At 43.9% G+C, this 288,358-nt stretch overlaps 1 protein-coding gene across 1 annotated transcript; it reads right to left on the bottom strand.

Annotated features, from left to right (window-relative positions):
• Positions 1 to 67,456: 67,456 nt before the first annotated feature.
• Positions 67,457 to 240,462, bottom strand: LOC126106240 (AT-rich interactive domain-containing protein 1B-like). The gene is made up of 7 exons (XM_049912467.1): positions 240,367 to 240,462; positions 198,304 to 199,228; positions 190,647 to 190,787; positions 173,358 to 173,630; positions 127,772 to 127,876; positions 78,426 to 78,706; positions 67,457 to 67,609 (listed from the first exon to the last, which is right to left on the bottom strand). Exons 1-7 carry the CDS (start codon positions 240,460 to 240,462, stop codon positions 67,457 to 67,459), a joined length of 1,974 nt encoding a protein of 657 aa, XP_049768424.1.
• Positions 240,463 to 288,358: the final 47,896 nt, after the last annotated feature.

Here is a 288,358-nt window from a genome sequence, read left to right as displayed (position 1 = left end):
TAACTTGCCAGCAGCCATAAAAAGCTTAACAACCAATGAAATTCAGTTTAAGAGAAGCCTAAAGGATTTATTGGTGGCCAACTCCTTCTACTCCATTGATGAATTTCTTAGTAAAACCAACTGATTTGTATATAAGTACAACATAACTTCTGCACAATTTCAGTGCAGTAATGTGTTCACTGAAAATTTGTGTGTGTGTGTGTATGTGTGTGTGTGTGTGTGTGTGTGTGTAAGTGTGTAAGTATAATCTAACTTCTGCACCATTTCAGTGCAGTAATGTGTTCATTGTAAATAAGTATTACAGTAGTTGTATTACATGTTTATTACTTTATAAATAAATAAAAAAACTTTTTTATTTTAAATTCAGTGCATTAGTATTTGTACAATGACTCTTAGTGTTCATTAAAAAATGACGATCATTCCACTTGGGACCTGTGGAATGGTACATTAGCTTATTTGTTTTAGTTGTAAATATTTGTCATGTATCGTTGTTTTTCTGACATGTTCCACATCCTGGCGGACCTCCTCACTACGGATCAATTGGAATGAAAGTAAATCTAATCTAATCATGCCCGAGGCAGGATTCGAACCTACGACCGTAGCGGTCGCGCGGTTCCAGACTGTAGCGCCTAGAACCGCCGGCCACTCCGGCCGGCCCATCATTTGGTGTGACTAAACATTTTCCTTAGCTTCACGCAAAATTTAATGCAGACGCTTTGCTCCTATAACCCTGCCAACTGTCCGGCACAACATTCTACTGAATACAGCACTGAACAACAACTAGCAGACATACAACAATGAAACTTCCTGCAGTTACACATTCAACACAGTCGTGTGCAGCGATGCCAATCGTATTTCTCTCCAACACAGCATTGGCGCGAAATTTCGGATGTTCCGGAAGTTTTTGATCAGTCCTCGTGCAGTTTTCATGCCTACGAGCTACCTCCCTTCGGCGTGTCGGACGTCGCCGATTGTTTCCGAAGGAGGATGCTAAGTTCACCCAACCTGGATATGATGTGACGTCAATATGACGTATATACGCTTTAGTCGATTAACACACCTATCGACTTTTACGAACGTTCGAGATTCTAAACTGTCGTCAGCTAGTGGTTTGTTTTGACACGTTCGATTCTGATAACAGCTCAGTGTGGCAGCGTCTATGTATTTCACCAAAATAAAATAGCTGGATATTAATAGAAATATACCTGACCGTGGCCTTGAAAACACCACGGACAACACGTTTCGTAAAAAAGTGAAGTCTTCTTATGTCCCGACCAGATTAGATTGTGTGATTGTTGTATTGGATGCTTACGCCGAAAATAATATTTATTTATTATCAATATTTTAGTATGGTTTCATCGAATTGGTCTTGTCAGTACATATTAGATTGTAGCAGCATACTCTTGCTGACTTTTTTTCTTAATTTATATAGCTGAAAGAGAACTCGTGCAAGTTTGTTAGCTAAGTAATTTATATGTCCATCCCAAGATAGTCTTTTATCAACCATAATTCCAAGTAATTTTACACTCGGGCCGCAGAGACAGGTACCTTAGTGTCCAGTAATGACTGGTGTGTAGAATGATTGAATTTCGAACTTAAAAAGAAAAATATGAGACATTGTTGAAGAAAAATCGTCGACCGGAGATGAAATACGAGGGGAAGTGGATTTCTCAATGTAATCTTAACGAAAGGTTAGTGTCTTGACGCATCTAAAGATTTTGGCTGCTGAGTGCTTCTTCTCACCGAGTACAAATAACCGACGCACTTCAGCTGGGTCAGAAGTACATCAATTTCTGCTTGAGATTCACAATAACACGCAATTGCCCGTCGTCATCGATGCTGAACTCTTTTCAGATTTTTCTCGAATGCTGAACACATAATTTGAGACGAGCAACGAAAAACAACGCACAGGACACACACATAGTACAATACACGATTTAAACGCAAGGAACGCAAAACACATTTAAAGTTTAAACGAATGGCGCAGAGCACAGCGCTACCCTGTCACAACCTCTCGAAAGTTCACAAAAGTCGAATATTCGATATACGGTTTCTATCGTTTTCGATGTAGCGTGTTACGTCATAATGACGTCACATCGTATCCAAGTCCGGTGAACTTAGCATCCTCCGTTTCCGGATGGTTCCGACGCAAGCGGCGTGCCTACTCGGCCCGCCGGCGGTCCGTTGTGCGGTGGACGCGACTGTAGCGCCGCCATCGACGCAATTTAAAGCGGCCTAATGAAGTGCTGTTCTGCTGCCGGTGCCAATACCGCCCGAGCGATGCGACGGCATGGCACGCCGTGGCGTGGCGTGGGCCGCGACGGCACGGGGTGGACGCCTCCCTCCCTCCCTCCCTCCCACCGTGAGGTGCTGACAGTTATGACGCCGCCGAATGACAGCCCCTGTGTGTGTGTGTGTGTGTGTGTGTGTGTGTGTGTGTGTGCGAGCGATGCAGATCAGGCATTTTTCCCCGCCGCCAGCCCGTATCGTATCCAATCGCTTCGCGTCACATTTTATAGCAGAGCTCAGCAACAGTGTTGCTGCGCTGAGGGATAATACACCGCGCCTCTGTTGCTAATGCGTCGGAACTACACTACTGGCCATTAAAATTGCTACAACAAGAAAAAATGCAGATGATAAACGGGTATTCACTGGAAAAATATATTATACAAGAACTGACATGTGATTACATTTTCACGCAATTTGGGTGCATAGATTCTGAGAAATCAGAAGCCAGAACAACCACCTCTGGCCGTAATAACGGCCTTGATACGCCTGGGCATTGGGTCAAACAGAGCTTGGCCAGCCGTGTACAGGTACAGCTGCCAATGCAGCTTCAACACGATACAACAGTTCATCAAGAGTAGTGACATTTTCAATTCGTGAGAGATCTGAAGAATGTGCTGGCCAGGGCAGCAGTCGAACATTATCTGTATCCAGAATTGCCCGGACAGGACCTGCAGCATGCGGTCGTGCATTATCGTGCTGAAATGTAGGGTTTCGTAAGGATAGAATGAAGGGTAGAGCCAAGGGTTGTAACACATCTGAAATGTAACGTACACTGTTCAAAGTGCCGTCAATGCGGACAAGAGGTGACCGAGACGTGTAACCAGTGGCACCCCATACCATCACGCCGGGTGGTACGCCAGGATGGCGATCACGAATACACGTTTCCAGTGTGCGTTCACCATGATGCGACCATCATGATGCCGTAAACAGAACCTGTATTCATCCGAAAAAATGACGTTTTGCCATTCGAGCACCCAGGTTCGTCGTTGAGTATACCATCGCAGGCGCTTCTGTCTGTGATGCAGGGTCAGGGAATACCGCAGCCATGGTCTCCGAACTGACAGTCCACGCTGCTGCAAACGTCGTCGAACTGTTCGTGCAGATGGTTGTTGTCTTGCAAACGTCCCCATCTGAGACTCAGGGATCGAGACGTGGCTGCACGTTCCGTTACAGCCATGCAGATAAGATGCCTTTCATCTTGACTCCTAGTGATACGAGGCCGTTGGATCCAGCCCTGCGTTCCGTATTACCCTCCTGATCCCACCGATTCCATATTCTGCTAACAGTCATTGGATCTCGACCAACGCGAGCAGCAATGTCGCGATACGATAAACCGCAATCGCGATAGGCTACAATCCGACCTTTATCAAAGTCCGAAACGTGATGGTACGCATTTCTCCTCCTTACACGAGGCATCACAACAACGTTTCACTAGGCAACGCCGGTCAACTGCTGTTTGTGTATGAGAAATCAGTTTGAAAGTTTCCTCATGTCAGCACGTTGTAGGTGTCGCCACCGGCGCCGATCTTGTGTGAATGCTCTGAAAAGCTAATCATTTTCATATCACAGCATCTTCTTCCTGTCGGTTAAATTTCGCGTCTGTAGCACGCCATCTTCATGGTGTAGCAGCTTTAATGGCCAGTAGTGTACAAGGCGCCTCTATTGCTAATACGTCGCAACTAGTTCGCCTAAATACGAAACCCGTGCCGCCGTGCTGCTATAACATTCTGATTCAGAGAGTGTCAGGCGAATTACCTAATAAGTTACGAACTGATATTGTGAACGTTCAAAATCGCTCTGAGCACTATGGGACATAACATCTGAAGTCATCAGTCCCCTGGACTTAGAACTACTAACAAACCTAATGACATCACACACATCCTTGCCCGAGGCAGGATTCGAACCTGCGACCGTAGCAGCAGCGCGATTCCGGACTGAAGCGTCTGGAACCTCTCGGCTACAGCGGCCGGCTATTGTGAACGTGCGGCTTTGCTGTGTTCGTTTGAGGCAAAATTTCCTTTGGTTAGCTATTCACACTGCAGTCCATTAATGTGACCACGTGTCAAAAGCCTGAGTAACACCTTCGGGCAGCGTGGACCACTGCGATACTTGTAGGAATAGAGTCACTTAGGTTCTGGAAAAGACCAACAGGGATGTGGAGCTATGCCGACTGCAGCGCCTAGTCCATCTGTGGTTGGGGACCCACGGAGCGAACAGGCCGATCGAGGTGGTCTCATAGTTTCTCGATTGGGGTAAATCCTGAGGGTTTGTATCGTAAACTTACTCTGGTGCACTTTTTCTAATTTATTGGTTCTCCGGACGTGTCCATTCAGCCTTCTCAATAGTGGAAAGTCAATTATGACGATACGAACGTAAGGACAGGACGAACAGAAAAAAATCCCCTACCTGGCCGCAAATCGAGCCCGGGCCCCTTCGCATAGTAATCCGCTGTACTGACCGCGCAACTACCGAAGCGGACATATTCGAATCACGCACATACACTGCGATCTGTCCGCCCTCGGTAGCTGAGTGGTCAGCGCGACATATTGTCAATCCTATGGCCCCGGGTTCGATTCCCGACTGGGTCGGAGATTTTCTCGGGGACTGGCTGTCGTGTTGTCCTGATCATCATCATTTCATCCCCATCGACGCGCATGTCGCAGAAGTGGCATCAAATCGAAACACTTGGACTCGGCGAACGGTCTACCCGACGGTAGGCCCTAGCCACACAGCATCATCATCACTGCGAGCTGTATGAGATGTTGCATTGTCCTGCTGGTAGATGTCATCGTTCCGGGGAAAAAACGAGCTTCCTCTGAGGTTGGGCATGGTCCCCAAGGACAGATCTGTACTTGTCTTGACCCATTGTTACTTCCACCACGTCGGCCGGTGTGGCCGAGCGGATCTAGGCGCTTCAGTCTGGAACCGCACTACTGCTACGGTCGCTGGTTCGAATCCTGCCTCGGGTATGGATGTGTGTGATGTCCTCAGGTTAGTTAGGTTTAAGTAGTTCTAAGTTCTAGGGGACTGATGACCTCAGATGTTCCATAGTGCTCAGAGTGATTTGAACCTTCCACCACGACAAGATCACCCAATGGTGCCTTCCGGTTCGGATACTTCTGACGATTGTTGAGGGTTTTTGCTTGCAGACGCCTCAGCCGTACTCGCCAAAGACCAACGGTCCGATAAAACAAAAAACGCGATTCGTCTGCAAAGGCTATTTTTCGCCACTCACAGCACGTCCAGTTGGGGTAATGGCTGAACGGTCGTTGAGGATACGTTAGTAGCCCCTTGGTTCGTCTAGGCGGAGGCATCTATTCGCTCGTGGTTCACCACACTTCCCTCGGCGCCGGTTTTGGATGGCGTCATTTCGTTATTCACGGTAGAGACTATACTTTAACCACGGCAAAACTTGATCAGCTTGTAAAATTAGCCATTTCGGAAGTCTTACCACCCTTGAACCGCTAGCCAACAATCATGTCCTTTTCGATGTCAGATGAATCGCTCCGTTGCCGCATAACGACAACGACTGCGCTGTTATCCGCGTCTCACCGCTTTATATACCCTCCACCTCTAGTGCTGCCACCTGCCGTGAGTGGCTATGGCACGTTGAAGTCGAACACAGGCGGCTGGCACATTAATATGAGTGGACCGCACTGCTGCGTACTTTGTGATTTTCGTTTTATGGACAGTGGTCCAAGAGGCATTTGTCCACCTAACGTTTCATCTTCCATCGCTGGAGACAACATCAGAGGCTATAACGACTCAAAAAGCTGTCACAGTGTCAGTCTCAGCACGCCGAACTGTTTATGTACCGGGTGATCAAAAAGTCAGTATAAATTTGAAAACTTAATAAACCACGGAATAATGTACACTCCTGGAAATGGAAAAAAGAACACATTGACACCGGTGTGTCAGACCCTCCATACTTGCTCCGGACACTGCGAGAGGGCTGTACAAGCAATGATCACACGCACGGCACAGCGGACACACCAGGAACCGCGGTGTTGGCCGTCGAATGGCGCTAGCTGCGCAGCATTTGTGCACCGCCGCCGTCAGTGTCAGCCAGTTTGCCGTGGCATACGGAGCTCCATCGCAGTCTTTAACACTGGTAGCATGCCGCGACAGCGTGGACGTGAACCGTATGTGCAGTTGACGGACTTTGAGCGAGGGCGTATAGTGGGCATGCGGGAGGCCGGGTGGACGTACCGCCGAATTGCTCAACACGTGGGGCGTGAGGTCTCCACAGTACATCGATGTTGTCGCCAGTGGTCGGCGGAAGGTGCACGTGCCCGTCGACCTGGGACCGGACCGCAGCGACGCACGGATGCACGCCAAGACCGTAGGATCCTACGCAGTGCCGTAGGGGACCGCACCGCCACTTCCCAGCAAATTAGGGACACTGTTGCTCCTGGGGTATCGGCGAGGACCATTCGCAACCGTCTCCATGAAGCTGGGCTACGGTCCCGCACACCGTTAGGCCGTCTTCCGCTCACGCCCCAACATCGTGCAGCCCGCCTCCAATGGTGTCGCGACAGGCGTGAATGGAGGAACGAATGGAGACGTGTCGTCTTCAGCGATGAGAGTCGCTTCTGCCTTGGTGCCAATGATGGTCGTATGCGTGTTTGGCGCCGTGCAGGTGAGCGCCACAATCAGGACTGCATACGACCGAGGCACACAGGGCCAACACCCGGCATCATGGTGTGGGGAGCGATCTCCTACACTGGCCGTACACCACTGGTGATCGTCGAGGGGACACTGAATAGTGCACGGTACATCCAAACCGTCATCGAACCCATCGTTCTACCATTCCTAGACCGGCAAGGGAACTTGCTGTTCCAACAGGACAATGCACGTCCGCATGTAACCCGTGCCACCCAACGTGCTCTAGAAGGTGTAAGTCAACTACCCTGGCCAGCAAGATCTCCGGATCTGTCCCCCATTGAGCATGTTTGGGACTGGATGAAGCGTCGTCTCACGCGGTCTGCACGTCCAGCACGAACGCTGGTCCAACTGAGGCGCCAGGTGGAAATGGCATGGCAAGCCGTTCCACAGGACTACATCCAGCATCTCTACGATCGTCTCCATGGGAGAATAGCAGCCTGCATTGCTGCGAAAGGTGGATATACACTGTACTAGTGCCGACATTGTGCATGCTCTGTTGCCTGTGTCTATGTGCCTGTGGTTCTGTCAGTGTGATCATGTGATGTATCTGACCCCAGGAATGTGTCAATAAAGTTTCCCCTTCCTGGGACAATGAATTCACGGTGTTCTTATTTCAATTTCCAGGAGTGTAGATAGAGAGGTAAAAATTGACACACAAGCTTGGAATGACATGGGGTTTTATTAGAACAAAAAAAAAAACCATACTGCTAGACGCGTGAAAGATCTCTTGCGCGCTTCGTTTGTTGATGATCGTGTGCTCAGCCGCCATTTTCGTCATTCTTGGCCTCCCAGGTCCCCAGACCTCAGTCCGTGCGATTATTGGCTTTGGGGTTACCTGAAGTCGCAAGTGTATCGTGATCGACCGACATCTCTAGGGATGCTGAAAGACAATATCCGACGCCAACGCCTCACCATAACTCCGGACATGCTTTACGGTGCTGTTCAGAACATTATTCCTCGACTACAGCTGTTGTTGAGGAATGATGGTTGACATATTGAGCATTTCCTGTAAAGAACATCATCTTTGCTTTGGCTTACTTTGTTATGCTAATTATTGCTATTCTGATCAGATGACGCGCCATCTGTCGGACGTTTTTGAACTTTCGTATTTTTTTTTGGTCCTAATAAAACCCAATGTCATTCCAAATAGATGTGTGAATTTGTACCTTTCTATCTACATTATTCCGTGACTGATTCAGTTTTCAAATTTATACTGACTTTTTGATCACCCGGTATATCCAGGTAGAGGTCGGTTCTCAACGTCATCAGACGGATGGCTAAGATTCCGGAGTGGCGCATCTATATGTTATGATGCTTACAGTGGGGAAGAGTTAGCGCTGTTTGATGTTTAGCGCTACGGCACCCAACCTATCTGATTTCAAGCTTATTTTCTGTCAGATCTACTTCTCTTTGCTTCTGAATTACAATGGCCTCTCTATACATCCTAGCATAGTAATGATTAAACCTTGCCAGAACCACAGTGACTGAGAGACGGATTTGTCGGGGCTCGCACCGTGGAAGGTTCGAGTCCTCCCTTGGGCATGGGTGTGTGTGTTGTCCTTAGTGTAAGTTAGTTTAAGTTAGATTATGTAAGCCTAGGGACCGATGACCTCAGCAGTTTGGTCCCATAGAACTTACCACAAATTTTTCCGGGTTTGGTGCTACCCTGATCCCTGCGCATGATCTGCCACTCCCAATTTGTCCACGTTCCCCAGTTGACAATCCTCTTGTGTACCCTAAGGTGGCTTTTAACGCTGCCTTTTGTAGTTCCTACGTACGCTTGACTGCATGCGCTAGTGATTTTATACACTCTCGCTCTGGCAGGCAGCAGGTGTAAGTCCATGCTGTGCTCAAATGTTCACGCTCCCTTCTTGTTGCCTTATATACTGTGTGAATACCCTGTCGTTACACGTCCTGGTGGTATCTCCAGGTCCACAGCCTAATGCCTATAAAACCAAAATTAGCAGAAATGTAGTTAATGAAGAGGAGAGTTAGTCAACACGTTTGAGATTTGGATTATTGGTCAGTACTGAGATATGTTTTGTGGCACTCGATCTGAATTCCACGATGGAAAATACCATTTTGTCCTACAATACCAAAATTAAAGTTACATGCTAAATAGCCTAACTCGCATAACAGAGCGAGTGGTTCACATTATGACATCGCTCCGCTTATAGTACTGTCTGATGTCTTTGACAGCTGTCCTCACCAAATTGCTTTCTACTACGTCACAACCCACATTGAAAATGACTATATCAAAAGAGTACGTATATTGCTCGAGAGGGGGTGTGCTTCTCTTTGAAGTTCTTTTTATTCTACACATGATATTGAGGATGTAAGACTGTGTTGTATACTACTTCGCACACAACTGTAAGGAGAGGTGTGCTACAGACAGCTGCAGCAGCTGTCGTCGTAGGGAAGCAGGGCAGGAGCAGAAATGATTAGCGAACATTCAATTACAGTAAAAGGAAGTTTCACTTAGTTTGTAGCTTTCTCCACGTATTGTGAAGAAACATTATGAAAGACGGAGCAGCAATGAAGTCTAGCTATGACAAGAAGCAACCTAAAGAGTGTCGTGCAGCGTGAGGATCCCACTGTAAATGCGTGAGCGAACTGTCGAAGGCTGACCAAGTCTGAAGACTGTCGGAGACTGCAACAGCCTGGGCCGTGCAGTTGTCGACAGCCAGCCCATATCGCGGCAGCAGAGTTCGCTCGTAGTGGCTCTGTGGGCGCGCATAATTGGATTCGCCGGGTCCACGCGCGACCGCTTTCGACGTCTGTCGGAAACGTGCGTTTCCGTTTCCAAGTGCGAGGCACCGCTGACGGTGGTATCGATCTATGATTGGTTCACACAACAAACCCCATTCTTGCAGTACAATACGCACTGCATCTGTAAGATATCAAGCAGGGGCGGTTCTAGAAGTCAGTCAAGGGGGGGGGGGGCTAATGGCGGCGGGGGGGGGGGGGAGAGGTGGGAGGGGGGGTTTGGGGGAATGGAATATCGCTTAACAAAAGGAGAGGAGAGCTGGGTTCTTCCATCAACAAACTGGTAAAATTTGGTGATGCTTAAAGTAGTTTTTGATAACTGTTTTGGAGTTCCGGGTAAAAACGTGCTACAGAGCGTGTGAGCCCGGGGAAACTATACGCTTTGACCCAGATGTCCGGCGATTTCGAAGTTTTTGTCTGGGGTCAGCAGTTTAAGTGTTGGTAGGCATACCCAGCATATTTAGCTTTCATATTAACAGAATCTTCCGTCGCTTCTTGGTAGAACAACATTATAATAAATGAAAAGCACCAGTTTGCTTTTCGTCCGCAGCTCGTGGTCGTGCGGTGGCGTTCTCGCTTCCCGCGCCCGGGTTCCCGGGTTCGATTCCCGGCGGGGTCAGGGATTTTCTCTGCCTCGTGATGAGTGGGTGTTGTGTGATGTCCTTAGGTTAGTTAGGTTTAAGTAGTTCTAAGTTCTAGGGGACTGATGACCATATATGTTAAGTCCCATAGTGCTCAGAGCCATTTGAACCATTTGAACCAGTTTGCTTTTGTTCTAAAATATTACTTTTATTGTAAGTGTCTGAAGATGGCCTTGTAAACCGAAAACCGGTTTACAATAAAAGTGATATTGTAAAACAAAAGCAAACTGGTGCTTTACGTTTATTATATTTAGCTTTCTTGATTATTGTAAGTGGTACTTGTACTTTACTACACATCCAGTGTATATTAATAAATAATAAGACGCCCATTTTAAGTTGAATAATATTTATTGGTTTAGATAGTAAGCAATTTTCCGCTCTTATTCCTTTGTTAAAATGTATTTGAAATACATTGCAACCTATATTGTTGCATAATTATAAAAAAAATGATTGAATCTGTTGAAGTAATATATTTGCTGATTTATGAAGTCATTTTATCCAGTGTAATACGATACTTCATTGGTGGGGGTGGGGGGGCATAGCCCCCGCCCCCCCCCCCTTGCCACCGCCCGTGATATCAAGGTAAAATTAAACAGCTGGATGAGAACTATGTATTTCTTTTAACAAACTGCTTAGCACAGTATCCGAACGAATTTCAAAAACTTTGTTTATAGGAATTGTTTCCACCCTACACTTGGGGGATCACTTTTGATCGTAATTAATGATGATGATATCGGTAAAGGGAGAGAGAGAAGGGGAGAGGGAGGAAGAGAGAGAGAGAGAGAGAGAGAGAGAGAGAGAGAGAGAGAGAGAGAGAGAGAGAGAGGGAGGAAGAGGGAGAGGGAGAGACTGAAACATACCAACAGGAGCACAGTCAGTTATTGTTCTGTGTGCATAGGCATAACTTGCATAGTAAAGTGGTAGTACACGCGCACCTGTTGTTATTGGCTGTCCACTCATAGGCAGTTTTCATCGAATAGATATAGACTAGTAACCCCGTCCCCCCTGATTCGCTGGTTCTTTCAAGAATCGAACTCCTGTGAATAAAACAGCATGTGTAAAGTGTGTCGGAAGTCGCTAAGAGCTGTCATTCTCAAATACTTGACGAATATAGACTGCGTAATTGGCGCGTTATGCGTTACGCTGACGCAGCCTCAGAACTTATAAACAGTTCCTGACTTTAATACTTGACTTTCTGTGTTAAACTTTGAACTGAAAAGTACACCGCTAATGAATACTTTATGACAGCTTTCGAAATTTACAAAGCTACTAAAAATGCCGAAAATCAAATTTTTGTTCCTCCCGGAAGCAATCTGCAACGAGGAGTTGGGTGAACGTTTCAGACGTTGAGTATTATGGAAGTAACTGGTTTGTCACGTAGGCCTGGTGATGGAACCTTTATTTCAAAATCGGCCTAAGAATAGTCATAATCAATAAATGAATTATCAACACTAACAACATGCTTGCAAACCAGCCTGAAATGCTTGTACAAGTGTAGCAGAGTAAGCTGTGCTGAGAAACAATTGCTAAGAAATAAATCGGGCGTTACGGCATTTCAGATTTAATTAGAATTGAATTTTGCCAATCAGGCCGTCGCACGCGCGAATTCAAGCGGCTCACCAGATACAATTAGTGTCAGTTGCCCTCACAGCGTAGATGACAATGCACAAGTCTGCTCACTTTACTCGGGTACGATCCTTATTTCTGTCCCGTGTCCAGTTTTTATACCACTCTCTTGTTCGACTTCGGGAAACCAAACGAAGGAGACGTTTGGTGTCAACGACTATGGCGGGCCGCTTGAATTTACGTGCGTTCTGAGCTGGATGGCTAACTTCAATGCTAATTAACTCGAAAACGGCGCAACATCTCGAACTTTTTTCTTAACAATTATTTCTCAGCAAAACCTACCCTACAACACACTTTTCAGACTGTGTGCGTATTTACAATACAGCCTTATCCTCTATATACGAGTAGATATACATATAACGTTCACCTATGCAATCTTAACACCCATATAACTTCGAGCCTGCTGTCACAGTTTAGTGCGTGTTGCTCACGTGACATTTCTTCTTGTGTTCCTTCAGGTGGGTCTTAATGCTTCTTTTTGTTGCTCATATGGACACTTTACCCCTTATCAGTGATAGGGCTATGAAATCATTCACAGGGACCAATGAGCCACCAACTTTTTCTGCGATACTGTTGTTTTTTAGACCATAGAAATTAAAAAAAACTTAAATGAAAAGGAGAAAGATTGAAATTTGACAAGTTGTTGGACTAAGTGCTAAAGAGAAAAACAGAGCCAGCTCTTTCCCACTATATCCAAGCTCCATAAACACATGTATATGCGGCCCGACGATCTTTGCCAGAGCTCTGATGACGTCACGAACCGCGTGGATACGTTCAAATACTTCGACTTGCTGAGCTTGTTTGAGGCAGCATCTGTTTTCTGATGTCGTCTCCATGACTGAAGACAAATCGATGGGTAGATATATACGACTTGGACCTCGTTCTTACACCCGCAAAATGCAAATCAGCAAGAACGCAGGTATTGGGTGCAGAAGCTTGCATATTTTGATTATTTATTGTTTCTTTCGTTACGTTCATACAATATATGTTACAGGACGTATAGAAACCTATATATAAAATATTTACATGCATATTTTGTGTAAGTATGGCATGTGTTTCGTCTCTAGCCAGCCCTGTAATAGAAGTTTAATAAATAATTTCTGTTTCCATTTAGAAATGATGACAGCAATGCAATTATGTGGGGGGGGGGGGGGGGTGAGAACCACACACATGCAACAGGAGAGGAGGTGGAGGTCAAAGCGGGGTGTCGAAGAAGAACAAGCCAGAGCGCCGCCTGCCAGTTGGAGTTTCTGCACGCCGACTGTAGTTAGCAGGTTGCGTCACCGCCCCCCCCCCCTCCACCCCACTGGCGCAATGTGTGGAGCGAGTCTGCAGCAACTCATTAGATTTAGAGCTGCACCTCTTTAACGCCTGAGGCAACTTCCAGTAAACTGGGCACATGTATCACCTGGAAACTGTAAAAAAAATTACAGTGATAGCAAGACCCCCTAACACCGCTGCAACTGAGGGTGGAGGTAATATTGAGTGATATGAAAGCATAACCCTCGGACGCCTGGAGCAATTTCAACCACATCTGATATAAAAAAATGACAAATTTGTACCGAACAGACAAGAGACTGTGTTAATAAGAAACGTCATTTTTTTTAATACCAAATGTGGTTGAAATTGTTCAAGGCGTCTGTGAGCTCATAATCGCCCATTATTACCCCCACTCTCAGTTGCAGCGGTGCTAGGGGGATCTTGCTATAACAGTAATTTTTTTCCAGCTTCCAAGTGATACGTGTGCCCAGTTTGGTGGAAGTTGCCTCAGGCGATAAAGAGGAGCAGCTCTAAATATGACTTGCTGCGGACTCACTCCACACGTTGCGCCTGTGGGGGCCGTGACGCAACCTGCTACGCACAGCCGGCGTGCAGAAACTCCAACTGGCAGGCGGCGCTCTGGCTTATCCTTGTTCGACACCTCACTTTGACCTCCACCTCCTCTGCTGTTGCAGGTGTGTGCTTCTCACCCCGCCCCCTCCCTCCCCCCCACAATTGCATTGTCGTCTAGTTTTAAGCTGTGTTTAAAATTTCAAGTCTCTAGCTCTTCTGGAGATCAGTTTAAAACCAAATGAGCAAACATAAGTAAGTGACCCAATAAAATCATGTTAACAAAGTCATGAAGATCTACCCACTGGCAAGTGATTCTGGGTTAGTCCTTCATTCAGATCTCTGGGAGGAGCCTAGCAAGGCGGAGGCAACCACTAGAAAAAGATAAAATAAGGAACAAAGGGTAACAGACTACGAGTTCAATCGTGCCATGTAAGAAGTCTTAATGTGATAAGCAAGCTTCAAAATCTGAAAAGGGAAATGCAAAGGCTCACCCTAGATGTAATGGGAGTCAGTGAGTTTGAAGGGAAAAAAGGCAAAAATTTTTGGTCAGACGAATATTCGACAATATCGACAGCAGCAGAAAATGGTTGGGGAAGGACAGTTGTAGCGGCCGCAGTAACGTTTGACGATTATGTAGAGAAGTGGCAATCGATCTAGAAACTCCAATATCACTGTGTTTAAAGTAAAGCTATTCTAATACCTGCCTCTTTTTTCTTGTTGTCATTGGACAAAAAGGAAGTATACAAATAATCAACTGATAAATCAATTTTGACTTTGAAAAAGTGTATTGAGAGAATAGAAAAAATCAGTTGTATAATATAATTATCATTCTCGTTCAACAAAAAATTCATTATTACTATTGAGAAAAAGTAGGGTGAGCCAAAAGGCGCAGTTTTCGCACAAATAGCCATTTTCGTCCTCGCCAATAGCGTCACACTGGTGGTGGGGCCACGTTTCACACACTGTGCACTTGACCTCAACCTCATTGTTGGAAACCTTTACCCAAAACCACTCCTTTACAGCCATCCTGGTATTCTTGTTAAAATTATGAGGAAGATTATTCCACACGGCTTCTTTAAATACTGCCGAAAAGTCTTCTCTCCAACAATGGCGGGTACTTTTAAATTTACTTTTCTTGTTTTCAGGTAAAAAAGGACTGAGACCCTTCAAATACGTTATTGTTGCCAGCAGTGCGTAGATTGTTCTTCAACACCATCCTCTTCGACGTGTTCCTTGGTACTCGACAGGAGGTTGCGGTTTTGAAAAGATTTTTCGCTGTCTGGGCTCCTCTCTCTGTGCCACCTGGATGACACAATCGACTATCGCCTTTGCGCTTATTTGTATCATCATCATCATCATCATTTAAGACTGATTATGCCTTTCAGCGTTCAGTCTGGAGCATAGCCCCCCTTATACAGTTCCGCCATGATCCCCTATTCAGTGCTAACATAGGTGCCTCTTCTGATGTTAAACCTATTACTTCAAAATCATTCTTAACCGAATCCAGGTACCTTCTCCTCGGTCTGCCCCGACTCCTCCTACCCTCTACTGCTGAATCCATGAGTCTCTTGGGTAACCTTGCTTCTCCCATGCGTGTAACATGACCCCACCATCTAAGCCAGTTCGCCCTGACTGCTACATCTATAGAGTTCATTCCCAGTTTTTCTTTGATTTCCTCATTGTGGACACCCTCCTGCCATTGTTCCCATCTATCTGCAATCATCCTAGCTACTTTCATATCCGTAACCTCAACCTTGTTGATAAGGTAACCTGAATCCACCCAGCTTTCGCTCCCATACAACAAAGTTGGTCGAAAGATTGAACGGTGCACAGATAACTTAGTCTTGGTACTGACTTCCTTCTTGCAGAAGAGAGTAGATCGTAGCTGAGCGCTCACTGCATTAGCTTTGCTACACCTCGCTTCCAGTTCTTTCACTATGTTGCCATCCTGTGAGAATATGCATCCTAAGTACTTGAAACCGTCCACCTGTTCTAACTTTGTTCCTCCTATTTGGCACTCAATCCGTTTATATTTCTTTCCCACTGACATTACTTTCGTTTTGGAGATGCTAATCTTCATACCATAGTCCTTACATTTCTGATCTATTTGTATGGAAAAATTAAATTTTTGTATTATTTAATAATAATAATTATTTATTATTATAATAAGTTATTATATCTATGGTTATTAATATTAGTATTATTACTGTTATTACTATTATTATTACTATTACTGTTTTTTATCATTCATTGTTTATTATAGTTACATTCAATATTTGTTCACAGAAACAACACTAAAACCGAGAGGTCAGAGTGGGCATTTTGGTCACTAAATAGCCACTGTGCCCACCTAGACGCTATTCCACGAAAGTTGGCAAGGCGTCTAGCGAAGCAACTGTCACCATGGGAATCTGCTACTAATTAACCATTCTTTCAGTGTAATTATATTAGAAAACCTAATTCGGTATGTAAATTTCTTGCAACTACATGAATTGAGAACTTCCGTTAGAGCAGAAGGTCCGATACCGTACAAAAGATGACTGTGAGACAAGGTTAGTTTGGTTTTTTCTTTTTGGTTTAGGGCGCAAAAAACAACTGGAGTCATACGCGCCCAAGTCAAAACTATAGAACACGGAGACAGAGAGGAGTTAAAAAATGACTATACGTCAGTCCCAAGTGACATAAGAGGAGACAGCTAAAAACAGGGACGTGGAGAAAGAGCTAAAAGACACCATACAGAAACGGAGATCCAAAACTAAAAATTAAACGGCCTTTGCCATATCGCTTTGGCGGATAAAAAATTAAACGTGGTCGACAGACCGCGCGTCATTTCATAAAACGGCCGATAACTGAGACGGCAATTCCAAGCGGGAACGTAAACGGTAAAAAAATGGGCAGTCCGTCAGGAAGTGGCGGACTGTGAAAACTTGAGCGCAACGTGTGCAAAGTGTTGGGGTAGCGTCACTTAGAAAGTGACGGTGGCTCCTTCAGATGACTATGCATAACTGATGGGATTCTGAGAGTCACCTCTGTGCTGGCGACGTGAGATTGCAGTACTGTGCAGACTTATAAATTCAAATGATAGTACGCCCTTCCATATAATGGGAGTAGCATTAATTGAGAATAGGAAGGTAGGGTACTGAGCGATTTGTAGTGAACAGTTCAATGACAGGGTTGTTCTCATCAGAATCAACAGCAATCCAACGGCAACAACAGAAGCTCAGGTACCTATGCCAACATCACAGGCATAAGATGAAGTGATAGAGGAAATAAGTTAATTAAAATAAAACTGTGAAGTTGCCATAATTCAAATTTTAAGTTCTACGTAGATATTTTTCTGTAACACAAGTTTCTGAATCTCATCCCAGAGCTACATATTAAGAGACAAGTGATTTCCGTTTTAAGGTAATTCCTTTCAAAGATTTTAGTTAAAGCAGAAAGAACTAGACCCATTGTGTTGCTCTGGGTTCAGTAAACGTATGTTACATGTTAAACTAAATTACAATAGGAGACGAGGTACTGGCGGAAGTAAAGCTGTGAGGACGGGGCGTGAGTCGTGCTTGGGTAGCTCAGTTGGTAGAGCCCTTGCCCGCGAAAGGCAAAGGTCCCGAGTTCGAGTCTCGGTCCGGCACAGTTTTAATCTGCCAGGAAGTTTCAATATCAAATTTGTTAGTTTTTTAGTTTAATACGGAAAGTTTCAGTTCCATAGTTGGCAAATTATTTCATTTACCATCACGTAAGGTTCAAATGGTTCAAATGGCTCTGAGCACTATGGGACTTAACATCTATGGTCATCAGTCCCCTAGAACTTAGAACTACTTAACCCTAACTAACCTAAGGACAACACACAACACCCAGTCATCACGAGGCAGAGAAAATCCCTGACCCCGCCGGTAATCGAACCCGGGAACCCGGGCACGGGAAGCGAGAACGCTACCGCACGACCACGAGCTGCGGACCCATCATGTAAGGTGAGAGGGACTTCTAAAACAAGGTATCATCCAATTTTATACTGAAGTGTTGAACACAAGACAGTGTTTAACTGCGTAAGTTGTATGTTATACGCGAACAAAACTTCCGAGTAAGTACACACTGCTATGACAGTTGTTGAAAACTGATAAACATTCTAAAAATTTTTGTGTATGCAACTGCAAAGGAAAAGATTAAGAAATTTGTCTTCAATAATGAAGTCTTGTATAATTTCCTACAGATGTTCAGTTATATAACAAAAAAATTTTCCCTTGGATAAAAACATTATTTTAACAGTTTCGTAGCCTTTAACTTAACAAAATCTTCCGATGTATAATCTGAATCTCCTGACCTCAAGGTACCGCGTTCAGTGGCTGCTGTTCATAGTGCACACAATCGTTCTTGAGAAATTGTTGGATGAAGGTATGTCTTCATCCACCTTTTCACCACTGGCTTCACAAAGAGATCCGGTCAAGGGGATTCATAAATTTACAAAATTATTTGGAAAAATGTCAACAAAATTTTTTTTTACAATACAAGGCTATGAGCTCCCCTGCTCGAAGAAGGAGCGTTAAAGTCAAAAGTTCGTCGTTACCCAATCAAGTTACTTTCGTCTCTATTGTGGAGGTTTTCCGGCCTCGCGGTTTCAAAAATTAGTTTTTTTTAATATCTTGACTCCTTATAGCTTTAAGAATTTCGGATCAAAAAAATTTTGTCTGGACACGTTTCAATGCAAGCGCGCATAAACCCGTTCTAGCGTCTCTCGGCTCTTAGGCTGCTTACAACTCCAATCGGTATCTTCTTCTCCGTAAAGCTGTTGTAATATTTTAGGTCAAAGAAAATAGCGGCATAGGTGTTGTGCTTTTCCGTCAATATATCCTTCGACAAAAGTGAGATGAGGAAAGCGCTTATGACGGCAATTTATCACACGAATTCAACGAATGGCAATCTACAACACGATTTCTGTTCTGAAAGTTGGTCTGAATGGAAGTAAGGTGAGATGAACAGGACACTGGATACTTTTTAACACAACCTATCACTGAAGAGTGACGTTAATGAAACTATTGATGATGTGCACAAACATCATAATGACAACAATTTCATGGAGAGATCCCTTGGAGCCTATACGCAGAACCACAATGAAGCACTGAATTCATTAATTTTGACTTACGCTCCAAAACACACGTTTTCGGTTACTGGTTATCAGTGTTAGCATACAACCGCGATTCTTATACATATATTTTAACAACGCGTTTCAAGAGACAATGCTCTCATCATCAGGTTGTAAAGTCTATGTCATGAAATTAAACGGACTAAAAAGACAAAATACCATCACAAATAGCTGGGAAGTCCATAGAGTAAAACAGAATTAAAAGTATATTGGACTGTGGGTCCTCGTCTTACATTGCAGTTGTTGACACAAGTCGATGGCCGTCCCATAGCTACCAGCAGGGCAACAAACATGCGTTCTCCGTTTATAGAAAACAAACTACGACTGATGCCGTGATCCCGAATGATTCATGCCATCCGCAGGCTTATAAAGAAGCTGCTTTCCGTAGTCTCGTGCATAGGGCAGTCAATATACCTATGAGCGAAAAAGATAGGGAGACTGAAATTAATACCGTTAAGAGAATGGCGATGAATAACGGTTACAGAACAGACATGGTTAAAAAACTGTTACGGAAAAATAATAAGAGCAAAAAGAAAAAACCTGATGGAGAGAAAGTGAAAATTATCACGATGCCATACTACGGAACAGTCTCACAAAAGATAGCAAATATTTTTAAGCCATACGATGTTAAAATAGCTTTTCAGACTAATAACCTAGTGAGGTATAGCCTTAAGCACGATATTGGCGAGAAGAGAAATAAGTTTATAAGATACAGTGCAGAACTTGTGATGCAAAATATATAGGGCACACAGGAAGATCATTCGCGATCCGGTATAAAGAACGTAAAGATGCGCTCAGGTTAGGAAATTATGACAAATCAGCTGTTGCGAACCATATATATGAAACAGGCCATCCCCTTAATAGCATAGAAGACAACGTAGAAATATTGCATGTAGAAAAGAAAAGGAGGAAACTTGATTTACTAGAGGAATTCGAGATAGCTATCCATGAACAGAAACAAAGCAATATTCTAAATGCACAAGATAATTTTAAAGAAATGAGATTTTTTAGCGGGTTTTTAGAATTATTTTAGTGTAGGTATGCGATTTTAAACTTGTAGCATGTCACTGACGGAGTGGCGAGACGCTAACGGTGGCAGACCAATGCATAGCGTTACCGTCAAGCACACGGCTATAACCACGCCACAACACCTAGGCACGTCAGTCCACAACAGCTCCCGAGCCGGCACACTGCGACAGCATATTTGGTAGCCATGGGACGGCCATCGACTGGTGTCAACAACTTCAATGTGAGACGAGGACCCACAGTCCAATATACTTTTAATTCTGTTTCATTCTATGGACTTCCCAACTATTTGTGATGGTATTTTGTCTTTTTAGTCCGTTTAATTTCATGACATAGACTTTACAACCTGATGATGAGAGCATTGTCTCTTGAAACGCGTTGTTAAAATATATGTATAAGAATCGCGGTTGAATGCTAACAGTGATAACCAGTATAACGACAACTGCTACCTCGACTCCATAATGGAGTATATTAAAAAAAACATTAACACACGTTTTCGACTGTAAAAGTCGTCCAAATTGCTAACAATCTGGTTCAAAATGGTTCATATGGCTCTGAGCACAATGAGACTTGAACATCTGTAGTCATCAGACCCCTAGAACTTAGAACTACTTAAACCTAACTAAGCTAAGGACATCACACAAATCCAAGCTCGAGGCAGGATTCGAACCTGCGAGCGTAGCAGTCTCGCTGTTCCGGACTGAAGCGCCTAGAACCGCTCGGCCACCGGGGCCGGCGCTAACAGTCTGGAGTGCGTTGTTTTTAACGGCCGGATTTACGGGTGTCCCACATAACACGGAAGGCACAGAAGTCGTTATCGACTCCGCAGCTTGCTCATTCGTCAGGAAAACTGACGAGAAACGCCTCGAGCTTGCGGACCAGCGCTCGGTGCAGAGCATAGTCGAGGCTGGAACTGCGGCTAGAGAGACTCGCGCCTTAGGAAATGAGATCTTTGAACAAGAGAAAGGTTAAAACTCTGTGGCTCAGGTATAGCAGATTAATGGTAAGTTGAATTGTTTTAAAGAAATATACACAAAAATCAAACTAAAAAGTTTAAATATGTATTTCTCGAGACAACATTTGTCTCTATGCATGTCTCTGTTTTTGTTTTTTGTTTCTTTTAAAGACTTGGTAAAACAAAAAAATGGTTCAAATGGCTCTGAGCACTATGGAACCTAACTGCAGTGGTCATCAGTCCCTAGAATTTAGAACTACTTAAACCTAAGGACATAACACACATCCAAGCCCAAGGCAGGATTCGAACCTGCGACCGTAGTGGTCGCGCGGTTCCAGACTGTAGCGCCTAGAACCGCTCGGCCACTCCGGCCGGCGCTTGGTAAAACACCTGGGAAAACGGGAAGCCGTTTTGAATTTTATAAAATAGAGACTTGTAAATTTGGTGTGAACCTCAAAAAATAATACTTTTTCATAACGTTTGTCATTTATTTACATTGAAAGGAAACAAATCAGGCCGAAGAATGAAAATTTTTACAAAGTGCGGAATTCCGACCCGGTTCTCTTGCTCACTGGAACCGTATAGCTCCATTTGGTTAAATCATCTGTGCCTGGGTCTCACGCAGGATCACCAGCTTCTTTCGGCGCTGAGGTGCTGTTTCAGTACAGTTTGAGAGCATCTGCAATGCCGTTCCAGTTTAGGGGGAATACCAAGTGGTCAGAAGCGTGAATGGGAATTTGGACAGAGGATGCAGGCGTGCTGGAGTAACAGGTGCGGTTGTGCAGGGGCACTGCGCCAGGGTGGCGTAGTGATGGCGCATCCGCGCATTGAGTGGGGTGCCCGGTTTTGAATCCCAGCTTTGGTACACATTTACATTCGTCGGTTCAATTTGCATGTTGATGTTGTTGTGGTCTTCAGTCCTGAGACTGGTTTGATGCAGCTCGCCATGATACTCTATCCTGTGCATGCTTCTTCATCTCACAGTACCTACTGCAGCCTACATCCTTCTGAATCTGCTTAGTGTATTCATCTCTTGGTCTCCCTCTACGATTTTTACCCTCCACGTTGCCCTCCAATACTAAATTGGCGATCCCTCCATGTCTCAGAACATGTCCTACCATCCGATCCCTTCTTCTAGTCAAGTTGTGCCACAAAGTCCTCTTCTCCCCAATTCTATTCAATACCTCCTCATTAGTTATGTGATCTACCCATCTAATCTTCAGCATTCTTCTGTAGCACCACATTTCGAAAGCTTCTATTCTCTTCTTGTCCAAACTAGTTACCGTCCATGTTTCACTTCCATACATGGCTACACTCCATACAAATACTTTCAGAAAAGACTTCCTGACATTTAAATCTATACTCGATGTTAACAAATTTCTCTTCTTCAGAAACGCTTTCCTTGCCGTTGCCAGTCTACATTTTATATCCTCTCTACTTCGTCCATCACCAATTATTTTGCTCCCCAAATAGCAAAACTCCTTTACTACTTTAAGTGTCTCATTTCCTAATCTAAGTCCCTCAGCATCACCCGACTTAATTCGACTACATTCCATTATCCTCGTTTTGCTTTTGTTGATGTTCATCTTATATCCTCCGTTCAAGACACTATCCATTCCGTTCAACTGCTCTTCCAGGTCCTTTGCTGTCTCTGACAGAATTACAATGTCATCGGCGAACGTCAAAGTTTTTATTTCTTCTCCATGGATTTTAATACCTACTCCGAATTTTTCTTTTGTTTCCTTTACTGCTTGCTCAATATACAGATTGAATAACAGCGGGGAGAGGCTACAACCCTGTCTCACTCCCTTGCCAACCACTGCTTCCCTTTCCTGCCCGTCGACTCTTATAACTGCCATCTGGTTTCTGTACAAATTGTAGATAGCTTTTCGCTCCCTTTATTTCAGCCCTTCCACCTTCAGAATTTGAAAGAGAGTATTCCAGTCAACATTGTCAAAAGCTTTCCCTAAGTCTACAAATGCTAGAAACGTAGGTTTGCCTTTCCTTAATCTAGCTTCTAAGATAAGTCGTAGGGTCAGTATTGCTTCACGTGTTCCAGTATTTCTACGGAATCCAAACTGATCTCCCCCGAGGTCGGCTTCTACCAGTTTTTCCATTCGTCTGTAGAGAATTCGCGTTAGTATTTTGCAGCCGTGACTTATTAAACTGATAGTTCGGTAATTTTCACATCTGTCAACACTTGCTTCCTTTGTGATTGGAATTATTATATTCTTCTTGAAGTCTGAGGGTATTTCGCCTGTCTCATACATCGTGCTCACCAGATCGTAGAGTCTTGTCAGGACTGGAGAGCCAGTCCTGACAAATCTCTATCATCTGGTGAGCAAGATCTATGAGACAGGCGAAATACCCTCAGACTCAATCTTCATATGTGCATCAAAAAGTACCTGCTTGATCTTAAACGGACATTCGTGACTTCAGTCTCTATATATGCATCACAAGGGTGCAAAGTGTGTGGCTTGGGCCTTAAGCCGGCACTGTGCATTGCGTCCCAAAGGTGGACCAGGATGCTGTTAATCAGATGGTCATAATCAAACGTCGGCCGAACAATTCGATGCGAAAGCGAACAGGCACTATGTCAATTGCAGCTGTACTAGGGTTATTTTAAGGCGAGACAAGAACAGGCGCAAACTGTACTTTGGGGAAGCTGGAGAGGGGGGAGGGGGAGTCATTGGAAGCTCAGTACGGATGGAAAAGGTGGGGTCGGGGGGGGGGGGGGTGTTGGGGAGGAAGTGTAATGCTCTACGGCACGTCTAAGACGATATCATTAAAGATGGAGTTGGAACTGGGGAAGTACAGAGAAAGAAATAATCTGTGTTCTTTAGACTGAACCATCCCGGAATTCGCCTTAACCCTTTCGTCAGCCGTGGGAAACATGCTTCCCACTACAATGAACTCGCTCCTAGTCCCGTGGGATTCACAGTTGCCACCTCTGTACGGTGCTACCACCTAGTGAACAGCATAGGGTACTACTTCCAATCGGAAGTTCCCGCAGTTTTTGCTGTACCTTCGCGCAGAGGCATTGTATAGCTGAGTGTTGCTCTGTAGAGGAGCCTTTCAGTGCTGTTTGAGTGATTATAAGGTAAATACTTTTGATTTACTCAAATTTATGAAGGAAAACGTAAAATTGGAACGAGGAGAATTCCAGTTTGAAACAAAAGGAGCCATTTCTGCAGTAAAATGGATGGATAACCGTCGACTCACTTTTCTGTCCTCAGTTTATGATCCATGAAAAACAGCCACAGGGAAAAGAGAAACAAGGTTGGTACTAGTACAGAGATTTCTTGTGCTGAAGTTGTCGCAGAAGATAACAAAATAATGGGTGGTGTCGATAAGTTTCATCAATTACGAGAAAGATATGCTATTGGCAGACGTTCTGTAAAATGGTAGCATAGAATATTTTATTTCCTGGTGGACGTTGCTGCAGTGAATAGTTTTATCCTGTGGAAAATAAGTAGAAGAGAAAGTGGACAGCATGATCAGCTCACATACAGGATCCGTCTAGCCAGACAACTGATCGCTGGCTTCTCATCCCGAAAAAGGCGTGGACAAAAACGTGTCCTTCTGGCAAAAAGGGGTAAAGTACCTGGAGATTTTCGTCATGTGGCTGTAGGGGAGCATCAACCCATTTTAGGAGAAACCTACTGGACGTGCCGTCATTGTAGTACCAATGCTGCTGAAAAGAGCACTCACTGTGTTTGTATATATTGTCGAATACCACTTTGCATAGATCCATGTTTCAGAAATTTTAATGGCAAGTAATTGTGAACAATCATTGTAACAAGAGAAGTAAATTTATCAAATAAATATGACATATATTGAAAAAGTTGTTTGTGTCATTTAACTCCAAGGAAGGGCAGTGGGAAGAATACTTCCCGCCTTGTTGTGTGACCTGACTTTCACAGTTGGAGCAAATTTCATATTCTATATGATAAATATACCTATCTGTTAACTACTATCTGCCGGCCGAAGTGGCCGTGCGGTTCTGGGCGCTGCAGTCTGGAACCGCGAGACCGCTACGGTCGCAGGTTCGAATCCTGCCACGGGCATGGATGTGTGTGATGTCCTTAGGTTAGTTAGGTTTAACTAGTTCTAAGTTTTAGGGGACTAATGACCTCAGAAGTTGAGTCCCATAGTGCTCAGAGCCATTTGAACCATTTAAATACTATCTGCTCTCCATTCATTAAAAAACTGCTCAATAATTTTGCCCACGAAAGGGTTAAGTGATTTAAGGAAAGTACAGATGGCGAGAAATCCGGATAGCGAGACGGGGATTGATCCTCTGCCCTCCTGGGTCCAGTATCTCACCTCCGCGCCATCGCCGCAGTGTGGATGGACGAAGGACCAGATGCCAGACTGAGAGGGCTAAGGGCTAGCGGGCTTTGAGTGCATTACCTGTGGGGGAGCGGAGTGGGCAGCTTTCATGCGGCTTAAGGCGCGCGCGGTCTGCAGGGTGGAGGGCTAACGAGATAGCGGCGGGCAGCATCCGCCACCTGTTAGGGGACGAGCAGATCTGGGGATCGTCCGCTCCAGTCCACAAGCCTCGCCAAGTCTAGAGCAGTGCTACACAAATCATGAGCTTGTGAGAGGCCACGCTTTTTATTTTCGTCGTCAGTCCTCTAACTCTGATACGGTCCGCTACGACTACCTCTCCGGAGCCAACCTCTTCCGCTCAGACGATGCAACGGCGGTGGCGAATCTGAACCACATCATACAGTGTGTAAACATTTAGATGGCAGACCTCTCCCTAGTCCTGAATCGGTAGAAGTCGGTAAACGTCGGGAGGCTTCGGTAGGCACGCAGTTTCGACTGCTGCCAACATTACGTAGCTGACTGTGTTGTACAAGGTAGCCATTGTCGTCTGCTGTACTGTTCTGCGTGTTTTTATTGTGCAGTTGTGCTAAACATTATCAAAATGAGTGAAGAGGCAGTTGCTGGCCCATCTCAGGAGTCGCCATCAACCCCTACCGGTAGGGCTACGGTTAGAAGGAAACCAGTATTACGTAGCGATGCTCGCAAAATTATATTGCGTGTAATTGAATGCTGCGAAAGGAAAGGGAGCAGAAGAAATTGCTTCGCCCCATTTACAAATCTTCAGTGAGAGCTGCTACATACACAGGACAAAGCATGCGTAGCAGTGGAAGATTCAAACAGTTTTCCAAGGATATTCCTGGCGTATCACCACAAACGGCCTGGCAAGAAAAGGTGAGTTTCCGTTTCAGATATTTTGATCGCGATCACTTTGAAAGAGCCCCATATTTCGTCCGAATTACGTTATATTTCATTTTTCCTTGCTGCCGTATTGTTTTGTATGGAAACACCACTGGTTACTGTATTATTTCGAAACACATTCATATTACAGTACATTTCCAAATTCAAAAAAATACATGCAGTGCAGAAGGCATTTTCTTATAAATCTTTCTCTCTCTTTTGACTTAGGAAAAGAAGTGGAGAAATCGAAGTAATGATCGATGATTTCAACCAGCGTGCCATTCGCGACACGATAGCGGAATTTTATTCAGTGCGGAAGATTGTGCCGAGTCTGCGAACACTGCTTCCAGTTTTGCATGACAAAATAGGCTGGAGGTGGAGTATTGTCTCGCCGAGAAAAGTACTTTTGTCTATGGGATTCATATGGCGTAAGATGGAAAACAAGAGGAATGTGTTGTTAGAACGTCCAGACATTGTGCACTGGTGATCTCGTTTCATTGTTGACATGAAGAACTTCAGGGAAGCAGACAAAGAAATATTTTATCTCGATGAATCGTGGATCGATAATAACTTAACGTTTAATAAATGTTGGCAGAGGAAGAGTGACTTACGTGAAGAGAGTGTCGTTGGTGCCACTGCATGGGGGAGCTCATCGAGAATGAAATAAAATGCAAAAAAAATCGCATAGTGGGAGTCGAACCCGAGTCCGCTGCATTACAAGCCTTTACCTAATCAATTGCGCAACGCATGCTACAGTAACTTAACTGTTGATACATTGTCCATTACTCTTTTCGGGCGTTCGGAGAACAACTCACCAAAGTTTCATTGCAATCGGATTAATGGTTTGTGAGCGCATCGTCTGCTTTCGTGTGAGCATGACGCGCAATTTGTAGTGTCAGCACTGCAACTGGTAGGCGTGCCTTGTCCCCCCCCCCCCCCTTCGGCTCCTCTCCCCACCCCTCGCCAGCCATTGCTTGCTTCCTCCTCTCCCCGCACTCCCCTCACAACTCGGCCGTCTTACAGTTAACACACTCTACTGGCGTCTGACAATTACTCGGCCGCACAGGAGTTCTTGTACAAAAAATTGGCTGCGAGGTACCACCCCTTTTCTACAAGTGTAACTGCTTTACTTCACGGGTTGGATATACGAGGTGCGACAGTAAAGTAATGAGACTGATTTTCTTTGCAACATGTATCAACCATGCAGGCTTGCGTAGGCACAATATCTTTGACCTTGGTCTGTAAGCTGCTTCCAGTCCAAGCGGCACATCGATGCAACTGCTCAGTCGTGAGTTGTGGTGTAATAAGTTAACACGTGTTTGTGTCTCTCGTCACGGAAATTGAACCTATAGCGTCCCCACTGAAATAATACGAAAAGACTTAAAAAATAGTATTTATAAAGAAGAGACATTTAAATATTGAATAATATATATTTTTATCATGTACCCGTAAAATAATAATTTCTCTGTGTAAGTTTCGAGTGCAAAAAAATATAACAAAATGATCTAAAGAGAGGACAAGATACGCTCTTTTGTTAATTTTTTAGTCGTCTTCACTTCTTCTTTTGTCTTGGTTCCATGTAGACGGACATCTTGCGAGTGTTGGCAAATGTAAGCATATTTGTACTAATTAAGTAGATAATATATTGATTTAATATCATTGTTCACTTTTAATTTGTAAGAAGTGATCCCGATTTCATATCCGCCTTCCTTGAACTAACCTGCATTCGAGTAATTTACAGTGCAACAATCGCAGCGGCCGATGCAGCCGACGACGCCATTACGTGGCGATATTAACTTATAAAAATTAGCGGAAGCGGAAAAATCGCCCGCTATTAACATAAAATACATTTTTCTCCACAGCCGCCCAACGCTGCAGAAAATAAGTAGCTTTAAGATTCTTATTTTCAGTACCACAGCCGACAGCCACAGCCAAGACTCCGACTACAGTGCAATGGTTAACGGAGGTAAGGAGAAATACTCTCGCGCGTGTGTGGGCCGCAATTGTAATTAATAACTAAACATTTTTACTTTAAAGTGAACTGACTAGCCGAGGAAATTAATATGAAAAGTTTATTCCACTGTTCAACTTATATGCTCATGTTTTAAGATTCAGCGAGTCTAACATTCATTAACATAACAAATAATTTAAGATTAATATTATTAAAAAGGAGAACTTCGCGAAAGCATTTAATTGTAAATCGAAATTGAATGAAATATTTTGATTAAGGCCCACCACGTAAGTCGGCAACAATCAAAATAATAATAACATATTAAATTACGACGGCCGACGGACGCGAGAAACCGCATAATATTGCGCAACGGTATGCCATTTCTTTTAGCGTTAAATTGGGTGAAAACGCGACGACAACTTTCAATAAGCTTCAGAAGGCTTTTGGAGTGGAGGTTATGTCAAGAGCTCAAGGTTTTTGTTGCCATAAAATGTTTAGTGAAGCCAGAACGAAGACCGCAGTGGACGACCATCACCCTCACGGACGGATGACAACTTGACCAGGGTCAGTGAAGTCGTACGATCTGATCGAAGATTATCCGTGAAAATGATTGCAGAAGAACTGAACATCAATCGAGAAACGGTTCGTCTAATAATAACTGAACATCTTGGTATGAGAAAGATTTGTGCAAAAATGGTCTCCAAAAACCTCCCACCACAACAGCGAGAAACTCGGGAAAATGTGGTAGCCGATGTTAGGGCAAACGGAAATCAATCCAGAATTATTGAGCCGTTTTGTAAGTAGGCTGTTTATGTTTTATATTAGTAACGTCACGTAGCGCTCTGTATGAAAATCACTGGCTGTGCTGTGTGCAGTCTGTGGCTAGTTTGCATTGTTGTCTGCCATTGTAGTGTTGGGCAGCTGGATGTGAACAGCGCGTAGCGTTGCACAGTTGGAGGTGAGCCACCAGCAGTGGTGGATGTGGGGAGAGAGATGGCTGAGTTTTGAAATTTGTAAGACTGGATGTCATGAACTGCTATATATATTATGATTTTTCAACACTATTAAGGTAAATACATTGTTTGTTCTCTATCAAAATCTTTCATTTGCTAACTATGCCTATCAGTAGTTAGTGCCTTCCGTAGTTTGAATCTTTTATTTAGCTGGCAGTAGTGGCGCTCGCTGTATTGCAGTAGTTCGAGTAACCAAGATTTTGTGAGGTAAGCGATTTGTGAAAAGCATAGGTTAATGTTAGTCAGGGCCATTCTTTTGTAGGGATTTCTGAAAGTCAGATTGCGTTGCGCTAAAAATATTGTATGTCAGTTTAAGCACAGTCTCGTACACAATTTTTCAAAAGGGGACGTTTCAGTTTTATCACTGGTAACGAAAGTTGGTTTTTTCAGTACGATCCAGAGGCAAAACGCCAAAGTTCGCAATGGTGCTCAAAGGGATCACCCAGACCAAAAAAAGCTCGCATGTCAAAGTCAAAAGTGGAATGGATGCTTGTGTGCTTGTTTGATTCTAAGGGAATTGTTCTTAAAGTGTGGGTGACTCCTGGACGAACAGTTAACCAATATTACTACAAATAAATTTTAGAAAGACTTCGTAAAAGAGTTCTTCGTGTCCGTGCCAACATTGCTGATAATTTGATTCTGCATCACGATAATGCACCATCCCATACTGCTCTGCCAGTACAGCAATTTTTAACCTCAAAACAAATTTCAGTACCACCACAGCCACCTTATTCACCAGATATCGCTCCGCGCGACTTTTTTCTATTTCCAAGGCGGTCAAGAGACACCATTTTCAAACAACACAAGATGTCCAAAAAGCTATGACGAGGGTCGTGGAGGATATTACAGAAGGTGTTTCAGAAATGTTACCATCAATGGCAAAAGCGCTGGAAAAAGTGTGTGCAATCAGAAGGGAACTAGTCTGAAGGAAAGAACACTAAACTTGATTAAAATGGTAAGTAACATTTTTTTCACTTCAGTCTCATTACTTTATTGTCGCACCTCGTATGTATGGGTAGTATTTGCTTACGAGCTATGTAAAAGACGCCAGCCTTGACGTATAAGTTGTGTGGATTTTGTTCTCCCATATATTTTTAAACAAAGTCATTTTCCAGCTTTCAATTTTAAGTTGTTGTATATGTCATACTCCTCTTTTCGAAACCAGGATCTTAATATTCTCTTTTATTTTTTTAATTTAACGAACGTAGGAGATAGACTTACACGGCATCATATACCATTAACGACTCCTATATAAAGTAACTCTTAGTATGTCTGGGGGTATGACTTGTTCTTATGCTAAATTCGTGAGTGATGTAGGGTGCAGCATGTAAAACTGGCTCGTCGTACGCAACGATAATGTGCGTGCGCACGCGTCACTAATAATAGAAAACGAGTAACGCCCCCCTCCAAACTGTCGCGCACGACTAACCATTTCCTCTGATGTATCGACACTGCGCAGAACTTTGTTGTTGTGTAAGGCAGCTGACACCGCATCCAGTGAACCTTGTCGAAACCAGGTGAGAAAAAGGCCACGTTGTGTCAAGCCGGGTTAGTGTGAGTGTGTGATAATGCAGTACTCGTTACCCGAGCGTATTGCCATTGTGGGAGCGTTTATTCGCTCTGGATCTTTTGTGGAAGCAATTTGTTTCAGGAGAAATTTCCAGTGCGTTATGTGCCAGCTAAAAGCACCGTACAGGAATTGATTGAAAAATGTCGGCGTACAGGATCGATTGAAGAAACTCCCAGGAACTGACGACCACCTGACTGCACACATGAATTAAAGAGGCAAGTGCTGGAGACAAAGGTGAGAAGTACTCGTTACTCAACAAGGAGACTGAGTCAACAGGGTCATGCGAGAGAGAGAAGTTACAGGCGTGTTTTAAGGAGACTGCAGTTAAAACTGTACCGACAAGTGTTGTGCAAGACCTGAAGGAGCCTGACCTGTAGAAGAGAGTGCATTTCTGTTCATGGCTCTTCACGAGTGAAGCGGCGTGGTTCTACCTGTGTGACTACATAAGTTCCCAAAACAACCAGTATTGGTCGACAGAAAATCCACACGCGATCCGCCAGATACCCTTTTATGACGAGAAGATTGGTAATTGGTTTGCTACCACCGCCACACGTGCTATGGGGCCCATATTCGTTGAGAGAATAGTGAACACTTACGTGTATTTGGGAATCCCGGAGGAGTTTTATTCAGACTTGACAGAAGAGGAGCGTCAGTTATGTTACTTTCAGCAGGACAGTGCAACACGCCGCACACCTGCTGCATAATTGTCTCGTGTGCATGAGATGTTTACACCAGAGGGAACAATCACCAAAGGGTTGTAGTCTCCTCGGTCGTCAGACTTGTCCATTTGTGACTTCTACTTGTGGGGACTGTTAAACTGACTAGGCGCTCAGTCCGGAACCGCGCGACTGCTACGGTCGCAGGTTCGAATCCTGCCTCGGGCATGGATGTGTGTGATGTCCTTAGGTTAGTAAGGCTTAAGTAGTTATAAGTTCTAGGGGACTGATGACCACAGATGTTAAGTCCCATAGTGCTCAGAGCCATTCTCTTTTTTTTTTTTTTTTTTTTTTTTTGTTAAAGGGAAGAGTATAGGAAACGAAATCACACACAATTGAAGAACTCGAGACCAGGATCCAGGATGTCATCAATAGCATCACAAGAAAAGAACTAAGAAGGGTATATATGAATGTCTTCAAGCTGATGAGTACTTCTCGGGTTATCAGCCGAGTGGTGGCGTCGTCTTGTCGCAACGTTTCAATCAGTTTCGTACCCATCATCTTCTGGCGAAGAAGATGATGGGTACGAAACTCATTGAAACGTTGCGACAAGACGACGCCACCACTCGGCTGATAACCCGAGAAAAATGCATCAGTGGAATACCCCGAGAAAGTCTGCAATCGCACATCTCTTCAAGCTATTCACATGTTTGTTCACTTGGGCGGAGGACACTTAAGTACCTAATATGAAGGTGAGTAATCACATTTAATACATTACATCTCATTTTATACTGAAGCGACAAAGAAACTGGTACAGGCATGCGTATTCAAATACAGAGATATCTAAACAGGCAGAATACCACGCTGCAGTCGGCAACGCCTATACGAGACAACAAGTGTCTGACGCAGTTTTTAGATCACTTACTGCTGCTAGAAACACGGGTTATCAAGATGATTTTGAACGTGGTGTTACAGTCGGCGCACGAGCGATGAGTCACAGAAACTCCGACGTAGTGATGATGTGGGCGTTTTCCCGTACGACCACTTCATGAGTGGACAGTAAATATCACAAATTCGGTAAAACATCCAATCGACGACATCGATGCTGGCGGAAAAAGATCATGCATCAACGGGACCAACGACGTCTGAAGATAATCTTTCAACGTGGCAGAAGTGCAACCCTTCCGCAAATTGCTGCAGATTTCAATTCTGGGCCATCAGGAAGTGTCAGCGTGAGAACCATTGAACGAAACATCATCGATGTGGGCTTTCGGAGTCGAAGGCCCAGTCATGTATCCCTGATGACTGCACAACACAAAGCTTGACGCCTCTCCTGGGCCCGACAACACCGACGTTGGACTGTTGATGACTGGAAACATGTTGCCTGGTCGGACGAGTCTCGTTTCAAAGTGTACCGAGCGGAAGGATGGGATCCATTGAACACTCGTGTCAGCAGGGGCCTGTTCAAGCTGGTGGAGGCTCTATAATGGTGTGACGCGTGTGCAGTTGGAGTGATATGGGACCCCTGATACGTCTAGATACGACTCTGACAGGTGACGCGTACGTAAGCATCCTGTCTGATCTGCGTCGATTCATGTCCATTGTGCATTCCGTCGGACTTGGGCAATTCCAGCAGGACAATGCGACACCCTACATATTCAGAATTGCTGCAGAGTGGCTTCAGTAACACTCTTCTGAGATTAAACACTTCCGCTGGAAACCAAACTCCCCAGACGTGAACATTATTGATCATATCTGTGAGGAGGTATCGTCGGTTGTGCAACCAAGGAAGAGTGGCAGGACTCCTCTACTTCTCAGCATATGTAAATGTCTGATGGACAGGGTGATAAGCAATACTCGACTGCTTCCTGACAACGCTCAGTGTATTGGAAAGTGTCGTCGTTGAGTGACTGTGGGTTGACTTACAGAGTAATTATTTGGTGTGCTGAATGGTAGCTTGCTCTAAATGTAGAAAAATGTAAGTTGCTGCAGGTGAGTAGGAAAAACAGGCCCGTAATCCTCGAATACAATACTAGATGTTTGGTGCCTGACAGAGTCACGTCGGTTCAATACCTAGGCATAGCGTTGCAAAGCGATGTGAATGGAACGAACACGTATCGTCGCTAATAGGGGAGCGACTGATCGACTTCGCTTTTTTCGGGAGAATTTCAGGAAGGTGTAACTCATGTAGAAAGGCGACCGCGTACAGAAAACAAGTGCGACTCATTCTTGAGTAGCGCTCGAGTGTTTCGGATCTCTACCAGATCGATTAAAGGGAGACGTCGAAGTAACTTTGAGGTACGCTGCTAAGATTTGTCTCAGGTAGATTCAATGAACTGGCGAGAATTAAGGAAATGCTTCGTGAATTCAAATGGTAATCTCTGGATGGATAACGACATTCTTTTCGTGGAACACTATTGAGAAACTTTAGGTAATCGAAACCTGAGGCGGACTGCAGAACAATTATACTGCTGTCAAAGAACATTTTCCGAAAGAACCGTGAAGGTAAATTAGGGTTCGTGTGGTAGTATGCAGACAGCCGTTGTTCCTTCGGTCTGTTTCATACCCTCAGTCAGGTATTGTTTGGTGGCTTGCGAGTATGTATGTACACGCACATAATTATGTGCTCTTGTATAGACAAGCCACAGAAATTTTTAAACATGGTGATTATTTTAGTAGAAGGGAAGAAGGAATTAAATTAAATAAACTATGAATGCCAGCTTCGCGTAAAATCACGAACTGTGGCGACTGGTGACTTGTAGTTGATAATAATGTCGCCTGTCAGAGACAACATACATTCAGCATGATGGAGGTCTCCTGTACTGGGTGCAGTAGATCTGCAGCGGTAAAAATCTCTGAGTTTTCTCAGCGAAACTTTCCGAGTAGTTTGGTGTAACGGACCCAGGCTCTCCGGGGCGCGTTACGCACTAATTGCATTTCGATTGATTTCTTACCCCCATGTAACTTTACATCTCAAACGCACTGAAAATATCTACAGACCTCAACAGGGAACGAGGCTACGCGCTGTGTGTCTTACCTTCTTCCGTTCATACACAGTGCTGTACTTGCTGTTAACAAAACGCCCTGCTTAACTCTTGGCCGGAAACCATATCACAGCATTTTTGCGTCGGAGGGCAGTTTCTCTACACTATGTTTTGTGTTGTACGTTCTGTTGACTGCATATTACAGGCTTTCTCACTGTTCATACAAGACTACTGTGGGAGCATACCGAAAAATTCATAATTACATTTTTACTCTGTAAAGAACTACTGGAGAGCCTATGCCCGTAATCCCCCCACCCCTCTAGACGTTTATTTGATTCCGACTCTCCGTGGCCTCATAAACTATAGCACGCCAATTTCTTCTGTTCTGCACTACCCACCGTCGACTATGAGTACAATGTCATAGATCAGCTGTTTCATGTGATTCTGAGTTGATCAATTCAGATAGCACTAATAATAAAAATTCCCTTAGGTTCGCAAATTTTTCAACCTCCCATACCGAAATGTTATGGCTCCAGACGTACTCTTCCTGTCGCAGCGTTGACGTACCTGCATCCATCACGGGCCTGTTGGACCGCGGGTCGCCAAGGGTCGTCGATGATAAGACGCAAGCGCTGGGGGGGTGGGGGAGGGTGTGACACCGGGGATGGAAAATTGTGAAAGGAAGCTGGGAGGGGGAGTGGGAGCAAAGCCTGGCTGCCTTCCTCACTCACGACTGCCCGCCTTATTGGATCACACAGAACCTTTGGTTCATCGCGCCGCCCCAGTGTGTAGGGGTGATGGGGATTGCGAGCGTACATAGGGGGGGGGGGGGGGAGAGGGGGAGAAGAGAATTCTGAGGAGAGGAGTACGTGGCTGAACTACCGTCTGAGGCGGTGGGGAAAACACTCCGAGCCATGCATGTGAGGGGCGTGATCTTTGTTTAAATTCTGCTTCGAATCCTGCTCTCTCCCTGGGCAAACTACAGAGAAGCATCATTAGTGTTACCGCCACAAACGGTTTTAATTATATTCACCGACGGTACCTTCTGATATCGAAAATCTTTGACTGTGTGGAAGCACTACTTATTTACGGTTTGTTGTTGTTGTGGTCTTCAGTCCGCAAACTGGTTTGATGCAGCTCTCCATGCTACTCTATCCTGTGCAAGCTTCTTCATCTCCCTGTACCTACTGCAACCTACATCCTTCTGAATCTGTTTAGTGGATTCATCTCTTGGTCTCCCTCTTCGATTTTTACCCTCAGCGTTGCCCTCCAATACTAAATTGATGATCCCTTGATGCCTCAGAACATGTCCTACCAACCGATCTCTTCTTCTAGTCAAGTTCTGCCACAAACTTCTCTTCTCCCCAATCCTGTTCAATACTTCCTCATTAGTTATGTGATCTACCCATCTAATTTTCAGCATTCTTCTGTAGCACCACATTTCGGAAGCTTCTATTCTCTTTTTGTCCAAACTATTTATTGTCCACGTTTCACTTCCATACAAATACTTTCGGAAAATACTTCCTAACACTTAAATCTATGCTCGATGTTAACAAATTTCTCTTCTTCAGAAACGCTTTCCTTACCATTGCCAGTCTACATTGTATATCGTCTCTACTTCGACCATCATCAGTTATTTTGCTCCCCAAATAGCAAAACTCCTTTACTACTTTAAGCGTCGCGTTCCCTAATCTAATACCCTCAGCATCACCAGATGTAATTCGACTACATTCCATTATCCTCGTTTTGCTTTTGTTGATGTTCATCTTATATCCTCCTTTCAAGACACTGTCCATTCCGTTCAGCTGCTCTTCCAGGCCCTTTGCTATCTCTGACAGAATTACAATGTCATCAGCGAATCTCAAAGTTTTAATTCCTTCTCCATGGATTTTAATACCTACTCCGAACTTTTCTTTTGTTTCCTTTACTGCTTGCTCAATATAAAGATTGAATAGCATCGTGGAGAGGCTGCAACCCTGTCTTACTCCCTTCCCAACCACTGCTTCCCTTTAATGTCCCTCGACTCTTATAACTGCCATCTGGTTTCTGTACAAATTGTAAATAGGCTATCGTTCCCTGTGCTTTACCCCTGCCACCTTTAGAATTTGAAAGAGAGTATTCCAGTCAACATTGTCAAAAGCTTTCTCTAAGTCTACAAATGCTAGAAACGTGGGTTTGCCTTTCCTTAATCTTTCTTCTAAGATAAGTCGTAAGGTCAGTATTGCCTCACGTGTTGCAGCATTTCTACGGAATCCAAACTGTTCTTCCCAGAGGTGGGCTTCTACCAGTTTTTCCATTCGTCTGTAAAGAATTCGTGTTAGTATTTTGCAGCCGTGGCTTATTAAACTGATAGTTCGGCAATTTTCACATCTGTCAACCCCTGCTTTCTTTGGGATTGGAATTATGATATTCATCTTGAAGTCTGAGGGCATTTCGCCTGTCTCATGCATCTTGCTCACCACATGGTAGAGTTTTGTCAGGGCTGGCTCTCCCAAGGCTATCAGTAGTTCTAATCTAATGTTGTCTACTCCCGGGGTCTTATTTCGGCTTAGGTATTTCAGTGCTCTGTCAAACTCTTCACGCATCTCCCATTTCATCTACATCGTCTTCCATTTCCATAATATTGTCCTCGAGAACATCGCCTTTGTATAGACTCTCTATATGCTCCTTCCACCTTTCTGATTTCCCTTCTTTTCTTAGAACTGGGTTTCCATCTGAGCTCTTGATATTCATGCAAGTGGTTCTCTTATCTCCAAAGGTCTCTTTCATTTTCCTATAGGCAGTAACTATCTTACCCCTAGTGAGATAAGCCTCTACATCCTTACATTTGTCCTCTAGCCATTCCTGCTTAGCCATTTTGCACTTCCTGTCGATCTAATTTTTCAGACGTTTGCATTCCTTTTTCCCTGCTTCATTTACTGCGTTTTTATATTTTCTTCTTTCAGCAATTAAATTCAATATTTCTTCTGTTACCCAAGGATTTCTATTAGCCCTCGTCTTTTTACCTACTTGATCCTCTGCTGCATTCACTACTTCATCCCTCAAAGCTACCCATTCTTCTTCTACCGTATTTCTTTCCCCCATTCGTGACAATTGTTCCCTTATGCCCTCCCTGAAACTCTGTACAACCTCTGGTTTAGTCAGTTTACCCAGGTCCCATCTCCTTAAATTCCCACCTTTTTGCGGTTTCTGCAGTTTTATCTACAGTTCATAACCAATAGATTGTGGTCAGAGTCCACATCTGCCCCTGGAAATGTCTTACAATTTAAAACCTGGTTCCTAAATCTCTGTCTTACCATTATATAATCTATCTGATACCTTTTAGTATCTCCATGATTCTTCCATGTATACAACCTTCTTTTATGATTCTTGGCTATGATTAAGTTATGCGCTGTGCAAAATTCTACCAGTCACCGATGGCTATTAAATTTTCGTTTCCCTTCACTATCTGAATAATTTCTTTTATCTCATCATACATTCCATCAATTTCTTCATCATCTGCAGAGCTAGTTGACATATAAACTTGTACTACTGTAGTAGGCATGGGCTTCGTGTCTATCTTGGCCACAATAATGCGTTCACTATTCTGTTTGTAGTAGCTTACCCGCACTGCTATATTTTTATTCATTATTAAACCTACTCCTGCATTACCCCTTTTTGATATTGTATTTATAACCCTGTATTCACCTGACCAAAAGTCTTGTTCCTCCTGCCACCGAACTTCACTAATTCCCACTATATCTAACTTTAACCTATCCATTTCCCTTTTTAAATTTTCTAACCTACCTGCCCGATTAAGGGATCTGACATTCCACGCTCCGATCCGTAGAACGCCAGTTTTCTTTCTCCTGATAACGACGTCCTCCTGAGTAGTCCCCGCCCGGAGATTCGAATGGGGGACTATTTTACCTCCGGAATATTTTACGCAAGATGACGCCATCATCATTTAACCATACAGTAAAGCTGCATGCCCTCGGGAAAAATTACGGCTGTAGTTTCCCCTTGCTTTCAGCCGTTCGCGGTACCAGCACAGCAAGGCCATTTTGGTTAGTGTTACAAGGCCAGATCAGTCAATCATCCAGACTGTTGCCCCTGCAACTACTGAAAAGGCTGCTGCCCCTCTTCAGGAACAACACGTTTGTCTGGTCTCTCAACAGATACCCCTTCGTTGTGGTTGCACCTACGGTACAGCCACCTGTATCGCTGAGGCACGAAAGGCTCTCCACCAAAGGCAGGTCAATGGTTCATGGGGGGTGGGGAGGGGCGGGAGGGGGACTTTGCGTTACTCTATTTGAAATATCTACTCTTTGTAAAATTTTAACTAACTATTAATTCGAAATACAATTACCGTTTTTCGGCTCTTGGGTCATTTCGTACTACAGAATTTAATCTAATATTCGTTTCTGAATACCCACTCTCTAAAGAGCGGTTGCACAGGCCAAATAATAGTCAAATGCTAGACCCAGGAAGGTAATCTACTTCGCATCTGTTTGCGTTTCTTCCTTCTTCGCGTTGTCGACTGCAACTTTCAAGAAAATGATCGCTTACAGATTCTGTTTCTTTAATTAATTCCGTTTATTTGAAGGTCATTTGATGTCATGTATTTAATACGTGACGGGAGCATATATTTGCTTCAACTACACTCCTGGAAATTGAAATAAGAACACCGTGAATTCATTGTCCCAGGAAGGGGAAACTTTATTGACACATTCCTGGGGTCAGATACATCACATGATCACACTGACAGAACCACAGGCACATAGACACAGGCAACAGAGCATGCACAATGTCGGCACTAGTACAGTGTATATCCACCTTTCGCAGCAATGCAGGCTGCTATTCTCCCATGGAGACGATCGTAGAGATGCTGGATGTAGTCCTGTGGAACGGCTTGCCATGCCATTTCCACCTGGCGCCTCAGTTGGACCAGCGTTCGTGCTGGACGTGCAGACCGCGTGAGACGACGCTTCATCCAGTCCCAAACATGCTCAGTGGGGGACAGATCCGGAGATCTTGCTGGCCAGGGTAGTTGACTTACACCTTCTAGAGCACGTTGGGTGGCACGGGATACTTGCGGACGTGCATTGTCCTGTTGGAACAGCAAGTTCCCTCGCCGGTCTAGGAATGGTAGAACGATGGGTTCGATGACGGTTTGGATGTACCGTGCACTATTCAGTGTCCCCTCGACGATCACCAGTGGTGTACGGCCAGTGTAGGAGATCGCTCCCCACACCATGATGCCGGGTGTTGGCCCTGTGTGCCTCGGTCGTATGCAGTCCTGATTGTGGCGCTCACCTGCACGGCGCCAAACACGCATACGACCATCATTGGCACCAAGGCAGAAGCGACTCTCATCGCTGAAGACGACACGTCTCCATTCGTCCCTCCTTTCACGCCTATCGCGACACCACTGGAGGCGGGCTGCACGATGTTGGGGCGTAAGCGGAAGACGGCCTAACGGTGTGCGGGACCGTAGCCCAGCTTCATGGAGACGGTTGCGAATGGTCCTCGCCGATACCCCAGGAGCAACAGTGTCCTTAGTTTGCTGGGAAGTGGCGGTGCGGTCCCCTACGGCACTGCGTAGGATCCTACGGTCTTGGCGTGCATCCGTGCGTCGCTGCGGTCCGGTCCCAGGTCGACGGGCACGTGCACCTTCCGCCGACCACTGGCGACAACATCGATGTACTGTGGAGACCTCACGCCCCACGTGTTGAGCAATTCGGCGGTACGTCCACCCGGCCTCCCGCATGCCCACTATACGGCCTCGCTCAAAGTCCGTCAACTGCACATACGGTTCACGTCCACGCTGTCGCGGCATGCTACCAGTGTTAAAGACTGCGATGGAGCTCCGTATGCCACGGCAAACTGGCTGACACTGACGGCGGCGGTGCACAAATGCTGCGCAGCTAGCGCCATTCGACGGCCAACACCGCGGTTCCTGGTGTGTCCGCTGTGCCGAGCGTGTGATCATTGCTTGTACAGCCCTCTCGCAGTGTCCGGAGCAAGTATGGTGGGTCTGACACACCGGTGTCAATGTGTTCTTTTTTCCATTTCCAGGAGTGTATTTTTCTTGCACATGATGAGGGCAATTTATTTTGCGGACGCTGTATTACGAAATCCGGAACTTTCTTACCAACATTTATCGGTAAGTCCAGATTTTAATTTTCTTAATTTCGTCCAATCCGAAAGCAGAGTCACGGCTTTCTAATTCGATTATATTTTAATGTTGGTCAGTCGGAATATGCCTTGAATTGGGCAAAACGCGCGTCATTGATGAGTAAACAAATAGTAATCTCAACATCGCAACCAAAACTGTTTTCTTCTCCTCATCCTACATACAGATTGCTGTAGCACCAAGCCATGGAGTGGCAAAACCTGTAGATATTTCATCTACAGGTATTGATGAGTGAGATTACGACTATCAAAATTTGTGACATAAATAGCTGTATCGCTCAACTGCATTAATTCACAAGTTTTACAGCGCCATGGACCATAGGCTTAAGTTGTTTTACATAGATTTCAATTTAGTACCTCTTCCCCTACCTCAGAAAAAGGGAGTCTCAACAGACGGACAGAAAGACGTACAAGAAAGTGATCCTCCAAGGGTTCCGTTTTTATCGATTGATGTAGGGCCTACGGAATCCTAAAAAGGTCGGTAAGTAGGCGAAGTACGGATACTAGAATGGTCTCCGAAACAGAAGAAATAGTTTGTCTTTCATATACAGCATAGGATAAAAAAAAAATTTGCTGAACCAACGGAATTATGACAACAAATAATACGATACAGAAATCAAATTCAGAGCTCACCAATAGCTGACGTCACAGCAGCCATCACGTGTCAGAGTCGACGCTCAGTTTTACAGGTTAGTCTTGACCCCTGACTGTCAGCTGGGGAATCTTTTGTCTCTGGTACGGAAACCCGGGGTAATTTCGTTCTTTTTCGCGGCACGGCCTCTCTGAAAATATTTAACGTCCTCTTGTCCGACTCATAAGGTTGCCCAGTCCATTAACTACCGGGGACTGTCTCATCTGCTCTTATTTCTCACAATGTTTCCTGCACACTCTCCTTTCATAAAGGGCCTTTCTGTTTCCTTCCCCTCGTAAAAAAGCACAAAGAGTGTCCTTGCGAGAAACTTTTGTCCTCGCGTTATGCAGCCGAAAATCTTTTTACCGTGATTATGTTAAGCTGCATGTGTTTTTCAGCACTTAACAACAGGAATGTAATTTCAAAATAATTATCTTCAAGTAAGCAGAATGTTCCTTTTTTCACTCCTTACGTCAAAAATATAATAAAAGCAATGTACTCTCATGTTAGGCGGTGCTAAAGTCGTAAGCAGTTAATTGCAATGCTGTGTCCTCAGAGGCTGTACGGTTTATTTTTGCTGCGTCAGTTCTAGCGTTTCGTAGGAGGAAGCCATTAGCCCTTGCTACAGCTCGTCTGAATGGTACGTCTGATAGAGTTCAAGGATTTTCTTCGCCGCTAACGATTCGTTGTTTGCCGGGTAGCAAAATTAGCTCTACAGACTGAATAATAAGGCACTGGTCGCCCTGGAGCACTGTAGAACTGTTACCAGGCACTCATGTGAACTTCCAACACTGACAACTTAATGGCAGAAAGGAGCTGTCGAAGTTGCGTATCAGCAACACTACACAGCTGCCCAGTCTGATGGTGTATCGCATACTGTCCGACGTGTTGTAATTGAGCAGACGCAGCCAAATGAGCACTATGCGACTTAACTTCTGAGGTCATCAGTCGCCTAGAACTTAGAACTACTTAAACCTAAGTAACCTAAGGACATCACACACATCCATGCCCGAGGCAGGATGCGAACCTGCGACCGTAGCGGTCGCTCGGTTCCAGACTGTAGCGCCTAGAACCGCACCTCCACTCCGGCCGGCGGACACAGCCAAACCTGCAGACGGAATGCCGGGAACCCTAGCGTTCACTGCCGCTGGACAACGCTCAGCCTGAATAGCAAATCATCAGAAGCAGCTGCTTCTGTGTTGTCAGATTTCCACGTGTCGGCGGCCTGATACTCTGGCTGGCCTTACCCGAAATGCATACTGAAGGCAGCAGAATCGTTTGGAAATCATCTTCTGATGCCAGTTCCCTAAATTTTCTCACTAGCGTTCCTCGTCGAAATGAACGTCGCATTCCCTCTACGGATTCCCATTCGCGTTCCCGATATATCTCTGTAACACTTGCGCGTTATTCGAACCTACCAGCAACAAACTTAGCTGCCGGCCCTGAGTTACTTCGATGACTTCCTTTAATCTGACCAGGTGCGGATCCCAAACGCTCCAGCAATACTCAAAAACATCTCGCACAAGCGTCGTACATTCAGTCATATTTACAGATGAACCACACTTTCCCAGAATTCTCCCAATAAGCTTTCCCCACTACAATCTTTACATCCTCATGCCATTTCATGTCGTTTTGCATCGTTGTTGTTGTTGTTGTTGTGGTCTTCAGTCCTGAGACTGGTTTGATGCAGCTCTCCATGCTACTCTATCCTGTCCAAGCCTCTTTATCTCCCAGTACCTACTGCAGCTTACATGCTTCTGAATCTGCTTAGTGTATTCATCTCTTGGTCTCCTTCTACGGTTTTTACCCTCCACGCTGCCCTCCAGTACTAAATTGGCGATCCATCGATGCCTCAGAACATGTCCTGCCAACCGATCCCTTCTTCTAGACAAGTTGTGCCACAAGCTCCTCCCCAATTCTATTCAATACCTCCTCATTAGTTATGTGGTCTACCCATCTAATCTTCAGCATTCTTCTGTAGCACCACATTTCGAAAGTTTCTATTCTCTTCTTGTCTAAGCTATTTATCGTCCACGTTTCACTTCCATACATGGCTACACTCCATACAAATACTTTCAGAAACGACTTCCTGACACTTAAATCTATACCCGATGTTACGTCCAAATATTTAAATGACATGAGTGTGTCCAGAAGGACCAAATAATACTGTATATTATTGGTGTGTTTTTCTTACTCATTCGCATTAACTTACATTTTTCTACGTTTAGAACTAGGTGTCATTCATCACACCAACTAGAAATTTTACCTAAGTCAACTTTATCGTCCTGCAGCCACTCATCTTCGACGCCATGAACACTCGCCGACGAGCAGAACGCACAGGTTCTTTCTTTTAAGAAATCTTCGAGCTACTCATGTATCTGGAAACCTATTCCACTCCTCACATTTTCATTGATCCTCACATTTTCATTGATACACTGCAGTGGGGTAAACACTTTTCGCAAATCTAGAAATATGGAATCTGCGTGTTGCCCTTCATCCATAGTTGGCAGTATATGATGCTTTCCAGAACTGTGTTTATTCCTTCACATAAGCTTTTCGATCTCTAGGAAATTTTTTATAATTATATTCTAGAATTCTGCAGCAAACCTCTGTTACGGATACTGGTCTGTAGTTCTGAGAGGCCGTTCTTTTACCGTTCTTGTATACAGGAGTCGCATGGACTTTCTTTTACAGTCTGTTGGGACATCCCGCTGGGTGAGTGATTCGCGGTAAATGCAAGATAAGTAAGGGGTCAACGCCGTACAGCCCTCTTTGTAAACGACTAGAGATGGTTTTATACAGTACTAGCGTGAAATATTCTGGAAATGACTAATTATTTGTGTTTTTTGGTTAGAGTAATGTGACCATTTCACTTTTCGTGTCTCCGGACAGTTACTCCTAGGTATTTTACACTACTGGCCATTAAAATTGCTACACCACGAAGATGACGTGCTACAGACCCGAAATTTAACCAAGAGGAAGAAGATGCTGTGATTTGCAAATGATTAGCTTTTCAGAGTATTCACACAAGGTTGGCGCCGGTGGAGACACCTACAACGTGCTGACATGAGGAACGCTTCCAGCCGATTTCTCATACACAAACAGCAGTTGACTAGCGTCGCCTGGTGAAACGTTGTTGTGATGCCTCGTGTAAGGAGGAGAAATGCGTACCATCACGTTTCCGACTTTGATAAAGTTCGGATTGTAGCATATAGCGATTGCGGTTTCTCGTATCGCGACATTACTGCTCACGTTAGTAGAGATCCAATGACTGTTAGCACAATATGGAATCGGTGGGTTCAGGAGGGTAATATGGAACGCCGTGCTGGATCCCAACGGCCTCGTATCACTAGCAGTCGAGGTGACAGGCATCTTATCCGCATGGCTGTACCCGAGTTCTGGGTACTGATTTCTCAGGATCTATGCAGCCAAATTGAGTGAAAATGTAATCACATGTCAGTTCTAGTATAATATATTTGTCCAATGAATACCCGTTTATCGTCTGCATTTCTTCTATGTGTAGCAATTTTAATGGCCAGTAGTGTAATATGTATGTCCCAACCAATAGCTCAATAAATAGTGTCAATACTAGGTATAATAATAATCTACATAAAAACCTAAATTCAGTTATCCTGATCCGAAAATACGTCCAGTACTCAGGAACACACATTTTCAATAAACTGTCAGCTACCACCAAAGACTTGGTTTCAGATAAAGCACAGTTTAAACAGAGTTTTTGATAGGCAACTCCTATTTTATAGATGAATATCTTAACAGGGGCTGTTAGACCAGCTTAAGTAAAAATGTCTCTTAGATTTCAGTTCTGACATCACTAGGTCACAACGGTCAAGATAAGGTATTTTATGTAAGATAAATTTATCAAAAGTGCATAACTATGTTTCATTCTGACAGTATAAAAATTCTGTAAATATTAGCAGTCCCACTACGCTTTAATGTATTCACATGTTTTGGCAATCTTCTGCCAAATGAGAAGGGTAGTGAGTATTATATTCAGATGTTTTATGGTTTATTTATTTTAGATTTTCTGACTTCCTCCACATCCACGAGAATCATCTCATTTTTGGGTCTATGGAACGAACACAACATAATCTAATCTAATTTCTGCATTTGGAGTGGCGCTATGACCACGAAGCATGGACTGGCGTCGCATTGTGTTGAGTGGTGAGTTGGGGTTCTGCGCTGTCCCGGATGATCACCATGGCGGTTATGTCAGCAACTCGGAGAGAGATTCCACTCACCCAATTTTCTGGAGAGACACCGGTGTTACTCCTGGTTTCGTGATGTGGGCAGCTATCCGGTATAACTCTATGTCATGGTAGGCTGTGATTGAAGGAACTCAATTTTCAGATAAACACTCAATATTCTTCAAAAAACACCATTAGGAATTTCTTCTGTTGCAGTCTTTGTAGTGGCCCTTTGCTAAAAGTATTGAGCACCCTAGAAATTTTGCACATTTGCGATATACATAACAGTAAATAAACTTTTTGCTTTAAAAAGTAGTTTGTCGACATCGGAAAAGGCCATAAACAAAGATCCACCTCAAAGCCAACAATAAAACATCTGCTGTAATAAAATGTGTCTTTTTAATGTTCTTCGGTATACTAATCAGTTCACTACATTCGCTCATTACGAACACATATCACAAATATAGTGCTCTTTCGCTGTTAACATCTGTGGCATCTGTGATACTGCTGCATTATGCCTTCAAGAAACGAACTTTGTTCAGAAAAATGAGGGCAGATAAAGATTTTGCATGAGCAGGCGAAATCGCAGGTGGAGATTTCAAGAACAGTGAATTGTTCACAGCAATTTGTACAATATGCAATTGAACGATTCGCCATGAGCGGCTCGCATATTAATAGACCCAGAACCGGCTGCAAGCGGATCACAACAGACCAAAGGACAGAATTATAGTGAGAGATCGTTAAAAATAGGGAGAAAACCTATTTAGAACTCACCGCTGAGTTGTCTGAAAGTTTTAACAAAATAACATCTGCTTGCACCAATCTTAGACGATTTCAAGAGGCTGCTCATAACGGCCGTAAAGCCAGGAAGAAGCCATCGCTCTCTGACAAGAATAGAAAGGCATGGTATGAGTGCGTTATAAAAAAACAAATATCGTGTGGTCTGAGGAAGCATTCAGGAAGATTTGCCAACTTCGTGCTCTAACAACACATATGAATTTGCACAGAAAACAAAATTTGTTAATTTAAAAACTGATGAAAGAATTCACGACGATATTTATTCACATTTCAGACTTTTCGTACCCCGGGTGGTACCTACTGTAAAACACGGCGGAGGGAGCAACATTACCAGGGCTGCATGAGCACTGCAGGAGTGGGACAAATGGTGCTACGTGAAGGTCGCGTGGATTTCAAAAAGCACACAGACGTTCTAGAATCTGCTTTAATGCCCTCTTTTACAACCCTTTTTGGCGATACAAACATGGGTGGCGTTAAATTCCAGCACGATAACGCAACCTGCCATAAATTTGTCAGCATAATGACTCGGCTTCGGGAAAACAGCATCGATCTTCTGGACTGGCCTGCCCAACCACCGGACCTGAACCCCACTGAGCGTTTAAGGAGCTTATTGAAGCGCAAATTCAGGCGGCACACAATAAAGTCAAAAGAAGAATTAAAACCACCTCCGCCGAAAGTGGAACACCATAAGTGCGGAAGATTGTAAAAAGCTACGGTATTCTTTACCAAAAAGAATTTATGCTGTAATAAGGGCAAAAGGTGGACCAACTAGATATTGATTTTGTGTTACTAATAAACATTATAACCTCGAACAAATTGTTTCTATTTATTTAATTTTCTTATTTCTCACAGCACTCAAAGTTACCTAGAGTCCTCAATACATTTGGCCAATGATGTATGACACTAGTATCGTCTGAAAGAATTATTAACTCTGATTGATGAATATCAATGTTAATGGGAGGTTTTATTTATTATTTATCGTATGACATGCCAGCAGCATACATACAAAAACTGTCATTACGATGCAAAGAAATATATATATATATATATATATATATATATATATAGTTAAAATAATGAACTAGTGAATAAAGTATTTCTTATACATGCAAGTGGTCAATGTGATATACAGAAATATGACATGTATCATGCGAGACTAGAAACTGTTGGTTACACCTCGATGTCCAGCTCTTGGACGCACTTCATAGCTCGAGGTGTAGCTTCTATGAAGTTCTCTTCTGATCCACAGAATTTCCTAGTAGGGCACACTTCTGTGATGTGGTCCACAGTTTGCTCAGGTGCTCCACAGTCACAGCTTGGGTTATCCACGAATCCCCATTTATAGAGCATGGCCTTGCATCTAGTATGGCCACTTCGCATAGGGTTGAACTCAGCCCTTCCTAGCAAAATCGAACCCTTTTAGCGCTTTTGAGGGGTCAGTTATAAGGTGATAATTACTGCCTGAGTTCTCCCATTCCTTTTTCCAAGCCTCTGTAAGGTTGAAGCTGTCCTCTCCTCTTATATAGCTGTTATTCCATGCCGGGTTTCGTGACTTCAATCGCTGACTTGGTAAATTTATAATGACGTCTTGAATAGGCAAGCATTTTGCTTCATCTGTCTGTGTTATTTTTTCCCCATTCTTTAATAGATGTTTTTGGCCGTCTTTGGTTTGGCGGTGCTATGTTGGTGTTGACGGAGAGCCACGGTATTGGAGTAGATTTTAATGTCCCAGTGATAATACGTATGGTATCGTGGAGCTGCACGTCTACCATGTTGGTACGGTGATTTCTCTGTCAGACAGGAGCGCAGTATTCCAAGTGGTGTAGGCTATTGATGTTACTGCTGTTCGTAGAGTTCATGAAAGGTCATTCTCATGTACAAGCAGTATGAGAGGACCACAATTTGATCCCTGTGGGGCTCCCTTTGTGATTTCTCCCCAGTCGAAAAAATTTTCTTTGCCTGCAACGTTGTTTGAATTATTCGGCACACATTTCTAGAAGAAGGGATCGGTTGGTAGGAAATGTTTTGAGGCATCAAGGGATCACAAATTTAGCATTGGAGGGCAGTGTGGAGGGTAAAAATCGTAGAGGGAGACCAAGAGATGAATACATCAAGCAGATTCAGAAGGATGTAGGTTGCAGTAGATACTGGGAGATGAAGAAGCTTGCACAGGATAGAGTAGCATGGAGAGCTGCATCAAACCAGTCTCAGGACTGAAGACCACAACAACAACATTTTTGAAATGCGCATTCGAATGCCTTGGAAGCTGTGGATGTATGCCGTTTATCGGAGTGGTACAAATACAGGGTGGTTGTAATTAAACTATCGCTACGTGAGCCAGTGTGGAAGGAAAACTATTTACCGAACGGGTATGTAACTTTTCAGGAATGATGTTCAGACTGTGAGCTGCAGGATTTGCTTTGTTAGTAATGTTAGTGCGACGATTTGCCGTTAGGCGCCGCGACTGGTACGTCCACATATGGCTGAAATATAAGCATCAGTGTGTATTACAGTTGCAGGCAGTCAACATTGGTCTGGACAAGGTGAAGAGGGCTTTACTCGAAAAGCTTTTTTTTATCAAAGCTACAACTATCGGCGCGTTGCTTGTGAGGTCACTTGCTTACTCCGTAGTACATCTGAAGAAAACCGAATCATTGGCCGCTCTTTCCGAATTACGTGGCAACCAAGAAGACCAGCTTTCAGTAAGTGTGATTTCTGGCTGTGGGATTACCTCAAGGACGGGGTTTATCAACGGGACTCCAACGTAACTTGGAGGTTGAAGATGAACATAGTGAAGGAGGTACCCAGCTGAGATGCTTGTGCAGCAGCTGTCATACAAGCAGATGGTCGTCACACTGAGCAACGTCTGTAGCCCGGAACGTAAACATGCTACGCAAGAAACAAGTGTTAATCTCTTCTGTTGAAATTAAAATGTGTCCTTCCATGGTTTGTCCGTTGTTTCTGCTTCGCATGTCCTTACAAACATCTACATCTACATCTACATCTACGTGATTACTCTGCTATTCACCATAAAGTGCCTGGCTGAGGGTTCAATGAACCACTTTCAACCTGTCTCTCTACTGTTCCACTCTCGAACAGCACGCGGGAAAAAACCAGCACTTAAATTTTTCTGTGCTAGCCCTGATTTCTCTTATTTTATCGTGATGATCATTTCTCCCTGTGTAGGTGGGTGCCAACAGAATGTTTTCGCAATCGGAGGAGAAAACTGGTGATTGAAATTTCATGAGAAGATCCCGTCACAACGAAAACGCCTTTGTTTTAATGATTGCCACGCCAATTCATGCATCGCGTCTGCGACACTATCTCCCCTATTTCGCGATAATAGAAAACGAGCCGCCCTTCTTTGTACTTTTTCGTTGTCATCCGTCAGTCCCACCTGATGCGGATCCCACACCGCACAGCAATACTCCAGAACAGGGCGGACAAGCGTGGTGTAAGCAGTGTCTTTAGTAGACCTGTTGCACCTTCTAAGTGTTCTGCCAGTGAATCGCAGTCTTTGGTTTGCTCTACCCACAATATTATCTATGTGATCGTTCCAATTGAGGTTATTTGTAATTGTAATCCCTAAGTATTTAGTTGGAAATGTTTCCCAAAGTTCCATTGTGCTAAGATCAGTCGTTTTTCATGGATGCCCTCTCAGACAGTAATGGAAATGTCGTGTGGCTAGGGCCTCCCGTCGGGTAGATTGTTCGCCTGGTGCAGGTCTTTCGATTTGACGCCACTTCGGCGACCTGCGCGTCGATGGGGATGAAATGATGATTATTAGGACAACACAACGCCCAGTCCCTGAGCGGAGAAAATCTCCGACCCAGCCGGGAATCGAACCCGGGCACTTAGGATTGAGGATTGACAGTCTGTCACGCTGACCACTCAGCTACCGGGGCGGACTCTCAGACAGTGAAAGTCTAATTATAACCGCCCCGTACTTGGCTCAGACTACGGTTTATCATGCGAGTGGCACCGAGCACGAGGCGGCTTGTATCCCCCCTCACCCCCCACTTCCCCCCGAGGCCAGGGGATCAGTGGTCGTTAGTGGCGACCCTTTCCGGCGCGCTCGGATATTGTCCGATAATTGGGCAGCTGTTTTCACACAAAACTGGCGCGTAGCGGACCGCGGCCGGCCGACTCGGCCGGCCCGGAGAGCCGAATATAAAGCGGCGGGCTTTAACGCGATTTGCGCGCCTCTGGCGGACGCTGATGCGATTACCGCGACGCCAGCGCCAGCGCCATCTACCCTGGCGGCTCCCGGCCCGGATATGCGCCGCTCGAGAGAGAGAGAGAGAGAGAGAGAGAGAGAGAGAGAGAGGTGGTCAGTGTGCATCGGCGGGTGAGTTCTCTGAAAAGCACGGAGCTGCTCTCCATTACATGCCTAATGGTCGCTGGAGCATCCTACCTCGCCTGTCCCAATCAAGACAGAGACCAGTAGCACTCGTGAGGCTAATGCGGCATTTCCAGGCATCAACTTGTTCACGGGCAGTGGCTGAATGACTACTGATTCTAGCAGTCAACAGATAGTTTCCCCATCATCATTGCCTCTATCCTCAGCCCAAAATTAAAGGGTCCGTTTTGCAGTCACACACACCCGCGTCAACATCATCCAGCAAGAAATTATGTAGTCGTTGGTACCTTAGGACAAAACACAACGCGGGATGCCAAACTTTATTTGGGTCAAGGATGCATGCTGAGGTTCGGCCTGTCTTTGTGTACCTTAGGAAAGGCCATATAGGGGCTGCCTCGGCTGCTCTCAGATTGAGACCCTTAATGACGTCACGTGGTAAGCTTCACTCACTGAGAATATCACTCATCTTCCTCTCAGTTATATTCGTAAGATCGATATATGCACTCCTGGAAATTGAAATAAGAACACCGTGAATTCATTGTCCCAGGAAGGGGAAACTTTATTGACACATTCCTGGGGTCAGATACATCACATGATCACACTGACAGAACCACAGGCACATAGACACAGGCAACAGAGCATGCACAATGTCGGCACTAGTACAGTGTATATCCACCTTTCGCAGCAATGCAGGCTGCTATTCTCCCATGGAGACGATCGTAGAGATGCTGGATGTAGTCCTGTGGAACGGCTTGCCATGCCATTTCCACCTGGCGCCTCAGTTGGACCAGCGTTCGTGCTGGACGTACAGACCGCGTGAGACGACGCTTCATCCAGTCCCAAACATGCTCAATGGGGGACAGATCCGGAGATCTTGCTGGCCAGGGTAGTTGACTTACACCTTCTAGAGCACGTTGGGTGGCACGGGATACATGCGGACGTGCATTGTCCTGTTGGAACAGCAAGTTCCCTTGCCGGTCTAGGAATGGTAGAACGATGGGTTCGATGACGGTTTGGATGTACCGTGCACTATTCAGTGTCCCCTCGACGATCACCAGTGGTGTACGGCCAGTGTAGGAGATCGCTCCCCACACCATGAAGCCGGGTGTTGGCCCTGTGTGCCTCGGTCGTATGCAGTCCTGATTGTGGCGCTCACCTGCACGGCGCCAAACACGCATACGACCATCATTGGCACCGAGGCAGAAGCGACTCTCATCGCTGAAGACGACACGTCTCCATTCGTCCCTCCATTCACGCCTGTCGCGACACCACTGGAGGCGGGCTGCACGATGTTGGGGCGTGAGCGGAAGACGGCCTAACGGTGTGCGGGACCGTAGCCCAGCTTCATGGAGACGGTTGCGAATGGTTCTCGCCGATACCCCAGGAGCAACAGTGTCCCTAATTTGCTGGGAAGTGGCGGTGCGGTCCCCTACGGCACTGCGTAGGATCCTACGGTCTTGGCGTGCATCCGTGCGTCGCTGCGGTCCGGTCCCATGTCGACAGGCACGTGCACCTTCCGCCGACCACTGGCGACAACATCGATGTATTGTGGAGACCTCACGCCCCACGTGTTGAGCAATTCGGCGGTACGTCCACCCGGCCTCCCGCATGCCCACTATACGCCCTCGCTCAAAGTCCGTCAACTGCACATACGGTTCACGTCCACGCTGTCGCGGCATGCTACCAGTGTTAAAGACGGCAAACTGGCTGACACTGACGGCGGCGGTGCACAAATGCTGCGCAGCTAGCGCCATTCGACGGCCAACACCGCGGTTCCTGGTGTGTCCGCTGTGCCGTGCGTGTGATCATTGCTTGTACAGCCCTCTCGCATTGTCCGGAGCAAGTATGGTGGGTCTGACACACCGGTGTCAATGTGTTCTTTTTTCCATTTCCAGGAGTGTATGTGTAAGCTATTGTCCACAGCCTGGTTCTAATCCATGCTGCAAGTAAACATAGCAGCCCAGCTTGCAACAACTGAATAAAGCGATTCGATCAACCGTCTAAATATTGTGTGGAAGGAAACAAACTCAGCTAAACTAAAGGAACGAGTCCGTCAATAAAACGCCGAGTAAACCTGAGAAATCAAGTAGAACGTTGCTGTTATGGTTTCCACTCTGGATTGCTTTCCACGCTACTCTATACTGTGCAAGCCCAATGAGCTCTGGATGGCTACTGGCATCATTGAAATCTACATCCGTTTGAACCAGCTTACTGGTTTCGACCTTAAGAGTCTATCTACCATTGTTACCTCACCCCTTTCCCACCCCTTCCCCACGCACTGAAGCATCCCTAACTCTCTTGTGGTTCCCGTTTTAGGCACTCCACGTCGACGTCTGCCCGTAGATACGTCTCGTAGGTAGGTTTTCGGGCTTTACTTCCCGACGTGACAGCGACGACTCTCCGATGAGGTGCGGACCTTGTGTTTTGCTATTACTGCGAGTCTTGTAAATATCGCTTTTATTTAGTAATTTGCCCGGCTATTGCTCACCCCTTTTATGATTAAGACAGCCTGCGCCACCTTTCGGAGGGAGTGGGGACGTCAAAGAGTCAAAAAACTTTATATTAAGCAGTCCGTAAAACACGTAAACGTTCACTTCAGTTACTTTGTTAGTTAATGTCTACGCTTTCCGCTAGATGGTGCTGACTTATTGCTGAATAGCTTTGGTTCCGTAGAACCTTCACTGATTAGTACTAGGTAAATGAAATAAGTACAACACTCTTGTATTTCACTTTCACTCTATATTCAAGGATTAATATAGTGATGGATGATGGTCTATTTAAAAGGTTCATAGCCTGGAGGAATCTAAATAGTCCGCAAATGCCGATATGCACGCGCTCTACGTCCAGATTCGCAACTAATGGCACAAGACTCTTTCAAAAGTCCATACGTTAATATCTGAATACCGTTACCTCTGAATTCGCTCGTATCAGCAGATAATTTGAGTTTCTGTAGTCTATATGTCCGTAAAGTTCCAATCTAGCATTAAAGTCCTAAAATCCCCTTAATACCCCGTTGTTACCAACGGTCAGAGATCGTACACTACATCACTTTTAATCTTCGTAGTATTCTAACAGTTTATCGTGAATCTTAACACGATAAAGTCCAATCTAATTATTGTCTCGCTGACTGACACGGATTCCCCGCCCTTTAACGAAACAGTCAAGGAAAAAAAAGTGGCAATTATGACGATCAGGCCTTTTTATAGGTTTTTAATCACAAGAGTTTAACGTCACTGCCTTCTCCATGACGGAGCTTCCGTGGCTTTGCTGTACTTAGACGTTAAACTACTTGCTGATATACTACAATTTTGATCTGCAATTACCGAGCTCTGATTCTACACTATTTTCCCCTCTAAAAATTCTATTCTTAATTTTAAATTATTCTTCCTATAGCTTTTATCACTGTAAACTGAACCGAGGTGTTACAGGACAAACTTCTCTCCATTACCACTAGCAAATTAACTATCCATTGATGCCCCAGGGCCCGTCTTATCGGCCTGTCCATTTACCTGCCACGTTTTGCCACACACATCCCATTCAGGTTACAGTCCAATTCAGTTCACGCAGCTAATGCGGCATCATCGTCTTGCAGGCAGTGGAGCTGACCAATAACGGTTATGCTCGTTGCAGGTCAATTGGTCATTTTCCACATCGATTGGCGAACTGAACTACGAGAACACCAAGCGTCACAAAATACGAGGAGCATTCGATAAGTAATGCAACTCATCACTTTTCTCGGCCAGTTTAGGTTGAAACATTCGGAATTTGTTGTGGGTCATGGTGGAATATTCCCGCTTCAGACCCAGTAGTTTCACGAATATCCGATAGGTGGCAGCACTACACATAGGCTTCAAAATGGCGTCTGTATAGGAGCTGCGTTCCAAGCAGGGAGTTTCTTTTGGCGGAAAACCAGAGCATCGCAGATATTCATAGGTGCTTGCAGTGTGTCTACGGAGACGATAGCAGCGAACAAAAGCGCGGTGAGTCGTTGGGCGGGGCGCCTGTCATCATCGTCAATCGAGTCGCGCAAACGTGTTCGATATTCCGCGTGCCGGCCTCCCGTACAAAGCTGTGACCGCTGCCGTGTTGGACATCCATCTCTACACCCTACATCTCCTTTCCCAAGGTGGCTTTCATCAACTCCCCATCCCGGATGATGCCCTATCTCCCTCCATTTATCCCTCCTATCAACTCTGATCCTCACTCCCCCTCCTTTCCTCTGTCCTTTTCCTGGGCTCCCTCTCCCCCCCTTACATCCTCTTTCTTCCCCACCTCCCCTCACTTTGCCCCCTTCTCTTCCCTGAGTCCTTTTACATTTCCCTGCTCTGCCTCCTCTCATTCCCTCTCGCGTCTGCCCTTCTCCCCCTTTATTAGTTCTCTCCCTCCTTGGTTCCCCCCCCCTTTTCGTTTTTTCTCACCTCCCTCCTTGTTTTTCCCCCTCCTCCAGGTCCCCCTCCCTATCTGCCTTTGGCTCGGGAGTGCCATATTTGTGCCGCCATTTTCGTGCAGTGTTTTACGGTGTGTGTTTTTCCAGTGAGTGTTCCGTGTTGTGTCTTTTGGGAAGTGTAGCGAAGAGCCATCATACTGTCACTGGGTGTGATTTTTTATCTCTTGCGGACAGAAACCGGACTATCACCCTGTTTTTTAACTGTGTATCTACTATGTTACTTGTCTGATTCCTGTGTATTTTATCAACATTGCCAACCCCTTTTGCTTTCTGTTTTAACTTTCCGCATTTTTACGCCATTTTACACTTTAAGTCTCCATTTTATCACCTGTTTTTCCTTGTTTCTTTCTTCTTCCTTTTTTTCAAAAACAGTCTGTAGGCTGTAGAGCAGCGTACTAAGCTGCTGCCATCCCGCCGCCTTGGGGGGGAATTGAAAATCAATAAAGAAAAAAAAAACGTGTTGGAACGTGTGGACAGTCTCATTCTAGGTGACCCACGGATCACAATGGAATACCCCACTGTTCAACCGGACCTCTCTGTTGGTAATGCTGATACACCGTCCGCCATTTCGGTTACTCAGAGGCTATGCCTGTTGTGTTCCTCGCCGCAAGACGGAAGACCATACAGAGCAACAAAGGACCATCTGTGCAGAAATGCCTCGAATGTTGCGAGACTGGTCGTGACAATTTTGTGTCAATATCGGCACAGGCGATGAAACATGGGTTCCTCACTTCGAACCGGAAACAAAAGAGCAGTCCATGGAATGGCGCCACACCACCTGTCATCCGAAGCAAGAGTTCAAGGCCGCACCCTCAGCTGGTAAAGTTATGGCGACGGTCTTCAGGGATACTGAAGGGATTAATCTGTGTGATGTCCTCCCTGATGGTGTAACGATCAGTTCGAAACTGTATTGTGCAAACTTCACAAAAATGCAAACGAACTTCTCCTTCTCCATGACAGTGCAGGGCATCATACAAGTCTCCGCACCCGAGAAGAGGAGCTCGCAAAATTTCATTGGAATGTTTTTCCTCATCCATCCCACAGACCGACATCGCATCTTCCGACTTCCATCTGTTTGGACAAAAAAAGAATGCTCTTTGCGGAGAGCAGTAGTGGCATATGCTGAGGTTATTAACGCAGGAAGACGTTGGCTTCGACGTCCACCAGTAGGGTGGTACCATGCGAGCATACAGGACCTCCCAGTAAGGTGGAGTAAGGCTGTCGCATTGAAAGGAGAGTATATTGAAAAATAAGCTTTTGTAGCCAAAGGAATGGGGAATAATACGGTGTATTGGAATCCTGAATAAAACCACAATGTGTTGCATTACTTATTGAACGCCACTTCTAAATTAGTTTTGTGGCGAGTCCAGTATGTTGCCAAACAGCTGCATAGAGGATATCCTTTTCGGCCCCAAGTTACCGGACATGTCGCGAACAGTACCTAGGGACTCCTCTAGCTGAAACAACTTCATTTAATATTCAAGGTGGTTTTTCTGTAAAAATATGTCCTGATACTTTACTTTCAAATCAGTAGGGAGTAAATTTTCATGCTACAACCTTGCCATTCAGGGATTAGTTTGGGCCCAGTGACTCCCTTAGATAGAGAGGAAGGAGGGAGAAGGGGATAGGAGGGCGTCAAGACCTCACCCCTCATTCTATTTGTTGGTATTTTAATGAATCTAAAAGTCTAGAACAAACCTAATGCATGTATTAATCACTTATTTATTTATTAAACGTAATCTCATTAGGTCCATCAGATCCTCTCTTACACTGGACCAGAGTTTGACAAACAGTATTTTTTTCGCATCATAGTTACCTAATAAATAAGAAATTAATATCACAAACAGTATAAAAATGATTTGAGTTTCTACAACGACAATGTGAGTAAATAATGCCCTCTACGAACTTACATAGTTAATGCTGTAGTACTGATGTTGCTGCCACTAACAGTGATAATGGTAATAATAATAATAATAATAATAATAATAATAATAATAATAATAATAATAAAAATAATACTTCGACCACCAAAAAATACAGAGGTATGGAAATTAAGAAGCAATGAAGAAGTTCATCGCAACATAGAAAACATAAATGAAACACTACGTAAGAGGCGACTGCTATTTTTTGGACGCTTATACAGAATGAACAGCAACAAGTTAATCAAACGGATTTTTTAATATCTTTGAGACAAGAAATCAACAATAGCCTGGATTCAAGAAGTTAGGAAAGATTTGGAAAGAAACAGCATAAGTGAAAAGATGCAACAGAAACACAGAGTTTCAAGAGGAAAGTGTTAAAAATGGAAGGATTCAAAGGCAGAAGGAAGAAGAAGACAAGGTCAAAATGGTCCGAGGAGAGAAAAAGGATACATAGTGAAAAGATGAAAGAATACTGGAGGAAAAGGAAAGAACAACGAAGAAGGAAGCATTGAAATTGGTGCGTGGTCTTTAGATGACCCAAACTAAGGAATAATAATAATAATAACAATAATTATAATAAAACAATATTGATAGTGGTAGATAAAAAAAGAATTTATAAGTGTAGAAAACGAAAGTTTTCTGACACAGCGTGTTTTGGGAAAACGAAGCTTAAGGAGACTGTGGGAAATGAGGAAGATCTGATTGGAAAGAAGGATGTACAAAGGTAACGAGTGTGGGACGATTGTAATAATTTTTCTTGCTTCAGTAGACATGCCTTAACTGTCTTCTGAAGCTGGAGATGTTATTCATTTGTCTAATACAACGCAGCATATTACTTCAGAGACGGATTCATGGTACTGTGAACGACTTCGAGAGTGGCTGAGCGATGGTGTCGAACGGAAAGGGTTTTTCTCTGCGTTGATAAGATAGTAGAGGAGATACAGTGTGTAGAAATCTGTGTGCTGTGTGCATGCAACCGGGACGGGTGTTTACAATCTGGACAAGACATAGACATAACGAACAGAGGCATTAATAACCTCCTCCAAGCGCTGTGAGCTCTCTGAGAAAGGCTTTTCAGGATAAGACCGCTGTAATCAGTAACTGGAAGTTTGAGTGCTGGTACAAGTTTCTTTTTGCGGGTCAAGAGGGAAGAGCTTTATTTTTATGGAGTATGGAGATATGCTGATGCCTTCCTGCATACTGCAAATAAGTGCTCAGCCCAATTTATATTTTCATCTATTATTGGGCCTAGACTTTTTACCGAGTGAGAGAAGTCGGTATTAGTCACATGTAGGTTAAAATGTGGTAGGGATTCCCCATATTTCGGGCTAGTGAGAGCAGAATGCCAAAAAGTTCCGCTTGGGGTTTGGATAGGCAGAGTTTTAACCCTATATCCCGCGCCTATTTCGATAGTGCGCACAGGTTGGCAATAGGATTCGCGATAGGTATCTGCAGCTTTATTGGTTTTACATGTAGACACAGCTGGAGGTCATAAGGGTACGTGTAATATTTGCAGTAGCACAAAGCTGAGGACACATCATTGACACACGAGAAAAAGAGTACAAGAACTAATACGGAACCCTGAGTGAGGGTCGTCTGATAGTATCTGCTTTTTGCCTGAACTCATTCACATTAATACCAAAAGGAATCCGCTAAATTTCGGTTACACAACTCACACAAATCTAAAAGCTGTAAATCAAACTAAATGCTTAGAGATTACAATTATGAACAACTTAATTTGCAACGATTACGTAGATAATGTCGTAGGCAAAGCAATCCAAAGGCTACGATATACTGGCAGAACACTGAGAAAATGCAACAGGTCCGCAGCTCGTGGTCGTGCGGTAGCGTTCTCGCTTCCCACGCCCGGGTTCTCGGGTTCGATTCCCGGCGGGGTCAGGGATTTTCTCTGCCTCGTGGTGACTGGGTGTTGTGTGCTGTCCTTAGGTTAGTTAGGTTTAAGTAGTTCTAAGTTCCAGGGGACTGATGACCATAGATGTTGAGTCCCATAGTGCTCAGAGCCATTTGAACCATTTTTTTTGCAACAGGTCTAGAATACTGTCTGTACTACTTTTGTACATCCTCTTCTGGTGTATTGCTGCGTGATGTGGGATCCATATCAGATAGGATGGACGGAGGACATCGAGAAAGTTCAAAGAAGGACAGCTCGTTTCGTATTACAACGAAATAGGGAAAAGAGCGCCACGGATATGATACATGAATTGGAGACAACCATAAAAAAACAGCGTTTTTCCTTCTCGTGCAATTTCAATCACAAAATTTCTGTTCAGAGTTTGAAAATATTTTATTGGCGGCCATCTACATAGGGAGGAATGATCATTATAATAAAATGTATGAGAAATCAGAGCTCGCACAGAAATATTTAAGGGTTCGCTTTTCCTGCGCAGTGTCCGAGAATAGGACGGTAGAGAAATAGCTTGAAGGTAGTTCTATGAACTCTCACAGAGGCATTTAATTGTGAATTGCAGAGTAATCATGAAGATGCAGAGGTGACTTGATGGCACTGGCCATGACCCATTGCTGTCGAGACGTCAGGTATGTGCGAAATCGCTGAACTGCATTTGCCGAGAAATTTAGATTACTGAGTTTGTCCAGTAAAATGTCGAAGTTGACAGTGTCAAAGACTTTTGCTGAATTCTAAGAAGCTCTTGATAGTCGCCTCTTGTGCATCCGCGGCAGGCCTCTGGTCATCTGTTATCTTTATTAAGACAGATGTCGTTTTGCGAAGTTTACGGAAACCTGATCGGTGTTCGTCTAGAAGCTTCACGTTGGTATCACTGTAATTCGTTTGAACCCACTGATGAACAAAGCACAATCGATCAAACTGCTGTCTTCGTGAAGTAGTAGACCGTTCAGGGCGTTGTGACCCTGAGTGGCATCCCTGCAAGCTAGACTTCCTTGCAGAAACAGCTGTTGAGCGGATCAGCCTATACAGGCAGGGGCATCCAGTTTGATACCAATTGTAAGTGCAGCTACGAAGGTCTCCAGCAGCGTCGCAAGCATGAAGCGGAACAAAATAGTGCGCAGTTTAGTATTACTGCGCCCTAGGATATAAGTCAGGCTTTGCGGCTTAACAGAGGAGTTACTGCACAGTGTCTTCGACGGGGCGCTCCAGTTTTCCAGACAGGTTTTCAGTGAGAGTAGTCAGCGCTAAAACTCCAGACATCGCAGTTCACCTATCCGTATCTGGTGCTCTGCGACACAGTATTATGCTTAAGAGCAGGATGTCACAAGCTAGGAACACTGCACAACGATCTTCAAAGTTGAATCGGTGCCGGCCGCAGTGGCCGAGCGGTTCTAGGCGCTTCAGGTTGGAACCGTGCGACCGTCACGGTCGCAGTTTCGAATCCTGCCTCTGACGTGGATGTGTGTGATGTCCTTAGGTTAGTTAGGTTTAAGGGGGGTAGGACGTCAAACGGGCCGACTTGGAGCAGGAGAGGCACCACAGGACATTTCAATTTCCGCTGTCTATACTTTTACAAATAAATTCGTAAAACTTTGTCAGCATGACCAGGAAGGATTCAGAATTTACGCTCATAGCAGTGGAAGTTTCAAAAGCATAAAGAAGTAATTTTTTTACGTGTGAAATTTCATCATTTTTTTCACTTACTAATGGCAGCATTTGTTTCTATAGGTATACATTTCTTCATAAATAAGACAGATTCTTCGATGAATTTCGCACAGCATACAAACCATACTTAAAGGTGTATGAAACTCTAGAATTTTTCAAATCTATTAAAAACTGTGGTAAAAATTGAGGTAATTAACTATAAAATCTGTGTTTTTTCTAAACATGAAGTTTAAAATATAACAGTTCATTCGTTTTTTCATAAATTAAATAAATTTTAGAGTTTTATACACCTGTGAGTGTGATATGTATGCTGTGCAAAATTCATCCAAGAATCTCTCTATCTTATGAAGAAAAGTGTACCTATAGCAACAAATGCAGCCATTAGTAAGTGAAAAAATGATAAAATTTCACACGTAAAAAAAATTTTTTGTTACGTTTTCGAACTTTCACTGCGATGAGCGTGAATCCTGAATTCTTCCTGGTGATGCTGATAAAGTCTTATGAATTAATTTGTAAAAGTATAAACACTGGAAATTAGAACGTCCTGTGGTGCCTCTCCTGCTCCAAGTCGGCCCGTTTGACGTCCTACCCCCCTTAAGTAGTTCTAAGTTCTAGGGGACTGGTGACCTCAGATGTTAAGTCCCGTAGTGCTCTGAACCATTTGAACTGAATCGGTGCGTGTTTTCGAAATAGAACTGTAATCATTTCAGTAGCTGTGCTTGTAGGTATGGGTGCCTGATGTTTGGGTGGGAATAAAGTCACTGTTCACACTGATATCGACGGCATCAGAGTGCTTGATGTCAACACGTACGTTGGCGCTGAGATGCAGGTGCAGTGGCTACAAGCGTAAAGTTGCAGGTGGTAAGTAATCCATGGGACTACAGAAAGTATCAGTTTTAAATCCATTTCTAGATACTGGCATCGACATGCCTTCAACTTCTGCTAGACAAATTCATCACACGAATATTTTTGTGGCCACTGCGCTTAACTGAACAAACGGCCTTGTCGCAATGGTGACACCGGTTCCATTCAGGCCAGCGAAGTTAAACGCTGTCGCGCTGGGCTACGTCTCGGATGGCCGATCGTTCGGTCCCTCAAACGCTGTTGGCAAGCGGGGTGCACTCAGCCCTCGTGAAGTCAACTGTGGAGCTAATTGGTTGAAAAGCAGCGGCTTCAGTCACGTAAAATGATAAGTGCTGGGAGACCTGTACGCTGACCACATGCCCCTCCATATCCGCGTCCAGTGGCACTTGTCGGCTGAGGGTGACATGGCCGTCGGTCGGTACCGTTGGGCCTTTCGGGGTCTGTTTGGACGGAGAGAGTTCCACTTAAATTACTAACTCCTTACTTAGACTCCCTGATTAACTCGGCTGAATCAGGTTCAAAGAAAACAATGACAGTCCACATCAAAGCAGTTTTCACTGTTATGAAAAACATTAACAAAGCGATTTTCGTCAAAGCTGTGAAGGAAGTGTCTCTTACATTACCACAAATCCTTAAGTACTTAACACAAGTTGGTGTACTTTAAAGAGGAGTATGGTCTGGGAAATTAAAGTTTAGTGAGCTCCGGGCGAAAACCATTTTTAATCCTTATACGTGACGTAGAATTATCTAAACTAAACAGTATTTTAATCATAGCTGCACAACAGCAATGGTTCCACGTAACAAAATTATAAACAGCCGACCAGTTGCAATGGATAAAGAATTCTTTACCTAGGTTTCGACAAATATAAATTTGTCTTCTTCAGAAGGTGGCGGTAAATCTCAGATTCTTACACCCTTCTCCAGTTAAATTTAATAAAACGTTTCTTATTACGACAGTTCCAAACGTAGCAACCAAAGTGAAACTATAACTTTGGTTGCTACACTTGGAACTGTCGTAATAAGAAACGTTTTATTAAATTTAATTGGAGAAGGGTGTAAGAATCTGAGATTTACCGCCACCTTCTGAAGAAGACAAATTTATATTTGTCGAAACCTAGGTAAAGAATTCTTTATCCATTGCAACTGGTCGGCTGTTTATAATTTTATTATTAAACTAAACACCTTTTTATCATTTCTCGTAAGTATATCTTGGACTCATTTATCTTCCGTAAAATGACCTGACAATCCGAAACATAGCTCGAAATTAAAGTTTTATGGAAGAAGCCAAAAAAGTGGTTCCTTTAGTTAATTCAGTATAAGACTCTCTCTCTTGCCGAGATCGCTTCCGCAATCCTGTTCCGTGGTGCCCGACTCGGGGGTGCGCCGGTTCGAATCCCGGTTGTGGATGAAATTTTCTCGTCAATATTTGTCCGTGTCGTACAGTTCCTGGCCATCAATCTTCGGGCCCATACCCTGGATTAAATTCAAAGTTTCTCCGGAGTGTCTCATGAAATGAGGGTTTGCGACACTGTTGACGGTGACCCGTCCCTCGGATGGTGACGTCAATTCGCCGACCCCTCGGGAGAAGTAGACCGCGTGCGGAGACCAGTTTCATCCTCTGCCTTCCCTCATCGTCATCATCGCACCAGGCAAACATACCACTACACAGTACACGCATGCATTCCACTCACCTGCGCTTTACAACGAAATGTACAACACACCTCTCACATATCCACAAGGGAAAGGGTCAGTGTGTGAGAAGGAGAACACTTTCACTGACAGACGGCTGAACCCACCCCGTGGGTTATCCCAACCAACAATACCATACGACATTTACGTTTGTTCTATATACAATGTCGCGCCAAGCACTGACAGTCGAATCAGTTAAAAACTGCATAACAATTCCACCATCGAGACTGCATTGCTGACAGATAGTTTAGCTCTCTCATCTAGCTACTCTGGACACTAAGGAGCACAGTTAGTGGTTGGTTGGTTGCTTGGTTGGCTGACTTGGTTGAAGAGACCAAACAGCGAGGTCATCGGTCTCATCGGACTGTGGAGGGATAGGGAAGGAAGCCAAAAAATGGTTCAAATGGCTCTGAGCACTATGGGACTTAACATCTGAGGTCATCAGTACCCCCTAGAACTTAGAACTACTTAAACCTGAATAACCTAAGGACATCACACACATCCATGCCCGAGGCAGGATTCGAATCTGCGACCGTAGCGGTCGTGCGGTTCCAGACTGAAGCGCCCAGAACCGCTTGGCCACACCTGCCGGCTAGGGAAGCTGGGAAGTCGTCCGTGCCCTTTCAAAGGAACCATCCCGGCATTTGCCTGAACCGATTTACGGAAATCACGGAAAGCACAAATCAGGATGGCCGGACGCGGGATTGAACCGTCGTCCTCCAGAATGCGAATCCAGTGTGCTAACTATTGCTTCACTTCGCTTGGTCCATAATTAGTGAATAGCATCTTTCGAGTTTTTTTTACTACATTTCCTCAGACGGAATAGAAATATTGATGTGGGAGACTTGGCCCTTTGCAAATTTTCTAAGTGCAAGGAAATACGTATTATGAGAAGTACTACATATACTGGCAAAACTATCATTTCCCAGTACAGTATCCTCCAACTCTTTATTACATTTCTAATTTTAGCATCCGCGTTACGAAACAATACTGACACAAAATTTTAATTCCTATTGTAGTTTTTGGTTGCCATTTAATACTACACTTCAATGCCAATTTCATCAACTACAATGTATGTTTTTCACTATGTTGACATCGTGTTTTATGCGAATAATTGTGTCGCATAGGATAAGAATTTACGTTTTTCATGTAACAGGCCCATTATAAAATATGTACTATATGTTTCCGGTCAAACATACATGTATATAGTATATCTGATGGCTAGAAATGAGTTACAGAGACAATTCCCAAATCGTTGTATTGGGCGAGGAGGATATGTGTCGTGGCTGGCTCGTTTGCCACACTTGACGTCTCTGGATTTTTTCTTGTGGGGGTTCGTAAAAGACGTTGTTTATGAAGACGTTCCAACTACACCTGAAGATATGCGAGGGAGAATTGTCAGAGCACGTGGCTCGATAAGTGCAGAAGTGATAAGGAATACTACTCAATCCATGATAAGAAGATTGCAGCCTGTATCGATACCAATGGACATCACTTCGAACACCTTCTGTAAATGGACCTTCATGCCACCTTTTTGACCTTCGTTGACCTTCACACACCTTACTGTTACACATCATTGAATTCGTCTTGATAGCCGCTATTAGAAAAACTACCAAACTATAGCATCCCATTAAAAAAACAAAACAAAGTTGACCTTGATATCTCTGACGCAACCTCACCTGGCAACAAAAAACCAACGTCATATTACGGCTCCCGTTGTCCCATGCAACATTTATCCCACAAATCTTTCAGCTACTATCATAATTTCGGAGTCATTCTAGGTGGCAATAGTTAGTGACTCAGGCTGTATATTTTACACAAATCCACGTTCTGGGGTGGGTCTTTGTATGATTGTGATGAGAACAGAACGTAAATCACGTAACTTCAATCTGACTGAAGAAAAATTACGATAACGCCTACGGTAAATAAGCCAGCGTGACACACAGCGTAATCCAACAAGGACAAATTCTCCCTTCTGTATACATGCTGCTGTCCCGTGCATCACATCAGGCTGGATAACGAAGATATGAAGTTTATTTACGTCTGATGACATAAACAGAACTGTCCGCGCCAATCATATCTTAAATACAAATACGTGACTTGAAAGCGGGTAAACTAGTTACATCTAATTAAAAATAAGTTTTGATGTTAAAATCTCACTTCTCCAATAATTTAGAGCTGCAAGACAGGACGTACTGAAAATGTTTATACTAATCCAGTTGTTCTGTGTAGAGCATTTATGTTTTATATGATAAAACAACAGCCATGAAACTAAAAAAAGTTTCACTATTTAATGCTATTTCGTTCCTTTCATTAATTTAATTGAAACGATTAAACTGTTTTTGGTATAAGGTAGCACTAAAAAGTCGTGAAGCTTGCACTGATGTCCTATGCAGAGGTCATTACAGAACTATTGCCGTGTTTTAATTCGACTGTTAATTCAATTGGAACCACTTCTGCTCCGAGCAATTTATTCAAATATGAAGCATTTCTTAGCAATATTAAAGTATTTTCAAATTGTGGAAAGTGTGTTTGTCTCGGAAGTTTCTGGGCAGCAGCTGTTTTGTAGTACCGTTATTGCGCTCTGCAAGAGCCTTACACTGCAAGGCCACAGTAATGAATAGCAGATCATTTCATGTGTCTAGAGAATTTCTGTTGCGTTATATGCGCCCGTCTATGACTAACCATTGCTGAGGGTTGTTATTCACTTGGTAATATTACTTCTTATTTTGTTCATGGCTGTAGTTTTCAGCAGCTGTAGTATTTATTTCAGAATAAAAGTCAGTCTTCAGTAACAAATATACTTTTATTTTGCCTTACTGATTTCGACAAATTAAATTGTCATATTCAGAAGCTTAGTATTGGCTTCATAAAAGCAAAATGTGACGATATGTCCAAATATATATATATATATATATATATATATATATATATATATATATATATATATATATATTGCAATTGCATGCCATTTTTGTAAAAACAGATTGATAATTTACAGTAATTTTACAATAATGACATACAATATGTATATTTTTGGACAAATCATGTCGTTATGCTTCTATGAAGAAGATACTGACATGTGCTAAACCAGTAATAAGTTTCTGAAGATGATAAATTGACTTTTCGAAAACGGTAAAACGAAATAAAAATATATTTCCAAGTGATGACTGAATTTTATTCTGTAATGTTATTTTCTTTGGGCATTATTCACTTACTAGCTTAGACTTTATGGCCTGCAAAGAATTTTTTTTATTTTTATTTAATCGAATTATTATGTCGTTCAAAATTGCAACACCTAAGTTTTTCACGATAATTAAGACCATATAAACATGGTCTGTTCCTAAGGTATTTCTAACCAAAAAGAGTTTCTGGTAGCTGGAGCCGAAGTTTTTGCATTCTCGTGGAGATATTTCCATAGCTACTTTTATCCCCTAAGAAATATTTCTTTATATCTAGCTGACAACTGAAATACCAGTTTTCATAAATTTAGCTTCAAAATTTTTTTCATCTCTAACCGAAAAGCCAAATATAAATTTTCATAGCTTTAGCTTCATAAATGCTTGCAAAATGAAATACTTCCATAAAAACTTCCATTTCCCGTTTCAACCCCATAATGGTTGAATTTCCAAGAACAGTGAAACCCGTGTATTTTTATTTCTGGCTGAGAAGTCAAATTTAATTTTTCATAGATTTAGCTTTAAAATGCTTTCATAACAAAATGTTGTCATAAAAAATCTCATTGCCTTTTTTCACACCCTTAGGGGTTCAATTTCCGAAAACATTGAAACACGTATTTTTTTAATTCTAATGGAGAAGTCAAATACCAGTATTCATAAATGTAGCTTCAAAAATACTTTAGTAGTTTTCTAATAGTGATATATTTCCAAAAAAAAGCTTACACGCAACATTTCACCCCCGTAGGGTTGAATTTCCAAAAATACTGAAACATGTACTTCTTTATTTCTGTCCGAGAAAGCGAATACCAATTTTCGTTGGTCTAGCTTAAAAATTGTCTTAATAACGACTTTTTTTTTTTTAAAAAAAATCTTCATCTCTGTTCCACCCCTTAGGGTTGGTATTTTGAAAGACAGCTTGTTAAATGACGCACACAGTGTAAGCTCCACGTTCTTTCCTTAGCGGTTTTGTCTGGGGGATGAATAGTAAGTCAGAAATGACATTGCCTTTTATACAGTATATAGAGACAAAGAGAGCATCTTTAATCAAGGCCGTTTCATCTGGAATACTAATATCCACTGCTATTAGCGAAGTCACTTCCAATGTAAAAGACATCATACAGTTTGATATGGAACACCGCAATGACAATGATCAAAACTTGTCAATGAAGATACAGTATAAACAATATATGTAGACTGTGGTGGCAGTGAACGGGTTGTTCACTGTACAAGATCACATTTGGGATTGTGGCTTCAACCACAGCTAGGCCGTGTAAGGAGTCGGTGTGCTTGTCCTACCTGTATGCGGGCCTCGTTGAGCTTGGTGGTCCGAGCCAGTTCCTCGCGGCAGTAGATGTCCGGGTAGTGCGACTTGGAGAAGGCCGCCTCCAGCTCAGCCAGCTGCTCCTGCGGGAATTACAAGGCGTCTCAGCGTCACCAAGCAGTGAGGCCTGCCGGCCATCGGCACTTTGCACGGCTTGCAACAGGTGGAGGAGTGCAGAGAGGTGGGTTGGACAACTTTGAGAGCAATGCGTGTAGGAGCTGTGGAGAGAGAGAGTTTGGTGTGCGAGGGAGGAAGTTATGAAGCTGTAAGGAATAGTTCGTTCCCCTCTTCACACCAGTGCGTCTCTCTCTCCTTCTCTTCACTTGCAATCTAGAGCATAAACGAATTTATAAAATCAGAAACCACTTATGTCCAGTACCAGAAACGTTTCAAGAGAAGGTCTAATAATTGAAAGCTATTGAGAAAAATCCCACATTTTCTACTGCAGGGTATGTTATTCTAGATCCAAAAGGTTGCGCATACCTATAATAGGAACCGAAATATTAATATGTGTAACTATTGGACATGGCCGGTTTGTTCTCAACAGTGTGGGCGTGAGGGTTTCTACATCAAATGAATTGCAACAAATACCGTTTCACTGCGATTTATTAACGCATCAACAACATAATAATGCACAATATGTGCTGCATTGTAAACCATGATCTTTGGCCTAGACGTTCTTCCCCTTCTAGTTTGTGTATTTTCTGTTTCTCAGTCTTGCTTCCTTTATAACATCGTATTTACATTTGCTGCGAAAGCCTTTCCTTCTCTTTCTTCGCGGTTCTACATCACTCGTATTAGAAATGCTTCAACAATGCAGAATTAATAGTTAAACAATGTAATAATGTACTGAAGACTGAGTGTAATACTACTTGCAATGTAGTCATATAACGTTTATGTGCAGGGTGATTATCATTAAATTTTCAAAATGCAGTAGAAATAACACCACTGGTCAGAATGACATCAAATTGCAACGGAATGTTATCGGAGAAGGGGGAGACGTATGGCATAAGAACAAAAATAGTGTGAAAACTTATCAGTAGATGGCTCTGTATGTGTCAGAATACGTACATGAAAACGTCTGTCATGCGAATGACCATTTGAAGTTGGTGTAAACACGCCGGGTACACGGCTTTTCCTCCTTTCGCGTCTGCGACGTTCACTATGACTGTTCGAATGCAGGATCGCGCTCTGCTTGGAAAGCTGTAGTACAGGAATTATGACTGTGCACACGTCGCTCTGCAGAAGTTCCGGACACCGAAGGGTTTTTTTTTTAAAAAAAAGGCGTTGGTTCGATGAATGCCGTGGGTCTGGAGAAAATGATTCGTTTGGTGTGCAACCTGGTAGAGGGAGGAAACGAACTGATTCGATGTCAGTGGAAGCAGCGGCCACGGCAGTGCCGGAGGAGACGAGAGGTGGTGTGCAAACGCCTAGTGCACGGAGAATTGCCCGAACATTGGACATACCCGCTATCCGTTCAAAATTACTCGTGTGCATGGGTTGCTTCCTGTTGACCTGTCAGCAAGAGCGACCTTTCCTTTAGAATTTATTGCTCTCATGGAGGTGGACAACGGCTGGCCGTGGCAGATTATGTGGAAAGACGAAACCCCACTTCCATCGCCGGCCGCGGTGGCCGTGCGGTTCTGGCGCTGCAGTCCGGAACCGCGGGACTGCTACGGTCGCAGGTTCGAATCCTGCCTCGGGCATGGGTGTGTGTGATGTCCTTAGGTTAGTTAGGTTCAAGTAGTTCTAAGTTCTAGGGGACTTATGACCTAAGATGTTGAGTCCCATAGTGCTCAGAGCCGTTTCAACCATTCTTGAACCCACTTCCATCTCACAGGATATGTCAATACACAGAATTGACGAATATTAACAAAGGAAAATACGCACGTAAATCAACCAGAAACACTTCAAACTGAAAAAGTCACTGTTTGGTGCGGGTTTACGGCATCATTTATCACGCGGCCATATTTTTTCGAAGAGACAGGTGCTGTTACCTGTACCGTTACTGGTAAGCGCTATGAGTGTCTTTTGCGCAACCACGTCATATTTGATGCAAGATGGCGCTCCTCCGCACATTACAAATCCAGTTAAGCAGCTGCTGACGCTACATTTCGGAAATGCTAGAATTATCAGCCGCCTTTTCTCTAAAGCCTGGCCGTCCTTTGTGACTTCTGGCTGTGGGGCTATATGGAAGATGTTGTGTTCAGTGTTCCGACTGCAAACTTAGCTGCATTCAAGGCTGGCATTGCGCAGCACATTCTGAACGTGACCTCGGAAACATTTCGATCAGTTGTGGAACATGCAGTTTCTCCGTTTCAACTTGTTTCAGAAAACGGTGGGCAGCATATTGAATATGTTGTGCCCCAGGCACACGGAAATTAATAATGCGATTTGATTTTGATTGATGCTTTTTATGCGGTTTTTGGCCTCTGGACAATTTAAAACCAATGCGAGTGACGCTTTTTATGCGGTTTTTTTGTCTCAGGACACTTAAATATCAATTTTTCCCATCCGATGTGGTATGACCTAGCCGTGGTGGATGGTCTTACGTGACTAACAGTAACACACCTGCACATCCATGCACACCGAGCAGTACAGTTTGTCTAACGTCACACTTACGCTTCAGGCATTGTTGTATGATTAATTTGTCATTTGTAGCCGACCACTATTAAATTATGATGGTTACAACGCCATCTATTTCTACATTTTGTAACTATTTTTTTCCTCTGACATACGTTTTACCCCTTCTCCGATAATATTCCGTTGCAATTTCACGTCATTCTGACCAGTGGTGTTATTTCTAAAGCGGTTTGAAAGTTTAACTTTAATTATAATCACTCTGTACATTATTAACTGTCAATTGTCTAGCACCTTAGAAAACAGAGTAAACTACCAAGGAAAGCAACGAGAAATCAAACAGAATGATATTTCCGCTAATTAAACATAGAAATTCGTCATTTCACTGAACGTGAGACGTTTATGAACAAAACGGTAACATTTACCTTCTCATAACATGGAAATCATTAAGAGGGCATCAGGTATTCCTATTACAATCAGTGTCACTACCTTCAAAGAGACATAATGCGCCATTGTCCCATTTCGCAAAACATGTGGACATGAGGGGTTTCTGATTTTATCGATTCAAACAATAAATCGCGGTTTGAGTTCTTGTCCTGGTACATATTTCTATTCGTTGCTCCATGGAAATAAAAATGTGCCTTCTACAGTTAATAGCTAGTCCCAGAAATATATGTTTTGTACATATTTTATTGAGTAAGGTTGGTCAGTTACACATTATGCAGTCATGAATTCGTGATGGCGGAAGAATCAAGTTCGCGTCGGTACAGCTTTTTTCTCAATGTATATTGTTTACCAACTACAGCATACGCACCGTCCACGAACAGAACTGGCAGTTGTCCACAAGTACTGAAGTAGGCCTATGAGGATCCGTCGTCGTAACTTATGACTCAAAATAATATATTCCTACAGTGCAGTGATAAACTTTAACTTCAGTAAATGCCGCTTGAAAGGCCTAGAATTTGTAATAACAGTCAATCGGACTGTCCGCGGGTAGGATTATGTAAGTTACAGACAGTGTTATGTCATGGAATGAAGTTATGCTCGTACATTATATTGCGGCGGACCATAAGAATAATACCAAAACACAGCAAAAATTCATAGGCAAGGATGCGATAAACGCCTCGATTAAGCCTTAACATTTGTCACAACACTATATATCCAAGCAATACCGCAAAAAACCTTTCCATTCAAATATGACTTCCAATAAGCGTAACTGTATGTCTGTAAAATCATTTTTGCCAACTGCTGCATGACAAAAATGAGCAGTAAGGGAGTGTCCGGGCAAAGTGGCCACGGGGGTTCTGGCATGGCGCGGGACCTGCTTTAGCTTATTCTCCCTGGAGGGCACCGCCACGCCGTGAAACCTAACCTGTTTGCAGTGCCGTTCCCCAGTGTTATAAAAATGTTAGTGGATTTTGGTTATCCTGATGTAAGGTAAATGACCAGTTTGTGTATTTGTTGTGGCGAGGGAAAGTTACTTATGCCTCTTTAATGAAATTTTGCTGAAACTGTCATATCTGACTCCATACGCTATTGAAAATTCGGTCCCGCTATTAGAGAGTGTACAAATTTTGTATAATGGCATCATTGTGGTTTAAGCGGCCATCGCGGAGGTTAGTTCTGTCCACTTCGTGCAGGGGCCGAAATACAATACTGGCCATTAAAATTGCTACACCAAGAAGAAATGCAGATGATAAACGTGTATTCATTGGACAAATATATTACACTAGAACTGACATGTGATTACATTTCCTCGCAATTTGGGTGCATAGATCCTGAGAAACCTGTACCCAGAACAACCACCTCTGGCCGTAATAACGGCCTTGATACGCCTAGGCATTGAGTCAAACAGAGCTTGGATGGCGTGTACAGGTACAGCTGCCCATGCAGCTTCAACACGATACCACAGTTCATCAAGAGTAGTGACTGGCGTACTGTGACGAGCCACCATTGACCAGACGTTTTCAGTTGGTGAGAGATCTGGAGAATGTGCTGGCCAGGGCAGCAGTCGAACATTTTCTGTATCCAGAAAGGCCCGTACATGACCTGCAACATGCGGTCGTGCATTATCCTGCTGAAATCTAGGGTTTCGCAGGGATCGAATGAAGGGTAGAGCCACGAGTCGTAACACATCTGAAATGTAACGTCCACTGTTCAAAGTGCCGTCAATGCGAACAAGAGGTGACCGAAACGTGTAACCAATGGCACCCCATGCCATCACGCCGGGTCATACGCCAGTATGGCGTTGACGAATACATGCTTCCAATGTGCGTTCACCGCGATGTGGCCAAACACGGATGCGAGCATCATGATGCTGTAAACAGAACCTGGATTCATCCGAAAAAATGACGTCTTGCCATTCGTGCACCCAGGTTCGTCGTTGAGTACAACATCGCAGGCGCTCCTGTCTGTGATGCAGCGTCGAGGGTAACCGCAGCTATTGTCTCCGAGCTGATAGTCCATGCTGCTGCAAACGTCGTCGAACTGTTCGTGCAGATGGTTGTAGTCTTGCAAATGTCCCCATCTGTTGACTCAGGGATCGAGACGTGCGTGCACGATCCGTTACAGGCATGCGGATAAGATGTCTGTCATCTCGACTGCTGGTGATACGAGGCCGTTGGGACACAGTACGGCGTTCCGTATTACCCTCCTGAACCCACCGATTCCATATTCTGCTATCAGTCATTGGATCTCGACCAACGCGATCAGCAATGTTGCGATACGATAAACCGCAATCGCGATAGGCTACAATCCGACCTTTATCAAAGTCGGAAACGTGATGGTACGCATTTCTCCTCCTTACACGAGGCATCACAACAACGTTTCACTAGGCAACGCCGGTCAACTGCTGTTTGTGTATGAGAAATCGGTTGGGAAGTTTCCTCATGTCAGCACGTTGTAGGTGTCGCCTTCGGCATCAACTTTGTGTGAATGCTCTGAAAAGCTAATCATTTGCCTATCACAGCATCTTCTTCCTGTCGGTTAAATTTCGCGTCGGTAGCACGTCATCTTCGTGGTGCAGCAATTTTAATGGCCAGTAGTGTATATATATCAAAAAAGGTTTTGATTCACCCCGGTTCCCAGAACTCTTGAAGACAGACAATGACTGTAGATATTGTATCACAGACACAGTCTCTTTGACTGTTCACAGATCTCACTAAACCCGTCCAAAGATGTAAACAACCGTGCATGTCCAGTGCCTATTAGACGGAGGGGGTCCGGCAGACGATCAGTTCCTCTCATTCCACCAGGAAGGAGGTACACGGCTCGTGTTGTCTGTAGTTCAACCATGCCTAGATGGTCAACACCGCGGTTCGATCGCGTCCGCATTGTTACTTTCTGCCAGGAAGGGCTCTCAGCAAGGAAAGTGTCCAGGCGTCTCGGAGTGAACCAAAGTGATGTTGTTCGGGCATGGAGGAGATACAGAGAGACAGGAACTGTCGATGACATGTCTCGCTCAGGCCCCCCAAGGGCTACTACTGCAGTGGATGACCGCTACCTACGGATTGTGGCTCGGAGGAACCCTGACAGCAACGCCACCATGTTGAATAACGCTTTTAGTGCAGCCACAGGACGTCGTTTTACGACTCAAACTGTGTGCATTAGGCTGCATGATGCGCAGCTTCTATCCCGACGTCCATGGCGAACTTCATCTTCGCAACCACAACACCATGCAGCGCGGTACAGATGGGCCCAACGACATGCCGAATGGACCACTCAGGATTGGCATCATGTTCTATTCACCGATGAGTGTCGCATATGACTTCAACCAGACAATCGTCGGAGACGTGTTTGGAGGCAACCCAGTCAGGCTGAACGCCTTAGACACACTGTCCAGCGAATACAGCAAAGTGGAAATTCCCTGCTGCCTTGGGGTGGCATTGTGTGCGGCCGAGGTACTCCGCTGGTGGTCATGGAAGGCGCAGTAAAGGCTATATGATACGTGAATGCCATCCTCCGACCGATAGTGCAACCATGTCGGCAGCATATTGGCGAGGCATTCGCTTTCATGGACGACAATTCGTGCCCCCATCGTGCCTATCGTGTGACTGACTTCTTTCAGGATAATGACATCGCTCGACTAGAGTGGTCAGCATGTTCTCCAGACATGAACCCTATCGAACATGCCTGGGATAGATGAAAAAGGATTGTGCATGGATGACGTCACGCACCTACCATTCTGATGGATCTACGCCGAATCGTCATTGAGGAGAAGGACAATCTGGATCAACAGTGCCTTAATGAACTTGTGGATAGTATGCCACTACGAAAACAGGCATGCATCAATGCAAGAGGACGTGCTACTGGTTATTAGACGTTCCGGTGTGTACAGCGATCTGGACCACGACCCCTGAAGGTCTCGCTGTATGGTGGTACAACATGCAATGTGTGATTTTCAGGAGCAATAAAAAGGGAAGAAATGATGTTTATGTTGATCTCAATTCCAGTTTTCTACACAGGTTCCGGAACTCTCGGAATGCAAAATCTTTTTATGATATATACTTTTATATATTAAACAGTTTTTATCCCTTATTTTTAAGTTTGAAAGTAAGTGGACATTTTGCCACCTTGTGAAAGTTGAACTGTTAAAAGTACTTAATGTGATCCTGAGGTAATTAAAGTAGTCGGTAGTATACTTAAGCAGTTGCAAATTGGAATCACTCATCTCTATGCATTTCCGTCTCTTGCTACTCAGCTTAAAAAGTGGGAATACCTTAGCCTGGTTACTTTGCTCAGCCCTCCGTCAGATGAGTTTACGCGAATGCGTGAGTGAATTAATCTCGTTCGTTACTGTTGGCGGCACTGTTTTTTTGTAACGAAGTGATTTCGACACGTTGATTGGATACAAGCCATTGTGATCAGCGTTGATATTTAAATTGTGCCGTGCCTCTTTTCCCATGAAATTTTTAATTCTGCTGTTCTGTGTGTTTTGGTACTGATTGATATTCTCTCTCTCTCTCTCTCTCTCTCTCTCTCTCTCTCTCTCTCTCTGTGTGTGTGTGTGTGTGTGTGTGTGTGTGTGTGTGTGTGTTGGGGCTGTCTAAAGTTCCATAACTATGTGTCGCTTCCGCTACTTAAAATTGCCTATTAATTAACTAATTAATTATACCAGCCAACTGTCCGATTGCCAATTACTGGATGAACAGTTTGGCATCACCGGCCACGAGAAGCTGCTGTAATTGCGTGTTTACCCACGAACAATCAAGTTAGGTCATGCGACCGTCTTCAAGTCACGGGTTAACATTCCATCGGATTAAAGGAAGCTTCCTTTACTTGAAATACATAATTATGATGAATTGGAGAACTATGTATTTCACATCGAGTAACGTTCCTTCAACCTAGTGTAATGTTAACCCGTGACTTGAAGGTGGCCGCTTGACCAAAACTATTTGTGAACAAACACGTAATTATTTCAGCTTTTCCTAGCAATGGCACTCTGTAAATTCACTGAAGCTGTGCGTCACTGTTTGCAGAAAACAAATTATTAATTCAAAAAGGAGGCTTCCCGTCATAAATTCTGCGACGTACCATTGTAATTTTCTAGTTTCAATGAACCTCTGATATATTTCAAGTAAGTAGGTAGGCGTTGTAAATCCACGGCTATTGTTGACCAGTAATTAAAAATGATTTGTGTAGATGAATTGATTATCATCGCATTTTATGTGAATACCACATTTATTGCAATGCACTGGTAGGAAAGAGGAGAAATTTTATTTCAGCTTATCTTGTTGCGGCGTCAATGTGCAGGGATCGTTAAATTACATCCAAGTATGCCAAAAAATGAGGTCGGACTTGCTATGAAATATTTTGTGAAATTCCGCGCATTTTACTACAGACTTCACTGTCATACTCATAAAACTCACAAACCTTTGCATGTAACTAGGCAAAGTCTTGAAACAGATGCATTAACGGCGTAAAACTGTTCGTTACGAGTCCTCTGCACTACCAAGACAATCACTAACTCAGCCACAACTGCTCACCACACATGGCGCCAACTTACTACCAAAGACAATGATGTATCTAAGGTAACTTCCAAAGATATTACACTGATATTAAAATCTGAACTCTGATAATAATTTTAGGTACATTAAAAGTACAAATTCATGTGTTACTGCAGAATATAATTTGTATTAATATCTGTAATTATTATTTTAACCAGTTAGGTTTTAACTCGATACAAGAAACCTTGGATGACTATTCTTTTCGGGATTACCGTAATTGTGTCTTTTCAATAAGTACAAGATGCTCCAATAATAAACTTGAAATATGACGCTAATGACTGAAATCTATGTGGATACAATGAGCTCCCAAGCAAAAATTGACATACGTGAAATGTATTCCCAGCTGCAAATACTAATATCCATCAGCTGTACGAGGGAATGAGGACAATGACAATTTGTGCCGGACCGGGATTCGAACCCGAATTTCCTGCTTTACGCGGGCGGTCGCCTTAACAGCTTCGGCTATCTGCGCACGACTCACGGCCGAACCCCAACTTCCACGTGTTGTCGTTCCTGCTACACAACCTGTACTCGTACACATACTATATAATTCCCGTGCAAGGGAGGACGTTTTAATTTATGGTTGCTGTCTGGTATCGGAAGATAAATACGATGTTGCAGTGCATGTACTGTTAAGAACGAAGAATGTTCCTTCGGACATGCAAGCGCCTATGGCCGTTATAGAGTGAAAGCGAATAGGAACACCCAACAGCCATATATGGAAGTTTTGGTGTGGCCTTGAGTCATACACGGATAGCCAAAGCAGTTAAGCGACTGCTCACGTAAAGCGGGAAATGCGAGTTCTAGTACCGATCCGACACAAGTTTTCGTTTTGGTCTTTCCCTTATACAGCCAATTGATACATTTCATGTACTAAGTGCATTCAAGTTCTAAGGCCTCCGATTATTTTTCTCCAGACTGGAAAGAGATAGAAACATGCGCATTGTTTTAAAAAGAGGCTGCATTCATTGTCAATACGTCCCAGAGATGGCAGCACCGTACGGCAGGTGGAATTTTACCGCCAGCGGCGAGAATGAGAACTGTTTTAAATACTTAAAATGGCGACGTTTTCCTTATTTGAACAGTGTGCAATCATTCGTTTTCTGAATTTGCGTGGTGTGAAACCAATTGAAATTCATCGACAGTTGAAGGACACATGTGGTGATGGAGTTATGGATGTGTCGAAAGTGCGTCCATGGGTGCGACAGTTTAATGAAGGCAGAACATCGTGTGACAACAAACCGAAACAACTTCAGGCTCGCACAAGCCGGTCTGACGACATGATCGAGAAAGTGGAGAGAATTGTTTTGTGGGATCGCCGAATGACTGTTGAACAGATCGCCTCCAGAGTTGGCATTTCTGTGGGTTCTGTGCACACAATCCTGCATGACGACCTGAAAATGCGAAAAGTGTCATCCACGTGGGTGCCACGAATGCTGACGGACGACCACATGGCTGCCCGTGTGGCATTTTGCCCAGCAATGTTGACGCGCAACGACAGCATGAATGGGACTTTCTTTTCGTCGGTTGTGATAATGGATGAGACGTGGATGCCATTTTTCAATCCAGAAACAAAGCGCCAGTCAGCTCAATGAAAGCACACAGATTCACCGCCACCAAAAAAATTTCGGGTAACCACCAGTGCTGAAAAAATGATGGTGTCCATGTTCTGGGACAGCGAGGGCGTAATCCTTACCCATTGCGTTCCAAAGGGCACTACGGTAACAGGTGCATCCTACGAAAATGTTTTGAAGAACAAATTCCTTCCTGCACTGCAACAAAAACGTCCGGGAAGGGCTGTGCGTGTGCTGTTTCACCAAGACAACGCACCCGCACATCGAGCTAACGTTACGCAACAGTTTCTTCGTGATAACAACTTTGAAGTGATTCCTCATGCTCCCTACTCACCTGACCTGGCTCCTAGTGACTTTTAGCTTTTTCCAACAGTGAAAGACACTCTCCGTGGCCGCACATTCACCAGCCGTGCTGCTATTCCCTCAGCGATTTTCCATTGGTCAAAACAGACTCCTAAAGAAGCCTTCGCCGCTGCCATGAAATCATGGCGTCAGCGTTGTGAAAAATGTGTACGTCTGTAGGGCGGTTACGTCGAGAAGTAACGCCAGTTTCATCGATTTCGGGTGAGTAGTTAATTAGAAAAAAAAAATCGGAGGCCTTAGAACTTGAATGCACCTCGTATTTCATAACTGCTTTAGTCACCGTAGTGTGAAAGCGGGTATAGATGGATGCAGTAAGGATCACAAGACATAAACCTTGTGTCGTTAGAGGGTAGAGCAGAGTGTCGTTGGTCGCTTACCTGGGTGAAGGTGGTCCTGTGGCGACGTCGCGCGGGCGTGGGGCAGGAGGCGGTGGTAGGCGTGTGGCCGGCGTGCGGGGGCGGCGCGGGCGACGGTCCGCCCCCAGAGCCGCCCCCCAGCAGCGCCGCGGTCGCCGGCTCCGGCTTGAGCTTCTTGAAGGCGCCCTCGGCTCCTGCAGCACACAGTGGCCACCGGCCGTCTGCAGAGGGCGGGCGCTCAGCGCTCACCGCCAACGGATCTCTCAATGGTGGAGGGGCGCGAGCGAGCCACTGGCTGAGGTCTGCAGCCAGACGGAATGTTGGGAGTCTGCAGGAGCGAGAGGTAGCAGCGAGGTGGCTCTGCGTGAGGAGGTGGGAGGTGGGGGTCAAGCACAGTGGAGCATGGGTCCAAGGGGAGCTGGGATCGTCATCGTCACATGTGGTGTTAGGAGTCTGTGGATCAATCGTAGCAGCCAAGTGGCTCTATTTGGAGTATGAGGGAGGTCAGTGTCATCGAAGGTCTAAGAGGTGTCTTATTCCAAAGGGCGTGTTGGGATTGTACAGGGACCAAGGCTAGCAACTACTCTCCTGTTGTAGAGTGAGAGTGGTACAGGGCCCACGAAGGAGGCTAGGCTCCTTATGGACCTGATGGATCAATAGTGCCAAAGGGGATGCTGAAATGTTGGGAGTTTTGAGTGACTTACGCTAGCAGCATTGAAGCCCTACTGGGGAGGGATTCTCTAGCAGTGCAGGGGCAAGAGTAGGGCTAAGATTCTCGTGGATCCGAGTGATGGGAGTTTTGAGTGACTAACGCTAGCAGCATTGTAGCCCTACTGGAGAGGGATTCTGTAGTAGTGCAGGGTTAAGAATAGGGCTAAGATTCTCGTGGATCCGAATGATGTTTACTGCCAAAGAGAATTTTGAAATTTTTGGATTTCTGAACATGGTAGTCCTATGGCAGAGTGCCTCTACACCAGTACAGGAACATGAGGAAGGCCAAGCTCCTCACAGGTCTGATGTACAAAAGGAGTCTTGGAAGTCTGCAGTTAACGAGACTAGCAATATGATAGTCCTAGAAGAGAGTATACTTATACACTAGTGTAGGGGCATGAGGACGCCAGGATCAACATGGGTCTAATGCCTGGAGATATAGGGAATGTTGGGCATTTAAATGGACTTGAACTAGCGCAGTAGTTGCTGTACAGGAAAAGTCTCTGTAATAATGTAGAGGTACAACAGAGGCTAGGACCAACATGGATCAGGGGTCCAGAAGGGAACATCAGCAATCTGTAGAAACCAAGTATAGCAGTTGAGTGGTTTTAATTCAGAGAACCTCTACAACTGTAGAGAAAGACCAGGGCCATTGCTGTTCCGATGTTGAATGACAGTGGGAATAATGGAAGTTTTCAAGGAACAAAGCTAGCAGTAAAGTGTCACTGGAGAATGCCTCTATAAAGGTATAGGGGCACAGAGGAAGGTAGGGACTCAACTGCGTAGATTGATTCCTAGCAGTAAAGGAAATACTGCAGGTCTGCAGGGATCAACGCTAGCAGCATGGTAGGTCTACTGAAGAGTACATGTACCATGGTGTGGGAGCACAGTGGAGGCTAGTGTCGTTAGAGACGAGGCTGAAGTACTGTAGCAATGGAAATGGCGAGAGTTTTCAGGGACCAATGGTGGCAACATGCTAGTCCTATTGGGGAGTAACTAAAATGGTGCAGTGGTGCAAGGGAAGCTATGGACTCCGTTTAACTCATTGATGTCTACTGCCAAAGGGAATGTTTGGACGATGGCTAGCTGCAAGGTAGTACTGGAGAGTGCCTCAACAGTGGTACAGAGGAATAAGGAAGACTAAGAGACTCATGGACTGGATTGCTCTATAGTACAAAAAGGTATGTTGGGAATCTGAAAGCAGCTTTACCTACTGGGGTGATGCTGTGCGATGGTGAACAGTCATTGGGTCATGGCAGAGTAAGAGTGGGGAGTAGTGTATGACAAGTACTTTTGTAGTGAAACGCAAACTGATACAATGCGACAATGGAAAAACACCATGCGGCAGTGGAAAGACACAATTTAATGTTGGAAGCTACGCTCAGAAAAAATATGAGTAGCTCAAAAACTGAAAGTTGGAAGTCTGCAGTAGTCAGGACTAGCTCACAAGTTTTTTCCGCTAGAATTTAACTCACAGCATTCGAATTCATTTCATTATGTCAATAATGATTTAAGAAGTTACTGTTTTTATTTATGACATAGATCATCCCAATCAAAACTCAGAAATCACAGTAGGCAGTGGCTGAGGGACGCCACATGGGATAAAATACACTGGGTGTTCCACAGGAATCGATCATGGGACCGCTACTGTTCCCGCACTATGTTAAAAATCATTCATTTTTACAAAGATCATTCATTTTCTCAAATGATACATGTGTGACGGTCAGGGCAAGTACATATGCACCAGCGTATGCAATAGTAAATTATGTCTGTGTAAAAGCTCCTAATTAGTAGTTCTGGATTACCGTATGAAAAACTACACCTCACCCCGATTTGTGCTTTAAAAACTCCGCAACCCGAATTAACATACAACAACAACAATAATAGATAATAAACAACACAGAAGTTTTAAATTGTAAGATATGCACGTTGCTATAAACATAAACTGAAGAAATGTGTAGGTGAAGGTGGGGTACAGTGTAACATGGAGCACAGAGTAACATTTGGATTTGAGTAATTTATCACTTTAGCAGCCTTGTATTTAACCTATTTGCAAATGTCACTTGTTACCCTATATGGCCAGTGTACTATGGAAGCGATTAACATTCATATTTGATACGTAGTGAAGAAAATGGGTTTCGAGGTATGTGAAGTAAATTTTTATCATAATACAATATTTTTTTTCTTTTATTTACAGTAATGAACAATTGCCGTAATTCTGAGAACTATGATCATAGTCATATAGTATTGTATCATACCGTATTACACTTCAAAATGAGAACCAAGAAGAACTCTTGAGGGCAGCTGTGCAAGGTGATCATGTTTTAACATGGTTTCCTGGCAAGAATCCATTTCACTGTATCGGGTAGGTGATCACGAATAAGGATGATATCTTTGAAGTGACATTTTTCCGTAGGGGAGCCGAAAATGCAAATGCATTTGTGCATCTTCATATAACTTATACAACATACGTGTAAGGAGAAAGTATGATAATGATTTTACCAAGACCTCTTATCTTGGGGAAAACCAGAAGGGAGAATGGATATTTGAATTATGATGCCAGTCTGAAAAGTTTTAATATTCGACGAATACTGTAAAAAAGTTGAATTTATTTTGAAAGAATCTAAATATTAATTTTATCGAGCATTTAATTGTAGCTTGTAGTCTGAAGCACTTGAATAATACAAATTATGTCAATGTAGTTTTTTATACCTGTTACACTGTATGCCAGTACATATTACACCCTGCCCCGCTCTGGCGCGCGCTATAACGGTTTACATTCACACATAACGTTGTCGGTAGGAAAATCAAATTTAAGTCACACTGAGTATGTGAGCTTCAAATGACTGCTAAAAGATCCTTAAAGAAAAATACTTAAAAGGAACAATGTCTTCACAAATATATTTCCCAAAATTGGAGAAAATAACTTTTCTGTTATACTGTGTCCCCCTTTCCCCTACAGTAGACCCGATGAAGCATATAGATCAAGTACTTATGTCCTATGAATAAATCACGCTTTGGGACATAGAAATCAGCAAGTTTACAAACTTTGTTCATTTTTACACATTGAAAGTAATTAGGTCATGTACTAATCACGTAGATAACACATGCGACTATTTGTAACAGCAGGTGATGCCATCAATCAATATCCCCACAAGTTCTTGTTTTATGGGACTTGGTCGTGAACCCAGTTCTTTAAAAAATCGAACTCCCACACAAACTTGTGAGTACTCTACAAATGAGTTTTAATGTTTTAAATATTTTACGTTATCCATGTACGTGAAAAAAAAGTTTATAAAAAGTTTGAAATTATTTGTTAAATTTTTTGGAAGTTGCTAAGATCCCTCATTATGAAACACTTGATGTGTATACGCTGGATAAATTGCGCTCCATTTTAAGGAAAAGCTAGTTTTTCACGCAGCTCAATGTTTATGACGTCGTATCTCCTGAAAGTGTGTCATACAATGATATAATTTAGGCTGTACATTCAGAGGCACACGTGGATACAGTCTGTAAAATGTGTTGCGAATAGATTTAGTAGTAAAGAAGTAATAACTTAAAACGTCACGCCTAATGCTGAAGAATTACTGCATGAACAGTAAAAGTGTAGTAAATGATGATTATTTTTCCTTTGATCATTTTGAGGGGGTGGGTTTATCAGTAGGATAAAGCTTCTGTATGGTTTAACACGTATAAAGTTTGATGGAAGTTGGTAGGTGCCCTCTTCTCAGATACTGGGTGAATAAAGTCCGGGTGATTTGCGAGCCGTCAGTTAGGCTGCCTCAAGATATCTACACAGTTTCTAACTGTGCTAGTTGTCTTACTGTGTGAAGCACTCAACGTTAGATTATATAACGTGATGAATAGATTATGACAGCATCACAAATTTTTAAATTCGGTCAACATTTATAATAAATATTGAGATTAAATAACTGTGAACGATTAACTGTATTAGTCGGTTAGCAATAAATATTAGTGCAGTCAATTGGGTATTTCATACTCGAAGACATTTGTGAATTATTTTCCAAGCAGAATTCATCTTCATGTACGTCTACATCTACATGGTTACTGTGCAATCCAGAATTAAGTGGCCTTCAGAGGGTTCACCGAACCATCTTCAACCTAGTTTTCCATTCGCCGATTTCCACCAATCACAAACAATAATGAAAACACCAGTCTAAACGTCGGGTTTCCACCAATGATAAGAAATAATAAAAACACCAATAAAGAGCTTCTAACATCCCTCTTCTTCATCCTTAACAGCCTATCAGAATTAGATAACAGCGACGCGTGGAGGTATATAAGAAACAAAGCTCTCTTAATAGTAAACAAAAAGACCCTGAAAAAGGCCACTTGCAACAGTGACTAAACCGCCGGTAGTTTTACGTATTGACAATGCGGTCATAAGCCCAGAAAAATTTTATTGACTATCACAATGGCCGCGGAAGCCTACTTTTATATTTATCTACTGTTCCAATCTCGAACAGAGGGCTGGAAAAACGAACTCTTAAATCTTTCCGTGCGAACCATGATTTCTCATATTTTTTATGATGATAATTTCTCTCAGTGTAGTTGGGCACCAAAAAAATATTTTCACAATCGGAAGAGAAAGTTGGTGATTCAAATATGAGTAGCAACTAAAATCACGCTTTTGCTACCCCCCCCCCCCCCCCCCCCCAACGCGCTTATCATATTCCGTGATACTCTCCCTCCCTTTTCGTAATTACACATAACGAGTCACCGTTCTTTGAAACTGTTTGATGTCGTCCTTCAATTCCCACTGGTAACAATCTCATACGAGCGCAGCAATACTCCAGAAGAGAACGGACAAGAGTAGTGTAGGCGATCTCTTTAGTAGACCTCCTGCATTTTCTGAATGTTCTGCCAATTAATGAAAGTCTTTGGTTTGGTTTCCCCACAATATTATCTGTGTAATCCTCCCAATTCAAGAAATTCGTAATTGTAATCCGTCAGTACTTACTTGAATTTACAGCCTTTGCATTTGTTTGATTTATCGTGTAACGGAAATTTAGCAGGTTCTTTTTACTACTCGTGTGGACGATCTCACGTTTCTCGTTATTTAGAGTCAACTGCAACTTTTTGCACCATATAGATATCTTGCCTGAATCATTTTGCAATTGGTTCTGATCATCTGACGACTTTACGAGATGGTAAATGACAGCATCAATCTAAGAGCGCTTCTCTGATTGTCTCCTATAACAGTTGTGTTATGTGGGCTGCATGACACAGGCGAAATCTCTAACCAGACCCTTTTAATTGGCGGGTGATGCTATTCCCTACGCATCTTTACGTGCTCACTGTTCGCTCAAAACCGAAAAGAGCGACGCAACACGATCGACGTTCATACTAGAGACACTGCCCAACACATCTGTGTAAAGCTTTACCGGATATTCCCAGTGGTTGCCATTTCGCAACCGATGGCAACTGACTTTCTGGACAACCGTCGTATTTCTGTTTTAATCCATGACTTTCCGTCCATTATCACTAACTGTTCAAATGGTTCAAATGGCTCTGAGCACTATGGGACTTAACATCTATGGTCATCAGTCCCCTAGAACTTAGAACTACTTAAACCTAACTAAGCTAAGGACATCACACAACACCCAGCCATCACGAGGCAGAGAAAATCCCTGACCCCGCCGGGAATCGAACCCGGGAACCCGGGCGTGGGAAGCGAGAACGCTACCGCACGACCACGAGATGCGGGCAATATCACTAACTGTGACCTTTCTTACATTCGCACAACTGAGGCGATACTCCAGAGCCACGCAATTTGATTAGAAGTCGCTTTTCACAAACGGTGTCAAAAGCCTTCTAGAAATCTGAAAATATGGAATCTATTTGACATATCCTGCTGATAGCACTCATTACTTCGAGAGAATAAAGGGGCTCTGGAGTTTCACAAGAACGATATTTTCTTTACTTTGTGGTGGTTGTGTTTCCACAGATGGTTTTACTCGAGGTAGTTCATAAAATTCGAACACAGTATGTGTTCCAAAATCCTACAACAAATGGACGTCAAAGATACGGACCTGTCATTCATTTCATTACTCGTGCTTCGTTTTTTGAGTGTTGGCGCGACCTGTGCAACGATCCAGTTTTAAATACGGATTCACAAGCTGCGATATTGTCACGAATAAAACAGTGTCCCGTATATTCAATAAGTTTCCTTTACTTTACGTCTACGGTCACAAACTTTTTGTTAACAGATTACCGGTTTCGGTCTATAATGACCATCATCAGATTTGCAACAAAAATGGGAAAAAACATAAATACACTTGCAGATTGTTTACAGCTTAAAAACAATAAATATACTATAATGAAAAATTCTACTGACGTGTATATGCGTTTGTGCGCTTTAAGTATGAAGAGGCATACCTGTTTTATAAAAACGAAGTCCCAATGTACTGCAGCCATAGTGGCATCGTCAAATGTTACATGCAAAATCAGCACCAGCATGGTCAGATATATATAAATAACATCATATGCACGAGTCATGTTGTCAGTGGCACTTATGTTCAAAACAAGCTGCCGTACAGCAGCCACAAGAAGTTTGTGATGTAAGTTCAGCAGATGTCGCTAATGTAAGCATACACTAGCTCTCAATGATTAATTGAACAGCGTAATATAAAAAGGGATACAATAGTTGAAGTCTGTAATGAGCTTATAAGGTATAAAATGCATTACAGTAATAATTAACAAAGCGTTTGTGACCATAGACGTAAATTAAAGGAAACATATTAAATACGGATATTTCGACTAGCGTGCGGTTGTAGGTGATTGCTAAGCACAATTGTACTGAGGACTTTGTGAAGCCTAGAAGGGCGTTTGTAGCGCATTAGCGTGATGACTCGTTGGGTGACTACTTTCTTCAATGGTGTGCTTCTGTTTGGATCGTTAGATGTCCTATTACGCATCCTTGGGACATGCCTGATGTTACTTTAAAGTTAATGATGTTAGCAGATGACCATCTCTTTTTCTCTCCTTGCATTACTTAACAGAAATGCCTTGTCGTATTGTACCTAGCTGTACAATTTTTTGTTTTATTTCTTGGAGGAGGTTTGCGAAACTACACAGCACTTAGATGGTCTACTCATAACACTGCGACCACCTGTCAGAAACCAGTATAGCCACATTTTAAAGTTAGAACTGCCGTGACACACGCAGCACGAGACTGAATGAGGTAGCGACAAGGGTATGCAGCCATGCCGACTACAGTGCTGTGGCTAACTGCGGTACTTTCTCGGGTGAGGATCCATGGTGCGAACAAATAAAATGGTTCAAATGGCTCTGAGCACTATGGGACTCAACATCTTCGTTCGTAAGTCCCCTAGAACTTAGAACCACTTAAACCTAACTAACCTAAGGACATCACACACACCCATTCCCGAGGCAGGATTCGAACCTGCGACCGTAGCAGTCCCGCGGTTCCGGACTGCAGCGCCAGAACCGCTCGGCCACCGCGGCCGGCCATGGTGCGAACAGGCTGCTCGACGTGGTCCCGTATTTTATCGACAGGGTTTTAATCCAGGGAGTTTGGTGGTCATAGGAGTACGGTGAACTCATGCTGGTGCTCTTCATAAAGCGCTCGTACACTGGGAGGTGTGTGGCAAGTTGCGTTGCCATGCTGGTAGATGCCATCGCACATATTAAAAAAAATGCATGTAAGGGTGGATATGGTCCTCAAGGATAGACGCATTGTGTTGTGGGTTGGCAGGAGAGCCAACACCGGGTACTAGAGGAAGCCGAAAGGCACGCGTTTTAGCTCACGCAGGCTGGCGTGAGGTCTGGAACAGGACAAGGAAATTAGAATTTAGAAAAACGGACGTAGCTGGTGGAATACTTTAATCCATTAATGATGAGCGTCGCTCTTGACTGTAAATGATTTAGTATCAATAGTAACTGGTGATGGCGCCTTGCTAGGTCGTAGCAAATGACGTAGCTGAAGGCTATGCTAACTATCGTCTCGGCAAATGAGAGCGTATTTTGTCAGTGAACCATCGCTAGCAAAGTAGGTTGTACAACTGGGGCGAGTGCTAGGAAGTCTCTCTAGACCTGCCGTGTGGCGGCGCTCGGTCTGCAATCACTGATAGTGGCGACACGCGGGTCCGACGTATACTAACGGACCGCGGCCGATTTAAAGGCTACCACGTAGCAAGTGTGGTGTCTGGCGGTGACACCACACATTGTTGTATTGATACCTTGTGTCTTCCAGAATGACAGGATCACCCGGTGAATGCACCAAAAGCCGGTCGCGGTGGCCGATCGGTTATAAGCGCTACAGTCTGGAACCGCGCGACCGCTACGGTCGCAGGTTCGAATCCTGCCTCGGGCATGGGTGTGTGTGATGTCATTAGGTTATTTAGATTTAAGTAGTTCTAAGTTCTAGGGGGCTGATGACCTCAGAAGTTAAGTCCCATAGTGCTCAGGGCTATTTGAACCATTTGAATGCACCAAAACAGTTCCCAGATCATGAAGCTCCCTCCTCTAATGGACCGCTCCAACGGGATCTGTCCGATGGAGCATAAAACGTGAGTCGTCTGAAAGGGCCACCTGCCGCCAGTCAGTGGAGGTCTAACTGCGGTACTTTCGTGGAAATTCCAGCCTCCGTTGCCAATTAGCAGCAGTCAGCACGGAGCATGAACCAGGCCTGTGGGCAGCGATGTTCTCTGAGCGGAGGTAGTGTTAGTAGGTCGTTGGGTCGTGTGGGTGCTCACTTTCTCCACAGTTGTGGGTCTGTTCGCCTGTACTCAAATCCGAAGCCGTAGTTTACCTGGCTGAGTTAGAGGGAGGGGACCAAACAGCGAGGTCATCGGTTCCAGCCGATTGGGGAAGGACCAGTATCAGTTGCAAAGCGATTTAGAAAATATTGATGTATGGTGCGGCAGGTGGCAGTTGACGCTAAATATCGATAAGTGTGAGGTGATCCACATGAGTTCCAAAAGAAATCCATTCGAATTCGATTACTCGATAAATAGTACAATTCTCAAGGCTGTCAATTCAACTAAGTACCTGGGTGTTAAAATTACGAACAACTTCAGTTGGAAAGACCACATAGATAATATTGTGGGGAAGGCGAGCCAAAGGTTGCGTTTCATTGGCAGGAAACTTAGAAGATGCAACAAGTCCAGTAAAGAGACAGCTTACACTACACTCGTTCGTTCTCTGTTAGAATATTGCTGCGCGGTGTGGGATCCTTACCAGGTCGGATTGACGGAGGACATCGAAAGGTTGCAAAAAAGGACAGCTCGTTTTGTATTATCACGTAATAGGGGAGAGAGTGTGGTAGATATGATACGCAAGTTGGGATGGAAGTTATTAAAGCAAAGATGTTTTTCGTCGCGGCGAGATCTATTTACGAAATTTCAGTCACCAACTTTCTCTCCCGAATGCGAAAATATTTTGTTGAGCCCAACCTACATAGGTAGGAATGATCATCAAAATAAAATAAGAGAAATCAGAGCTCGAACAGAAAGGTTTTGGTGTTCGTTCTTCCCGCGCGCTGTTCGGGAGTGGAATGGTAGAGAGATAGTATGATTGTGGTTCGATAAACCCTCTGCCAAGCACTTAAATGTGAATTGCAGAGTAATCATGTAGATGTAGATGTAGATGTCGGCCGTGCCGTTGCAAAGGAACCATCCCAGCATTTGCCTGAAGCGATGTTAGGGAAATCAGGACGAGGTTTGAACCGTCGTTCTCCCGAATGGCATTTATAGTAGACGTGGCTGTCAGTACTCCTCCATGAACAGGTTTCGGTTTTCACGTAGTAGTTCTCCCTCCATACCTTTCTGCTTTTGGAAAATTTTACACACATATTTCTAAGTACTGAGTGATGTACAGCGTTGTAACATCAGAAAGACTTTTGTTTGTACTTAAATCGTGGGTGAAGGAGCATATCTGTTCAATAGGTTGCGTATCCTGCTCTAAGATAAATAGAATACGTTGTAATTTATTCATATGCGAATACGTTCGTGCCATTCGCAAATATGTGGCTTGAAAAACCGTGGCAGCCTTGAGAGTGTTTGGGTAGTTTCTGTAAAGTTTCAGTTACTTTTCTGTTTATTGAATCTTTTTTATGATGCTGGGAGTTGTTGCATGTCGAATACTACGATGACGTGCGATCAGTTTCCAATTGATGACCCAACTTTTTTCTTTGATTATTGACTTCTACTCCGTCCGAACAGGCCTTGGAAGGCCCAACGTTACCGACCGGCCGCCGTGTCATCCTGAGCCCACAGGCGTCACTGGATGCGGATATGGAGGGGCATGTGGCCAGCACACCGCCCTCCCGGCCGTATGTCAGTTTCCGAGACCGGAGCCGCTATTTCTCAATCTAATAGCTCCTCAGTTTGTCTCACAAGGGCTGAGTGCAGCCCGCTTGCCAACAGCGCTCGGCAGACCGGATGGTCACCCATCCAATTGCTAGCCCAGCCCGAGAGCGCTTTACTTCGGTGATCTGACGGGAACCGGTGTTACCACTGCGGCAAGGGTGAAAAGAACCACAGAGCCAATGTCTCATTACGTAGGTGGTACAAACGATGATCAACAACTTTGTCTGAGGACATTTACAACAAACAGCAGCCTATAACTGGAAAGGTAGAGAACGAGGATTGGGAGTGGTAACTGCCAATGAGAACCCACTTTGTTCGGTCGTCGTTCATGACTGTCATCTAAGGCCCGTGGGGCAAGACTGTTGCCTCGGCACCAATTTTAGATATCTCCCTTCAGCCGAGCACGGTATACTTTTACAACAGCGCCACTTGAACAGTTTACAAAATTAGCCGTTTCGGAAATGCTTCCATCTTTGACCAGAAATTCAGCGATCGAGCCCTTTTGGACGTCACATAAAACACTCCGTTTCGCATTACGACAGCGACTGCACCACTTACCACGTCCCCACGAGAAGCTTCATATACCCTCCACTGTCAGTTCTACCACCTGCCGTCTGCGAGTGGTTATTGTGGTGTCACCCCCAGACACCACACTTGCTAGGAGGTAGCCTTTAAATCAGCCGCGGTCCGTTAGTATACGTCGGACCCGCGTGTCGCCACTATCAGTGATGGCAGACCGAGCGCCGCCACACGGCAGCTCTAGAGAGACTTCCTAGCACTCGCCCCAGTTGTACAGCCGACTTTGCTAGCGATGGTTCACTGACAAATTACGCTCTTATATGCCGAGACGATAGTTAGCATAGCCTTCAGCTACGTCATTTGCTACGACCTAGCAAGGCGCCATTATCATTTGCTATTTATCTTGTGATGCATGTACTGTCAGACCGATGTTCACCAATTATGGATTAAAGTTAAGTATTCCAACAGCTACGACCTTTTTTGCTAAAGCCTAACTTCCTTAAATGTTCCAGACCTCACGCCAGCCTGCGTGAGCTTAACGCGTGCCTTTCGGCTACCAATCATAGTGGCTTGGCTGTCTTGCCAAGTCACAACAGTTATCGCACGTTGGTGCTGAACATACGCGGTGGTCACATTAATGTGATGGGACCGTGTATAGAGGAAACAGCATACAATAAGCTAGAGCAACCAATCCTTGAGTACTGATCGACTTTTTTGGAGTCTTTATTAAGTAGGCATGACGACAGACATCAGACGCATCGAGACACATGCTGTTGGGTTCGCAGCAACCCTTCGAAGAAACGCCACATTATTATTACCACATTGTGTTCGTAAACTTGTGCAGCCATTATGCTGCCTCCGTCGTATAACTTTCACAGCGATAATGAGAGGGATTACGTCACTTTCTTGGATGTTTCGTGACGGGGGCGGGTGGGGGGTGGGGGGGGGGGGAGACGGTGAGTAATCGGTCGTAGGACTGGTTCTGGGCGCCCCGCCACAAATTCTTATCTTGGGCCAACCCCTTCATCTCAGAGTAGCACTTGTACCCAATTTCCTCAGTTATTCATTAGATATATTCCAATCTGTGACTCCACCTACAGGTTTTACCCTGCAGTACTACGGAAGTTATTCCGAGATACCCATCATCATGTCCCTTCTTCTTGACAGTGTTTTCCACATTTCACTTCCTTCGCTGATTCTGCAGAGGAACTCCTCACTCTGTACCTTGTCAGTCCACCAAATTTCCGACATTCTCCTGTAGCAGAAAAATGTCAAATGCTTCGATTCTCTTCTGCTCTGGTTTTCTTGCAATGATGTTTCACTTCCATACTATGCCGTGCACCACATGTACAGTCTCGGAAATTTATTCCTCAAATTAAGGCCTAGTAGACTTCTCTTGGCTAGGAATGCCCTCTTTGCCTATGCTAGCCTGTTTTTTTTTATGTCCTCCTTGCTCTGTTTACCATGGGTTACTTTGATGCAATGGATTTGTCTACTTCGTGACTGCCAACTCTGATGTTAAGTTTCTCGCTGTTCTCACTTCCGACACTTTTCATTACTTTCCCCTGATCGGTCTGATCCTCAAGACACAGAACACATAGTTGACGATACGGTTCCAATAAGCACACAGTTCATTTTGAAACTTCCTGGCAGATTAAAACTGTGTGCCCGACCGAGACTCGAACTCGGGACCTTTGCCTTTTGCGGGCAAGTGCTCTACAATCTGAGCTACCGAAGCACGACTCACGCCCGGTACTCACAGCTTTACTTCTGCCAGTATCTCGTCTACTACCTTCCAACGAGATACTGGCAGAAGTAAAGCTGTGAGTACCGGGCGTGAGTCGTGCTTCGGTAGCTCAGATGGTAGAGCACTTGCCCGCGAAAGGCAAAGGTCCCGAGTTCGAGTCTCGGTCGGGCACACAGTTTTAATCTGCCAAGAAGTTTCATATCAGCGCACACTCCGCTGCGGATTGAAAATCTCATTCCAGTTCATTTTGACTTTACCAATTATCGGACAGTATGAGAGGTATGAATTCTGTAGTAGTGGTACTAATTAGGAGAAGGTACAGCGGAGGCAACGTTCCCCTACGTTTGTTGACGTAGACGCGTGCGGCACGCGCGGTCCCTCCAGCTGCCTCGTGGGCAGCAGCTGTGACAGTCCCAGAGGACAGAGAGCGAGCCCGGCCAACCGGACGCGGCCAGACCAGCTGTTCGCCGGCCTGCCTAATGGGCTCGGCGTCGAAACTTAGGCCCTGCCGGGGGATTAGCGGCCCCTAATCCCATCACACGGCGCCCGCACCTGGTCAGCGCTGCTCAGCCTGCGCAGTGGTCAGTGCTAAGCCACGGCCGTCACCAGCCGTAAGCCAGGTCCGCGCTCAAACCGTGCCAACACCTGGCTGGGACGCTAGTCGTCTTCACCTTCGCACGGACACTTCAACGAAGTTATCAGGATAGCATCACAAGTGCACTTCCATCTTATGCAAATGTAACGGGACTGCGGCTCGTAAAAGCCTTGAGGAAAATAAATACTGACAGCCGCAATTTTGTTACATATTTTATTTGACTACCAGTTCCAGTGACTTACTGATCTTATCTTCCGACACCTAGCTAGATAAGTCACCTAAACGTCTATGCTATTATAGGGATCACAAGTTTCATTTTGTACAGAAACCAGATGGCAGTTATAAGAATCGAGGAACATGAAAGGGAAGCAGTGGTTGGGAAGGGAGTGAGACAGAGTTGTGGCCTCACCCCGATGTTATTCAATCTGTATACCGAGCAAGCAGTAAAGGAAACAAAAGAAAAGTTCGGAGTAGGTATTAAAATCCATGGAGAAGAAATAAAAACTTTGAGGTTTGCCGATGACATTGTAATTCTGTCAGAGACAGCGAAGGACTTGGAAGAGCAGATGAACGGAATGGACAGTGTCTTGAAACGAGGGTTCAGATGGTTCAAATGGCTCTGAGCACTATGGGACTTAACAGCTGTGGTCATCAGTCCCCTAGAACGTAGAACTACTTACAGCTAACTAACCTAAGGACATCACACAACACCCAGCCATCACGAGGCAGAGAAAATCCCTGACCCCGCCGGGAATCGAACCCGGGAATCCGGGCGTGGGAAGCGAGAACGCTACCGCATGACCACGAGCTGCGGGCAGAGGAGTTTGTGGCACACCGTGACTAGAAGAAGGGGTCGGTTGGTAGGACATGTTCTGAGGCAATAAGGGATCACCAATTTGGTACTGGAGGGCAGCGTGGAGGGTAAAAATCGTAGAGGGAGACCAAGAGATGAATACACTAAGCAGATTCAGAAGGATGTAGGCTGCAGTAGGTACTGGGACATGAAGAAGCTTGCACAGGATAGAGTAGCATGGAGAGCTGCATCAAACCAGTCTCAGGACTGAAGACCACAACAACAACAAATTTCATCTGGCTTCCGTGCATTTCTCAAACTTTCCTGTAGACATCTAACGAAGACATAGTCATGATCCGCATAATCTGTGAGCCCCGTAATAGCACAGGTGCTTAAATCACTTATCTACCTACTGGAAGATGGTGCTATAGAGGCACCGAAACTGGCAGTCAAATAATACACACATCAAAAAAAGGTCTGCATCATCCCGATTCCCAAAACTCCTGAAGATAGACGTTGACTGTTCCGAGATGTCACTAAACTCATCCAAAGATGTAAACAACCGAGCATGAGCAGCGCCTATTAGACGGAGGGGGTCCGACAGCCGATCAGTTCCAGTCATTCCACCAGGAAGGAGGTACACGGCTCGTGTTGTCTGTAGTTTAACCGTGCCTAGACGGTCAGTACCGCGGTTCCATCGCTTCCGCATTGTTACTTTGTGCCAGGAAGGGCTCTCAACAAGGAAAGTGTCCAGGCGTCTCAGAGTGAACCAAAGCGATGTTGTTCGGACATGGAGGAGATGCAGAGAGACAGGAACTGTCGATGACATGCCTCGCTCAGGCCGCCCAAGGGCTACTACTGCAGTGGATGGCCGCTAGCTACGGATTATGACTCGGAGGTACCTTGATAGCAACGCCACCATGTTGAATAATGCTTTTCGTGCAGCCACAGGACTTCGTGTTACGACTCAAACTGTGCGCAATAGGCTGCACGATGCGCAACTTCTATCCCGACGTCCATGGCGAAGTTCATCTTTGCAACCACGACACCATGCAGCGCGGTACAGAGATGGGCCCAACAACATGCCGAATGGACCGCTGAGGATTGGAATCTTGGAATCACGTTGTCTTCACCGATGAGTGTCGCATATGCCTTTAACCAGACAATCGTCGGAGACGTGATAGGAGGAAACACAGTCAGGCTGAACGCCTTAGACACACTGTCCAGCGAGTGCAGCAAGGTGGAGGTTCCCTGATGTTTTGGGGTGGCATTATGTGGGGCCGACGTACGCTGCTGGTGGTCATGGAAGGCGCCGTAACGGCTGTACGATACGTGAATGCCATCCTCCGACCGATAGTGCAGCCATATCGGCAGCATATTGGCGAGGCTTCGTCTTCATGGACGACAGTTCTCGCCCCCATCGTGCACATCTTGTGAATTACTTCCTTCAGGATGACATCGCTTCGCCAGAGTGGCCAGCATGTTCTCCAGGAATGAACACTATCGAACATGCCTGGGATGGATTCAAAAGGGCTGTTTGTGGACGACGCGACAACTCTGAGGAATCTACGCTGAATCGCCGTTGAGGAATGGGAGAATCTGGACCAAAACTGCCTTGATGAACTTGTGGATAGTTTGCCACGACGAATACAGGCATGCATCAATGCAAGAGGACGTGCTACTATGTATTAGAGGTACCGGTGTGAACGGCAATCTGGGCCACCACCTCTGAAGGTCTCGCTGTATGGTGGTACAACACGTAATGTGTGGTTTTCATGAGCAATAAAAAGGGCGGAAATGATATTTATGTTGATCTCTATTCCAGTTCTCTGTAGAGATTCCGGAACTCTCGCAACCGAGGTGATGCAAAATTTCTTTTGATGCGTGTATAGGTATTAAAACTGCGGCTATCGGTATTTATATTTTAAAAAATCAAGACTGTTATAGACACTCGTCTAGAAGAAAGATAGCAGGCAGGCGAGACCGCAGAAATTTATCCAAGACGGAGGCATTCTTGATGTAACTGATTCACTCGATCCGAACTAAATTAGAAAATGTGTTTCATCCCAACGATTGATAGACAACGGATTTGCATTTTTAAGGTACATTGAGTTGACATCTAAAAGTTATGCAAAGTTAAGTAGTGCATCTACCTCTACATACATACTCTGCAAGCCAGCGTATGATGCGTGGCGGAGAGTACTCTGTAACACTGCTTGTCATTTACTTGCAAATAGAGCGGGGGAAAAACGATAGTCTATACGCCTCCATACGAGCCTTAATATTTCTTATTTTCGTGGTCCTTACGGTAAACGTACGTTGCTGGCTGTAGAATCGTTCTGCAGTCAGCTTCAAATAATGGTTCTCTAAATTTTCTGAATAGTTTCCCTCAAAAACTTTGTCGCTTTCCCTCCACGGATTCCCATTTGAGTTCCCGAAGCATCTCCGTAAAACTTATATATTGCTCAAATTGCAAACTGTTGTGATTCAGCCAGTGATTCGAATATAACAAATAACGTCAAACATCCCCGGAAACATGGAGTGAACTTTGTTTGGCCACAAGTCCCATATATTTTCTCCATAAGTGTAAAACAGATAACATTAATTCTAACTGCAATGGATATTTTGAAACGTGGAGTTAGGTCTGAGATGAATGAAATTGAAAACATTATGTTCCGCTAAAATTGGAGCTATGTGTGTGTGGTTCTCCATCTTAATACCTTTCATTACATTTATAATTTTTGATGATGGATTACAACGACTTACGTACCGTTGTGACGATTAATAAAGCTCTCAACAAAATTTCAGTCAGTGTATTTGTCTCTCGGTGGTCAAAGTTTCGTTGTGTTTCTGAAATATTGACCATATATGGAATGGTAGCTGACAGTTACGGCGGAAATTATAGGCTGGTCAATGTATACCCAAATCTACGCAAACTTTGCCCATTTACATTTTTATCCATTAATTCCTCTGCATTTTAAGATACGTATTGTACTAATTAGTATGTAATTCTTTCATACGAGCTATGTTCACTAGCATAAGTATCACAGAAGATAAAAAACAGTAATGATAATCACATCTGAATCTGAAAATCAGTCGAAGGATACCCAGTTTACGGTACTGGGTTCTATTAAGAAGTAGTCTTCGAGCCAGTCACATACCTAGGAACCTATTCCGTATGCTCGTACCTGCTCCGTATGCTCATGCCTTCGTTAACAGACTGCAGTGATGCACCGTGTTAAAAGCCTTTGGAAAATGTAAGAACATGAAATCTGTCTGTTTCCTTTTATCCGTGGTTCGAAGGATACCACGAGAGAAAAGGGCAAGCTGAGTTTCATGTAAGCGATGCTTTTAAACACGTACTGACTTCGGGGCGGAAACCTTTCAGCCTCAGAGAAATTTTTTTATATTCGAACTGAGAATATGTTCAAGAATTCTGAAACAGACCTGTGTTAAGGATATTGGTCTGTAATTTTGTGGTCCCGTTCTTTTGCCATTCTTATACACACGAGTCACATGCGCTCTTTTCCAGTCGCTTGGGCGACAGATTCACGAGAAACGCAAGCTATGTAAGTATTTTTTGTAGTGGACTTGGCCACTTATTTGTTTTCAACTCTTTCAATTGTTTGTCTACGTCAGGGATGACTGCTAGTGCGTCTTCCATACGGGAGCCTGTGCGATGGTCAAACGTCTGTTTGTTTGTACGATTCTCCAGCGTGAAAGATTTCTTAAACACGCAAACAGACAAAGTACAGCTTTTTTTTTATTAAAATGTACTTGGACGCTACGTTTGTGCTTCACCGATCTGAAATTACATCCTCATATGACTGAATTCAAGAGTAAACAACGATTTATATAGTAGAGCTGGAATGCAAGAACATAATCGCAAAAGAAATTCATTCACATTCCAATAATGTTAGGTTAAAATCGACATATCAAAGAAGGCAAACGTTTGTGATGTGACTGTTCCGTAGCAACAAGAACAACCAACAGAAGAATGACACATGTACATTCCTTGAAATAGAGGAAAAAAGGAATATTCTTTAAAAACTGTAATTCAACTTTGATGCCATATATAAAACTCACTTTATTAATATCACTTAACCTTCGCTACGATAATGGAGTTACAGTACATACTAACAAAACTAAAATGAGCTCTTACATGGAAATTAAGCGTTTCCGGACACATGTCCACATAACATATTTTCTTCCTTTGTGTGTGAGAAATGTTTCCTGAAAGTTTGGCCGTACCTTTTTGTAACACCCTGTATAAGACAACAAGTGTCTAGTGCAGTTTTATGCATTAAGAGCTATGAACACTGCTTCATCTTCGATACTGTACAACTCATCTCATCTACTGCATACTCTTTGCTTTCCATAGTTTTGGAGGAGGTACAATGGACTAAAATATGAAAAAAATGTCCAGTAGATATGGGCTCTAAAATGTATACCTTAACGGCTATGAATACTGGTTCATCTTCAATATTGTGAAACTCATCTCTTCTGCTGTAAGCTCTTTGGCTTCCATATTTTTGGAGAAAGTAGAATGGACTAAAATATGAAAAAAAGTCCAGTAGATGTGGGCTCTAAAATGTATACCTTAAGAGCCACGACCACCAGTTCATCTTCGCTACTGTCAAACATATCTCTTCCACTGACCAAGTGCCCATAGGTATAAATTTCAGAGACTATATTTGCTATACAATTTTTCCTTGTTTTGGTCCATACTACCACCTGCGAAAGTTGCCTACCCTGGAATTTTAGTAACACTGTCAGTGGTAGCACAACGATTTTCAGTTACATCTTTTGGCTCGGTCATTTCCAAACATGGGCCCCTTACCTGAAATTGATACACTTTCCCTTGTCCATCATGCCTGAAAGTAGTAACATCACAACGGAATCACCGTGTAGATTACTCGTTTACCTAATGTATCTTCCCCTGTTCTGTTGATATATTCTCTCCGTTTCATACATTCTTATTCCATATATATTCTCTTTAATTTAAACAGTATGTATTAAGTTGTTCTCTAATAATTTTGTTCTGTATTTGATCTCTGACTGTATAGTTTATAACTCTTCTAAAATGTTCATTTCAACCGACAACATTCATCTTTTGATTTCTTAATTAACGTTCAAGTTTATCTTCAGTATGTTAGACCAGAGGCAGCCATTTCTTTGTGAAAATGTAGCTTTGTATCCTTCCCTCACTCAAAGTTCTGTGTACTGCGCCACACATCAGATGAAATTTATTTGAATTATTCGGTCTACTTTGCTTCCGCCTTTTTGCAATAGACGGCTGTAGGGGCATGTGGGGTTCGGTGGTTGGTCATAGGTGTAATGCAGTAAGCTTAGGCCTCTGTAAACATAGTGACATAAAAATATTAGTCGAGTTGTGATTGCATGATAAGGTTATTCTCGATTAAGTACGCCAACTTACATACGCGTTTCTCGCCATTTGCGGGAAGTTTTAATTTTCTGCTTTAACATGAAGAAATCTGCGTCTGTGGCTCTTAAAATGCTGGGTAAGATGGAACTATTAGTATAAGAACGTGCAGGGAATGTTTTCAATGACTTATGAACGGTGATTTTGATGTCGAAGTCCGGCATGGCGGGGATAGACAGAACGTTTTCGTAGCTACTGAAACAGACGAAGACGCTCACAGGACATCGTTATCGAAAACAATTGATGCGTTCGAGCCTAGTACAAACACAAACGGCAACAATACAGCGACAGACACGTAAAGGTAATTTTGCAGCAGGGCAGTGCTGGACCACATGTCGCAAAACCCGTCAAAATATACATGGAAACGCTTAAATGAGAAGTCTTATACCTCCCGCCGTATTCTCCATACGTTGCTCTCTCTGACTACCACCTTTTCCGTTCAGTGTCATACAGTCTGGCTGACCAGCACTTCCGCTCATATGAACAAGTGAAAAATTGAATCGATTCATGGATCTCCACAAAAGACGCTCAGTTCTCCCACCACTGGATTCGTATCCTAACCGAAATATGGGAGAATGCAGTGGCCAACGATGGGCAATACTATGAATCATAATTTTTTTGTACGTTTTTCACAATAAAGCCCCGAACTTCGAGAAAAAAACGGCGGAAGCAAAGTTGTATACATAGTACTTGGGAAGTCGTTTCCATATTCATGGCTAATATCGCAGTCTAGCAGCTAAAAATGTCACAGTTGTTCCCGCGGCGGTTCATACAGTATTTCATATCGAGAGCGCTTTGAAGCCCACTACTTCACACATTAGTCGAGTCTATGCCACGTCGTGTCGTACTTCTGCGTGCTCGCGCAGGCCCTACACGATATTTAGTCAGTTGTACCAGTTTCTTTGACTCTTCGGTGTAATTCACAGCAGTTACGTCCTTCAGTTTCGCTACAAGTTAAACTACTTCTAACAGCAACGAAAACGCCAGCACCAACTGCATTCTACATCTACATACATACTCCGCAATCCACCATACGGTGCGTGGCGGAGGGTGCCTCGTACCACAACTAGCATCCTCTCTCCCTGTTCCACTCCCAAACAGAACGAGGGAAAAATGACTGCCTATATGCCTCTGTACGAGCCCTAATCTCTCTTATCTTTGTGGACTTTCCACGAAATGTAAGTTGGCGGCAGTAAAATTGTACTGCAGTCAGCCTCAAATGCTGGTTCTCTAAATTTCCTCGGCAGCGATTGACGAAAAGAACGCCTCCTTTCCTCCAGAGACTCCCACCCGAGTTCCTGAAGCATTTCCGTAACACTCGCGCGAATATCAAACCTACCAGTAACAAATCTAGCAGCCCGCCTCTGAATTGCTTCTATGTCCTCCCTCAATCCGCCCTGATAGGGATCCCAAACGCTCGAACAGAACTCAAGAATAGGTCGTATTAGTGTTTTATAAGCGGTCTCCTTTACAGATGAACCATATCTTCCCAAAATTCTACCAATGAACCGAAGACGACTATCCGCCTTCCCCACAACTGCCATTACATGCTTGCCCCACTTCATATCACTCTGCAATGTTACGCCCAAATATTTAATCGACGTGACTGTGTCAAGCGCTACACTACTGATGGAATATTCAAACATTTCGGGATTCTTTTTCCTATTCATCTGCATTAATTTACATTTATCTATATTTAGAGTTAGCTGCCATTCTTTACACCAATCACAAATCCTGTCCAAGTCATCTTGTATCCTCCTACAGTCACTCAACGACGACACCTTCCCGTACACCACAGCATCATCAGCAAACAGCCACACATTGCTATCCACCCTATTCAAAAGATCATCTATGTAGATAGAAAACAACAGCAGACGTACCACACTTCCCTGGCGCACTCCAGATGATACCCTCACCTCCGATGAACACTCACCATCGAGGAAAACTTAAGAAGTCTTCGAGCCACTAACATACTTGGGAACTAATCCCATATGCTCGTACCTTAGTTAGGAGACTGCGGTGGGGCAAAGAGTCAAACGCTTTCCGGAAATCAAGGAATATGGCTTCCGTCTGATACCATTCGTCCATGGTTCGCAGGATATCATGTGAAAAAAGGGCGCGTTGCGTTTCGGAGGAACGATGCTTTCTAAAGCCGTGCTGATACATGGACAGAAACTTCTCTGTCTCAAGGAAATTCATTATATTCGAACTGAGAATATGTTCGAGAATCCTGCAACAAACCGATGTTAAGGATATTGGTCTGTAATTTTGAGGATCCGTCCTTCTACCCTTCTTATATACAGGCGTCACCTTGCGCTTTTTTCCAGTCGCTCGGGACTTTACGTTGGGCAAGAAATTCGCGATAAATGCAAGCTAAGTAAGGAGCCAGTGCAGTAGAGTACTCTCTGTAAAACCGAATTGGAATCCCATCAGGACCTGGCGATTTATTTATTTTCAACCCATTCAGCTGCTTCACAACCCCATGGATGTCTATCACTATGTCCTCCATACGGGAATCTGTACGAGACTCAAACGGTTGTATGTTTGTACGATCCTCCTGCGTGAAAGATTTCTCAAATGCTAAATCTAAAATTTCAGCTTTCGTTTTGCTGTCTTCCGTTGCCAGGCCAAACTGATCAGTGAGTGACGGGATGGAAGCCTTCGACCAGCTTACCGATTTTACGCAATACCAGAAGTTCCTTGGGTTTTCAGCAAGATCTTTTGCTAAGGTATGGCTGTGGTAGTCGTTGTATGCTTCGCGCATCGCTCTTTTTTACAGCAGCACGAATCTCTACTAACTTTTGCCTGTCCTCATTCTCCCGGTCTTTCTTGCACCGCGGGTACAACTGCCTTTGCTTCCTGAGCATTCTCCGAATTGCGCTGTTAAACTACGGCGGGTCTTTTCCGTCCGTAATCCACTTTTTCGGCACATACTTGTCCAATGCGTGATTTACAATGTGTTTAAATTTGCCCATAATTCTTCCACGTCCATCGTACCGGAAGTAAATGAAGTCGATTCATTTACTAAGTGGGATGCCAACATCTGCTTATCTGCTCTTTCTAGTAAGAATTGCATTCTAGTAAGAACTGCACTTAAACACTGTCGGGTCCCTGGTAAAAATTTTTCGGCTAAACTTATCTCGAACTGTCGTAACATCCGTTTAAGTTCGTTGTTAATCAATTAACTCAGTTTTTTTTTTTTTAAACCCTCTGACCGAACACTCTGAGCTACCGTGCCGGCAAAATCTTCAAATGATATACTCTCATAATACGCAAGTTACAATAATTCTTTTGCTACGAATATGATGTCTCTCATTATTTTATTGTAACCAATCACGCAATTAACAACAGTTTTCGAATGATTCTCAATTTGCTGGTGCTCAGAAACGACATATAAAAGTGTAGGCTTGAACTGGATGCCAATATGGCGCCTCACAGCTCAATGCTGAAGGGAGATGGCGTGCATGTGACGTAGGTGGCTTTGTGCCATCTGATTGGTCAACGCTCAGACGCACAGATATCTGATATGCTAGATATTGCTCTGCACCATGGAGGTAAGAATAGAGGGAGACGCCGTGACATCACAGCTGTGAAGCTATGTGAAGCCGAGGGTAGCCATCTCAATCCGACCAAAACATTGCTGCTGTAAGCTTGTGTGCATAGGCTTGTCGCTCGCTTTTGGAAGGATTTTGCGCTATTATGGTGACTTGTGTGGTGTTCGGATGTACGAATCGTTCTGATTGTGATGCGAAATCGAAGGGAATAGCATTTCATGTGTAAGTTGTCTCGTTAAGTGTGATTTTACAACTTCATTGTGAACGAACGTGTGCTACATCGGTACTTGTACTATAGCGTGTTTTTCCCCTGTATGATTTTAGATTTCTTAAAAATGAAAGTCGGAAAGCTCTGTGGGAGAATGCCGTGAGGAGGAAGAATTGGCGTGCGTCTAAATGGAGCACTATATGTTCTCAGCATTTCCGAGAAGAGGACATAGACCGAACTTCCCTTTCAACAGTAAGGCTCCGAGAAAATGCTGTACCTTCAGTTTTCCCTACACACCCAAAACATTTGCAAAAGGTATCTTAATTCAAAGAATTAAATTCTTAGTTTTCAAGTTCACGTTTCAGTATAATACGTACGCATCGTCGATAATCGAAGTGTTGAGTAACTCACTTTGTCTTCATCATGTACCAAATTAAAAGCTTACACTACATTAACTGGCGTAAAGTATAGGCCTAAACAGGACACTTTGTAGATTTGCCATTCTATGTACCGTATTTCAGTAAATATTGGTGGTAATGAACAGTGTTTCCCGGTAGCGTAACGTAACTGAAATGTCCCAGTACGTATTACAAACAAGATGTGTTTATGGGGACTTGGAGGGAGGGTATAGCTAACTTAGTTTTCAGTTTCTATTATTTAGTTTGTGATACACGTTTATTACTGAATTAACAAAATTGTATCGTTTACATTGAAGACTAGCTATTCGTAATATTACATTAAAAACTATTTTTAATCAGAAGAAATGCGGAATTTCGCCTTTACGGGATTTTATTTTAAACAAAAACTTTGAAACAACCAATCTGACGACGGTACATGTTTATATGATGCAATTAGCGACTGTAATACACGCAGCGCTATAGCACACTGGAAATGTTTTGGTCAGAGTGTCATGGCAGCGAGCCACGCCCCCATGGCTTCAAAACGTAGTACGGCTGGGATACGTAGCGTCATCTCCCATTATTCTTACCTCCATGGATAAATATTACCCTGTCGGCGCTGCCCTTGCCACCAAAGTAAGCAACCGCATAAGGGCGCCATCTACCAACACTCTGACCTGCGGATTTAAGCGAGCTCCCTGAATACCTTTAACCAGTTCAATCTTCGCCGATGACTGTGTTACTACCCGGCTGCTGGATTCACGACGACCGAACCGTACTGTGGCCTCCCTGGCTGCAAACTTGCGACGCGTCGGTATCGACTGGTTGGCAGTGGTTTGGACTTGTATTCTCTACTATAGTTCAATTCTTTTATCTTGGCGGCTCGCGCATGCCCACGCAGACGCGGGAGATTGCTGCGCTGCCAGTTGCAAACGACGCAAGCGCCAAGAGAAGCAGCGCCGTAGTATAGTATAGTTCGCAAACTTACGTTTAGGGGGGAGCGCGCAGTTTATGAAGTAAAGCCACCACGGCCGCATTAACCCTTTCGCTGCTTCAGAGACGTGCTCCCCGAATTCCGCGCTGTGTGCGATTTTGTCATCACTGCACTGCTCGCCTGTGCAGACACACGGTGTTCCGACTGCTTTGACACACTTATCATTCGATTTCACAAAAACTATTTGGCCCAAAAATTTGATTTTTACACATCTTCTTGACTGATATCTTACCCCCCCCCCCCCCCCCCCCCCCCGCCATAAATGACTTAATTTTGTTTCGATGTTCAACGCAGTTATTGTGGAGCATTAAATGTAGTAAACCGTTGCACAAAATTTTGAAGAATTTGCAGAGGTAAAAGTCCACAGCGTACACTTTCCGTGTAGTCGATTTAGGTTGCCACTAGAAATTTCAAAAAATTACTGTCAAACGAATAAAATTCATGAAGTAAGATACTTCGATATTGTTTTTAAATAACAAAAGTATTAAGGACTGAACAAGATTTGAACTGGGAATCCTTTACTTAGCCATCAAACGCCTTAACCGTTACACTAACGCAGCTCGTAATTTAATAGAATTCCGGGACTACTTTAAGCAATCAAGCAAAATACTGACCAACACTGTTGGTATCACTATGAATTACGTTTCGTCGTAGTACAATAGGAAATAAACAATTACCGCTGTTCTTTATTGCGAAAAAGCGGTTAGTGAGAATGAATTTCCTTGCTATCGCCTGAATTAGGAGGCATATTGCTTGTTTGGTTTAATTAATTAATAGAATATGAAACAGTTGGTATAAGGAATGCTTTTCCAAACTTTCTTTTATAGAAAGTCTGCTATCAAGACATTGATTTCGTTCAATTACTTTATGACTGAACGTTTCTAAAACTGAAGACACTCGTCCGTGCTCTGCACTGCAGTCGAGCTCTGGCAACGTCGTTCTCTGTTCATTGGCTGACGGTGTTTTGTGACGTCAGATGCGCAGAACGAACCTAAACTCGGCCGCCGTCGTAAATGACGCGCACTTTAGTGACTCTGATTTCTCCTTGGCGCAACAGCCAGCGAAGTGTTGTGTAGTCGAACTTGTTTTGAGTCACAGAAGGTCAAATAAATTTGGTCATCACGGAATATTTGTCGTGTTATAGTGCGGACATAACGCTAACCTTAGCCAGCTTCCGGTCGCAGCCTGATTGTTCCGAGGTGCTGATTAAATCTTTACCCCTCGTGCTGCCTGGTTACTGTCTGAGCAGCGCCGCTTACCGCGACAGGACGCGACCCCGCCGAAGCGGGCACCTGCCACCGACCGGCTCGCCAAATGTTCCGCAGGCGGACTTGGCAGCCTGCCCCGGCCCTGGGTGGGTCGGTCCATCTGTCGGCTTTGTCGGCGCGCGTCCAGCCGTCCCCCCCACAACACTCGACTCCTCCGCACCTGCGCTGCTGCCCCGGGGCGGCCCTCCACACACTCACTCCACCACTCGCACAACCCCAGCCCTCCTGCTCCCCGGTCCTCATGAATAACACACCCTCCGCCCTGTGTAATCGCCGTGCTTTGCACATTGTAACGCGTCTTTTATAGGCCTGTAGGGACTGGGTTGTCTGACGAGTGATTATGGGACCCGAACCTCACCAGCAAAGTAATTTTACTCCCGTTAAATACGGATTGAGAAACGGCTGTGGTCCCGCTCTACGAAACATTAAACAACAGCCACTCTCGTATTTTCAACGCCACTGCAGCTGTACAACAACGATGTGACCAGTTATCTCCCATACAAAATGGTTCAAATGGCTCTGAGCACTATGGAACTTAACATCTCTGGTCATCAGTCCCCTAGAACTTAGAACTACTTACACCTAACCAACCTAAGGACATCACACACATCCATGCCCGAGGCAGGATTAGAACCTGCGACCGTAGCGGTCACGCGGTTCCAGACTGAAGCACCTAGAACCCCACGGCCACACCGGCCGGCTCTCCCATACACAGTTGACGTTCCCAACCATCTGCAACTACTCACAACGACGGAAAAACAAATACCAACACCAAGAATAAACAATGTACAGTGCTGAAATTAGTAACATCTAAATCTAAATCTACATTGCTGGTCATTACAATTACTACACCACGAAGAAATGCAGATAATAAACGGGTATTCATTGGACAAATATACTAGAACTGACATGTGATTACGTTTTCACGCAATTTGGGTGCATAGATCCAGAGAAATCAGAACCCAGAACAACGACCTCTGGCCGTAATTACGGACTTGATACGCCTGGGCATTGAGTCAAACATAGCTTGGATGGCGTGTACAGGTACAGCTGCCCATGCAGCTTCAACACGATACCACTGTTCATCAAGAGTAGTGACTGGCGTATTGTGACGAGCCAGTTGCTCGGCCATCATTGACCAGGCGTATTCAGTTGTTGAGAGATCTGGAGAATGTGCTGGCCATGGCAGCAGTCCAACATTTCCTGTATCCAGAAACGATACAACATGCGGACGTGCATTATCCTGCTGAAATGTAGGGTTTCGCAAGGATCGAATGAAGGGTAGATCCACGCCTCGTAACACATCTGAAATGTAAAGGCCACTGTTCAAAGTGCCGTCAATGCGAATAAGAGGTGACCAATACGTGTAACCAATGGCACGCCATACCATCACGCCGGGTGATACGGCAGTATGGCGATGACGAATACACGCTTCCAATGTGTGTTCACCGCGATGTCACCAAACACGGATGCGATCATCATGGTGCTGTAAACAGAACCTGTATTCATCCGAAAAAATGACGTTTTGCCATTCGTGCACCCAAGTTCGTCGTTGAGTACACCATTGCAGGCGCTCCTGTCTCTGAGGCAGCGTCAAGGGTAACCGCAGCCATGGTCTCCGAGCTGATAGTCCATGCTGCTGTAAACGTCGTCGAACTGTTCGTGCAGATGGTTGTTGTCTTGCAAACGTCCCCATCTGTTGACTCAGGCATCGCGACGTGGCTGCATGATCCGTTACAGCCATGCTGATAAGATGCCTGTCATCTCGACTGCTAGTGATACGAGGCCTTTGGGATCCAGCACGGCGTTCCGTATTACCCTCCTGAACCCACCGACTCCATATTCTGCTGACAGTCATTGGATCTCGACCAACACGAACAACAATGTCGCGATACGATAATCCGCAATCGCGTAGGCTACAATCCGACCTTTATCAAAGTCGGAAACGTGATGGTACGCATTTCTCCTCCTTACACGAGGCATCACAACAACGTTTCACCAGGCAACGCCGGTCAACTGCTGTTTGTGTATGAGAAATCGGCTGGAAACTTTCCTCATGTCAGCACGTTGTATGTGACGCTATCGGCGCCAACCCTGTGTGAATGCCCTGAAAAGCTAATCATTTGCATATCATAGCATCTTCTTCCTGTCGGTTAAACTTGGCGTCTGTAGCACATCATCTTTTTCCGATTCGTCAGATTCTACGAAAATGCCTTGATTTTTCTCTAGGGTTGCTTCCATTATCATCCGAAACGTCATAATTGTCTCTCATGCCTTTACCTTTTCTAAATCCAAACTGATCGTCATCCAACACATCCTCAATTTTCTTTCCATTGTTCTGTATGTTGTTCTTCTCAGAAACTTGGATGCATGAGCTGTTGAGCTGACTATGAGATAATTATCGCACTTGTCTCCTCTTGCAATCTTAGGAACTATGTGGACGATATTTTCCCGAACGTCAGCTGGTGTATCGACAGCCTCATACATTCTACACACCAACGTGAATATTCGTTTTGTTGCAACTTTCCCCAATGATTTTAGGTTCAAATGGTTCAAACGGCTCTGAGCACTATGGGACTGAACATCTGAGGTGATCAGTCCACTAGAACGGCAGAGTATGGAATGGAAACATCCTAATTCGCCGTGCTAGGAAAAGCTCAATACCCAACCGTGCGCAGGAAAACTGATGCTTACGGCATTCTGGGGCGCACAAGGTCCAGTACTGGAACATAATGGGAAACGGGGCACAACAATAAACAGTGTATATTACAGTGAGGTGCTTACTGCCAGGCTAAAGCCTGCAGTTCTAAGCAAACACCGAGGATTGCTGTCAAAAGGTGTTGTGTTGTTGCACGACAATGCCCGTCCGCATTGCTGAAACGTTCCAGAAACTCAAATTTCAAGTACTGGATCATCCTCCATACAGTCCCGATCTTACCCCTTCTGACTATCAGTTGTTTGGTCCACTCAAACAGGCATTAAGAGGCCGTCGATTTGCTTCGGACGAAACATTGAAAGAGCACTCTGGCTCGCAGATCAACCGAGAACTTACTTTTATGAGGGCATCTGGAAGCTTGTACAACGACGGGCCAAGTGCATAGAAACGCAAGGAGACTATGTCGAAAAATGATGTTCTTGTTAGTTTCCTATTTGATTACAATAAAATTTTGTAACTACTTTGCGGATAATAATTGACTTATCCTCGTATATGGTGATGAGCCATACATTATTACGAGTGACCTCCCAGATACTAAATGTCACCTGATGCCATTCCGCTCACATGACGCAACATGATAGGCTTGTAACCGGATGAGAGAAGAACGGGGAATCATTCTATTGACGATACGGGCCAATAATAGGGAAATGTACTCAAATAAGCGACCTTGACAAAGGACACGTTGTTATGGCCCGGCGCCAGAAAACGAACAACTCGGAAATGGCGAAGCTGGTCGACTGCTCGCGTGCTACTGTCGTAAATATCTGTGGGAGGCAGTCGGAGGATTTTGAAAGGGCGAGTAGGCTACAAGGTGTTGGACGTCCACGCCTCAAAACAACTTGTAGAGGCCGGATGCCGGCAGTCTCTGACAAGCAGGATAGGTGGAATTCTACGGCACAACTGACGACAGAACAGAATGTTGGTGGCGGCACACTTGTTCCGTATCACACCGTTCAGTGCACGCTGTCGAACATGTGGCTGCGCCGCAGACAACATCGACTCTGTGGCGTAGTCAGTTACGATTGCAATGGTCACAGGATGATCGAGACTGTACCTTCGATTAACGGGAAGATCTTCTCGGATGAATTAGGTTTACTGTTCCAGGAGGTGGACGATCGTGACCAAGTACGCGGACATCCGGGTGAATGGCTGCCCGAAATGCACCGCGCCACTGAGGGAAACTCGTATGGCCAGTGGTACAGACTTGGGAGATATTCAGCTAAATATGTGGCGTAATGTCGCAAAGTGATATGACATGTAACGAGCATGTGAGAACAGTGGTAGGAAAGACGAATGGTCAGCTTCGGTTTATTGGAAGAATTTTGGGAAAGAGTGTTCACCTGTGAAGGAGGCCGCATATAGGATGCTGGTGCGACCTATTTTTGAGTCCTGCTAGAGTGTTTTGGATCCATACTAAGTCGGATTGAAGGAAGACATGGAAGCAATTCAGAGGCGGGTTGCCAGGTTTGTTATAGGTAGGTTCGAACAAGATGTAAATGTTACGGAAGTGTTTCCGGAACTCAAGCAGGAATCCGTGGGGGGAAGGCGAAATTCTTTTCGAGAGACATTACCGAGAACATTCAGAGAAACGGCATTTGAAACTGATTGCAAAAGGATTCTACTGCCACCAACATACATTCCGCGTAAGCACCACTAAGATGAAATGCGAAAAATCAGTGCTTATACGAAGGCATATAGAGAGTCGTTTCTCCCTCGCCCTGGTTGTGAGTGGAACGGAAAAGGAAATGACTGACAGTGGTACAGGGAACCTCCGAACGCATCGTATGGTGGCTTGCGGAGTATCGATGTTGATGTAGATGTTGATACCGTCACTGTAAATGTTTGACTTTGTTGATGGAACTCTACTTCATGTTTGCTTGCACTGCTTCGTCACTGTCAAACTGAATTTCTCGAAGGTTTTCTTTATGTTTTGGAAATAGAAGAAAATCGGAAGAGACCAATTCGGGATTGTGTGGAGAATGATGGATGACGGCAAAAACAAGGTTGTCGTGTGTGGTCGGGAATTGTCATCCTGAAGGAGGGGGGGGGGGGGCTCCATCTGTGGACGAACTCTTCGAATTCGAAAGTAGATAACAGCACGCTGTTTGTCACCCGTCGACACAGTTAATGTTGCGCACCGGCATGTTACACGCAACAGTTCGGAGCTCTATAGCGGCATAGGGCTGCAAATATTGAGACATGAGGAATAAACACGTAGAATGTTAGAAACGTTCGTTTTTATTTTTTTAAAAAAATATTCGAAGTCACTAATTCTTAGCACGCTTTCGGATTAAGCGTCCGCAGCTCGTGGTCTCGTGGTCGCGTTCTCGCTTCCCGAGCACCGGGTCGCGTGTTCGATTCCCGGCGGGGTCAGGGATTTTCACCTGCCTTGAGATGACTGGGTGCTTGTGTTGTTCTCATACTTTCATTGTCGTTCATGAAAGTGGCGAGATTGGACCGAATAAAGGTTAGGAATTTGTACGGGCGCTGATAACCGCGCAGTTGAGCGCCCAACAAACCAGACATCATCATCATCGGATTAATCAGATGCTCGTAATGTCCGGGTTCATCAGCGCAGGGCGGTCGTTACCAACTAGTAGACGGCAGATGTTGCGTTAATTTATATCAACATTGTCTTTCACATTCTAGACGACACTACAGACGGTTAGAGTTTGGTATGGCATCGACGTTGATGACATTAAACCGTAGGAATGTCGGGGGTATATTGCATGAAACCCTATGTCTTCAAGTTTAGGTGGGTGTACCTCCATTTCAACGCACTTCCGAGACTATGTCCGTATGGCCTTATTCGCTCATCCACTTAGGGATTGTTTCCTGAAGTGTGTTCCCGTGTGGCAAAATCAGCTTTTAAACGGTGACAGAAAAAATTCACAACGCCAAGAAGGAGCTGTGCGAGGTAAACGAAATTTGGTAGGCGTGTTTTCACATCTGACAGATGTCTATTCATATTTCATGCCAATCGGTTAAGAGTGGCGCTAGTAGTGCCACTATGAGGACGTAAAGCAGGTTTGCTTCAAATACGCGCTGTAATGTTCGTGAGCGTTAGTTACCTCTCAGATTGGACGTAGTAGCCTTCAAGACGACGAAGACGCCGTTACCAATAGATCTCTGAACGAGGTCGTGTAATAGGGATAGGAGAAGCCGAATGTTAGTTCCGCGGTACTGCAGAAAGACTTGGCAGGAATGTACCCACTGTACACGAGTGCCGAGAGGTGTGGTCACAGGAAAGTACGGTCCGGAGGGCGACGAGACACTGCTGACAGGGGAACCTCCCCATCGCACCCCCCTCAGATTTAGTTATAAGTTGGCACACAAGAAGAAGTTGTGTGGAACTATGAAAAAAGTAAGCAAAATATACAAACTTAGTAGTCCATGTGCAAGATAAGCAACATCAAGGACTGTGGGAGTTTAAGATGTCGGCACGGTAGCTCAGCGTGTTCGGTCAGAGAGCTGGTTCGCCTCTGTAATAAAATAACTGAGCGAAAGCATCACCAACGAACTTGAACGGATGTCATTTGACGTCCGCAACGACCAAACACAACGATCAGCAACGATTAAATGTAAAAAAAAAAAAAATGTAAATATAAGTTGACCTTAAAAAAAAAAAAAGACCGCCGTGGTCCCGTGGTCAGCGTGACCCGCTGTGGAACTAGAGGTCGTTGGTTCAAGTCTTCCCTCAAGTGAAAATTTTACTTTCTTTATTTTCGCAAAGTTATGATCCGTCCGTTCGTTCACTGACGTCTCTGTTCACTGTAATAAGTTTAGCGCCTGTGTTTTGCGACCGCACCGCAAAACCGTGCGATTGTTATTGAAGGCCCGAGCTATATTTGCTGGATTCATATTGCCCACGGAATACATCACACGTATTTAATGCACTCTCGTCCAAAGTGGTGAACAGTCAACTGCCAGCCAGCGAGCCTCGTTAGCAGGAATACTCTCTCTTCCGTGCGCTGTAGTCGACTGACGTCGTGTGTTTCGATGTTTGTTTAGGTGTGGCGTCCCCATACTACGGCGCAGTTACCTTGCATCGGACGGACGGACGGACGGACAGACAATAATTGTCTGAAAATAAAAAAAATTAAACTTTTCAGTCGATGGACGACTTGAACCAAGGACTTCTCGTTCCGCAGCCGCTCACGCTAAGCACGGGACCACGGCGCTCTTGAGTTCTTATTCTCCTTGATGTTGCATATGTTGCCCATTTACTACTCAGTTTGTATATTTTGCTTACTTTTTCATACTTCCAGACAACTTCTTCCTGTTTTCTCGATAGATCTGGATCCAGTTTTTCGAGGCCTATCCACTGTACCAACTTATAACTAAATCTGAGGGGGGTGCGATGGGGAGGCTCCCTTGTGAGAGGCTCTGGCTAATTGTACTGCGTCTGCGGCAACAGCGTTGACGCCACAGTGACACAACGAACTGTTACAAATCGGTTACTTCAGGGACAGCTTCGAGCCAGGCGCCTTGGAGTGAACATTCCATTGGTCCTGAACTACTGCCGTTTGCGACTTCAGCTCTGTCAAGCGAGAGATCATTGCACGGCGAATCAGAGGTCTGTTGTATTCTCCGATGACAGTGGTTCTGGCTCGGTGCCAGTGATGGCCCCGGCCATAAGGGCAATTGAGGGCCTACAACCAACTTGTCTGCGGGCTCGACACACGTGACCTACACGTGGAGTTACGGTCTGCTGTTGGATTTCGTACGGCATCAGGAGCGCTCTTGTGCTTATCCCACGCACTCTGACTGCAGGTTTGTACGTCAATTTGGGGATTCCAGCTCTTCCGCTGCTATTCATCAACAGCATCCCAGGGGCTGTTTTCCAACAGGATATCGCTCGCCCACATATGCGCTGTTGTTACCTAACACGCTCTACGAGGTGCATTCAAGTTCTAAGGCCTCCGATCTTTTTTTTCTCCTGCTGGAAAGAGATAGAAACATGCGCATTGTTTTAAAATGAGGCCGTGTTCATTGTCAATACGTCGCAGAGATGGCAGCACCGTACGGCAGATGGAATTTTACCGCCAGCGGCGAGAATGAGAACTGTTTTAAATACTTAAAATGGCGACGTTTTCCTTACTTGAACAGCATGCAATCATTCGTTTCCTGAATTTGCGTGGTGTGAAACCAATTGAAATTCATCGACAGTTGAAGGAGACATGTGGTGATGGAGTTACGGATGTGTTGAAAGTGCGTTCGTGGGTGCGACAGTTTAATGAAGGCAGAACATCGTGTGACAACAAACCGAAACAACCTCGGGCTCGCACAAGCCGGTCTGACGACACGATCGAGAAAGTGGAGAGAATTGTTTTGGGGGATCGCCGAAAGACTGTTGAACAGATCGCCTCCAGAGTTGGAATTTCTATGTGTTCTGTGCACACAATCCTGCATGACGACCTGAAAATGCGAAAACTGTCATCCAGGTGGGTGCCACGAATGCTGACGGACGACCACATGGCTGCCTGTGTGGCATGTTGCCGAGCAATGTTGACGCGCAACGACAGCATGAATGGGACTTTCTTTTCGTCGGTTGTGACAATGGATGAGACGTGGATGCCATTTTTCAATCCAGAAACAAAGCGCCAGTCAGCTCAATGGAAGCACACAGATTCACCGCCACCAAAAAAATTTCGGGTAACCGCCAGTGCTGAAAAAATGATGGTGTCCATGTTCTGGGACAGCGAGGGCGTAATCCTTACCCATTGCGTTCCAACGGGCACTACGGTAACAGGTGCATCCTACGAAAATGTTTTGAAGAACAAATTCCTTCCTGCGCTGCAACAAAAACGTCTGGGAAGGGCTGCGCGTGTACTGTTTCACCAAGACAATGCACCCGCACATCGAGCTAACGTTACGCAACAGTTTCTTCGTGATAACAACTTTGAAGTGATTCCTTATGCTCCCTACTCACCTGACCTGGCTCCTAGTGACTTTTGGCTTTTTCCAGCAATGAAAGACACTGTCCGTGGCCGCACATTCACCAGCCGTGCTGCTATTGCCTCAGAGATTTTCCAGTGGTCAAAACAGACTCCTAAAGAAGCCTTCGCCGCTGCCATGGAATCATGGTGTATGCGTTGTGAAAAATGTGTGCGTCTGCAGGGCGATTACGTCGAGAAGTAACGCCAGTTTCATCGATTTCGGGTGAGTAGTTAATTACAAAAAAGATAGGAGGCCTTAGAACTTGAATGCACCTCGTACATATTGCATGACCCGGTCATCACCAGCATTGTGTCCGATCGAGCACACACGAGACATTATCGGACTACAACTCCGGCGTCATCTGCAAACCGACCAAGCGCAAGAAGCATGGGACTCCATCCCAGAAATTGGCATCCGACACCTATGTGGCACAATGCATGAACGTTTGCATGCTTGCATTCAACATCCTGGCTATTACAACGATTATTGATACACCAGTATTTCACATTTTCAATGACTTTTTTCGAACTTAAACTAACCTGTGATCTTGCGTACGTTGCTATCGACAGTCATTGTCCAATTGATTCTGCATTTTTAGATCTCCCCAAGGCTTTCGACACCGTTCTTCACAAAAGTGTCTATGAAGTATGCGGGACTGCATTGATGAGTTCCTGTTAGGTAGGTCACAGTTCGCAGTAATTGACGGAAAGTCATCGAGTAAAACAGAAGTAATGTCTGGCGTTCCCCAAAGAAGTGTTATAGGCCGTCTGCTGTTCCTGATCTCCATAAACGACATAGGAGACAATCTGAGCAGCCGTCTTAGATTGTTTGCAGATGATGCTTCATTTACTGTCTTGTAAAGTCATCAGATGATCAAAACCCACTGCAAAATGATTTAGACAAGATATCTGAATGGCGCAAAAAGTGGCAATCGACCGTAAATAATGAAAAATGTGAATATCCACATTAGTGCTAAAAGATATCTGCTAAATTTCGGTTACACGATAAATTACACAAATCTAAAGGTTGTAAATTCAACTAAATACTTAGTGATTACAATTAGGCATAACTTAAATTGGAACGATCACATAGATGATGTTGTGGGTAAAGCAAACCAAAACTGCAATTTATTGGCAGAACACAGGAAATCCAACAGATCGACTGAAGGTACTGAGTACACCATGCTTTCCCGACCTCTTCTAGAGTACTGCTGTGCGTTGTGGGATCCGCATCAGATGGGACTTCCGGAGGAGATGGACAAAGTTCAAAGGAGGGCAGCTCGTTTCCTACTATAGCTAAACAGGGGAGAGAGAGCAACGAACATGATACGTGTATTAGGGTGGTAGTCATTAAAACACAGACGTTTTTCGTTGTGGCAGAGTCTTCTTGTGAAATTTCACCAACTTCCTCCTCCGAATGCAAAAATATTATGCTAGATCCCACGTACACAGCAAGAAAGAATCATCATGATAAAATATGAGTAATCGGAGCTCGCACAGGAAGATTTAAGTGCTTGTTTTCCCCGCGCGCTGTTAGAGAGTGGAAACGTAAAGTAATGGCTTGAAGGTGGTTCGATGAACCCTCTGCCACGCACTTAATTGTGAATGGCAGAGTAATCATGTACACTACTGGCCATTAGTGAAACTCTTAAATTTTCCATCAATTAACTAATTACATATTTCTTTATTACTCTGATGACTTTCAAGTGTTTTTTAATCAAGACCTCACGCTGGTCAGTTTGATACCCTACTTATCCACTTCCAAATTATCTTTTCGGTATGAAAATTAAGACAAAAATCCAAGAATGCATTGTATATTTTCGAGGATATCTTGTTTTTACTCCGCTCAAACATTCGACCAAATATGATGGGCGAATATGTAGGGCAAGACTAAACCATCATCAAGTTTCGCGGTTTCAGTTTGATTTTTAACGAGGTGATCATCGAATCTTTTATGATTACGTTTCGCGAAATGAGCGCGACCGAAAAAATCAGAGCTATGAGAAAGTACGGGAAGGGTAGTCGACACTTGTTCTTCCATTCGCGAATGGAACAGGGATAAAGAAAACGACATTGGTACCCTCCGCCAAACACCATTAGATGTCTTATGGAGCACAGACGTAGATGTCGATGTAGATTTCGCACGGCTGCTTGTCCTTCATCAGGCAGGAGACAGAAGCGCGGCGCTGCGGTGACTGTAAACACTACGGGATAGGGAGAGCTGAGTAGGATCAGGGAGCAGTCACAGAAACCCAGTTCCGGAACCTTGTTTACATGATAAACATGTAAACAAGCCGGGCGGCGCGCCACGGACAAGTCACTAACTCGAGCAAATTCACTTGCTTCCCCTCCCTTCGAGTCGCGAGGGAGGCGGCGGTGGTCTTCCTGCAGCACACCCCTCCCCTCCAACACTTCCCCCACCCAGTACCCTTCACCCCTCCAGCCGAGCTATAAACAACCCTCCTATCGTTTCTCATGCGGACGTTCGCAATAGAAAATAGTTCTTCCCACAACAGTCGAACTGGAAAAAGCATTCGACAATGTAAAATGGTACAAGATGTTCGGAATTCTGAGAAAAATAGGGGGTAAGCTACAGGAAAAGAGGATAATATACAATATGTACACTACTGGCCATTAAAATTGCTATATAAAGAAGAAATGCAAATGGTAAACGGGTATTCATTGGACAAATATATTATACTAGAACTGACATGTGGTTACATTTTCACCCAATTTGGGTGCATAGATCCTGAGAAATCAGTACCCAGAACAACCATCTCTGACCGTAATAACGGCCTTGATACGCCTGGGCATTGAGTCAAACAGAGCTTGGATGGCGTGTACAGGTACAGCTGCCCATGCAGCTTTAACACGATACCACAGTTCATCAACAGTAGTGACTGGCGTATTGTGACGAGCCAGTTGCTCGGCCACCATTGACCAGACGTTTTCAGTTGGTGAGAGATCTGGAGAATGTGCTCGCCAGGGCAGCAGACGAACATTTTCTGTATCCAGAAAGACCTGTAGAGGACCTGCAACATGCAGTCGTGCATTATCCTGCTTAAATGTAGGGTTTCGCAAGGATCGAATAATGGGTAGAGCCACGGGTCGCAACACATCTGAATTGTAGCCTCCACTGTTCAAAGTGCCGTCAATGCGAACAAGAGGTGACCGAGACGAGTAACCAATGGCACCCAATACCATCATGCCGGGAGATACGCCAGTATAGCGATGACGAATACTCGCTTCCAATGTGCGTTCACCGCGATGTGGCCAAACGCGGATGCGACCATCATGATTCTGTGAACAGAACCTAGATTCATCCGAAAAAATTGACGTTTTGCCATTCGTGCACTCAGGTTCGTCGTTGAGTACACCATCGCAGGCGCTCCTGTCTGTAATGTTGCATCAAGGGTAACCGCAGCCATGGTCTCAGAGGTGATAGTCCGTGCTGCTGCAAACGTCGTCCAAATGCTCGTGCAGGTGGTTGTTGTCTTTCAAACGTCCCCATCTGTTGACTCAGGGATCGAGACGTGGTTGCACGATCCGTTACAGCCAAGCGACTGCTAGTGATACAACGCCGTTGGGATCCAGCTCGGCGTTCCGTATTACCCTCCTGAACCCACCGATTCCATAATCTGCTAACAGTCATTGGATCTCGACCAACGCGAGCAGCAATGTCGCGATACGATAAACCGCAAGCGCGATAGGCTACAATCCGATCTTTATCAAAGCCGGTAACGTGATGGTAGGCATTTCTCCTCCTTACACGAGGCATCATAACAACGTTTCACCAGGCAACGCCGGTCAACTGCTGTTTGTATATGACAAATCGATTGGAAACATACCTCATGTCAGCACGTTGTAGGTGTCGCCACCGGCGCCAACCTTGTGTGAATGCTCTGAAAAGCTAATCATTTGCATATCACAGCATCATATTCCTGTCGGTTAAATTTCGCGCCTGTAGCACGTCATGTTCGTGGTGTGGCAATTTTAATGGCCAGTAGTGTACATAAACCAAGAGGAATCGATTAGAGTGGAAGATCATGAACGAAGTTCTCGGATTCAAACGGTGTAAGACAGGGAAGTAGTCTTTCGCCCCTACTGTTCAATCCATACATCGATGTAGGAATTACGCAAATAAGAGAAACATTCAAGAGTGGGACTAAAATTCAAGGTGAAGCAAAAAATGTTCAAATATGTGTGAATTCCTAAGGGACCAGACTGCTGAGGTCGTCGGTCCCTAGACTTACACACTACTTAAGCTAACTTATGCTAAGAACAATACACACACCCATCCCCGAGGCAGGACTCGAACCTCCGGCAGGAGGGGCCGCGCAATCCATAACATGGCTCCTCTAACCACGCAGGCAGGTGAAACAATATCATTGATAAGATTAGGTGATGACATTTCTATTTTTGTGAAAGTGAAGACTTACAGGAAGAGTTGAATGAAATGAACAATGTATTGAGTACAAAATAAAGGGTGGTCCATTGATCGTTTCCGGGCCAAATATCTCACGAAATAAGCGTCAAACCAGAAAACTACAAAGAACGAAGCTTGTCTAGGGGAAACCATATGGCGCTATGGTTGGCCAGATAGATGGCGCTGCCATAGGTCAAACGGATATCAACTGCGTTTTTTAAAATAGGAACCCCCATTTTTTATTACACATTCGTGTAGTACGTAAAGAAATATGAATGTTTTAGTTGGACCACTTAGTATCTATGTCGTACAGGATTCAACGTCACCACCAAAACAAATATGACTGCAGTGTAGCCTTTTTTACTAATAATAGTTTAAAAAATAATCCTATTTATAATTTGAAACCAGGGCATTCTCCATTTCAAAATTTGTACGTCTACAATTTTAGCAGATTATACAGGACAAATAGGAGAGCAATTTCTGTTAGATTCGAAGCACATCTCTTAGGAAAAACTCGGTACCAACTTATATAATGCTTTCTTTGCCGATAATTTATTAATTACAGTCCACATGGTTAAACAAGTTCGTGACTTCAGTATGCTTCACACATAGAGGAAAGACTTCAGACTTAATATCCTTGAAGAGTTAGACATTTTCAAACACCTTTCTTTTAAAGTCGGTTACATTCAAAACGAACATTGGGAATTAAGTAATAAAAAAATTATGGTGTAAAGCCGTCGCTTAGAAATGACTAAAATTGAGCCGCTTTATTCCTCAGAGTACTCTATAACACTTTCTCTCTATTTTTCATCTATTACATTTTAATTGTTTCATACAATAATGTTGCTGTTGTATTGCCCTATATAATTTTTCAAATGGCTCTGAGCACTATGGGACTTAAATACTGAGGTCATCAGTCCCCTAGAACTTAGAACTAGTTGAACCTAACTGACCTAAGGACGTCACACACATCCATACCCAAACAGGATTCGAACCTGCGACCGTAGCGGTATCGCGGTTCCAGACTGTAGTGCCTAGAACCGCTCGGCCACCCCAGCCGGCTATAATTTTTCATTTTGCATAATACTGATACTGCTATTTACAATATTTTTCGTAAATTAAGCAGCTCCTATCGTCTACAAAGCTACTCCAAGTGGTTGCGTTACTAACAGTTACCAGCCTCATGTCAGTTTCAACGTCTTTAATGTAAATTGTTAATACGAACTTCGTAACGACGTATTTTACTACATATACAGTTTTCTTGTAAATATGTTTTCAATAAAAACTGGTTTATCTTTAGTTTTTATCTTTGTTAATGCTGAAGGCAGCAGAGGATCAAATAGGTAAAAAGACGAGGCCTAGTACAAATCGTTGGGTGACACAAGTGATACTGAATTTAACTGATGAAAGGAGAACGTATAAAAACGCAGTAAATGAAGCAGGCGAAAGGGGATAAAAACGTCTAAAAATCAGATTGACAGGAAGAGCAAAATAACTAAGCAGGAATGGCTAGAGCACAAATGTAAGGATTTAGAAACATGTATCAATAGCGGAAATATAGATACACCCAATAGGAAGATTAAAGAGGCCTTTGAAGAAAAGAGAACCACCTGTATCACTGTCAAGTGTTCAGATCGAAAAGCAGTTCTAAGCAAAGAAGGGAAAGCTGAAAAGTGTGAGGAGTATGTAGAGGGTCTATACAAGTGAAATGTACTTGAGAGGAGTTTTATAGAATTGGAAGAGAACGTAGATGAAGGTAAGATGGGAGATACGATGCCGCGAAAGAACGTAACATAGCACTGAAAGACCTAGATCGAAACAAGCCCCGTGAATAGACGACATTCTGTTAGAACTATTGTTCCATGACGTTTCCTCCTGCATCAATAATATGCTGTTCAAATTTGACTTCATCCAGAGCAGTGATTCTCTGTCTAAGACGTTTTGAAAGTCGAACTTAAATTATGGACAGTATTTAGGTGTAACATTGTAAATTGACATATGGAGTCGAAAGAGAACGTATGGTCGGTTGTAGGTAAAGCGAGTGGAAGACATCGATCTACGGGAGGAATACTTGGAAAGTGTAAGCCATCCACAAAGTAGGCCTCATACATAACCTTCTGCGGCCCACTCTTGTGTACTTCTCCAGTTGTTGGGATCCACAATAGGTAGGGTTAAAGACATCGAAGCAATTCATACCTGTGCTATAGGCTTTGTTACTGGTGGGTTATGTCCATACGCTCGCGTTACAGAGCTGTTCCGGTAATTCAAGTGGGAATGCCTGGAGAGAAGAAGGCGATTTCTTCGCGTAACACTGGAGTTGCACTATTTCAACACTTTGGTTCGGTAGTTTTGATACAGTACATAAATGACGTAATAACTGGAGGGATTACCGGCTGTATTGGTGGCGTCGATAGAGGAAGAAACATAAATAAACGTATGCGAGAAAAACTGGGAGCAGTCGACTTCTCTTTGTTTTTTGTTTTTCACATAACTACAAGCGCACTTCGCTCAGTGTTAGTCCATTGCATATTTTATATCTCAACAAAATGTAAAAATTAGTTCGTCAAATGACTCCTGTACTTACATGCAACCAAAGCAGTTAGTTTTGATGCAAATACAGTTTACATGTTAAAGCACAAAAAATGTATGTAGTTACTAGTGTTGTTTTATACTCACATCATTATGAAAGGCAAGGTGTGGGCATATGAATAGTATTTTGGTTACACGGTAAATTCTGTTTCTTACGTAAATATCGATACGCATAATTCAAAGGGGGAAAATCATGTAGCTGGGTAATCTTCGACCATTGCTACAATATCTTTGTGTTGCTACACCGCCTCTGCCTTAGAGCACTAGCAAAGTCATGCGCATTCTAAGTTGATCAGTGCTGAGTGGCAGACATATTTTGAAGAATGGTTAGGAAATTTCCTTTGTAAGTGTGTTATGAGATTGATGGAACTGGAGTACGAATATGTAAATTGCTTTTTATCAGCAACAAAAATTTGTTCGTCGCATAACTCCTGTACTTTCATGCAGCCAAAGCAGTTAGTTTTGATGCAAGTAAGTTTACAAGCGCAAGCACAAAAAAATGTAAGTAGTTACTAGTGTTCTTTTATACTCATTGGAACGTTCATCATCATTATTAAAGTCAAGGTGTGGGCATATGCATAGTATTTTGGTCACACGGTAAATTCTGTTTCTTTCGTAAATATCGATACACATAATTCAAACGGCGCAAAATCATGTAGCTGAGTAATCTTTGACTATTGCTGCAATATCTTTGTGTTGCTACACCGCCTCTGCCTTAGAGCAATAGCAAAGTCACACGCGTTCTAAGTTGAGCCGTGTTGAGTGGCAGGCATATTTTGAAGAATGATCAGGAAATTTCCTTTGTAAGTGTGTTATGAGATTGACGGAATTGGAGTACGAATACTTTAGATGTAGTTATGGAGAGAGAAACGAAAGAGATTATTTGAAGAATTTTCTGGAGTTTTGAGAGATTGAGGTAAGCGCACAAATGCGGAACATTGTTTTATGTTACTGAGTTGCAGTAACGAAGCTCAGATAGGACTGCTGTATGACTTGCTCTGATAGGAAGATGAGGTTCCCCTTGCTTAAGGTTGTTTCTTAAAGTCATGTTATGGAAATACTGTTGCGTATATGTAGATCGTTTTTAAAGTATTACTTTTGAATACAGAATTTCATTTGAATTTTATCGGAAGTCATTTTCTAACAGTTAAAATTCGGATCCTTCATTCAGTTTATTATGTACGTTAGAACATTTCACTTTGTGGTATGGAATGTTCAGTATAGTCTTTTAGTTTGGTCACACGGTAAATTCTGTTTCTTACGTAAATATCGATACACATAATTCAAACGGCGCAAAATCATGTAGCTGAGTAATCTTTGACTATTGCTATAATATCTGTGCGTTGCTTAAATCCGCAAAAAGACGTTTGCAAAGACAAGAGGTAAGTGAAAATATAATTTAGGCCAGGAACTTCTGCGCAAGTCGAGTTGCACATTTATTTCAGAAGTCAGGTTACATTCTAGGTAGCGTTGCATTTTTATACAAAAAGTTAACTTCAATTTGTAGAGAGTGTTGGGCAAACGATATTAAGTCGTTGTATAATTCAGTATAGTCAGACTTTTGCACAGTGCACTGGTTTAAGTTAGGAATTAGTGTGGCTGGTAATAATTTAGGAGAAATTTTGTTAGGCAGTTTTAAGAAGATTCATTCAGAGAGATACAGAAATACGGTTAAGTTACAAAATGTTTATTGTTGTTACTGAAAAGTGCGAAAGATGTTTATGAATAACAGGAAAATGTTTTATACAATTCCGTCGAAGTACTGAAGCGATGTTTCATATGTTTTGCTTTAATTTTTTTAAATTTTACTTTTTTTTTTTTAGGAAATTGCGATTTCTGGTACAACATGATACATTTGTACTGCCTTTCTTACATGTTTGAAACAACAGTCCTCCGTTTCACGTTACAGATCAACAATTTGCAAATAAAACTTGAATTACACATAGACAGTTTCAATTTTTCAATAAATACTGTTTATTTATAGGTAACTGACTGAAGGATAACGTTGCAGAGCAAATACGTTCCGTACGTTACGCGGCCCTTAACACAGGGTGTTTCCGTAGGAGTGTGCAAAAAATGTAACAGGACAGAGAGAATGCTCTATTAAGCAGATATATAAGTGTACTTGTCTACCACTTTGTCCGATATTACAGTTTTCCAGCTTATTTACAACTAACGCGCGTACAAGTTTACATGTATTGTACTGATTCTTGAGTTTCTCCCGGCGTATTTGATAATCAAAATATCCACGGGTGTGCTGCCGGTCTATAGTGTCCAACGGGCACAATATTTCGGCGATCATACATGTCGCCATCATCAGGTGAACTGACGGACTGAGCTCCTGTGAACGTGCCGGCACGGAGATCCGTACGCTATGGCTGCTCAGAGGGAACTGGGTTCGGTCGCGGCGGCGGCCGATTTAAATACCCTCCGCCCGCGGCGCGCTCCCTCCGCCGTCCGCGCCCCGCGCCACGGTCGCGCGGTGGAACAGATTGCGACGGCGTCTGAGATGACGTCGGTGTGATGGCTCTGTCCGCCGTGGTCGTCACAACTATACGTCTGCTCGATTTACTCTCGATTAACCCAATCGCTGGTTCCCAAGCCTTGCTAAGATTATAGCCACAGTCACGGTTTATGAGGTCGTCATTGGTGCGAATTTCGATGGCCTCTCTAACAACGCTGTCCCAGTATCTCGACGTCTGTACCAGAATCCTCGTGCGGTCATACTCCATGGCGTGATTTTCCGACAAACAATGTTCCGCGACCGCCGACTTGCTCGGATACATCAGTCGAGTGTGCCTCTGGTGTTCACGGCATCGATCCTCGACGGTACGCATCGTCTGACCAATATACGACTTGCCACACTGACACGGAATCTGGTACACGTCGGCCTTCCTCAAACCGAGGTCATCTTTGGCGCTCCCCACCAGTGCACGAGTTTTATTTGGAGGACAAAACACAGTTCCGACCTGGTGTTTCTTCAGAATGCGGGCGATTTTCCCCGAGAGTGCGCCTGTGTATGGAATAAATGCAGTGCCTACCTCCTCCCTCGTGACTTCATCCATCTCAACAGGTAGTGCTGCAGTGGTTGGGCGGAGAGCACGTTGAATCTGTCGCTCTGAGTACCCATATTTTCGAAATACAGTTCTCAGGTGTTCCAATTCCTGGGGTAGACTCTCTGCGTCAGAGATAGTGCGCGCCCTATGTACTAGAGTTTTAAGTACCCCATTCCTCTGTGAAGAGTGGTCGCAGCTGTCTGCCGCCGCCGCGACCGAACCCAGTTCCCTCTGAGCAGCCATAGCGTACGGATCTCCGTGCCGGCACGTTCACAGGAGCTCAGTCCGTCAGTTCACCTGATGATGGCGACATGTATGATCGCCGAAATATTGTGCCCGTTGGACTCTATAGACCGGCAGCACACCCGTGGATATTTTGATTATGTATTGTACTGTTTATTTACGTGTACATTCTTTATTTCCTGCGAGGAAAGGAGGAGGTGTAACCTGATTTCTGGGAAGTATCTCCTGGTCGCTGAACTGGAACGGGGATGTCCTGTTCCATGGCTGCGAGATCACTTACGTGAACCCCTCTGATTATTTCCAATGGGCATATCTAAAATCACTTGTGTATGAGACGCCAGTGGATACGGAGATAGAATCTGCTGGCTGAACTGTAGCTGCCTATGGTGTGATTCGACAAACACCGGGTATACTTGTCAGGATGCGGCAAAAGCTTATTCGCCGATGTCATGCTTGCTTTGGGGATGAAGATCATCAGTTTTAGCACATTTTGTAAGATACAGTTCAAATGGTACATCGATTGTGTCAATCACGGCATTTGCAGTTAACTGTTACTAATGTAAATGAAAAGCTGCACAGTAATTTGATTTTATTTCTATTATCTCCTTAAGATGGCTTCTCCGGCCCTGGGCTCCCTATCTCAAATTGTTCAATAGAGCATTCCATCAGAATTTCTAAAATCATTGGGGGAAGTGGCAACAAAACGACTATTCACGTTGGTGTGTAGAATATATGAGTCTGGCGATATACCATCTGACTTTCGGAAAAGCATCATCCACACAATTCCGAAGACGGCAAGAGCTGACAAGTGCGAGAATTATCGCACAATCACCTTAACAGCTCATGCATCGAAGCTGCTTACAGGAATAATATACAGAAGAATGGAAAAGAAAATTGAGAATGCGCTAGGTGACGATCAGTTTGGCTTTAGGAAAAGTAAAGGGACGAGAGAGGCAATTCTGACGTTACGGCTAATAATGGAAGCAAGGCTAAAGAAAAATCAAGACACTTTCATAGGATTTGTCGATCTGGAAAAAGTGTTCGACAATATAAAATGGTGCAAGCTGTTCGAGATTCTGAAAAAAGTAGGGGTAAGCTACAGGGAGAGACGGGTCATATACAATATGTACAACAACCAAGAGGGAATAATAAGAGTGGACGATCAAGAACGAAGTGCTCGTATTAAGAAGAGTGTAAGACAAGGCTGTAGCCTTTCGTCCCTACTCTTCAATCGGTACATCGAGGAAGCAATGTTGGAAATAAAAGAAAGGTTCAGGAGTGGAATTAAAATACAAGGTGAAAGGATATCAATGATACGATTCGCTGATGACATTGCTATCCTGAGTGAAAGTGAAGAAGAATTAAATGATATGCTGAACGGAATGAACAGTCTAATGAGTACACAGTATGGTTTGAGAGTAAATCGGAGAAAGACGAAGGTAATGAGAAGTAGTAGAAATGAGAACAGCGAGAAACTTAACATCAGGATTGATGGTGACGAAGTCAATGAAGTTAAGGAATTCTGCTACCTAGGCAGTAAAATAACCAATGACGGACGGAGCAAGGAGGACATCAAAAGCAGACTAGCTATGGCAAAAAAGGCATTTCTGGCCACGAGGAGTCTACTAATATCAAATACCGGCCTTAATTTGAGGAAGAAATTTCTGAGGGTGTACGTCTGGAGTACAGCATTGTATGGTAGTGAAACATGGACTGTGGGAAAACCGGAACAGAAGAGAATCGAAGCATTTGAGAGGTGGTGCTATACACGAATGTTGAAAATTAGGTGGACTGATAATGTAAGGAATGAGGAGGTTCTACGCAGAATCGGAGAGGAAAGGAATATGTGGAAAACACTGATAAGAAGAAGGGACAGGATGATAGGACATCTGCTAAGACATGAGGGAATGATTTCCATGGTACTAGAGGGAGCTGTAGAGGGCAAAAACTGTAGAGGAAGACAGAGTCTGGAATACGTGAAGCAAATAATTGAGGACGTAGGTTGCAAGTGCTACTCTGAGATGAAGAGGTTAGCACAGGAAACGAATTCGTGGCGGGCCGCATCAAACCAGTCAGTAGACTGATGACCAAAAAAAAGGAGCATCCTCTATGTCCTGTTCAATTTCTGGCTCAAATGACTGAGCACTATGGGACTTAACTTATGAGGTCATCAGTCCCCTAGAACATAGATCTACTTAAACCTAACCTAAGGACATCACACACATCCATGCCCGAGGCAGGATTCGAACCTGACTGCAGCGCTTAGAACCGCTCGGCCACCGCGGCCGGCTGTTCAATTTTTGCACGCTATTACGAAAACACCCTGTGTATCCTCACTCGGTTTCTGAATGGTGTGCAACACACTTATTGCGCACAAGCAACGCGGTTACTATCGTAATTGTCCAGGGCTACTAGGAAAACTAGGTTTACTTCTAACCGTCTATGGCAGCCGACGCTAGTTTTGCATCTCAACGAAATACTATTAAGAAATTTTAGAGAACCGCCATTTGCGCTCAGTGCAGAACATCCCCACAGCTACCAACATGTATATCACGTGGGCACGGTGAAGGCAAGAAAACTCAGGGCTCACATGGAAGCATACAGACAGTCGTTTTTCCCTCGCTCCGTTTGCGAATCGAACAGGAGGGGAAATGACTGCTAGTGGTACAAGGTACCCTCCGCCAAGCATCGCATGGTAGCTTGCGGAGCATGTTTGGCTCGCGGAGTATGTATGTAGATGTACACGTTCCGACGGACAGGGACAGTCAAGGATTGCGCAGAGTGGTTGTAAAAATGGCCTAAAATCAGCAGTAGAAATCGCTCCTGATTTGCAAAGTGTTTCCAGCAGTACAGTTAGCGCAATGAGTGTCCGTATGAAGTTAAAATGAAATGGGGTACAATGATCGAGCAACTCCTCATGAGCCACACAGTTCTCTACTCAGTGCTAAGCGACATTTGTGGGCGTTGTAAAGAGCCGCGCCATTGGATGGCAGATGACTGGAACCGAGTAATTTGGAGTGATGAATCACGCTGGAACTTGTGGCAGTCCGATGGAACGGTTTGCGTTGGGCAAATTCCCGAAAAACGTTGTCTGCCAAGGTGTGTATTGCCAGCCCTGACGTACAGAGGAGACGGTGTTAAGTTATGTGTTTGTTTTTCGTGTTTGGGGTATGATCCCCCTTTCGCACTTAAGAAAAAGCTAAATACAGAAGGATATGGACACATTCTACAGTGACTGTATCAGCATGAAAATGCCCCATGACATCTTATAGGCAATGGCTTCAGGACCATAAAAAAATTCCTGAAATGGACTGGCCTACCCAAAGTCCCGTCGTGAACCAAATGGAACACCTCTGGGATGAATCGGAAAGTCGGCTTTGCTTCAGGCCACCCCCTCGTCTGGCTCTGGCTCTTGAGGAAGAATGGGCTCCACAGACATCAGATAACTCATGTAAAATCAGCAGACTTCAAACCGTCATAAAGGCGAAGGGTGGATGCGCCGGATATCAATGTCCACTGGTAGGTGTTCCAGATAGCGTAGCTGTTGAAACTTGGCGACCCTGACAGGGAAAGTATTTCTCATTATATTTGCCAGTAAGATGCTGCGCTCCCATAACAAAGAATTGTAATTTCCGTGCAGTCCTACTCTATGAGGGATAACAGGTGACATTTAGACACAAAAAATGTCATGGTGACTACCTCTGGGGTAGAGTGCTGTGTGGGGGAGCGAGGAGACTAGAGCTAATTGCGAGGTCGGCGCGGTTTCTGCGCCGCTATAAAGGCGCTGCGGTGTGTGGCGGAGGGTGCGAGACTCACCGGCGACGGCGGCGGCGCGCACGAAGGCGTCCATGCGGGCCCACGCCGCAGGCTCGGCGTCCGCGCAGCGGCTGCAGCAGCAGCCCGGACTAGCCACGTCCGCGCCTAATCACACACAGCTGGCCGATCCCCAGTGTGTACGGCGGAGCCGCGGACGCGTTTACCTGCGCCGCTGCAGCGCGCAGTCGCGAAAAAACGACGACAAAAATATTCTGCCGCCCCCACACCCCTCTCGCCCACCCCGCCCCCTGTAAAACCTCCCCCTCCCCCTTTCCCCGACCCCCTGCTGCTCCGACCATCATTCCGTGCCTACCCGGCGTGTAATGCAGACGTAACTGATCCCATTACTGCAACAGCGAAACTGAATTATTAAAACACACTAAACAGGAAAACCTTTTTTACCGCCAAAAACAAAGCTCTCGAAACAATGAGATTTCTTCGTTAAGAGTAATTGCGTTGCTTCGTGCACTCTCCGCTGGCGCCGCCGTTGCTGTTTCGCTATTTTTGAACAGAGCGAAACGGCACGAAAATATATGGCGATGGAGCAGGGGGGGGGGGATGGCGGACGGGTGGGGGTGGAGAGGGGGGCTGACGCATGTGCGACCCGGCATTTTTAATCTCGCCGGCTGCCAAAATTTCTGGTATTATTTGCTGCTGTTATTGCCCCCGCTAAGCGGATTAAAAACGGGGCCCGGAAAGGCAGCCACTCTGCGAATCATGAACGCCCTCTCTCCCCCCCTCCCCCACTTGTATACATTTGCCTCTACCGCCCCCCCCTCTCCCCTTCCCACCCCTCCCTGCAGGCACGCCCCGGAGTGACCGCCAAAACCAACCCGCTACCCAAAACCACCGACCACCAAAGCTCAATTTCACTGCATTACGCGCCAATTTCCAGGTATCTGATAGAATTACCTGGCAGTTATCTTGAGCGAGTACCTACCTGGGCTTCGTCCGCTGCTGGCGGGTATTCTAAGCGTGTCGGAAAACTCGTACGGTTGTAAGCACTTTCTGCACAGAACCACTACGTACAAGTCACAGACATCTCTTGACACTTAAATCATGAATTACACTTGTTCCACACCTACATCTATATGTAAACTCCGCAAGCCATTTTCGAATACAAAGTATCGCTCTAAAGTATTTTTTAGTAAAAAAAATGGCTCTGAGCACTATGGGACTTAACTTCTAAGGTCATCAGTCCCCTAGAACTTAGAACTACTTAAACCTAACTAACCTAAGGACATCACACACATCCATGCCCGAGGCAGGATTCGATCCCGCGACCGTAGCGGTCTAGCGGTTCCAGACTGTGGCGCCTAGAACCGCTTGGCCACCCCTGCCGGCTTTTAGTTGAACTAGTAGGGTGGTCGGAGTGTTCATCTGTACGCAGAATAAAAAAAAAAAGTCTGTTCTGACGGAAGACTGCTCGACCTCGCGGCGGTTACATGTCTTTTTTCAATTCTGACGAAATAATAAAACTCGAGCTTATCATTTCCGACTGGCACACGTTTTAAAAGGCCGTATTTACTCGTTCTATCTCGTGTTTTGGCAGTTCCTTGATATTTTCGGTAGATGTCACTGTGGTGTGTTACTCTGAAGTGTATATTTCTGGCAAGAGATGTCTCTGAATCAGGCAGTTGTACTGCAGGTCACTCTACAATCTGTTTTTGCAGTTTGCCTGTTAGTTCCTCGCGTTTTATGAAAATGGAGAGTGAAGATGAGTTTGATATTGAATTTAGTGGGTCTGAGAGTTCTGAAGATAGCTATGAAGAGAGTTCGGAAGAAGGAAGTGATGAATCAGTTTCTTCTGAGTGTGACATAGCGAGCGCCAGAGATAGATCCATCTAAGCCACTGCCACCTGCTCCACCACGTTTCCCTTTATCAGGTAAACCTCAAATTAATTGTGAACCCTGTATTGAAGATGTCTTGCATTATTTTAGACAGTTCATTGATGACGGATACATGCAAATTTTGGTTACCGAGACCAACAAATATGCAACACAAACAAACGTCCCGGGATGGAAGCCAACAACAATTGATGAGATGTACGTATTTGTTGCTGTAATATTGTTACAAGGCATTGTGAAAAAACCGACATATCAGATGTACTGGACAAAAAGAGCTACATCAGCCACACCAATTTTTAGAGAGGTTCTACCATTCAAGAAGTTTGTGAATTTGAAGAAGAACTTACATTTTTCGGACAATGCAACCTATAACGCAGAAAGCCATCCACAACCCAAACTGAATAAAGTATGGCCTATTGTGAGCTACCTGTCGGCTAAATTTAGAAAGAGTTGTGTTCCAGAAAGATATGTCACCGTAGACGAAAGCCTGCTCTTATATAAAGGGCGACTGGGATGGATCCAGTACTTGCCACTCAAGAGAGCTAGGTTTGCCATAAAAACATTCATGTTGTGTGAGTCACAGACTGGATATGTTTTGCCCCTAATTATTTACTTCGGCAAGGGCACTACATTTGAGGAAGAATACAAGGATCTGCCAATGTCGTCACAAACTGTAATGACACTAATGCAACCCTTGCTAAATATGGGATACTGCTTGACTCTAGATAATTATTAATTATTATAGTTCTCCCCAGTTTGCTGACCTTTGGCTAACAAAAAGAACAGATATGTATGGCACCGTGCGTCCTACAAGAAAAGAAATACCGCATTCTTTCCGGACCAATAAACTGAAGAAAGGGGAGGTTGCAGCATTCCAGCGAGGTAAACTGACTGCACTGAAATGGAAAGATAAGAGAGACGTCTGCATGCTGTCCACTATCCACAAGCCAGAAATACAAACACGGAAAGTAAGGAACAAATATATTGCCAAACCAGTGGCTGTATTGGCTTATAATGACACAATGGGGAGTATGGATAAAGTTGATCAGCACATCGCAAGCAATCCATTGCCACGCAAGAGGGGTAAAAAGTATTACAAGAAGATACTTTTTCATCTATTGGAATTAGCAGAATGGAATGCCTTTGTCCTATATAAAGAACATGGAGGAAAGCTCACTGCCCTTGCCTTTCGCGTGGCTGTCGCTGAACAGCTCATTGCCAAACATCAGGTGGAGGAATGTTCACCCAAAGAAGCAGGCCGTCCATCAGCAAAATCAACCCCAACGCGACTTGTTGGACGTTATTTTCCGTCTACGATTCCTCTGACCGAGAAGAAGCAGAATCCGACATGAACGTGTTGGATGTGCAGTAGTGTGCGTGATGCCAGAGCGAAGAAGGCACGGAGGGAATCAAGATACATGTGTAATGACTGTGGTGTAGCTTTGTGTGGTATTTCACACAGCCACAAACTTATAAACAATGGCTCTAAATTTTAATGGTTAATGGGTGAAAAGGTGGTAGATAGGTGGAAAGAATACATTGAAAGCCTCTATGAGGGTGAAGATTTGTCTGATGTGATAGAAGAAGAAAGAGAAGTCGATTTAGAAGAGATAGGGGATCCAGTATTAGAATCGGAATTTAAAAGAGCTTTGGAGGACTTACGGTCAAATAAGGCAGAAGGAATAGATAACATTCCATCAGAATTTCTAAAATCATTGGGGGAAGTGGCAACAAAACGACTATTCACGTTGGTGTGTAGAATATATCAGTCTGGCGACATACCATCTGACTTTCGGAAAAGCATCATCCACACAATTCCGAAGACGGCAAGAGCTGACAAGTGCGAGAATTATCGCACAATCAGCTTAACAGCTCATGCATCAAAGCTGCTTACAAGAATAATATACAGAAGAATGGAAAAGAAAATTGAGAATGCGCTAGGTGACGATCAGTTTGGCTTAAGGAAAAGTAAAGGGACGATAGAGGGAAAAAAAATGGCTCTGAGCACTATGGGACTCAACTGCTGTGGTCATTAGTCCCCTAGAACTTAGAACTACTTAAACCTAACTAACCTAAGGACATCACACACACCCATGCCCGAAGCAGGATTCGAACCTACGACCGTAGCAGCAGCGCGGCTCCGGACTGGAGCGCCTAGAACCGCAAAGCCACCGCGGCCGGCACCGAGAGAGGCAATTCTGACGTTACGGCTAATAACGGAAGCAAGGCTAAAGAAAAATCAAGACACTTTCACAGAATTTGTCGACCTGGAAAAAGCGTTCGACAATATTAAATGGTGCAAGCTGTTCGAGATTCTGAAAAAAGTAGGGGTAATCTATAGGGAGAGACGGGTCATATACAATATGTACAACAACCAAGAGGGGATAATATGAGTGGACGATCAAGAACGAAGTGCTCGTATTCAGAAGGGTGTAAGACAAGGCTGTAGCCTTTCGCCCCTACTTTTCAATCTGTACATCGAGGAAGCAATGATGGAAATAAAAGAAAGGTTCAGGAGTGGAATTAAAATACAAGGTGAAAGGGTATCAATGATACGATTCGCTGATGAAATTGCTATCCTGAGTGAAAGTGAAGAAGAATTAAATGATATGCTGAACGGAATGAACAGTCTAATGAGTACACAGTATGGTTTGAGAGTAAATCGGAGAAAGACGAAGGTAATGAAAAGTAGTAGAAATGAGAACAGCGAGAAACTTAACATCAGGATTGATGGTGACGAAGTCAATGAAGTTAAGGAATTCTGCTACCTAGGCAGTAAAATAACCAATGACGGATGGAGCAAGGAGGACATCAAAAGCAGACTCGCTATGGCAAAAAAGTCATTTCTGGCCAAAAGAATTCTACTAATATCAAATACCGGCCTTAATTTGAGGAAGAAATTTCTGAGGATGTACGTCTGGAGTACAGCACTGTATGGTAGTGAAACATGGACTGTGGGAAAACCGGAACAGAAGAGAACCGAAGCATTTGAGATGTGGTGCTATAGACGAATGTTGAAAATTAGGTGGACTGATAATGTAAGGAATGAGGAGGTTCTACGCAGAATCGGAGAGGAAAGGAATATGTGGAAAACACTGATAAGGAGAAGGGACAGGATGATAGGACATCTGCTGAGACATGAAGGAATGACTTCCATGGTACTAGAGGGAGCTGTAGAGGGCAAAAACTGTAGAGGAAGACAGAGATTGGAATACGTCAAGCAAATAATTGAGGACGTAGGTTGCAAGTGCTACTCTGAGATGAAGAGGTTAGCACAGGAAAGGAATTCGTGGCGGGCCGCATCAAACCAGTCAGTAGACTGATGACAAAAAGTGTTGCTGTTCACTTTTAGTGCTTCGCTGCACAGCATTACTGTAATTTTAGGAATAAAAAAAAGGTTAAATCTATCACGAGTATACTCGTGATTATAAACCAGGGGTTATTTAGAGACGAAAATGTACAATGTTAAGCACCTGAAAAATAATTTCATTGTTACTGTCATTATTGTCCTTCACTGAATATTTCATTTTGGCAATAAAAAAAATTTGTTGAGCATCATATTCTACATAATACATACGTTAAGAGGTTAACATTAGCAGGGACGTGGAACAGGTTTTCGGGGCCAAAACATTGTGGAAAGAGGCCGCTATCGAGGAGGATTCCTAATGGTGTGGACAGGGACCACTCGACCACTCTAACGCCTATTCATGAAATTGTGTAGCTGAATCAGCAAGGTATAACTGCTGACAGGTATCGAACTCAGTGCGGTTTTGCGAGGTGCTGTGGGCCCAGATGGACGGTTATGCTCGCCCTCATAGAGAACAGGTGGTTGATGTTTCCGTGAAAACGGAAGATATTGCACGCATCGCATGGCCTGCCGCTCTCCCGCTTTGAATTCCACAGAGCACGTCAGGGATGTACTAGGAAGACGCGTTGCGTCACGTCAGCATCCACCGACGTGTGAACAGCTCTGCAGGAAGAATGAGAGTCATTCCTCAGCGTGAAACTGACGACATCATTCACAGCATTCCCCGTCGTTGTCAGGGCTGTGTTTCTGTCAGAGGTGGTCACTCTGCATATTGAGCACAGTAATCAGTTACCAGAACGTGTGTGCAAATCCATTAATTTGGAAAAAATGGAAAACGTTTTTGTCTACCATTACGCATCTTGCAGCTGTTTGTGTTCTGTATTCTTTACTATCACCTGTTTGCACTGTTTTGTGGCAAAATAAATACAACCTTGCAAAATTGGTTTAATTTTGGACACCAGTGTATTTTGTAGAATGGGAAGACTGCAAGAAACCTAACTGTACCATGCAAACGTTTTGATGTTTTCATTTACTTACAGCATTGACTAAAACTAGAGAATATTCAGTAGATTCCAGACCAGCTGTCTCAACAACGCTGAATGTAGACCACACACGGTCCTTGGGTGTTTGCCATCTCACAACAGCTTGTGAGTGTCTGCGTCCGGTTTAAAAAAAAAGGGGGGGGTGGTATAGAGAATAATGCAAGAAGTGGTCGGTCCCGAAAAATCACCCAAAAAATAAGATAGCATTATCCGAAGACAATCGACGGTTGATCCGAAAAAAATGTGTTCGGCCAATAAGCGATGATCTACAGGGAAAACACGGGATAGAAGTCCATGTTTCGACATGCTTATTAGCTGTAGATGCGATAGGTAGATGATCTTCTCGAAAACGTATGATAAGTGTGAAAGGCCAGACCATAGTTTGCTATGGTATACGCTCCACGGGCCACTGAAGACTGGCAAAAATTCTATGCAGTGATGAACGCAAGTTTCATCTCTTCTCCTCAGACGGGGTACACTATGTCTGACGGCCGAAAAACGAGATGAATGACAGAAAGTAGCAAGTATTCACCATCAATCGCGCAGGAATAATTACCATGGGTTGGGACTCTTTCTCACGAAGTTGCGAGCGTACTCTCGCCAAAAATCATGGGGGTAATGGATAGTCAACAGTACAGAGAAACATTAACTGTCCTTACGATACCTCACGGAAGACGAAATATGCTTCGTAATTGGCAATTAAAACATGGCAACGATTCGAAGCACAATTGTGGCCATGTGAAGACAGTTCGTAAGCAGCACAAAGTAAAAGTATTCGAATGGCCAAGCCAAAGTCAAGGCTTAAACGCCATAGAACATATTTTGGGTGAGCCGGATGGATGTTTAGGCCAACTAAACTCACCAAAAAGGAGGCTTTCTACGAAGAATTGTGTGAGAAATGGAAGAAGATTCCTCAGGCGCGACTGGTCGAACTCGTGTATTCTGTGCCATCCACGTGTGCTGCAGTAATTTACGTAAAGAGCTGTTTAACCAAGTATTAAGCGAAGAATCACGACTTCTTTATTGTTTTATTTCTTTCTAGTTTTCTTCTGTTCAGTTTAAAAAAATACCCTTGAGCCAATGTAACTCGTTCATTTGTCTTTTACTAGTGAAGCAATGATTAGAGATTTAGTGATTAAGTTCTTTCATTTAAATTTTTCCTAAAAGATTCGTCCTTAGGATTTATTATCTATACCCCCGTCCCCCGTCCCCCGTCCCCCGTCCCCCGTCCCCACTGCACCACCACCATTTTCCTTTTCCACTTGCTAACAGCACTCGGAAAAAGAAGTCTGTATGTATGTATGACAGCACAGCGTTAACATTAGTTTCGCAGAGGGCATTTGGAATCACTAGAACGACATCTCTTCAAAAGTTCACTGTGGTGTATATTAGGAAATTGATTTGCAGTTTGCAAATCTGGCCTGACGCCAGTTGTTTGCGACAGATGAAGATTTATTCCGGACCGGGACTCTAACCCGGATTCCTTGCATATCGCGAATGTTCACCTTAACCGCTTCGGCTATCCGATCACACTTCCTATGGCGATTCAAAGCTTTGTGTGTTGGGGGGCCCAGAAGCGTTACTCTCACGCATATCGTGATTCTTGCACAGGGAGAGCAATATTTTTTCGTCATTTTAAACCGTGCAGGAAGAGGTACATAATTCATGGTTACAATGTCTGTTTATACAGTGTCTATACAGGGTGTTCGGAAATTATCGTTGTAAACTTGTAGGACTTGTTGAGGGGAGTGAGTACACAATATTTTGAATAGGGACCCACTCTACGACGGTTTCAGTACAGATGTGTGCTGAGGGAAAGGTCCTTGTATGCATTAGGGTAGACAATATGATGTGTACTACTTCAGACTGTATCCTGATGTTACTTAACGTTCGCCTTGCTGGGAGACCTATTCAATGCCTGTGTGTCTCCGATACAGTAAACATGTTTCGGCACACATTTTTGGAATACACAGAAATGTGCCTTGTGTATGGCGAAGCTCGAGGTAACGGAAGGGTCGCTAGTCGACCGTATCACAAACGCCACAACACAAACTTTTTGTCTAAATTATGCAGCGGCTCCGAGGAAAAAGGTACCTTCATCGAGACGAGGTCAAGACTGTAATGATCCATTGCAACGCCCCACGCCTATATTTGAAGAATGTGTACTGCACCGCGTTCAAGAGAACCCGTTAACGAGTGCTCTAACAATTGGGCGTTCAGTGGGTGTTAGTTACAGAATCGTCTGGGACGTGTTCGTGAGCAAAAATTACATTTGTACCACTTACAAAGAGTACACGCTATGGGTCCAGCCGATTTTTCACAACGCGTTGACTACTGCGTGTGGTTCCTGTACCGCTCCATCGACACGCCCTCTTCCACGTCGAGTTCTGTTCACGAATGAGTGTAACTTCACTAAGGGCTGTCTTCTGACGCGAAATGGCCGTGTCTGGGCAGACGAAAAGCCTTATGTCAAGCATATTGCGGGATTTCGGCATCGGTTTGGTTTTAACGCGTGGGCAGGTATTCTGGACGGTCATGTGATTGGATCACACCTCCTTCCACTCTAGCTAACTGGTCCTGCATACTTGATCTTCCTAAAAAACGTATTGGACTCGTTCTTGGAAGCTGCGCCACCGACTGTCCGCTAGGAAACGCGATTTCAGCATGATGGAGCAAACAAATAGTTCAAATGGCTCTGAGCACTATGGGACTTAACATCTGAGATCATCAGTCTCCTGGACTTAGAACTACTTAAACCTAACTAACCTAAGGACAGCACACACATCCATGCACGAGGCAGGCTTCGAACCCGCGACCGTAGCAGCAGCGCGGTTCCGGACTGAAGCGCCTAGAAGCTCTCGGCCACAGAGGCTGGCCGCGATGGTGCACCATTCCACTTCTCTCGTGCGGTTCGGAGACATCTGAGCAGATGATGTGGTGAAACATGGATAGGGCGAGATGGTCCAACCGCTTGGCCACCACTATCGCCGGATATAACTTCTATGGACGACTTCTTGTGGGGTCGTAACTTAAGAGACTCCTGTAGAGACAGAGGAAGATCTACCGGAACGAGTTCTGGCCGCTGCACTAGAAAATGAAGAGACACCAGGTGGGATGGAGAGTGTGTAGCAGAACATGCTTCGTAGGTACAATGTCTGTAACAGTGTTGGTGTTCGCCACATCGAGCCGCTGTTGTAATGCACCAGTATTGTTCTGTACCTAAAGTATGCTTGCATCTTCTTTGTTTTGGAATACGGCAAACACGTAATGTTTAAGTGTTAAAACACCAAATGTGCTTAAGTGAAAAATACGGGGTGTTCAAAAGTCTCTCCTCAGTGCCGTATGACTGTTAGCCGCGCGTGCCGTATGATTGTTCGCCTGCCTGGGTTACTTCCCTTCAAATGGACTCTCCCAACATTCCTCTGTTTCGTTTATCTCAGCCAGCGTCAGTAGTATCGTTGGCGTGTATCGATACGTGTTGACGTGAACCTTTGTTCGTTTGTTTCGTTTTTGTCACTGTTCAAATGCTAACCATTAAAAAACGTGTGTTTTTAGTCGAACCACTGTTCAAAGCTGGCGGTAAATACACAGTTTCAGTTCGTCAAACATTTAATTCCGTTTTCCCGGAGACAACACTCCAACAGCGCAATAGTATGCGAGATTTGTTTACAAATTTCGAAGTACGGGTTCAGTGACAGATGCACCGAGAAGTGATCGTCCTAGCGTTTTGTCTGAGGATAAATTACTTGATATTTCCGATAAAATGTCCATGAGTCCGAACAAGTCAGTAAGAAAACTCGTCCAGGAAATCGAGGTTAGTGTCGGAATGGCCCACACAGCTGTAAGTAAAAAATTAGAACTTTCCCCATACAAAGTGACAGTCGTGCAACAACTGAAAAGTACTGATTATAGCAAGAGACTGCATTACTGTCAATGGTTCTAAAATTTCGTTCAACAAAACGGAAGGGATATTGTTAATGAAACTTTTTCACTGATGAGGCGTGGTTTCATTTATCCGGGTACATGAACTCGCAAAATTCTCGTATGTGGAGTACTGCAAATCCATTCTGTATTCATGAGGAACCACTTCATTCTGTGAAAATAGGGGGGTTTGGATTGCAGTTTCTAGACGTCGGATTGTGGTTCTCACAGTTTTCAGCGAAACAATAAACGCACAACGATACTGCAGTGATATTCTGTACCCATTCATAGGAGAACTTGTGTTAAGTGAAATACTAAACGTTATTTTCAACAAGATGGTGCAACCGCGCATACAGCTCGCGTTTCAATGACACCGCTTGCTCATGTTTTTGGTGATCGCATAATTTCACAGGGTTCTAGGCACTTCAGTCTGGAACCGCACGACCGCTACGTCGCAGGTTCGAATCCTGCCTCGGGCATTGATGTGTGTGATGTCCTTAGGTTAGCTAGGTTTAAGTAGTTCTAAGTTCTAGGGGACTGATGACCTGAGATGTTAAGTCCCATAGTGCTCAGAGCCAATTTCACAGGGACTTTGGCCTGAACTAACACCACCTGAGTTTTTCTTCTGGGGTGCAGCGAAAGCAACTGTCTGTAAAAACCGTCCAAAATCCTTCGATGAATTGACAACTGCAATATTCACTTTCACTGCTTCTGTTACGGAAGAAATGTTACAAATTGTGTTTGGAAACATGATTAGACGAATTGAATTGTGTATTCAACAACAGGGGGGACACTTTCAACATTTAATGTGAAAATTTGTGAGTAAAAATGAATATTCAATAAATTAATAACTTGTATTTCAATGAGTTTCATTTCCGTATATTCACTGCGGCATACGGCACGGGCGGCTAACAATCATACGGCACTGCGGAGAGACTTTCTTAACACCCCGTAGATGTTTAGTTATGTTTCCTTTCGAATTGTTACCAACTAATTGTACTGCATTACATCTAACTGAGTTCCTGAGGCAGAAGTCCTGAGAGTTAAACATCCGAACTGAAACCGTCGTAGTATGGGAACGGTACGTTCTTGTACGGTAAGGAAGCAAGGAAGATGTAGTTATTGGTGCCCGGTATACTCTTTTTTCAACACAAATGCAAACGTGGATGAACACAGTTCTTCATTTAGATGAAGTGAAAAGATTTACTTAAGTTGAATAGACTCCATGTTTTGTGGTACGAGCTCATGAGTAATAGTCCTCTTGCAGACTGATGTTAATGTTAATATCGGTAAACTTGCTATTACGAAGTTCAGTATGTCACTGCTAGTAAAGTACAATTCTGGTTGAAGTAAAGTAGTCCCGCTATAGTCACTAATCTGGTCGCTATGTACTGTCCTGGCCTGTGACAAACTAAACCCGTTCTGCGAGCAAACTGACAGACGCCAAACTGGATCATTGGTTCCGGTCCCTCAGGTCAGTGGTGGCGGCCTAAATACATGCTGTCGAGAGGACGCTGTCGTCGCGTTGCTTGTGGATGTGTCTCTGGTCTCTCTCGTGATAGGTGCACTTTATCCAGCGCCTGATAAGCGATCTTCGCGCTTCATCTTTGTCCACAGGTGTGCTGACGACGGCTTACACCAACACAGGGTTGCTATTCAAAACATGTACTCAATCCCCTCTAAAAATCCTACAAGTTTGTAACGGTAATGCCCGAATATCCTGTGTATTCACTTTATAATGTCCTTAACCCTTTCTGCGTCTGCGATTCCAAATGGCATCATTAAGTATTCCAGGCTTTTTTGAGCTTTCCAACGCTTCAATGATACCATTTGGCATCGCTTCACGTGGCGTTTGCTTTCATGACTCGCCATTGTTTGAAATGAAGAACAGAGAAGTGTCCTGAGTTGTGTTTTGCATTTGTGAGCGAACAATAACTGTTGTGTTTAGTTTTATTCTATGTATAGGGAAATTCTTGGTTATGGAACCAACTCTACATAGTTCCTCAAGGGCAAGGGAAAGAAACGGTAAGTTTACAATACAGTTATGTATGCATTTTTTTGTGTAATTATTATGTAATTTCCAATGATGCCGTTTGGAATCATTATTTTATTTATTAACCAATAGCTTCAAAAGAACTTTTGTAATGGGTATGGGATATGTGCAACATATACAATAAATATTCATCACAAAAAAAATTTTCCCCAATTTTTTTCTAAACGTGACGCACAAAGGGTTAAAGACATAGACGCATGCATACATCTCCTTTCGCAAAATGCGAATCAATTTCGTAATTAACACAGCTGTAAATCTGTTCCTCTGTAATGTGAAGATACGAGATCTGTTCAAAAAAATCTGCGCCAGTGGTGTATTGGAACGAAATACAGCTGGTATCGCTGCACACGCCTGTGTTTAACGTGTAACTGCCGGAAGTTTCACTGTTGTATGTCTGTCACTTATTGTTCAGTGCTGTATTGAGTAGAACAGTAGAACTGTTCGCGAATTTCGAGACGGCGGAGTTAGAGGAGCAACGCGTCTGCATTAAATTCTGCGTGAAACTCAAGGAAACCTTTACAGAGACACACCAAATGATGCAGGAAGCCTACGGTGATGAATGCTTAAGCCGTACTCAGTGTTACGAATGGTTCAAACGGTTTAAAAATGGCCAGACGGAAGTTAAAGATGAACCTCGTTCAGGACGCCTTCGACGTCTACAGACGACGCTTTTATCAGGAAGGTCAACGGAATTGTGAGCTCCAATCGAAGACAGACTGTCCAAGAGATTGCAAAAGAATGTACTTATCAGTTGGATTAGGTCATGAAATCCTGACACAGCATCTTGGAAATCATCTTGTTGCCGCCAAGTTCGTCCCACGACTCATGGTCAAGACCAGAAAGATCTTCGCCCCGCAAACCAGTACGTTGTCCACGATGGTGAGTGTTCATCGGAGGTGAGGGTATCATCTAGAGTGCCCCAAGGAAGTGTGGTACCTCCGCTGTTGTTTTCTGCCTACATAAATGATCTTTTGGATAAGGTGGATAGCAATGTGCGGCTGTTTGCTGATGATGCTGTGGTGTACGGGAAGGTGTCGTCGTCGTTGTGTGACTGTAGGAGGATACAAGATGACTTGGACAGGATTTGTGATTGGTGTAAAGAATGGCAGCAAACTCTAAATATAGATAAATGTAAATTAATGCAGATGAAAAGGAAAAAGAATCCTGTAATGTTTGAATACTCCATTAGTAGTGTAGCGCTTGATACAGTCACGTCGATTAAATATTTGGGCGTAACATTGCAGAGCGATATGAAGAGGGACAAGCAGTTGTGGGGAAGGCGGATAGTCGTTTCATTGGCAGAATTTTGGGAAGATGTGCTTCATCTGTAAAGGAGATCGCTTATAAGACATTAATACGACCTATTCTTGAGTACTGCTCGAGCGTTTGGGATCCCTATCAGGTCGGATTGAGGGAGGACATAGAAGCAATTCAGAGGCGGGCTGCTAGATTTGTTACTGGTAGGTTTGATCGTCACGCGAGTTTTACGGAAATGCTTCAGGAACTCGGGTGGGAGTCTATAGAGGAAAGGAGGCGTTCTTTTCGTGAATCGCTACTGAGGAAATTTAGAGAACCAGCATTTGAGGCTGAGTGCAGTACAGTTTTACTGCCGCCAACTTATATTTCGCGGAAAGACCACAAAGATAACATAGGAGAGATTAGGGCTCGTACAGAGGCATATAGGCAGTCATTTTTCCCTCGTTCTGTTTGGGAGTGGAACAGGTAGATGGTACGAGGAGTATGTATGCAGATGTAGATGTAGAACGTGTGAAGAGCTTTTGGATGGCGCAAATGAGAACGAGATGTGCCAATTTACAATGGGTCGGGAAAGGTTCTAAAAAAAAAAAAAAAAAAAAAAAAAAAAAGAACGTCAAGCCAGGTCAAATGTCAAAGCCATGCTGATAGTTTTCCTTGACGTTGAGGGATTAGTTCATCATGAATTCGTGACACAGGGGTAAACTATTAATACATGACACGTGTTGCGACGTCTGCGAGAAAATGTGTGAAGAAAACGGCCTGAAATGTGGCGAAACAATTCGTGGCCCTAGCATCACGATAATGCACGCGCACATACATCTCTGTTGGTGCGTGTCTATTGCGCAAAATACGAAATAACTATACTGCCTCATCCTCTGTACTCTCCAGACCTGGCCCCTGCCGACTTTTTTATTTCCAAAGTGAAAACCTCGTTGAAAGGACGAAGATTTGTAACGATAGACGAGATAAAAGAAAATTCGCAGACGGCGCTTCGAGCGATCCAACAAGAGGCGTACCAGGACTGCTTCCAGAGGTGGAAACGGCATCGGGAGCGGTGTATTAATTGTGAAGGAGAATATTTCGAAGCAGAACATGCACCGTAAGTAAAAGGTAATCGTAGAAAAATTGTGGACACACTTCCGGCATTTGCTGAACAGGCCTCGTTCACACGGTGTCTGTGTATGATGGGCAGATAACTGAAGGATCCGTAAACCCGAGTGAACTTAGAGCCTCTAATTAATGGTACTTGTACACAAATGGAAACAAAATGCATGTCTCTGCAGGACCTGCATTTTTTGATGACCGTAGAGAATGGGCCAGCCTTTGTTGTTACCTATGGGAGCCTCGGCTCTTACCGCACAGAGACTAAATTCTAATATGTACGAACACGGCAAGTGCCCTAGTCTCTTACGGAAGCAACCGCAGGAAAAAATGTAAGCATCTTGGCCCCCCCGGCGTCCTAACAAGTGTCAACTGATCAAAGGAGCTGCGTCAACTAATTCATCTACTACTGCCCACCGACATTTCTCCATCATACAGTGATTTCCACAGAAATGAAAAATGATTGTCGACTAGGACAGCAATATCAAAGGCGTGTGATACTCGATGATTCAGCACAGATTTCACGTCACCCTTGGTTTCTCAAGAGAGCGGTCACGCGAAATTTAGTATTTACCATTAACACTAATAAAAAGAGGTGTCTTAAAATTAATTCCGAAGGCAACAGGAATAAAAAAAAAACAGAAAGTGAAAGTCATATATATAGCTTGTGCAGTACCCAGACTGCAGCTGTAAGATTCGAAGGAATGGAGGCTGCAGTTTAGAACTGAGAGCGACGAGATCGTAGCCTAAGCCCGATGTTATTCAATCTGTACATTGAGCAAGCACTAAAGGAGACAAAGGTGAAATTTGGATAAGCAGTTGAAGATCGTCGGGAAGATATACAAAATTTGAGGTTTGCCTGTTACATTGTGATGCTATCAGAGTTGTCAATGGACTTGAAGGAGCAGTTGAATGGAATGGTTAGTGTCTTCAAAAGAGATTATAAGATGAACGCCAAGAAAAATACAAAAATAAAACAGAGGTAAAGGAACGTAGTCGAATTACATCTGGCAATGCTTAAGGAATTAGATTATTAAATGAGACACTAGAAGTAATATATGAGTTTTGCTGTTTAAGCAGAAAAATATATGATTATGGCTGACGTGAAGAGGATATGAACGGCAGACTGGTTATTTATTTACCTTATGCAATACATGGATTTGGTATAATATATAAAAATAATATGTATAAAGCAAAGATAAATTTTCACAATGTAGTCACGACGATATAGCAGAACATATTAACAGTCTACATTTAAATTTATATTTTAAAATTGAGACTATCAATCCAGTCCAATGCAACGTGCGACGCTTCAAAGAAATCACATTCATGTCCTGGTTATGCTGTAAGGCGGAATTCGGTGGCAATGTGATGAACGGTCTGACGAGATTTTCAGCACTTGTAGGTCGGTGATTCGGTTAGTCCCCATTTATAAAATGAATCACGAAAGATGTCGTGTGACGTTCTTATTCTGTTGTTTTCCATACGTGGCGAGGCAGTTCCATTTCGGGTTTTAGTGAAGTAGTGGGTGGAGCTTGAGCCGGTTCTTTCCACATGTCGTTAATTTTGAAAGTGTCTTTCAAATACCTGGTAATGGCGGTGGAGGAGATCTAGACTTTATCCTCGGCAGAGCTGCGTTAGAAGGGTCACTGTGGAGTGGAAGGACCGGTTCGACTACAATTTTGTTTTATTCCTTAACGATTGTTTCCTATCTGTGAAAATGAGGAGAGGCGATATGGTTCGAAACAGGTAGCCAAGAAAGGGGAATACTGTTTATACAGGCACAAATTATTCTCATTGTCTCATTTAGTTTGGTGTTAATCTTCTTCACGCGGTGGCTGTTTGACCAGACTGGAGCGCAGTTTTCGGCAGTAAGTGCTGATGGTAAGTGGCACCGAAAAATTTGCGGGATTATATTACACTCCTGGAAATTGAAATAAGAACACCGTGAATTCATTGTCCCAGGAAGGGGAAACTTTATTGACACATTCCTGGGGTCAGATACATCACATGATCACACTGACAGAACCACAGGCACACAGACACAGGCAACAGAGCATGCACAATGTCGGCACTAGTACAGTGTATATCCACCTTTCGCAGCAATGCAGGCTGCTATTCTCCCATGGAGACGATCGTAGAGATGCTGGATGTAGTCCTGTGGAACGGCTTGCCATGCCATTTCCACCAGGCGCCTCAGTTGGACCAGCGTTCGTGCTGGACGTGCAGACCGCGTGAGACGACGCTTCATCCAGTCCCAAACATGCTCAATGGGGGACAGATCCGGAGATCTTGCTGGCCAGGGTAGTTGACTTACACCTTCTAGAGCACGTTGGGTGGCACGGGATACATGCGGACGTGCATTGTCCTGTTGGAACAGCAAGTTCCCTTGCCGGTCTAGGAATGGTAGAACGATGGGTTCGATGACGGTTTGGATGTACCGTGCACTATTCAGTGTCCCCTCGACGATCACCAGTGGTGTACGGCCAGTGTAGGAGATCGCTCCCCACACCACGATGCCGGGTGTTGGCCCTGTGTGCCTCGGTCGTATGCAGTCCTGATTGTGGCGCTCACCTGCACGGCGCCAAACACGCATACGACCATCATTGGCACCAAGGCAGAAGCGACTCTCATCGCTGAAGACGACACGTCTCCATTCGTCCCTCCATTCACGCCTGTCGCGACACCACTGGAGGCGGGCTGCACGATGTTGGGGCGTGAGCGGAAGACGGCCTAACGGTGTGCGGGACCGTAGCCCAGCTTCATGGAGACGGTTGCGAATGGTCCTCGCCGATACCCCAGGAGCAACAGTGTCCCTAATTTGCTGGGAAGTGGCGGTGCGGTCCCCTACGGCACTGCGTAGGATCCTACGGTCTTGGCGTGCATCCGTGCGTCGCTGCGGTCCGGTCCCAGGTCGACGGGCACGTGCACCTTCCGCCGACCACTGGCGACAACATCGATGTACTGTGGGGACCTCACGCCCCACGTGTTGAGCAATTCGGCGGTACGTCCACCCGGCCTCCCGCATGCCCACTATACACCCTCGCTCAAAGTCCGTCAACTGCACATACGGTTCACGTCCACGCTGTCGCGGCATGCTACCAGTGTTAAAGACTGCGATGGAGCTCCGTATGCCACGGCAAACTGGCTGACACTGACGGCGGCGGTGCACAAATGCTGCGCAGCTAGCGCCATTCGACGGCCAACACCGCGGTTCCTGGTGTGTCCGCTGTGCCGTGCGTGTGATCATTGCTTGTACAGCCCTCTCGCAGTGTCCGGAGCAAGTATGGTAGGTCTGACACACCGGTGTCAATGTGTTATTTTTTCCATTTCCAGGAGTGTATATCCGGTGTGGAGTTCTGCTGCGGTGTTCAAATGGTTCAATTGGCTCTGAGCACTATGGGACTTAACATCTGAGGTCATCAGTCCCCTAGAACTTAGAACTACTTAAACCTAACTAACCTAAGGACATCACACATAGCCATGCTCGAGGCTGGATTCGAACCTGCGACCGTATCCGCGCGGTTCCGGACTGAAGCGTCTAGAACCGTTCGACCACCGCGGCCGGCGCTGCGGTGTTTTCTTGATGCCTTTTAGAAAGATAATGTTCGGTCTGTTGTTATTCCTAAATATTTTGGGAAAGGATTATAGCAAGCTAAGCTATTGTTGAAGTATACTTCAGGCTTTAGACGCGGTTGCATATTACTGATGTGAAAGCACGACACTTCAATTTCGTTCTTGTTTGGAATTAGTCTCTTGTCAGAAAAATATCTCCCCCGCTCTGTCAGGTTTTCCAGTAAGATGTTGCTGCCTTCCTCCATGAACTTAATGCGGGAGGGAACGGCAAGGTCGTTGGTGTACACAAATTTTGTAGTTGCTGTATTTGTTAAATCCGAAATATATAGGTTAAACAGAAACGGAGTGAGTACTGAGCCTTGAGGCAGACCTTATTTAGAATTCTCGTTTTACTCTGTTATATGTTATTAATTGGGAAGGTCTGTCGCAGAGCATATTATTTAATAAAGCTGATATTCTGCAGCATAATACCACGTTGAGGAGTTTATAAATAATAAGTTCTCCCCAAACAGAGTTCTATGCTGGAGTCAAGTTAATGCACACCACTGTGGTTTTCAGCCGTTTCTGAAACCTACTCTTAATGTAAGATGTTAGGCTGAGTACCTGGGCGGCTCCACTGCCATGGGGTAGAGTGGTAACACCAAGGAAAGCGTTTCCGAAAAAGAGACATGTGTCAGCATCGAATGAAAATTTGAATGTTAAGAAGTCTTCTTCTGAACGTATTTGTCTGGAGTGTAGTCTTGTACGGAAGTATAACGTGGACGATGAGAAGTTCAGACAAGAAGAAAAGCTCTTGGGATTTGAAGCTACAGAAGATTGCTGAAAATGATGTGTGTAGACCAAATAAGTAGTAGGGAGAATTGAATCGAACCGGGAAAAAATGAAATATGTGGCACAGCTAAACTAAAGGAAGGTATGGGTTCATAAGGAGCATCCTGAAACATCAAGGAATTCTTTAAAATAAGACAGTCTTGGTGGCAAATTGTTTTGTCTGTTTATTGGCAATGACACGTTTCGCCCTTGTGGGCCATCTTCGAACTAACGTAGCGGTGTACAAAAACAACAATGTGAGGCATACGAGCTTTAAAATTGGGTGGGGATTGGGATGATATGACACGAAGTTCCGGGCTGTGTAGCCGTTTCTACAACTAACTTACGTAAGAAGTAATATGGTGAGCCAACATCCGCCCTTTAATGCAAGCATATGACATTAAGATAAAAATTATAAGGAAACATCGTCCTATCGTCATTAGGAAAGTAAAAAACAAAAGATTTGGTACGTAGGACATCCGAAACTGAGAGGCATGAAAAAAATGGTTCAAGTGGCTCTGAGCACTATGGGACTTAACTTCTAAGGTCATCATTCGCCTAGAACTTAGAACTACTTAAACCTAACTAACCTACGGACATCACACACATCCATGCCCGAGGCAGGATTCGAACCAGCGACCGTAGCGCCTTTAACCGCTTGGCCACCCCGGCCGGCCTGAGAGGCATGAAATTAATTTAGAGAGATCCGCTTCAGTTGTGCCAATATTTACTTAAATAAAAATAAAGGGGACCTGAAAGCGGGAATAAGGTGCCAAACTACAAAATCTACTAGGAAGAGGAAGTGTAGTAAATGAAGAAAAATGTTTAAAAGCGCTTACGTAATAGTGAGCCAACCGCTTTCCGACGCACCACCATGGAGCGCTGCATACAGGGACGAAATGTAAATATAACGCGGTCGAGAACACACGATACGTCAGACCTAGCGGCCGGCCACACAAACATAGAGACGTAAAGACAAGGGTGTATAGCCGCAGTAACAGATATTAAGGGTAGATGGCTCTGGCCAACCAACGTACCTAAGAAAACCGGTTGCGCAGCTAAATTACGTAAGTGGAAACCATACATTAGGTAAACAGCAAAATTATTAAAATTAAATTGGTTCAGGTATAAGTGCAAAGACACAAACTCTGTAGGGGATACGCCCTCTAAAAAGTATGAAACTGTTGAAACCCTGGCCGGCCAGTGTGGCCGAGCGGTTCTAGGCGCTTCAGTCTGGAACCGCGCGACCGCTACGGTCGCAGGTTCGAATCCTGCCTCGGGCATGGCTATGTGTGATGTCCGTAGGTTAGCTAGGCTTAAGTAGTTCTAAGTTCTAGGGGACTGATGACCTCAGATGTTAAGTCTCATAGTGCCCAGAGCCATTTGAACTACTTTTTTTGTTGAAACCTGTATGAAATAAAACTTAAAATGAGAATAAAACAAAACAAGTCAGAACATAAAAAACCGGTTAAAAGATAAAGGACTGAATAACGTAGGGTCACATTCACGATAAATAACTACTGGTAGGTTAGTGTAGTAGGTGTCATAATATCACAATAAAAATTGTTCCTGCTAACCAATTGATCATTCAATAATCTACATTGCTCGGCACCGGATTGTACATTTCCTCTGAATGATTTAGCTTTTTCCCTTTGCGGGCGGTGCGGAGCATATGTAAATTCTTCAACGGCGGTGACCGGTGGTCACTAGATTTCAGGTGCTTAGTAAAAGCCAGATGCTGTTCAATCTGTCCTTTTTTGTTCATTTTTGTTAGGTCTTGTTCGAAATTTCCTTTTAGTCGGGCCCACACAAGAAGCTTCGCAGTCGACGCACTCAATTCTACTCTATAAACCCCGAAGTCAGCGTATTTGTCTTTGGCACACAGTTTATTATGGGTGTACCGATGGTGTACGTTATTTGTCGACGAAAAGGTAGCGTAAAAAACCGTATTTTCTAGTCAGCTTTGCGAGGTCACAAGATAGAAGGCCAAGAAAAGAGATTTTCACAATTGTAGTATTAGCTGGTAATAGACCTAGCGGAAATTTAGATTCATCAGGTTTCTTGCTGATAAAAATCATATATAATATTAAGGTCGTATTGTTTGCTGATTGCAATATATCTAAGGTTCGATAACTTTTTTTCTCGATGGAAGACGGACTTAGGGGAATTCTGTGTTATTGTGAATAATTAACATTAATTAACATGAAAGAGCACGTCTCGTGGCGATGTGAAAGACAAGAAGAGGAGTGAATGGTGTAAACGCTTTTCGTTGTTTTGTGAACTCACTGCCCCCATTCTTAATGTACCTTTGCCTCTCAATGTAGTTTTTTATACCTCTAGGTTAATCTGAAGATCAGAGTGGACTGCAGACGACGACAACAACAATAACAACAGCACAATCAAACAACAATGCGTTCTTCGCCTATTTTTGTAAAATACGTTAAATTAATTTACGTTCGGGGTCACAGCCCAGTCATTGCAGCAAGTGTGGGTCTTTTGCGTGTCTTCCAGAATTTCGCGACAGTTTTCAGGCGTTGTGACTTCTCTAAATACGCTGGCGTGCAAAACGCATACACGATAGGTAATTTCAGAGCGATGTGTCACTGCCAAGTATGTCCATTATAATTATCCGGGCTGTTATGCCGTGGTCAGTTGATGAATTCTGTGGTGATTCCCAACGTTTCGTCTCCGACTGCGGGAGACATCTTCAAGGGGGTCCGTAGCTTGATGGAAGGTCCAACACACACACTGGCTCGCTACTGACTGGAGTAGCGAGCCAGTGTGTGTGTTGGACCTTCCATCAAGCTACGGACCCCCTTCAAGATGTCTCCCGCAGTCGGAGACGAAACGTTGGGAATCACCACAGAATTCATCAACCGACCACGGCATAACAGCCCGGATAATTATAATGGACATGATATTTCCGGCCGTGAAAGTCTACATTTTAGTATCACTGCCAAGTAACATACACATCATGACCACCTACCTAATAGCTAGTTTGCCGGATAACAGCGGCGACGCGTCGTGGCATGGAAGCAATGATGCCTTGGTAGGTTGTTGGAGGGAGTGGGCACCACACATGTCACCTGTTGTTGTTCTGGTCTTCAATCCAGAGACTGGTTTGATGCAGCTCTCCATGCTACTCTATCCTGTGCAAGCTTCTTCATCTCTCAGTACCTACTGCAGCCTACATCCTTCTGAATCTGTTTAGTGTATTCATCTCTTGGTCTCCCTCTACGATTTTTACCCTCCACGCTGCCCTCCAGTACTAAACTGGTGATCCCTTGATGCCTCAGAACATGTCCTACCAACCGATCCCTTCTTCTTGTCAAGTTGTGCCACAAATTTCTCTTCTCTCCAATTCTATTCAATACCTCCTCATTAGTTATGTGATCAACCCATCTAATCTTCAGCATTCTTCTGTAGCACCACATTTCAAAAGCTTCTATCCTCTTCTTGTCCAAACTATTTATCGTCCATGTTTCACTTCCATACATGGCTACACTCCATACAAATACTTTCAGAAACGACTTCCTGACACTTAAATCTATACTCGATGTTAACAAATTTCTCTTCTTCAGAAACGCTTTCCTTACCATTGCCAGTCTACATTTTATATCCTCTCTACTTCTACCATCATCAGTTATTTTGCTCTCCAAACAGCAAAACTCATTTACTACTTTAAGCGTCTCATTTCCTAATCTAATTTCCGCAGCATCGCCCGATTTAATTCGACTACATTCCATTATCCTCGTTTTGGTTTTGTTGATATTCATCTTATATCCTCCTTTCAAGACACTGTCCATTCCGTTCAGCTGCTCTTCCAAGTCCTTTGCTGTCTCTGACACAATTACAATGTCATCGGCGAACCTCAAAGTTTTTATTTCTTCTCCATGGATTTTCATTCCTACTCCGAATTTTTCTTTTGTTTCCTTTACTGCTTGCTCAATATACAGATACACCTACTACCCGTAAATTCCTCTGAGGGGGGGAGGGGGGGGCGGAAGTCTCGGGGTTCTCGACGTGCGACGTGACCCACCAAACATTCTGAGGGATCTGCCGTGAATCGCAGTTGAGGAGTGGGACAATCTGGACCCTCATCAACTTGTGGATAGTATGCCACGGCGAATACAGGCATGCAGCAATGAAGGACGACGTGCTACTGGGTATTAGAGGTAGCGGTGTGTACAGCTGTCTGGACCATGCAAAGTGTGGCTTTGATGAGTAATAAAAAGGACGGAAATGATGTTTATGTCGATCTCTACCAGTTTTCTGCACAGGTACTGGACCTCCCGGAGCCGAGGTGAGGCAAAACTTTTTTTGATGTGTTTACTTCAGTTGATCGATGAAAGAAGGAAGCACAAAAACGTGCAGAAAAAATGAGGAGTACAGAAAAACAGGTCACTTAGAAATAAATTAAATTGGAAGTGCAGAAAAGCTGAGGCGAAATGTCTGCATGAAAAATGTGAAGAAATCGAAAAAGAAATGATTATCGCAAGAACTGACTCAGTATATAAAAAAGTCAAAACAACCTTCGGTGAAACTAAAAAGCAGTAGTGGTAGCATTAAGACTGCAACGGGAATTCCACTGTTAAATGCAGAGGAGAGAGCGGATAGGTTGAAAGAATACATGCAAGCCCTCTACGAGGGGTAAAACTTGTCTGATTACGTGACAGAAGAAGAAACAGAAGTCAGTACAGAAGACACCTCTGACAACATACTCTCTCACTTTCATTCATTTTTACCGATTTTTAATACGTTATCCATCTCATCCTTAAGTTTCGCAGAGCAGTGTATATATCGTGACTAATAATGGCTCTGTTATATTTCCTTTGAGGGTAATAAAATCTTCTCGGGTGATCAGCCCAGAGATCTCTTCATGTTGTCGCAATTTTTCGATGAGTGTCATACTCAACATCTTCAAGGAACACTTACGTAAAACTCTACTAATAAAGTGAAGTTAATACTGCCGAGACTAAGTGCTCGTTCCGTTTCATATCACTTTGTAACGTTACGCATAGATGTTTAATGGACGTGGCTGTATCAATCAGCAAACTACTGTTGCATGTCCGAAGGAACTTCCGAGCCCAACACAGGCATTCCAATATCGTGGCGTACTACAGAGGAACGCCGTAGGCATCTTTGAGCCAAATTTCAAACTTCTGCATCGCAGTGGGGAAAATGACAGAATTTCAAAAAAAGTGATAATTTACTTCTTTTGCGCAATGTCATAAATTTCTTAGTTTTCTGTTCCTGTGAATCTATTTTGAGTAGTCATCTGTAATATTTTCCAAAAGGTATCAGTAAAGGTTAAAAAAATGTCCAGTGCTGCTTTTTTGTGCAATTATTTTAGATTGGTATGTCCTTAATTCCTGATCTGGTAGAAAATTGCATGAACGATCATTTTGTGGGCATTATTTAATTCATGAGGTATTATCGGTTCATTATTCACATCATCGGAACCGCTCAACGCTGTTTCTTTTTTTTTCCTCTCTCTCTGTTGAAAATTTACCGAGATCATTATTTCGAAAACCGTGACGTCCGGTGTAAAAGCACTCTGGACGTTTTTTCCATTTGCTAGTGCATCGTCATGTACCCTGAATACCATGACTGTGAGTAAAGAGTGTTTGATTATATTAGAATTTACTTTTGAAGAAAGAGATTTGGATTAATCTCCCCGACGACAATGAGGTTAATATAGACCTAAAACGAACTAAATGGAAGGCTTGTGGCTCACGAAATCACCCCTAGAACTTTTTGAAGTGACGGTTTTGGCGTTCGTCTTAAGTCCTACACAGAAACGACAGAAAACCAATTCTTAAAACCTGCTCAAACCACGAGATGACTGTCAGAATGAACTGCGGTATTCAATGGCCGCTGACGTGTTGACACCTTTGTTACTGCTGTTGAGCATTTAGTGCAGTGTCTCCCAACCTTTCTGAGAACGTTATTTGTAACAAGGAAACCTCCCCATCGCACCCCCCTCAGATTTAGTTATAAGTTGGCACAGTGGATAGGCCTTGAAAAACTGAACACAAATCAATCGAGAAAACAGGAAGAAGTTGTGTGGAACTATGAAAAAAGTAAGAAAAATATACAAACTTACTAGTCCATGCGCAAGATACGCAACATAAAGGACATTGTGAACGCCGGAGCGCCGTGGTCTCGTGGTTAGCGTCAGCGGCTGCGGAACGAGAGGTCCTCGGTTCAAGCCTTCCCTCGAGTGAAGAGTTAACTTTCTTTATTTTGGGGTGACGACATGTGCGTCACATGACAGGAATATGTTGTCGACCCACCTAACTTGTACACTTGGGGAATGAGTAAAAAGATTCTTCTACCTTGCCCGATTTAGATTTTCTTGTGGATGTGACGATCACTCCCAAAAAAGTGATGAAAACATAAAGAGTTTGTCACATAAACTGCAACAAATGAATGCTACAGTTTCACAGTCGCACAGTTTTCCCTGTGCTCTGTGAAAACATATGTTTTAAACGTTTTCAAATGTTTCCGTTTAGTTGTAGCGTCCCATACTACGGCGCAGTTACCTCCCATCGGACGGACAGGTAATAATTGTCTGAAAATAAAAAACTAAAATTTGTCCTTGAAGGGAGACTTGAACCAAGGACCTCTCGTTCCGCAGCTGCTCACGCTGACCACGAGACCACAGCGCTCCTGTGGTCGCATCGTCATTGATGTTGCCTATGCTGCCCATGAACTACTCAGTTTGTATATTTTGCTTATTTTTTCATAGTTCCACACAACTTCTTCCTGTTTTCTCGATTGATCTGTGTTCAGTTTTTCAAGGCCTATCCACTGTGCCAACTTATAACTAAATCTGAGGGGGGTGCGATGGGGAGGTTCCCTTGTAAGTACAATCAGATATTAATTACGATGACTGCCCAGAAAGTAATGCAACTCATTTTTTTCTTCGACAGTTCTTTACTGAACATAATGTGAATTACACACACGAAAGAATCGTGTTTTATCTACACACCCTATTTTTACACGTATTCTCCAAGACGTTCTACGGCCTTCCTCCAGCGCAAAAAAAGGGCATGTATGCCCTGTCGGTACCAATCCTTGTCCTGGTGGCGGAGCCAGTCTTTCACTGTGTGGATCACCTCCTCATCGCCCTCAAAATGTCTTCCACGAATGGTATCTTTTAATGCCCCAAACAATTTGAAGCTAGCAGCAACATGTCAGGTGTGACAGCCGTGGATGGTCTCCCCGACAGCAGCAAATCGTGGAGCTCCGCCGAACCGCCTTCTGATGACCTCACCCTCCGTGCCCAGTGACTGACTGTACTTCTGTCGACAGCTGACGCTCCGTAGACTTTGCACAAACGTTTGTGAATATTCCCCACAGTTTCTTTCTCTGAAGTGAGAAATACAATGACGACACATTGCTTGTAACGTACGTCACCTACAGACGCCATGTTGAAACTGTCTTGCAACTACGCTATCTGTCGGAGGTGACGGAAAGTTGTCGCGCTCACTTGGGAGACTTCGAATAATACCAGGTGTACCGCTATGAAATGAGCATTAAGATACAAATGTGTCGAGAGGGAACATTTGTTGTGAACGAGCCTTAATCTTTTTTTGTTTGGTTGGTATGACATCTGTCAAAGATATTTAGTATACGTCAAGTCGTGGAACAAACACCCAATGGCGAATTTTATACGAGAAAGTGATGATTTGCGGAAAGCATTAATTTATTGTTTTCATTTGAAAAAAAGTGCTGCAGAGTCGCATCGAATGCTTGTCGAGGCATATGGTGATCGTGCTCTATCAGAAGCAACATGCAAAAGATGGTTTCAACGGTTCAGAAATAATGATTTTGACGTAAGAAATGGAGAACGTGGAAGACCACCAAAAAAGCTCGAAAACGCCGAATTGCAAGCAATATTGGATGAAGATGATACTTTGAGTCAGAAGCAAATGGCAGTAATGCTAAATGTTGCACAAAAAACAATTTCTGACCGTTTTAAAGGTATGGGAACAATCTAAAAGTGTGTAAAATGGGTGCCACATGAACTGAATGAAAGACAGATGGAAAACCGAAAAACCATTTGTCAAATTTTGCTTCAAAGACATGAAAGAAAATCAATTTTGCATCGAACTGTTACTGGCGACGAAAAATGGATTTATTTTAAGAATCATAAACGGGAAAAATCATGGGTTAATCCTGGAGAACCATCAACATCGACTGAAAAACCAGATCGATTCGGCAAGAAGACAATGCTCTGTGTTTGGTGGGATCAGAAAGGTGTGGTGTATGATGAGCTTCTAAAACCCGGTGAAATTGTGGATACTAATCGCTACAGACAACAAATGATCAATTTGAACTATGCATTGATCGAAAAAAGACCAGAATGGGCCAGAAGACTTGGCAAAGTAATTCTTTTACACTACAATGCACCTGCACACAAAGCAAAACTGGTTCAGGATACAATCAAAACACTTGGCTGGGAGCTGCTACCCCACCCGCCGTATTCACCAGACTTGGCCCCTTTCGACTACCATTTGTTTTCATCAATGGGACACGCACTGGCTCAGGAACACTTCGATTCCTACGAAGAAGTCGAAAATCGGGTGTCTGATTGGTGTGCTTCAAAAGACGAACATTTCTATTGGTGTGGTGTCCACAAATCGCCAGAAAAGTGGTCAAAATACAGGGTTATTACAAATGATTGAAGCGATTTCACAGCTCTACAATAACTTTATTATTTGAGATATTTTCACAATGCTTTGCACACACATACAACAACTCAAAAAGTTTTTTAGGCATTCACAAATGTTCGATATGTGCCCCTTTAGTGATTCGGCAGACATCAAGCCGATAATCAAGTTCCTCCCACACCCGGCGCAGCATGTCCCCATCAATGAGTTCGAAAGCATCGTTGATGCGAGCTCGCAGTTCTGGCACGTTTCTTGGTAGAGGAGGTTTAAACACTGAATCTTTCACATAACCCCACAGAAAGAAATCGCATGGGGTTAAGGCGGGAGAGCGTGGAGGTCATGACACGAATTGCTGATCATGATCTCCACCACGACCGATCCATCGGTTTTCCAATCTCCTGTTTAAGAAATGCCGAACATCATGATGGAAGTGCGGTGGAGCACCATCCTGTTGAAAGATGAAGTCGGCGCTGTCGGTCTCCAGTTGTGGCATGAGCCAATTTTCCAGCATGTCCAGATACACGTGTCCTGTAACGTTTTTTTCGCAGAAGAAAAAGGGGCCTTAAAATTTAAACCGTGAGATTGCACAAACACGTTAACTTTTGGTGAATTGCGAATTTGCTGCACGAATGCGTGAGGATTCTCTACCGCCCAGATTCGCACATTGTGTCTGTTCACTTCACCATTAAGAAAAAATGTTGCTTCATCACTGAAAACAAGTTTCGCATTGAACGCATCCTCTTCCATGAGCTGTTGCAACCGCGCCGAAAATTCAAAGCGTTGGACTTTGTCATCGGGTGTCAGGGCTTGTAGCAATTGTAAACGGTAAGGCTTATGCTTTAGTCTTTTCCGTAAGATTTTCCAAACCGTCGGCTATGGTACGTTTAGCTCTCTGCTTGCTTTATTCGTCGACTTCCGCGGGCTACGCGTGAAACTTGCCCGCACGCGTTCAACCGTTTCTTCGCTCACTGCAGGCCGACCCGTTGATTTCCCCTTACAGAGGCATCCAGAAGCTTTAAACGGCGCATACTATCGCCGAATGGAGTTAGCAGTTGGTGGATGTTTGTTGAACTTCGTCCTGAAGTGTCGTTGCACTGTTATGACTGACTGATGTGAGTGCATTTCAAGCACGACATATGCTTTCTCGGCTCCTGTCGCCATTTTGTCTCACTGCGCTCTCGAGCGCTCTGGCGGCAGGAACCTGAAGTGCGGCTTCAGCCGAACAAAACTTTATGAGTTTTTCTGCGTATCTGTAGTGTGTCGTGACCATATGTCAATGAATGGAGCTTCAGTGAATTTATGAAATCGCTTGAATCATTTGTAATAGCCCTGTATATAGAAAGCAGTGGTCAGTACTTTGAATAAAATGTTTTTACTTTTCAGTTCAAAATTAGTGTTTCATTTTCACAAAAAAAACGCTCATTTCATACCGGTACACCTGGTACTTACGTAACGTTTCTCATTCGTAGCACTGTTTTCGGCTGAGAAAAAAAAAGTGCGGTACATGATTTTCTAGGCAAATTTCGTGGTAAACCCGCATTACCATAAGCACGTAACAAAAGTTTACAACGACAATGAATATTCTTTGAACACTTTTACTTTTGAACGGGATATGGCCTGACACATGGGAACTGCTGCTCGAAACATGAACAGGGCCACTGTACTGTGGGGGATGTCCGGCTGGGCCCCCATGAGGCTTGTGGTAGTAACAGAAGGTATCGTGACAGCAGCGGACTACGTGGATATCATTGCGGACCACCAGTATCTCTTCATGCCTGATGACAAACAGAGCCTGAACGAAGCGAAAATGAGAGTAAGGAGATCAATGAGCGGGTCAACGAAGTTACGTAGGTTGGAGCTCAAATAGTGGCAACGCTGCTGTGGAGACACTATGCAATGGAATCTACTATTGTCGCTGATAGCACACGTTGTTGACATACCTGCCTTACCTGCGAGCAAATGGACTCGCCCTTCCCACGTCACCGGCGTGCGCACAATCGAGGTAAACACAGTCACTTGCAAGGGAGAGGTCTAACGTAACCGTGTCACTATGTTTTCGGAACACGAACAGCGAGTTGGATCAAGATTGAATGAGCCAGAGGTCGTACAGCACGACAGTGTCATCAAGGTCTTCAAGAGGCGTGCGGGGAATCGGTATTGCCGTAGAGAACAGTGGCACGTTGGGTAAAAGCCTTCAACGAAGGTCGGCAAAGTGTGGCAGACATGCATCGGGCAGGTCGTCCTAGCGTCTCCGAAGAAGAAGTGCATGCTGTTGCCGCGTTAGTGGACAGTGATCGACGCCATACGATTCGTGAGCTAGCCCACGAAATGGGCTAAGTGCATGCGACTGTGCTTCGCATCCTGAAGGAACGCTTGGCCATACGAAAAATTGCATGACTTGACTGAAATGCAGAAATGGATGTGTTACGACGCTGCCCAGACGCACTTCGAGCGCTATGAGAACGAAGAAGAGGCTTTTTTATGCCGTTCGTAACACTCGACGAGACATGGGCCACATCGTACGAGCCAAAACTGAAACGCCAATCCAACGAATGGCGTCATTATGGGTCGCCGCGAAAGCCGAAAGTGCGTCAGAGCCCCAGTATGGTGAAAGTTATGGGGATTCTCGTGGACGACTGTGATGGTGTTATCCTATCGCATTACGTTGCTCCACGGCAGACGGTCAATGCACAGTACAGGATGTCCGAAAAGACTTTCCCTGGTTACATAAATTGATAACTCAGGCTAGAAGTAAGATATAAATATGAAACTTGTGTCGAATTGTTTACAACTATCAAAGTTTTTTCTGTTTTAGGTTCGCAGTACGTAAGCAGTGGATGAGGTGCAGTGCCCAAGAAGCCTTGTTAACCAATCAGGAGAAGTCACAGTGTGTCCTGTGGTACCATGAGACACGATCACCAACCACAGTGCAGAGACACTTCCAGACAACATTTGGAAGGAATCCACCTGATGTCAAGAGCATTAGAGCCTGGTGTGAGAGGTTCAAGAACACAGGATCGGTTGCTGACCTTCCGAGGTCTGGTCGACCAAGAAACGCAGCAGACAGGGTGGAAGCTGTAAGGCAGTCTTCTCTGCGAAGGCCGAAGAAATCGGTGCGCAGGGCCTCACGTGAATTACAGATGCCAAAAAGCTCTCTCCATGACATTTTGCACAAACGTTTATTGTTTCGTGCATAGAAAGTGCAAATCGTTCAGGCCTTGTTGCCCAATGACAGTACACATCAATATGACTTTGCGGTCGAAATGCTATCACGTATTGAGGACGATGATGGTTATCTCAGACGAATTGCCTTTTCCGACGAAGTGACCTTTTTTGTCAGTGGAGTAGTGAATCGCCATAATGTGTGCATTTTGGGTTCACAACCCCCTGGCGAGGTCATGGAGTGCACCAGAGGCAGTCCAAAGGTGAATGTTTGGTGCGCGCTATTGGACGATCGAATTATTGGGTCATTCTTCTTCGCTGAGGCTACCGTCACATCTGCAGTGTATCTGGACATGTTGCAACTGTATGCTGGTCCTCAGCTGCTTCAGTATCACCCCGATGTCTTGTTTCATCAAGACGGTGCACCGCCTCATTGGGGTTTGGACGTCCGTGCCTATCTCGATATGACCTCTCCTGGGCGATGGATTGGCCGTGATGGGCCAACGGTTTGGACTCCACGCTCTCCTGACATAACCCCATTAGACTTCTTTTTATGGGGTTATGTCAAGGACGAGGTCTACCGAACACGTGTACCAGGTCTTGAAACCCTGCGGCAACGGATAACCACAGTCGTTGAATCGATCCCTCCAGTGATGTTGGCTAATGTGTGGACGGAAATTGAATATCGCCTAGATGTGCTACGTGTTACCAAGGGTGCTCATGTGGAAGTTTACTGATGTGTGAAAAAAAACTTTGATAGTTTGTAAACAATTAGACACCAGTTTCATATTTGTATCTTACTTCTAGCCTGAGTTATGAATTTATGTACTCAGGGGAAGATTTTTCGGACACCCTGTATCATTGTTCGTTTTAGGAGCATCACCTGCGACCAGCTATGCGAAAGAAGTGGCGACCCTTTCTGCGCAACCCACCCATCATTTTGTACTACAAATCGCAGGCGCACACAGCGCAAGCTGTGGCCGCTCTGTTCGGTCGGTGGGACTGGTAAGTACTTTACCATCCACCATACTACCCGGACGTAAGTCCTTCTGACTTTGATTTGATTCCGAAGATGAAGAGCCGACCGGGGTGGCCGAGCGGTTCTAAGCGCTACAGTCAGGAACCGCGCGACCGCTACGGTCGCAGGTTCGAATCCTGCCTCGGGCATGGATGTGTGTGATGTCCTTAGGTTAGTTAGGTTTAAGTAGTTCTAAGTTCTAGGGGACTGATGACCTCAGAAGTTTAGTCCCATCGTGCTCAGAGCCATTTGACCCGAAGATGAGGAAACCATTTCGTGGCATTCGCTTCAGAACTGTTCCAGAGATTCGACAGACAGTAAACCGCTCCATTCGCACCATCAACAGAACAGGCTCTGCTAACGGTATACTACGCCTTCCACATTGCTGGCGACGGGTTCTACACAACGCTGGTGACTACTTTCAAAGACAGTAACAGGTGCAAACATGAAACTCTTTTGTATCGGTTGTGAATAAATAGTTGCCACTATTTAAGTTCCAACCGTCGGCAATTTGCCTGTGAATCCGCTTAGAAAAATGACTGATATTCATCTTAAATCAATGTTCAGACTTTTCTGAACAAACAGTGGTTTAAAAACTGAATTATACATCGGGAAGCAGTTCCAAAATCAAATGAAAGATCTTTCTGTGTGCGTCCACACCCATGTCTCCGCTGCTTTCACACACCAGTTTTATCAGTAGACTCCTGTTCGAGGAGCATATACTACTCAACTGTTTTTCAAGTTGACAGCCCTGTTAGAAGTTACGCTTTGTGATGCTCTTATGTTCCCCCTGAGTATCTTTGGTTTTCGAGCGTTGTTTTCCTTGTGAACTTGGCAGTAGTTTCAGTTGTTGCTGTTTTAGCATTTTTGAAAGTTACTATGCCTGAAATTTGTTTTAATGTGGTGCAGTTATAAAGTGTGAGGTTCTAGAGTTGCTAGTAATATATTCTGGCTTTAATATGAGACAATTACTGTTGGTAACTGATTCTATGAGTAGCTGAAGCTGAAAAGTGGGCCCTTGAAGCAGCTGAAGACGCCAGAATGACAAGGATAAACAAGAAAAGGAAGAGAGAAAATGACCAACACGTGAACAAAGAAGGTTATGCAGCTAGAGTGTATTAGGAACAACAGAGGAAAGTGATAGATCAAATATAACTCTGAATTGGATTTACCCAATGTATTAAAATTAAATTTTCTGAAATTATTTATATGTGCAGAAAATCTATTTCAGCTAGAGATCCGAAGATTTTGAGGAAATTTTGGGGTACTATTTGGAGGAAACATGATTGCAGGCAATAATGAAATATCAACAGCAAGGGTTAATTATAAAAAAGTAGCCTTAATTTTGATTATCACATGAAAATATTTCTATAATAAAAACTTGCGGCTGAAATGACATGATTGTAAAACTTTATGGCAGATGAAAACTGTGTGCCGGACCGAGACTCGAACTCGGGACCTAATGTGATTAATAGAGCACTTGCCCGCGGAAGGCAAAGGTCCCGAGTTCGAATCTCGGTCCGGCATACAGTTTTAATCTGCCAGAAAGCTTCATATCAGCGCACACTCCGCTGCAGAGGGAAAATCTCATTCTGGACATGATTGTAGTTTATTTTTTAGACAGACATGTATGTATGTATGTATTTATTAAACCGGGGACCTAGAAATGACGGAGAGTCTTCGTCCCGCCATAGCCATCAGTGGTTCACACAACCCCACAACAGGCCACCGCAGTCCACCCACCCCACCGCCACCCCACACCGAACCCAGGGTTACCAGGGTTATTGTGCGGTTCGGCCCCCATTGGAACCGCCCACCTCCCCCCTCCACCCAGCCCCCCTCCCCCGCCCTTCCCCGGGAATTCTCATACCAGACGAGTGTTATCCCAAATGTTTGCTAGGTAGAATAATTATGGCGTACGCGTACATGGAAACGGTGCCTACGTAGCAGTCGCCGAAACAAGACAGACATGTTGTTAATGTGTACGTAAAGTTTCAAGCAGCTGAGTAAGAAAGTTAATCATTTCACACTTTGTAAGTATGGATTGCCATAAAAAAGTATAGTAAAGTGAATGTGAGAAATTAATGTGATTAATTACATATAAAATAGTCAGAAAGAAACACTCTTATTGTCCTACAGTTTTCATCCTACGAAGACTTCACGTCATTCAGATAGAGCCGTGTAAACTGTATGAAAATTGTTACTATTTTTTCCAGACGTTCACAGGCATGTTACGTTAATAACTTTTAAAGTAAGATTCTGTCAACTGACCCGAGGTTTTGGTCACGTAAGATTAGTAAGTGGTTTATTTATTCACTCAGTACCAATTCTGGGACCGAAATGGAAGATAACATCGAAAGGCTGAAATACCGAATCAGTCTTCCGAAATCTTTTTACCGCGGTCAGTCGTAACACGGTCCCTCCTTTCAGTCATCACACGAATGTCGAAATGGCAGATACTGAGAAATAGAAAAGCACCTACAATCGCTTAGTGGCGGAAAGACATCAGTACCACACGAAATGCTATAAGACTCTTCGAAGATTACGCAAAAGAACTAGCTCCCCTTCTAGCAGCTGTTTATCGTAGATTGCTGGAGCAACGAAAAGTATATAGCGACTGGAAAGAGGGGCACGTCATTCCCATTTTCAGGAACGGCCCTAGGACAGAGGCACATAATTATAAGCCTATATCACTGACGTCAATCTGTTGTGGAATTATGGAACAAGTTTTATGGCCAAGAATTGTGACGTTTTTGGAGAACGAAAATCTTCTCTGTAAAAATCGATATGTATTCGTCAAACAGACGTCTTGAGAAACTCAACTCACTCTGTTCCGGCATGACATCCTTAGCGCTGCAGACATCGGCGCTCAGAAAGACATTTGACACAGTCTTCCACTGCCGTCTAATGAAAACAAATACGAGTTTATCGAGTATCGGACCAGATTTGCGACTGGATTCAAGAGTTCTCTGCTGGTAGAACACAACACGTCACTCACTGGGAAGATATTTTCATCAAATGAACAAGTAATACTTGCAGTCATCGAGTATTTTGCAGAGTTTGACAGAACCTATTTTTCCGGTGGAATGAAAAAGCTGGAGGATCATCAGCATAAGTGTATATCCCTCAGAAGAGACTATGTAGAGACGTAAGGTGAGTTGCTTACGAAACAAACATTTTTCTTGCCTTTTTACCAGACTTATCAAACATCTATGTATAACAGTTTGTGGTGAAACGAAATGGATTGATGGCAGTGGCTCAGTCGTCGATAAAGCAGCTCGTAGTCATCGAATGGTTAGTAGTATACTGGATAATTGCGATCAGTCTAAAAAGGAAATTGATTACAGAACACTTGTGCGTCCCATATTTGAATATTGTGTGGGGCCAATACCAAACAGGACTAACAGGGAATTTTGAACGTACGCAAAGAAGGGCAGCACGAATGGTTACATGTTTGTTTGGTCCGTGGGAGAGTCTCGTGGAGATGCTGAGGAAACTGAGCTGACAGAAGTGTGAAGACAAACGCAAACTACCACATGAATTGTTTATGTCTTTCTTCCATTTAGGGAGCACAATCCCACATAACGGGTAAATAAATTCGGTGCATTATGACCATTGTTACTGAGATCTTGAAGACAATTACAGACTGAAAGTAACTGACTGTTATATACGATTGTGGCTCTGAAATGGAATCAAGACTGAATCACTTTCCTGGATCACTGTGACTGTCGGTGTGAATGTGCCACAACTCGTCATACCATGTGAAACTGTACTTACAAAGAGTGAAGAACCGGATATGAAAGAAACATACTACAACTTGATATTTTTTGCTCACGCAGGGATCGCGGCGTATAGATTAGTCAACAGAAGACCAAAACCAATTGCAAAATGATCTAGACAAGGTACCTACGTGGTGCGAAAAGCGACAATTGACCTTAAACAATGGCAAGTGTGAAGTCATCCACATGACTAAGGAAAGGAATCTGTTAAATGTCGGTTGCACGATTAATCACACAAATCTAAAGGCTGCCAATTCAACTAAATATCTAGGAGTAACAACTACGAACAACTTAAACTGGAACGATCGCATGGATAATGTGATGGGGAGGGCGAACCGGAAACTGCGTTTTATTGGTAGAACACTTAGAAGATGGAACAAATGGACTAAAGAGGCTGTTTACATAATGCTTGTCCGTCCTCTGCTATGCGGTGTGGAATCCTTACCATATACACTGTGTGTTCAAAAGTACCTAGCTGAAAAGACTTACAAGTTCGTGGCGCCCTCCATCGGTAATGCTGGAATTCAGTATGGTGTTGGCCACACCTTAGCACTTGATAACAGCATCCACTCCCGCAGGCATACGTTCAGTCAGGTGCTGGAAGGTTTCTTGGGGAATGGCAGCCCATTATTCAAGGACTGCTGCACTGAGGAGAGGTATCGATGTCGGTCGGTGAGGCCTGGCACGAAGTCGGCGTTCCAAAACATCCCCGAGGTGTTCTATAGGAATCACGTCAGGACTCTGTGCAGGCCAGTCCATTACAGGGATGTTATTGTCGTGTAACCACGCCGCCACAGACCGTGCATTATGAACAGGTGTTCGACCGTCTTGAAAAATGCAGTCGCCATCCCCGAATTGCTCTTCACAGGTGGGAAGCAAGAAGGTGCTTAAAACATCAGTGTAGGCCTGTGCTGTGTTAGTGCTGCACAAAACAACAAGGGCTGCAAGACCCCTGCATGAAAAACACCACAACACCATAACACCACCGCATCCGAATTTTACTGTTGGCACTACAAACGCTGGCAGATGACGTTGATCGGGCATTCGCCATACTCACACCATGCCATCGGTTCGCCACATTGTGTACCGTGATTTGCCACTCCACACAACGTTTTCCGACTGTTCAGTAGTCCGATGTTCGAGACGCTCGATCATGTTATCCAAGTTTCCCCACTTGCCGCCTAACTGTCATAGTACTTGCATTGGACCCTGATGCAGTTTGGAATTCCTGTGTGATGGTCTGGATAGATGTCTGCCTATTACACATTACGACCCTCTTCAACTGTCGGCGGTCTCTGTCAGTCAACAGACGAGGTCGGCCTGTACGATTTTATGCTGTACGTGTCCCTTTACGTTTTCACTTCACTGTTATAGCGGAAACAGTGAACCTAGGTATGTTTAGGAATTTGGAAATCTTGCGTACAGACTTATGACACAAGTGACGCCCAGTCACCAGACCACGTTCGAAGTCCGTGAATTGCGCGGTGCGCCCCAACCTGCCCTCTCACGATGTCTAATATATGCTGAGGTCGCTGATACGGAGTACCTGGCAGTAGGTGGCAGCACAATTCACCTAAAATGAAAAACGTATGTTTTTGGGGGTGTCCAGATATGTTTGATCACATAGAGTAGGATTGACAGACTGTATCGAAAAAATCCAAAGAAGTGCAGCTCGTTTTATACTATCACGAAATAGGGGAGAGAGAGTCACGGATATGATAAGTGAGATGGGGTGCCAACAATTAAAACAAAGGCCTTTATCGTTGCAACGGAATGTTTTTACGAAGTGTCGATTTCCAACTTTATTCTCCGAATGCGGAAATATTTTATTGAATTATACCTACATAGGGAGAAATGACCATCGTAATGGACTAAGAGAAATCAGATTTTGCACGAAAAGATTTAAGTATTCTTTGTCGCGCTTGCTGTCGAAGAGTGCAAAGGTATCGAAATAGAGGGAAAGTCTTTCGATAAACCCCTCTGCTTACCGCTTAAGCGTGAATTGCAGTGTAGTCACGTAGATGTAGATGCAGATGTAGATTACAACACAGAGAAATTTAGGTAAAAATTCTTCGCGTGCCTCATACATGAATGGAATGGGATGATGAGTTGTACTGTCACATGTACCCTCTGCCACGTACTTCACAGTAGAGTACAGACGTTGATGATGCTGTACATTGTAGGCAATATAGAATAGGTCCGGAAATATTTCATGCACCTTAAAATAGGCAACCCGACATACATTGTATGGATGAGTTGTGAATGGTGCAAGCTTGGTGGTCCACCTAACGGTGCACGAAATATTTTGAGATCGAGTTTAACGTTGTCCGTCCAGTAGAAGAAGAAGTGGTTCGCGCAGTATGTATGCAGATGTGTCAGGTAAGAGGAAGTCGCGGTCACCGTAATAATTTACAGTTTGCTTTCGTGCGTCTTTGTTGACACGAGATGGAAACTCTGCAGTATCGCTGAAACGACCTGTTCCCGGTTACACCGGTTCTTTTCGTCTCCAGTTTAACCTCAGTGTTAAGGCCGCTGAAAAAAACCGGTTTCTGAAACAACCGATTTGCGTCGTTTTTTATTGCTATTACTTCCAGAAATAAACGTAGGCTTTGGACAAAGACTGAAAAATTCTAATAGAGGTAGAGTAGTAGGAGACCACAATCGGTATGTGGTTGTACTTCATTGCTATGGCATGTCGTAAAATACTTCCACAGAAGTAACGGTATCAAGCTGCAATGCAACTGATATCAGAGGACGACAGTGAAAAACTACAGTGTAGACCAGCTGGCGGCGACTCTTGGACACTGCGCGTACTCGCGTGCTCTAAGCCACGACACACGGCAACAGGGGCATTATTGTCTCTACTGCTGTACCGATTCTTATGTCATATGTTGGTTGCTATTGTACAGAGGAGACGTTGTTACTAAAACAGTGCTGGTCGTCTCTCCCAGCTTCTGGAATATCTCTATATATCAGAGCAATGAAAATTTTACGAAAAAACATTACTCGTTAAAAAAAAATTATTTAAAACCCAAAAATTTAGCACTGATGCTATTGTACATTTTATCCGGTATTTTAACTCAGTTTCACGTAAAAAATAGAAAAAAACCTATCAATTGAAGACATGAAGTCTGTAAGTGAGTCAGCAATCATTACATTTTTGGCACTTTTATTTTCACAAGTCCGTCTAGATGGTTCAGACGGCTCTGAGCACTATGGGACTTAACTGCTGAGGTCATCAGTCCCCTAGAACTTAGAACTACTTAAACCTAACGAACGTAAGGACATCACACAAATCCATGCCCGAGGCAGGATTCGAACCTGCGACGTAGCGGTCGCGCGGTTCCGGACTGTAGCGCCTAGAACCACTCGGCCACTCCGGCCTGCCAAGTCCGTCTTGATAACACAGATTTCTACACTTTATTAATGGTTTCGGCTTACCGCCATCTTCAGATCTGTTGTAAATATAAATATTGTGTAAGCGACCAATTAGTCAAGACTAACTCTATACAGTATTAATGATGCGTGAAATATTAAAATATTTATAGCCATGTATAACAGCCATACATACCGTTAAAATATTCTGATAAAAAAAAATCATCGTCAAGTTAAACATGTGAGTACATGGTACGTGCTGATAATACTCAGATTGCGTCAGGTATTTATACAAGAACTTAATGCCTGCAGAGGGCACTTTATCTAGAGTACATAGTAAACCAGTGTCGCCAATATAAACATTAAAATGCACTGTCTTTAATTAAAATTTTCCTTTGGCTAAATGAGCGTCTGACATTAAAAACATACTGATACACTATATGTGAAATTGGACTTATACTTGAAATCCATAAAAAGCAAAAATACTAGTCCAATTTCACATATAGTACATCAGTATATAGTATTTTAATGTCAGACGCTCATTTAGCCAAAGGAAAAAGTTTTTAACTAAAGACAGTGCATATTGCATTTTAATCTTTATACTTTTTATACTGGCATTCATAAAAGGTTTTATGTTACCTAACCAGGCTAAGGGCTGTATTGTATAGTATTTGTGCTTTTTATGGATTTCAAGTATGAGTCCAATTTCACACATAGTATATCAGCATGTTTTTAATGTCAGACACTCATTGAGCCAAAGGAAAATTTTAACTAAAGACAGTGCATACAGCATGTTAGTCTTTATACTGGCGACACTCGTTTACTGTGTACTCTAGATAAAGCGCCCTCTGCAGGCATTAAGTTCTTGTATAAATACCTGACGCAGTCTGAGTATTATCAGCACGTACCATGTACTGACATGTTTAACTTGACGATGATTTTTTTTATCAGAATATTTTAACGGTATGTATGACTGTTATACATGGCTATAAATATTTTAATATTTCACCAATCATTAATACTGTATAGATTTAGTCTCGACTAATTGGTCGGTTACACAATATTTATATTTACAACAGATGTGAAGATGGTGGTAAGCCGAAACCGGTAATAAAGTGTAAAGAAATCTGTGTGATCAAGACGGACTTGAGAAAATTAAAGGAAAAAAAACCTGTTGCAACCGAGACTAAACAAACACGGAAAAATACAGATTATTAAGAACTAATGTGCCGGTATCCGCTTTAATAGGTCCGTTTTTGCCATCGCTACTCTATAGTCGCTTCTAGTCTAGGGATGGTGGCTATCGCTGACACAACATCGTTTTTTCTTCCCATACCAGTTTAATCTAACTGTTAAAACCACTCAAAATAAGCACATTCTGAAATAACTGATTTTCGGTTTTTTATTCCTATTATTTCCTGTAGTAAACGTACAAATCGAACAAAAAGTGAAAATTTTAACTCGCTTCAGTTTCAAGATACAAAGAATGAAAACAGTAAATTATACAGGCAAATAAAAGAAAACTTAGTCTGTCCACTATTCACTTCTTTCCCTGAAAAGTGATTAAATATTACAGTCTCCTACTGATTCTAATTTTTTTGAAACTCTGCTAAAAGATCGTGTAGTAATCGGAGGTTATACCGCTATTGCGGCATTACGAATCGTCAGTGCTAAATGATGAAAACTGAGGTTGAAGAGCTCTACTTTTGGTGTTAATATGTCCGTTTTCAAGGGCTGCAAGCAAATAAATGGACGTCATGTAGACACGGACAGCACATAAGCTATTTTCTATTGTATTCTGTGAATGAATTCTTGTAAAGTTTTTAATTCCCTTATTCTTGTATTATTTCATAGAAATGACAGACAGATCTTTTAATCTTCTGAAGCAAATGACCCATTGTGCTTCAATCCTACGTTACTTCATAAAAACATTTCTAGGGAAGGGCTGGTGGCATTCTACAATACAACGGATTCCTGGAGCGACAGGGAGAAACTGCCGGATAGACCAGGTTGGGGGCAGCCTTGACACGACACACGGCAACTCGTCCATTATTGTTCCAGGAAGCAGTGCGGTACTAGTTCTTACGCCATGTGTTTGTTGTCAGTTTCTGTCGGTGTAGCTATTAAAATAGCGCTGATCGCTTTACCCGCTTTCTATAACAACGAAATATTTCAAACCAATGCAAATTTTACGAATAAAAATTACCCATTTTTTGAAAAAGAGTTATTTAAAAACGAAACATTTTAGCACCTCTACTATGTCATAATGATATGTCCGTGTTTCACTAGGTTATTAGCAAAAATTAAAAAAAAAACACGTGTTATAACAGAGGTCAAACAAACACCAAAAATACCGCTTACTCAGAACTAAAATACCTGTATGGGTTTCGCCGGTCGGTTTTTCCCATCCCAATCGTCTAATAGGCCTCACCACACGCCAAGAGATACATTACATTCTCTGCAATGCTGCACCGAGCTTTTTGTCATGTATTTGTTGCTAATTTCTTACTGAGCCTTTGTTACTAAAACAGTGTTGATCCCATTTCCGTATATTTTAAAGCAATGGATATTTTACGAATAACATTGGTTGATTTTTAAAAAAAGTTTCATTTACGATGGCTACTCGGAAAGTAAGGAACGATAGGTCACGAAATGGAAACCACAGTGAAAATCAAAAATGTTTTATTTGCAACTGTTAGCTCTAACTTCCAGCTACTTACCTCCATAGTCGCCGATCCGACTTAGACGTTTGTCGTAGCGTTTTACGAGCTTTCGAATACCCTCGTTATAGAGGCAGCCGCCAGTGCTTTCCACCAATTCTCTTCGCTGGCCTAACGCTCGTTGTTTGTGCCAAAATGTTCTTTTCATAGCCAACGGTTCATATGAGCAGAGATGAAATTCAGAGGGAGACAATTCCGGGCTGTATTGTGGGTAATCAAACATTTCCAATTGAAAACGATACAGCCGAATCTTCATTGTCCCTGCAGAATGCGGCCGAGAATTGTCTTGAAGAAGAAAACGCACGACAGTTATGTAATGTTGGCTGCATAGCTTCAGGGGAAAATTCTCACCAGGCCCTCGTACTTGGCGGGAGACACTACTGTCTACGTTTCTTTACGTGCTCCCTGTGTGCTCAGAACTAAAAAGAACGACGTAACGTGATCGACGGGCATACTAGAGACACTGCCCAACACACCTGTGCTAAACTTCATCGGATTTTCACTGTGGTTTCCATTTCGCGACCGATCGTTCCTTACTTTCCGAATAACTCCCGTAAAACCCAAAAATTTTAGTACCGCTGCTATGGTAAATTGCCTGACAGTTTTTTTATTCTGTTTTTGGCTATTTGCGAGTAGGACTTACGCACTGAAGGTTCCGTACAAACTTAATTATGTATACGGGCAGCTCTTCCACTCCAGTAACCGAGACTATCGGCAATCTTTGCCTGTCATCAACATTGAAACTTGCAAGATATCGGTCCCAGGGATTTAAACATTTTCGAGAATTTTTTTTAATTTCAGTAACGTAAATGTGACATAAAGTCATGAAGGAGACAGGGGAACATTTTTATATTGATCGGTAATTCTCCACTACGATAGAAATCATACATCAGCCATTATCAGATGTCCAGGAGCGAATGTTGCACATGGATACGGCGTTTCAAGCTTTATCTGAAACAAACATTGGCAGAGTTGTCTGTGAATATTTGTTCCACAAACAACTCGAAATGCCATATCTACGTGCAGTAATCACTCCTGGACATCTGATGATGGATAAATTCCGAAACACATCATATGAGCAGTAAAATCATTGCAGAGACATGGCTGTGAGGACGGGGCGCCAGTCGTGCTTGGGTAGCTCAGTTGGTAGGACACTTGCCCGCGAAAGGCAAAGGTCCCGAGTTCGAGTCTCGACCTGACACACAGTCTTAATCTACCAAGAAGTTTCATATCAGCGCACACTCCGCTGCAGAGTGAAAATCTCATTCAGTAAATCATTCATTGCCTGATGTCCAACTTCCACCATTGCGATACAGTAACCCTGAATGCCGAATTTCAAGTTTGACGTAGGATAACAAATGAGAGAAGAAATACTACTTTCGTGTGATAAAATTACAATTTTCGAATTTTTTTCTTTGCTTGTACTGTGAAATCTTGCTTCTTACCAAATTTTATGGCTCTAGACCAACGGGAAGTATCCTATGGTTTATGATGATTGAGCTCGCCAGTATCAAAATGTGTGACAAACTGCCATACCTTTTGGGTGCACTGACTTAGAAACTTTAGATCTTTGTATGTGACATAAATTTCAACTTGATACGTCAACCAGTCTCTGAGAAAAAGCGAGTTTTTAACAGTCGGAAGGACAGACAGAAGGATAGCAAAGTGATTTTACACTACTGGCCATTAAAGTTGCTACACCAAGAAGAAATGCAGATGCAGATGCAGATGCAGTGGACAAATATATTATACTAGAACTGGCATGTGATTACATTTTCCGCAAATTGGATGCATAGATGCTGAAAAATCAGTACCCAAAACTTACACCTCTGGCTGTAATAACGGCCTTGATACGCCTGGGCATTGAGTCTGTAAGTAGGCTGTTTAGTTTTTTTATTGGTAACGCCACGTAGCGCTCTGTATGAGGATCGCTGGCTGTGCTGCGTGCAGTCTGTGACTGGTTTGCATTGTTGTTGGCTGTTGTAGTGTTGGGCAGCTGGATGTTAACAGCGCGTAGCGTTGCGCAGTTGGAGGTGAGCCGCCAGCAGTGGTGGATGTGGGGAAGTGAGATAGCGGATTTTTGAGAGCAGACGATCTGGACGTCTGTCCATCAGATACATTTGTAAGAATGGATGTCATAAACTGCTATATATATTACGGCTTTTGTACACTATTAAGGTAAATACATTGTTTCTTCTCTATCAAAATCTTTCATTTGCTAACTATGCCTATCGGTAGTTAGTGCCTTCAGTAGTTTTCATTTAGGTGGCAGTATTGGCGCTCGCTGTATTGCAGTAGTTCGAGTAATGAAAATTTTTGTGAGGTAAGTGATTCATGAAAGGTATAGGTTAATGTTAGTCAGGGCCATTCTTTTGTAGGGACTACTGAAAGTCAGATTGCGTTGCGCTAAAAAATATTGTGTGTCAGTTTGTATAATTTTTCTAAGGGGACGTTTCAAGTCAAACAGAGCTTGGATGGGGTGTACAGGTACAGCTGCCCATGCAGCTTCAACACGATACCACAGTGCATCAAGAGTAGTGAATGGCGTATTGTGACGAGCCAGTTGCTCAACCACCATTGACCAGACGTTTTCAATTAGTGAGAGATATGGAGAATCTACTGGCTAGGGCAGCAGTCGAACATTTTCTGTATCCAGAAAGGCCCGTACACGACCTGCAATATGTGGTCGTCCATTATCCTGCTGAAATGTAGGGTTCCGCAGGGATGGAATGAAGGGTAGAGAGACGGGTTGTAACACATCTGAAATGTAACGTCCGCTGTTCAAAGTGCCGTCAATGCGAAGAAGAGGTGACCGAGACGTGTAACCAATGGCACCCCATACCATCACTCCGGGTGATACGCCAGTATGGCGATGACGAATACACGCTTCCAATGTCCGATTACCGCGATGTCTTCAAACACGGATGCAACCATCATGATGCTGTAAACAGAACCTGGATACATCCGAAAAAATGAGGTTTTGGCATTGGTGCATCCACGGTCGTCGTTGAGTACACCATCGCAGGCGCTCCTGCCTGTGATGCAGCGTCAAGGGTAACCGCAACCATTGTCTCCGAGCTGATAGTCCATGCTGCTGCAGACGTCGTCGAACTGTTCTTGGAGATGGTTGTTGTCTTGCAAACGCCCACATCTGTTGATTCAGGCATCGAGACGTGGCTGCACGATCTGCTACAGTCATGCGGATAAGATACCTGTCATCTGGACTGCTAGTGATACGAGGCCGTTGGGATCCTGCACGGCGTTCCGTATTACTCTCCTGAACCCACCGATTCCATATTCTGCTAGCAGTCATTGGATCTCGACCAACGCACGCAGCAATGTCGCGATACGATAAACCGCAACGCGATAGGCTACAATCCGCCCTTTATCAGAGTCGGAAACGTGATGGAACGCATTTCTCCTCCTTACACGAGGCATCACAACAACGTTTCAGCAGGTAACGCCAGTCAACTGCTGTTTGTGTATGAGGATTGGGTTGGAAAGGTCCCTCATGTCAGCACGTTGTAGGTGTCGCCACCGGCGCCAACCTTGTGTGGATGGTCTGAAAAGATAATCATTTACATATCACAGCATCTTCTTCCAGTCGGTTAAATTTCGCGTCTGTAGCACGTCATCTTCATGGTGCAGCAATTTTAGTGGCCAGTAGTGCATAAGGCTTCCGTTCCTACTGACAGGCAAGGAGCTCAAAAAATGAGAAACACCTGTTACAACTGACGCCAAATAGATACAGATAATACCGGTTAATAAGAATTAAAGTACCGGTATCGGTTTGAACCGGTCTGTTTCTCGCGATCCGACTTTAAAGCCGCCCCTAGCCTCCAGGTCTGCGGCGCTGTGACCCGCAGTATATCTCGGTACAGACGGGGGTTTTGTATCACGCACGCCCCCAGCCACCCTGCCACAAAACAGAGACGCGCAGGCAGTGTTTTGTCGGCGCTCGCCCGGGGGTTGCAATCTGCGCCCGCCGAGGCGGTCTGCGGCTGATGGCATTACGGCTACCTGAAATAGCCAATCTATAGCAGGGGGCTTTGACGGGCGCGCCGCGCGCAATCTTTTGACCCCATCAGCGCGGCTGCCCCCAGGGGACAATGGAAACAGTCGCTCGCCGCCCACCGACGGCTTTTCTTTGTCCGCCGCGTGTGCCGAGTTGCCATACACGCTGCGCCCGTCCGCTGGGCGATTCGTCTGTTCTGCGGGAGACGGCAGGACCGGGCAGGCGAGCCGCTTCTATAAGCGCTCCGTGCGATCGCAGCGGTATTACTTCCAAAAGAACGGAACAGTAACAGTCATCTTTCTATCCTTTACAAAAGCGTGTGGACAAAGTCACTCGCAGGGGACGCGTGTCACATCTCGTACGTCAGTTCGCAACCGATTCGCCTCCAGTGCCTATTTCACTACTGTGTCAGACCGTCACCCTGTGGCCACTAAAGCGTAGTTAGTATGCACAGTTTTTCGAACCCTTCACCGAAGAAGACGAAGTAAATATTCCAGTATTCGAAACAAGAGTCAGTGCCAACATAAATAACCTACAAGGGAAGCCACGACGTTCGAATCACCGATTTACTTCAAACTTTGTACACTTTTCATTGTTCATAAGGACAACATAGTTCGGCGGTGTGGTGTCACCGCCAGACACCACAATTGCTAGGTGGTAGCTTTAAATCGGCCGCGGTCCATTAGTACATGTCGGACCCGCGTGTCGCCACTGTCAGTGATCGCAGACCGAGCGCCACCTCACAGCAGGTCTTGAGAGACGTACTAGCACTCGCCCCAGTTGTACGACGACTTTGCTAGCGACTACACTGACGAAGCCTTTCTCTCATTTGCCGAGAGACAGTTAGAATAGCCTTCAGCTAAGTCCATGGCTACGACCTAGCAAGGTGCCATTAACCATTTCTAGAGAGAGTCTCACTTGTATCATCAAGAATGCTGTATACAAATGATGGATTAAAGTTAAGTATTCCAGCAGCTACGTACTTTTCTTTATAGCATTAATTACGTATCCTGTTTCAGACCTAAAGCAAGCCTGCGTGTGTAAACGCGTGCCTTTCGGTTACCCGTCTCTGTGGACTGGCTGTCTTGTCAGTCCACTACAGGCGGAATACCGGAAATTAGCCACGCCGGACATTTGCCACACTTGCCCCTTCGCCACGTAGCTTGAGTAGCGATCCCTCAGGTAAGGGACGCCTTTCCTCGTACTACTTCTGTCCGCTTTCAAACCGCCGTCTCCACATCTTACTCGATACAACCAGTACGTAAGGGACCTTCTTCTACGACATCTTGGCGAAATACAGAGCTCCTTTTCCGAAATCGAAATATTTATATCGTTTGGGAAACTAAAGCAATTCCGACGACTATGTCAGTATGTAATTAGTGCTGCCAAGTATAAATATAGATTCCTCTGTCTGTACGGTAGCTTCCTTTCACGCTTACTGATGGCGATAGAAACAGTCCATCGCTATGGGAGCAACAAGAAAGGAACGCTGTAAACAGAATGCACTCGAGAGATTTATACGAAATAAATTAATATCAGACGGAACTGATCCCCCTTGGTACACAAAACACGACAGAAAGCTGCTGCAGGAGCACCGAAAAAGGCACGTATAATTAAGACGAGGGCAAAATCTCCAAGATTGGCGAAGTTTTACTGTGGCTCGAAATTTGGTGCGGATTTCAATGCGAGATGCATTTAATAGTTTCCACAATGAAACTCTCTCTAGAAATGTGGCGAAAAATCCGTAGAGATTCTAGTCCTATGTTAAGTAAACCAGCGGAAAGGCTCAGTAAGTACCTTTACTGCGGGTCGGGAGGAGAAGGAGGAGCAAGAGGAGGGGGAGACAAGGGACTCAACCCTTCGGAGCAGGTAAAATCGTGGCAAATGTCCGCCGTGGCAAATGTCTGCACACCAGTTAGGCGTACTGCTTAGGCAATTTCGCGAAAATCTCACGGGAAGTTTTATGCGTCAGAGACGCGCCGGTGCGTTGCTACGAAATGGTTCGAATGGCTCTACGCACTATGGGACTTAACATCTGAGGTCATCAGTCCCCTAGAACCTAGGACTACTTATATCGAACTAACCTATGGACATGACACACATCCATGCCCGAGGCAGGATTCGAACCTGCGACCGTAGCAGTCGCGCGCTTCCGGTCTGAAGCGCCTAGAACCGCTCGGCCACAGCGGCCGGCTGCGTTGCTACGCTGACAGGGGAAACTCTCCCGTCGGATTCCGTTCAGATTTAGTGGTAAGATGACTCAGTGTATATCAAGTCAGAAACTGAACACAGGTCAAGCATGAAAACAGTAAGAATGTAAACTGAACTGCAACAAAAGAAGCAAAATAGAAAGTGAAACGTCCAGGTTCTATGTACAACATCGAGCGAACTTCAGTGGCCGAGGCGTCGTGTATATGTGGTCACAGTGTTTGACTGCGAAGGGGGGAGATCCTTGATCAAATCTCCCTCGAGCCCTATATATATTTCTTCAAAATTATGAACTGTACGTCCGATCACTGACGTGTCAGTTCGCTATATTCAAATTTGTATCTGTATCATAAAGTAAGGTCCTTTTGCAAGAGTAAGGTATAAGGAAAGGGATCTCCAGACGTGTATGCCCAGTCTTTATTCCACACAAGATATTAGACTTATATGTTCCGTTTTGGAAGTTTTGACTCTTGAATTCCACTGTTGTAACATGCACTGAAGCGCCAAAGAGGCTGGTATTCAAATACACAGATATGTAAACAGGCACAATACAGCGCGGCGTTCGGCAACGCCTATATAGGACAACAAGTGTCTGCTGCAGTTGTTAGACCGATTACTGCTGCTACGATGGCAGGTTATCAAAATTTAAGTGAGTTTGAACGTGGTTTTATAGTCGGCGCACAACCGATTGCACACAGCACCTCTGGGGTAGCTACGAAGTTGCGATTTTCCCGAACGACCACTGCACGAGTGTACCACGAATATCAGGAATCGGGTAAAACATCAAATCTCCGACATCGCTGCGGCTGGAAAAAGATCCTGCAAGAACAGGGCCAGCGACGACTGAAGAGAATCGTTCAACGTGACAGAAGTGCAACCCTCCCGCAAACTGCTGCAGATTTCAATGCTGGGCCATTAACAAGTGTCAGCGTGCGAACCATTCAACGAAACATCATCGATATGGGCTTTTGGAGCCGAAAGCCCACTCATGTGCCCTTGATGACTGCACAGCACAAAGCTTTATGCGTCGCTTGGGCCCGTCAACACTAACATTGGACAGTTGATGACTGGAAACACGTTGCCTGGTGGGACGAGTCTCGTTTCAAATTGTATAGAGCAGATGGACGAGTGGAGACAACCCCATGAATCCATGGACCCTGCATGTCAGCAGGGACTGCTCGAGCTAGTGCAGGCTGTGTAATGGTGTGGGGCGTGTGCTGTTGGAGTGATGTGCGACCGGTGATATGTCCAGATACCAATCTGACAGGTGACACGTACGTAAGCATCCTCTCTGATCACCTGCAACCATTCACGTCCATGGTGCATTCCGACGAACTTGGGCAATTCCAGCAGGACAATGCGACTTCCCATATGTGCAGAATTGCTATAGAGTGGCTCCAGGCACACTCTTCTGAGTTTAAACGCTTCCGCTGGCCACCAAACTCCCCATACATGAACGTTATTGAGCATATCTGGGATGCCTTGCAACGTGTTGGTCAGAAGGGAGCTCCACCGCCTCGTACTCTTACGGATTTATGGACAACACTGAAGGATTCATGATGTCAATTCCCGCCAGCACTGCTTCAGACATTTTTCGAGTCCATGCCGCGTCGTATTGCGGCACTTGTGCCTGCTCGCGGGGACCCCACACGATATTAGGAAGATGTACCAGTTTCTTCGGCTCTTCAGTGTATTTCACACTCGTTTATTTGTTATTTTGAATTCAGTCAGAGGTCTAAGCGGGATCTCGCCTGCTGTCACTATTCATCACATTTACTTGCGACGGTAAAATATTCTTACCGCATGACTCATAATCTATACCCAATGTACAGTAAGGCAGCTGCCAAGAGTTCAGAAGGAGAACAGACACGTCACTGACCGAATAGAAAGTTCGTAATTTTATGAAAAAGAAAATGGTGTGTGAGAGAGCTTTGAAGGCGGATCCCCCGCTTCGCAATTCAAAACCGTGACCACACAGCTACGAGGCCACAGTTTCTGCTTTCCGCTCGATGTTGCACATGTTGGGCATGGAGCGTTCACTGTGTGTATTTGGCTTCCTTTTCGCAGTTCAGTTCACCTCATTCCTGTTTTAGTGCTTAACCTGTGTTCATCTTTTGACGCGCTATCCACTGTGACATTTAACGACTAAATCTGAGGGGGGTGTGATGGGAAGTTTCCCTTGTGAGCACGAGATGGCAGCGGTCATGTGGTCAGAACTCTGTATTCAGCGGATCGCCGGATCGAGTCCCGTTCATTTCTTTTTAATTCATATTTTTTCAACACTAATCATCAGTGCAACGGGAATTCCACTGTCAAATGCAGGGGAGAGAGCAGATAGGTGGAAAGAATACATTGAAAGCCTCTATGAGGGTGAAGATTTGTCTGATGTGATAGAAGAAGAAACAGGAGTAGATTTAGAAGAGATAGGGGATCCAGTATTAGAATCGGAATTTAAAACAGCTTTGGAGGACTTACGGTCAAATAAGGCAGAAGGGATAGATAACATTCCATCAGAATTTCTAAAATCATTGGGGGAAGTGGCAACAAAACGACTATTCACGTTGGTGTGTAGAATATATGAGTCTGGCGATATACCATCCGACTTTCGGAAAAGCATCATCCACACAATTCCGATGACGGCAAGAGCTGACAAGTGCGAGAATTGTCGCACTATCAGCTTAACAGCTCATGCATCTAAGCTGCTTACAAGAATAATACACAGAAGAATGAAAAACAAAATTGAGAATGCGCTAGGTGACGATCAGTTTGGCTTTACGAAAAGTAAAGGGACGAGAGAGGCAATTCTGACGTTACGGCTAATAATGGAAGCAAGGCTAAAGAAAAATCAAGACACTTTCATAGGATTTGTCGACGTGGAAAAAGCGTTCGACAATATAAAATGGTGCAAGCTGTTCGAGACTCTGAAAAAAGTAGGGGTAAGCTATAGGGAGAGACGGGTCATATACAATATGTACAACAACCAAGAGGTAATAATAAGAGTGGACGATCAAGAACGAAGTGCTCGTATTAAGAAGGGTGTAAGACAAGGCTGTAGCCTTTCGCCCCTACTCTTTAATCTGTACATCGAGGAAGCAATGATGGAAATAAAAGAAAGGTTCAGGAGTGGAATTAAAATAGAAGGTGAAAGGATATCTATGATACGATTCTCTGATGACATTGCTATCCTGAGTGAAAGTGAAGAAGAATTAAATTATCTGCTGAACTGAATGAACAGACTAATGAGTACACAGTATGGTTTGAGAGCAAATCGGAGAAATACGAAGGTAATGTAGTAGAAATTAGAACAGCAAGAAACTTAACATCTGGATTGATGGTGACGATGTCAATGAAGTTAAGGAATTCTGCTACCTAGGCAGTAAAATAACCAATGATGGACGGAGCAAGGAGGACATCAAAAGCATACTCGCTATGGCAAAAAAGGCATTTCTGGCCAAGAGAAGTCTACTAATATCAAATACCGGCCTTAATTTGAGGAAGAAATTTCTGAGGATGTACGTCTGGAGTACAGCATTGTATGGTAGTGAAACATGGACTGTGGGAAAACCGGAACAGAAGAGAATCGAAGCATTTGAGATGTGGTGCTATAGACGAATGTTGAAAATTAGATGGACTGATAAGGTAAGGAATGAGGAGGTTCTACGCAGAATCGGAGAGGAAAGGAATATGTAGAAAACACTGATTTGGCCGGCCGCGGTGGTCTAGCGGTTCTGGCGCTGCAGTCCGGAACCGCGGGACTGCTATGGTCGCAGGTTCGAATCCTGCCTCGGGCATGGGTGTGTGTGATGTCCTTAGGTTAGTTCAGTTTAAGTAGTTCTAAGTTCTAGGGGACTTATGACCTAAGATGTTGAGTCCCATAGTGCTCAGAGGCATTTGAACCATTTTTGAAAACACTGATAAGGAGAAGAGACAGGATGATAGGACATCTGCTAGGACATGAGGGAATGACTTCCATGGTACTAGAGGGAACTGTAGAGGGCAAAAACTGTAGTGGAAGACAGAGATTGGAATACGTCAAGCAAATAATTGGGGATGTAGGTTGCAAGTGCTACTCTGAGATGAAGAGGTTAGCACAGGAAAGGAATTCGTGGCGGGCCGCATCAAACCAGTCAGTAGACTGAAGACAAAAAAAAAATAATGTTTTGGCTCATCGGTGTACAAAAACTATCCGCCGAACAGGCCTTGGAAGGTCCTACGGTACCGATCGGCCGCCGTGTCACCCTCAGACCACAGGCGTCACTGGATGCGGATATGGAGGGGCATGTGGTCAGCACACCGCTCTCTCGGCCGTATGTCAGTTTACGAGACCGGAGCCGCTACTTCTCAATCAAGTAGCTCCTCAGTTTGCCTCACAAGGGCTGAGTGCGCCCCGCTTGCCAACACCCATCCAAGTGCTAGCCCAGCCAGACAGCGCTTAACTTCCGTGATCTGACGGGAACCGGTGTTACCACTGCGGCAAGGCCGTTGGCATCGGTGTAGAAGTGGTTTCGTAAATCACGACAGGCATAAATTTTCAGGAAAACATAGTGCGTTTTGTCGTTTACTTATCGGTAATTATAATACTTGTTGTGATGATAAGAATTAGTAAACAACCAAATAACATTAGAAATTCAATAAAAGTTCTTGTAAATACATCATATTACTTTCAAAAGTTATAGGTGTTAAGTAATACGACTAATTATGAAAGAAATATACATTTAAAATTAGCATGAGAGGGACTCTATCCAGCGATCCATCGATTACGGTGCTTGAATGCTAACCACATGAACGCCGCCAGCCCCTGTTGCAGGTCGCAACGCACTGGAACATCATTGCCGAGTAAAACTTCTCTTACGAATTCCTCGAAATCGCCTTCTTATAATTATGTTGTCCTAATGGACTATTAAAAGAGTACAAACTCTGGAGTAAATCCGTAATGCGAACGCAGTGATCTCTCTCTGTTCGAAGTAGTAGCTGCTTAAATTACTTAAAAAAAGGCAACGCCTCCCGTCCAGTTTGTACGCCTATTAGATTGCTTTCAGAGTATGCTGATACAATACTTAGCAATCATATCCAGCCGCACACCCGACGACCGTGAAATTGCAACCACTCAGGAAAGGAAAAAGGCCCGCTGAATTACAGATCATTATCACTGACGTCCATTTCCATTAGGATTATGCAACGCGTACTGTATTTGGGTCAAATAGTTCAAATGGCTGTAAGCACTATGGGACTTAACATCAGTCCCCTAGACTTAGAACTACTTAAAACTAACTAACCTAAGCACATCACACAAATCCATGCCCGAGGCAGGATTCGAACCTGCGACAGTACCAGCAGCGCGGTTCGGGACTGAAGCGCCTAGAACCACTCGGCCACAGTGGCCAGCTACTGTATTTGAACATTATGAATTACCTCGAAGATAACGGTGAGTGGAAACATAATGAGCACCAATTCGGAAAATATCGTTCTTGTGAAACAGAACGTGGTCTTTAATCGCACGAGGTAATGAGTGTTATCGACAGGGGATCTCTAATGTATTCCATATTTCTAGATTTGCAAAAGATTTTTTACACCGTTCTTTACAAGTGACTCCTAATTAAACTGCTTGCCTTTGGAGTATCGGGGTAATTTTGTGACTGCATTCGTGATTTCCTGTCAGAAAGGTTACAGTACACAAGTAACCGTCGGAAATTCATTGAATAAAACAGAAGTTACGTCTGGTGTTCTCCAGGGAAATGATAAAGACTCTTTGCTGTTCCCAGCCTACACAAACGATTTAGAAGATTGTATGAGCGGCTCCCATAGATTGTTTCCAGATCATTCATTTATCGTCTAGTAAAGTTACCATAACAACAAAACCAATTACGAAATGACTCACACACGATATCTGAATGGTGCGAAAAGTGGCAACTGTCTATCAGTAAGGGAAACTGTGAGGGTATCAGCATGAGTACTAAAAGGTATCCGCTGAATTTCGGTTACACGATAAATCACACAAATCTAAAGACTGTACATTCAATTAAATGCTTGTGGTTAACACTTACGAATAACTAAAATTGGAGCGACCACATAGACAACGTTGTGGAGAAAAATTAGTAAAACTGCGATCTATTAACAAAACAATTATAAAACACATCTTCTAAACAGACGGCCTACACTACGCCTCTCTTTCCTCTTCTGGAGTACTGCTACGCAGTATTGGAGCCGCGTCAGGAAGGACTGACGTAGAACATCGATAAAGTTCAAAGAACGGCAACTCGTTTTCTATTATCACAAAATAGGGCAGAGAGTGTTACATATATGATACGTGAGTTCAGCTCTGAACGTGCAACTACTTTACTATCGCCCATCTGCATGCGAAGAGATGATCATCATAATAAAATATGAGAAATCAGAGCTCGTACAGAAAGATTTACACCTGTTAGTGGACATTAATATAGGACATGTCCTTCCTTCGCCTTGATTACAGCCTGAAGTCAGTTGAGAACACTTTTAGTTAGGTGCGTGAACGTCTGTGGAGGAATGGCAGCCTATACCGCCCCTTTCTTTAGGTAATTTTGTTGGTTGCCTGGTGCATCACCCGTGTTTCATTCTAATCCGACCGTATCAATTTCAAATTCACAGTTTGGCAGTGTATTCCCCCCCCCCCCATTATTATAACAAATATGTGTCACATGGTATCTTATTATAGTTTCTGCGTCTTCCTGTTGCAGTCTTATCCACCTGAAGGTAAGCATATTATCACCCCAGATCGCTCATAACTGAACCAATAAAACTATTTACTACTGAAGCGATTTATTATCCCATTCAACAATAATTATCTATTTTTTATGTTTGTGCATATAAACTGTGCTTGTAGCAAAAGCAGTTGCTTTCGCTAAATAAAAGCACAGAAGTTAGGCGATCTAATAAATTTTATCAAGTATAAAACGCAATTTATATTCTGTAAGGATATAAAACACACATCGGACTGTAGTAATCCACTCACTCACGTCACGGAGCTCAACGGCCAGCTGTAAAGACAGCGGCACACGTTTACGGTTATCTGACTGCGCAGTTTATTTTTACACACTTTAATATGGTTCAAATGGCTCTGAGCACTATGGGACTTAACTTCTGAGGTCATCAGTCCCCTAGAACTTAGAACTACTTAAACCTAACTAACCTAAGGACATCACACACATCCATGCCCGAGGCAGGAATCGAACCTCCGACCGAAGCGTTCTCGCGGTTCCAGACTGTAGCGCCTAGAACCGCTCGGCCACTCCGGCCGGCACACTTTAATATGTAACACCATTGTCACTAATTTATAAAACATATGCATGTACAGTAACATTTATTGATCGAGTCAGAAAAAAGTTATTTCATTCTGAAACTGAGAGAACTATCGCAGGTAGCAACAGCCAACAGGCTATTGATCCCTGTAGCAGACGATGGCTCGTCGACATGTCGACATCTGGCTATAACAGGGGCCCGGTGTAAATGAACAAATACCGAAAATAGTGTGGTTGGACTAAGCGTGGCATCAGACAAAAGCAACGTGTTCACATCCCAGTAAGAGGGGGAAAACTGGAGTGTTGTCCCACCCGCAGTACCCGCAACTATGCTAACTACATCATTTGCAAATAAAGGATATGAAACTTCATCCCGACTTGTCATTTACCTTGATGGCACAAACACATTGGAAATGTTGCCTTGCAAAGCTTCTACCATGACGACTCGAATGGCATGTTGTGTGCCTACCTTCTAGGCGGCGCGCGATGCAGTTCAGCGACATCTAGCGCTGTACGCTAAGGGATGTGGACATTGGTTGCTATGTGAAATATGATTGTTACGACTCACTCTACCAGTGATCTCAATTTCTACATACACTCTGTATATACTGACAGAAAAAATCGGACGCAAAAGATTAAATGGTGTAGGGAAATGAACTTGGGGAAGAAATTTGTCTAGGTAACATATTTAAATGATTAACATTGCAAGATGATACATTAGAGTAATCCATTATAAATATGAAACGCTGGTACGCTAATACACGTGTAACCGCCAGAATGTTGAATGCAAGCTTGCAAACGCGCATGTATTGTGTTGTGCAAGTGCTGTATATTAGACTGTGGGGTGGTGTTCCATGCCTTTCGCACTAGGTCAGTACAGGGTTCGCAGATGGCGCTGGAGTTGTCGTCCGATGATATCCAATATGTATTCGACTGGAGTCAGATCTGGTGATCAAACAGGCCAAGGCAATACGTCGGCACTCTGTAGAACATGTTGGGTTACAGTAGTGGTATGTGGGCGAGTGTTATCCTGTTATAAACACCAACTTGAATGCTGTTCATGAAAGGCAGCACAACAGGTCGAATCACCAGACCTAAGTACAAATTTGCAGTCTGTTTGCTTGGGATAACCACGAGAGCGCCTCCTGCTGTCACAGGAAATTGCACACAAGGGCATAACTCCAGGTTGTAACGGAACATATTAAAGGCTTTACTGTACCGAAGTATGTGATACCCTCCAAATTCAACCAGTTTAACGAGTATTTATGATTATAGAAAAGTTATTGTGTATGTTAACAATGATTGCATAACATGTCTGCATAAACAGTCTACCCATTAAATTATACTGAGTAACTGACCCACACAAAAGTTAATATCAGTTGATCACTGATACAGCAAATGTCATCATGTAAAAACACTGAGTTCATCGTAAATAATTAATATGAAGTACGAAAAATAGTGGACAACTTAGGTGTTTTGGATCTCCTTAAATAAAAATCACCCAGTGAAACCTATTTGTTCACTAGGAGCGTTTTCACTCAGTATTCACGAAATCAATCCTATTTTAGACCAAAACCAATGTAATTCCTAATAATTCATGTTATTCACTTATTTATGCAAATTAGAGAAGTCAATTGACAAACTTCTAAAAAACGGCCTTTTTGTAACAAAGAATTATTCTCTCAAGTCAACAAATCTGTCTGTCATTTTAATAACATGTTAAATTATGTCACTCGATGCAAATTAATAACTTTTCTGCACAAATTATGATAACAGATGTACATGTGACTTGTAAACTATATCCCTTTTTAGTAGTTCTTTGACAATGTTATAAATACAAGCAGCAAGAACGGTCGGGAGGCAGTCGGAATGTCACTTTGGTAAAGTGTGTTTGCGTGTTATTGTTTGAGGTGGATAAACAATGCAAAGAACATGTAACGGAAGTACTACTTTGTGTTGAGTCATGGTCTTTGGTGGACAGTGGAATTAAGATGGCCACCAGAGTAATAAATATTTGAAGTTTACATATTTGTTGGTTTCGCTCGTTCTTTATCATCAAAAGCACATAAAAAACACGGGACCTCATGTTTTTAACCCTAGACGACCAAATTTAGAGCCAGCATCAGCATCGAGACACAGCAGCGATCCAGCAAGTAGCAGCGATTACCACAACACAATGCATTTTAATGGCGCCAACCTAACATCAAGTGCTAACAAGCTCCGTAAATGGGAGTGAAATAGTGCGATTATAGCATTTAGCAATATCTACGACTAGGCGACCATTACAAGGTGTAGGTCCAATGTGTCCAACTTGCAGACAGGTTGTTTGCAGGCCCTCAACTGGACTCCTTCTAACCAACGAACGGCCATCGCTGGCACCGAGGCAGAACCAGCTTTCATAAGAAGAGGCCTCCAACTCACCCTCCAATGACCTCGCAAATGGTGGTGGTTTGGGGTCAGTGGAAACCACGCTGTAGTGCGTCTCGCTTGGAGCTGTGCTTGAAGTAATCGATTTTTAATGGTTCGTTGTGTCACTGTGGTGGCAACTGCTGCTCAGATTGCTGGTGCAGATCCAGTACGACCGGCCAGAGCCATATATCAGACACGATGGTCTACCGTCTCGTTAGTGCTACATGGCCTTCTGGAATCGGGTCTTCTTGCGATTGTACAATCCCGTGTCCACCGCTGCCAGCAATCATGTACAGTGGCAAGTCTTTCTGCAGTATTGCAGAAGGAAGATTCAGGTTATCGTAGTCCTGTTACACGATCTTGTACAAACTCAGTGAGGTGTTAACAATCGCGTCATCACCGTCTTGAAGGCATTCTTAACTAACATCAACGCACCAATTCCACTCTCAAAGGGAACCAACGGTCACGATCGTTGCAGCGCGTATTTAAGGGAAGGTTTACTACGAGGGCTGTCCAGAAAGTAAGTTACGATTGATCGCGAAATGAAAATCACAGTGAAAATCAGAAATGTTTCATTTGTAACAGTTAGCTACACCTTTCACCTACTTCTCTACGTAGTCGCCGCCAGACACCACACTTGCTAGGTGGTAGCTTTAAATCGGCCGCGGTCCATTAGTACATGACGGACCCGCGTGTCGCTACTGTCAGTAATCGCAGACCGAGCGCCACCACACGGCAGGTCTAGAGAGACGTACTAGCACTCGACCCAGTTGTACGACGACTTTGCTAGCGACTACACTGACGAAGCCTTTCTCTCATTTGCCGAGAGACAGTTAGAATAGCCTTCAGCTAAGTCCATGGCTATGACCTAGCAAGGCGCCATTAACCATATCTGGAGAGTGTCTCACTTGTATAACCAAGAGCGATGTACCACAATGATAGAATTAAAGTTAAGTATTAAAGAAGCTACGTACTTTTCTTTAGTGCATTCATAACGTATCCTGTTCCAGACTTCACGCCCGTCTGCGTTAGATAGCGTGCATTTCGGCCTCCTCTATCTACAAGGTGTTGGCACATTTGCCAACACATCAAAGGCAGCCGCCAGTGCATTCCGCCAATTCTCTACGCTGGCCTAAAGCTCGTTGTCTGTGCCAAAATGTTGTCTTCATAGCCAGCGGTTCGTTTGAGCAGAGATGAAACTCAGTGGGAGACAATTACGGGCCGTATTGTGGGTAACCAAACATTTCCAATTGAAACGATGCAGGAACATCTTCATTGCCCCTGCAGAATGAGGCTGAGAATTGTCTTGAAGGAGAAACCGCACGACAGTTATGTAATGTTGGTTGCATAGCTTCAGGGGAAAATTCTCACCAGGCCCTCGTACTTGGCGGGAGACACTATTTTCTATAGCATGTTTACGCGCTCACTAAGAGCTCAGGAATGAAAAGAGCGACGTAATTCTACCTAGAGTCATACTAGAGACACTGCCCAACACATCTTTGCAAAGCTTTATCGGGTTTTCATAGTCGTTTCCATTTCGCGACCGATCGTAACTTACTTTCTGGACAGCCCTCGTATCTTTCGCCCGAAAAAAATATGTTCTTTGAGATTTTATTTTCTCGGGATGTATTATAGATATCAATGTCAAATTTGGTCAAAATGTTTACTTATATTTCCTCTACAAACTGGAATTTTTTGACCGGAAATGTCGAAGAGCAAAGGCGGAACTGCCGTCGGAACGAACAAAATTTCGATGTAGACCTCCACGCACGGTATGTCGCAGGTCAGCCGGCTCGTCTGAAATCAAAATTGAGTTGACGTTAGCGAAGTATATAAGATGAGTTGTACCTCGCTTAAGTTATATGGACCATAGGAAACAAAATGGCGGCCATTTGAAAAAAAATAGGTTTTTTCATCGATTTTTCAACTTCGTCGGACAAGTAAAAATATTTATAGTCGATGGAACGGAATAAAAGTGGTAGAACTCCTAGACAATTTAGTTAGCTTCGTGGGAAACAAAAAATCATGCCAATCGGTTCAGTAGATTTGATGTTACAATACCGCGCAATAAACAAAAGTCATTTCGAGAAAAACGCGTTTGAAGTTTTGGCCACATATAAATGCAATATTATGCAACTTACGTTCAATCTGCTATTCCGGGTCCATAGCCTAGTCCTTCCTCTTCACCATAGAGGGCGTTCTGCTCGATCTTGGCCATCCTGCGCTGCTCCAGAGCCGCTCGTACGGCCGGTGACAAGCGGTTTTCGGCCGCTTGAATGCGGTGGTCGTCCGAATGCTTGGAGAACTGCGTCGAACAGAGTCCCAGGTCACGTCCATCGTTGTCATGGTCTTCAGAATTGCTGAATACCCTTCTTTGGAGCTGCTCACTGCCACGAAAGTCCCAGTCTCCACAGTCTTTGCACCAGAATGCAAATGCTTGGGGACTGACTTCCAAACACACGCGTTCAAACTTTCATTTGAACTTTGTATGTTTCCTCCCAAGCAACGGTACAGTAACTCATTCTCTGAAAGGACCTCGTAGATCAGATGAATCACTTTTTGAACTTCTTTGGAGAGCGGCTGGTCTTTCTGATATTCGTCCATATGTCCGGTAGCCTCTGTAATGTGCCACTTGCACCAACTAGTTTCCCCACCCGGACAATTTTGGTGTAGTCGGTGGTCATCCGTCGAACACTTGTCGAAATACGTTGCCCAAATTGCCTTCTTCATCTGTTCCACCGAAATGGAATGCTGTCGGATTGCCAACTCGTAGTACGCCGTAAGCTCCTTGATCACTTTATCAGTTTTAGTCATGAGCAAGCACATTTTTCGCGGCTAAAAAGTCGAAATTCCCGAAAAAACTGGTCCATGAAAAAAGCCGATTTCAGGCAGGTGCATTTTTTTGTTGAACCGCAAATAACAAAAGTTTCCGATCCGTATTCGGAAAAACTGTTTCAGGGGTGGATCCTAAACACTTTTATGGATCCAAAAATGTAATTTTTAAAAAATAAATTTTTTCAACCACAAGATAGTAAACCTCCCCTTAAAGAAAACCTGATGTGCATCCTTTTAGTGGCGCTATCTCTGTCACATGTAGAAACACGCTTACCAACTTTCGTTTTATGTCGCAGAGCTCCTACTTCGTGTTGTAGTTTCTTCCCGTCAGTGTGTATATACTCATAGCTATTAGGAGTAGTATATTTTTAAGTTTGTTAGTATCTCCAAGTACATGTGGCAAGAGCAGAGTTGCGCTCTACCAAAACTACGGCTCGCTAGTTTAGTACAGAGCATAAATGACGTAGTAAATGATAGGATTACCGACAGTACTGGTAGCATTGGTACAGGAAGAAACATAGTTGAATGTGTGAGAGAGGAACTGTGAGCCGACGACTTCTCTTTGTCTTTTGTTTGTTTTGCACGTAATTAGAACTGCACACCGTTCAGTGTTAGCCCATTGCGAATTTTATGTCCTTACAAAATATAACTTCCATTTTATAAGTAATAACAGTTGGGTGATGGCATAACTTTGGTGCTTTTATGTAACCAAAGAAATTATTTCTGATTTAACAATTTACATGCAGAACACACAAAAATCTCTACAATTGCTATTGTTATTTTGTACGCATCAGAACGTTCTTCGTCATGATCAAAGGCAAGATTTTACTATTAATTGTTGTTAAATTCGAAAGTTTTTTGTGAATAACAGAAAAAGGTTTCCTATAAGTCCGACAATCTTTATGTCTTTGGCTGTGATTTTTTTTTTTTAATTTTTACATACTTGTTGACGAAACTGCGTTTTCTAGTGCTATGTGCTAAACCTGTATTGTTTTCTTGGTTTCGCATTACAAATCTGTTTCGCATTACAAATCAACACTTTTAGAATACAGGCGTAATTAAACATTAACAGTTTCAGTTTTGCTGTAAATACTGTTTAATCTTGAGTAACAGACAGGGCGATAACTGTATAGAACAAAAAACTTTCGTAGGTTTCTTGGCCTTTTACATATATTCTCATTAAGTTTCTGGATGGTCCATCATTTCCGGTTTCTAGGGTAATCTAATAAGACACCGATCCATACGCAAACAAAGAGTTCGAAATGAGGTAACGCCCAATAGCTATGCAACACACCTACTATACAGGTAATGCAGTAACGACCTTAATGACCAAAGCTACTAGCAAAACTACAGTAGTCTACTCTTATTTGAGATAGTCTGGGGTCTAATGGGAGATTTACAACTGTAATTTTGTATAAAGTTTCACATCTCCTCGTAAACCACTGAATCGATTTCACCGTATCAGTTACTATCCGCAAAAAATCCCTGTATGGATAAGAAGTACATACCTCCAGTAGGGGTGGTAGTGTGACGAGGGTGATGTAGAATGCAGAAGCATGCAAGTAATAGTAGTAGGTACGTATGGAGCAATTACAACTAAAATTATGTATATACCGGGTGATCAAAAAGTCAGTATAAATTTGAAAACTGAATAAATCACGGAATAATGTAGATAGAGAGGTACAAATTGACACACATCCTTGGAATGACATGGGGTTTTATTAGAACCGAAAAAAATACAAAAGTTCAAAAAATGTCCGACAGATGGCGCTTCATCTGATCAGAATAGCAATAATTAGCGTAACAAAGTAAGACAAAGCAAAGATGTGTTCTTTACAGGAAATGCTCAATATGTGCACCATAATTCCTCAACAATAGCTGTAGTCGAGGAATAATGTTGTGAACAGCACTGTAAAGCATGTCCGGAGTTATGGTGAGGCATTGGCGTCGGATGTTGTCTTTCAGCATCCCTAGAGATGTCGGTCGATCACGATACACTTGTGACTTCAGGTAACCCCACATCCAATAATCGCACGGACTGAGGTCTGGGGACCTGGGAGGTCAAGCATGACGAATGTGGCGGCTGAGCACACGATCATCACCAAACGACGCGCGCAAGAGATCTTCCACGCGTCTAGCAATATGGGGTGGTTCTAATAAACCGCATGTCATTCCAAGCATGTGTGTCAATTTTTACCTCTCTATCTGCATTATTCCGTGGTTTATTAAGTTTTCAAATTTATACTGACTTTTTGATCATCCGGTATATGTATGATTCGGTAATATGTATGAAAATACTGTGGGATATAAAGCCCTGCCGCCTCTAGGTATGAAGATGGGGTCGAGAAGCTATGACATGTCAAAATATCAATCTTTTCGATCCAATATTAATCTGGATAATTGTAAACATAGTCTAAATGGCTATAGCTCAATGCCGCCCTCCACCACAGAAAAAGGTGGAGAATGCAGAGAAGCTGGTAACGCACGTGCTTCCGTGTGCCACACGGGGAACCCCCTCTGCACTCGGCGCGTGCTGGAGACGGCCACTTGCACCTGCTCCGGCAGTGCTGCCAACGACCGCGCGCACGGCGTCGCAAGGTCTGCCAAGTTGGCAGGGAGGCGGCGGGCTGGCGGCAGTTTCCTTTCATTAATTTCAAGTCGCAACTGAGGGAAACTCGATTAGTGGCGGTTACGCTCGACAGCGACGTGGGAAGGGGTGAGAGGGGGATGAGTTGTAGAGTGGTAGGGGTGGTGAGGTAGTGGTGAGGGGGGGGGGGATGGGGGGTGGAGACGCAGGAGACTGGAGGAAACCGCGACAGCTGTTGGGGCTTCACAAGACGAGGCGCTGCTTGCTGCGACGGAGAATTATGAAACGTGGCGGCTCTGGAGTAAGTAATAACTCTTGTGTTTTTTCGAGAGAGATGGAGAGCTTTGACGTAATAGCAACTCAAGATACTTTCTTACGCTAATCTTCCTATTGAAAGGCAAGAGGAAGCAGATGAAGTTATGTTGGGGGATGTGACGTTAGGAGAAGAATTTGAGAAAGCACTGAGTGACCAAAGTCTATACCAGGCACCTGACGCACGCGACATTCCCACAGATTTACTGAGATCCTTGGGAGGATCATCCATGATAAAAATATTCCACCTGGTGTGCAAGGTAATTTTTGTCTATGGCCGCGCGGGATTAGCCGAGCGGTCAGGGCGCTACAGTCATGGACCGTGGCGCTGGTCCCGGCGGAGGTTCGAGTCCTGCCTCGGGCATCGGTGTGTGTGTTTGTCCTTAGGATAATTTAGGTTAAGTAGTGTGTAAACTTAGGGACTGATGACCTTAGCAGTTAAGTCCCATAAGATTTCACACACATTTGAACATTTTTTTTTTGTCTACAGGAGAAATATCATGAGACTGCAAGAAGTGTGTGATAACTCAACTTCCGACAAAGGAATGTGCTGACAGGTGTGAAAATTATACAGGGTGAGTCACTAACTATTGCCACCAAGAATAACTCCGAAAGTATGATAGGAGCTGAAAAGTTTGGGACATTGGGGCCATAATATCACGTTGGTTTTTTGTTGCTAGGTATGGTCGCTTCAGAGATATGAAGGTCAACATGGTTTTTTAAATTGGGTGCTATAGTTTGGTACTTATTCTCTGATAGCGGCTATCGAGACGAAGCCAATGATGTGTAACAGTAAGGTCTTTGAAGGTCAACGAAGGTCACAAAGGTGGCATGAACGTCCATTTACAGAAGGTGTTCGAAGTGATGACCATTGGTGTCAATGCAGTGCCGCAATCTTCTTATAGTGGATTGAGTGGCATTCATCACTTCGACACTTATCGCCAGCCAGAGTGGCCGAGCGGTTCTAGGCGCTACAGTCTGGAACCGCGCGACCGCTACGGTCGCAGCTTCGAATCCTGCCTCGGGCATGGATGTGTGTGATGTCTTTAGGTTAGTTCGGTTTAAGTAGTTCTCAGTTCTAGGGGACTGATGACCTCAGAAGTTAAGTCCTATAGTGCTCAGAGTCATTTTGACACTTATCGAAGCACAGATCTGACAACGCGCCCCGCCTACAAATAAAAATGCCGAAATACTTATGAACAGTATGTGTTTGTTCCTCATTCCAGATGTCTTAACGCGTGTGGTTATTACTTTTGGATGGAACCATTCCACATGTCTTAGCGCGTGGGGTGATTACTTTTGGATGGAGCCGTTCCAGATGTCTTAACGTGTGTGGTGATTACTTTTGGATGGAACTATTCCAGATGTCTTAGCGCATGGTGGTTATTACTTTTAGATAGAACCATTCCAGATGTCTTAGCGTGTGTGGTTATTACTTTTGGATGGAGCCATTCCGTGATCCCGTTGCGGCTAGTGTTCGGTCCTCATTTAACTGCCCCTCATGTAAACCACCCCATATGTAGTCTGGTTCGATCAAAGGTAGCGTTTCTGTTGTGCGTAATTCAAATAAGTGGTCATTGTTAATCGCAAATCCGGATCAACTGGCAGTAATACTCAGCTATCCTCAGTTTTCCAAAAATAACTAACCACTTACACTCTGTCGCCCTCTCGTTCACTTCTTCTCTCGTGTCCGTTTCTATTGGCTCTCGTAGTTTCTTGTAACATGCCCCTATTGATGTACTCATCACCAAATGTAAAGTCTGTTTTTTCTCTTTCTGTGCTATAGTAGTTAGTTTCTGTTGTGCGTAATTCAAATAAGTGGTCATTGTTAATCGCAAATCCGGATCAACTGGCAGTAATACTCAGCTATCCTCAGTTTTCCAAAAATAACTAACCACTTACACTCTGTCGCCCTCTCGTTCACTTCTTCTCTCGTGTCCGTTTCTATTGGCTCTCGTAGTTTCTTGTAACATGCCCCTATTGATGTACTCATCACCAAATGTAAAGTCTGTTTTTTCTCTTTCTGTGCTATAGTAGTTAATAAACTTTTGTAACAAAGTATATAAGATGTAACGTGTAACATGCTTATCGTAATAAATGTAACGCAAAATACGTAGAATGCCTAGTTATATGGCCGGCCGCGGTGGCCCAGCGGTTCTAGGCGCTTCAGTCCGGAACCGCGCGACTGCTACGGTCGCAGGTTCGAATGCTGCCTGAGGCATGGATGTGTGTAATGTCCTTAGGTTAGTTAGGTTTAAGTAGTTCTCAGTTCTAGGGGACTTATGACCTCAGATGTTAAGTCCCATAGTGCTCAGGGCCATTTGAACCTCGTTAGATGTCAGGAACGGGCCGATGGCTCTAATATTGACAGCATAGATAGGCAAATAAATAAATACACTCTACGACAAAAAAGACTCACCACATAGGAATTATCCGAATGCGACGTAAGTCGGTAGATATGACGCACGACTACAGACAAACAATCGATTACAATTTGAGAGAAGTTGATTTAGTCAAGAGAAGGAGCTACACAAACTAAACAAGTGAATAACGTGGCGACTCACCTCTGGCCCTTGTGTAAACAGTTATTCGGCTTGGCATTGATTGACAGAATTGCTGGATGTCCTCCTGCGCGATATGGCACTAGACCATCGCTCCTGGTTGTCGGCCGGTATGACAAGCGACAGTCAAGGTGGTACCCCTCCACTGTCTGGAGTGCCACCAGACGCGCCTTCGTTTGTCAGCGGGCCTCAGTCCAAAGCGGAACAACACTGAAGACAATTCTACTCCAGTCAATGAGATTCGAGGCCGAAGACGTGTCTCGAGACGACCGAACAGCAGTGCGATAACATCCTGACTGTCACCCACCTTACGGCACGACAAACAGGAATTAAAGTGTGGGGATGCCATTTTTTTGGTTGTCATCTGTGGCACACTTACAGGCACAGCGGTACGTCGGCAGTATTTTACGCACCGTTTTGTTGTCCTCCATGGCAAGCCATCGTGTACTTACGTTTCAGCAAGATAACGCCCGCCCGCACACTGCGAGAGTTTCCACTGCTTGCCTTCGTGCTCACCAATACCTACCTTGGCCTGCAAAATCGCCGGATCTCTCCCCCACTGATAACGTTTGGAGCACTGTAGGCGGGGCGCTTCAACGATCTGGGGATTTTGACGATCTAACTCGCCAGTTGGACAGACTTCGGAACGATATCTCTCAGGAGGACATTCGATAACTCTGTCAACCAATCCCAAGGCGAATAGTTTCTTGCATAAGGGCCAGAGGTAGACCAAAGAGTTGCTGACTTGCTCAATTGGTGAAACTTCTCCTCTTGAATAAATTGTCCATTTTTTCCGAAATTGTCATCATTTGTTTGTGCCTACAAGCACATCGCATCTACCGATTTCAGTTCCTTTTGGGTGTTTCTTTTATGGTGCTTAGTTTTTTTTCTTAGAGTGTATAATAGCAGGTAACATAGGTACAAATACAGACATGTGGAAAGTTATATGATGTGTTGATACTACAGAGTTTAGTGTTGTGATCCACAGATGCTATGCAATGGAGGTTGGCCTTACACTATGTTATAACAGCAGGCAATGAAGGTGTGGATACAAAAATATATTGAGTTACTTTGGCAGTGTACATGCTATTAGGTCATTGTTTACAGGAGTAAATGTAGCTACCCACATGGTACGACGGCAAGCACTGTATAGGCTGCCTATACGTTACAAAGGCAGGTAATGGAGGAATGAATACGGACATATGACAGTTTACACGGATAGCAGGCGTCTTACGAGAGATGGGACGATGCTGCGCTGTACATCGTTGCGATCTGAAGGTTCTACGGATTTAATGAAGTTTGAGGTCGGCCCCGATAGCTCAGTGGTCAGGGTGAGGGATTGCCGTCCTATGGGCCCGGGTTCGATTCCCGGCTGGGTCGAGGATTTTCTCCGCTCAGGGACTGGGTGTTGTGTTGTTTCCATCATCATTTCATCCCCATCCGTCGCGCAGGTCGCCCAATGTGGCGTCGAATGTAATAAGAGGCGGCCGGACGTGCCCCCTAAGGGGGTTCCCGGCTAATGACGCCAAACGCTTCCAGTTCCATTGAAGTTTGAGAAAAGAACATCGTGCCAACATGGTAAAAAATAGGCAGAAGAACGGAAGAAGGTCATTCTGAGAGGATGAAGAGTTTTTGGGAAGCAAAAAAGAAAAACGTCCGGACATAAAATTATGAATTCAAGTTCAATCGCTCTCCTAAAGGGCAACAATCGTTATAATAATAAATAAAAGGGTGCAGCATGAATGAATTATTCCAATGGGACGGATATCGCTAGATGTACATGTATAGACGAATGACTTGTTACAGTTGCCTCACGTGTTTCAGAGGGACTTAACTGCTAAGCTCATCAGTCCCTAAGCTTACACACTACTTAACCTAAATTATCCTAAGGACAAACACGCCCATGCCCGAGGGAGGACTCAAACCTCCGCCGGGACCAGCCGTCAAAGGATGACTGCTTGAAAATTGCAAGACGCACAGAAAATCAACACGTATGAGTGGATAGAGCGACTCTCCAAGTTTTTAACTCACATGATGATGATGATGATGAGCGTTTGGCGTCATCGGCCGGGAGGCCCCTCGCGGGGCAGGTCCGGCCGCCGTGGCGCAGGTCTTATTACATTCGGCGCCACATTGGGCGACCTGCACGCCGGATGGGGATGAAATGATGATGAACACAACACAACACCCAGTCCCTGAGCGGAGAAAATCTCCGACCCAGCCGGGAATCGAACCCGGGCCCGGAGGACGGCAATCCGTCACCCTGACCACTCAGCTACTGGGGCGGACAACTCACATGACAGATGCCTCATATGTATACCGTTTGCCTTGCAGAAAACGTCTATACCTGTGTGCAGTTCACTGAAACCCCTGGCATGAATTGACTGCGACAGCGCGACAACAACTGAGTTTGGAAATCAGTTCATTAGGCTGCCTGTCTATGGTCACGATCTAATTCGATGCGACATTACGGTGCGGATGGTATGTCTTCATGTTCTTAAGCATAGGTTCCCAAGAAGAACTACGCCACGGCGTGTAATACGAATTGATACTACGAGAGACGTTCTGTTGACTAACATACATCACCTTTTTGAAACGGTGGTGGTATTTACGAATAACCCTGTATTCTATGAAGACTGCCTATGTGTACTGTTCAAAAGAATTAGGGAGCATGGCGGATCAGCGTCCGGTATAATTAAATGTATTTTGATAGAGGCGGTACCTGTGGTCTTATTACATACCTTGAGATCGTCTCTTTCAATGTATGCAACAACTAAATTCATTCGCCAACTATCGCCTGTTTCGGGGAAGGAGACCAGACAGCGAGGTCATCGGTCTCATCGGATTAGGGAAGGACGGGGAAGGAAGTCGGCCGTGCCCTTTGAAAGGAACCATCCCGGCATTTGCCTGGAGCGATTTAGGGAAATCACGGAAAACCTAAATCAGGATGGCCGGACGCGGGATTGAACCGTCGTCCTCCCGAATACCAGTCCAGTGTCTAACCACTGCGCCACCTCGCTCGGTAACTATCGCCTGTGTTATGGGTTGCAGTGTCAGGTTGTCCCACAGAAGGAAATGAGTACCAGTGTCCCTGTGCTCTCTGGTGAGGAACACAGACTGTAGCTGTCATTTGTGAAGTTGTACTCGACCAAGCACATGCAATGCGACATCTTTATCAAGTGAAAATTGCAAGGGAAATTCTGTTTGACCCAAGAAAGACGGATTTCCCTTCGTTTTGCTGCACTTGACAATGTCTCTTCATTTGTCATCCATAGGTAGTGGGCACAATGCGTGGAGTCAGGGCGGTACACAAGGCAAGTAGGGTAAGGTCCCCACGCATTACAACCCAGCGTGAAGACCGGAATATCTGGCCATCTCCGCGTTGCTACGTTTTTCGGACACCGCCAGAGCACTGCAGGGCGGTCTAAAAAAGAGCAACAGGGGACGCAGTGTCCTATCACAAGGTAATGAACATTACAAGAAAGGAACTCACGACCCAGAATTCCTGTTCTAGTACCTCGCTTGACATGAAATCACCTCGCAGTTCGCCTTGCATTCGGCCGTTCCCATGCCAAATGGCAACTTCGCCACTGGTGAAACGTGTTATTCACAGACGGGGCCAGATTCCCTCTGACACAACGTGATGATGGCCGTGTTCGTGTGTCTAGAGACCGTAATGAGCAGTATCTGCCAAATGCTGTCCGCGACATCGACAGACACGCCCAAGGTTCTGAGATGGTGTAGGCAGGCATCAGTACTGACAGCTATAAGGATCTTATCGTTTGTCGATGGTTGTCTTACCGTCACGCAGTACATCGAACAGATCCTGTTGGACCATGTGGTGGCTGCAGCACACGGTGGTGGCTCTGAGTTCGTTCTAATGGCACGACTTTGGCGGAGGGCGTCAGTAGCGACGTCTCGCGAAGCCAGGACACTGAAGTGACTGGAATGGTGAGTCCCGACCAAAAACCTACTCGAAGAGGACGTGCTTGAGAAACAAGTTCATGGTCATCCTGTCCCACCACAGACTCACCAAGAACTCGAAACGGCTCTCATTGAAGAATGGGAATTGATACCAGAAAGACTTATACGGAGCATGCCACATTAGTGTTCAAAATGGTTCAAATGGCTCTGAGCACTATGGGACTTAACATCTGAGGTCATCACTCTCCTAGAACTTAGAATTAGTTAAACCTAACACACATCCATGTCCGAGGCAGGAATCGAACCTGCGACCGTAGCGGCCGCGCGGTTCCAGACTGTAGCGCCTAGAACCGCTCGGCCACTCCGGCCGGCCCACGTAAGTGTCAAGTGGTGACAAACGCTCACATAGGGCGTTATTGAAACTGTCGAAGTCCAGAGAACAACACCCAGAACTACAGGGCGAATTATTGTATCCCGTTTGTTTCGACAGCTGTCGAACATTTCTTTTCTTGTTATGGAGATGAACGACGATATAATGATGTTTTCCAGTGTACTTCATTTTTGAAAGATAAAAGTATAATTTCGTAATATACACGATTCTCAATTTTTTTTTCTCAGTGGATATAGCAGGCGCCCATAATCAAGTTCTCTTAACTCTCTTGAACAATAAATTATGTTATAGCAGTAGATAACGTAGGTGTGAAAGCGAACGTACATAAAGTCCCTCTGACAGAATACGCGTTGTAGCGCAGTGCTTACCGGTGTGGTCCGCCAGGTTGCGGCCGAGCGGCGTCGGGGGCGTGTGCTGACCGCCCCCGGCTGCGCTCTGTGGGGGAGGCTGCTGCGCCGGAGGCGGCGTCTGGTCCGCCCCCGCGGAGGCGGCAGCGGCCGCCGCAGCCGCCGCCGCCGCAGCCGCCGCCGCCGCCGCGTGTGGGGGCGGCAGCGCGTACAGCGCCGAGAAGTCCTCCGCCGCGGCCGCCGCCGCCGCCGCCGCCGCCGCCGAGCCCGCTCCGCCGCCGCCGGAGCCCGCTCCGCCTCCGGAGGCGCCGCCCGCCGCCCCCGACTTGATGCCGCGCTTGCTGTCGTGGTGGTGCGACGACGCCGAGCCGCCTCCGCCCCCTCCGCCGGAGGCGTTGCCGCCTCCGGCGGAGGCGGCGGCGTGGTGCGCGGCGGCAGCCGAGTGGTGCGCCGCGGCCGCCGCCGCCAGGTGGTGGTGGTGGTGGTGGTGATGGTGGTGGTGGTCGTCCACGAGCCCCAGCAGGCCTCCGACGCGCAGCTCCTCCATCAGCTTGCCGCCTCCGTTGCCGGCGCCGGCCCCTCCGCCGCCGCCGCCTCCGCCGCCCCCGCCGCCGCCGCCGGGCGACTGCATGCCACCCCCGACGACGCCGACACCGCCGCAGGGGCTACCGCCCGCCGCCGTGGCCGCGGCGAAGTTGAGCTGGCGCGAGAAGATGGCGGGGAAGATGTTGAACTGGTGCTGCTGGTGCTGCTGCTGGTGCTGGGGGTGCGGGGGCTGGTCGGCCCCCTCGGGGGAGCCCGCCTTGAACTCCACGGTGAGGCCGGGGGCGGAGGCGGGGGCGGAGTCCGCTAGCGGGGGCGGCTGCCAGCCGGCCTTGGCATGAACCTCTTCCGGCACCAGGCCCCACACCAGCGTCGCCGGCAGCGGCGCGTCTCCAGTCGTGCTCTACTCTCCCACGAGTCGCCTCTAGGATGACGGCACCGACCGATCCGAAATGTCACCGCCCTGGACAGAAAAAAATACTCTACGTTTTACCAAGAAGGAAAGACAAAAATTGGGTATAACAAACAATGAAGCCTCCTGTGTACGAACTGATATAGAGATGTTCTATTCACTAACATACATCACCTAGAAACCGTGGTGGTATTTACGAATAACCCTGCGTTCCATGAGGACTGCCTATGTGCACTGTTCAAAAGAATTAGGGAACATGTGTATCATCGTCCGGTATATTAAATGTATTTTGATATAGGCGATACCTGTGGTCGTATTACATACATCAAAGAGCGTCAACATTTTCCTCGACCCCTCTGTATGTGTGCATAAATGGCCGATCTTTTGATCGTATTGACGTAAGCTTATCATTTTTACGGCACCAAAGGACTATAGAACTCGGTATGTGATATACATTTCAACTTGATACATCTACCCGTTTCTGTGAAAAAGGAGCCTGAACAGGCGGACAGACAGTTGCGTAACAAATGACAAAAAAATTATTTATCGTGTGATGTAACTACAAATTCACAATTTCGGATTTTTCCCTTTACTTGTACGGTGAAAGAAAGTGCAATTTAATTGTGAAATTGACTTGTGCTAAACAATTGCCAGAGGTGGAAATCATTATCCAAGGAACACCCAAAGAACGAACTAACCAACTGATCTGTGTGCCACATAGGATTACCACGCACTCCGTTGTTAACTGACTCTTCCGTTTTTTCGCCAGAATTTTCATCGTCCGTTTTTTTCTTTTTACGTGGACTGAATAAGTCTCCATTATTGTATTTAAGTTATTACGAATTATATTTAATGGAACAAAAATTATCTTAAAACATATCTTCTTGGAAAATGACTTTGTTATAGGTTCTTTGGTTATGTCGAATTTCCTGAACGCTGGCAACGCTCCAGCTTCCAAAAATGAAGTAACAGCCGACAATACTAATTTAAATTGCTTTCTCCAGCGTCTCCGGTATCACTCAACGGTGTTTCGGAGTGTTTCGACTTCGTTAGAAAATTAGTTCCAGGTTAAAAATGTCTTAGGGCGAATAGGATCCAAAGAAGACTGCTCCAAAGAAGAAGTTCAAATACAAACGAAACTGTAACCAAATACATCTCAAGAAATGGGAAGAAATGCTTTCTTGGGTTAAGCCAGGACTAGACGAAAGCCGAGCGTTTTGTATCCAGTGTAGCGAGCGTTTTAGTATTTTGCACAGTGGACAAACTGACCTGAGCCAACATCCACAATACAAGGGGCATTAAATGAAGTAAAAGTCAAATTCTGGAAGTTCAAATAAACAACTGAACTATATTGTTAACTTAAAGAGTTAAGAAGATTATGCTGAAAGCACTGCGTGTGAATTTGGTTAAATATACCATACAGCGATTAATCTAAGTTATTCAAGACTGGATTGCGGAAACAAACTTCTGTCCTACATTTGTAATGATTCTGCAATTGCTTCCAGATTTTCATGTTGACGCACTAAAGCGGAATTCATTGTGAAGAACGTTCTTACTCCTAAATGACTTAGTGTTTATTTTAAGGTGTCCAGAAAAGACAAAACTTTTTTCCTTGGCAACCGATATATCAAACAAAAGGGATCGTAAAATGTTCCTAGTTTGTATCCCATAGTTCGATCCTCTAAAGAGAGTGGAGAATAAACTTGTAGATTTTGTTTAAAGTGCTGAGGAAACGACTATGGCAGCTATTGATATGGTAGTGCAGAGCTTAGAAAAACGCTATTTGGTTTTGAATTGTGTCTTATTCAACTTTTAAAAAAAGTCCTAATTTACTGAAAGGTAATTGTTCGAAGCATGTCATACATACTGTCTGTCACAAAACAAGAGAAAAATTAAAATCATTCTTGTAGTTTATGAATTTGGAGTGGACTGAAATTTTGAAAAATTTTCCAGCTAGCAGGCTCTCATTAACGCCATTTACAGACTGCTTCAGAACTGGAAAGAAATTAAAAGTTACTTCAGTAGTATTCATGACAGTCCAAAATTGCTATCGTTCATGAAACGTGACCCAGAGGAAGCAGTGTTACATGAAATCTACTTTAATTTCTTAAGTAATATCAGAAGTCAAGAGATTGTAGCTAAAGAAGTAGAAAGGCCTCAATTAACTGTAATAGAGACGTACAAACGAATGAAACTTTTCAGTTTTAAATCCAGCATAGAAGAACAGGCAGCTGTTTCAGCAGCAAAGCAAAAGAACTCCTAAATAGTCTGTGTACGCCCTTATAGAAAAAGGAAACAGAAGACATTAACAGCTTTAAATACAATATGTTTCACTGCCTGTAAAACAGGCACGATGTGACAAATGAGAACCTCTATACATCGCTTGCAGCATTTTCTTTACAGGAAGAGACTGAGTTCAAAGATTCTGAAAAGGCTGTAGAATTGTTTCACCAAAATGAAAATATTTACATGGATGAGCTGTGTGGAGACCTCTGTAGTCATCGATATTATCTTAGCAGCAGTGTGAACAAATGTAGTACCGGACGCAGTGGCCGAGCGGTTCTAGGCGCTTCAGTCTGGAACCGCTCGACCGCTACGGTCGCAGGTTCGAATCCTGCCTCGGGCATGGATGTGTGCGATATCTTTAGGTTAGTTAGGTTTAAGTAGTTCTAAGTTCTAGGGAACTGATGACCTCAGATGTTAAGACCCATAGTGCTCAGAGCCATTTGAACAAATATGGTAATTATGTTGTAAACTGGCTTAAATTCTTTTCTTCTGTACCTGGCAAGGTGCACCAGCTATATTTCCAAAGCACTAGGACTTCTCTATAGTATCCCCGTCTCCAGTGCCTTTGAGGAGGAGGAGGGGGTGGGGGGTGGGGGAATCTATTCATTCATGAAGAAGAAGCGGTGTGACACAAGGAACAGATTTCGTCAAGGGAGAACTCTGGGTGTCAGTGAACTATGAAAGCATGCCCTGTTCGGAATCTTTTAAATTTGCCAAAGCGATGTTCAGTTATTGAAAAGTGCCAAACACTCAGTGAACTGAAATTAAAATCAATGTAAATTTGATTGACCAGCACCTAAAAATGATAAATATGTTCTTTTGTGTTCTTCAGATGTGTACTTCGGTACTATTAAAATGTTTTGCACTCTATAAAATACCAGCTAACAAACCAAGCAGTGCTTTGTATTCGTTTTGCCTCTTTTCTATTAAAAATGAAAACAGAAATTAAAGTATGTTTGCAGCGTAATACCGAAAACATTTCATTTCCATGTACCCGTGAAAACACCTTTGAAATTATGAAACCGTCATAGAAATAAATGTGCATAATTTACAAATGTGTAAGTTCAGTACCTCAGAGAGTTTCTGTACGCTGGGCGCAGGTGCTTCGTGTGTTGCATCTATGACAGTGCCTCTTCTTAGCTCCAAAGACGACTATTATTTTCACCTACAGCCATTTGCGCTTCACGGTTGAACGCGGTCAAAACCGCTGTCAGGTGTCAGGGATTTCCTTAAGTTGAATCGGCTGTACGATCGTCTCAGTAGTGAGGGAAAAAATGTTTTCAAGTAGCAATACTTTCTTTTTTTTATATACAAAGGCCTTTTTTAGGTCACCAAACTTCAGTGTTTTTCACTGTGTAGCTTCTATGTCTAAAGGGTGAATTTGGAATGTCTATGAAACATTTGCCAAGAGCTGCTATAATATTTCCATTCATTCATCATTTTCTAGCATGAATTTTCCTAGATTGTGGAATATGATAAAGTCCACATGTGCAACATCTAGTGAACAGGTTGGCTGTTCCAACAATTCATAATCCAAATCCTTCAGTTTTTTTATTATTTGTGAACCATTTCATTTCCATGTACCCGTGAAAACACCTTTGAAATTATGAAACCGTCATAGAAATAAATGTGCATAATTTACAAATGTGTAAGTTCAGTACCTCAGAGAGTTTCTGTACGCTGGGCGCCGGTGCTTCGTGTGTTGCATCTATGACAGTGCCTCTTCTTAGCTCCAAAGACGACTATTATTTTCACCTACAGCCATTTGCGCTTCACGGTTGAACGCGGTCAAAACCGCTGTCAGGTGTCAGGGATTTCCTTAAGTTGAATCGGCTGTACGATCGTCTCAGTAGTGAGGAATAAATGTATTAAAACATCACGTATGACGCGGCATTTTTAAACGTACCTCAGTGCCTATGACGTCATATCTCTTGAACTATATGTCGAACAATGATAGATTTGTGTAGCTACATTCAGCAGCATACATGGATACAGCCCGCGAAATATGTTGCGAGTAGAGTCAGTAGCAAAGAAGTATTAACGTCATGCTTGATGCTACAGTTCCTCACGCATGTTTATGACGTCATATCTACTGAACTATGATAGGTAGGTGGTTCTACCCCCACAGCGGTTGTTGGCTGACACTAAGTGATATGTGTAGGACGTTTGGTTGAGGAGGTTTGGAACATATATGCATACACATATGCACACATACGTACATCCATTTTTATAATATGTATGGATATGATAGGGCTATGTATTATTTGTATGATATAATATTGTAGTTTTCAAAACTTTGTTATAAGCAAATAAGGAGTCATCACTCCCTTTTTTATTTTACAAAATCTGATGACCCTACGCCACAGTACCGTAGCACGCCGCAAGGGAAGCCAAAACAACATGATGCCGCCCATTGATAGGGTGGTCTAAGTACTGGTAGAACAATGTTCATCATTGTCTGTGGATGGTAGTGCAGTAATTACAAGCTACTGGAAAGAACAGAAACGGACATAAAATTGTGTATGTTTCCGAATGTCTGAGCAATATATTCAATGCAGTTCTCTTTCATTAAGCCGAATTTCATGTACTGCCAAGAAACATAACAGGTCCATAGGCATCTTCTGTTCCGCTATAGCCTGCTTGTCGCACAGTATTGCCAACACAGGCTATTTTCACGGGCTGGGCAGACGATCAGGGTACAGATGCTTTTGTATTCTGAGTACCTGTTCCGTTGGTCAGTTACTGTAAAATGTATTCAAATAGCTATGAATGTGCACTAAAATTTGTTTGAGTTTTAATTCTGTTTGTTAGTATTTTATGCTCTGTCTTAAGCGGTGGATGCTACGGATTTGTGTTAAGGATTGATTTTCCTGAATTGCTTTTTAACATATAGAGTTTAATCTATGTTTTGTATAAATTTTGTCTTGATATCAGCATCAGGAATGCTCTTAAAATATTCAGCATTGGACTCGCAGCCACTCCCGTGTTTTCAGACAAATGGTGACGAAGACTCTGGTCCTTTCAAAGCTGTAATATAAGGAGTGCTCGAAAAGGTACGAAATGTCGTAACAACTAAAGCGGTTGAAAATTTGCATATGCCGATTTGGGATAACTTAGTGAGACATCTAGGGACGCGAATGACAACTCCCCCTAACATATTCAAGGCTGCAAGGTGATGCTTACCGATTTTTTCGATGTCTGAGGTCCGGTGCTGATCAACTTCCGGGAGCACGGAAAATCCATTATCAGTGACGCGTACTTTGAGACATTCCGTAGCCTACTCGAATATATCAATAGAAAACAGCTTGGGCTGCTCGTTGAGGATGTCATTTTGCTCTATGATAACGCGCGTCCACACGTCTCCAAGGTCGCGGAAAGTTTGCACGCCAAGTTCACGTGGGAGCAGGTTGGGCATCCGGACTTGTCGCCCTGCGACTTCCGTGTGATTGGTCCGCTAAAAAGACACCTCAAAGGGAAGCGTTTCTACTCGGACGACCAGCGGAAGGACACATAGGAGGACTGGCTCCTGTCAGAGCCACAGGAATTCTGGGAACAGAGTATCCTTCGCCTCGCGAAATAATGAGGTAGTTGTGCTCCGGCCTCGGATGATTACCTTTGAATAAAGACTTCGGTTATACCGGCAGTGCCGTTTGGTACCTCTTCTTTTGAACGCCGTACAATACTCCAATAGGAAAGACGGAACATGTTGGCTACCTCCAAAAGAGGCTCGGTATTAGGCATCGTCGCTTGCTGAAGGAGAAGAAATGTGAAGCGCTGCAGGCTGGAAAAACACCACGAGTAAAAGGCAGGCTTGCTGTTACAGCAACTGCGCTCATCAATTATAAAAATGTTAAGCGGTGTTCTACAAGTACGTAGCCAACCCTATCAATGGCATCATGTCGTTTTGGCTTCCTTCGCGACGTGCTACGGCACTGTGGTGTAGGGTTATCAGATTTTGTAAAATAAAAAAGCGAGCGACGACTCGTTATTTGCTTATGACAATATTTTGAAAATTACACTATTATATTATACAAAAATACATAGCCCTCTCATATCCACACATTATAAAAATGGATGTACGTATGTGTGTGTGTGTGTGTGTGTACAGGGTGGCCCATTGATCGTGACCGGGCTAAATATCTCACGAAATAAGCATCAAACGAAAAAACTACAAGGAACGAAACTTGCCTAGCTCGAAGAGGGAAACCAAATGGCGCTACGGTTGGCCCGCTAGATGGCTTAGGCATAGGTCGAACGTATATCAACTGCGTTTTTTTTTTTATAAATAGGAACCCCCATTTTTATTACAACCACACGCGAGCTATGTGCCGGACATCCATCATGTTCGTCCCGTAATTTCTCTTATGTTCAGTGGCAGAACTGTACACGAAGTTCATGCAATTCCTAGTGCATAGAAATATGGTACGGGTGCAATCGATGTTGATGTAGCATTCTCAACACCGACGTTTTTGAAATTCCCGATTCTCGTGCAATTTGCCTGCCTACTGATGTGCGGATTAGCCGCGACAGCAGCTAAAACACCTACCTGGGCATCATCATTTGTTGCAGGTCGTGGTTTACGTTTCACATGTGGCTGAACACTTCCTGTTGCCTTAAATAACGTAACTATCCGGCGAACGGTCCGGACACTTGGATGATGTCGTCCAGGATATCTAGCAGCATACATAGCACACGACCATTGGGCATTTTGATCACAATAGCCATACATCAACACGATATCGACCTTTTCCGTAATTGGTAAACGGTCCATTTTAACACGGGTAATGTATCACGAAGCGAATGCCGTCCGCACTGGCGGAATGTTACGTGATACCACGTAGTTATACGTTTGTGGCTATTACAGCGCCATCTATCACAAAGCGAAAAAAGTGGTCCAACTAAAACATTCATATTTCTTTACGTCTACACGAATATGTAACAAAAAATGGAGGTTCATATTTTAAAAAAACGCAGTTGATATCCGTTTGACCTATGGCAGCGCCATCTAACGGGCCAACCACAGCGCCATCTGGTTTCCCCCTTCAAGCTAGACGAGTTTCGTTCTTTGTAGTTTTTCCGTTCGATGCTTATTTCGTGAGATATTTGGCCCTGTCACTATCAATGGACCACCCTTTATATGTGAGTATGCATGTTCCACAGCTCCTGCTAAACATCCTCAACAAAACTTCGCACACATATCATTGTCAGGCAACAATCGCTGTGGGGGTAAAAACCACCAGCTATCGTAGTTCAGTAGATATGACGTCATGACGTAATAAACAGTGACAGTCGTGAAGAACTGCCACATCATTCATGACGTTTAAATTTATACCTTCTGTGTTAATAACTCTATAAGCAATAAATTATGCAGGCAGTATCCACATATGCAGCTAAATGCGCCTACAAAATCATATCATGGTACCACTCATAGTTCAGGAAATGTGTCGTCATAAACACCGTGATCATAGGAAACCGTCGCATTGTGCATGGCGTTTAAATTAATTACTTCTTTGTAGTTAACTCTATTTGGAACATATTTTGCAGCAGACAGTATCTACATGTGCCGCTGAATGTACCTATAAAATTATATTATCGCATGACACATGTATCAGGAGATAAGAAATCACAAACAGTGAGATGCGTAAGAAACTGCCGTATCATTGGACAGTTATTAGGAGAAATACAAACAGTTTAGAGACAAGGCACTCTGCTTGGGAATTTGCTTCCACAAGCTATCCACCGACTAAAAACCAACGCATAATCCGTGCCTGAAAGAAAGTCCATAGTCATGTTTCTTGCAAGCCCTGATTTACTGGGGAAGTGTCTTCGTGGGACAAAATAAAATGCGAATGAAAGCCTAGATAATTTAATGTGGATTACGTGCTCAAAAAGGACATTATCTGTAGTAGATGTAGTGAAAATAGGTATCTACGAAGCAGTCTCATATTTCAATGAGAGAATTAACGGCAGGTTTGAAGTGCTGTAGGGTTTTAGTGCAAATCCATGTGTGTTTCCTGCGAAAGCGTTTTACACTGTCGGTCGGATAAAAAAAGCTGACAGAGAACTGTTTAACCAAATGTTTCTTGTTCTAGTCTTTGATCGCAAAAATCAACTCTTTTGACGATGACTGGTTTCAGTCAGTAATGACCATTCTCAGATCTTTTCTACGCCATGACCTAAAGTGATAAGACCGTAATGGCATCGTCAAAACGTATAAATATACTCAGCACAACATCGTCACACAGATCTAAAATAAGGTGTAGAATAGGCTACATGGTTCACACAGTCATTTTTGCAACTGGCATTTGACAGTATTGGATCACTGTTCATATACACGACTATGTCGCAGCTGGTGAAACTGCTTAACCTACAAATCCAGGCCAGACAGGTCAGAAGAGGGGAAAAGAGAAACATGGAGGACGATGAGTAACGATATGGAGGATTTCAAAATGCAGGTAAACCTATTATATGTTCATATATCTGAACTAAGTTACTAAACTGATTTTTCTCAGTTCTACAATTTTCACATCTTCTCTCAAAAAATATAGGTGGGTATTAAAGCTGTGAAATTTTCGGGAACGACCCGAACACATTGCTGTCCCATTGGAACTAAGAAATTATAATACCTTGAGTTGATTTCTGATGTATGGAATTGTATATGTGCAAAAAATAATTAATTCTGATTAGTCAAAATTATAAACTTGGTAAATAATAAAATTCTAAACGCAAACCAATGATTATAATTCAGCGAACTTGTAGCCCTCTTAGGATATTGTGATAAAATTTCCAGACTGTTGGTATGGTTATAATTTCAGTTACAGTTTCTTAAAGGAAAACAATAAAATCTTTTAAAAATTAACATGTTTGGCGGAATTACGAATCCTGGATCTTGTACATGCAACATTTCAGATCTCTAACTTACTATTTTTTAAAGAACTATTTAAGTTTTCTATAGCACCCCCCCTCCCCTTAAGCAGACGTTCTGATAAAGAGTCGGAATAAAGTCCAAAGCGGCGGTTGTCGTGGTAGGGGAGAGACATGAGTGTTTGAAGTTGTCGCCTTCACACAGTGGTGGTCAACGGAACATCTTCAGCCTCTTTCGCATCAGTGTGGCACTGGGGTGACAAAAGACACGGGATACCTCCTAATATTGTGTCGGGCCTCAGTGCAGGACCTCGAAGTTTCATGGACTCAACAAGTCGTTGGAAGTCCCGTGCCTCTATAACCGTCCGTCATTACGAAAGTGCTGCCGGTGCAGGATTTTGTGCTCGAACATACCTCTTGATAAATATTCTATAGGATTCATTTCGGGCGATCTGGATGGCCAAATCGTTCGATCATTTGTTCAGAATATTCTTCAGACTAATCGTGAACAATTGTGGCCCGGTGGCCCTTCACACATTATCATTCGTAAAAATCCCATCGTCGTTTGGCTGCAAATGGTCTCGAAGTAGCTGAACATAAAAATTTCCAGTCAGTGACCGGTTCAAGTGTACCAGAGGACCCAGCCCATTCCACGGAAACAGAGCACACACAATTATGGAGCCACTGCCAGCTTGCACAGTGGTCTTGAGGACTACTTGGGTCCATGGGTTCGTGGGACCTGCACCATTCTCGAACCCCACCATCAGCTCTTAACACTCTGCCGTCCGGCGACCCCACAGTGGTGTCGTGCGCGAAACAGCGGTCAGACCACAGCGGTGTCGTGTGCATAGTGTCGCTCAGTGGCCGGCGACAGCACTTTAGTATCTTTTGCATTCTGTTGGCGTTTTGTTTAGGTAAAATAAGTTACACACGTCAACAAGTTTTTTTGTTTTTATAAGTACTTGTGCCCTTTCATCATGGCAGACGAAAGACCACAAAATATTACTGGAGAAGTTGGACCATTATGGAGTAAGGGGAGTAGCTTACAATTGGTTCGCCTCTTACTTTAAGAACAGAAAGCAGAGGGCAATTCTCCGCAATATTGAGAGTGGTAGTGATGTTCAGTCCCAATGAGGCACTGTTAAGTGGGGCGTTCCCCAAGGGTCGGTGCTGGGGCCACTGCTGTTTCTTATTTATATAAATGATATGCCTTCTAGTATTACAGGTGATTCAAAAATATTTCTGTTTGCTGATGACACCAGCTTGATAGTGAAGGATCTTGTGTGTAATATTGAAACAGTAACAAATAATGTAGTTCATGAAATAAGTTCGTGGCTTTTGGAAAATAATTTGATGCTAAATCACAGTAAGACTCAGTTTTTACAGTTTATAACTCACAATTCAACAAGAACCGATATTTTGATCAGACAGAATGGGCATATTATAAGCGAGACGGAACAGTTCAAATTCCTAGGCGTTCGGATAGATAGTAAGCTGTTGTGGAAAGCCCATGTCCAGGATCTTGCTCAGAAGCTAAATGCTGCTTTATTTACCATTAGAACAGTATCTGAAATAAGTGACACTTCAACACGAAAAGTAGTCTACTTCGAATATTTTCATACGCTTATGTCATATGGTATTATTTTTTGGGGTAATTCTTCCGATTCAAAAAGGGTATTTTTGGCTCAAAAACGGGCTGTTCGAGCTATATGTGGTGTAAGTTCGATAACCTCTTGTCGACCCCTGTTCAAAAATCTGGGAATTCTGACATTGCCCTCACAGTATATATTTTCTTTAATGTCGTTTGTTGTTAGCAATATTAGCCTATTCCCAAGAGTTAGCAGCTTTCACTCAGTTAATACTAGGCAGAAATCAAATCTACATGTAGAATGCACTTCCTTGACTCTTGTGCAGAAAGGAGTGCAGTATTCTGCTGCATCCATTTTCAATAAGCTACCACAAGAACTCAAAAATCTTAGCAGTAGCCCAAACTCTTTTAAGTCTAAACTGAAGAGTTTCCTCATCGCTCACTCCTTCTATTCTGTGGAGGAGCTCCTGGAAGAGCTAAAAAATTAAGCAAATTCCAGTGTTACATTGTTGATTATCTTCATTTAAACTTACGACTTGCCACCTGAATATGTTTTTTTTTATATTTCATTTTATCTGTTTCTAATATCGTGTTATAATTTCATGTATTGACTCGTTCCATGACCATGGAGACTTCTCCTTAATCTGGTCCCACGGAACAGTAAATAAATAAATAAATAAAATAAATAGAGACGATACGATTATTTACGATGAATGCGTGGACGTCTTGTCTGACATTCCGAACGACCTGGCCGATTGGGAAGACGACATTGGGTATATAAAAAGAATGAAAGTGAAGCAGAATAGTCGGAAGATAGTGAAATACGTCCAAGAATAATTCGGCGAACGCTACGGTTGCCACCTGATTCGGATGAATCAGACGAAGAAGACTGTGCACAGTAGTCAGGCTTTGATTTCCCGAGAAGCAATAATAAATTTGAAGGATCTCCGGGTCCAAACATATTTCCCAAAGATACACAAAACGACGAAGATATCGGAGAATTATACATTTGGAACGATCTATTTGAATATATTATTAACGAGACCAACAAGTACTATAGTCAAAATTGCAATAGAAGGGAACTGAATAAAAAAAATTGCCAAATTTGTCGACGTTACAGGACTCGAACTTAGAAAATGGTTTGGGCTTGCTATCCTTATGGGAACTGCAAAAAAGCAAAGATTGATGAGTATTGATCAACGAATCGGTTGATAGACACACCGATATTTCGCAAAACGATATCTAGCAACCCTTTCAGACAATTATTATCATTTCAAAATTTTTCTGACAACGACAATAAACCGGATAATGCCGACCGGCTTTCCAAAGTGCTATTCGTAACTGATTATTTTTACAGAAAGTTTAAATAAACAAATATTTGAAACAAACAAATTTTGAATTTATTTACGTATGTATATCTTCGAAATTTTATGAAAGCACGGGAACAGGGTTGAGAACTTATGAGAACTATAAATTGTTAAGTTTTACTAATGTCATCGTTAATCTCTCGATAATGTCAAAAACGGCCGGTGATAAGCCAAGTAGCCGTCCGCTGTGCCCGAGCGGTACTAGGCGCTTCAGTCCGGAACCACGCGGCTGCTACCGTCGCAGGTTCCAATCCTGCCTCGGGCATGGGTGTGTGTGATGTCCTTAGGTTGGTTAGGTTTAAGCAGTTCTAAGTCTAGGGGACTGATGACCCCAGATGTTAAGTCCCATAGTGCTTAAAGCCATTTTTTGAACCTTAGGTTAGTTAGGTTTAAGTAGTTCTAAGTGTAGGGGACTGATGACCTCAGACGTAATCCGAATCAGCGCTGCCGGCGCCTAGCGAATCAATTTGTACCAGACGTGTGGACGGCAAAGTGTTATCAACTGAAATCGGGACTGATCTGAACAGGCCACGATTTTCCAGTCGTCTACGGTCCAACAGATACGGTCACGAGCCCAGGAAAAATTCTACAGACGATGTCGTGCTGTTAGGAAAGACACTCACGTTGTTTCTCTGCTGCTACAGCTCAATGACGCCATATTTCGCTGCAGTCCCGTAACGTGTACGTTCATCGTACGTCCCACATTGATTTTTGAGGTTATTTCATGCAGTGTTGCTTGTCTGTTAGCACTGACACCTCTAAAAACGCCACTGCTCTCAGCCGTTGGCCACTGTGCCGTCTGTGGTGAGAGTTTAATGCCTGAAATTTTATGTTCTCCGCACACTTTTGACAATGTGGATCTCCAAATTATGAAGTCCGTATCGATTTCCGAAACTGAATGTCCCATGCGTGTAGCTCTAACTACCGCTCTGCGTCCAGTGTGTGCTAATTCCCTTTGTGCGGCTGTAGTCATGACGGCAACCTTTTCACATGTATCGACTGAGTTCTAATGACAGTTCCGCCAATGATCTACCCTTTTATACCTTGTTAAGCGATACCGCCGCCTTCTGTATATGTGCATGTCGCCATTCCATGACTTTTGTCACTTCAGTGTAATTTTAGAGGGGGAAAATTTGTATTGTTCCGTAAGGTTCTCGTGCTTTTGCGAATATTGGAGAATGATTTCGAATGTTATAGTACATTGTCTTGGAAACGCCACATACTGCACTGATGCGCATTCGAGCAAAAGCGATGAGTTGTTGATAGTAGGAGAGACAGAGGAACAACACATCGAAAAAGTGTGTCCGCTTATGAAGGGAAACTATGTAAACAAAGAACGGTTGCGTGAGCAAAGAGTTTTAGCAACGTAATCAATGCAAATTCTTCTGACGGGGAAGAAACCACATGGTTTTTCCACACGGTTTAACTTAAAGTTCACTGTTGTTTTCCCTGTACGTAAACTGGTTTCTACCTAATATACACAATAAACAGAATTAGTTGTATTTAGAGATGACACTAGTAATAAATCCAAATATACACGAACAGGACAAATTCCAATTAGTCAGTGATTTTCTTTCAGTTTAAGAAAGGCGCTCATTTCAGATCAGCATATCTAGAGTTAATACACCAATGATAAATGTAACACATGGTGAAGAAATAGTAAGTTCGATGGAAACTTCAACAATTCCTATCGTGCGGCTGTTGTGGAACAGAATTTAAACGGAAAAGCAAACACAGTTTTGTACTCCTTAAGCAACATTGTTCATCCACTTTTGGATTTCGAATCATTGCAAATTTTGGGGAGACACAAATCGATAAGTAAGTTTTTTGCATATTTTCATTCAGTGATGTTGTTTGGAACAGTTTTCTGGGGTAACTCATATGTTTAGAATGAGTAACGCAATGAGGTACGAGTGATTTTATATAGAACATAGTTTGATTTTTAATTTAGAAACTTTGCTGTCCCCCGTCTTTCTTTCTTTTTTAGAAAAGGGAACTTCTACATCCCGGCGTCTAGGTGACATAGCGAGCCGCATGACAAAAAAGTAAAATTAAAAAAATTAAGTATCTAGGTGAAATAGAACAACCGAAGCTAACTTATCAAGGCCAAGGAAGCGTCTTTCCTATTAACAAAAACTTGTATAATAGGAAACATTTATCAATAAATTCAGAACACCGGCAAGACAACACTGTTATTAGACCAGAATGCCTTTATGCATCAGTGTCCTTTCGTTAAATACACTCAAACAATTACGTGAAATAGAAAGGAAAGAATGGAAAATGGTAAGGAAAAACTTAGGCCCAAAATATGACAATGGAAAACGGAAATTAAGACACAATGAGAAAGAGAATACTTGTATTCTGTGGGGGATCTGAAAAACCGAATGAGAAAATAATAATAAAAAGAAATTTTAATATTTTTGATTGAAGCTCGACATCACAAATGATGTGGACCAAAGAAGTTAATGCCGTCCTGAGGGGAACAGAAACAGTGGAAGAAGAAATGGGAAACAGAGAAAAGCTGAGAGCAAAAATAAAACATTTCAAGGGCTTCTCGGAGGAAATAAGGAAAAAAGACAGGCGCAATACGAACAGAAGAAAGAAGAGAAGAAACGTAGCGAAGAATTAAAAAAGTACTTGAAAGAAAGAAAACAGAAACACAGAGGATGTAAATTTTGTTGTCCTCTGTTGAACAAACCATTAAAAAAAGTTTTTGTTTCAATACTGTGATGCGGGCCCTTATAATAGTAAAAGTCGGAGACTTAATTATTTTGTGTGGTTTTAAAGGACTGAGTGTTTCCGTGGGCGGCTGTTATGAATTGAGTTGGCATTCACTTCTCAAGCCCCGCCCCCTCGCGTCATATTTACCCAGTGATCCACGGTCATACGTGTGGCATTTGAGTTGGAAACCCGCGAAGACTTTAAAAAAAATGGTTAACGGAATTTTGGGCACCCTGAAATGAATTTGATTCCTCGAAAAGTCAGTTTCTTCCTTGGCTCGTTTCTTTCAAACTAAGGACCCTTAACATACCAAAGACTATTTTCCTAATTTTCAGGTAGCTCTATGAATGTACCTATCAATAATGATCACAAACAACGGCAAGAAAAGGATATTTTCATGACTGAAGTTGATCAGAAAAAGAATTAGAATCTCAATGTTAAAAGACAGGCTCTACGATTTGGCATAACTGAATACTGGAAGCGATATTTCAAGACAAGTCATACTGTGTGGAGATGAAGAGACTTGTTCAGTATAGAGTACCGTGGGCAGTTGCATAATATCATCCCTCTGAGTGGAGACGGCTACAACAACCATATTAATAACGATAACAACAAGAAGTTATAAAGATCTTACAGTACAAGTAGTTTTAATAGTACGAAATGGTTGGGGCAACCGATTAGCTAATAAGGTTATTCAAAACTTTCGTTTTAATGTCGGTTATTTGGGGAAATATTTTAGCTCATTTTCATTCATTATACATGAATTTTGCTTATTTGATATCTTGAATTTGCTTAACAAACATATTTGCTCATTGTTATCACATGGAATAGGGATTTTTGCATGGAGATGAATGTAAACTTTTTTTCCGGAATATGTGGCCAGTCTATGCAAGTAAATGAAAGGCTATTTGTTTTGTGCCTCTTTTTATTTATGAGGGACGTTAAGTGGCTCATAATAATATTTGTTTTAGGAGTTACTTAACTAAATAGCGACCATTTGCACAAAAGAAATTTTATTTTCTTAATCGGTTTGAGGCACCTAGCGCCCTTCTTCAGAAGGTTATAACCAGCGCATTATTTGCGAATGTCAAAAATAACATTAATGCCGTATATGGCTTTGTTTTATGTGTATAACAGTGACGATATATAACAAACGCTGATTAAGTTAATGCATAACAATTTACTTGTCATTCTCTTACTGTTAGATGGGAAAAACTTTTTGGAGCGAGGGTTTTGTAAGGTAAATTACTATCTGGTTCTACAAACGATTTTGTGATGTGGTTACTCCATATTTGTATGTCTCGTCCTGGAATTGTACTTAGTGGGCCTGCGTACACCAAGGTGCCAGATTTTAGGCATTTAAGAAAGTTTGCAGTCGGAATGTGTTCGAAAAATCGAAAATTAGGCCTGCTTGTGCGCATCGACCAAGTAGTAGCAACTCCAGGACGACACATATTGGGTTATAAGATCACGAAATCGCAAGTATATCCAAATAGTAATTTAACCGTACAAAACTTGCGCTTTTGTGTATGATGGAATCGACTGTAGCTAGAAAAAAAAAGTAATTAGCGCTCCAGAAAGCTATTGCAAAAGCACTCCAGAATAGTAACTTACCTGGAATCGTTGTACATATAAAACAAACTTCTATTGCAGGCCACTGAGGATGCGTCATAAACGAAAAGAAGCGAAATATTTATGGCCCAGAATAAACAGCCTTTCATTTAGTTGCATAGATGAACCACATCTCCCACAATTTAGGAGCAACGAAGAAACGACGGAAGACATAAAGTATGGCTACTTTTCTTCTTTGTTTAAGAAATATAAGTGGTGATAGTGATGTTAGTAAATCGTGACGTACACCTTAATGATTTCAGTTCCTTATAGTTTTCCATGTCACTATTTATTAAACAAAAAAATTGTGTAGTAAAATTTTAAATAATGAAATAACAGACACCTAATATTGCGTTATATCCTTTCATTCGAGGCATTCTCCAAAATACTGTTTTTGTTGCTCACTTGTCTCAGAATATCTCCTGGTATATCGCACACAACAGCTTCAGAGTAAGGGTCAGTGGACACTGAATACGACCCTGCATCATCTGATGATGACCTGGTAACACGTCGAGACAGCTAATAGTGCAAACTGCTGACCTGAGGCTGAAATACAGTGTGGGCAAAATACGAGGGCTATTCCTTTATTAAGGTCCGATTGGTCGCAAAATTGAAATCACAGTTAAAACCTGATCACCTTTTGCAGAGATGTGTTGGGCAGTGTGTTTGTATGCCCATAGATAACGTCACGCCGCCCTTCACAGCTCTGAGTGCATAGTAAATAATATCTTCCGCCGAGTATGGGTGCCAGCCGAGAGATTTCGCCTAATTTCATGCGACCACACATAACGTAACTGTCATGCGTTTCCTTTTTCATGATTCTCGGCTGCACGCTGCAGGGGCAATGAAGGCGCATCTGCAGCGTTTTCGTTGGAAAGAGTTTGATCTCCCACTACACAGTCTGGACTCGGCCCCCCTGGCTTCTCTGCCAAATTGAACAGCTGACTACGAAGACAGCATTCTAGCACAGGCAACAAGCTTCAGACCGGCACGTAGAACTGGCAGAAAGTACAAGCTGCTGCCTTCTATGGCTAGGGTATTGGAAGTTGGTACAATACTACGATAAATGTCTAAGTCGGAGCGGAAACTATATAGAGAAATAGCTGGAAGGTGTAGCTAACTGTTTTGATTTTCGCAACCGATCGGTCTTTAATAAACGAACAGCCCTCGTCAAACTGACTTAGAAAATATTTCGTTTGCATTAAGATAAGCAATCCAGTTTCGAATGATGTAAACTGGGTTGCCTATCTTAAGGTGTATTAAATATTTCCCTGTCAATTCACTTTTTCCAACCTGAATATAGCAATAATAAAAATGGAACAGAAACAATTACTGATCTCTGAGTCGAAACAGATAGAAGTACTTGCGCCTGCTAACGTATGCTAACAAAAAATACTATAAAAATTGTTTACGGATGTTTAAAATCCTTGAGACTCTGGGACGAGTTCCGGAAGCGTTTGATCCACATTCGCAGTTTAGAAATCTTACGAAATATTTCGTTACGGAGAAAAGGAGGGAAGTCTGCTACGGCCAATACTCGCTGCAAAAACTCCTATCGAGTTAAGTGACACAGTTCAAGTACACTGGTTTCGCATTTGGGAGACTATGGTTCAAATTCCCGTCCGGCAATCCAAATGTAGGTTTCCCTTGAGTAACATAAACTCCTCTAAGGGGCATGCCAAGGTAGTTCCTTTGAAAGGATGCGTCCTATTTCTTTCTCCACCCTTCCCCAGTTACAGCTTGCGTCCCGTCTGTATTGACATTGTCGTCAACAAGACTTTAAGTCCTGAATACAGAGTAGCCCGAAAGTAACTACCCATCACAGTCCAACTGAATACAAAAGACACAATTGGAATTTAAAAATAATTGGTTTATTATAGCTACAGAATTACTTATAACATTCTTCCTCGAACTGTTCTCCATCGCTGTTTATACATTTCGCCAGACGATCTAGGACGCTTAAGCATAGTTCTTTACACAACCATTTACTAGACTCAATGTCTTCAGAAACGTTATAAATAGCTCCTTTCAAGTCCTCAATTTTTTGCGGCTTTGTTGTTAATACTCTGTCTTTAACATGAACCCTGAAGAATATTTATTGGTGTAAATTCGGAAAATCTAGGGGGCGTTTCTATTGCTCTTCGCCGTCCAATAACTTTCCTATCAAATACGTCGTCAAGGCAGTTTCACACAGCTGTTGTGTGATGAGATGGGGCTCCATCGTGTTGAAAGTAAAGTTAGTTGAAGTCGTCGTGCGGTATTTCTAGTCCCGAAATGGCGTAAGTTGTCAACATTTCCAGGTATTTCTCTCCAGTTACTGTTCTGTCAGACAACTAAGGCCAAATTACTCAACGGCATGAGATATCACCCCAAACAGTAGCACCAGTTTCATTTAACTGCTTCTCAGAAATAATTCTTTGGGTCTCTATCTTCAAATACTACAGTTGTGTCTGTTGACATGACCGGATAATTTGAAGGCTGACTCATCACGCCAAATATATTAAAATAACTATCACCCACTATAAATTCATTTGACATTGTCTTGCAAAACTGAAGCGTACGATCAGAATCGCCTTCCAGCAGCCAGTGTATGAGATTAGATACGAAATGTTCGAATTTGGTCTTATGTAAGATTCTCCACACAGAAGTTCTACAAATATTCTGTTTGAGAGATAGTCTAGGAGTAGACTTTGTAGGGCTCTGGATAACCGCTTGTAAAACTTAACGCTTAGTTTCATCACTTATTGATGAGCTACCTCATATGTGGCAATGTGCTGCAGATCCACATTTCTCAAAGCGTTCCCGTAAGTTGTAGACAGCCTTCTTTGTATGTGGAACGGTGTTAAAATTATTATTTCACTCATTAATTATTAAATTATAGCTACGTTTGTAGCACGTGTTTAAAGCAGAAACTCTGTCTTCATTACAAAACATCTTCACAGCAGGTTAGAAAGGACAATGAACGAAGTTAAACAAATGGTTCAGGTGGCTCTGAGCACTATGGGACTTAACATCTGACGTCATCAGTCCCCTAGAACTTAGAACTACTTAAACCTAACTAACCTAAGGACATCACAGACATCCATGTCCGAGGCAGGATTCGAACCTGCGACCGTAGCGGTCGCGCGGTTCCAGACTGAACGAAGTCAGACATGTTTAATTTAATATCAGTGCACTGTGTTGTTCACATGAATAAATACCTGAAAAAAATGTAGCAGTGTACTCTGGTGCTTATGTCTGTAGTTATCACAAACAAGCAAGATTATCTTAATGTATTCGTGGATTACGAGGGGTAGGCACTTCTTTCCGACTCCGTATAGCCCGGCAGTACTAAACGGTAACAATGCTGGCCACATGACATGCAGCAGCAATATATTTATTCATCGCATGGCATTATTACGAATCAGGAACTACCAGGACAGCCACGTGCGTAAGCAAGGCTCTCCTGCGATGAGAGGAGCCGCGCTTGCCCCGCAACAAATCCACCCGTCGAATTTACAGCTTGAACCGGTTTCACGGCCAATCGAATTATGGTTATTAGGCGGTTTTCCCCACGCCGACCCCGTGTAGATATGGGGACATAAACAAGAAGAAGAAGATTAATACAAATCACATCAATGACCATGAACTAAGACCCCATACATGCTATAAAAAATGTATATAAATATGCGTGTTCCGTATCTCCTTCTAAACCAAAGCACCTCTTTCATCCAAACTTGGTACACTTATCACTTACTGTCTGTAAAGAATCGGTGTGGAGGTAAGAACGACGTACCATCAGAGCGATGGGGTGGGGGTGGAAAAGAAGAGTAGCTTATGATGCACGATTACCCAGACTTAATTGATGGAGTATTTGAGAATGAAAAACTTCATGACTTGCAACAAACTTAATTTTCTCGCTCCCCCCCCCCCCCCCCCCCCTGATCCTTTCCTAAGTTTCCGCTGTTCGTACAGTAAATCTGCTGCACCAAGCACGACGTTTATATTTATTGGTTCTTTACTAATACCTGTATTTGCAAAAAAATGTAACAGACAGTGTTCACTGTCTATGCCTGCAAAATTATAACACTGTACAGGATATAGTTGAGGATAAATGACGTCATAAACACTGACATGCGTGAAAAACTACCGCATCATGCATGACATTTTAATTTGTCATTTCTCTCTTTCTAATTCTATTCGCACCAAATTTCGCAAAGTGTATCTACATTTGCCGCTGAATGTACCTGCAAAATTGTACGACACATTTTTCAGCAGATATGACGTCATAAAGTTGGAGCTGAGTGAAAACGAAACTGCAGGGCGTATTGGCTATAGCTACAGGTGAAATACGTATACAAATGTGCATGAAATATGTTACATACATGTGAAATAAACGTGACACATGCGTAATATGTCAAAGCCGTGGGTAAATGGGGCGGAAAGCTCGTCCTAATCTCGTGGCTCGATGTAACTAAAATTAGCACACTTATTACTTACTATCTGAAAGAAATACAGTGTGGGTAAGAACCGCCAGCCTGCTACTGTGGTAGGGGTGATAAATTAATGGCGGTGAGAGAACGTGGGGAGGAAGAGCTGGACACAGACAGAGCTGAGGAGGAGGTGGACAGAGAGAGGGGAAGAAGGAAATTGGTAGGTACAGGGAGGAGGATGAGATGGTTAAAGAGAGGGGGGAGGAGGATGTAGAAAGTGGTGGAGGTGGAGAAGGGCAGAGGAGGAAAGACTAATAGAAGATTAGAGTAAATACACATCCGGGAAATGTCGGGAGACCAGCAAGTAACATTCATAAAGAAAGTAAACGTTACAGACACGCTTGCAACAATTCATATCCGGGTGAGAAGTGTTTACACAGGGTGTCTACGTGGACAAGGATTTTTCCCGGATTTCCCGGCTAAAAACACAATTTCTCCCGGATGAAATTACGTATAAAGCGGGTGAAAATACATCCGTGTTAAGTAGCAGTATGCTTTCCCTCGGAGCTGTAAAACCTATCAGTCCTTTGAATCGTAACGGTCTTATACCGGCGGAGGACGTAGCAGCACTTTAGGAAACGAAATCCAGGAAAAACAATGCGTTTGGAAAGTTGTTTGATGCGAGACAATATGCACAAAGTTTACTTTCGTATTGCGAAAGTATATACACAAATTCCACAAATTACAGCACGGTAGCTTCCGAAACTCTAAAATAGAGATAGCGTTGAGCGATGCACTTTTGTCAGCCAGTCATAGCTCATGTCACGTGATCTCGTTAGCGAATGACGGCAGTTATTCAGAGCAAGAGGCCTACGAGAAAGACAGGCCGCGGCGCGTACGTTACGAAGGTAGGCCGAGCTCGGTCAAATCAGCAAAGTGCGTTTCTACACCGGTTAACTCGTAAGTAGATGTGTATGTACGAACGAGAATTGCATCGTCTATTGGCATCCACTGCTATTAGTCCTACAATGATAGGAAGTCCGTACGCCTACTAACAGGCTCTAATTTGGCAATTAAAATCGTGGCAAAATGATTATCAGTTGCGTAGAAAAGTCGAAGTGTTCTGGCATGAAGAGGCTTGTGACATTGCTCACTAAGATATTATGCACATTTTTTTAAGGTCAATTACACTTTTTGCCATCGATTGCATAATTTTTTATCTATGAAAGAACAACATTAAATATGAAAACTAACTTGAATCTCGGTGTTTTTTTAGTGTGTGTTACACGTTAATTCATATCAAATACAAACGTTCCGGTAAAATTTTAAATAGTGGCATAAATGACTTATCTTCTGGGCCCGACATTTTTCAAATGGCTGATCCTGAAAGTGTTACGTTTTGAATGAGAGTTATAACGCCCTGTGATTTAAGAAATTCACTGCACGTTCTCACACGTAACATAAATCATCTTGCGTGGAAATTTACTTTGTAAGTAACGCATCTCAAGCAACTATTCGTAATATTTTCTGGTGATCTGTTAGAAATGTAAAGAATTGTGACGTGACGCACGTCGAATGCACATTAGTTGTTACGGACGTACTGCATAATCTTCGACCTAAAGCCTTTGACACTTTTCGGTGTCGGAAAACTGGTCTGTGCATTGTGTGGATTACCCATTTCTATACAACTAAACTTTTATTTTGGTGTTATTCTCTGATTTATGTTTCATTGCTGCAGTATTATTCAGCAGTAGTGGACTAAAGTTCTTTGTCAGCGTATCAGATCTTACACGTCAAACCTACAAAACTTTAACTGAAATCTAAAACAATGAAAAATCCCGGAATTCTAAAAAATTCCCGGGTTTTTTTCCGGATTTGTCCCGGATGAAAAAATTGCCGGGTTTTTCCCGGATCTCCCGGATGTCCCGGGCCGTATACACCCTGTTACACGTATACCACGACCGTGAAATGGACGAAAGCGGGATAGTGCGACTGAGAGCGATTCTCTACTAGAAAAAAAAGTTAGCTAGAAAACGAAAAGTCAGGCTTTTTGGACGTGTTGTTCTCCAGTACGCTAACTGCTTTTAGAACTTCCACTCGTGAATTGATATTTTAGATACATTCCTTTTCCAAACCGCAGAAACACTATTTTTAATGTAGCGTTCAAAATAATTCGCCCTAGAGCTGTTAAGAGCAATTCCAATACGGCAGGATATATACACCAGCTATAGCCAGACTGGCAGTCACCCTTTACTTTTTGTCTGCTGGTGGTTCATATGGAAGGTTCAAGTATTTGTCCAAAGTGAACTTCTGAACTGTAAGTCTCTTGGTGCTAGACGTCCGCCACGCTTTGGTGTTAGTATTCACGTAATTCATTAAACTAGTTTCAAAAAACATTCAGATGGACGAATTTATCGTTGTTTCGGTTGCACACTTCGACATACTGTAAATAGGCTGTTTAGGTTTTGATGTGGGTAACGCCACAGAGCGCTCTGTATGAAAATCACTCACTGTGCTGTGTGCAGTCTGTGACTGGTTGGCATTGTTGGAATTGTGGTGTCACCGCCAGACACCACACTTGCTAGGTGGTAGCCTTTAAATCGGCCGCGGTCCGTTAGTATACGTCGGACCCGCGTGTCGCCACTATCAGTGATTGCAGACCGAGCGCCGCCACTCGGCAGGTCTAGAGAGACTCCCTAGCACTCGCCCCAGTTGTACAACCGACTTTGCTAGCGATGGTTCACTGATAAAATACGCTCTCATTTGCCGAGACGATAGTTAGCATAGCCTTCAGCTACGTCATTTGCTACGACCTAGCAAGGCGCCATTACCAGTTAGTATTGATGCTGTAAAACATGTACCGTCAAGAGCGATGTTCACCAATTATGGATTAAAGTTAAGTATTCTAGAAGATACGTACGTTTTTTTGCTAGTCTCAATTCTTTGTCCTGTTCCAGACCTCACGCCAGCCTGCGTGAGTTTAAACGCGTGCCTTTCGGCTTCCTCATAGTGGGTTGGCTGTCTTGCCAATCCACAACAGGAATATTTGCTGCTGTAGTGGTGGGCAGCTGGATGTGAACAGCGAGTAGCGTTGTGCAGTTGGAGGTGAGCCGCCAGCAGTGGTGGGTGTGGGGAGAGAGATGGCAGAGTGTGTCCATCAAAAACAAGAAATTTGTTTAATTGGATGTTACAAAATTATATTTTATGACTTTTTAACGCTATTAAGGTAAATACATTGTTTGGTCTCTATCAAAATCTTTCATTTGCTAACTATGCCTATCAGTAGTTAGTGCCTTCAGTAGTTTGAATCTTTTATTCAGCTGGCAGTATTGGCGCTCGCTGTATTGCAGTAGTTCGAGTAACGAAGATTTTTGTGAGGTAAGTGATTCATGAAAGGTATAGGTTATTGTTAGTCAGGGCCATTCTTTTGTAGGGATTATTGAAAGTCAGACTGCGTTGCGCTAAAAAAAATATTGTGTGTCAGTTTTGTGATGATCAGAATAAGTAAAGAGAGAACTGTCTGAGTACGTTCATCTTTACTCAGCTCTCTTTGCATCAAATTACGTAGAACTTTATCAGCACAGTAATTCATAATTTTTCTAAGCAGACGTTTCAATACCTGCAGACAACAAAATAAAACGACTGCTTCTATATTAGCACCGTCTTTCGAGGTCAAGCGAAATAATATTGCTTCACCGCTCAGACTACATAACCTGACATTGCAGATCTGTCGGCTTGAGAAAGAGCATGCAAAGATGGGAGTGAGACACAAGTACATGCAGATGAGGACAGGGCGTATGAATTATTCCCCACCAACTGCTGGCCAACACAACCAAACCTTTGGCAATAGGTAGGCAACTACCTGCAAAAGGTTGCCTTAGTAACTATATTGCAGCCGGCCGCGGTGGCCGAGCGGTTCTAGGCGCTTCAGTGCGGAACCACGCGGCTGCTACCGTCGGAGCTTCGAATCCTGCCTCGGGCATGGATGTGTGTGATGTCCTTAGGTTAGTTAGGTTTAAGTAGTTCTAAGTCTAGTGGACTGATGACCTCCGATGTTAAGTCATAGTGCCTACAGCCATTTGAAAAATGTGAGCAATATTGCACGGCCATACCTCAATACTGACGTGTATTGCAGCAATGTTGACTGCAACGCTTTTGCGGCCGCGCATTGGCACGAAATAAGGTTCGTATAACCGCACCTTAACGGTTTTTCTTACCGTCACTGAACTTTCCCAGGAGCAGTTCACTTCCAGTGTTGTCGAGTAGCGTTACGTGTGATCTGTACGTAGCATGACACACTTATTACAAACATCCTATTAATTTCCCTTAAATTTCTCTCTGCCGTTCCCCTCTATCGTATCCGAACACCTCGTGAGCATTTCACCTAACGACAGAGCTCTCCGTTGCACAGCTACAGCTGTTCACATCCTCCGAGACGCGTGAGCAAAATTGCACGGATCGCTGGTGTAAAGTAGGCCAAGATTCTGATAGCACTTCTTCTTCAACTCTAAAAGAAAGTGTCCAGCAACAATCAAAAATGGTTCAAATGGATCTGAGCACTAAGGGACTTAACATCTGAGGTCATCAGTCCCCTATAACTTAGAACTACTTAAACCTAACTAACCTAAGGACATCACACACATCCATGCCCGAGGCAGGATTCGAGCCTGCGACCGCAGCGGTCGCGCGGTTCCAGACTGAAGCGCCTAGAACCGCTCGGCCACACCGGCCGGCAGCAACAATCACGTCATCGGAATACGTGGAAGAGGCACAATACTTTATCAGTTCAAAAAGGCAACTACTTCATTTAAAAAGCTTTAAGATTTTTCACACACAAAATTCGCAGTCATTACGTTTCATCAAGTCTACGCATAATGGATCTTCGGTGCATGGACATGAACTGAGGGGAAGTTGGAAACCTAGCAGCTGATTGAATTCGCAAGAGGAAACTGGTTGCACCATCCCACATGCTCCTTAGCGATGGAGCAACTTAGTCTAAGTTAACATCATTAGAAGCATATTGTAACGCTATAAATGCTTTAACTGAAGGTTTGTCACGATAGATAGCAAATTAACAACATTTACACTCAAACCGGACTACTTTAACTATGAGAAAAGCATAATCAATTCGTTTCTAATGCGTTATTACCTAAAATAAATTCTCCAGCAACGATTATGGGTAAGCAGTTATGTCACCGGCAGAAGTGGCGTATGTTCCAAAACCAACAATGTTGTACTGATGTGCGAAACAAACTAATCCAATATAAACACGTAGAGACTTTCGTTCTACACGTCTGATGAAGTTATCAAGCAGTTTAAATTTATGCATTATGGTTACTATGAACATCGTAGTCCATACGTAATATAAATACAACTGGGCCGATTTCAACCAAACTTGCTGCTACGGTCGCAGGTTCGAATCCTGCCTCGGGCATGGGTGTGTGTGATGTCCTTAGGTTAGTTAGGTTTCAGTAGTTCTAAGTTCTAGGGGACTTATGACCTAAGATGTTGAGTCCAGTAGTGCTCAGAGTTTCCGTGTGTGGCCGTCCTCCGCAGCAAACGCACAAATATTTGTTTTGTAAGTGAAAGCGCCATCTCTTGCTGCACTGTGTTTTATTTTCCCAGCCGCGTTCGCCTTTTCTCACTTTAACACATCATCGGTGGGATCTATAATGGTACAGTTGTGACACACTTTTATTTTGATGTGTATTATTAGTAGATTATAAAACATTTCACTTGTCGCTTTTAATGTAAATAAGTGATTACCTACGGTTCTTCCTGTTTTAAGGTGGCATCGGTGTTTTCTCTCATCTGGTCACATGGAGGTCGCACTACCGCTCTATTTACGAAACATAACCGTGTTTTTTATGTTTCGAACATAATACGTCAAAAGAAGTGCAAACAATTGCGCGCCGAAAAGACGAAAAAGCGATTAGCGTGAAGGGAAATCGTGTAGATAATTTTTTTGAAACTACGGACTGGTTGTTGGTTTGAAACGGATGCAGGTTAGTTTGGAAATAAACCCTTCAGTACATCCCTATACAGCCTTCAGTGTCAAATTTCCTTCGTTGCCTAAACACTTTTAGTTTCTGGATACATTCAAGATACGTTAACATGAGAATTGCACCACAGAAACCAATAACAGAAAACTCCAAAGGACAATGAATGTATCCGGAAGCTTTAGATGTTATGGCACGAGGGAATTTGACAGTGAGGGTCGTATGTGTGTGGGCGGACGAATTACCGCGACAGTGTTAGCTTGCAGAAAAGTGTGATAAATTCTAAATTATAACATTTATTTAGAAAAATAGGTAGATAAAACGATTATACATTATTAGATTAAGGAGCATCGTAAATGGGTGGCGTGTGTCTTCTGTACAGGTGGAAACTGCCGAAACCGAGCAGTAGTGTAAAGCTAACGGTACCTGCAAAACCAACCGCCACATGTCACTGATTTCTGTGTATGATTCTAAGTCGGTTCCCTCCTTGTGCACTATAGTGATTGTGTGTGGTTGTAGCTGTTGTTGTGGAGATGTGAGTTTTTGAAGTAACCGCCATCACATCGTGGTCACCGAGGTGTCTTCCGTCTCTTTCACTCCAAGGGAAGAAACTTGAAGTTTTTTTCTATAACGCTATCGAACTTTTGCGAATATTCTCGAACGTGCTAGAACGTAACTTGAAAACGGTACATTACGCATCGATCCGTATTCCGTCCAAATCGTGTTAACCGATGAGTTGAGCAATGAAGGAAAAGGCAGAAGAACAACCACTGGAAAACGTGTAGGTCACCCAGTTATAAAGAGAAAACTACGTAAACTTAGAACTGATGACAGGATCATCAATTTTAGCAGGAAACAAAAAAAAATGAGGTAGCTCAACAGACTAATCAGCAAATACAGAATATGATAACAGGAGAAGAAAAATGTTTACAACTATTCATACAACGATGAACCGAAACGAAAGCGTAAACTTTCCAACAGAAATTCCAAAACTTGCTCAATGTTTCGAACACAGCCAACCGAATAAGCACAAAATCTTGTTAGCGGAGATGCGGGTTGGAGTTCACGCTTAGAATTGCTGGGACACTAAAGAGGATGAGGAAATTACAGGTAAATACGGAATTATGAAATTCACAGTTAGCAATGAGTGTGGGCGGGCACTTCATACTGATTTTCTTTGCATCATTATCAGCTCCATCAAGTTAGAGCACCGTGGGCTGCTGAACAACCACGTTCTTTCCAGCAAAATATCACGCTTGGCTCCAACTGGGGCAGAGGGAGTTCCAACTGAGCATGAACACTGAAGGCTATTGTCAACGGCTGTTTAATTTGTAAGTAGGCTGTTTAGGTTCTTATATTGGTAACGCCGCCGCCACGTAGCGCTCTCTGTATGAAAATCACTGGCTGTCCTGTGTGCAGTCTGTGGCTAGTTTGCATTGTTGTCTGCCATTGTAGTGTTGGGCAGCTGGATGTGAACAGCGCGTAGCGTTGCGCAGTTGGAGGTGAGCCGCCAGCAGTGGTGGATGTGAGGAGAGAGATGGCGGAGTTTTGAAATTTGTAATACTGGATATCATGAACTGCTATATACATTATGACTTTTGAACACTATTGATGTAAATACATTGTTTGTTCTCTATTAAAATCTTTCGTTTGCTAACTATGCCTATCAGTAGTTAGTGCCTTCCGTAGTTTGAATCTTTTATTTAGCTGGCAGTAGTGGCGCTCGCTGTATTGCAGTAGTTCGAGTAACGAAGATTTTTGGTGAGGTAAGTGATTTGTGAAAGGTATAGGTTAATGTTAGTCAGGGCCATTGTTTTCTAGGGATTATTGAAAGTCAGATTGCGTTGCGCTAAAAATATTGTGTGTCAGTTTAAGCACAGTCATGTATAAATTTTTCAAAGGGGACGTTTCAAATTGTCTTTTACTATAACTATCAGCTTCGGTATACACTATCACAGCATTAAAACAAGACATGAAACAATAAAAAAAGCCCACTTGGAAATGTCAGAAAGGGAATTTCCAGTTCTAGAATTCGTCCCATGACGGAGGGGGACCTACGTAAACCTTGGTTCCACCGGCGGACTGAAACCATTTTATTAGATTTATGGGATAATGATGCCCGTTATCACAACGTTGTCCATGCTGCGTATGTGTTTGTGTGTATGTAAGCAATGTGTGTATGGAAACGGTATCTATCACAAAAGCCGCGCGGTATTAGCCGAGCGGTCTCAGGCGCTGCAGTCACGGACTGCGCGGCTGGTCCCGGCGGAGGTTCGAATCCTCCCTCGGGTATGGGTGTGTGTGTTTGTCCTTAGGATAATTCAGGTTAAGTAGTGTGTAAGCTTAGGGACTGATGACCTTAGCACTTAAGTCCCATAAGATTTCACACACATTTGAACATTTTTTTCTATCACAAAAGAGTTTATTTTTTTGGAAATTTGTGGTAAGGTCTAATGGCCCAAACTGCTGATGTCTTCGATCCCTAACGTTACTCTACTTAATCTAACTTAAACTAACTTACGCTATGGACAACACACACACCCATGTCCGAGGGAGGACTCGAATCTCCGGCGGGGGAGCCGCGCGAACCGTCTAAGACGCCTAAGACCACGCGGCTACGCCGCGCGGCAAAGAGTTTATTACGTGCTGCATGACGCGAAGCGAACATAGTCGCTGGGAATGAGGTTTCATAGTAGATTTCACCGTCGGCGCCAACGTAATACCTGGTGACAGCTGCCAGTACTTCATTGGTTACACACGTGTCCGGGTTAAGCCGAAGTGACATATGCCGCCGCTTGGGGCGTCAGAGGCACCAAAGCTTTAGGGTTTCTATACAGATCGTGTCACAATTAGTAGCGCCGCTTGGGACCCAAGGTCAGATTTTTGTACACTGCGTATCACAATTAGTAGCGAAAATTTATACGGGTGAAAGTGTACAAGAGAAATGGGGGTGGGGGGGTCGGGGGTAGGGGCGCTAAATAAGTCGCTTGTGTGAAGAAATGTTCTCGAAACCAGCACTGGTTACATAAGCCGGAAGCGCATTCTTTTGTCCACGAAGCACAGAAGCACTCCATTGTCTCGCTTCCACGCTGTTTCGGACCATTTTACTTTCGGACCAGTTTGCCTCGTCTGAACCAAACAGCTTCTTTAACGGGCCTCAGAAGGCACTTTTGATAAGTATTGCATATTTTTCCAGTACTTATATTGGCTGTAAATAAGTGCAAATAGCCAAAACCGCGGTTAGAGAAACATAGCCAAACATGCGCTTTTACCGGGCGTCTTACAGTCCGTTGAAGCAACCTTCACGCTTCGTACCCCAGGCTTTTGAAAGAGGAGACCAGGTCAAAAAAGATGCTTTAAAAGCAACACTGCCTCGTGACGCTTCAGATATTTTGCACTCATTTTAAAGTGCAACTGACAAAACAAACATTTAACTCTCACACTGTTTACCTGCAAATTGTGCAAAAGCGTACAGATTCGAGACCACAACCAGAGAAGTCGCTGCGGACGTTACATTTAAAATTATGGCGTACACTTCCTTGTGGAACTGACTGTATAATTTAACTATTTTGTAAATAGTTTTTATGTGTAGAAACAAATAAGCAAAGCGCATTTTTAAGTAACAGAGTTCAATTGTAGGCTATTTAGTACTAAGTAGTACTAGGGTTGGAACTTTAATAGTGGCAACTATTTATTTATAGCTCGTACAAAATAGATACGTGTTTCAAAGTTTTACTGACCTTCAAAGTTGTCACCAGCATTGTGTATAACCCGTTGTCAGCGATGTGGAAGTCGTAGGATACTCTTAGCAGTGCCAGTTGTGTTGACAGTTCGAGCGGCGCGGTCTGTTGCCCGACGAATTTGTAGCAGTACTGAAGCGGATGCCGTGAAGTGTTTCCTTCAGTTTGGAAATAGAGTTAAACTTGCGAGGGCTTAATCCAGGGGAGTGCAGGAGGTGGTATAGCACTTAGCAGCCCCATCAATCAAACGAATCAGTAACAGCTTGCACTGTATGTGCTTGAGCATTGTCTTGCAAAATGATGGCCAGGTCCTGCAGAAAGTGTCATCACCTTTATCTCTAAGCTGGTCGTAAGTTGTGCTCCAAAAATGAACAGCACAGAGACAGAAGTGATGACACTTTCTGCAGGACCTAGCCATCATTTTGCAGGACAATGCTCAAACACGTACAGTGCAAGCTGTTACTGATTCGTTTGACTGATGGGGCAGCTAAGTGCTATACCACCTACTGCACTCCCCTGGCTTAAGCCCTCGCAAGTTTAATTCTATCTCTAAACTGAAGGAAACACTTCACGGCATTCGCTTCAGAACTGCTATAAATTCGTCAGGCAATAGACCGCGCCGCTCGAACTGTCAACACAACTGGCACTGCTAAGAGTATCCTGCGACTTCCACATCGCTGGCAACCGATTATACACAATGCTGGTGACTGCTTTGAAGGTCAGTAAAACTTTGAAACACGTATCTATTTTGTACGAGCTGTAAATAAATAGTTGCCACTCAGAAATTTACAACCTTCGTATTTTATCAAATGGCTAATGGTTCAAATGGCTGTGAGCGCTATGGGACTTAACTTCTGAGGTAATTAGTCCCCTAGAAATTAGAACTACTTAAACCTAACTAACCTAAGGACATCACACACATCCATGCCCGTGACAGGATTCCAACCTGCGACCGTAGCGGTCGCGCGGTTCTTCTTCAGCAAATGCAGATGCATTTATTGAAATAATCGGCAGTCAAGTGTACAAAAGGAATTCAGTTTCTTAGCCGGTTTCAGGCACTTAGTGCCCGTCTTCAAAAGTTTCAGTCACAGTTTCCGGCCCCATGTTGCGCTTCGCACTTCGTTTCGTGCTGGCATACTAGTGAGAAGCGCAACATGGGGCCGGAAACTGTGACTGAAACTAAGTGCAAGACACCGGTTATGAAATGGGATTTCTTTTATGCAACTAGTTGCTAATTATTTCACTATATTCAGTGTAATTGATTATTAATGAAGCAGTATAAATAACCAATAGTGATAGCAGACTTTAACATGTAGCTTAGAATCTCTTCATTCTGACTTTTTCGATCTTAAGATAATTCTTAAATAGTTTGAAACAAAAAAATATTTTTACGAATCATATGAAAGAACCTGGCAGTTTTTGTCAGCCCCACCTAGCCGGTACTTGCTGTGCACCGCACACCGCCACTTACTTCACTCAACAGAATACGTGTTATTATCAAATCGAAGAAGAATGCCAAATTATAGGATCTGTGTGGATCAAATATCATCCCAGAATTAAATATAAGGAAACAGCACGTCGACAAGTGAAAGATGCAGTTAGTAGCGAATGACACGGGGACATTAAAACTTCAATGAACACATTGCCCGCTGAAAATCAAAAGATAAGAAATCGTCTCGTGACAGAAAGAATGTTATGAAAGTCTATAAACAACAGGTGAAAGCTACGAAAGTTTACGTCAGTTCACAAGGAGACAGCCGTGGTTTGCAGCGTCCATAACAGAGTAACAGCTTCCATCGTGAGAATGCGTCTCAATCATGGACCTTCCGCGCCCACTTACACACAATCTGCACATTGCAGACACACTACTGTCATTGTGGAAATAACAATTAGTGATGTAAACAACATTCTCATTCAGTGTAAACACTTTGAGAAAGCAGGGTCAATTATCTAGAGGAACTTGCGGGACTTCTTCGATGCCCGCTTCCCTGCAATATCCCAGTTCTTAGAGATTCCGCCAGGAGTGCGCATGACGCCATATCCAGGTTTACCGCACAAGAAGACATGAAAAACCTCTAAAGCAGGGGTGTCCGACCAGCGGCCTGCGGGCCAAACGCTGCCCAAAGCATGTTTCAGCGGCTCAAGAGGTGAGCATCTATCTGTAACATACTTAGTAAAATAATTAAAATAAAAAGTTCCGTTTATGTAACGTTAATTTTCAGTTTGAAATTCCTGCTACACGATGCTCTTCTCTCATTGATTCGCCTCTCCCTCTTTTTGTAGTGTTATGTACAGTGCGTGCGGTCCGAAGATACACCGTCTGTTTCCAGTGCGGCCCAAGTAATGTAAAAGGTTGGATACCTCTGACCTAAAAGGAATGGCGGACGTTGATATTACTTAAAGAACTGAATTAAATATTTTAATAGAACACGTTCTCAGCTATCAATTTACAATTAGGTGGTTGGTTGACTTGGGGGAAGGGACCAAACAGGGAGGTCAGCGGGAAAGGAAATCAGCCGTGCCCTTTTCGAAGGAACCATCTCGGCATTTGTTTGAAGCGATTTACGGAAAATCACGGAAAATCTTAATCGGGATATCCGGACGCGGGTTTGAACCGTCGTCCTCCCGAATGCCAGACCAGTGCGCTAACCACTGCACCACCTCGCTCGGTAGCATAATTCCAAAACAGTAACAATTTCAACATGTTGTTGTTGTGGTCTTCAGTCCTGAGACTCTATCCTGTGCAAGCTTCTTCATCTCCCAGTACCTACTGCAACCTACATCCTTCTGAATCTGCTTAGTGTATTCATCTCTTGGTCTCCCCTTACGATTTTTACCCTCCACGCTGCCCTCCAATACTAAATAGGTGATCCCTTGATGCCTCAGAACATGTCCTACCAACCGATCCCTTCTTCTGGTCAAGTTGTGCCACAAACGTCTCTTCTCCCCAATCCTATTCAATACTTCCTCATTAGTTATGTGATCTACCCATCTAATCTTCAGCATTCTTCTGTAGCACCACATTTCGAAAGCTTCTATTCTCTTCTTGTCCAAACTATTTACCGTCCATGTTTCACTTCCATACATGGCTACACTCCATAGAAATACTTTCAGAAATGACTTCCTGACACTTAAATCTATACTCGATGTTAACAAATTTCTCTTCTTCAGAAACGCTTTCCTTGCCATTGCCATTCTACATTTTATATCCTCTCTACTTCGACCATCATCAGTTATTTAGCTCCCCAAATAGCGAAACTCCTTTACTACTTTAAGTGTCTCATTTCCTAATCTAATACCCTCAACATCACCCGACTTAATTCGAATACATTCCATTATCCTCGTTTTGCTTTTGTTGATGTTCATCTTATATCCTCCCTTCAAGACACCATCCATTCCGTTCAACTGCTCTTCCAAGTCCTTTGCTGTCTCTGACAGAATTACAATGTCATCGGCGAACCTCAAAGTTTTTATTTCTTCTCCATGGATTTTAATGCCTTAACAACAATTTAAGAATTTGCTCCGTAAAATGTAAGTGTGAAGATGGTTAAACGTTACTTTGCTTTGTATGGAAATCCTTATAAGTTGTAATCCTTATAAGCTGTAATTGTATGTCTGCTAGAAGGCAATAATAAATAATAATATAACGATAATATAGTTATATATGCGTAATTCCGTTATTTCTCCGACAGTCAGTTGCCTTAGTGACGCGGACAATGACGGATATTGTCGAAAGTTCGGCTTGTCGTCGAGAATTAAAGCGAAGAGTACACCGAGAACATTTAAGGGAGAGTTGGGTAATTGTATTTGCCGGTTATTCGTACGCATCCATTATTTAAAGCTCGCGATGAACATAATGACTTCTGACCAGCGCTGCTTTGTTCAGCTTGCTGTAGGCAACAAACATGAAGAGGGAGACAGGCGCAGTTTGAGGTGTTGCAATACCCGATTGTGAGGCAAATAGAGCAGACTAGTTCTTTGTTCTTTTTTTTTCAACTGCAGGAAGAAAATAACAAGGTAAGTATCGAGTTATTACTGATTTGCTTTAGTCTGTATATGTTATTCAAAGCTGTAATTTATTGCATCACTGCATGAATTTGTTTTCTAAATACAGGGTGATTCGCTAATGTATGCAAATATTTTAATATGTTATTCTACAAGTAAAACTAAAGAAAAAAGTTCAGATAAAAAAAGATCCGCAAATGTTCAGTTACGGAGTTACGGCTAATAAAAAGATTTTTCCTGAAATTTAGTAACTTCGCTAGCACGAAGCCATCGCAAAACTGTACGATGTTAAAGTAAAGCACGATTTCCATTTATTTTGTCGTTATTGATCTGTTGAATCTAATCTGCCGTTGTTTTCCACAACATCCAGAGCAGCTAAGAAGTGACTTCGCAGAATTTTTAATTTATTAACTACTTTACCCAACTTGTTTTCTAAATTCCAGACAATCGCACAAAGTTTTCAACAGAAGTTGTAGAGAATTTAATTTTGAAAAAATGATGGTAGTAACGTTAACTGATACCCTATGAATGTGTCAGATAATCTGGTTTTATTAATACCACAGCACACGTGAATTCATGTTAAACCGCAAAAACAATGCTCATTGTTAAGGAAGTTGTACAGTGTACATAAAATTTCACAATACATTCACAATAAATGTTCAAAAATGTCTCCACCGGGTTCAATGCATTTAGCTGCACGTGTTTGTTGCTCGTTTCAGTTTTCTTTGTTTCTCTGGATATTGTGGAAAACTACCGCAGATAAACGACTGGGACATGTTTAATTAGATTCACCAGACCAACAACAACAAAATAAATGGAAATTGTGCTTTACTTCAACCTAGTACAGTTTTGCGATGTCTGCATATTAGCGAAGTTGCTAAATTTCGGGCAAAATCTTATATTAGCCGTAACTCCGAAACCAAACATTTGCAGACCTATGTTTGTATGAACTTTTTTCTTTAGTTTTACCTGTAGAATAGCATATCAAAATATTTGCATACATTCGTGAATCACCCTGTGTAACAGCTGGACACAGAATGTGACAGCGTTACTCCGTTATGGGATAATGATGCGCTCTATAAATCGCACAATAAGATGATATTTGTAGACATTGTTTTCTAATTTTATAATAAGTTACATAAATCTGTATTATCTGGGAAACTTCTTGACTGCGTGGATATGATAACTCATTTCCCAATTTACTTCAAGACTCTACTGAGCAGTTTATTTATTTGACAGGCGTACAAGTTAAGAAACAGATAGTAGTCTATTAGATATCCGAGTTTCTTCCGATATTCCAGACAATCAGGTCCAACCAGTATCAAAGTACCAAATCGCTCACAACAATCCGAAGAATTGACAATGCATTTTTTCACGAGACGTTCTTGAATAAATGCTTCACCCTCTTTCTTCCGCGTCATATTTGTATATTTGATCTCAAGCTTTCAACGACTTCTTCCGTCAGCATCGTTAGAAGATGACGACTGAGCAAGTCGTCGAATGATTGAGACTGAATACGAATCTGATGCGGCTAAAACTCTATGAAGCATTTATTCAGAATCACGTGCTGTCCGAAAATTCTTTAACCATCTACATAAAAAAGCAATCTCTTTAACGGAAATTTCGTCAGTTCCTAAACTAAAAAACACAAGTACCTACCAGTACCTCCATGGAAAGGAAGCTAGAAGTAGCAGAAATGAAGAAGAAACAAAGAGAATGAAAGGGAGCGTGTTTTTCTGAGCAGACAGAAAAGAATAAAAAGAAAATCAGAGGTACTGAGGGAATACCGAAGCCATCGGATGTTTTCGGCATTTGTGATGACGACGACGATGATGATTGCGACGACGACTTTACTGGCGTATCGAAATCTCTACCTACACGTAGTAAATGTAAATGTCGTGTGACGAGGGCCTCCCGTCGGGTAGACCGTTCGCCTGGTGCAAGTCTTTCGATTCGACGCCACTTCGGTGACTTGCGCGTCGATAGGGATGAAATGATGATGATAAGGACATCACAACACCCAGTCCCTGAGCGGAAAAAATCTCCGACCCAGCCGGGAATCGAACCCGGGCCCTTAGGATTAACAGCCTGTCGCGCTGACCACTCACCTACCATGGACGGACATCTACACGTCGTGAAGAAGCCAGTGAGTTATGGTGCACCCGTGGAGGAATGGGTCAAACCAAAAAGAAATGTGATATACTTGTATTGCGTGCTTTGCTTGGAAATATGCTGTTTTTACCGCATTTTAAAGCCCAACAACAATGTGAGCTCTGATGATCCAAGAAATGACCGTCCTACAAATTGTTGAAATGTGAAATTGTAAGTGGTTACATATTCTGTGCTACAAATGAAATACATTTTAATATTTTAATTTCCTAAAAGAAATTAGTAGGTAGTGGAAATGGTGACTATTTTGTGTCTATAACCCTACACGTAAACGGCTAAGATCACACAGTATCGTTTGCATGCTGCCTATTTAGCGGTTTAGAGAGGCAAAAAAACCTTGATTCTTCCGTTTTTCACGTAGCCAATTATTGACTGAATTTAAGAATTTAAAATAAAGTCATAACCCACTGACTGCTACGGTCGCAGGTTCGAATCCTGCCTCGGGCATGGGTGTGTGTGATGTCCTTAGGTTAGTTAGGTTTAAGTAGTTCTAAGTTCTAGGGGACTTATGACCCAAGATGTTGAGTCCCATAGTGCTCAGAGCCATTTGAACCATTTGAACCATAACCCACTCATTAAGACATGTAATCTTACGTTAAAAGTTTAAACACAGTAAGTCAAGTGTTAATCCGTGATTTGTTATGAGGTAACGCAGCTCGCGGCACGCAAGCTACACAGATTGCCCGCCACGGCAGCTGCGCGGTTAATGCGACAAAGTACCAAGCAAGGCGGGTCTCGGGTTCAATTCCCGGCCGGATCGGAGATTTTCCCCGCTCGGTTAGAAAGTTTTTCTCGCTGACACTCCTACACAACATAATAAAAGCAAACAAAAAAATTATCGTTTACCACGTTTTCGTTGCTTATGCAGCAAAATTTCAGCACAAGGCATGGCCTTTTAATTTATTACTTCTTCACCACTAACTCTATTTGCAACACATCTTGCTGGCAGTATCGACATATAAAAATTGAATGAACCTGCAAAATTTTGTGTCTGTACAACACGTAGTTCAGGGGATACGACGTAATAAACATAGAAGTGCTTGAAAACCTAGTTTTTGTTAAAACGGAGCGCAAATTTCTCAGATGATATTCATCCAGTTTTTGATAGGCAGCGACCTACAGCTAACAATTAACTTCACCACACCCCATTGTCGATTCCTTATAGTATAAAACTCCAGTGTATAAAAATGCTTTGAACGGCTGATTACTTTATACAAGAGTTAATGTGTTAAATATTTGGCGTTAATTGAAAAAAAGTACGGAATTCTGGTTCTGACTTTTTCGTTAGTCAACAAATGAATAATCCGAAAGAAATAAAACCTACGTAACTAGGATTTTGCGTTTTCAACAGAAAAGCTTTTACATCCTAGACGTCAAATATTTAAAACATTGCCTCATTTACAAAGTAATCAGACATTTTGTAGGTACGAGTTCGATTCCTTAAGGAAATGGGGGTGATGGAGATTACTGGTTTAATATAAGCTTTCCTTCTGAATCTCACAATTCCCCTATCACTACGAGTAATTACTCTATGACGTGGGTAAGAGTTCTCAATCGTATCTTTCTGATATTTGCAGTTAAGCTCCATTGTACGAACTTTTGCAGATCCGTACGCCAATCGGTCGCATTAGAACCCTATAGGATCACTTCGTTGTTCCTCTGTCTTTCTGTCGTCCGGTTTACAAAATCATTTTTATAAGGAACGGGTAGACGTATTAAGTTGAAATTTATGCCACACATTAATGTCTACAGTCCCTTGACGATGTAAAAATGACAAGCTTTCAACTCAGTGCAATCAAAAGATACAGCCCTTTATGTCACATGTTTTGATACTCGCAAACTCACTCATGAAGACCTGCAGCAGCGGTTTCCAATCTGTGGATAATTACCCGATGAAGGGTGAAAAGAAATTTTCTGAGGGGTGGAAATAAAAGTGTTCGACTGCATTTTGGTCATGAAACTAACTGTTTTTAAAATACCATTACTATTATTACTATTTCATAAGACTGTAATACTGATTAAATAAGTTAGCAATAATTACATTTATTTTTCAAATACTACCATTAGTTTCGGACAGAGTATGGTGTAGGTTACAACTTGTGAAACGAAATTATGAGCAACATCTTCCTCACATAGTTCATTCACTATACATGTACTGAGTATTTTTTACCATGTTTCTATGACAGTGAAAGCGAGACATGCACGTAATAAATGCTTAAATCTCTCATGAAAATACTCTCTCCGAGTTGTAGGTAGTTCCCGCAATAAATCAGGAACTGACTCATCGATTACATCCCAAGAGAGGATTGAACAATTTAACACCAGAATACAACGGTTCCAGCGTAGTAGCTACTGGACACAATATTATTATTATTATTATTATTATTATTATTAGTGACAGTGGGCAGACACGAATCATTGGCAGCCTGAAGCCTTCCAAGTTCTGACTGTTCAGATGTAAGGAGTCGCGCAATAAACTGATTTAAAAGCAGTACGGACAAGTATAGTACACACAATTGGTTGATTGTAAATGGGGGTGCATGATGCGTATGGAAGCAAGAGTCGCTAGGGAACGGATTGGTACAGAGGAAATTTTGTTTGTAGTAAGTCTCTAATCTCAATGTAAGTAATTAGCTTCCTTTTGTGAAAAGCAGTTGTAGATGGTACTCGCGGTGCTCTGAGAATTGCTGCATAATTCTATAAAAATGATTTTTAGAAGTAAGCAGTACCACCTGTCTCATTGATTCATTAGTTCATGATTTAATAAAATGCCTGGAAAAACTGAATATTTATCCTCCGTCATTTAAAAAATAAAAGTATTCAAAGAATGATATTTTTCGCTCTTAAGTTTAGTTATACGATAATAATGATAGCAGCGATGAGTCGGTGGGTAGAGGGGGTAGGGGGTAGGAGTAACGAGCTAATATCTCACGGCACTCAGGGGTAATGGTGCCAGAAAGGTTGGGGACCACTGATCTAAGGGTACTTCCTGTGGACCTAGAATCATGAAATTTGCCTAGAAACAAGGGTTCACATTACAACCAAAGGAAAAAACCGCTAATTTGTTATTACAACATACGAAAAAGAGTTTTTGTTATTTGTTATCAAACTTTCTGCCCGTCCGTGTGTTAAGCCCCCTTTTTCTCAGCAACATGTGGACGTACCAAGTTGAAATTTATGTCTCTTGATAAGTCCTATGGTCCGTTGGCAGTATAACAAACATTAGTTCCTAAGTCAATTTGACCATTTACGTCACAAACTCAGCTCATTAACACATATAGAGTGCTTCCATTTGACGAAGAATCATAAAATTTGGCAAGAAGAAAGCTTTAACATAGCAAGCAAAGGGAAAAAATAAAAAATTATGAATTTGTAATGACATCACCGAAAAGAAAATATTTCTTTTGTCATTGTTATCCGGTTTCAAACTTGAAATTGAGATTCTCAAAAGTCTTGGAATCCTTGGACCGATATCTTGCCAGCATCAATCTCGATAACAGGAAAAAAATAAAAAAAAATCGTCCAGATCTTCAATTCCCGCAATGCATGAACTGACAATAGGCCTACATACCGTACAAACAAATTTGTACAGAACCCTCAGTGCGCATCTGGATAACTTTTTCAAAATTTAAAGCGATTTAGTACAATAAAAGTAGAGAAACTACAACAATCTTACATGTAGATGGTTTTATGTCTCGAGGTAATAATTTCCGATCAAATATGCACTCTTCCCCCCTCCCTTCCCCTAAAGGACAAAAAATATTATTTTGTGATGCGTTCGCCGTAATGATGTTCACTGGACCGCTTCTAAACAGAAAAGACACCACAGAAACTGTTTAATGTTGATAACTACCACGAAGATGACGAAGCTCAAGTTTTCGGGAGAAAAGCTAAGAAGAATGAACCAGCAAGACGGTATAGTTACCTGCGAGGTTCGCGCTGCCCAACAATGCATCCACAGTCGTCACACGCAGTGTCACGGAAGGCTGAGCAGCGGGCTCCCGAACTATATGACGAGGTCAGGCGCTGACAAACGCAACTCGTTTACAACCACTTGCGATGACACGTGACAATCTATCGTGTAAATATTTCCTCTCACGTTTCATAGCCACTTTCGTGATGATCGCAGGTGTAGCGTGGCGATCGAAATATAATTACCACTAATGTTTATCCCATTCTACTGTCATTATTCGCAGAGCGTACGGTACGTTTCCACCCAATCAAGCGCGCACACGACTTTTTTTTTGTCCACGGAATGGCGAGCCGGTACTGGAAGATGGCACGCAGCAAATTTTCGTCGCGCGAAGAAAAGGCGGTGAGAGTAAATTGGCGAGCAAACGCGCTTAATACTATTTTCGGCCACGCGCCCGCGTCTGCTTGCGGAATGTCCCGACCGACCGCCGCCGCTCTCGGACGTCCACTGCGGGGGCGGCGGAGGCGGTGGTGGGGGTGGCAGCCCCCATACCCCTCCCCACAGCGCGGAAAGCCGTGTGCTGCGGTGCGATGCCGGGTGCAAAAGCGATCTCTTATCCTCCGGCGGGCAAAACACTACTTAACACGGCGGCGGCTCCGTTTCGGCCCGCAAACAGACCCGCCACATTTTCCGAATATAGCACGCTCGCGTCTTCTGCCTCGCACTGCCGGCTGGACCCAGCAGGAGGGGGGGGGGGGGGGCGGTCGGAGGAGGTAGCGACGCAGGCAACCGACGGCGCGTAACGCAATTAATAAACGGAGCAAGGCCAAACCAGCCGTTGTTGATTGCCTTACGCAATTACCACAGATCTCTGTTCCCCTCCGTCTCCCCTCCACCGTCCCGTCAAGCAGCCAGATGAGGGAGGGCAAAAAAATAAAAAAGGAGGAGTACGAGAGAACTGATGAGCTACACTTTGTACTCAACCCGCGCCCCTCTCCGCCCCCACATTTCTTTACTTCCTTTCCTTTCCTTCTCCACCCCCCCTGCCTCCCACCCCTCTCTCGACACTCCCTCCCTCCACCAACCACATCAAAAACATTATTACTGAGAAACAGATTTCCGATATAATCGATCCGCTAAGCTAAAGACAGGTAATTACCGTCAAACACGGAGGAGAATGAAGCAGAAATGGTTGTAACTAACCTGATTAGATGTCCACTCCTTTTCTATCTCCTCTGTTTCTCTCTCTCTCTCTCGCTCAGTGTGATTGAGAAGCCGGGTGAGAAAGGGAGAGAGAGCGAATGTTGTAGTTTCACTCCCCACTCTTCTTCTTTTTTTATCTCCTGCAGAGGCGTGGCGGCGAACGAAATTACGGAAAATTTGGTTACGGAAATCTCGTTGATTTTCCGCGTTATTCCGTACCACGGTGGGCGCAGCCGAGGTCAGGGAACACGACAGCGTAGATCAGCTCTTACGCTCTTGTTTACGAGTTCGACAGTTACTTCGACGCCTGCTGCACTTCACTCACACGTCGGTACATTTCGTCCAAGTTTTCTTCTGTAAGCGTCCGTCAGTTGCTCTGGCGTCCGGCGCGGGTCAATGACTCGCTAAGTGCCACATAGTAGGCCTGCTCAACGGCTTTATGCTTGACATAAGAGTGCGTCGCTATTTAAACATAACTGCCTATTTTTCAAGCTCGTGCGGGTAAGACTCAGTACCTGGAAATCAAGATAGCACACGCATGCGAGTGAAAACGGGGCCGGCACAGTTCCACAGAGGCCCAGGTTTGTTCCTCCAGCGTCGGGGTAAACAGGATCCCCCGCAGTCGGTCAGGAAAACTCTTTAAGCGAAGAGAATTGTCTGGGCGCCGGTGATTAGAGGCGTAGCCGGGAGATGAGCAGGTCTCCCCCGCTGCCGCCGCTGGCGCTGATCTCGTTAAGGCGCCGTCGACGTCGGTGTTGCGGTGGTCGCGGCGCTCGCCGGCCACTTTTTTACGCAAAGCGGGCGCAGCCGGTCGGCGCGCAGCAGAAGGTCGCCGGCCGTGCTCACACAACAGCGAGCGGGCGCGCCGTAACGAAAAGTGACTAACCGAATTAGACTCAGATATATACTATAAGGGGTTTTATACACTGCCAGAAAGGGAGACGAGCGTCCGCCCAGTTCCGCCCCCACCACGCGCGCTGTTTGTCTGCGCAGCCCCCCCACCATCGCCCCCTCCCGGACCCCACCACTTCCGCCTGCGACGCTGGCGTCGTCTTCCGCATTCCCCGCACCGGCCGCTCGGCGCTGTGCAACAATTTGAACTGCGCGGCGCGGCCCCCACCACGCCAGTCTCTCCCACTTACTCACAGAGCCACGCCGCCGATTGGCGGACTGCGGCCAATAGCGTTCCGCGCGCTAGCAGTTGTCATCGGACGATTCCACGCCGCCGGTGGGTGGGAGCCAGTCTTTCCCCTCTCCGCGCGGCATCCCCACCCCTCCGCTCTCACCCAATCCCGAGCGCGCGCTCGCGAGAAGAAATGGCGCGTTACCATGACAACGTCTCGTGTCGTCCCGGCGCTTCGGTGGGGGAGACGCAGGCACGCTCGGAACATGCGTGCTGGCGAAGAGTGCCGAGCAAAATGGCGCCCGAACAAGCTGCTATGACGCTCGCTCGCCGTGAAGGAAGGAGAATCGTTTCTACGAACTGTGTTCATACATCTCCGGCGACAGTGTTTCCCTCTTGTATCCCGTGTGTGACTGAAGCCTGTGCCGACACATTTGCCACTTCGAATCTAGTGTTTATTCTGTGACAAAAATATTCGATCGCTACCATTCGCTGCTTTGTTTCATTTTCCGGTACAATAAAATATAATTTCAATAACAAATTTCGTCCGTCACAGATCATATTCGGATTGTGCTGCAGAATAAAGTATTTTCAAAACAAGCTTAAAACGTCTCCAGTACAAACGAGATTGTCGTTTTTTCCATTTCATTTCCTTAATTCGGAAACCATCACAACTGGAATGGATTTTTGTGTTAATAACCTGTTACTTAGTTGAACTTTTTTAATTACTATTAAAACTGTATGACACAGTACCGATGCTCAACAACAATATTTATTTTATAGTTCGTTGTAAACTGGCTTTCGGTATTGTACGACACCGTCAGACCACTTACGTCTAAAGACTGTTTTTCAGAAGGTGTGTGACCTCTTACACGATGTATCTTTGAGCGTATTTAATCTTCCCTGTGATTTTTGTATAGGTGTATAGTTATAAAAGGAAAAACAATCTTTATCTAGCTATAAATTCTCGCTGTTTTGTGGACTATCTATTTAATGTTGTCTGAGGATGCACTGCTAAGTGGAAGCCGGTTCAGAACGAATTATAAAATTAATTTTACAGTGCGTTTCAGTTTTTAATATGTCTATGTTCCTCCACGTACCGACTGCATATTCTACGAATGTTTGATTGCTTCCAGTGAATACATTTACAATAATGTCGTTTTAAACAGTTGTTCAGTGTTGTCAGTTCGTGCTCTAGAGCACAATTCACTGCAGATCCCTATAATTTAATTCAAAATAGCACCCTTTAAAGTAAAAGGAAGTAAAAATGAGCATACTGTCATTGTTTGAGAATATCTGCAATCAGGTGAACAACAAATTGTATTGTCTGTCTAGATCGCACGTATTTGCAAAATCAGTGTACGATTTTGGTTTCGCCAAACCATCTTCAAATCCTAGTACGTCGACTAAACATATTTACGCCCATCAGTATATTGCACTATGACGTAGTCTGTAGGGCCATATTTACGTAACAAATCGATTAGTTATTCTTGTAACCGACATGCTCAGATGCGCTATGTAGGTGCACAATGAATGTTGTTGCAAAGGAAGCTACGAACATCAACAGTCTGATTCACGTCATAGTGTTGCAACTAAGAAAAGCGTAAAGATTATGATGTAAAGGCACAACCTAAATTTCTGTTCACCAACGAACTATAAACTAAACTGTTTAATAAACACGAAACTGGAACTAAACCAGGTCATAAACTCTTTACCGCAACGAAAGTTAACAAGAGAAGCTGTACTTAATTACTGATTTATTTGTTCACTGCCAGGACACTTTGAAAAACTGTTACAAAGATCACTGTCATTTACTGACACTGCGATTAGCTGATGTTGGCTGTTACGATTTTCAAGTGCATCATCCTATGTGCTATGCGTGACTTTACATCGTGATCCTTTATGGCAGCATACAAATGCACATGTATTATTTTAATACGAAACCACTGAGAGCAACACGCTGTTAGTCATTCATAAACGTTTTAAAATAACATTGTTGCCTTAATGGCGTACATACAGGGTGTTTCAAAAATGACCGGTATATTTGAAACGGCAATAAAAACTAAACGAGCAGCGATAGAAATACACCGTTTGTTGCAATATGCTTGGGACAACAGTACATTTTCAGGCGGACAAACTTTCGAAATTACAGTAGTTACAATTTTCAACAACAGATGGCGCTGCAAGTGATGTGAAAGATATAGAAGACAACGCAGTCTGTGGGTGCGCCATTCTGTACGTCGTCTTTCTGCTATAAGCGTGTGCTGTTCACAACGTGCAAGTGTGCTGTGGACAACATGGTTTATTCCTTAGAACAGAGGATTTTTCTGGTGTTGGAATTCCGCTGCCTAGAACACAGTTTGTTGCAACAAGACGAAGTTTTCAACGGAGGTTTAATGTAACCAAAGGACCGAAAAGCGATACAATAAAGGATCTGTTTGAAAATTTTCAACGGACTGGGAACGTGACGGATGAACGTGCTGGAAAGGTAGGGCGACCGCGTACGGCAACCACAGAGGGCAACGCACAGCTAGTGCAGCAGGTGATCCAACAACGGCCTCGGGTTTCCGTTCGCCGTGTTGCAGCTGCGGTCCAAATGACGCCAACGTCCACGTACCGTCTCGTGCGCCAGGGTTTACACCTCTATCCATACAAAATTCAAACGCGGCAACCCCTCAGCGCCGCTACCATTGCTGCACGAGAGACATTCGCTAACGATATAGTGCACAGGATTGATGACGGCGATATGCATGTGGGCAGCATTTGGTTTACTGACGAAGCTTATTTTTCCCTGGACGGCTTCGTCAATAAACAGAACTGGCGCATATGGGGAACCGAAAAGCCCCATGTTGCAGTCCCATCGTCCCTGCATCCTCAAAAAGTACTGGTCTGGGCCGCCATTTCTTCCAAAGGAATCATTGGCCCATTTTTCAGATCCGAAACGATTACTGCATCACGCTATCTGGACATTCTTCGTGAATTTGTGGCGGTACAAACTGCCTTAGACGACACTGCGAACACCTCGTGGTTTATGCAAGATGGTGCCCGGCCTCATCGCACGGCCGACGTCTTTAATTTCCTGAATGAATATTTCGATGATCGTGTGATTGCTTTGGGCTATCCGAAACATACAGGAGGCGGCGTGGATTGGCCTCCCTATTCGCCAGACATGACCCCCTGTGACTTCTTTCTGTGGGGACACTTGAAAGACCAGGTGTACCGCCAGAATCCAGAAACAATTGAACAGCTGAAGCAGTACATCTCATCTGCATGTGAAGCCATTCCGCCAGACACGTTGTCAAAGGTTTCGGGTAATTTCATTCAGAGACTACGCCATATTATTGCTACGCATGGTGGATATGTGGAAAATATCGTACTATAGAGTTTCCCAGACCGCAGCGCCATCTGTTGTTGACAATTGTAACTACTGTAATTTCGAAAGTTTGTCTGCCTGAAAATGTACTGTTGTCCCAAGCATATTGCAACAAACGGTGTATTTCTATCGCTGCTCGTTTAGTTTTTATTGCCGTTTCAAATATACCGGTCATTTTTGAAACACCCTGTAAGTAAACATAAAAGCTGACTTAGGCCCTAAGCACGCCACTACGGCGATAGGCCTAATGCTATTTTCAAAGCGTCCACGAATAACTTAAAAGGCCTTGTTCTCGGTCAGGCTTACCTCAGGAGTTTTGTGTCAAAAGGACAGATGTACATTTGTATGTACCCATAAAAGATGAGGGTGTAAATTTATGAGTACAGGAGTAAGTTATGCACTTTCATATGGCAAACAGCTGAAATAAGCTGAGCGTGCTATAAATGACAAGTGGTTGTGCGAAGTGTCCCACATAAAACCAGTACGTTTCATGCCCGAGGTTCAACAATGAACTAACTGAAACAGAATAGTTAATAGTAATGTTAAAAGCATGTCGTTTCCTGCTTATACGGAAGTGGTGGCCATCGGCATAGCTGACTTGGTGTGATGGCGTTACCAGCAACACGCTGTAAGTCTACAGGCGTGATGTCGTTAATTTCTCTAATAATGTTCCGTGTAAGATTGCCTATTGTTCGAGGATTGTCAGCATACTCTTTGCTTCTTAGTGTGCCCCATAAACAAAAATCACACGACGTTAAGTCCGAGGACCCTGACGGTCAGACAAATCAGGCTTCAAGGAACGTGGGCCATACTTCGGCTGGACTGTAAGCGATTGCTCCCTCTTGTTGAAATGCTGCATACAGCTGCTCTGCATTTGTTAAGCGTGCACAGAAAGAGTCAAATATCTCTAGATATCTGGCACTGTTTAAGGAGTAACTGGAAAAATATGGGGTCAATAATGCGCATACCGGACAACGCACACCACAAACGCTGAGTGGAGATGTTCTTGATGCAGAATATGTGGGTTGTCCTGCGACCAGCATCTGCAATTCCGTGAGTTTTCATAACCTGAGAAGTGGAACCAGACGTCACCTAACGTGAAGTAAAGCAAACGGTCCAAGCAACTGTTAGTAATTTACGTTAACAGCCAGTTACAATAATGAATTATTTTTCCGGATCCTCAGATTTCAACTCTTGCGCCATACTCACACTATGAGTGAAGTGTTGGCAGAAGTGCCAACACCTTGTAACTAGAGGAGGCCGAAATGCACGCTAAGCTCACGCAGGATGGCGTGAGGTCTGGAACAGGTTAATGTAATTTAATGTAGCAAATAAAGCACGGAGTTGAAGTAATACTTAACTTTATTCCACAATTGGAGAACATAGGTCTTGACTATACATAAGTACAATCTCCATCAATTGGTAATGGCGTCTTGCTAGGTCGTAGCAACAGACGTAGCTGAAGGCTATCCTAACTATCGTCTCGGCAAATGACAGCGTATTTGTCAGTGAACCATTGCTCGCTAAGTCGGCTATACAACTGGGGCGAGTGCTAGTACGTTTCTCTACACCTGCCGTGTGGCGGCGCTCGGTCTGCAATTACTGACAGTGGCGACACGCGGGTCCGACGTATACTACCGGACCGCGGCCGATTTAAAAGCTACCACCTACCAAGTGCGGTGTCTGGCGGTGACACCACAATAAGGTTTTAATTTCATACCTTTTAGTACACGATGTACGAGATACATCAACCTGCTGTGTTAACCTCCTTACCTGCTTGCGGGGTCTTCGCGTAATGTCCGAGCGAATTCTGTCAACAGTTTCGGAAGTCTTCACCGTCTGTCGCCTTTTCCTCTATAGGATTCTGCAGCCCTCCACTTCTTGTACAGGTCCTGAATAGTGCTGGTCGTGGAGGGCTTACTACCAGGATTCTTCGCTTGAAACATTTCTTTACATTCCTTGGTGGATCCTGTTTGTATGTAACACTCCACAATATCAATTCGCTCTTCTAATGCACACTGTCCCATTTCTGTAACAACTCAACAATACTAGCTTCTCACAACAGAAGCGCCGGCCGCGGTGGTCTAGCGGTTCTAGGCGCTCAGTCCGGAACCGCGCGACTGCTACGGTCGCAGGTTCGAATCCTGCCTCGGGCATGGTTGTGTGTGATGTCCTTAGTTAGGTTTAAGTAGTTCTAAGTTCTAGGGGACTGATGACCATGGATGTTAAGTCCCATAGAGCTCAGAGCCATTTGAACCATCACAACTGAAGCACGAAAACACACCACTCAACATAATGCAGTGCAGTCAGCCACTTCACAAGCAATTCCACTAGAGATGATTACGCATGTGGGACACCGTGTATAGGATTCAGTCAGAGAACTGGTGGACGGAGAGGGGGGGTGGGGAAGAATGCAATTGTCTTTCAATAAATTTGTGGCCGTCACAATACACCTACTAAAGAGGCTGCCTAGACAACGTTTGTCCGTTCTTCTCTGGAGTATTGCTGTGCGGTGTGGGACCCTGAACAGGTAGGACTAAAGGACGACATTGCAAAAGTTCAAAGGAAGACAGCTCAGTATGTACGAGGGCGAGATTGCTATAGGTGAGTACCTAAAGAAAATGTGTAATGAAATCCTCGGAGACTGCAATCAATAGTTTATTTTAAGTGTAACTTGAACATTACCTTTTGCATTTCACTATAATAGACACATAAATCACTAATATTCATTGTTATGAAATACACACATCAAAAAAAGTTTTCATCGCCCGGTTCCCATAACTCCTGGAGATAGACGTTGACTGTGGATATTGTATGACAGACACAGTCCCTTTGACTGTTCAGAGATGTCACTAAACCCGACCAAAGATGTAAAGAAACCTTGCATGAGCAGCGCCTATTAGACGGAGGGGGTCCGACAGCCGATCAGTTCCAGTTATTCCACCAGGAAGGAGGTACACGGCTCGTGTTGTCTTTAGTTCAACCATGCCTACCTAGACGGTGAATACCGCGGTTCGTTCGCGTCCGCATTGTTACTTTGTGCCAGGAAGAGCTCTCAACAAGGGAAGTGTCCAGGCGTCTCTGAGTGAACCAAAGCGATGTTGTTCGGACACGCAGCAGATACAGAGAGACAGGAACTGTCGATGACATGCCTCGCTCAGGCCGCCGAAGGGCTCTTACTACAGTGGATGACCGCTAACTACGGATTATGGCCAAGAGGAACCCTGACAGCAACGCAACCGTGTTGAATAATGCTTTTCTTGCAGCCACAGGACGTCGTGTTACAACTCAAACTGTGCGCAATAGGCTGCATGATGCGCAACTTCACTCCCGCCGTCCATGGCGAGGTCCATCTCTGCAACCACGACACCATGCAGTGCGCTACAGATGGCCCCAACAACATGCCGAACGGACCGCTCAGGATTTGCATCACGTTCTCTTCACCGATGAGTGTCGCATATGCCTTCAATCAGAGAAACGTCGGAGACGTGTTTGGGAGTAACCCGGACAGGCTGAAAGTTTAGACACACTGTAGAGTGAGTGCAACAAGTTGGAGGGTCCCTGATCTTTTGGGATGGCGTTATAAGGGACGACGTACGCCGCTGGTGGTCATGGAAGGCGCTGTAACGGTTGTACGATACGTGAATGCCATCCTTCGACCGATAGTGCAATCATATCGGAAGCATAATGACGAGGCATTCGTCTTCATGGACGACAATTCGCACCCCCATCGTACACATCATGTGACTGACTTCCTTCAGGATAACGACATTGCTCGACTAGAGTGGTCAGCATGTTCTCCAGACATGAACCATACCGAACATGCCTGGGACAGATAGAAAAGGGCTGTTTATCGACGAGGTGACCCACCAACCACTCGAAGTGATCTACGCCGAATCGCCGTTAAGGAGTGGGACAATCTGGATCAACAGTGCCTAGATGAACTTGTGGATAGTATGCCATGACGAATATAGGCATGCATCAATGCAAGAGCACGTGCTACTGGGTATTAGAGGTACCGGTGTGTACAGCAATTTGGGCCACCACGTCTGAAGGTGGCGCTGTATGGTGGTACAACATGCAATGTGTATTTTCCATGAGCAATAAAAAGGGGCGGAAATGATGTTTATGTTGATCTCTATTGCAATTTTCCTTAGAGGTTTCGTAACTCTCAGAACCGAATTACGCAAAACTTTATTTGATGTGTGTATATGGGAAAGTGAAAAGAAGTGTCATTGGCGCAATCAAGGCGACTGGTTTCCTTCTTTAAGCCGGGCAGGTTGTAGGATTGGCCTATAGTGAAACACTTGTTAAATACTATATACATTTAAATATGTGTCAATTCAATTCATATTAGCTATTGTTGGCATGTAAAACAGAATAACGTCAATTCGAAACCAGGGATGGTAAAAGTAAAACTGTCGCCTTCGGAAAAAAGAACACTCTTTTGACTGATTAAAAAAATATTGCAAAATATATAATGAAAACTGTTAGGACTAGATAAATTTTGTTCGTGGTGTTCTACCTAGGCCTAAGATTAGATAAAATTCTAAATGGCTCATTCGAGGCAATTCCATAGAGCTGATCAACTACACCTAGTGTCTGTGCGCGCCTCGTAACTTAATAATGCGAATATGAAAAAATGGTGGAAATTGCCCGTAGTTGCCAGTAGTGGCTGCAGAAATTTAATCACTATTACCATATCACCAAGAGGTTTCGAAGATTAATTCTAGTCAATTACAGGAACACAGTGCAAATTGTATCTTCATTCACTGTCGCTTTGCGTCTTCGTCCAACAGCTCACCACTAAGATGGTAAATCTTTGGCAACATGGGTACAGTTAATAAAAGCTAGAATGTGCCTATCGTAAACATCTACAGAGAAATAGAGATGGCCCATCGACGGTGCCGGTCCATCGGTAACAATCTTAAGCTGGGAAAAAAATGGGGTGGTTCCTCATAAAATTAATTCTTCCATTCCAGAAATCGAACATCTCCACGGTTTTTGCCAGTTATCGACACTGATACTGGCAATATATTCCACGGATTCCAAAACCTTCCAGAATGTCACAAGTTCAAGTTTTAAAGTCACATATCAAATGACAAAATGTGTTATAATAACAAATCAACATTTTTTTCTTTAGTTTTACTGTGAAACCTTGCTTCTTGCCAAGATTCATCAGTCTAGGTCAACGGGAAGTACAGTATGAAATCAAAAGTATCCGGACACCTGGCTGAAAATGAATTACAAGTTCGTGGCGCCCTCCATCGGTAATGCTGGAATTCAATATGGTGTTGGCCCACCCTTAGCGTTGATGACAATTTCCTCTCTCACAGGCACACGTTCAATTAGGTGCTGGAGGTTTTCTTGGGGAATGGCAGGCCATTCGTCACGGAGCGTTGCATTGAGGTGAGGTATCAATGTCGGTCGTTGAGGCCTGGCACGAAATCGGCGTTCCAAAACATCCCAAAAGTTTTCTATAGGATTCATGTGAGGACTCTTTGCAGGTCAGTCCATTGGAAGGATGTTATTGTCGTGTAACCACTCCACCACAGGCTGTGCAATATGAACAGGTGCTCGATCGTGTTGAAAGATGCAATCGCCATCTCCGAATTGCTCTTCAACAGTGGGTAGCAACACGTTGCATAAAACATGAATGTAGGCCTGAGCTGTGATAGTGCCACGCAAAACATCAAGGCGTGCAAGCACTCTCCATGAAAAACACCACCACACCGTAAAACCACCGCCTTCGAATTTTACTGTTGGCACTACACGTTGACAGATGACGTTCACCGAGCATTCACCATACCCACACTTTGCCATCGGATCCCAACATTGTGTACCGTGGTTCGTCAGTCCACACAACGTTTTTCCTTTGTTCAATCGTCCAATGTTTACGCACCTTACACGAAGCGAGGCGTCGTTTGGCATTTACCGACTTGATGTGTGGCTTATGAGCAGCCGTTCGCCCTTGAAATCCAAGTTTTCCCACCTGCCGCCTAACTGTCATAGTACTTGCAGTGGATCCTGATGGCGTTTGGAATTCGTGTGTGATGGTCTAGATAGGTGTCTCCCTGTTACACATTACGACCCTCTTCAACCGTCGGCGGTCTCTGTCAGTCAACAGACGAGGTCGGCCTGTCCGCTTTCGTGCTGTACGTTTCCCTTCACGTTTACACTTCACTATCACATCGGAAACAGTGTATCTTGGGATGCTGAGGAGTGTGGAAATCTGGCGTACAGACGTATGACACAAGTGACACCCAGTCACCTGACCACAATCGAAGTTTGTGAGTTCCGCGGAGCGCCCTATTCTACTCTCTTTCAATGTCTAATGTCTACTGAAGTCGCTAATATGGACTACCTGGCAGTGGGAGGCAGCACAATGCACCTAATATGAAAAACATATTTTTGGGGGTTTCCGGATGCTTTTGATCACTTAGTGTACTCTATAGGTTTAGATCAGTGAGTTTGCGGGTATCAACATATGTGATATAAATGGCCGTTTCTTTTTATGGCATTGACTCAGAAGCCTCAATTTTCTACGCCGCCAAAGAATCGTAGACCTTAATACGTGACACAAATTTAAACTTGATATGCCCACTCGTTCCTGAGGAAAAAGATATTCAAGAAGACGGACAGACAAACAGCAAAGTCATCGTATAACAGCTCTGCTTTTACCGATTGAGGTACGGAATCCTAAAAACGGAGTGTCAGGGACATGACAGGCGAGTTGCGATGCCAATTATTAAAAGTAAAAATTTTTTCATTTGATGCGGTATCTTTTCACTAAAATTCAATCACCTGGTTTCTCCTGCAGTTGCGAAAATAAGAAGAATCAGACCTAGCACGACAAAAAATTAGGACAGAATAGTATTTTTTTCAGGTGCTGTTTGAGAGTGTGATGATAGAGAAGTAACTTGGAGATCGTTCTATGAATGCTCAGCCAAACACTTTATTTCGACAAGTTGCGACATAGTCGCGAATAAAACATTCACCCGAATATAGAATAAATTTCCTTTACTTTACGTCTATGGTCACAAATTCGTTTATCATCAGACTACCTGTTTCGGTCTCCAATGACCATCTTCAGATCTGTTTTATAAAAACATGTCATAAAATACCGGAGCCATAGTGGCATCGTAATTTGGTGGTTAACATTTGACGATGCCACTATGGGTCCAGTATATTAGGGCATGTTTTTATAAAACTGATCTGAAGATAGTCATTATAGACCGAAACCGCTAGTCTGATAATAAAAAAATTGTGACCATAGTCGTAAAATAAAGGAAATTTACTTAATTTCGAATTGCGGAGTAGTCATATAGACATAAGTTCGACGTCGAAAGCAGCATCGTTCTTCTGTTCGCCATATCATAACAACAGAACCGTACAGTTATTAGATAAGTTACGTCGACGGTATTCACGCTAATATCGTGCAGGTAGACCTGATTTGCCAGTTTTATGACGGAGCTACCTGTTGGTGATGTGGTCTTCAGTCTGAAGGCTGGTCAGAAGTAGATCTCTATGCTACTCTATCCTGTGCAAGCCTTTTCACTCCGAATAACTACTGCACCATTTCAAACTGCTTCCTGTATTCGTCTCATCCTCTCCTTTTACAATTTCCTTCCCCCCCCCCCCCCCCTCCCCTCCTTCTACCCGCCAATTCCATAATGGCAATTCTCTGATACCTCAGAATGTGTTCTGTCAACCGATCCCATCTTTTAGTCAAGTTATGCCATAAATTTCTTGTCTCTCCAGTTTAATACAGTCCATGCTCACTCCAATGTGGTGTGGCAGTTGAAGAAAGCAAAGCGAAAACCGAAGTTTTGAATTTCACTTTTAAGAAGTTGTTCACGCAGGAGAATCGTACAAACATATCGAAATTTGACTATCGAACTGACTCCCATATGGAAGACTCAGTGGCCAATGGGTTCTAGGCGCTTCAGTCTAGAACCGCGCGACCGCTACGGTCGCAGGTTCGAATCCTGCCTTGGGCGATTCCGGACTGAAGCGCCTAGAACTACTCGGACATAGCGGCCGGCGCTACCATTGGTCCGTTACTTATATTGGATTTTGCACGACTCTCTCGCTCAGCGCTAACTCCAAAGCGATTAAAAAAAATCGCAGCTGACTCCTGCATACAGGCTGCCAAGGGTAAGTAAACGAACTCGTAAATCACATACCAATATCCCTAACATCGGGTAGCTGCAGAATTCGCGAACTTATTCTAAGTTCGAATATAGAGGGGGTGGAATTTTAATAGTGGCAACTGTTTATTTACTGCTCGTACAAAATAGATAAGTGTTTCAAAGTTTTACTCACCATCAAAGTAGTCGCCACCATTGTGTACAGCCCGTTGCCAGCGATGTGGAAGTCGTAGGATACTATTAGCAGTGCCCGTTGTGTTGACAGTTCGAGCGGCGCGGTCTGTTGCTCGACGATTTCGTAACTGCTCTGAAGAGAATGCCGTGAAGTGTTCCCTTCAGTTTAGAAATCGAGTTAAACTTACGAGGTTCAAAATGGTTCAAATGGCTCTGAGCACTATGGGACTCAACATCTGAGGTCATCAGTCCCCTAGAACTTAGAACTACTTAAAGCTAACTAACCTAAGGACATCACACACATCCATGCCCGAGGCAGGATTCGAACCTGGGACCGTAGCAGTAACGCGGTTCCGAACTGAAGTGCCTAGAACCGCACGGCCACCGCGGCCGGCAAACTTACGAAGGATTAAGCCAGGGGAGTGCACTTGGTGGTATTGCACTTAGGAGCCCTATCAGTCAAGCAAATTAGTAACAGCTTGCACTGTACGTGCTTGAGCATTGTCCTGCAAAATGTGGTCAGGTCCCGCCGAAAGTGTCATCACTTCTGTCTCTATGCTGTTTATTTTTGGAACACAGCCTACGACCAGCTTAGAGGTGTTGGTAATGGTACCTGTGTCACCTTTAAAGGCATTCTTGACTATAGTTCAATTCTTTTATCTTGGCGGCTCGCGCATGCCCGTCCAGACGCGGGAGATTGCTGCGTTGCGAGTTGCACACTACGCACGCGCCAATAGAAGTAGCGCCATAGTATAGCATAGTTCGCAAACTTACGTTTAGGGGGAGCGCTCAGTTCATGAAGTAAAGCCACCACGGCCGCATTAACCCTTTCGCTGCTACAAAGACGTGCTCCCTGCATTCCGCGCTGTGCGCGATTTTGTCACTGCACTGCTCGCCTGTGCAGACACATTGTGTTCCGACTGCTTTGACACTCTTATCAATCGATTCCACAAAAACTATTTGGCCCAAAAATTAGATTTTTACACATCTTCTTGACTGATACCTTCCCCCATAAATGACTTAATTTTGTTTCGATGTTCAACGCAGTTATTACGCAGCATTAAATATAGTAAACGATTGCACGAAATTTTGAAGAGTTTGCTGAGTTAGTCCATAGAGTATACTTTCCGCATGGTCGATTTTAGTTGCCACAATGTTGAGAATGAAATGTGGACAAGATACCTACATTTCATATAAAATTTACTGTATAACAATATCTCATTTAATTTAAGTACCACATAGGTGTCGTATGTAATATCGAGAAATATTCCATCTTTCGCGACTGTAACAAAAGTTTTATTTACACCGACGACGTTTGGCTTTATTTTAAAACACTTCTATCAATCAAAAGAAGTAGGCAAAATACATTAAACTGTGGACTTACAAAAACATTAGGACTTGAACATACCGTCTATCAGTGAAGTGCTCTGAGCTATGTCAAATATAATTTTTGTGTGTGGCACACACAAACGGCATTTATTTGGTAAAACACTGATCAGTCGACACAAACGTTGAATATTGTATTACCGCAGCACAAAACTACGAAAGGTGACTTGGCAATGGAGGAGACAAAATACTGTCCACTGAAGATGCTTCAAAAGAGAGAAAAGCGTCTGGTCTAAATAAGTCGCTTATTACAGTTGCAGAAGAGGAATATATTTCAATACCATTGGTAAAACTGCGACTGTGGAACAAAAACAAGAAAGAGAACATGAGTACCATTGTGTATGTGCCATACCTTTCACTAAATTAAGTGCTTTAAAATAAAGCCAAACGCGCCCGGTTTGGATAAAACTTTTATTACAGTCGCGAAAGACGGAATATTTCTCAGTATTACATACGACACCTATGTGGTACTTAAATTAAATGAGATATTGTTATACAGTAAATTTTATATGAAATTTAGGTATCTTGTCCACATTTCACTCTCAACATGTGGCAACTAGAATCGACCATACGGAAAGTATACGCTATGGACTTTTACCTCTGCAAACTCTTCAAAATTTCGTGCAATGGTTTACTACATTTAATTCTGCACAATAACTGCGTTGAACGTCGAAACAAAATTAAGTCATTATTGGGGGGAAGGTATCAGTCAAGAAGATGTGTAAAAATCTAATTTTTGAGCCAAACAGTTTTTGTGAAATCGAATGATAAGTATGTGAAAGCAGTGGGAACAGTGCGAGCAGTGCAGTGATGACAAAATCGCGCGCAGCGCGGAACGCGGGGAGCACGTGTCTGCAGCAGCGAAAGGGTTAATGAAGAGACAAAGCACTAGAAAAATCAAAAAATTGCATTCAAACGAATAAAATTCTTGAAGTAAGACACTTCGATATTGTTTTTAAATAAAGAAAATTTTAGGCACTGCTCAAGTTTAGAACTCTTCACCTTTCACTTACTAACCAAACGCCTTAACCATTACGCTAACGCAGCTCGCCGTGCAATGGAACCCCATGAGGGTCTTACAGTGGAACTCCATGAGGACTCTTAACAGGCCACGCAAAATACTGACAAACACTGTTGGTATGTGTTGTGGCGTATCAAGACAGCCACGCCACTCGGAAGTAGCCGAAATGCACGCGTTACACACGCCGGCTCGCGTGAGGTCTGAAACAGGATACGTAATGAATGCTATAAAGAAAAGTACGTAGCTTCTGTAATACTTAACTTTAATCCACCATTGTGGTACATCGCTCTTGACGATACAAATGAGACTCTTTAAATACAAGCACTGTAAGGCTAATGGCGCCTTGCTAGGTCGTAGCGATGGACTTAGCTGAAGGCTATTCTAACTGTCTCTCGGCAAAGGAGAGAAAGGCTTCGTCAGTGTAGTCGCTAGCAAAGTCGTCGTACAACTGGGGCGAGTCCTAGTACGTCTCTCTAGACCTGCCTTGTGGTGGCGCTCGGTCTGCAATTACTGACAGTGGCGACACGCGGGTCCGACATGTACTAATGGACCGCGGCCGATTTAAAGCTACCACCTAGCAAGTGTGGTGTCTGGCGGTGACACCACAGTATGACTATGAAATACTCACGCTTCGTCGAAATACAGTGGGAAATAAACAATTACCGCTGTTCTTTATTGCGAAAAAGCTGTACGCGAGATTGATACAAACACCTTTCCTTGCTATCGCCTGAATTAGGAGTCTTATTGCTTATTTGGTTTAATTAATTAATAGAATATGAAGCAATTGGTATAAAGAATGCTTTTTCAAAACTTTCTATAAAAGAATGTCTGCTATCAAGACATTGCTTTTGTTCTATTACTTTATTTATGACTGAACGTTTCTAAAACTGAAGACACTCGTCCGTGCTGTGCTCTGCAGTAGAGATCTGGCAACGTCGTTCTCTGTTCATTGGCTGACTGTGTTTTGTGACGTCAGATGCGCAGAATGAACCTAAACTCGGTCGCCAACATAAATGACGCGCACTTAACATCAACTCACCACGTCGAATCTGAAAGGTAACTAATGCTCACGACAGTTACAGCGTGTGGTACTGCGGTCCGCAGAACACAACGCAACACGCAGTATATATCTACATCTACATCTACATCCATACTCCGCAAGCCACCTGACGGTGTGTGGCGGAGGGTACCTTTAGTACCTCTATCGGTTCTCCCTTCTATTCCAGTCTCGTATTGTTCGTGGAAAGAAGGATTGTGGGTATGCCTCTGTGTGGGCTCTAATCTCTCTGATTTTATCCTCATGGTCTCTTCGCGAGATATACGTAGGAGGGAGCAATATACTGCTTGACTCTTCGGTGAAGGTATGTTCTCGAAACTTTGACAAAAGCCCGTACCGAGCTACTGAGCGTCTCTCCCGCAGAGTCTTCCACTGGAGTTTATCTATCATCTCCGTAACGCTTTCGCGATTACTAAATGATCCTGTAACGAAGCGCGCTGCTCTCCGTTGGATCTTCTCTATGTCTTGTATCAACCCTATCTGGTACGGATCCCACACTGCTGAGCAGTATTCAAGCAGTGGGCGAACAAGCGTACTGTAACCTACTTCCTTTGTTTTCGGATTGCATTTTCTTAGGATTCTTCCAATGAATCTCAGTCTGGCATCTGCTTTACCGACAATCAACATTATATGATCATTCCACTTTAAATCACTCCTAATGCGTACTCCCAGATAATTTATGGTATTAACTGCTTCCAGTTGCTGACCTGCTATTTTGTAGCTAAATGATAAAGGATCTATCTTTCTGTGTATCCGCAGCACATTACACTTGTCTACATTGAGATTCAGTTGCCATTCCCTGCACCATGCGTCAATTCGCTGCAGATCCTCCTGCATTTCAGTACAATTTTCCATTGTTACAACCTCTCGATACACCACAGCATCATCTGCAAAAAGCCTCAGTGAACTTCCGATGTCATCCACCAGGTCATTTATGTATATTGTGAACAGCAACGGTCCTATGACACTCCCTTGCGGCACACCTGAAATCACTCTTACTTCGGAAGACTTCTCTCCATTGAGAATAACATGCTGCGTCCTGTTATCTAGGAACTCCTCAATCCAATCACACAATTGGTCTGATAGTCCATATGCTCTTACTTTGTTCAATAAACGACTGTGGGGAACTGTATCGAACGCCTTGCGGAAGTCAAGAAACACGGCATCTACCTGTGAACCCACGTCTATGGCCCTCTGAGTCTCGTGGACGAATAGCGCGAGCTGGGTTTCACATGACCGTCTTTTTCGAAACCCATGCTGATTCCTACCGAGTAGATTTATAGTCTCCAGAAAAGTCATTATACTCGAACACAATACGTGTTCCAAAATTCTACAACTGATCGACGTTAGAGATATAGGTCTATAGTTCTGCACATCTGTTCGACGTCCCTTCTTGAAAACGGGGATAACGTGTGACGTTAGCTCAGCAGAGCAACGACACGACGACTCTATCCACTAGAAGCAGAACTCCCTTGCTTGGGTCACGCTGTGTTATTTAATACCCGCTGCCCGGCGATGTCCCCTGCGCCGCTGGGTGGCGTCGCTTTTGCCTCTCGCGGATGTCAGCGCCTGTGACACTGCGCGGGCGCGCACCATCTGCGTGTCGACTACTGGCTTCAAAGTATCGATGATCGACTGCACCGCTCATGTGATCGAGGTAACTGAATAAATAATAACAAGACAGCAATTTCATACACTGAAGAGCCCAAGAAACTGGTGCACCTGCCTAATATCGTGTAGGGCCCCCGCGGGAACGCAGAAGTGCCGCAGCACGAACTGGAGTGGACTCGACAAATGTCTGAAGTAGTGCTGGACGCAACTGACACCATTATTCCTGCTGGCCGGGGTGGACGAGCGATTCTAGACGCTACAGTCTGGAACCGCGCGACCGCTACGGTCGTAGGTTCGAATCCTGCCTCGGGCATGGATGTGTGTGATGTCCTTAGGTTAGTTAGGTTTAAGTATTTCTAAGTTCTAGGGGACTAATGACCTCAGATGTTAAGTCCCATAGTGCTCAGAGCCATTTGAACCATTATTCCTGCAGGGCTGTCCATAAATCCGTAAGAGTACTAGGTGATAGAGATCTCTTCTGAGTAGCACGTTGGAAGGTATCCAATATATGCTCAATAATGTTCATGTCTGGAGAGTTTGGTAGCCAGCGATAGCGTTTAAACTCAGAAGAGTGTGCCTGGAGGCATTCTGCAACAATTCTGGACGTGTGCGGTGTCGCATTGTCCTGCTGGAATTGCCCAAGTCCGTCCGAATGCACAATGGAGATGAATGGATGCAGGTGATGAGAAAGGATGCTTAGGTATGTACCAGTTGTCAGAGTCGTATCTAGACTTACCAGATGATGATGATGATGATGATGTTTGGCTTGTGGGGCGCTCAACAGCGTGGTCAGCAGCGCCCGTACAAAGTCCCAATTTAATGCAGTCCAAATTTTTTACACAGTCCAGTCTAACCACTGTCACGAATGATGATGATGATGATGATGATGACGATGATGATGATGATGAAAGGATGAGGACAACACAAACACCTCGCATTCGGGAGGACGACGGTTCAATCCCGCGTCCGGCCATCCTGATTTAGGTTTTCCGTGATTTCCCTAAAATCGCTCCAGGCAAATGCTGGGATGGTTCCTCTGAAAGGGCACGGCCGACTTCCTTCCCAATCCTTCTCTAATCCGATGAGACCGATGACCACGCTGTCTGGTCTCCTTCCCCAAGCCAACCAACCAACAAACACAAACACCCAATCCCTGGGCAGAGAAAGACTTACCAGAGGTCCACTTCACTCCAACAGCACACGCCCCACACAATTACAGAGCCTCCATCAGCTTGAACAGTCCCCTGGTGACATGCTGGGTCCATGGATTCATGAGGTGGTCTCAGTACCCATACACGTCCATCCGCAAGATACAATTTGAAACGACACTCGTCCGCCAGGCAACATGTTTCCAATAATCAAAAACAATTTCGGTGCTGACGTGCCCAGGCGAGGCGTAATGGTTCAAAATGGTTCAAATGGCTCTGAGCACTATGGGACTTAACTTCTCAGGTCATCAGTCCCCTAGAACTTAGAACTACTTAAACCTAACTAACTTAAGGACATCACACACATCCCCGCCCGAGGCAGGATTCGAACCTGCGACCGTAGCGGTCGCGCGGTTCCAGACTGTAACGCCTAGAACCGCTCGGCCATCCCGGCCGGCGAGCCGTAATGCTTTGTGCCCTACATTCATCAAGGGTACACGAGTGGTCCTTCGGCTCCGAAAGCCCATATCAATAATGTTTCGTTGAATGATTCGCGCGCCGATACTTGTTGATAGCCCAGAATTGAAATATGTAGCAGTTTGGGGTAGGGCCGCACTTCCGTCACTTTGAACGATTGTCTTCAGTCGTCATTGGTCCCGTTCTTGCAAGGTGTTTTTCCAGCGGCAGCGAGGTCGGAGATTTGATGTTTTACCAGATTCCCGATATTCACGGACACTCGTGAAATGGTTGTAAGGGAAAATCCCACTTCATCGCTACCTCGAAGATGTTGTGTCCCATCGGTGGTGCGCCGACTGTAACACCACGTTCAGGCTCACTTAAACACTGATGACCTGCCATTGTAGCAGCAGTAATCGACCGAACAACTTCGCCAGACACCTGTAGGCACTGCCGACCACAGCGCCGTATTCTGCTTGTTTACATATCTCTGCATTTTAATACGCATCCCTATACAACTTTCTTCGGCGCTTCTATGTATTTCTCAGCCGGATGGCCACAGTAGATCCCGGAGTGTAAAGAACAACTTTAATATCTGTATGTAGTTTCGTTAAATTGTTTGGATTGTCATTGCAGCTCATTGTAGCCTGAAGATCCAGTTTGTATCACCAAAGTTGTTGATTTATCAAATAATTTAAGTAAATCAACGAAACTTTGTGACTAGTTCTACTAACAGTCAATATGCCTTTAAATTGATAAAAACATTTCGACTAGAATCCAAAAAACAGAACATCTTTTCATCGTGTTGCTATCACCGGACTGGTCTCCCATTCTGATGGGGAGGAGACTGCCAAGGATGAGCTGGCCATAATAAAAAGAATCAATAACCAACGAAAGGGTAACGTTCGGGGTCGTGGAATGTCAGAAGTTTGAGGCAAATTCTACATACAGTGGGGTTCACTTAAGTGAAGTGAAAAGATGACTAGGGTCTGTGCTCAGATGAGTATAGGGTAATATCAACAGCACCAGAAAATGGTATTACAGGAGTGGCATTCTTTACGAATGGGAAGGCTGAGAGTGAGTTACTATCAACAGTTCAGTGATAGGGTTGTTCTCATCAGAATGTCATCAGAATCTGGTCACGTAATTGTATTGGGTGGCGATTTTAACTTACCAGCTATAGGCTTCGAGACTCAAATGATTAAGACAGGCAGTGGGAAGAGAGACTAAAGCAAAATTGTTCTAAGTGATTTATCCGAAAATTAACTGAAGATAGCATCTTAAGCCTGCTGGCGGCAAACAGACCCGAATTTTTCGACTGACCGTAGCAGAGGTAGTCATAAGGTGGTCATAAGGCCGTTACTGCATCACTGAGAATGGCTGTAAACAGCAATAACGAAGAAAGGTTGGAAGAAATGTTCTGTTTAGCAAGAGCGACAGAAACAGATTTCAGATCACCTGACAAGTCAACACGAAAATTTCATCTGCAGCACCGGCACTGTTAATCATCAACGGACAATGTTCAGGAGCACCTTGCAATACGCTTAGACAGGTAAGAGTCGAGCCAAATCCAGAGCATGTTAAATCAGTAAACGGATCGAAGTCTTCTATCCAAACACTCTGTGACACATCGGAACAGAGTATAAGGCAGAAAACGCCAAAATACTAAACATCTTTTTGCAAAAGTGTTCCACATTAGAAAGTCGCACTATAGTGCCCCATTTAAATCGTTGCACGAACAACAAAGTGACGGATGCCGAAATGAGTAACCAAACAATAGAAAAGTACCTGAAATCGCTGAACTGAGGAAAGGCCAATGGACTTGGCGCGATACCGATTCGATCCTACAAGAACTTACCCCTCTTCTAAAAGCAGAGTACCGTAGGCATCCCGGGAAGCAAAGCGTTGCTAATGACTGGACAAAAGCACTGGTCTCGTCGAACAGATGCACAAAACTGTAGAAATATATCTCTGACGTCGGTATGCTGCACAATTTTGGAACATACACTCCTGGAAATGGAAAAAAGAACACATTGACACCGGTGTGTCAGACCCACCATACTTGCTCCGGACACTGCTAGAGGGCTGTACAAGCAATGATCACACGCACGGCACAGCGGACACACCAGGAACCGCGGTATTGGCCGTCGAATGGCGCTAGCTGCGCAGCATTTGTGCACCGCCGCCGTCAGTGTCAGCCAGTTTGCCGTGGCATACGGAGCTCCATCGCAGTCTTTAACACTGGTAGCATGCCGCGACAGCGTGGACGTGAACCGTATGTGCAGTTGACGGACTTTGAGCGAGGGCGTATAGTGGGCATGCGGGAGGCCGGGTGGACGTACCGCCGAATTGCTCAACACGTGGGGCGTGAGGTCTCCACAGTACATCGATGTTGTCGCCAGTGGTCGGCGGAAGGTGCACGTGCCCGTCGACATGGGACCGGACCGCAGCGACGCACGGATGCACGCCAAGACCGTAGGATCCTACGCAGTGCCGTAGGGGACCGCACCGCCACTTCCCAGCAAATTAGGGACACTGTTGCTCCTGGGGTATCGGCGAGGACCATTCGCAACCGTCTCCATGAAGCTGGGCTACGGTCCCGCACACCGTTAGGCCGTCTTCCGCTCACGCCCCAACATCGTGCAGCCCCCCTCCAGTGGTGTCGCGACAGGCGTGAATGGAGGGACGAATGGAGACGTGTCGTCTTCAGCGATGAGAGTCGCTTCTGCCTTGGTGCCAATGATGGTCGTATACGTGTTTGGCGCCGTGCAGGTGAGCGCCACAATCAGGACTGCATACGACCGAGGCACACAGGGCCAACACCCGGCATCATGGTGTGGGGAGCGATCTCCTACACTGGCCGTACACCACTGGTGATCGTCGAGGGGACACTGAATAGTGCACGGTACATCCAAACCGTCATCGAACCCATCGTTCTACCATTCCTAGACCGGCAAGGGAACTTGCTGTTCCAACAGGACAATGCACGTCCGCATGTATCCCGTGCCACCCAACGTGCTCTAGAAGGTGTAAGTCAACTACCCTGGCCAGCAAGATTTCCGGATCTGTCCCCCATTGAGCATGTTTGGGACTGGATGAAGCGTCGTCTCACGCGGTCTGCACGTCCAGCACGAACGCTGGTCCAACTGAGGCGCCAGGTGGTAATGGCATGGCAAGCCGTTCCACAGGACTACATCCAGCATCTCTACGATCGTCTCCATGGGAGAATAGCAGCCTGCATTGCTGCGAAAGGTGGATATACACTGTACTAGTGCCGACATTGTGCATGCTCTGTTGCCTGTGTCTATGTGCCTGTGGTTCTGTCAGTGTGATCATGTGATGTATCTGACCCCAGGAATGTGTCAATAAAGTTTCCCCTTCCTGGGACAATGAATTCACGGTGTTCTTATTTCAATTTCCAGGAGTGTATTTCAGTTCGCTTGTTATGACATTTCTTAGGACCCAAAATCTTTGTAGGAGTCAACATGTGTTTCAAAAGCAACGATCTTGTGAAACCCGGCTCGGTCTGTTCGTCCACGAGACCCAGAAAGCAGTAGGCACAGGCGCTCAGGCAGATGTGTTCCTTGACTTACGGACAGGATTGGATACGAGCATAGGAAATATCAGACCAACTGCGTGAATGGACTAAGGAGTTTCTGGCAAGCAGACCACAGCACGTCATTCAAAAATGGTTCAAATGGCTCTGAGCACTATGGGACTCAACATCTTAGGTCATAAGTCCCCTAGAACTTAGAACTACTTAAACCTAACTAACCTAAGGACATCACACACACCCATGCCCGAGGCAGGATTCGAACCTGCGACCGTAGCAGTCCCGCGGTCCCGGACTGCAGCGCCAGAACCGCACGGCCACCGCGGCCGGCCATGTCATTCTGAGTGGTGAGAAACTATCAGACGCTGTAAGTAGGCTGTTTATGTTTTCTTATGGCAACGTTACGTAGCGCTCTGTATGAAAATCACTGGCTGTGCTGTGTGCAGTCTGTGGCTAGTTTGCATTGTTGTCTACCATTGTAGTGTTGGGCTGCGGCATCTGGATGTGAACAGCGCGTAGCGTTGCGCAGTTGGAGGTGAGCCGCCAGCAGTGGTGGATGCGGGGAGAGAGATGGCGGAGTTTTGAAATTTGTAAGACTGGATGGCATGAACTGCTATATATATTATGATTATTAAGGTAAATACATTGTTTGTTCTCTATTAAAATCTTTCATTTGCTAACTATGCCTATCAGTAGTTAGTGCCTTCAGTAGTTTGAATCTTTTATTTAGCTGGCAGTAGTGGCGCTCGCTGTATTGCAGTAGTTCGAGTAACGCAGATTTTTGGTGAGGTAAGTGATTTGTGAAAGGTATAGGTTAATGTTAGTCAGGGCCATTCTTTTGTAGGGATTTTTGAAAGTCAGATTGCGTTGCGCTAAAAATATTGTGTGTCAGTTTAAGCATAGTCTTGTATAATTTTTCTAAGGGGGCGTTTCAACGCGAAAGTAACTTCGGGATTGTCTCAAGGGAGTGATACAGAACCATTACTTCTAACAATATACACTAAAGCCCAAAAGGAATTGATATACACATGCGTATTCAAATACAGAGATATATAAACTGGCAGAATAGGGGGCTGCGGTCGGCAACCCCTATATAAGACAACAAGTCTCTGGCGCAGTTGTTACATCTGTTACTGCTGCTAAAATGGCAGGTTATCGAGATTTAAGTGAGTCGGAACGTAATGTTATAGTCGGCGCACGAGCAATGGGACCCAGTATCTCCGAGGTAGCGATGAAGTGGGGATTTTGCCGTACGACCATTTCACGAGTCTACCGTGAATATCAGTAATCCGGCAAAACATCAAATCTCCGACATGGCTGCTCCCGGTAAAAGATCCTCCAAGAATGGGACCAACGACGACTGAAGAGAATCATTCAACGTGACAGAAGTGCAACCCTTCCACAAATTGCTGGAGATTTCAATGGTGGGGCATCAACATGTGTCAGCGTGCGAGCCACATCGTCGACATGGGCTTTCGGAGCCGAAGGCCCACTCGTGTACTCTTGAGGACTGTACGACACTAAGATTACGCCTCGCCTCGGTCCTTCAACACCAAGACTGTACTGTTGATGACTAAACGTGTTGCCTGGACGGACGAGTCTCGTTTCAAATTGTATCGAGAGGATGGACGTCTGCAGGTACGGAGACCACGTCATGAATCCATGGACCCTGCATGTCAGCACGTGTGAGGCGTGAGCAGTCGGAGATATACGGGACCCCTGACCACGTCTAGATTGGACTCTGACAGGCGACACGTTCCTAAGCGCACTGTCTGTTCACCTGCATCCATTCATGTACACTGTGCATCCTGACGGACATGGGCAATTCCAGCAGGACAATGCGACACCTCACACGTCCATAATTGCCACAGAGTGGCTCTAGGAGCACTCTTTCCGGTTTAACCACTTCCGCTGGCCACCAAACCCCCCAGACATGAACATTATTGAGCATATGTGGGATGTCTTGCAACGTGCTGTTCAGAAGAGGTCCCCACGCCCTCGTACTCTCACGAATTTATGGACAGCTCTGCAGAATTGTTGGTTTCAGTTCCCTCCAGCAATACTTCATACATTAGTCGAGTCCATGCCACGCTGTGTTGCGGCATTTCCTAGCTAAGGTGCGAGCGACGACTATCGCTGTGGAAGATTAGTCCACACTGGGACGTATTGAGGTACTGAGAGAGATTGAGGCCAAAACTCACCTGAATTACAGCTAGAACCCTGGGTTCACAGAATGTACATGAGACCTGTTGTTGCGAAAGCGGGCAGAATTGACTTCTTTATCCTTTGCAACTGCCTGAACATGGTCTTTCTTTTCACTTGAGTAACTTGTCGCGTTGCGCGACGGGCAGTCTTGCCGCTTATGGTGAGCAAAAGAGCGCCTGTAAGACTTCACTCGATTTAAGAGGCAAATGTTCAAATGTGTGTGAAATCTTATGGGACTTAACTGCTAAGGTCGTCAGTCCCTAAGCTTACAAACTACTTAACCTAAATTATCCTAAGGACAAACACACACATCCATGCCCGAGGGAGGACTCTAACCTCCGCCGGGATCAGCCGGACAGTCCATGACTGCAGCGCCCCAGACCGCTCGGTTAATCCCGCGCGGTGATTTACAGGCCTGGCTCCTTGTTTACTAGGCTGTCTGCGCGCTCGTTGAGGCGGCTGAGTGGAGCGGTCTCGGGGAAAAATGGTTCAAATGGCTCCGAGCACTATGGGACTTAACATCTGTGGTCATCAGTCCCCTAGAACTTAGAACTACTTAAACCTAACTAACCTAAGGACATCACACACATCCATGCCCGAGGCAGGATTCGAACCTGCGACCGTAGCGGTCACGCGGTTCCAGACTGAAGCGCCTAGAACCTCACGGCCACACCGGCCCGCGTCTCGGGGAAGAAGCGACTCTACCAGACAGATCGGGACCTGATCAAATTTATTTGGGCCTATGATTCCTGAATCAAATTTTTCTAATAATTGCAAACTTCATGGAGACAAGGATCTGAGTACCTGAGAATCTGTTCTCTAGTTCAGTGTCAGGGACATTGTATTTGATCGCATCACGGATCACCATGTCACTTTAATTTACACTTCCTAATGAGACCTTGTAAGTCGGTATACCACTGACGGTAAGTCTGTTTCGGCTTTTTCTGAAGGCGAAAGAACTGAAATCTGGCTGCCACGACCTGAATCCGTTGTTCGTAATACTGACTTAGTGCACCTACTGCTTCATTATAGGAGAGTGCGTGGGGAGGCGTCGCAGAGAAGCGAAACACAGAGGTTACCGCGACGGACAGGAAATAGTGAGATTTCACAGTACCTTGTATTCGATGGACTTGACAGTGGGCCTAAAATTGGGTGAGATATTCGATCCATTCCTCTTCCTTTTCGTCGAAGTGCCGAAACGATGGAATGTTGTTTGGTGAAACTTATTGGGATCGGGTGGTTGGTCGGTTGGGCGGCAAGCAATTGCTGTACAGTAGAGAGAAATGTGGCGATTTTATGGTTCTGAAAGTGAAAAATCTGATTTAGTCCGAGAGCTGGAGCAATTTGCGGATGAAGCGCAGCGGCAGGGGTAGCCATTCTAACTCTAACAAATTAAAGCAAAATATGAAAAGACAAATAGAAAATCTATGTGACGTGCAAAGCCTCTGAAAAGAGGAAGAGATTAGTTCTGCAGGTCCCCTCCCTTAATACATGCAACACAAGAACAAATGAGCAAGTAGAATCACTGTAACGACACTCCCCTTCAGCAACCTAGAACACATGACAGGACCTGACGGGATACCAATTCGATTCTACACAGAGTACGCGAAAGAACTTGCCCCCCTTCTAACAGCCGTGTACCGCAAGTCTCTAGAGGAACGGAAGGTTCCAAATGATTGGAAAAGAGCACAGGTAGTCCCAGTCTTCAAGCAGGGTCGTCGAGCAGATGCGCAAAACTATAGACCTATACCTCTGACGTCGATCTGTTGTAGAATTTTAGAACATGTTTTTTGCTCGAGTATCATGTCGTTTTTGGAAACCCAGAATCTGCTATGTAGGAATCAACATGGATTCCGGAAACAGCGATCGTGTGAGACCCAACTCGCTTTATTTGTTCATGAGACCCAGAAAAATATTACATACAGGCCCCCAGGAAGATGCTATTTTTCTTGACTTCCGGAAGGCGTTCGATACAGTTCCGCACTGTCGCCTGATAAACAAAGTAAGAGCCTACGGAATATCAGACCAGCTGTAAGGCTGGATTGAAGAGTTTTTAGCAAACAGAACACAGCGTGTTGTTATCAACGTCTACAGGCGTTAAAGTGACCTCTGGCGTGCCACAGGAGAGTGTTATGGGACAATTGCTTTTCACAATATATATAAATTACCTAGTAGATAGTGTCGGAAGTTCCATGCGGCTTTTCGCGGATGATGCTGTAGTATACAGAGAAGTTGCAGCATTAGAAAATTGTGGCGAAATGCAGGAAGATCTGCAGAGGATAGGCACTTGGTGCAGGGAGTGGCAACTGACCCTTAACATAGTCAAATGTAATGTATTGCGAATACATAGAAAGAAGGGTCCTTTATTGTATGATTATATGATAGCGGAACAAACACTGGTAGCAGTTACTTCTGTAAAATATCTGGGAGTATGCGTGCGGAACGATTTGAAGTGGAATGATCATATAAAATTAATTGTTGGTAAGGCGGGTACCAGGTTAAAATTCATTGGGAGAGACCTTAGAAAATGTAGTACATCAACAAATGAGGTGGCTTACAAAACGCTCGTTCGACCTATACTTGAGTATTGCTCATCAGTGTGGGATCCGTACCAGATCGGGTTGCCGGAGGAGATAGAGAAGATCCAAAGAAGAGCGGCGCGTTTCGTCACAGGGTTATTTGGTAACCGTGATAGCGTTACGGAGATGTTTAACAAACTCAAGTGGCAGACTCTGCAAGAGAGGCGCTCTGCATCGCGGTGTAGCTTGGTCGTCAGGTTTCGAGAGGGTGCGTTTCTGTATGAGGTATCGAATATATTGCTTCCCCCTACTTTTACCTCCCGAGGAGGTCACGAATGTAAAATTAGAGAGATTAGAGCGCGTACGGAGGCTTTCAGACAGTCGTTCTTCCCGCGAACCATACGCGACTGGAACAGGAAAGGGAGGTAATGACAGTGGCACGTAAAGTGCCCTCCGCCACACACCGTTGGGTGGCTTGCGGAGTATAAATGTAGATGTAGATGTAGATGTAGATGAAAAGCATACAAAACTTGTTCACCAGGGGGCCGGCCCGAAGTTAAAATTTGATTGATTAGGTGATTATCATATTAAGAAAAAATACACTCCTGGAAATGGAAAAAAGAACACATTGACACCGGTGTGTCAGACCCACCATACTTGCTCCGGACACTGCGAGAGGGCTGTACAAGCAATGATCACACGCACGGCACAGCGGACACACCAGGAACCGCGGTGTTGGCCGTCGAATGGCGCTAGCTGCGCAGCATTTGTGCACCGCCGCCGTCGGTGTCAGCCAGTTTGCCGTGGCATACGGAGCTCCATCGCAGTCTTTAACACTGGTAGCATGCCGCGACAGCGTGGACGTGAACCGTATGTGCAGTTGACGGACTTTGAGCGAGGGCGTATAGTGGGCATGCGGGAGGCCGGGTGGACGTACCGCCGAATTGCTCAACACGTGGGGCGTGAGGTCTCCACAGTACATCGATGTTGTCGCCAGTGGTCGGCGGAAGGTGCACGTGCCCGTCGACCTGGGACCGGACCGCAGCGACGCACGGATGCACGCCAAGACCGTAGGATCCTACGCAGTGCCGTAGGGGACCGCACCGCCACTTCCCGGCAAATTAGGGACACTGTTGCTCCTGGGGTATCGGCGAGGACCATTCGCAACCGTCTCCATGAAGCTGGGCTACGGTCCCGCACACCGTTAGGCCGTCTTCCGCTCACGCCCCAACATCGTGCAGCCCGCCTCCAGTGGTGTCGCGACAGGCGTGAATGGAGGGACGAATGGAGACGTGTCGTCTTCAGCGATGAGAGTCGCTTCTGCCTTGGTGCCAATGATGGTCGTATGCGTGTTTGGCGCCGTGCAGGTGAGCGCCACAATCAGGACTGCATACGACCGAGGCACACAGGGCCAACACCCGGCATCATGGTGTGGGGAGCGATCTCCTACACTGGCCGTACACCACTGGTGATCGTCGAGGGGACACTGAATAGTGCACGGTACATCCAAACCGTCATCGAACCCATCGTTCTACCATTCCTAGACCGGCAAGGGAACTTGCTGTTCCAACAGGACAATGCACGTCCGCATGTATCCCGTGCCACCCAACGTGCTCTAGAAGGTGTAAGTCAACTACCCTGGCCAGCAAGATCTCCGGATCTGTCCCCCATTGAGCATGTTTGGGACTGGATGAAGCGTCGTCTTACGCGGTCTGCACGTCCAGCACGAACGCTGGTCCAACTGAGGCGCCAGGTGGTAATGGCATGGCAAGCCGTTCCACAGGACTACATCCAGCATCTCTACGATCGTCTCCATGGGAGAATAGCAGCCTGCATTGCTGCGAAAGGTGGATATACACTGTACTAGTGCCGACATTGTGCATGCTCTGTTGCCTGTGTCTATGTGCCTGTGGTTCTGTCAGTGTGATCATGTGATGTATCTGACCCCAGGAATGTGTCAATAAAGTTTCCCCTTCCTGGGACAATGAATTCACGGTGTTCTTATTTCAATTTCCAGGAGTGTATTTTAAATTAGTGGTTAGGACTATGGGACCAAACTGCTGAGGTCATCGGTCCCTAGGCTTACACACTACTTAATCTAACTTAAACTAACTTGCGCTAAGGACAACACACACATACCCATGCCCGATGGTTAATTTTCATTCCCACCAGGGTATCATGACTTCAATTTAGTACTGACACTGTTCTCTACACAGAATGGGGGTGTCATGATCAGTCACTGAATCCATAAAATTAAATTCATATGACGATATTATTATTTACCCAGAAACTTTACAAATGTTATAACACTTTTTTTACTCACTACTTAAGCCATTTCATAATAGCAATTAAGAAAGCAAAGAACAATTAATTCTACCTTACCTAGCACTGAAAGTGCCCATATTATCAGAAATGTATTCAACACTCTGTCGCACTGAAAGTGTTTATGCTATCAAAAATCTGGTCTCGTTTTGTAATATTGTGAAGTGGAAGAGGGGAGGGATCTACGTTGCTGCATCTTTAGTCTGTCTGCTTGGACAGTGATTGAAATTCGCACCCCATATTGTTACTTGGACCTAATCGTTGTGAATTAACGAACCGCGCTTCGGTTCCTCTAGGGTCACTCTCTCCATTACTTCTCAGCACAGTTCCGTTAGTAAAAATTATAACAAAGATTCTGGCGGGAAAACGGGGGAAACAAAACAGACACAAACATCTCCCGTATACGCAAAAAACAATTTCTTTAAAAATAAAACACCCTACAAAATTTGACACACGCAAATTAACAATTTACGGCATACGCAAGCATCCTCACCTTAACTATTTTCAAGAACGAACTGGTAGCTCGCTGGTGGTATATTTGGACACCACGTGGGTGATCGACACCAATCGCTAAGTTTTTTTGCACTCAACCCACTGTTAATTCTTGTTTTCAATCTCTTCAATTATTCACACTCGCAAGCAATTATTTACCAATTATTTGGCATGTGGAGCGTCGTCTAGGTTGCTACTTGCCAATTGGGTTAGTAATGAATCGAAAGATCCGTGCACAAAATTGATGAATTTGCCAAAAAATTACGTCACACGCTTACAGTCTAACATTCCGCGTGGTGTGTGTCCATTATAAGTCGTGTCTCCCTACCACTTGCGCGCAACGACGCTCTGAGCGTGTTTTTTAGGGAATTGAATAGTTTGAACCTGGGACCTGTTGCTGGTAAGGAGACGCCAGACCACACATGGCATGTAGAGTTCAGAAGAGTTCAGTGAGACTAGCGATGATATAATCAAATACTTAATGATTTCAGCGTCAGCTCCACTGCACTCCCTGTAAAAGAATCTTAATACTAACTAAATTTAGTGGAAGGGGTTCAAGGCTTTCCTATTTTTAGTTAGCTGGTAAAATAAAGTCGAGAAAGCAGTTACGTTTACCATTGGAAATTTTATTCTACTCACAAAACATTGTTTATAAATCGCACTATTGGTAAAAGGAAATATTTTAATACAGGATGATAAAAACCAACTGCGTTCAAAAAAATGTGAACGAATATTCCCTGAATGGGTTTCCAAGTTCTATAATCGATCGAAGGATGACCTATGCCATATCACATCTATAATCTATGTTTAAATTAAGTTTCACAAAAGAGAAAACTATCAAAATGGTCTACAGTGACCCTCAATTATCTTTAATTACTTATTTAACTTGTCGTAAATTACAGTGGCTGATGTGGCTTCTCAATAATTATATAACAGAAAAATCATCGCGTTTCAGATTTTAACTTACGTAGCAAATGTGAATACCATGAGCTTTAATTGGCGATCGACACTAGTATTACGCAAAAAGGGGGTGTAACAGATGAGAGTTCTGCAGTTCTGAGTGAAGCTTTATGCGCTGTTATGCGGCATTGCGTGCGTTCATTACCTTGTCGTTGTTTAGGCAGCGTCAGGGGGCGGCGGGCGGCGCAGCTCCACACCTCGCCGTCTCGGAAGCAACTCTCCTTCTAACCTCTCCTTACTACAAGTTGGTTTAAAAAATGTATCTGGCTGTGTTTTCAACTGACCAATTAGGGTCTCAATGTTAATCTTAAGCTCCGCCTAAAAAAATTATGTCTACCCAGTGAGAAACGTTATACTTTTCGTGGTTGGGCAATATTTTTAACGTTTACAACGTAACAGAGACGCGAAAAAGTCTCACGCTAAAACTTGCAGCTGGTGTGGCCCTTTTAGTGTTATCATAAGATCTATATTGTTCTTCTGGAGGGCTCTATCTATTAACATGGGCTGGGGGGTGGTTTTGCCGGTCGGCTGGCGACGTGGGTGTCCGTCCCTTATCGTAGGGCCTTCTAGCTTAACACAGTTCTGCTCTCGGCTTCTGTTCTCGTTTCTCCCCTCGGAACTGCGTCTGTTTCACGATGGGAAGGTATGACATGCATTTAGGCGTTCTTGCTTGTGTTAGTCTGTGGTATTCCATTTGCTCACTCATTGATCGTATTACTTTTGTTAATTTAATCTCAGGATTTATTTGGAGCTATGTGACATACTGCCAGATTTGCTTATGATGTCAGGGTTTTCATGGAAGGTGTTGGATTTGCCTGACACCTTACATATCATAACCCTTCGAACTTAATTTTTGCACTGAAGTTAGGCAATGATTGAATCGTTGTCTAAGTCAGTCAAAAATTATTCCTTTATCTAAATTTTGTTGCCTACTGTTCGATTACGTTATTCTGGTTCTATGCTAATTTGTATTACTAATTTATATTCTTCCACATTATTCTCAAAAATATGTTTATATTGACAAGAGAAGGATATTTTTATGCTATTATCATGATTAATTTTTAATTATTTTCTTTCTCTATTTAAGTGTGAAAGTTTGTTTTTTAAGAAGTTTATTATCGAAAGTGAGGAGTCTTTCACATCGATTTTCTTAGAAGTATCTTTTTTAAATATAGTAATTAAGTAAAATCTATTCCTAACACATTTTCTAAATATCATGTACAAGTAAAATGTTTTTGTTTCTAGTTACTCATTTCAACATTGTTACACTAACAAATAAGAATTATTTCCAAGAATTGCTTTGACAAAGAAATATACATACACAAGTATTGAGGTATTATCCTAACAAATGGTACAAATGTTAAAAAAAAGGAAAACATCCAACAAGATAATTTTTTATTCTTTGTTTTTATAAGGAGAAAATAAGTAAAATATAGTTACTCTTTTATTTTTATGAGGAGAAAATAAGTGGCATATAGTTTTAGTGTTTTTATGTCTTCCTTGTGTTCTTTATATACTGTCCATTTCAGAACTAATGACTTATTTTTATCGATAGTCTATTTTTTACTTAAGTCCATAGTCAATGACTGTTATTTTGTAGTTTATTAGCTGTCTGGTGTGCTTAACTTATTTAGTTTTTCACACATTTCTTTTGCACAATTCCTACATCACATAATTTGATTTCACACATTCACACAACCCTATGAATGTTTTAAGCATGAGGGCGAATGTTTTTGCACGAAGGTGATGGACTTGAGCGAGATGGATGTGGGCAAGTATTTGATGTACAGCTTCGTTCGTCATTCCTTGTTGGCTTTGCAAGTGTGTGTTGCTATTGTGGAGGTCCCATAATGGAATGGAGCTGTGAGTGCAGAATCTTGTGGTTTACTGGCTTTGTATGTGTGAAAGTCATTGTTATGTGTCGCTGAAAGCGGTCGTTTTTCGTTTTAATACTTCGCAGACGACTAGTTTACAATAGGATAGGGATTTGGGAAGGTATGTCGTCTATTCTTCACCCATCTTCTTTCTTGGTCTCAATCTTGCGAATCTTCAACTTCTGTTCTTCCTGCTTTTTCTCTGCTTCTTACTTGATTCTTGGTTCTTCTCTGGGCAGGATATGGGAATATTTATTGATAACTAGTCGCTTTGAAGTTCTCCTCTTAGTAACAGTTTGATAAATGGTGTGGACGTGTCACTTTTACTTTGTGGAAGTTTTCTTCAGTTTCGTGCATCAGCGTGCTGTTTAATAGCAGTAGTGTGACTTTTACACATGTTTTTTGCCAGTGGTGGCTTGCACAAGCGGTCTTCTCGTCAGGCCGTTTTTTGCTCGCTCTGCTGAGTCGGGGCGTCCTGGGACCCTCCTGGCCTTCCGTGTGTCTCTGCAGGGTTCCGCTTAGCAGCAGATTTACTTCCCACTTCAGATACAAGGGCCCTCTGTTGGTCTCGCTGTCCTTTCCCTCCTCTCGACGCTTCTGCCTTGTAGGAATTGTGTCTTGCTAATTACATCCTTTTCTTTCTTGATACTTCTTGCGTTGCAACTTGTGGGTCGTTGCATCTGGTTGGTGCTGGAATTTTTACAATGGTTCTTACAAAAAGTTTTACTTATATTCATCTAACATATGTGTAGTACCTACATTGTTTTACGCCTTTTTAAAAAGCTTTACAAATTTCGGCACCCTTTCCATGCTACAATTCTAAGATATTTTGAGTCGTAACTTCTACAAGAATCCTCAAATTCGTTTTTTATTTTTGTGTGGTGTCGTGGTGTATAGCATTTTAGAATTTCATGCTGTTAGACTATTTACGCTTTATCCCTTCACCTTAATCTATGCTACTATTGGTGTTATTTTTGTTTTTATTGAAACTACTTTCTTATTCCCACCTTCCTCTCTCTTCATTCTTTTATCTCCTGACGATCTTGTCTGCAACATAAACTTGAAATATTTTGCTAATTATTTACTTGAACTTCTTGAAATTTTTCGTCGATTTCTTTATGGACTCCTAACATGAGTTGAGGCGATTCCCCCTTTTCTGCATACCATTCTAACTCTTCATCCTCTTTATCTTGCATCATTCTTAATTGTTTGTTTATAACTGGTATTTCTTCTAATTTTAGCTTTTGCTCAAAGAGAAGTTTGACATTCCTGAATGTTACACTACCTTTCCCCATATCTATTATTGCTCGTCTCTCGTTTAAAAAACCTGCACCTATAATCAAATCTACAGTTAGTTTAGGTATAATCACGAAGTTAGCTTCAATCTTTTGACCTTGGCACGAAAGAGTTACCCTTGTTTGTCTCGTAACTTCTGCAGCATTGTTTCTAATAGGACCTCTTACTTTAATCTTAAATGTTTTCAGAACTGGCAATTCCTCATTGGCATTACACTGCATGAATAAATTTTCTGAGATCGCAGTCAGTTCACTTCTGCTATCAATTACAACATTGACTGGGATATGCTTTACCATGGCCTTCACAATTGGTTGAATTTGAAAGGATTGGTTCTGTTTTTCTTCTTCTTGCATCAACGACTCCTCCACTGAATCATACATGTGTCTTTTCAGGAATTTCCCTTGCGAATTCGAACATTCTGTAGGATAAGCTTCGACTGCTACTTCTCTCTCTTTTATTTCCTCTTCTCTATTTCTTCCTTCATTTACGCTTTCTTCAACATCCTCTACTTTTTCCTCATCTTCGTCTATCTTCTCCTTCTTCGTCGCTAGTTCCACATAGTCGCATCTAAATGCTCTAATTGTCGCTTCATAACTTCCTTCATTATATACGTTGGGTTGTGTTCCCACTAGTAACTTATTTTCAACTTATGTCGACTGCGCATTATCCTAATTGAATTCGCTTTCCCTGGTTTCCATCTCAAATAGCTCTGCAATACTCATTACTTCGTCCTTTCCTCCTACATTCGTTGTGCATGCCTCTGGTAATTCATCTTCCTCGTCAGTATTCTCCCAATTAATTTCGTCCCAACACGTTATTGTTATGTTCCTGTCTTCGTTTTCATCTGGTCCCTGCGGTTTTGTTTCTTCCTTCTTCTCTTCTCGTGATAAGGTGTTTACTTCTCTGTTCAAGGTGCTGCAATTATCCTGGGTCGGTACGTCATTCTCTTTGGCATGGGCGCTTAGCTGTCAATTCGAACGTTTTTCGGGGTTTGGTGGTCTTACCTCCACCTCTTCTATCTGTATTCTCTTTTCTTGCTCCGCTTGTTGATATTGGTTTCTTTGTTGATAATTTGTCGGTTTATTGGTTTTCCAATACCCGTTCCGGTTGTCATTGTTCTCTCTGTAACAGTTGTTGCCATTCCTGGGTGAAGTATAGTTATTGCCGTATTCTCGTCTAAATCCATAACCGTTTCTTTGTTGAAATCTGTTGTCGTTTCTTGGTGCGAAGGTATCACGTGGTTCGTAATTATTGTTTCTTTGTACTGTGTCTTGTGGATTCCACTGCTTTTTGCTTTCGTTTTCACGTGCGCTTCGTCTTTATCTTGCGTCATCTTCCGAAAATATAAACTCTAGTTCCCTTAGAATTCCTTTAAATGCTTCGAAGTCATTACCTCTGCGACCTACTAATGATATCTGGTATTTCAATGGTAACTTCATCGCGCATAATTTAATCAACTCTCCGTCATTGTATGGTACATCTAAGCATTGATTTTTCTTTGGCATTACTTCGAAAAATTTCACGGGACTCTTCTCTCCTGAATTTTCAAAATATGGGTTCTATAATGATCCGTACTTCACTCTGTTCTGTGCTTCGCTGGACCAATATCGTGAGAGAAACTTCTCTCTGAAATCTTTGTACGATCGGCATGTCGCTGCAACATTCTGCGTGGTTTCTGCGACTGTTCCTGACATGTGTGCACATATAAAGTCTAATTTGTGTGGTAGCGTCCAGTGTTCTGGTAATCCTACTCGGAATTGATCAATAAAAGTTCGTGGATGTAATGAGTTTCCTTCGCGAAAGTGTTAAAATTTTCTGATTGTGAGGAAATGATCGTTGTCGTACTTCGTCATGGTTCCATTTGAAATTCGCGATTCTTCGCCACTTTTGTTTCAGATGTAACTTTTGCCTACCCTTGCGTAGTATCGTTGTAGTGGTACGCATTAATTTTCTTCCATCGGTTGTGAACGTGTAGCTGAATGCATTGCACTGTGCTCTTCGCGACCTGGCTTTCCATTGTCACGTATTGGTACGGTATCTTGTCTGGCTAACCTTGCCGCTTCATTGCACGATCCAGACTGTCTTGAAACATACATTTGTGGTTCTGCATGTGTTTGTGGTGCCGTTTGTTCATCAAGAATTTCGAAACGTGTTTTTTGCTGTGCAGGCTGTCTGATTTCACGTATGGTACTTTCCGCCTGTGATTGGAATCGCAAATGCGTAATATCTTTGTTAATTGCTTGTTTTTTCGGTGCTGTTACGATTCGGATGTGGTTGCAGACTCAGTGCTTGTTCGATCCTGTTCACTACACTCTTCAATAGTTTGCAACAACTCTGTTCGCAATTTCTGAAATTGTTCCTTCGTTTGCGCTTTTATTTTGACTATGCGATTATCATGTCTTTTCAGCACTGCTTTTGTGATACGTTTGTGTAACACACTGTTTTCAACCATTTCACGCGCTGTACCTGCTGCTTGTCTAGTAATTACGTTTATCTGTTTCTCTAGTTTCTTGACTTCTCCCTGGGTGTTGTTACGTAATGTTTTGATCTCGTCCTGAGTGTCATTACGCAATGTTTGTGCGTCCACTTGTACCTTGTCAATGTCTGTTCTCAATTGATTGTGGCCTGTTATTAAGTTTCCTATCACTTCTCGAGATTCTTTTGCCTCGTCTTCAATATGACTTAGGTGTAACTGATTTTTTTTTGTTTTGTTCTTTAATCTCACGCATCTGTCTCGTGGTTTCTGCATTCTGTATTTGAATTTGCTTTGCTATTTCTTTATTTTGCCTTGTCATGGTTTCCGTAATTTGTTGTAATAGTTCTGCAAGATTGGTGGGTCCTATTGCGTTCTCTTCCGACGTCCTACGCTCTGTGTTTTCGGTCAAGTGTTGGTTTGCAACCGATTGCATTGAACTGTGCGGTGACACGTTTCTGCTCGAATTCCTTGTACTCTGTGGTGAGGGAGCTCTGATTACTTGTACTATGGGTTCTACATACTCAAGACGCAAGTTAGAATCCTCATCGACCGTCTCTCTACTTTCCTGCTCCTCTGTCGTATGCTGACCTACGTTTTCTATGCCTTGACGTACATTATCCTCGTTATGGTGCGTTACCTGTCCCATTTCTCGCGTTACTGCATCGTCTGTTGTACTGTCCTCTATTGTCTGTCCATCTTCATGCTGGGTCTCTACCTCAATTCGGTCAATGTCTCGATCTGCCATTGCTAATCTTTCCGAATTTCTTATTTTCTGTTTTAAAAGCAATTCACGCGCCCTACTTCGCGTCGACATGCGCTCATACGATCTCACGCGTTTCATAAACTTTTTGCTCACACGACTTGACACTTATTAGACCCAAGACTGACAATCCGTTCACTTACTTGTTGGGTCAGAACCAACTTGTCAACGATGTATGCGCCACCTGTGCGCTTGCATTGGAGAGAAAACTTAATTCTAACAATATTAAAATTCATAACTTAATTATGCTATTGTCTCTGATAGAATGTTTCACTTTCTACTGAATACTTTCTTACTATCTATCGCTGCAGCTACTGTTTTCGACTATTTATAACATTCAGAAAAAAAAATTGTTACGAAAATTTTTCGCAGAATATTTTTCTGACCCATTTAGGCATGTGGTCGACCTACATTAATGGTATTTTGCCATCCAGGCAGGGTCGCCATTCTCTAACATTCTGCGTGGTGTCTGTTTGTTCTAAGTCGTGTCTCCCTACCACTTTCGCGCAACGACGCTCTGAGCGTGGTTTTTAGGGATTTGACTAGTTTGAACCTGGGACCTGTTGCTGGTAAGGAGACGCCAGACCACACATGACATGTAGAGTTCAGAAGAGTTCAGTGAGACTAGCGATGATATAATACAGTACTTAATGATTTCAGTGTCAGCTCCACTGCACTCCCTGTAAAAGAATCTTAATACTAACTAAATTTAGTGGAAGGAGTTCAAGGCTTTCCTATTTTTAGTTAGCTGGTAAAATAAAAGTCGAGAAAGCAGTTACGTTACCATTGGAAATTTTATTCTACTCACAAAACATTGTTCATAAATCGCACTATTGATAAAAGGAAATATTTTAATACAGGATGATAAAAACCAATTGCGTTCAACAAAAATGTGAACGAATATTCCCTGAATGGGTTTCCAAGTTCTATAATCGATCGAAGGATGACCTATGCCATATCACATCTATAATCTAGGATTAAATTAAGTTTCACAAAAGAGAAAACTTTCAAAATGGTCTACAGTGACCCTCAATTATCTTTAATTACTTATTTAACTTGTCGTCAATTACAGTGGCTGATGTGGCTCCTCAATAATGCTGCATCACAGACACGAGCGCCTGCGATGATGTACTCAACGACGAACCTGGGTGCACGAATGACAAAACGTCATTTTTTCGGATGAATCCAGGTTCTGTTTACAGCATCACGGTGGTCGCATACATGTTTGGCGACATCGCGGTGAACACACATTGGAAGCGTGTATTCGTCATCGCCATACCGGTGTATCACCCGGCGTGACGGTATGGGGTGCCATTGGTTACACGTCTCGGTCACCTCTTGTTCGCAATGAGAGCACTTTGAACAGTGGACGTTACATTTCAGATGTGTTACGACCCGTGACTCTACCCTTCATTAGATCGCTGCGAAACCCAACATTTCAGTAGGATAATGCACGACCGCATGTTGCAGGTCCTGTAGGGGCCTTTCTGGATACAGAAAATGTTCGACTGCTGCCTTGGCTAGCAGATTCTCCAGATCTCTCACCAACTGAAAACGTCTGGCCAATGGTGGCCGAGCAGCTGGCTCGTCAGAATACAGCAGTCACTACTCTTGATGAACTGTAGTATCGTGTTGAAGCTGCATGGGCAGCTGTACCTGTACACGCCATCCAAGCTCTGTTTGACTCAATTCCCAGGCGTATCAAGGCCGTTATTACCGACAGGGTTGGATGTTCTGGGTACTGATTTCTCAGGATCTATGCACCCAAATTACGTGAAAATGTAATCACATGTCAGTTCTAGTATAATATATTCGTCCAATGAATACCAGTTTATCATCTGCATTTCCTCTTGGTGCAGCAACTTTAATGCCCAGTAATGTACTTTATCAAGACCAGTAAGAAATGTAAAATTGCAAAACGGTACCGCTAAAAGTGGAACTATACGATTTATGATACTTTTGCTGCTCTCGTGTGCTGAAGGCACTAACTGGTTGCATGACTACAAATGGATAACGGGAGCCTCCATGCTCAGCTCTGGAAAAGAAACCGTAATTGATAATTGTAATTTTACAGGCAAAATTTCCCAAAAAATGGATGGTCGTAACGACATGCTAGTTACTTCCGTCCTGAAAAAGAGCAGATTAATAAGAACATAGTAAATTATACCTCAGCCCACAAAGAATTTGGCGGCAAAGAGGGAGGTTGCCAACGATTCCGTCTGCTCACTTCAACAGCTTCCCCCAGAGTGTCCCTGTCATGGAGGCCCCTACCGACCGTCCTCCTCTCCTCTGGATGGGAGGAGAACCTGTTACAAAATCCGAACTACCCCTGGCAAACAGGTGCACCATCCCTACCTTTACCCAAAATTTATGTTGGCACTAACCAACCTACAGAGTGACCTCATCTCTGCCTTGCCACTACCAGCAGACGAACTCTTAATACGAGGTGCATTCAAGTTCTAAGGCCTCCGATTTTTTGTCTCCGGACTGGAAAGAGATAGAAACATGCGCATTGTTTTAAAATGAGGCCGTGTTCATTGTCAATACGTCCCAGAGATGGCAGCACCGTACGGCAGATGGAATTTTACCGCCAGCGGCGAGAATGAGAACTGTTTTAAATACTTAAAATGGCGACGTTTTCCTTACTTGAGCAGCGTGCAATCATTCGTTTTCTGAATTTGCGTGGTGTGAAACCAACTGAAATTCATTGACAGTTGAAGGAGACATGTGGTGATGGAGTTATGGAAGTGTCGAAAGTGCGTTCGTGGGTGCGACAGTTTAATGAAGGCAGAACATCGTGTGACAACAAACCAAAACAACCTCAGGCTCGCACAAGCCGGTCTGACGACATGATCGAGAAAGTGGAGAGAATTGTTTTGGGGGATCGCCGAATGACTGTTGAACAGATCGCCTCCAGAGATGGCATTTCAGTGGGTTCTGTGCACAAAATCCTGCATGACGACCTGAAAATGCGAAAAGTGTCATCCAGGTGGGTGCCACGAATGCTGACGGACGACCACATGGCTGCCCGTGTGGCATGTTGTCAATAAATGTTGACACGTAACGACAGCATGAATGGGACTTTCTTTTCGTCGGTTGTGACAATGGATGAGACGTGAGACGTGGATGCCATTTTTCAGTCCAGAAACAAAGCGCCAGTCAGCTCAATGGAAGCACACAGATTCACCGCCACCAAAAAAATTTCGGGAAACTGCCAGTGCTGAAAAAATGATGGTGTCCATGTTCTGGGACAGCGAGGACGTAATCCTTACCCATTGCGTTCCAAAGCGCACTACGGTAAAAGGTGCATCCTACGAAAATGTTTTGAAGAACAAATTCCTTCCTGCACTGCAACAAAAACGTCCGGGAAGGGCTGCGCGTGTGCTGTTCCACCAAGACAACGCACCCGCACATCGAGCTAACGTTACGCAACAGTTTCTTCGTGATAACAACTTTGAAGTGATTCCTCATGCTCCCTACTCACCTGACCTGTCTCCTAGTGACTTTTGGCTTTTTCCAACAATGAAAGACACTCTCTGTGGCCGCACATTCACCAGCCGTGCTGCTATTGCCTCAGCGATTTTCCAGTGGTCAAAACAGACTCTTAAAGTAGCTTTCGCCGCTGCCATGGAATCATGGCGTCAGCGTTGTGAAAAATGTGTACGTCTGCAGGGCGATTACGACGAGAAGTAACGCCAGTTTCATCGATTTCGGGTGAGTAGTTAATTAGAAAAAAAATCGGAGGCCTTAGAACTTGAATGCGCCTCGTAGAAACTCTAAGTTAATTACTTCATGCCAACGTACAGGGATTAAGGAAAGGAAGTGCATTTCTGTAATTGTGAATTGGGAAGACAGACAGTCCATTTCTTCACTCGAGTTATAAGATTTCTTAAATTTCGAAATATGATGAAAGTATCTCAAACATCTATAGTATTCAATATAATGCGACGGAATAAGCTAATTATAATGAGATGGAACAAACTGTTAGCTCTCAAAATGTCCTAGAAAGTGTGAGCACGGTGGCCGGAAACGACATCTGCGGTGCAAACACTGGCAAGCATGCGACTTGGACCGTGCTGCGTAGTTGTATAACGTAAGGTAGGCCTGTGCTACGAAAATAAAGCTTATTTCACCTTGAACTAACTTACAATCTAGATGAAGGCGTACCTAGGAATGTTGTATATGGTAATACGACATAGGCTAGAATCTAGCTTAGGAAAACTATTTCACATTTGTGTATCCTCCCAGAGTTACATGAGCTGACACAGAGAAATCGTCTGCTGAGTCTTCAAAAATAGAGATGTTTCATTCGCTGCAAAAAGCAACTACTGTATTAAACATGTCAATCTTAGAAGGAAGACTTGACCTCTATTTTCCCATACGTGGCTGCTTGCTTCTTAGAGATAAGACACATGCTGTCGGACAACTGTCTCCACCTACACTATTCTAAATTATATCACATACGACACTTTCGTTGAATAAACTTTAATTAAAAAATACCTTGTGCCCACATGTAGACAACAGAATAAATATTATTTTTAATGAAACGTCATTTCATGCTGAACGCAGTCGCATAATTACATCGTTAGCAGGTACGTGCAATACACGCTGTCGGTTTATATAACATTGTAGTGCGATTTCGTACACATGTAAATGAAATAAACAGTTTACTAACGATGATACAGTAACCACCCAAATCACATAACGTGAATTTTGACTTAAAAAAAAAGAAAAGAGGAGCTTTATACTTTATTTAAGCATGTGTTCAAACAATTGACCATGGACTGAAAGGCACGTTTACAAACGCCTTTCGAAAGAATAGCAATCTATAAAGAGGGTAGAAAATCGGATGCACATAATTACGGGCTAATTTCACTGACATTGACCTGTTGTAGAATCATGGAACATATTTTGTGTTTAGACATAATGACCTTTCTATACTCTGAGAACCTCATTTGCAGAAATCAGCACGATTTTAGGAAACAGCGGTCATGCGAGACACAGCTGGCCCTCTTTGTGCACGATGTACAACAGGCTCTTAGACACCTGGTCCCAGGTTGATGCCATATTCCTCGACTTTCGAAAGGCGTTCGACTCAGTTCCGCACTGTCGCTTGCTACAAAAAGAGCGCGTTTACAGTCTATCCGATGACATATGCGGTTGGATAGAAAGTTGTCTAACAGACAGGGAGCAGTATGTCGTCCTGAACGGAGTGACGTCAACAGGAACAAGCGTTACTTCAGGTGCTCCCCAGGGCAGCGTAATAGGTCCGCTGATTTTTACGATTTACATAAACGATCTGGTTGATGGTATTGACAGCGGGATTAGACTGTTTGCCGATGATGCTGTAATCTACAGGAAAGTAGTATCGCACGAAAGTTGTGAACAAATCAATGAGGATTTGCATAAAATAAATGCGTGGTGTAATGTCAGGCAGTTATCTCTCAATATTAGTAAGTGTAACCTACTGCGTATGACAAGGCGAAAATCCCCATTAATGTACGAGTAAAAAATAAATGCCCAGTGTTTGAAATCGGTAACATCCGTCAGTATCTGGGCGTGACTGTTCGAAATGATCTCAAAAGCAATGATCAGATTAAACAAGTAACAAGTAAGGCGAACTCTAGGTTGCGGTTTATTGGTAGAATTCTGAAGCGATTCAGTCCTTCAACAAAGGAAATTGCTTACAAGACGTTAGTTCGTCCAATCTTAGAGTATCGTTCGTCTGTATGGAATCCTTACCAGTTGAAATTACAATTAAATCAATACCATTAGCTGCTCACAGGCGTTGGTATACATCAAAGGGGACAGTTGAAAATGTGTGCCCGGAACTGTCCCCGCTGATGTATATCAACGCCTGTCAGCAGCTAATGGTACTGATTTAATTGTAATTCCATTCTAGAGAGCTGCACGGTCACCAATGGCATCTGCTCTTTCGGAAATGTCCGAAGGAACAAATGCCATCTTCGTATCCTTACCAGTTGGGTCTGATTCAAGAGATTGAGAAGGTCCAAAGAAGAGCGGCAAGATTCGCGACTGGTACATTTAGCCATCGCGAGAACGTTACAAATCTCATAGAAAGTTTGAAGTGGGACACACTTGCAGATAGACGGGGCGCGAAACGGAAGGGCCTGCTCACTAAATTCCGAAATCGGATCTTCGCCGAGGGTGTAGAGCATATATTATTACCAACAACTTTCAAATCGCGCAATTATCACCATTCAAAGCTCATACTGAGGCGTTCAGAGGGTCGTTTTTCCCTCGCGCGATCCGCGATTGGACCAGACTTTGGCGCGAATTGTGCCCTCCACCACAGACCGCTTGGTGGCTAGCAGAGTATATACACAACTGGCCATTGAAATTGCTACACCAAGAACAAATGCAGATGATAAACGGGTATTCATTGGACAAATATATTATACTAGAACTGACATGTGATTACATTTTCACGCAATTTGGGTGCATAGATCCTGAGAAATCAGTACCTAGAACAACCACCTCTGGCCTTAATAACGGCCTCGATACGCCCGGGCATTGAATCAAACAGAGCTTGGATGGCGTGTACAGGTACAGCTGCCCATGCAGCTTCATCACGATAGCACAGTTCATCAAGAGTAGTGACTGGCGTATTGTGACGAGCCAGTTGCTCGGCCACCATTGACCAGACGTTTTCAATTGGTGAGAGATCTGGAGAATGTGCTGGCCAGGGCAGCAGTCGAACATTTTCTGTATCCAGAAAGGCACGTACAGGACCTGCAACATGCGGTCGTGCATTATCCTGCTGAAATGTAGGGTTTCACAGGGATCGAATGAAGGGTAGAGTCACGGGTCGTAACACATCTGAAATGTAACGTCCACTGTTCAAAGTGCCGTCAATGCGAACAAGAGGTGACCGAGATGTGTAACCAATGGCACCCCATACCATCACGCCGGGTGATACGCCAGTATGGCGATGACGAATACACGCTTCCAATGTTCGTTCACCGCAATGTACCAAACACGGATGCGACCATCATGATGCTGTAAACAGAGCCTGGAGCCGTCCGAAAAAATGACGTTTTGCCATTCGTGGACCCAGGTACGTCGTTGAGTACACCATGGCAGGCGCTCCAGTGTGTGATGCAGCGTCAAGGGTAACCGCAGCCATGGTCTCCGAGCTGATAGTACATGCTGCTGCAAACGTCGTAGAACTGTTCTTGCAGATGGTTGTTGTGTTGCAAACGTCCCCATCTGTTGACTCTGGGATCGAGACGTGGCTGCACGATCCGTTACAGCCATGCCGATAAGATGGCTGTCATCTCGACTCTTAGTGATACGGGGCCGTTGGGATCCAGCACGGCGTTCCGTATTACCGTCCTGAACCCACCGATTCCATATTCTGCTAACAGTCATTGGATCTCGACCAACGCGAGCAGCAATGTCGTGATACGGTAAGCCGCAATCGTGATAGGCTACAATCCGACCTTTATGGAAGTCGGAAACGCGATGGTATGCATTTCTACTCCTTACACGAGGCATGACAACAACGTTTCACCAGGCACCGCCGGTCAACTGCTGTTTGTGTATGAGAAAACGGTTGGAAACTTTCCTCATGTCAGCACGTTATAGGTGTCGCCACCGGTGGCAACCTTGTGTGAATGCTCTGAAAAGCTAATCATTTGCATATCACAGCATCTTCTTCCTGTCGGTTAAATTTCGCGTCTGTAGCACGTCATCTTCGTGGTGTAGCAATTTTAATGGCCAGTAGTGTATGTAGATGTAGTAAGAACGGTGAAAGGATGTAATTATAGTGGGTGATATGGCAGAACACGCACTGGCGTTTCGAAGACACACATCCTCTGGCGTAGATGGGGTTTCGTCATAGACTCCAGCTTCGAGTGTTCCCCAAAGAATGAAATCAAGAGGAGTCAAATCGGGGGACCTCGCAGGCCATTTGACAACAGAATGTCGTCCTACCCAACGTCCAGGAAAGTTTTTATTAAGTATCTGAGATGCAACACGCGACGAGTGAGCTAGACAACCGTCGTGTTGTAGCCACATACACTGCCGAATATCCAGTGGTAGACTACCCCTTCTAGAAGAACTGGCAGAGTGTTCGTCAGAAAGCGTGAGTACGAATGTCCATTTAGAGCTCCTGGGATGCAGTGAGGTGCCACAGTTTAATTCCCTATGATGCCGCACCATACGTTTACGCTCCACGGCCGCTGATGCTGCACCTTACGAGGACAGTGAGGATCTTCGGTTGCCCGGTAGTGCGTGTTATGCAAATTTACATTAGCGTGGTTAGTAAACGATACTTCATCGGTAAAGAGCACACTTTGGAAAAACGTAGGGTCGTTTCTCAGTTCTTGAAAGGCAAACCGGCAAAATTCTGTACGACGTTATAAACCACGTTCGTCGAGTGGCTGATGTGTTGACAGATGAGAAGAGTGGAAATTCTGTCGATGCAGGCAGGATGCGGATGACTCTCGTCTGGCTTCTTCCACATTCCTTGGCTATATGTCTTGTACCACTGTGCAGGTACATTAGCGTCGTAGCCAGAACAGGTTCTTCGTGTTCTTTGTCAGTTGAAGTCGTCTTTCTTGTCTTCTTTTTTAAGTTCAAGCTGCCTGTCTCCACTAGTGACTTGGCAGAAAATCCTAAGAAATTTTGGTCTTATGTCAAAGCGGTAGGTGGATCAAAACAAAATGTCCAGACACTCTGTGACCAAAATGGTACTGAAACAGAGGATGACAGACTAAAGGCCGAAATACTAAATGTCTTTTTCCAAAGTTGTTTCACAGAGGAAGATTGCACTATATAGTTCCTTCTCTAGATTGTCGCACAGATGACAAAATGGTAGATATCGAAATAGACGAGAGAGGGATAGAGAAACAATTAAAATCGCTCAAAAGAGGAAAGGCCTCTGGACCTGATGGGATACCAGTTCAATTTTACACAGAGCACGCTAAGGAACTTGCCCCCCTTCTTGCAGCGGTGTACCGCATGTCTCTAGAAGAGCGTAGCGTTCCAAAGGATTGGAAAAGGGCATAGTTCATCCCTGTTTTCAAGAAGGGACGTCGAACAGATGTGCAGAACTATAGACCTATATCTCTAACGTCGATCAGTTGTAGAATTTTGGAACACGCCGTTGGATAAGCAGCTGCAGCAGCAAGTCGTATACTCCTAGCTCACTCATTTGTTACATAGTTTAATTCTTAATTTCTTTGCGTGTTTTTGGTACTTGCATTGTTTAATTCATAAATTTCGGGCGTATTATAGTATTTGAGAGTTGTAGCATCGCGTTT

This window comes from Schistocerca cancellata, chromosome 10 (assembly GCF_023864275.1).
Source record: "Schistocerca cancellata isolate TAMUIC-IGC-003103 chromosome 10, iqSchCanc2.1, whole genome shotgun sequence".
Classification (NCBI taxonomy): Eukaryota; Metazoa; Arthropoda; class Insecta; order Orthoptera; family Acrididae; genus Schistocerca; species Schistocerca cancellata.
The sequence above is the reverse complement of the archived record's forward strand: the minus strand, read 5'-3'. Positions and strand labels throughout refer to the sequence as shown.

Bases quoted from the DNA above. Each gene is read 5' to 3' on its own strand.
- LOC126106240 (XM_049912467.1), bottom strand. From the start codon at position 240,462: ATGGGGGCTGCCACCCCCACCACCGCCTCCGCCGCCCCCGCAGTGGAC. The intron at 199,229-240,366 runs GCGCGTGGCCGA...GTGGGAGAGTAG, and splicing joins CATTCCGCAAGCAGACGCGG to AGCACGACTGGAGACGCGCC. The intron at 67,610-78,425 runs GTAAGCGACCAA...TAATTCCCGCAG, and splicing joins ACAGGACCACCTTCACCCAG to GAGCAGCTGGCTGAGCTGGA.